This window comes from Galleria mellonella, unplaced genomic scaffold, assembly GCF_026898425.1.
Source record: "Galleria mellonella isolate WM207_F2 unplaced genomic scaffold, CSIRO_AGI_GalMel_v1 utg905, whole genome shotgun sequence".
Lineage (NCBI taxonomy): Eukaryota > Metazoa > Arthropoda > Insecta > Lepidoptera > Pyralidae > Galleria > Galleria mellonella.
The window spans coordinates 2,533,074-2,821,431 of NW_026442174.1; the positions used below are offsets into that span (position 1 = coordinate 2,533,074).

At 32.6% G+C, this 288,358-nt stretch overlaps 3 protein-coding genes and 1 non-coding gene across 9 annotated transcripts; all 4 read left to right on the forward strand.

Moving 5' to 3' along the window:
* Positions 1-4,359: 4,359 nt before the first annotated feature.
* On the forward strand, positions 4,360-26,419 carry LOC113510779 (uncharacterized). Of its 6 annotated transcripts, none has more exons than XM_052902465.1 (12): positions 4,360-4,669; positions 5,250-5,298; positions 7,053-7,177; positions 7,947-7,998; positions 8,705-10,874; positions 11,268-11,427; positions 13,587-13,677; positions 15,517-15,678; positions 17,039-17,247; positions 17,707-17,858; positions 19,227-19,446; positions 19,948-26,419. In XM_052902465.1, the coding sequence occupies exons 3-12, from the start codon at positions 7,151-7,153 to the stop codon at positions 20,278-20,280; spliced, it is 3,576 nt and encodes a 1,191-aa protein (XP_052758425.1). In that variant the 5' UTR covers positions 4,360-4,669; positions 5,250-5,298; positions 7,053-7,150; the 3' UTR covers positions 20,281-26,419. The 6 variants fall into 6 exon arrangements, with proteins under 6 accessions (XP_052758425.1, XP_052758426.1, XP_052758421.1 ...); XM_052902466.1 differs by lacking the exon at positions 5,250-5,298 and adding an exon at positions 6,096-6,184; XM_052902461.1 differs by lacking the exon at positions 5,250-5,298.
* A 78,942-nt stretch (positions 26,420-105,361) lies between these two features.
* LOC113510777 (steroid receptor seven-up, isoforms B/C-like) lies at positions 105,362-224,481 on the forward strand (the record flags this gene model as incomplete). The annotated part of the gene is given in 5 exon segments (XM_026894313.3): positions 105,362-105,389; positions 105,392-105,670; positions 120,787-120,936; positions 145,158-145,703; positions 222,313-224,481. Coding segments are annotated over 5 exon segments (1,278 nt in total), but the record flags the coding sequence as incomplete, so codon positions are not given.
* A 47,166-nt stretch (positions 224,482-271,647) lies between these two features.
* Positions 271,648-271,719, forward strand: Trnaa-cgc (transfer RNA alanine (anticodon CGC)). The gene has a single exon. It is a non-coding gene; the product is annotated as a tRNA-Ala (tRNA).
* A 9,300-nt stretch (positions 271,720-281,019) lies between these two features.
* Positions 281,020-283,302, forward strand: LOC113510778 (uncharacterized). The gene has a single exon (XM_052902448.1). The coding sequence runs from the start codon at positions 281,020-281,022 to the stop codon at positions 283,300-283,302; it is 2,283 nt and encodes a 760-aa protein (XP_052758408.1).
* Positions 283,303-288,358: the final 5,056 nt, after the last annotated feature.

Sequence of the window (288,358 nt, forward strand, 5' to 3'; positions counted from 1 at the left end):
AAATTTAAACTACCTCTACGAGTCCCTTTATAGGAGAGACCTATGTTCCGCTTGTCTATTGACAGTTAACGGCTGATATGATGATGATGATGATAATCTACTTGATTGTAAAATACATATTTGCTGCTAAAGAGATTAAATACCTATATGACAAGAGTTGAGACTTGCATTCAATAGACTTTCTATTTTTAAACTAAAATTGTTGAACTCATATGACTGACTTTTAGATTAAGTATCAAGTGTCAAAAACATGTCAACATTTCGTCAACTACATTAAAATTTAGGTGACTCATAGTGATATTTTTTTTTAAATAAAACAAAGAGCGCTCTTTCACTGTTGCAAGTAATTGGATTAATAATTTCCCAGATAATCGATTTTTATGTATGAAGTGGGAATCTTTTTTCTGATATAATATAAATATACATGTGTACGTAATGATTCCAAATTAATATACTCTTATAATATTGCATATAATTAACATTCTGGCCATTTTCGATAATTTTAAAGAGAAAAAAATTTTGCGTCCATAGTTGGACATAAAAAAAAGTTATCAGTAAAAATATGCATTATTACTATTCTTTAATCATTATTTATTTTGTTTTTGTTTATGCTCTTAATAATTTTATATTTTTTTTATTTTCCAATTCAACCTTATAATGTAATTTTTCCCATATGTTGAGTAATAAATAAACGTTATGATAACCCTATTTGCGTACACATAAATAAAAAATTTGATCCATTTTGGCGAAGCATATTTTGTATGATGGCACTCTATCTATACATATCGACGGTTGAAAGGCAAAATTGACTAAGCGACATAAATACCTAAACTGAGTTTTATATACCATTCGAATCGCCTGATTTTTCTGCGTCGATTGGTCTAGGTTTTAAAATTCTACGATAATTTTTTTGTCGGTTAAGTACTGCGTGATTTTAGCTAAATTTACAATTTTATGTTTACTTAGCAACAAAAAAAATGTCATTTAAAGAATATTTGCTACTTACGCCATTTTAAAAGTTAAAATATGGATTTATTAAATTTTTCATATCTTTGTTTTCACTTTTATTTGCAAGTAAGAATTTTTACTTGTTATGAAATTTCGTTTTTATCTGTTTTAGTATATTGTTCCTATTTAAAAAAAATGTAAATAATTTGGTTATGTAATTTTACCTGATGTAATATTTTGTTATATTGCAATTTATGTAATTTAACTAAAAATAAAATTAAAGTAAATTATACCTTAGATATTTTTACCTGTATAAAAATATGTTTGCTTTTAGCGGTATATATTTTTACTGCATATATTTGACTCGTTGAAATGAGTAAAAATGGCGCTTAGATAAATTTACCAGTACGCGAAATACAAATATTATATTTGGCAAATAGAAAATGTGTATGTGTTTATTACCATTGACATTGCAAGCACTATTATAGATAACACGGCATCAACTAAACAGGTGGCATTTCCTGGCACTACTATTGTATCGATTGATCATGATTATAATATCATAACGTTAAATAAATCTGATAACTCTGCATCAAATATATATAATTACGAAAATGAGAAAATCTCACGTTCTTTAACATCAGACCATGATGCACCATCTACATCGACCGGTTTGAGTAAAGAATCCAATGAATTAAATCCAATTAAATATAAAAGAATACCTAAGAAAGATGTTAGTTATATTGATTATATGTCAGATCAAGAAGACTTTTCCATATTTTATGGCATAAATTATTCAGATAATTATTCAGATAATTGGTCAGAAGGAGAAGAAGTAACCTCTGATGATGATAATAATATACAATGAAATAGAAGAAAAATAATAAGAAGTAAAACGTACTAAAAAAATAACACTAAAACTAACGATGGTAGTCCTGATAACCAAGAACTAGAAATTATCGGAGAATCTGCGTCCAAAGCTAAAAAATTAAACCTAAGAAAAGAACGAACTAAAAATATAAAATCTGGTAAAGAATATATTACAAAGACTGGTATAGTTAAAACAGCGCCTAATCCTTGCTCTGGCAAAAAATCTGGTAATAACTGTGGTTCTCTATCTGAAGTAAGAAGAGGAAATTTTCAATGATTTTTGGGATCTTGACCAAACACGTCACCGTGATTGGTTAGTATCTATATCAAAAAAGGATTCATCAAACGTAAATGTACAGACACTGATAAGCGCAACTACACTATTAAATATTTTATTAATAAAGGCGAAGGTAAAAAGTATGTTTGTCAACAATTTTTAGTAGCTACTCTGAACATTTCTGATAAAACAATTTACAATATTGTAAAAGATTCTACTTTTGGATGCACGAAAGAAAATATGAGAGGGATATCTGAACCCAGAAATATGTGAAACCCCTTTGGCCACAACAGAATATCAGTGTTTTGCTCTTTTGAGGGCAAAGCAATAAACTGAGTTGTGACCATTTTGTATTGTTACGGCACACGCACAAAAGGAAAAATTGTACTTGGCTTTATGTATTTTTTTAATAATTTCTCTTTTCTCGCTTTTTATAATTTATGTGCTTGTAAGTAACACAAATAAATTATATGTCTATCAAATAGAACTAAAAAAAAAAAAACTACTATAGATGCTGTTAAGAGATTTATCCAAAAATTACCAGCCTTTGTATTATAGTAGAAAACTGGCAGTATACAATATTTGCTTTTATGAAAATGGAACTCGTAATGTTTTCTGTTACTATTGGGATGAAACTAATGGCAAACGAGGATCAAATAAGATTGTATCAATACTGAACAAATATATTAAATCTGTAGATACTGTAGAGGAAATATCAAGCAATTACTTTTATATTGTGACTGTTGTCCCGGTCAAAATCGTAATCGTATTGTATTAGGAATGTTGCATTCAACACTACAGGAGTATGAAAATATTAATACTATTAAAATAAATTTTCTCTTGACTGGTCATACTTATATACCCGTAGATTAAAGACAGAATAGATTAAAGAATACAATTGTTTACGCACCATCTCAATGGTTTACAATTTTTGCATATTAATAATCTAACTGCAAAGATAAGTAAGATTTGTATTTTGACTTTCAAAGAAGGATAAGCAAAACGTTAAATATAAAATATTCGTGAACACTAACGCTTCTTTTGATACTGAAATTCAATTTAAAACCAAGATATCTCTTTTATCTTGTTATCGATCGCAGCTTCCAATATCAAAAGCCAAATATGATGATCTAGTCAAACTTTTCACAGACAATGTTATTCCTAATTAAGCTTTCCACGTGCAATAAATATCAAAGACACTCTAAACTAATCAGATATTAAAAATTGTGATTTTAATAATAATTAATTAAAATAGTTTATTAAATTAATTATAATAAAAAACCAGATAACCTATTATAACTCTAACAATCATTTATTCTTTTTAATAGACGAAAATTAAAGACAGGTTTTAGATAAATTATGTGAAAGCAAAATTAGTCTTCTTATATTATGAATATTTTTGTTAATTTTATAGTATTATTTATTATCATTATTACATTATAAATAATTAATAATAATTAGTTTAAAGTCAGTTTGGGATAATTTTAGGAAAATTTATTAACTAAAGGTACATATTCTGCTAACACAACAATCATACAAGAACTTACCTAGACAATTTTACTTGATTTTGTTCAATCTAATATACGTCTTTATATAATTGTACTTGTAAGGAGATTTAGATGAATCAGGATAACGATATTTTTACTCGTTTCTGTTAACTTTTTAGGTAAATTTATATAATTTTACCTGTAACCAATTCTAGGTATTTTTTATCTAACCGACATAAAATACTTCAAATTTTAGTCTGGGATAACTTTCTTTGATATCAAAAAATAACAAAAAATATATGCTTTCCGTAACTGTTAAAATTATTTCGATACGTCAATCAGGTAAATAGTTATGATTTTTTTTTCAAAAATTTCAACTTTAAACCGCTCTCCTGTAAAGTTTATTAAATGTCGCTTAGTTAAGGTTGCCTTTCAACCGTCGATATAATCTATGAAATTAACTTTTGTGCTATATTTACACTATCTTGCTTTTATTTATTGCAGACGACGTTCAAATTTTTTCATTGATTTGATAATGTTATTCAAAGATTTAAAGTCATTTATAAGTACTTATTGACTAAGCAAAAAATAATAATAATACTTTTTTTTATATTTTTTTCATATATGAAGAAGAGAAAGAAAAACAAAAATATTAATACTAATTTGAAATAATAAGAAATAATACGAAACGCGTTTAGTTATCACTCACGCAAGCAAGAGTTATATCGTAGGTACCTCTCGTCGTTAATATAACTTTTCTTACTAGCAACACTAGCGAAATCAACAAGCGGTCTTATACTCATGTTGGTCGGTTTCTTACTGCATTTATTGATATTAATATTTTGTCACTTACTTTTGGATAAAAAGTGTTTTAATTTGTTCCCGTAAAAGTTTAATTTCTATGTGTCTTCTTCGTAAAGCGAATTAATTCTCTAGAAATGTCTATTTCATTATCCAGCCTCGAGTGACAGATGTTGCATTAATAGATCGCGCCAGTTTTTAGTCGCCGAACTTGTGTTTATTGTGAGAAAAATGGAAGAATCCGATAAAAGTAATAATGAAAAAGTTTCTTCATCTCAAGAAATAGGTAAGGCAATCATATTTTTTCTTTTTTTATATGAAAATCCAAAATTTACATTGACGTACATTTACATTAACCGACCAAATTAAAAATGTCTATCTTATTTTTGTTTTAACCAAATTTATCGCAATTATATTATTTAGTTTTATATAAAAATACATATTTGATTTTTATATTTTCCAATCTATATGCTTAAAATGACCTAAATGTATTGGAAAACGATATTTCACAAAATGTTGCGGTTTGTTATTATATTCATGTCATCGGGAACATATTTTAGTAGTCGGTTTATAATTTATCAATATACATCAATATAAAATCGCTTCAATGTAAATTGGACCTGTCTAGATTCTATGCAATATTTAATGCATGTAAGAAACATTAATAGACGGTTTTGCTTCAAATTCGCCATAAATTTTACTGTTTAGTCCTTGGTATTTCTGGTTGTTGTCATTTGCTGCTACACTATAATAGTCGAGTATCAAAGAAAACGGCGGTTTATTGAAAGTTTGTCTATTTACTATACAATATATTGATAAAATTATCAGAGTCTATATAATTATTTTTTTGTTTGTCTTATTATCAGATTATTGAACCAGTAAATCATAACAATGGAACACATAACCTATGTAGAGGTTAGAAATTTTTTTTAATATATTTTTAAAATATTTATGAATAAACGGAAAGCAAATTATAATTTTTGTCTTTCTCTATGGATTATAAGTTTATTATAAAAAGCATAATGATAATGGAAGGTTACTGTTTACTGAATAATTAAAAAGGTATTGTTTAATTTTTTTTTAATGATTAGGTAAACAATGCCAATAATTTTGGTAGTAGTAGTAGATAGATCTGTTTATTTTTTAGAAGCTTTAATATATAGTATAAATTTTTAACAAAGTATTCCTAATGGGGGCCTCATTTCAACAAAAAATAACCCATCCTAATAGTAACACGTTTCAACATGTTTAGGAAATGGTTTCTATGCAATATAGACCTTGTTGTCTTTAACTTAAATCTTTTTTCTTGTATTTTGATAACTTAAACTGAGTGTTACATAATTTATAGCTATTGAAGCATCCTTGAAAGCACTTGAATAGCATATCTAAAAATAGATTATTATAAGTTATAATTTATGTAGCTTGTTTAATAGGATTTTATTATTTTGCTCAACATGCAAATTAATTTGTAATAGCATACTTTATTTATATGAAAAAAATATAAATGAATTATATTTGTGAGAAATATTTTATAAAGTGGACGTATTAATATCGCCTATTTCGAAGAAGAAAAAACATTGTTTGGGGGAATCACACTTCAAGCTTTTATTCTTATGAAAATATTTGTTACATATTTAGTAAATATATTAACATTGAAGCTTAATTATTTAGTGAAAAGGAGCAACATATATAAAATAAATTTGGTTATTTAGAATTTTACAGAGAAGTCACGTAAGGCCACCGTTTCAAAACGAGAGGGTTGGAGACTCCTAAATTTTATATTAACACTTTTTCTGTTAAAGTAGGTATAATCTGTTTTTTTTATACTTGCCTTATTAAATTTTGGTATATCTTTTTATCAAAATAAATAACTGGGATAGAAATTCTTTGAGCTAATTATGATGGAATGAATTATGCCCACTGATGCAAAAAGGTATGCCAAGATTATTGGCTAAAATATGAATAAAAACAGATTTAATTTTTTTTTTTTTTTTACTATAATCACATCAAAAGAAAACTAACAAACTGTTATAAATTGTAATATTTTAATTTTCCTATAAGAATAAAAGTTAAGCTGTTGTGTGTGTGGTATGCACCCCCCAGAGACCACAGCTGTCACTTCTGCATCCTCCCACATAGTGACATCCTATCCCTTCCCCTAAACTACTTTAAAAATCCTTTTTAAAATCTACTCAAAAATCCATCCAATATTTCTAGTCACCAACTCACTTGCCCAGCATAATGACTTATGGGCATAAACTCCTCAATGAAAAGAACCAATAATAAATAAATGAATGATAACAAATAATGTGTAGCTCCCAGTGCAAAAAGCAGAGGATCGTATTTGTTGAAAAGCATTGAGGAAGGCCTATGTCCAACAGTGGATAGATGTAGGCTGGAATCGTAAAATAGGGATGCAGAAAACAACCATATTTTGTGCCTCTCTAAGACAACAGGAAAATGAGTCTATTGCTAGAATCATTGTGATTAGTGCTTGCATTAGAACAGAAAATTGGATATGATGTGATAATGATCAAACAAATCGATGAATAGATGATGGTGATGTTTGATGGATTTGTTTGCAACTTGTCTAGGGCTGGGTAGTTCATATGACATGGCTGTTTTTTCCATAACTAACTCCCACTAAGGGTAATATTTTAATGTTCCAGCTTCACCATCTGATACTATAGAGGGCACTCCAACCAAACCCATTGATACCTCCCAGATTCTGTTCCCGGAGAGTCCTGTCTATGAACCGGAAGAAGATATGGAAGATATTCAACAAAATGTAGAGGTTTCTATTATTTATTCTTTGTTTTTTTTTTTAATAGGACCATGCAGAAAGCATTGTCTGTGTACATGAACATGGATGTCACAGAATATAATTAATATTATTCATAGGTGGCAACTCTTGTATTTTTTTTTAAATAGTGTGTGCACTCTTTTCTGTGGTTCTTCCTTTTCTAATAAAACTATACATGTAAAAGTTTGTTAAGAGAAAAATTAAAATATAAAAATATTGTCTGCTGTTTTTATACTGCGATCCTCATATGTTACCGTTTCTGAGGAGTAAGGTGTTAATGCATTTTTACCCTGTAATTTCATAGCCATATCTATTTCTTTTCGTATTGATCTTATTTCAATCTCTATTAATCACATAATAAATTTTAAATAGTTTAAATAAAGATTTTATAATTTAAATGAAAAGAGACAACCTAATTTTTTTTTTATAGAAAGGTTAATTTCTTTTTAAATTAATTAACATATCTGTACTATACAAATATTTGTATTCATTACTGTATGTATGTTCATGTTTGTATTTATATGGATGTTTTATATTTATAGCAGGTATATTTTTACATAAGATCAATCTATGTATCATTTATCTAATATCCATAGTACAAGCACTGCTTAGATTGGAACAATTTGTGCAATTTGTTCAATAGTATTTAATAAAATTGAAAAAAAAAATATCGGAAACTATTAAATTATGGACAGTAACAACATACATTATATTGAAATTAGTATATCAAATATGTACATATTTTATGTTCTATTTTCAGGGTGTCACCTCTACAACAGAAATCAAGGCTAAAGAACAACAAGACGTCAAAGGTATGAATTCATATTACCTAACTAACTTTTACCCGCGATTTTGTCCACGTGTATACAAAATTTCATAGTCATTGATTAAACCATTAAAGCGCTATAAGATAACAAACAAACTCACTTTCACATTTATTATATTAGTAAGGATTTGTTAATGTTTGTATTATTTAAAACAGTTATAGTATATGTGACTAGCTCATGCCCGCGACATTGTCCGGGTAGTATTTGTTATTCCTTCAATTAACGTTTTCAACCAGGAGGTTGAATTGAATTACAATAAGGATATTGTAGTGAACTATGACTAGGAATACTGGACCAAAATTAACAAATGACAAAATGTCATTCTCGAGATTAAAAGAATCTAAAATTTGCCTTAGGTCAAAATGACAAAAAATTTGAAAAAATTATATGTTCTATTTCACTACTAACATATAAGTTATTATAGATCTTTTTTTTAATACTTATACAAACCCTTGTAATTTTGTACATTAATTTGTTTCTATTATGCCTATCAACTTTCTAAAAAATTTTTGGTAATTCATCAAATACCCTAAAAAAACCAGTCCCAATTTTTCACTGGTTCTACAGCACAGTTGACAAATACCTTTCCATTTTCCAAACCAAAATAGGGGTTTTAAGTGTGAGCACATTTTTTCTAATATTTCCTGAATCATGATTATAGACGTACAACTACTGAATACCCTTTTTTCAGAAGACCCGCCAAGTCAAGTAAAAAGAAAGTTAAGCGATGAACCTTTATGTAGTGATGCGAAGATCCAGAAAATAGATCTCGCTAGTGCAGAGTGTGTTTCCACACAAAATTTAGATGATGAAGTGTCAGAAATAATTGGTGGTGCAGCTAAACGAAAATTTGATGTGGAGTTACCGTCTACGTCACGAGTACGCACACCTGTCAAATCGAGCCCAAGAAAAGTTACGAAGCGAAGTAACAGTGCTGATGTAGCTAAACCAAAAACGCCAAAGACTCCTAAATCACGACCGGCTAGCGTGGACATCACAAAAACGCGGACGCCACGCACAAGAACACCCCGTCAGCAACGTCTGCAGTTGGAACAAATTGGGGAACAAACAACCTCAGAAGGCACAAATACCTCAGATACAAACTCTCGTGCCAGTGTAGTGTTTGTAAAGGAAATACCACCACCCCAACAAAACCCAGTGGAAATAATAGCAGAAGAATCTAATTCAGAATTAAATGATTCACAAAGTTTCCATCTAGTCTTGTCGCCAACTCCTGATGAAGATGTCAGTGATGACAAAACAAAGCCACATTATAGCAGTGACCCAGTAATTGTTAAGGATAGAAAAGAAATCCTTGAACCAGGTAAAGTTCATGAAACTCACAGTGAAGGTTATAATTATTCTGATCAGAGTAACAATTTGTCTCAACCAATGCCAAAAGATTATAATAAAGGAAAATCTACTGATCAAGATAGTACTGATAGTCTTAACTCAATAAATCTTGAAAGTCCTGACCATGTTCCCAGTGTTGCTTCAAAGATGATATCTAAATTATCTAATGGAAACTCATCAACTCCTACTGAAATATCAGTACCAGGAAAACATGGATTATCGGAAGATAGTGACAGCACTCCTGATTTGATCAAACTAAATGGCAACAAAGCAAAGAGGCTTAAAAATGAGTCCTTCCGCGCTAGTAACACTACTACACCATCAACCATATCACCATTGCAGAATGGTCACTCGCTGCCTGTTAACACGCCCCAAGTACCAATTTTCGATATTCACATTAGCCAAAACGAAGATTGCGAGTTCCTTTCTCTTTATGTTGTGAGAACAGATAATGATTTAGGAATGGACATGTGCAAAGAATTCCAGAGGATTTCAAAAAGGTTTACCATAGATCCGTATATGGCTGATGTGTCTGTAAGCAACTCTCCATCTAGTGTCACCAGTGGAGGCATGATAAATTTACCTAACAGAACCTCGTTTGCATCAGTTGTCAGCTCAACATCTACCACTAGCAGTAATCGTACCAGCGATGGAGCTTTTGTAGTGCCCCAACCTCCGCGTAAGTCCGTGTCGAACCCTTCAACAACTGTTAAAGGATATGATGCATTAATGAAAAAATTACAAGATATCTTTTCACATATAAGAGAGACATCTATAGATGACGGTAATCGATCGATGAACGAAGATAAAGTATCTGTTGCGGTTCAAACCTCACTTTCTAGTGACACAGCATCTCTGAGTAATGGTAATGCTAGTCCTGATGAAGTCGGCAAATGTGATAAAGCTACTCCTAAGAGTTCACTTAAGAAAACCAGGGTAAGAGGTCGTAGACATATAGCTGGAAAAACCAAACGTGCTATTTTACCAACGCAACACGAGGAAATAGAAGAGGCCCAAGCTGCGATCTCGCCTGAAAGGCTTCCATCGAATGGTGAAAATGGGAAAATGTCTCCACTCAAGTCACCTAAAGAGGAGAAGCCTTTATCATCTCTCGTGGGCACACCGAAATCAGTTACTAAATTGAAACAGAAACGGCGCCCAACTTCGCCTAGACCTGCAACTCCTGTGGACAAAGTTGTAGTCAAAACTGAATACCCAGGTTTTCCTCCTGATACAGTAGTGCTAGCAAAATGGGTAGATAAGCGTTATTACTCCGGAAAAGTGTTAGAAATCACTGAACCGAATAAATATTCAATTAAATTTGATGATGGGCATTCCAAAGTTCTATTGGATGATTTCATAATATTTGGAGATATGAAAAGATTACCATTGCGAGGGCAGTCGGTTTACGCAATGGTAGATGACGAGCAAAACTACGAGCCCGGCTTAGTCTTGGAAGTGGAAGAAAATGCAAGCGGCACTGTCACTTATCGATGCATAACTGATGGGTGAGTTATCACAATTTGCTTAACATATTAAACTCTAATCGCGTCTTATATAATTACTAAGCAACATTAGGCCTCTGATCCAAATAAACCTGTACTGAACTGAACATACCTGTTTGAAATTTGTTTGATTATTTCAAATTTTCTATTTATATTCTAGAAATCAAGTTCAAATTCGAGCATCTCTATTATTATTTTATGTTAATGCAATATTAGAAATTCATAAAAAAAAACTGTGATACAAAAACAGTTTGCGCTTCATCGATATTATAATTCACTTTTAACGTTCAGACCGGCTTTTATAATTGTACATACTATATCATATCTCATGTATTCTATGCGCAATAAAGTGTTGTGTTATGTTAAAGTAACATGGTTATGATGTCCTCCTACCAGCGAGTCGCAAGTGTGCGTGACGGCGAGCGAACTGTACCTGACGGAGGACCAGGCGCGTGCACTCAAGGAATCCTCCCGACCGCGTTCCCCGCCCGCCCCCCACCCGACTACCCCGCGCCGCCGCCATCACACCGAGCTTGATCTCGACAACATCATACAGGTCAGTTCTCGAAGCCACGCTTACCCCCAACATCATACAGGTCAGTCCTCTGGACCGCGCTCGCCCCGACCATAACTCAGAAGGAGACTTTGTACAAAAGTCGATTGCTTGGGTACCTCATCCCATTCGTGTTTCAACCGTGAAGCAGCTGTGTTTGCATGGCTGTGTTTCGGTTTGAAGGGTGAGACATGGCGTGAATTTACTGGGTACAGATGAATAACACCTGAGTCCTCAGGAATGGCAACGCATGGGGGTTATCATGGGCGAAACAGTATACTCTGTTATGTCCATGGTACTGCTCATGTCTATAGGCGTCGGTTACCACTTTCCATCAGGTGGACCGTCAGCTTGTTTGCTATTCTAAGTTGTATAAAAAAAAAAAAAAAACGGTCGCTTCTGATAAGATTATACAGGTCAGTCCACTAGGTCAGGCTCGCCCAGCATAATCCAGTATTTATTTCTTTGGTACAAGTTACAATAATAGTTTGCAAACAGAAATGAGCATAATATTAAATAGAAAACAATACAGAAATTTTACTATACACAATTTGCAAACCTCACATTGTAGGGGGGAAAGGAATTGTTAGTAATGGAGCCAAATAGCCCCATTACTAGCAATATACCCTATCAGGTCGACCTCCACGTGATTCCCTCTGGAAACCATCTTGATTAATTTTTTTTTGAATTCATCAGAATAGGCCAACTGCTTTCATCCTCACCTATCATCTATGACTGGTGCCCCACACAGTGTATATCGTTAGCGCAGGTGGGGTTACCACTAAAAAAAGTCATAAGAAAATAATCATACAAAAAAAATATAACAAAAAAAATCAAAAAAAAGTATATTTATTATAATATAAAAACGGTAGCCCTGCTTGTATAGCGCTGGCAGTTAAACTGGTGGTTAACTCACACAAGTATTGATACATTTGTCAGGATAGAAATGTTGGAGAACATGTTCAAATTATTTAATATATGAAAATGGAAATCATAATCATTTTATATGTAGTAGATTAAGAAAATGTATATTTACTGACACCTTCAAACACTTCACAATCGCAACGGCACTTTATATATAATCACCAGTTATAAAGAATATTATTTTCACTATATTAATCATTGGAACAGATAATTTAAAACGATTATTAGTAGTAAATTAGACATTTTTACATTTTAAAACGTTATAACACTTACAGATGTACATTAGATTACTAATTACAGTTATGATCTAAACTTATACTAATTCAAAATTATTTAATAATTTCTTTAAATTAATGGTACTTTGATAAAAGATATCGAATATTTTGCTTATTTTATCACACACATCCGATGAATAGGATTATTTTGGGACACATTATTATTGGTTGATATTATTATATCAACTTACAGTTTAACTTGAAGTTGCCTACCTCCATCAACTTTCATTTGTCAAATATGAATTATGACGAATATCGCAAAACAACTGTTTATTTGTCTTTATTTCGGTTTATAAAGTGATTAATTGAAAAATTGTTAAATTTAATTTATTTATTTATTTAAATTGTGATATATAGGTAACAATGGATGATAAAACAAGATAAGTCCTCTATGATCAACTCCATCTATCAAGGTATACAAATTTATATATACAAAATATATATAAAAAAATCAACAATGTCACATTTATAGTAAAAAACTATAATATGAAAATTTATTTATGAAAAGATTGATGAATATGGAAGAAGCGAAAGAGATTTGTTTGAATCATATTTGGCGTTCCGTTGTTTCTGTAAAAAATTATAATATGACAGATATGTATATGTATTATGTATTTATTTATCTTCAAGGAAATCGTCAATTGAATAGTATGTTCTGTTTACTAGGTTACATACAGTTTAGTTTTATATTTTTTTATGTCATCTAAGTCTGTGAGGGATTTAGGTAAGTTATTATATATTCTAGGTGCCATTCCTAAGACACTTTTAGTGAATAATGTCGTTCTATGTGGTTTTGAAATAATTTTGTGGTGCTGTCTATTATTTTTAAATTTGTTATATTTATTTAAATTATTTTTAACAAATAAAACTAGCACAAAAGTAAATAACGCAGGTAATGTCAATATGTTGTGTTTTTTTTTTTAATAGTGGCTTATTAATATTATTAATAATGTTTAATTACAGGGCCCTCGCAGTGCACGAAGTCGAGATAAGGGCAGTTCGAGTGCAAAAAAACGGATTGCGTCACCGAAGAGTCCTAAGGCTTCAACATCAGGTCAGTAAAATGTCTTACTGATATTTAATGATATTTATTAAAATAATAAATTTCTTACTGGTATTATTAATTATTTGTTGAGTCAACAAAACCAGCTCTAGTTACAGGTTACTCAATAGTTAATATATCTCATAATGCTTATCGTTGTTTTAATTTATGTATATATGTGTGTATATATATATATATATATATATATATATATATATATATATATATAAATATGACTATATCGCCTGACTGCCGTTGCCAATCTGCCTGCCAAACGTGGCAACTACTGGCAAACGCCCACAAGCGGAAGGCTTATGTTCAGCAGTGGACAGTTAAAGGCTGATATGATGATGATGATGATAAAATTATTTTATAAGACGCAAATTTCGTTTTACTTTTTACTAAAATTTTGTATACAGATTTCCGTAGCTTATTACGTAAAAAACAGATTGGCTTGTTTTTTTTTTTTTATTTAAGCGTTCCGAAAAGATAATACTATTACACTAGCGCAAGATTTTTATTCTACCGTTGTTCTACTGTTACATTTGCCATCAGTGTAGCAATCATTAATCATATATTTGATCGCTGATGTGGTAATCCGCCGAGTGTAATGCATCACATGAGAAAACATGCAATGTCTCTTCCCCCATCTTCCGAGAACGGAAAAGTGATAAACAAAGACAAATACGAGAAAATATTTGTCGATCCATCTTACGCAGCGTGACCGAGAGTATCAAATTGTAATTTAATGCATTTACATTCCGTCGCGGATGATTGGCAACTAAAGATCGATGTAATTTATGTAAGATTATATTAATTTATTGTTTTTTTTTTCTTATGCAACTTAGAATGGCAAACAAGCTGACGGCCCACCTGATGGAAAGTGGTAACTGTCGCCTATAGACATGAGCAGTAGCATGGACATAACAGAGTATACTGTTTAGCCATGATACCCCCCCATGTGTCTAAAATGAACTGGCATTTAGTCAGTGATTCTTTTGCCTACTTACATCAAATCACTGTTTATTTTGAATGCGTTAAAAAACATCAATTAATAAAGCTAAAATACGTTATAAATATTATATTTTTGTATTTAATAATTTGATATACATTTTTTTTAAATTGTCAATTTATTCTCATGTTAATGTAACACAAAAAATTTTGCTGAGCTAATATTATACTATGTAATGAGGGTTGAGCGCTGTTGTCTGAGATACAGGTTTTATAACCTAGTTCAGACACATATGTTTAAACTGATCCAAATGTACAAATGAATTCATACCTACTTTTACTGTAATTTCCAATGCTGAGTTTGTTACAATCATGGTTATGCAATAAAGTTATTTTTCTTTATACAACTTAGAATGGCAAACAAGCTGACGGCCCACCTGATAGAAAGAGGTAAACCGTCGCCTATATACATAAGCAGTACCATGGACATAACAGACTATACTGTTTCGCCCATGATACCCCCCATGCGTTGCCATTCCTGTGGACTCAGATGTTATTTCTCTGTACCTTGTAAATTTACGCCATATTCCACCCTTCAACCTTCAACGAATGGGACAGAGGTACCCAAGCAAACGACTTTTGTATAAAGTCTCCCTCTGGTAAAATTGGTATTATTATTATTAATGAATTTACAATATAAGTACTAGTCATTCAATGACTCGGTGGTAGTAATCAATTAATATAAAAATGGCGATACCCTTTTAGAAAGGGCAGTGGTGTTTGGAACGTGTAAGAGAATGGAATTGAGAAATATAATACCATCAAGACGAACAGTGTTACTTTATATCGATCATTCTAAAATGTAGAACTAATCTTAATCAAATTGTTTATGGGGAACAGGCGTCAAGTCCAAAAGCACGCCGGTGAGCCGCAAGAGGCTAGCAAGCGAGAGCAGCGAGATGAGCGAGAGCAGTAACTCGGCGCCACCTGTTCGCATCGAGGACGTCGCCGGCGTCGAACCTGAAGTGCAGCGGACGCCGCGGAAGATCGACGGCGTCAAGGGTATACACTTTATCCATTCGCCCTATACACGCCCTTAGCTAGAAAAGAAAATTGTCAAATGCAAATAAATGTGACAATCCTGAGAGGGTAACCTAGAATAAAAAAAAGAATACTTTTTGGCACTGCCGCATTCAAAATTGGATGTGTATATAGTTTTCAACCGACTTTAAAAAAGGAGGTTCTCAATCCAGTTGTTGTATTTTTTTTTATTATTATGATTGTGACCTCATAACTTTGTCAGTTCTAATTTCAAAAAATATTTTTTTTTTTTATTATTTGAAAGGATATACTTACAGATGGGTTCCATGGGAATTTTTATCAAAATTAGTATTAGTAGTTTACTTTTTAGATCAAAATAACGGGTTCTGTCACATTTGAAGTTTTTTTTTTTTAATTTTCTGGGATACACTCTATAACAATGATTAACATTTTATATATTTTTCTGTCCCATTCATATCCCTCGAAGTTATTTTAAATTTTTAGTTTATCATTTAAAATGGAAAACTGACGTCCCGCCTTATGGAAAGTGTTATATAAATATGAACACCACCATAATCATATTACAGAATACACAGTAATCTCTATGGTTTCCTATGGACTAAGATGTTATGTCTCTGTACTCTGTAATTTGATTGCCGTATCCCACCTTATCAAACTCAAAGCACGAAAACAGCTGTACCTTCACAGCTGGTTGCTAGAACAGAGATTTCGAAGTTGACAATTGTACAATATCTGGTAATCGACAATAGCTCTATTCATGTTTTCTTTTTAATGGATGATAATGGAATAGTAATCCTGCCTGTGCTAACGCTATACGCTGGCGGGACACCAGTGAGGGATGATAGGTGAGAATGAAAAGGCAAGTCAGTTGGCCCATCATGATGAGTATATCCGTAATTCAGCACGATGCTTCCCAGGAGGGACCACGTGGAGGTCTACCTGACAGGGTATATTGTAAGCAATATGACTGGTAGTCCGCATTACTTGCGAAAAGGGATTGTTAGCAATGGAGTTTGACAGCCCTATTGCTAGCAATATGCTCTATAAGGTCGACCTCCACGTGATTCCTCCTAGAAACCATCGTGAAAAAATCTTGTTGAATTCGTCACGATGGGCTAACTGACCTACTTTATCCTCACCTTTCGTCACTGGTGCCCCGTCGGTGTATACCGATAGCACGGGCGGGGTTACTATTTCATATAAGAAAAAAGTCGACATTACTAACACCCCCTCACACACTCACTCACACATTCATTCACTCACACCCCCATCTATTCCCGTTATGATGTAGCATATTGTGCGCTGATTTGCAATATACCAGTAAATTTAAGAGTTTTAATTATTTTTTTATATTCAATAGCGGGGCCATTGCAACTCAAAGGTGCGGCCAAACAGAACATAGGCAAAAAGAACTCGAAACTGGCCAAATTCGAGAACGACGAAGATACAGTATCACTACTGGGGCCGATACCAAGTACTGACTGCACTATATTCTCTGGGCTACACTTTCTGCTGACGTGTAACGAGGTTCCGCGAAGTAGAGATACTGATGAGAAATCCACAGAAAAGGTATGTACCTATCATTATTTTTAATCTTTGTAAAAGCATCTGATGGTATACCTGATGGAAAAATGAGTATCGCTTGTTGAACATTTTGTTATTAACATTTTCCCAAGAGACTACAGCTTGGGGTTCTTCAAAAGGGGGGTAAAGAGGTTTCTTCAGGGTTGGCAACGCGCGCGTAATACCTCTGGTATTGCAGGCGTTAATAGGCTATGGTAACCGCTTACCATCAGATGGGCCGTATGCTTGTTTGCCACCTCAGTGGTATAAAAAAAACCATGCTGCGAAAATATTAATTAATTTTACTTGATTAAAAATATTTCTTTCTTTATTTCATTATCAAACTATTACGATGCTGTATAATGTGTGTGATTTAATGTTAAAGTGACTTAATAAATAATTGTTATTCCTGCAGCGCTTTAAGCATCTATCAGCGAATTAAACTGCACCGCTATTGTTTTAAAGAGTCAAGACACCCGACACTACTCGTCGGAGGAGGACGGCGATACCACCTCCACGATGGCGACAGACACTGAAGACTTTGAGTTCTGCAACCGGCCGTTCAACAAGGAGCGGCTTAAAGAGCAGATAGAGGCTGGCGGAGGTGTTGTATATAGGTCAGTGTCAGACAGTTGCATTTTCTTTGATTCCTTTTATGTATTTACTGTATCTGACTTGCGCCATCTACCTTTCTCTCTGTGCTTATCCATTATTTATGCCAGGTTGTCTGTAAAAGATTGCTTTTAGCGATAAGACCGCCTTTTGTATATGCACATTCTGTATAAATATTCCTTGTATACATCTCTACTGTGCGCAATAAAGAGTTTATTATTATATTATTATAGAAATTATTATCTTATTCAGTGGACTTCAAAAAGAAAGAGATTCTCAATATTGTTTTATTTTTTTATATGTTTGATCCCTTATAATTAAGTCAGTTCTAAACCAATTTTATATTTTTTTTTATCTCAAAGATTCTACTTACAGATTGGTGTCATAGAAATTTTATCAAAATAGATTCATTAGTATAGTTTTTAGATGAAAATAACTTATTATAATTACAGATGGTTTTTTTTTGGGACATAATCTTTAATCATTATTTACACAATACGTCCTTATTTATTATTACTAACACTACCGTGAAAGGATGGTAATAAGTTGTACAGTATCCATTCTATAAAAAAATGCATCTCATCATTGTCTATGGTCTTATAATTTTTTTTTAATGAGTGAAAATGGTATGGTAACCCCGACTGCGCAAACGGGATACGCTGTTGGAGCACCAGTGGAGGGTGATAGATGAGAATGAAAACAGGCCAGTTAGCCCATCATGATGAATTTATCAGGAATTAACCATGATAGTTTAGACCTGGTTGTATATTGCTAGCAATAGGATTCTCAGTCTCCATTACTAACAATATTATCATATTTGTTTCTTGCTAACTGCATCATCATTCATTATTTCAGCCATTTCTTATCATTACGTTACTATGCTACATTACATAGCATATTGTTAAAATGTTATTAATCGACGATTCCAACTCTTTGAAAATCATATTTTTTTTACTTTAATTATTTAATACCGAAGTCTGTTCATTTCATAAAACTTCTGTTTTTAAGTCTTGATTTCTTACATTACCCTTTGCATGTTTTTTTTTTTATTGGTGAAATATGATTTATTCCACCAATAAAAAAAAGTGATATAGTTCGTGTTTAAAGTTAAAGGAAATATTGTTAAAAAATAAATTTGACAGTTTTTTTTCCTGCAATGGACATTACAAAGTTATCCAAACAGGATCAACTTAAAGTGAACTTGGTCTTTTATATAAGTTTTAGGCCATCAATGTTATGATGGAAATTTCTATCATTATGCAAAGAAGGGTTAAAAGTTTTAGATACAATTGTCACTGCTAGATGGCGCTGTTAGATAAAAAATAACATGTATCAAATCAAATTTCAAACAATACATCTAATTATTCCAATAGCCACTTCGACGACGTGCCAAAAGCTAAATATTCCGCGTGCAAGCTAATCGCGCCTCGTCCATGTACCACCGCTAAGTACATCCAGTGTCTGAGCGTGGACATCAGGGCGGTGTCCCACGCGTGGATCATATTCAGCTGCATCAACAACCGACTGATGGATGTCGATTCTTACGTGCTACCCGCTGGCTGGTCACTTATTAAGAAGAGATATATGAATTGGGTATGTTATATTGTCCTTTATTTTCATGCCAGGTCCCTTAAAAAGGACCTAGAAAACCGAGTGCCAAAGCTCAACTAAACCTGTGTTAGTTTAAATCAGTGTCTAGTAATAGACAGAAGTGTTGATATCACGAATCGAGAAATGAGCTTCTCTATCAAATGATAATTCATTGAATTACAGTTATCCTTTATCTTTTTATTAGTGAAATAAGTTCTAGAATTAACTTAGAAGTTTACACTTACATAATATTAGCCGTTAAATTATTAATATAGTTATAGCCTGTCCATTGCTAAACATAGGCCTCCCCCTTGAGAGGATTTGCCAGTAGTTGCCATGATTGGCAGGTGGATTGATAAACACTTAGTTGTTTTAAAGTGACGCTGTTGCTCATCTTTCGACCATAAAATTTCCTTACCTACATATATACAAATAAATTTTACCCCTTTATGATGAAAAAAAAGGGAAAATTTATGACAACATACTATTTCTAATCATTTTCAGAGTCCATCCACAGGCAAACGTAACACAACCATCTTCAAGGACAAAGTGATCCTCATATGTCACGATCAGGACAACTTCGTGAAGTTCTGGGATCGTGTATGTACCCTTGCGGGGGCAACAACACGGGTCGTCAACGAGGAAAACTTGAACACAAACAGTGCCCACGCTCTAGTCACCGATTGGGACTGTCCTCACGAAGTCCAGAATAAGGCCAACCAAGATATGATCCCTCTTGTTTCCCCGCACTGGGTTAAACAGTGCCTCATCGAAGGCAAGATCCTGCCCACTGATGGTCACGATAAGTTTTCATTTATGTATACAGAGCCAGAATGATCCTGGGACTTCAGAAGGATCCTCATAATACGTGAAAATTGACACTTAGAGGACAGTGCGCGAGTGACGCTAGTGCTAAGTGAAGTTTAGTATTGTTATAGTGATAAAACAAGTTATCTAGTATCAAAGAATTTACGCTCATTCAGGTGTTTGAGAATTCAGTGGAAGGGACAAAAAGGTATTGTCTTCTCAGTGTTTCAATGTGGATATGTGAATTTAAACTTTAATGGACTCATAATTAAATTGTTAATCTGTTAATATGTGGAATGTCTTGACTGAAATTTTTCGATGTACACGTGAAATAAAAATTATTAGCATCCTATTTAGGGAGAATTCAACTAATGACATTATAAAATATTTCCAACAGAAACATCGGTCTAAAAATGGGAAAGTCTATCAATATCTTAACTATGTATAGTTAAGGCTCAAAATTGTTTTGTCTTTTTTCGTCCCATGTCTCTTTGGAAATAAATGTTTAATATAATTAATGGAATACTCCCTTAAAATGATATAATGATTTTGATTTCAACCTGTATAGTTTAGTATTATTGTATTGTTATTCAAGAAAATAAGGGTGAATGAAAGTCATTTTTTTTATTATTGTAAGGGAATGGTATTAAATGTAAGTTATAAAATATAACTTAATATTAATATGCCAATGTATATGGTGATATTATGTATTTGAATATACATGTTTAGAGAATCATCAGGCATGCACACTTATTTACTTGTGGCCGGCATTAGTTTACAAATAAGACTCGACCGTGAAAGAAATTAAAGGATATATAATAATAAAATAATTATGAAATAGTTGTATGTCTCAAGAACAGAATGTACTCAATTTAAAGTTACAGTTTGTGTGATTCATAAACTTGGAATATGGCATGTAATAATGACATTAATTACATTTTTTAATTATTAATTATTGCCAAATATCAATATGAATGTAGTTTTTATACAAAATTTTCGAAAAATGCCTAAAATTAATTATGAAATAACAAATTATGTATGTAATTCTCTTATTTTCTTGATTAGCCTCTCTAACAAGTATTGTACAACAATCATAAATTACAGTTTCCATAAAATTTATGTTGATTATGTATTAATAATTTATCTGACTACTACATTTAATTGAGATTTGTCAATCAAAATATTATTACGAAATTTATTTTTATTTGTTACAAATTCATTGACTTTCTTATATAAATTCAGTTGTTAACAATTCATGTTTGAAACAAATTGAAATTGGCAATGTTGGGATTGTTTTTTTTTTTAATGGATGATAATGAAATGATAACTCCGCCTGCACTATTGGTGTACACTAGCGAGGCACCAATAAGGGTTGTTTAGTGACATTGAAAAGGCAGGTCACAATTAGCCCAGCGTGACGAATTCAACAATAAACTCGTTACGATAGTTTCCAAGGGGAACCGCGTGTAAGTTGCCCTGATAGGTTATATTGATAACAATGGGGACTAACCTCCCTATTACTGGGGAAAGGGATTGTTAGTAATGGAGACTGAGAATCCCATTGCTAGCAATATACCCAACCAGGTCGGCCTCCTCGCGGTTCTCCCTGGAAACTATCATGATTAATTCCTGATGAATTCATCATGATGGGCTAACTGGCCTGTTTTCATTCTCATCTCCCTTCACCCTTCACTGGTGCTCTGCCAGCGTATCCCGTTAGCGCAGGCGGGGTTACCATACCATTTTCACCCATCAAAAAAAAAACCTCCCCATTACTAACAATCAATTTCCCCATGTTGGGATTGTTAAGAAATGTTCAGTTCTTTAAGAACATTACTAATGAGGCTGATTTTATCTATTATGCATTGCTCCACTGATGCGGTCAGGCGAGTTCGCTCCTCCATACCCATATTCATGGCTATATTATGAACATAACATTTAAAGATATTATTTTTAAAACAAATTTCATAGTGATAGGCTAATCCATTATGGCGCTAAGAGGTAACAAACTCTCTTTCACATTTATAGTATTACTAGCTAGTGCCCGCGACTACGTCCGCGTGGTATTTGTTATTCCTGTTAAATAGGTATATATCAATGTATTTATTATGTCTGGAAATACTGGACCAAAATTAATAAATGATGTACTGTTCTCACTCTTTGCGTTAGGTCAAAATGACTTTACTTAAGTAGGTTGTGTACTAAGCTGTATAAGTTACTGTAGTTTTTTAACTATCCCACGGGAACACTTTAATTTTCCGTAATTAAAAATATCTAAAATGTTGACAGGGACTATAAGGTACCACCATGCCCTTATAAACAGACAGAGAAATAAAAATTAAAAGAAAAATCTTGATGTGTTCTCTTTCACTTCTAACATACCCCTGACTCGGTTTCAGCTTTTTTTTTTCTATGTACAGACATTCGACCTCTACAGTTTTATTATATGTATAAATAATAAGGATTAGAACCGTAGATAAATACATTTGTAAATTAAAAGCTGCCAGTTTCAATTTATTTCAAACTAGTATTGTTAGTGACTCATATAATCAACCTGCAGGGCATCCATATTTGAAATGTATTTGGCCTATTAATTGTGTTCAATTAATAACGTGATAAAGATACAAATCATACAAATGATCTGACAGTGATTTAATTGTAAGTAAATGTTTAGATGTGTTAGTTTTTGTCCGTATATAACATAAGTATTCTATTTAATACAAAGTCTTGTAATAGGGGATTTTCAATTGTGTTTTTATGTATAGAAATTGTCTCTCTGTCAGTATGCGTGAATAGATGGGCTTACGCATTTGTATCGCAAGTATCCACAAAATATCCAAATTTCTCATTTGTATACAAAAACTGCGTTTAAAAGTTTAAACTGTTACTAATTAAAATTAAAAAAAATATATATAAGAATAATAGAACAAGGCATGAGTGGTGTCGAATATTTTAAAGGAAATCTTCCACAAATTTAATTTTTATGAATTAGTGTTTTGTTACATTCTTACCAACAAAATTTCACGTAAAAGACAAAACGACGTTTTTGTAAGCAATGTATATATATATATATATATTCTTTATTGCCCTTGTAAATTACATATAAAATAATATATTTATAAATGTTGTGAGCAAGGGTGGACTTATCTCTGATAGAGATCTCTTCCAGTCAACCCAGTACAGTAAGGAAGCATTTCGTTAGCGGACACCTGAAGTGCTACAACTATTAATATATAAACAAATATACAATTATTTATGTATTAAACTTTAATACACCTATATAGTATAAATGGCGGACTTAACACCATATGGTGTTATCTACCAGTGGATCGTAGACAGGAATGCCAAAAAATGTATTTGACAGTGCAACGTAATGAACAATATTAAATTAAAACTGTAATTTAAAAATAACGTATTATATATATTCTATATTGCACTTGTAAATTACATTGTTAATGCATTTATAAATATTGTGAGCGAGGGTGGACTTATCTCTGACAGAGATCTCTTCCAGTCAACCCAATGCAGTTAGAAAGCATGTCGTTAGCGGGCAGCTGAAGTGCTTCATATTATACTCAATAAATATATTTGAAAATTTCTTCATAATATTTTTATATGAATTTCGTAAGAAGTTTTTGAATTTGACTATATTTTTGTGTACATCGTGATAGTTTTAATCAATTCTTAGCAGGTTTTGATAACTCCATTGTTTTTCCCATGTTAATTTTATTGTAATTGTGATCACTGTAAATCAATATCTTGTTTACATCAATATATAAAAGTAATAGATATATAATCAGGAATAAAACACCAATCATCAAGAGAGTGTGACTGCAGTCAAATATGCTGAAGTATTCCTATATATTTAGTAAAAAAAGAAGGTGGAGTTCCTTGATATATGTCTCCATATATACGTTAATTTTTCGACTCCACTCATGCCTTGTCCTGTCATAATCTTTGTTTTTTTTTTTTATTTAAATTTGGAACAGTTTTAAATTTTTACTTTTGTGAAACTTGGGTTTTTGCTTATCAATAACTGAAAGATATAAATTAGCATTTTGAAATATTTTATATTCAGTCATTATTTTTAAATTGGTTGAGTATCCATTATATATATATACGGTCTCATTTAGTTATAATTGATTTAGTGCTTGATTTAGTTATAAATGATTAGTACGGCTTAAGCCGAGGACAAAGTAAACAAGAAATATTAAATGTTTCTTCAGTTAATTTGAATAGTTCCAATGTAATATGTTATAACGCATTCTTTTATTATTAGTGGATTAAGTTGACACTTATTTCATAATGTAACTTTTTCCGAATTATAAAAATTTTTTCTTCATTTAATGTAGTGAACTGAGGAAACTTAGTAAAGATAAAACTAATTAATAAAATGTTATTATAATATTTTTTTTTTTTCTTATATTTCAGTTGCAATATAAATTCTATACTTTAATAAATTTCAGAAATTTATAAGTAAATGGATAAAAAAAAAAAAACAAAACAAAATTTATGTATTGTTATTATGTATTATGCATTTTTTGTTATAATATATTATCAATCTGTTGTACTTTTTTTGCCAACTTCAATGATGTATAATTTAAGTAATATTGACAGTATTGTAATGGTTTCACAAAGTGTAGATTTAATATTAAATGTATTAATGTTTTAATGTGAATACAAGGTGTAAAATGGAAAGGGGTATAATTAAGATATCTAGAGGTAGTGGATACGATTTTGAAGTGTTATCTATACCTATCTGTATAACTTTAAAGTGATACGTCGAAAGTACGTTAAGAAAAATATATTATAGCATAGAATTTAATTTTATAAAAGCTAAAAGTTAGTTTCTACTGGTCCATAAAATGTTTTCGCTGTAATATCAAACTAAAACTTTAATTTTAGACAGAGAATTGTGCTTCAGAATCAACCACAATATTTGAACTACTTTATCTAAGGACTAAATGAAAAACAAGTACTTTTATTCCTACATATGCCTTTGCTTGGGAAAAATTTAAAGAACACTAGCGATTCAGATTACTATACTCTTACTGATATGCCTTGTATAATTAATCATGTATTTATGTATTTTATAGATACTTTTGAACGATCATGATCTCTGGACCAGATATTTTTGGATTTTAGTACATATGTAGTGATTGTAAAATCATCTCTCGGCGTGCAGGCATATTTTCAAAATTTCCAACTGCATAATGTTACGAAATGAAGTTTACAAACTAAATTAAGATTTAATCTGAATTGTAAATATTATATTAATGTTTAATATATGTAATTCGTAAATATAGAATTGTGTAAATTCTCGTATAGAATTTGACGATTATACAAACGTTGACTAAACAGTTTATTTGATGGAAGCTTTTTATAATTACCTCATATGACATTATTGTTTAAAATTACAAACGCTTAATACATTTAGTTAGATGACCACACCCATATTGTGATTTTATGGAATGTAAATTTTTCTAATGGAAATTATGTGTATATAGACAAAATTCAAAATCAGTATTGAAACATTTTTGATAAGCAAAATTATGTTAATCTTCTTTCTAATTCTGCTTATACTGCGATATATGGCAGGATTGGTCAGGGGATATAGTCGTAGCGAAAAGTATAACTATTTGTTGCATAGATGGCGCTGTTTATCCTAAGTCATAATTAATGCCATCACTCCACTTCTTTTCATTATACCACAAGGTCACAACTCAAAGGAAAGTTTCCATTATAATTTAGTAGGTGGCGCCACTATCGCATAAAGCTGTTTATATTTCTTCGTAATAATAGTAGCAGTATTGTTAAATACATATTATGCCTAAAAAGTAACAAATTTACTATTAACTACCGTATATTCCTGTTGCGATTGTAGCGCCTCCTATTAATTGTGTTTGGAAGCTTCCAAAGGGTAAGTGTAGGTGCGAGCAAATAAACACAATTTTTGTACCATGTGACCTACTCAACAACGTACTTCATAGTCTATGATTATTTTAGTAAAGATATTTGCCGCCAACCGTATAATATCACTGACTTTGTTCATAAACTTGCATTTCGCATATGTTGCGACTTATTGTTTTTTGTTGCTGTAGGTATATTCGTTGTAATGGAGTCAAGTAGGATTGTAATGTGTAATTATGAATAAAATGATGGAAATATATTTGCTTATTTTATTAAAAAAAAAATTAATAACTTTATTGATCAAAATAAAATATGGTATAAAAGGCAAACTTAATCCTAGTAGAAATTGTAAATAATAATTAAATATCTAATGTATGGACTTAGCGAATGCTTGGTACTTAATTTTTATCCAATAATAAGATTTCAATTGAATTAATTTTACAAACGGTATTGCCATATCATATTTACAAAAGTTACCAATTTTATTAATCAGTAGTTTTTGTTCAAGTAAATTTTAAACGTTATTGAATGGTGATTTTTATACAATTCTGCAGCCCAATGATGTTAATTCTCCTATAGTGAATGATCGTTGACGTAACATGGAAATTCAAAATTGACAAATTCTGGTCGTTTGATATGACATTTATACCTCCATCTCAAAAGTGTTTTTTTATAGACAAGGTGTCCCAAAAAGCACAGCAATTTTCTCTCTAATTTTTTTATATGAGAAGTAGTTCATACACGTATTTAATGTTTTTAAGACCATCATTTAGATTTAATAAATTACCAATTTTTATTCTACACCATTTCTGTTCGTCATACAACGCCATCTTTCAAAAGTAGCATACACTACAAGAGATCGTTCGGAACTATGCTACTTATTATAGAATAGTATTAAAAAAATACAGCAGATGGCATAAGAAGGTGTATAAATAACGACTTTCTTTGTTTTGCGTATTTAATATTTTGTTCCATAAAAAACATCAACTTTAATCTTGGCAAACCTAGTAATTTTGTTTTAAAAACTAAACAACTGAATCGTTTTTGATAATATTTCTGTGGGGCCAAGCAAAAAGTATTTCTTAAAAAAAGATTTTTTCAAATCGGTTTATGTCTGACAGAGTCATGAAGTTAAACATAACGAATTGAGAACTCCTTTTTTTTTTTAATCAGTTGAAAGGAGAATAAATAGGCGAGCTTATTTTACCGTAGATATGATTCTTAGTCTATGCTCCTTTGTGTGTTAATTTTGTTTCTAACACTACGGCAATAAACGTCATAACAAAATTTATATAAATTGTCCAAGAGACGGTATTACCTATGTCGTTATTCTACTAGTTATGCAATTTCTAAATTGTTAATGTGATAGTTAATCCTATTATCCTATAAATAAAAAAAATACGCAAGTTTGTAACTATAAATGGATGTTTATTTCTTTTTCACGCAAAAACTACAATACGGATTTGAATGAAGTCTGGTACACGAGTACGCTGTATCCTATCTTAGCACATAGTATACTTTATATAGTCGCGAAGTACAGCACAGCTAGAGTACGGATATAAATGCAACATAGTACTTATATAAATTTAAGTAGGTAGGTACGTGTAGAGTTATATCTTGGAAGTTGAGTAATTTATTAAATCAGACTTTATTTCTGTTTAGACGCTAAGTATATTAGCAATAGTTGTAGGTATTTATGAAATACTAATACATTATATTATCGTATACCTACCTACATAAATAGGAAAATATCTATAGAATATACGTATCTATGTAAATTGATTCTATGTAGCAATACTAATACAGTGATTAAGCTATTTAAATAGCATAGATTCAAAATGTAGAGACTGTTCTAGCCACTATATTGCAAATCTTGCTAAGTATAACGTATTACTTATCTGAGTAGGTAATATAAAAAACCGACTGTAGTTACCACAGATAATATAATACGTAACATTCTTTGTTCTTAATCTATGTTAAAAAGTTATAATTCCCATTGTTCGAAATTCAAACATTTGAAAATTCAAATCGAGCTATCGACTCGATAATTAACAAACAATGGCCGCCAAAAATATTCATTGCATATGTACCTATAAAAATACGTAACTACGTAATATTTATCGTCCAACAACACATTCACTGAATGTATGACCTGGGGGTGAACGATAGGAACGTTGACGGGATACAAAAGTGTATCATTTAACCCTAGGCCAATAACATAGGGCCAGGTTTAAAGGTTACCTATATAAAAGCAACACTATAATTATAAGCAAACCCAGTTTCGTATTTACTAACAGAATGTTCAGTCGTTCAAGGATTTCTTCGAAAGTGTTACAGTTTTATACCATAATGAAGGATTGCAGTGAATCTAGTTGGATTATTAGGTCAAACATCACGAGATAACGTCAATAATGTAGTTTATTTGAATATACATGTATAGATATATAGATAGATACTTATATATATTTATACATATTTAGTGGCATATGTATTATTTTTTAATATTTAATTTAAAAAATAATAGAATTTCACTTGTACAAAATGACAAATAAAAGCTAGTTAGCAAGTAATTAACAGACTATAATGTTTGTTTTATATTATAATGTGTTATTATTGTGCTACAATACTAAGATAGGCATTACTACGACGTGGACTCTGTCCAGAACTACGGACATAAAACACACAATCACGCGGCCTGCAAATGATTTATTATTTAAAATTAAACGTACCTATAACTATAATAATATAATTATCTGCATAGAGGTGGCACTTATTTTCCTTTGTGAGTGCACCGATGCCGACAAAATGTACCCCGTTGCCCCTCACTCAAATAGGGTTGTCGCACTACAAAATGATTTATAATTTTAAATAATAATAATATATAATTAGAACTGGCCTTGGAGAGACAAACGTAGAGTAGGATGTCGACCGTCTCCTACTAATCTGATAATTCATACAAGACATGGACAAATATTAGTAATATACAGTACTTAAGCACGGAAGAAAGGGATTGTAAATAATTAGATTTAACAATCTCATTGCTAGCGTATCCTATCAGGTAGATCTCCACGCGGTTTCCCTGGAAACTGGAAAATGAAATGGTAACCTCGCACGCGCTAACGGTCTACGCTGGGGGGAAAGAGATTGTTAGTAATGGAGACTAAGAATCCAATTGCTAGCAATATACCCAACCAGGTCGACCTCCTCGTGGTTCCCCCTGGAAACTATCATGGTTAATACCTGATGAATTCATCATGATGGGCTAACTGGCCAGTTTTCATTCTCATCAATCACCCTTCACTGGTGCTCCGCCAGCGTATCCCGTTAGCGCAGGCGGGCTACCATTCCATTTTCACCCATAAAAAAACCCTATCAGGTAGATATCCACGCGGTTTCCCCGGAAACTGGAAAATGAAATGGTAACCTCGTACGCGCTAACGGTCTACGCTGCCGAGGCACTAGTGAGGTATGACAGGTGAGAATGAAAAGGCAGGTCCGTTAGCCCACCGTGATGAATACACCTGGAATTCAGCACGACAGTATCCAGAGGAGACTATGTCGAGGTTGATCTGACAGAATATATTGCTAGCAATGAGACTGGTAATCCGCATTACTAGCAATCCCCCCCCCCCCCCCCCTTCTATGAAAAACATTAGGTGCACGTAAATTTTTTATAAAAAAGAAGTCTAAACGAATTCATAAATACAAGATTCCCCTCAATCATAAACCGTCACATGATGTCTGAAGTTTATCTATATTTTTTAGAACAGTCCATTTAAACATGTGACCGACGCCTGATGAAATATTGGACTAAGAAACGTTATTCATAACAAATACTGACGTAATTTGTTATGTATTTACTACATACCTACTTACCTATTACAATGTATCAACAGATTGAAAGCATTTCTTTTTTTTTATACAACTTAGAACTTTTTGGTAGGACAGAAGCCATAATTAAGTGACTTAGAAAAAGCGAATCTGTAAAATTTTTTTAGAGCCTTTCATTTTAAGGTAAAGCATTGGGCCCTTTAAAGTAGAGCATTGCTCCTAAACGCCTCTCTCCCCCCTAGCTACGGCCATGTAGTGAGGATTTATTATGTACTAGAAGAACCAAACAAGAACCAGAGGGAGACTTTGTACAAAAGTCGTTTGTTTAAGTACCTCTGGTCTCATTCTTGTTTCAACCGTGAAACAATTGTGTTTGCATGGCCTTGTTTCGGTTTGAAGGGTGGGATATGACGTGAATTTACAGGGTACAGAGGAATAACACCTGAGTCCTCAAGAATGGCATCGCATGGGGGGTATCATGGGCGAAACAGTATAATCTGTTATGTCCATGGTATTGCTCATGTTTATAGGCGACGGTTACCACTTTCCATCAGGTGGGCTGTCAGCTTGTTTGCCATTCTAAGTTGTATAAAAAAAAATATAAGACTTAAAATTAAAAAATAACATGAAATCTTGACGAATACGAGTAAAGTTCTAAAGAAAACGCACACAGGAGAGTTTAGAGCAGTGTTCCCCAACCTTTTTTGTGTCATGCCCTACTTGAACATTGCTAAAATTTTTATGCCATACATAATTTTTCCTGACAAAGTTTACTTGACGACTCTAATCGCCCAGTTGATATTTTGGTAATGTCAAACGAAATTTTACCTAATGAATATTTACAGCATTTTTTTATTTACTTTTTTTTTGTTATATTTGGCACCAATTTACTCGTAGCATTGCATTTAAATGACCCGGAGCAAGAGGGTTAAAATCGCTTTTAGTCCATTTTTTAATTACCCCCTCCCTTAATTGTCAAATTGCCCCCTTGTAGGGCGTGGACCCCACATTGGGAAACACCGGTTTAGATAGATTTTTCACCAAAATATTAGTTTCACCAATCTATGTACATATGTTTGCACAAATCAGATTATAGAATGACCTCCCTGCCGATGTTTTCCCTAGAGACTACTGATTCTTCAAAAGGGGGTAAAGACAGGGTCGGCAAACGCGCATCTGGTATTGAAAATTCATTTTTATATAAGGACGTATGCTTTTTTTACCTCAGTGATAAACAAATAAAACTAAAGACTAATTAACTTATCTATTAAAATAGTAGGTTCATATAATAATATGTTATTATTAGAGATATTAAAACATCTTATTACTGTAACCGAGGACAGTGTAGATAATATTGATGGATGTTATAAATGGCGGATTGTTTACGCTCCCTTATCGCGTTTGATAACAAGTTAGCTACCTACCTACATATGACATCATATACCTATACGAGCGGTCATAGCTCAGTCAGACAATGAGTTGATTCCGGAAATCCCAAGATTGACTCGACTAAGCATCTGAATTGAAAATTCATTTTTATATAAGGACTAGCTTTTTTCCCGCTACTTCTAATTTTTTTATAACGGATGATAATGGAATGGTAACCCCGCCTGTACCAACGGTATACGCTGCCGGGGCACCAGTGAGGGATGATAGGTGAGAATGAAAAGGCAGGTCAATTAGCCCATCGTGATGAATAAATCTCTAGGGAGGACCACGTGGAGGTCGACCTAGCAAGGTACATTGCCAGCAATGAGATTGATAGGCCGTACTCCCCCCCTACACTACTCTACACATGGATTATCAGAAGTAAGAAAACCAATGAAGTAAATTACTTTTAGATAAAGATAAATATACACCAGATTTTAAGTTAGACGGTCAAGGACAAAACTGTGAAAACCGCATCCAATTTGGTACAGTAGTTTTTGCGTGATGGAACAGAGAGCAGAGAGATAAGCTAGTTAAGTTGGCAATAGGTTGGTTACATAGCTTGATGTACCGCCAATACCCCTATGGGGATACCAAAACTCCCAAGGGGTGGCCTATGTTCAGCTGTAGAGAGAGCTGTAGAGTGTCTATATATTTTAGAAACAATATCTATATACAGGTGCAATAACGAATACGTTAAAAGTCTATTATCCAGAAAATTGAATTTTATCCGCCATCGTTGTATCCATATTATCTATGCCTATTCAGCAGTGGATAGTTAAGAGCTGATACCATGCCGTTGACACTTCTGATGTGTTGCTAGCCTTCAATACGAACGCTAATCTAGAAAAAAATCAAATAAAAAAATCTAATAATGGTTATGATACAATGTAAGCGATCGTTTGAGTGGACCCTAAAAAACAATCGGCTGAGGAAAACACTCCCAAGAGATTACTGGCTTCTTATCTACAGTGATATGGAACCGAGAAGGACCGTGATGGGGTGTAAAAAATATGAACCCACGATAATAAATAAGATTTTATGGAATGAGTTATGTGATGTGATATGATGATATCTTAGACAGAGTTTGGTTTCGATTTATTTAATAAAAAAAAAAAAAGAGAATAGACAACACCGTCGTTTTTCTCTGCCAAGCTAAAGAACTTCTTGATGTGATGCAAAAATTACTTATACACACACCTACACACAATAACATGTTCTAAATTCAAATATTATAAATTTATTAGCGTAGCGCATATTTTGCGCTGTTTTTTGTGTCACAAAATATGCTCCTAAATTGGTATTAATCGAATTTAAACATTGACTTACTTATTTAGAAAAAAAAAACTGTATTATTAAATACCATAAACAATTGTTATTGGCTATAGATAGAATTAAAAAGTTGCCACACTTGATAAAGTCATCGGATTTCGTATTTAGAACGCGGTGGGTGGATAACTCGACCAATAGTAGCGCGCCGCGGGGTCGTGACCCCGCCAATGACACGTCGTGCCGCCCTCGCAGCTCGCACCTCACGTACCGTAATTACGTAAACATGACGTCTCTGACGGGTGAAAGAAAGAAAAAGTCTTATTGTCTTTGGAAATATTCTGTATGCCGAACCATCGACTCTCAAACAAACAGATGAAATTGAAAGTGGCTTTAAAGAATTAAATAAAAATTTATGATTAAACAATTGTTTTATTGCACAGGTTACTTACGTTCAACTTATAAAATTGATGGTAGGTAAAATTATCAGCATCTGGCCATCTAACGCGTGCGTAATACCTCTGGTATTGCAGATGTTGATAGGATACGGTAACCGCTTTCCATCAGTTTTTTTTTATACGACTTAGAATGGCAAACAAGCTGACGGCCCACCTGATGAAAAATGGTAACCGTTGCCTATAGACATGAGCAGTACCATGGACATAACAGAGTATACTATTTCGCCCATGATACCCCCCATGCGTTGCCATTCCTGAGGACTCAGGTGTTATTCCTCTGTACCCTGTAAAATTTACGCCATATCCCACCCTTCAAACCGAAACGCAGCCATGTAAACACAACTGCTTCACGGTAGAAACACGAATGGGACAGAGGTATCCAAGTAATCGACTTTTGTACAAAGTCTCCCTCTGGTGGGCCGTATGCTTGTTTACCGCCATTGCTGAATATAGGCCTTCCTCTATTTGAGGGCTTTGCCGTGCAGACGAGTTCTGGTGATGTTTTAAAAGGGATACTGCTGTCCATCCCTCGACTATTACATGTAAGTTCCCTTAGTCAGTGCTATGATGTTAATAGAAAATAGTGCTCAATAAATTGCTTCAGCGTTTCGTTTATGCATTCTAATGTATTATTTCTGATTATGTAAAGGAGGTTAACGACCGACCCAACCCATACAAGTGGCAATAAGCTATGCCTCTACTTATAGAATTACTTTTGAATTATTATGTCACTTACTATAAGTAACTAGCTGTGTCACGCGGCTTTGCCTGCGTTTATTACAAACACCCGTGTTAATTTAGGACATGGTTTCTCTGTGTACCAAAATTAATTCAAATTTGATCTGCTTTTTTATAAGACAGGGGGTAAATGAACATGCGGTTTACCTGACGGTAATCAGCTACCGTCACCCATGTGCATTAGCTTTAATGAAAAAAAAAAACTTAATTTTTTTAACTTAAAATAAAATCGACTTCAATTGTGACAAAAGCAAATATTTTTATTTAGAAACTAAAGTACTGAACCGATATTGATAAAAATTTTATGGGACTAATGAACGTATATCCTTATACATATATGAAAAATTAATTTCCCAAATTTGTAACAAAGTTTTTTTGAAGCCGAGTGATAGCAAAAGGAAGTGTTTCAATATCCGTTACCACTGGATATGTGGAAGAAATTTACTATTATAAGGTTAAATTAAAAAATAAAAATGATACAAAACTTTTACGAATGTTTGAAAGAACGAAATAAACAGAGAGAATTACATAATACATGCCGTTTGGAAGTATTAAAAATGTTAAAATATTGTTCCTTTTGACTTTTATGATAGGATGTATGACAAATGAAATGTTAAACTCCATTTATTGGTCCGATTTTGGTATAAACAAAAACACGAAATTGAGTCCGAAATTTCGGAATTTCATTTCATGGTAGACCCGCTGTACGTAATAATTCGTAATGATGCTTATCTTTACTAAATACTTTGGTTTATATCTAAGTACAGACATAAAATATGTTTTCGTTTTTAAAACGTTTAAATTAGTCGCCATTTTAATTAGTACATGTATATTAATTCATAAGCAACACGTACTCACATATTATTTATATTATATCAGAAATTCAAATTTAAAAATCGGCCTGACCTGGAAAAATTTTAATCTAATTACTTGCAACACTGAACAAAAAGCGACTATTGTTTTAATTTAAAAAATAATTACTTAGACAAATGTCAAAATAGCTAACTAAATTTGGAATTTTCTTATACTCAATGCTCTATCATGTATAATCTAAGACATTACCGAAATGGCGGCAATTTCTTGGATAGGAAAACTATTTGTTTTTTTTTTTTTGTATTTACAAATACATAATACAAATACATTTTCAAATAATATATACTATGAAAATTATATTCTAAAATTGTTGTCTGATTAATGTTAATAATATTTCTACACTTAACAATTACATAAATAGTCACGTATCTATTTTTTTTTATTTACATCCCAATCTTATATCCGTCTCAATAAAAAATACAAATAGGTGCAAGGAACAAACTCAAACATCCTTCTGACCCAAACACGCTGAAGGTAGACAAAAACGTCAAGGGGGAGCGGGGGACGACCGCACACGTATTGATTTTCAGTTTCAGGACGCACTGAACAAGATTTCTTGCGGAGTTTGTACGGAATGAGTACAGTGTGTGGATAAATGCAAGTTAGAACAAGGTCGAGACGTGAGTACTGTTTACTCAGCAGGTATTTTTCTTGTTGGAAACTAGATGGAATGGTAAGAATTTAAGATCAAAACTAATATACAAAGAGAATCTTTACTAAAACACTGAATTTTTTTTATAAATGTAAGATTTTAAAAATAATGAATTATTAAATAAACACTCATGATTGAAAAAATAATGCAGATTATAAAGATTAATAATATAATACTATAATATATTATATACTGGGAGGAAAGGGATTGTTAGTAATGGAGACTGAGAATCCCATTGCTAGCAATATACCCAACCAGGTCGACCTCCTCGCGGTTCTCCCTGGAAACTATCATGGTAAAATCCTGACGAATTCATCATTATGGATTAACTGGCCTGTTTTCATTCTCGTCTATTACCCTTCACTGGTGCTTCGCCAGCGTATCCCGTTAGCGCAGACGGGGTTACCATTCCATTCAAATTCACCCATAAAAAAAAATTATTTACTCAACAATGGAGAGGACAAGGTAGAAGAGAAAGGACAAAAAAATATTAATTAGAAACATATGTTCCTTTTTTCCTGTGAGTTATAGGACGGGGTAATATGTAAATATTAAAACCGATGTAAGTCGAAAAAGTAAAAACCTAATATAACATAAGATAATACTGTCTTATATATAATTATTCACCGTGTGGTCCCCTCATAGAATGGGCCACCATTTTCTTTCTTGTGGGTGTCATAAGAGGTAACTAATGGTCGAGGAATGGGCAGCAGTGTCCCTTTTTGGACATCACCAAAACCTGCATTCCTGATTGTCAACCTGCTTGCCAAACATAAGCCTTCCCCATAATTCCCCTTATGGGGAAGGCTTATGTTCAACAGTGGACAGTTAATGGCAGAAATGACGAAACTTAAAAATAGTTTTATTGGAAATTCAAAAACCAATTTTCAAATTTTGTTTTTTTGTTATTAATATTAAAAGTATTGACTTCTTTGTTTGTCCCATATTTTATGACAGTAGAAGCTACTATTTTCCCTGACTGGTAAGAAAGTGCTTGTTGTATATAGGTACAGTATGTTTTCTGGTAGGCACTGGATGTTGCGTTTCAAATTTAAATATTTTCAATGTTATGTGTCAAGCATAACGTTTCTTTTTCAACCGACTTAAAAAAAGGAGGACCTTTTCAATTCGACTGAATTATGTTTGTTATCTTCATAACTCCGTCATTTATAAACCGATTTGTATAATTCTTTTTCATTTTTTATCTGAAGAACTTGAAAGGGGTACGTTCAAATTGGTCCCATTGAAATTTTATCAAAATCTGTTTCGTAGATTAGATTTTTTTCTTATTTCACTCATTTCTGTATAGTATATAAGTTTTTTTGTTAATTAGATAAAAAAGTTATGATTTCTATAAAAAAAAAGTAATAAACTGCTTGCTTTTATATATTAACCATTCTTTGCATGATTTTTTTTATTGGTGAAATAAATGAAGGGAATTCATGTTCAAATTTAAAGGAAAAATGGTTAAAAAAATAATATTGACAGCTATATTTTTTTTCTACAATGGACATTAAAAAGGACAAGACGCAGTTATAGGCGACGGTTACCACTTTTCATCAGGTGGGCCGTCAGCTTGTTTGCCATTCTAAGTCGCATAATTTTTTTTTCATTTATCAAATGAAATTTCTAACGTCATATAGATTATCATTTAATTGTATAATTGTCATATACAGTGAGTGTAGAAAGTATTCGTACACCTAGGGTTGTAATAAAAAAAATACGAATTTGATAGACTTTCTTTTATTTATCTAATTTAAATCAATACTATTAAATATTTTAACATTCCCGCACTTTGTTTATGATAATTTTTGTTTTTTAATAAAAAAAATTATACAACATAAAAATATTTTTACGTTAACTAAGCAAATAATGACAAACAAAAAGTATTCGTACACTTATAAAATTTGTAAGTAAATGAATATTAAAAAAATATTAATACTTTGTTGGATCACCGTTAGCATTGATGATAGCTTGGAGTCTCTGCGGCATCGAATCAACTAGTTTGAAAATATAAGAAGACGGTATCAATGCCCATTCTTCGCGAAGCGCAATTTTTAGTGTTTCTTTACACGAAATTGGTCGATTTCGAATTTTATTATCGAGATAATCCCACACATGCTCTATAATATTAATATCAGGTGATTGAAGAGGAATCTCTAGGTATTTTGGAGCGTTAAACAGGATCCATGCTTTAGTATTCCATGCTTTATGTTTAGGGTCATTATCTTGTAAAAATATCCAATTATTGTTAAAACCCATTTGAGCTGCACTATAGAGAAGATTCTCTTTTTAAATATTAATATACGTTTTGTGATCCCTAATTCCATCAATAAATGCAAGTTTTCCCACCCCAAAAGCACTCATGCAACCCCATACAAATACTGACCCACCACCGTGTTTTACCGTTGGACATAAATTTTCTTTTTTATATTCCATATTAGGTTTTCTCCATACCATATGATGTCCATCCGATTTGAAAATATTATATTTCGATTCATCTGAGTAAATAACAGTTTGCCAAAAATGATTTTTTTCATTAATATATTTTTTTGCGAATTCTAATCTTTTTTTTCTATTAATATCATTTACCCAATACTTTTTACGCGCAGTTCTTCCATGATAATCGTTACTACGTAATACGTTCCGAACGGTACTGACAGAAATATGGCAATCATTGATATTATTAATTTCTTGTAACACTCGAGGGGCACTAATTTTTGGATTTTTTTTTACACAATTTAAAATTTTCCGATCCAATCGAGGCGTGATTTTTGATGGACGCCCCACCTCTGGGTTTGTTTTTTAGTGTTTTAGTAATAGAAAACCGATCAATTACAGTCTGTACGGTTGAACGTGGTCTATTGACAAATTTTGCAATTTCACATAATGATTTGCATTGATTATGCAAATTAATAATTATTTTTCTCTTCTCTTCACTCGTTTCTTTTGCTTTACGACCCATTTTTGTAACTAAACACGTCTATACTTGTCACGAGTGCAACTAAAACGTCTAATATCTATACCTACGTATTAAAAATGACCTTGGCATTGTAGGCATATGAAAAATTCGATTGTATAAATGATTTATACAGAATTTCATTTAAAAAAGAATGAATGTACGAATACTTTTTGTTTGTCATTATTTGCTTAGTTAACGTAAAAATATTTTTATGTTGTATAATTTTTTTTTTATAAAACAAAAATTATCATAAACAAAGTGCGGGAATGTTAAACTATTTAACAGTATTGATTTAAATTAAATAAATAGAGGAAAGTCTATCAAATTCGTATTTTTTTTATTATAACCCTAGGTGTACGAATACTTTTTACACTCACTGTATGTTGTTATAGCTGTCTGTCTTAAAAAAAAATTAGTGAAGATTCCACTGTACTGTTTATTTGGTATGAATAAAAGTAAATTAACATTTGTATAAGTTTACTATTGTAATCTTTTGGAGGAAACAATAAGGAGTATCTATCTATCTATTTGCTCCCACTTATCAGGCTATTTCTCTGCTCAATTCTCTGATTGCTTTGCATCAGCCGGATGTTGATATATTTAATGACAAAATAGATATATTTTTAAAATGTTGTTCAAAATTTTTAAGTTTGTAAAATAAACCTATGGCTCACTACACGTTTTGGGATACTGTAGGTAAGTGTGGTGAGTAATTTATAAATAAATAAATAAAATAAATCTAAAACTTTTAATATACAGCAAACTTACATCAAACAGTGTGAGTACAAAAAGTCCCATCCCTCCAGTGGCGCCCTCATTAGCGGTCTGAAAGAGACCTCTGTAAACGCCGCGTCGCTTTGAGCTCGCCGACCCGCGCAGATTACATACCCCTCAGAATAGACACTAAAATATACGAGTATGTATATATTTGTTTTCAATTAAATATACTTAAATATACTTATTTACATATGTTTTTTTTTTTTTATTAAAAAATCCACAGCTCTTAAAAAATAACATACATGCTAAATCACTTATAAATATAGCCAATAACGGATTTTAATTATATAAACGAAAATTATATTTCTAAAGCGAGGTAGACAAGTTAGAGTGGATGTATGCAAGTAATGTAAGTGTATGTCGCTGTTTGGCGATGGGCACGCCTGCTGTTGCCTCTTTAACATGCTTTTATGTACCTAATTGTATTTGTATAATTTAGGTATTCATTATGTTTTAAGTGCTTGAAACTGATAGAAATTAACTTCTGACTACCCTTCTTCTAAATAGCGAATGTAACGTACGCACACAATGTTTTGATCTATATTTCTTTCTTTTTTTTAATATTTTTTTTTTTCAGTGATATTTCGCGGCTCACTTTTGGTCACAACAGAATATCAGTGTTTTGCTCTTTTTAGGGCAAAGCAAAAAGCTGAGTTGTGGCCATTTTGTATTACTGTGGCACACGCATGAAGAAAAAAATTATTACTAATTTTATGCTTTCTGACTTTGTTTTTGATTTCTTTTTTTATTTTTGTACATGTATCGTTTTTTTTATCTTTTTTCACTTTGTATTTGTGTCTTGTACTGTTTGTGTGCTGCAAGTGATGCAAATAAATTATTTATCTATCTATCTATGTATGAAAGAAACTATAATAATAAGTTTCCATAAAGTCAGGTTGATTAATATATAAGTCCTCACCAGAGGGAGACTTTGTACAAAAGTCGATTGCTTGGGTAGCTCTGTCCCATTCGTGTTTCAACCGTGAAGCAGTTGTGTTTGCATGGCTGTGTTTCGGTTTGAAGGGTGGGTGAATGATATGGCGTGAATTTACAGGGTACAGAGGAATAATACCTGAGTCTTCAAGAATGGCAACGCATGTGTATTATGGGCGAAACAGTATACTCTGTTATGTCCATGGTACTGCTCATGTCTATAGGCGACGGTTACCACTTTCCATCAGCTTGTTTGCCATTCTAAGTTACTCAATTATAAATGGACTCGCGATTTTAACCCTCTTGCTTCGGCAAGAGTTAAATGCAATGCTACGAGTAGATATCGGTGCCAAACTTAACAAAAAAAAGTGTTGTAAATATTTATTAGGTTTAATTTCGTTTGACATTACCAAAATATCAACTGGGCGATTAGAGTCGCCAAGTAAACTTTGTCGGGAAAAATTATGTATGGGGACATAAAATTTTTAGAAATGTTCAAGTGGGACGTGGCACAAAAAAGGTTGGGAAACACTGCTCTAGTCGGTTCGTCCATCGTGACGAAGTCCGCAAATATAGACTATTATGGTTTCCAGGGGGAACTGCGTGGAGGTCTACCTGGTAGGGTATATTGCTAACAATGGGGCTGTTAGACTATTACTACTCTAATCCAAAACCATTAAATTAACCCCTCGTATGTAGTTGTTACACATATATTGGCTTCATTCAGTGTAGGTATCAATCCGCTTGAAGCGTCATCTAAACAGACGGCGGAGGGCAGTTAATTATCGGGATTGAACCGCAAATCCTGCTAAATTAGTAAACCAACCTGTCTGTGTTATACAAACAAGCCAACTATTGCAACTGCATACACCATGAACTTATTTCAATTTTACTCTTACTTGTTTTAATTTTTAAATAGCTGAACGGATTTAATTGATATTTGGTACCTCATAAAGGTTGCCTAAAGGAGATCATTTTTAGCAATAAGGCCGCCTATTGTAATTGTTTATATTTATAATAAAACGATTACAATAAATAATACAATAAACAACTTTTGGAAAAAAAAAACAATAAATAATATCATATATGTAGGTTATATCCTAATTTAATATACAAGATATCATATAATTTGTATTGAGTAATATCTATTATAATTCTTCATCAACAGCAGACATAACTTATTGAGGAAAATCTCAGACATAAGTTCTTAATCTACTTATTATTCAGATATTGTTATTGTCATTGTTAATAATTATTATATATTATAATAGTGCATGTGGTGTTCGCCTGTAAAAAACTTTTACATTAGGCAACATTATTTTTTATGTTATTGATTAAGTAGCATGTAAAATGTAAAAGTTGTAGGTGAACCTTATTAAATGAATAAATAAATCATTTCGAAAATCTTCTTTTTCAACCGACTTCAAAAGAAGAAGGTTCTCACAATTCGGTTGTATTTTTTTATATTTTTTACCTCATAACTCTGTCGTTTCTAAACTGATTTAGAAAATTCTTTTATTACCTGAAAGGATATACTTACAGATTGGCCCTGTAGAAATTTTATCAAAATCGGTTTAATAGTTTAGTTTATAAATAAAAATAACTGGTTTTGTCAAAATAAAGTCGCATTTTTGTGAGACACAATCTTTAATTATCGCTTCTCATTTGGAAAAAATGGGACTAAATTACATACATTATTCATTTATTACATAACACTGAACTGTTCTTTGGGTAACAAGTACATCTACAGCCACCTTTCTCCATGTGTAAAACAAATGCAATTTTTTTGCAACTAGTTTTGTGTATGTTTACATTGTCGTGAGAAATAAATTATTATTATTCATTTTACCATCTCAGTCATTATCCGTCCATTGATAAATGAACATAGGTTGTCCCCACAGACTGCCATAAAGAACGGTTCTCAGCCACTTGCATCTACTGACTCCCTGCAATGCATTTGAGATCGTCACTCCATCTAGTTAGGGTTTTTTTTAATGGGTGATAATGGTATGGTAACCTCTCCTGCGCTATCGGTATACACTGGCGGGGTACCAGTGAGGGATGATAGATGAGGATGAAAGCAGGTCAGTTAGCCCATCGTGACGAATTCAACAAGAATTGTTCACGATAGTTTCCAGGGGGAACCATGTAGAGGTCGACCTAATAGGGCATATTGCTAGCAATGGAGCTGTCAAATTCCATTGCTAACAATCTTTTTCCCCCCTCTAATTGGGGGTTGTCCTACATTGCGTTTGCCCTTACTGTTCATACGATTTATTTTTTTATTTTTAAGAACTTTTACCTTCTTCAGATATATCAGCTCTGAATTGATTTCGTTTATAATGTTTTATCTATTTTCCCTAGTTACGGAAAGAGAAGACGCCCATTAACATCAATAATTCACACACATGTTAAAAAAATATTTATATTTATCTAACTCCACACTTTTTTCAGTCGCCCTACATAGTACTAGTGGTAGCAAATTAAACTGTATCTATATATACGTACCATATATAATATTAATCATTGAATGCTCGTTTGGGGGAATAATTAGTACCGATTCTATGACATGTATATTGTTTGCGATGTTTCAAATTAGCGGGAGAGTAGTCACTGTAGCTAATACTGACATTAAATGCTCTATCAGGATATATTTGTATTACTTCTTTGGTTTATGTGTGAAAAATTTATTCGATATTGATAATAATAATAAAATCGTCTATTTGGGTACTTATGTCCCCAATTATGTTTCTGCCATGAAACAGCTGTGTTTCAGAACACTACTAATGTGGCAACTATTGTAAGGTAATCATAACTTATATATGATATAGTAATTCTAATTCCGTGTGTTCCCGTGTGGTCCCGGCATAGAATTGACCGCCCCTTCTTTTCCTATGGGTGTCCTAAACTTAATGGTCGGGAAATGGGCAGCAGTGTCCCTTTTAAAATAACATGAAAAACCTAACTGCGGTTGCCAACTCGCAGGCCAGGCGTGGCGACTACTCGCAGAATCCCCCAATAGTGGGATGCCTATATTCAGCAGTGGACTAAAAACACGGTGGAGGACCGCTACACGTCCAGATGGTTGGGATGAAATTTTAGTTTATGGCGGGTTGTACGGTAGTGAAAATCAGCAGCAGGTATCAATTCGAACTCAGAGAACCGAAACTCAGAGCACTCTCATGATAAATTCAGTAGAAGATGCACAGAGATGCAACATCTCTACGCAGTTTCAGTAGGTCGAGCCGGACAGTAAGGCGCCAATTGTTAACAATTCGAGCTGCTCGACTTTGTTTTAATACTAATTACGGCTAAACGGATTTGATTGAAATTTCGTTTTTTTTTTATACCACTGTGGTGGCATACAAGCTTACGGCCCATCTGATGGCAAGCGGTTACCGTAGCCTATGAATGCCTGCGATACCAGAGATATTAAGCGCGCATTGCCGACCCTGAAGAAACCTCTTTACCCCCCTTTTGAAGAACCCCATGCTGTAGTTTCTTGGGAAAACCTATAGAGATCATGTCTTAGATTAACACTTAAGGCATATTATTATTAGGGGCTCAATGCTATCTAATGAGCTCCATACAAATCCTCTGGCCCAAAAGTTTTCTTTAGCTTTATAACACGCCAAATCTGCCATTACATTTGACAAACTTAAGTGTTTAAAAAAACGGGGTCTAGAATATATGCTGCGGAATATGATGCTCAATGTCGAAATCTCATTTAATACAAAACATCTTATTATTAAAATATGCTTTCAGTGACTGGTTCCAAAATACTTATACATTCCCCTGTCTTTTCTTAGAATTAAATGTCGAAATCTCATTTAATACAAAACGTATCTTAGCTTGTACATCTCTAAATGTGAATAAATGCAAACGATTGCACAGCAACCGAGAGGAACAACTGGATATAAGTAAAATATGCTCTTGAAATTATCATCACATTAAATCTTTAATATCTCTACCACATCTTCTCTAACTGTTAATATTTGCAAAGCTATCTTATTACTTTTAAAAAACGCTTGGTCAAAGCTTGATTTTATCAACGGAATATAGCTTTTAACAGTTTTTATTATAATGTGAATGTGTGCGTTCAGACGTTTAAGCATGATTGTGTAACAAACATCCAAACAATATTCAACCGACTTCAAAAATAAAGAGATTATCAATTCAGTTGTATTTTTCACGTTTGTTACTTCAGAATTCCGATCTAAACCGATTTGGAAAATTCTTTTTTTATCTGAAAGGATATACTTACAGATATTATCAGAATAGATTTATTAGTTTATTTTGTAGACCAAAATAACTAGTATTAACATAACTGAAGGCGATTCTTTTTGTGGGGCACATTCTTTAATTATACAAATTCATATTCAGACACAATACCTACTATTTAAATAACATAATCTCCTACAGTATCAATGGTTAGAGATAATTAAGACTAAAATACACTGGGAGCTAAGCTAAGCGAACCATACGCATCATATAGCTACGGCATAATGCAATTCACACTGTAAACAACAGAGCTAAGAGTTATGTTTTTTTTTTACAACACAGGGACCAAACTAGCATGCGGCTCACCTGATGGTAAGTGACTACCGCCGCCTATGTAAACTTAACTGAACTGTGAACTAGGTAACTAGATCATTCTAACAAAACTAACCATCGCTTTTTTCACGGCTATAAAGGGAGGTTCTCGCTATATTTTTTCGTATATTTTTATATTTCAGTTTGAATCTAGATAGTTAAACATTGTTTATTTAGCTCGTGTATTTACACGTAGTATTTTTTTTTGGGAGTTGTTGCTATTAAAATAGATGGCAACCTCACCTGTGCTATACGCTAGCTGGATACCAATGAGTGATAAAGTCAGGTTAGTGAGAACTGTGTAAAGGTCGATCTGACATTTTACTAGCAAATGGAGACTAATATCCTCATTACTGACATTAATTCCTTCCTTTCCAGTTCGCGTAGTTGGGTACATACTGAGATACGAAGATAGGTTCACATAGCTTAGCTTGCAGTAAGCCTTCAGCATTAAGGAGGGTAAGCTTAAATATCGGTTCTCGATTACGAATCGAATCGACGACTCGTTAAGTGGTAGAAAATCGCATCAGATCGTACGTGGAGGGGCACTCGAATGGGATTGAAGCGATTTTTGGCACTCGTTTGCATTTCGTTAGAGATTGCGATAATCTACAGGCGGCAGTATCCTTTGTTATGTTTATTGCATAGATAAAATAAGTAACGCCATTTCTTTAAAAATAGGTTCACGTTTCAGCGAGTGCTGAAGATAATCATTACCTACATAGATAGATAGATACTCTTTATTGTTTCCTCCAAAAGATTACAATAGTAAACTAATTATAGATACAAATTATAACAAGAAATGTTCACAATGAGAAAACAATTGGCGACCTTATGGCTAAAAGCGATCTACTCCAGGTAGCCTTTAGATGGAGAGGAGTAATTATACATTGTTTGATCGGAGGCACGATGGGAATTCTATCAATGTAAAATGCATATGGAGATTTAATACATGCACTAATGTAAACATATATCCCTACTCATTATAATATATATTATGTATGTATATATATTCATATATTTATTCTATGCTACAGTGTTTTATTTAATTTTGGTTCCTTTTAATAGACTTAAAATATTTTTTAAAACTCTGCCAGAGTTATAAAAAAGGAACTTTTTTTAGGACGTGTATTAGCTATCAAAAATATAACTTTTTCAAAAATAGTAAATAGGATATAAAAGCTTTTTTTTATAACATAATAACATATGGAAACGTGCATGCGGTTCACTTGATAGTAATGTATATAGATTCCATCCAGGTGGGCTGTCAGCTTGTTTGTCAACCTAAGCTTCACTGGTGTTCCGCCAGCGTATCCCGTTAGCGCAGGCAGGGTTACCATACCATTTTCACCCATCAAAAAAAAAACCTAAGTTGCAAAAAAAAAATAAAAAAATAAATATGTTTTATAATTTCTAACTGTTCACATATATAAGTTCTAAAACAAAATAAACAAATTGAGAACCACCTTCTTTTTGAAGTCGGTTGGAAATCCATTCAATTAACAATTGCTTTTGTTTGTAGCTTAAAAACTCGTGTAGTTCTGTGAGCGCCAACCCTTAAGTGACATACCCAATCCAAGCCCTCTAAACCCTAATCTTAATATCAGCCATTCAACGAACAGGGATTGGAGGTAATCTCGTAATCTACGCTCCTTACCGAATCCCAACGACACGTCACTTTACATAAATGAGGTACTGAATTCGATTCTCAGTAAGGCCAATTTAAGTAACGAACTCAAAATGAACTCGCCACTTTTTCTCAATTATGTTTCCAAATATTTTCTTACTCATTTTATCAGTGATTTGAAAAGGAGAATCTCAATTATTTTTTTTTGTGTATGTTACACGAGATCTTCGAAAAATCTGAAACGATAATATTTTTTAAATATTTTTTATTGCACTAAAACATACCATTACCAGAGGGAGATTTTGTATAAAAGTCGATTGCTTGGGTACTTCTGTCCCATTCGTGTTTCTACCGTGAAGCAGTTGTGTTTGCATGGCTGTGTTTCGGTTTGAAGGGTGGGATATGGCGTGAATTTACAGGGTACAGAGGAATAACATCTGAGTCCTCAGGAATGGCAACGCATGGGGGGTATCATGGGTGAAACAGTATACTCTGTTATATCCATGGTACTGCTCATGTCTATAGGCGACGGTTACCACTATCCATCAGGTGGGCCGTCAGTTTGCTTTTTTTTTTTTTTTTTTTTTTTTTTATACTACTTAGAATGGCAAACAAGCTGCCAATGGCAATGCTTGCCATTCTAAGTTGTATAAAAAAAACATACCATAATACTAACAATTAAAAAGAATATAAGCAAAGGTGAACTTATCTCTAAAAGAGATATCTTCCATTCAACCTGATATAGTGGCATAGGAAGTAATGAGTGGGCAGCAAAAGTCATCATCATCATCATTATATCAGCCTTTAACTGTTCACTGTTGAACATAAGCCCCCCTTTGGGGGTAACCAGTAGTTGCCACGCTTGGCAGGCGGATTGGCAAATGCAGCAAGACTTTAGAGATGTTTTAAGAGGGACGCTGCTGTCCATCTCTCGCCCTCCCTTAGTCGACTCTTACAACACCCACGGGATAGGAAGGGGTGACCTATTCTATGCCGGGACCACACGGCCAATAGTGCAAATTGCAGCAATACAAAACAGAAATCTAAACCACATTTATAAAATTTATTACATCTATTATTTAAAACCTATATTTGAAATAAATTACAAATGTGAAAGTTTGTATAGATATGGATGTTTGTATGTATGTTACTGAATTACGTTTTAATGGTTGAATGGATTTGGATGAAATTTAATACAAAGATAGATCATATATTGAATTAAACATAAGCTACTTTTTAACACAATTCACGTAGGCAAAACCATGGAAAAAAGTTAATGAAGTTAAAATGACAATTATCAATACAATTAATACATTTGTGTATAGGGAATGTACGCAAAAAGTCAGGAATTCGTGGGGGCGGAACCACCTGTGAATGTGTCGCATATTTTTAGTCTGTCCACATATTTGTAATAGTACAGGCTGGTTACAAAATATTAATTTACAATAACAATTAAAATATATTGTTATTGTAAATAACAAATTACATTTACTTGTTTACAAAAATGCTTGAGTGAATTTTCTACTGGTTAGAAAATTATAAACGTTTTCTTAATTAAATTTATTAAAAAATCACATTAATTACTATCTAAGTTTAATACAATAATGACTTAAAACTAATAAATAATAATAAACAATTGCTATATTACTTCAAAATAATGTTGTTGAGGAGTTTTATGCCTTTACCATTTATATAGATTAAGTTCTAATAATGTTACGAAATATTATAAAAGTTTAAGTACATGTTTAAATGTTTGTAACTTCATTACTCTCAGACTACTGAGTAAATTTATATGAAACTTATATTTATATAGATAGATAAATTAATATAAAAATTTAATTAAATATAAAACATATATTTTTTTTATTACTGATTTTGTATTGTTTCAATTATATTTTTTGATAATGTAAACACATTAATAAAAATAAACATTCATATTCGCAAGCAACAAACATATATACATACATACACATACAACAGAAAAAAATGACGAAGGAAAAAGAAGAGAGAACACAGGAATATAGTACTAAAGTGAGAGTTAGTAGGATTTAACAGAGGTTTTAAAGCTAGTAAGAGTTTGAGCGCACCGAATAGAGGCAGGTAGTATCCATGGGCGAACTGACTGAACAGTAAAGGATTTAGAATTGAAAATAGAACTTGACACTACGTAAAGTATGATCATTAACCTCACTGAGAAAAAAGAATCGGACTTTTAGATAATCAAGAGCAGCGGAATTAAAAAGGATTGCGTAATATAAAGCAATATCCATAATAACTAAAATATCCGTATAATAACTAAAATGTTAAAAGTCTGTTATTAAAAAAATTTTGTGTAACAGACAGATATCGAAATGGGTGATGACCATTTTTCCGCCATCAATGTCCAGAAGAACTGAATATATAGGTATCGGAACGGTATCCATATGAGCTATGCCTACTTACAATATTATATTTTGTTCAATACGTATTATGTTCACCAGTAGTTAATGTGATCTAAAAATACTTAAGAAGTAATTAATAACTACTTAAAAATATTGACGTAATTAGACGAAATGACTCCCCCTGTAGTTAACGAACACGATCCCGTGGGATTTTAACCGCGTCAATTCTCCCAATATTCCGCTAACCAGGAAATTGTATGTTTTTGTAGGACAGGAATCTTATAAGAATGTACACAATATACATATCGTTACGAACAACTGGGCGAACACGCATTTTTTGCCTTATAGTAATACTTATTATTGAAATATCCTATTCTTTAATATATATATATATATATATATATATATATAAACAATTGATAGGTAAAATTAAAAAATTATTAGAATAATAATAAGCACCAAGTGCCATGTGGTCCCGGTATAGAATGTGGCATCTCTTGTCGTAAGAAGCAACTAAGGAAATTTAATAGTAAAGAGATGGACAGCAGCGTCCCTCTTAAAATATCACCAAAGCTTACTGCGGTTGCCAACCCGTCTGACAAGCGTGGCAACTACTGGCAAAACCCCCTCAATGAGAAAGGCATATGTTCAGCAGTGGACAGCTAACGGATAATATGGAGAGTATAAGGAAGTACTCAGATACAGCACATAACAGTAAATTCTTTAGATAACTGCATAGGAATTGAATATCCAATGAACGTACTGTATTAATCAGCGACTAACATGAACCTCACTTATCTAACTTGAATACTTATTTTTTTTATTGTTACTTCTCTTTTTCTTAATTGGATAAGGGATAATGTTGCCCATTATGCCACCAATAAACAGGAAACTAGACGGAATAATAAAAAGGAACGGAAAAAAAGCTATAGAAGTTATGGATCAAAGGACCAGGATGAGCTAACAGACACGAAATGGATGTAGGAAAGGAATTTTTTTATTAAATGAGAGACTTAATGAGTGAGAAATGATCATATAAGGAGCAAGACAAGAAAATATGATTAAGGTCGCCCAAATCTTTACCACAATCACAAATTTTATTAGCAATTACATGAATATTGCTTAATTATCACGCAACACCAATAAGCCTATGGGAATGTGACCGTATTTTTTCCGCTTGCAACCCTCATTTCCTGGTCGGCGTGATTTGTTCGACGTCGAGCGAAAACATTTGGTTTTCGTACGACACCTGTTCCACTGTTCCCACGGCTAGGATCGGTCAAATGGGACCGAGTTTTTGGACGCACGTGTTCTAATTACGAAAGCGAATTTCGAACGTAAACTTTGCGAACCGTTGTACTTTGATTGAATTTGAAATTTAATTAAGGTGTGATTTCGTGGAGCATATTTTTTTTCTTGCTACGACTTTCTGACTGAGTTAATTGTAATAATTAAGTGCCAATTGAGTATCATCATCAATATCTATAATTGGTCGTAAGCTATTTACAACATAAGACAATATTATATAGAATATAAATAAGGGGAAAAGTGAGTTATTCTTTAAAATTTACAAGCAAATTTACAAGAAATACAAGCGACATCATCAAACAGTCTTTTCAAATATCGATTTTGCTACAAATCTAATAAGAGAGTGAGAAAACAATGTTTTTACTTACTCAGCTAATCTATTTCCTCCTTGCTACATTGCCAATATTGGGTCGAGAGTTACCAAACTTCAATACACTAGACTAAATACACCATTTAACAAGTGAATGTTCTTTAATTAGTTCTAGAGTTTATTTGTATGTCTCTAATTATGTCTTCATATGAGCAGCAGCGTCCCTCTTAAAACATCTCTAAATCCTGACTACGGTTGCAAATCCACCTGCCAAGCGTGACAACTACTGGCAAATCCCCCCAAGGGGGAGGCTTATGTTCAGCAGTGGACAGTTATAGGCTGATATGATGATGACGATGATATAAAATATAAAAGATGATGACTAGCTACTATTGTTGTAATGAGTTCATAAGGTAAGTATGGACTTTTGTCAACATGAATTTATTTGGAAGCTAAAAAGGAAGGAAGAATCAAACTCTTCCGACCCCAGTTTAAAGAACGTTGAGATTTCATTGTAATTAAAAAACAATTAATTAGCTTGGTGCGTTGCAATCGCTAGGTGTGACGTGACAGACGCCGGGGGCTGCACCTAGTGTAGGCCGATAACGAGCGTCGCAAGTCGCGCCAAGTAATTTATTGCTCAATTCATATTCTGCACGTTGTCATAGTGAACAGGAGAGGTTGGGCTGGGGAGATGGTTAATTAAAACAAATTCATTAGGAGATATATTTTTCCGTACGTTGCTTCTTGTACTTGTTACAAATTTTGTATTATATATAATAAATAATACTAAATAGTATATATATATATCCAGCGTAGAATAGGACAACTTTCTCGTGGGTGTCGTAAGACGCGACTAATGACTTAATGGTCGAGGGATGGGCAGCAGTGTCCTTCTTAAAACATCCCTAACGCCTAACTGTGGTTGCCAAACCATCTGCCAAACGTGTCAACTACATTTTATCAGCTACTTCCCAAATTAGCTGACGCGTTTTTTATCAGTGTTCTATATACTAAGGACCTAATACATTTTGACGTATCTACATTTAATTATTTAATAAATAAAATGAGTTTTTACGCATTAAAAAGATGCAAAAATTATAAAACAAAAAAATATATAACTTATAAAGAAAACACTCATAACTATTTATCACGCAAAATTATTTTCATACAATTTGACCCGGTTTTCCCGAAGGATTTGTATGGAAACACTCTATCTATATAATTAAGGTAATACTATAGGTACTAGACTATACCTTTCTGTGATATAATTTTCCATGCGAAATAACAATTATACCTATACCAGATAGCGTACCGCGCTATTACTTCCAAGTTCCTTACGTGAACAAGACCTGCGTTCCAACAGTTTCAATAAGTCACATCTTAAGGTTGCAATAGACAAACGTCCCGACATCCGTAGTGGTGCTATAAATAATAACGTGTCTGAGGACAGCCCTCAAGGAAGTCCAGGTGCAATAAATCAGGGCGCGTCGCGTCGGCTTGCACGTTGCGGATTGCCGTTCTGCAGTCTTAAACTTTACCGCACTCATTTCCATGGTGTTATATTATAGAATTCCCTCATACCAAGTAAAGTTGAAATCATTACAATTTATATATGTATTGTATTTGTCAAGTTAATTAATTTAATTATGACTTGGTTTTTCGGAATTCTGTTATTATTTAATTATGTAATTGTCTTATGTCGTATTTTTTTTTGGATGGGTGAAAATAGTATGGTAACCCCGCCTGCGCTAACGGGATACGCTGGCGGAGCACCAGTGAAGGGTGATAGATGAGAATGAAAACAGGCCAGTTAGCCCATCATGATGAATTCATCAGGAATTAACCATGATAGTTTCCAGGGAGAACCGCGAGAAGGTCGACCTGGTTGGGTATATTGCTAGCAATAGGATTCTCAGTCTCCATTACTAACAATCCCTTTCCCCCCTCTTATGTTGTATTAATTGTCGCCATATAGGTCCCGGCATAGAATGGACCACCCTTTCCTTTTCCGTAAGTGTCGTAAGAGGTGACTAAGGGAGGGCGAAGGATGGGCAGCAGCATCCGTCTTAAAACGTCAGTAAAGCCTAACTGCCAATCCGCCTGCCAAGAGTTGCAATTACTAGCAAAACACCTCTAGGGAGAGGTTTATGTCCAGTAGTGGACAATTAATAGATGATATAATGATAATAATACTAAAACGGTACGTCCAACTGTCAAATTAGTATGAGAGGACCTAAATTTTGTCATTCTTTGAGAATAATTTGCCACAAATATTCGGGCATACATAGTAAAATAGTACATATTTAAGTACATACATACATACACAGTAATATACTTAAATGTGATTATATTAATATATTTCTACGACTTAGTTCTATCACACTACAGGTAGTAGAACAAAAAAGACTTTTCACCTATTTAATTCTACTATTTGCAGTATGATTTTAATAGAACTAAGTGAACAAAAAGGTCATTTTTGTTCATTTATTTCCATTTTACAAGAATGATATCAAGTTTTTTATAGAACACCATTTTTAATTTAGTATAAAACATAATACCTAAATATGAGCGCAAACTTCAATAATACGATAATAGAAACAAAAAATTTCCTCTAAGGGCACGTATACTAGTAAGTAAGGTCACTAGTAAGAAAGCTGACTACCAATATTTCGAAAATAAATACCTTCCGCCCCCATATCGATCACTTTTCCACGGCAATTGCCACCCACTAAAAGTCCATCATAAAATTAATACGTACTAATGTAACATTCACACGCGTGTCATTGCTCGAAATTACCGTAAAATATCCAAATGACCAATGCGTCTTTTGTACTCTTAAAATCGTACAAACAACCTCTCATTCTATTTTTAAAAAAGGTTACTTTAGAAAATCACCCTTAAGTCTATGGTAATAAAATATTATTTTTATTTGTCGACAGCAAATTATGTTGTCTATGGATACAACTCAATACTACGGATTGACAGCTGCGGTCAGTTTTTTTTTCTAAATTTATGATGTCCACCCACAGAGGGCATGCGACATATTTTTTTTATAAAGCCAATGTGCACATGAATCGGTCGTTACAAGGTCATTATCGCGTATCGTATTGTGTCAAATTGTACCGAAAAAAATCTCAATACGTCATGTATTGAGTTTTTTTTCTTATATTAATATTAATTAATAATACATCTGTATCCATTATATTCTATGTATTTTTATTATTCACAAATTAACCGTCATTGAAATGAACAGAACTTATAATGAGAAATTCAATAAACCAATTTCTTTACGCAGTATACGACGGATCCCTCTACCACACTAGATGGAGTGACGACCTCAAATACATTGCGGGGAGTCAGTGGATGCAGGTGGCTCGGGACAGTTCCTTATGGTAGTTTATGGGGACGCCTGTGCTCAGCAATGGACAGATGTAAGAAATGAAATCATCACAGCAACGTAAATAGCTACGAACTTCTTCAGCTGTGACTGTTGTGTGTGTGTTTCAACCGTGAAGCAGTTGTGTTTGCATGGCTGTGTTTCGGTTTGAAGGGTGGGATATGGCGGGAATTTACTGGGTACAGGGGAATAATACCTGAGCCCTCAGGAATGGCAACGCATGGGGGGTATCATGGGCTACTTGATTATATGTTTGATTATATTTTTATTACATACACTTCTTTTGCCAAATGGTTACCGTCTTTTCTTTTCTACTGTACGCAAAGGTTGTCTGGAAAATATTACTTTAGCGATAAGACCGCCTTTTGTACTTGATATGTGTAATATATATGTAAATATATGCATTATTCTTTAAGCAGTACAATAAAGAGTTATTAAATAAATATATACAGTAGAATTTACAAGGTACAAAGGAATAAACCTGAGTCCTCAGGAATGGCAACGCATGGGGGGTATCATGGGCGAAACAGTATACTCTGTTATGTCCATGGTATTGCCCATATCTGTAGGCGACGGTTACCACTTTCCGTGGGTGGGCCGTTAGCTTGATAGTCACTCTAGGTTGCATAAAAAAAATTTATAATTAGAATGAAAATATAAACATGTATTTACACATACACATATATATTTTTACGTACATAAAGAATTTTGTTTCTTTTTTAAAATTGTTTTTTGCCTTCTCTATTGTTTCTGTAATTAATAATAATAACTAGCATTATACTGAATGATAATTTGAATATAATTAAGCATGTGTTTTACAAAAAAACTACTTCAATAATGGCAAAACCATGTATTTTGATTTAAAAACTATGGTATTTTGATAAAATTTATATATGATTAATCTACAATATAAGCATATTTTTTCAGATAAATAAGAATTTTTTAAATGGGTTTACAACTGACGAAGCTATGAAATAACAAACATAAAAAAAAACAAACGAATTAAGAACTTACATTTTTTGAATTTGAATCGATTTATTGGACTAATTATAAAATGATTGTCTTACATAATTAAAAAAATCTGAAGGGACATATACATATACTAATTTATTTATTTTAATTCAGCATGAAAGTGCTCACATAATCATTTATATGAGGTATTGCTTACCATAGACAATATAGAAGTTAATCTAAATCTAATTTCTTGGAATGGCTTGTGAAGCCGTACTTATTAATAAGTACTAGGCCACGTGGTTGGTAGTTAATAGAAAAAGGAACAATTTCGTTTTCCGTCTTTGTACTTTACTTACCTGTGCTTCCTGCTCAGTGGCTTCTGTGAGGGTGACCATAGATTAGCAACGAATTTTTTTTTTCAAATTTATATATATATATATATATATATATATATATATATATATATATATATATATATATATATATATATATATATATATATATATATATATATATAGTATTTTACACCGCTCTACCCGCTGACATTGATGCTCCTTTCCACTTTAAGTTTGCTGCAAGAGAACTCTTTTAGACTCTCTTTTAAGCTCGCCTTTGATTGTCTAAAAGAATTTGTGCTATAAATAAACTATATTTAAATAAACTGCTTTTTGGTTATTATTTAGTAATGATAATTAAGTACTTATTAAATTATTTTTTTTTAAAGAACTGGTCACCCTACAATTAGTACAATCGGCACCACAATAATATTACATGTCAAACACAATCCTCTTAACCCCCGTCGCCCCTCCCCAATCACCCCCATACTCCTTGAGCTCGTCCCGTCTTACCGCAAGGCTCACGACCTGCTTCTATGGCTTCCCACAAAACTTGGCTATGCCAAAAGAATAGTAAATATTATTTATTCTTGTAAGATATTTATTTAACTTTGTTAAAACATTTTTTACAAACATCTTTTTAATTACTAACTGCTGAACATAGGCCTCCTCCACTAAAGGGGTTTTACCAGTAGTTGCCACGCTTGGCAGATGGATTGGCAACTGCAGTTAGGCTTTTGCTGATGTTTTAAGAATGATACTGCTGCTCATCCCTCGACCATCCGTTCGACCTTTAGTCGTCACTTACAACATCCACGAAAAAGTAATGGGTGACTCCTTCTGTGCTAAGATCACACGGCATAGAATTTGAAAAACATATAATATACATACGTTGCAGTGAAAACTCTTAACCAGTCAAAAGTACTACTGACTAGCAACTACTGACTAGAACAGGTTGGTCAAAAATGACTTGGATTGAAAATTATTAGTCATTAGTACTTTTGACTGCAAATTTGCGGTTAGGTTAGGTACTTTTAACTGTTATTTAAGTCAAAAGTGTTATTGACTAAAGCATACGGTCAAAACTACTTTTGACTGATTTCGCTAGTCAATATTGCATCAGAGTTTTGACTGCAAGATATACAAGCATATAGCCCGTCTAATCAGAACAATCCTGTTTCATACATAAAATAAATAGTTAATTAAGACCAAAAAATAGTTTCCTATCTTCGCAATTAATTTTAGAAAATGATATGTAATTCGGAATTAATCTCATTTAACCTAAAACTATTTTTAGATAATTTTAAACTTCAATTTAAATTGAATTATCAAACACTAAACATTGGATGTAATGTTTGATACATTACATCCAATGTTTGGCAAACTTAATTAAGAAACATTTTTCTACAAATATATATCTGCCTAGTCTTAAAATATTGGCTCCCCGTCACGTGATGTATGTGGGCATGCCCTTTACCCCAAAACGTATATTTCAAACACCACCATTAAGAAACCAAACAAACTTAAGTGCCAAAATTAAACTGATAGCGGAACTCACCTTTACACGGCTTTACCTTCCGTTTCCTTTGCCAAGTATTTACTGTTTATTAATAAATCAAACATACATTCCAATAAATCACAACCTCTGCCAGTCTATAATGATTCCTAATATCTTAGTAATAGAACTGCAACTTCTTGGTAGTACAAAACGTCTCCATTAGCAAAAACCAAAGGATATTGTACCCTATGAGAGTACACGTAAAGCTAAGAATAAACGACATAATTTGTAAAGTTTATATGACTAATTTAAACCCACAAAAAACACACACATCTGTTTCAGTCATGAATGTGGTGATGATGGGCTCATCAAAACATACCACTAACTCATACATGTCATTTTAAAGTACTTCTTTATCGGAGACAAGCTTTTAATAATCTTTGGTATCTCAAAATATTCGAATAATGTTCAAAGGAGTTTGAAATATTTAAATGTGCTAGCTCATAGTGTTTTTTTTTTTTTTTTTATAGTTGTGTTACTAGAAACTTACTCGAAGTAAACAGTTAAAAGATGCTGGTTGGAATCCCCTTGGATCTAGTTGTCAAATAATAAAATTGTTATAAATATCTCAATAACAAACGCTTAATAATATATAGCACAGATTTCAAAATATTTATTAAACGCCAACCTTGCGCTTAAGAATCTTAAGAAGAAGAATAGAAAGAATATAAACATTTTAAATGATCACGAACAAGTATACGTTAACATCCTAAAACGAAAATATACAGATAACAAAGACGCACTATTTTTAAGTTGGTTAAAAATTGAAAAATAAATTTGACCTTCCTGTATGAGGAGGAAACGGTGATGCCGTCGCAAGTGTATTGTAAGACGACACCTGGCGGTCGGTAGCGTCCACGTGCCACTTCCTACACTTGAGACCACTTCCCAATATCACGTGAGTAACCAAATATTGATGGGGATACAAGTACAGCACTTGGTTAAATGTTTTGAAGTGGCCATAGACACTAATTGGTCTATATCGATAAATAATATTAATGTGCTATTCCATTACGCTAAGTGTCTGATCCTCGAGGCAATCTCTGATGAAAAATTACACAACAATTGTTTAGAACAGTAGCTAACGCAAGCTACTCTGAAGCATTATTGTTTATTTCTAAAATGAAAATTTTAATATTGAAGTCCACTGTTAAACATGAGCCTCCTTGTTGGAGGGTTTGCCAGTAGTTGCCACGCTTGGCAAGGCGGATCGGTAACCGCAGTCAGTCTTTAGAGATGTGTTAAGAGGGACGCTGCTGCCCATCCCTCGCCCTCCTTAGTCAGCTCTTACGACACCTACGGGAAAGGAAGGGGTGGCCTATTCTATGCCTTAATTACTGCACAATAATTATTCGAAGGGTCAGTATTATTAGAGGGCAGTGGACTGTGATGAGGTGATAAAAGATGAAGACATGGATTTTAGCAAAGAATAATGTATTAAACAACGACTAAGCAAGGAAGAACGTTCTGTACGTTGTCAAGAGATACAAAAGTGCAATTACAAATTAAAACGTTCTAAAAGGAAATGTGTATAAAAAAGTATATAATAAAATCTAAAGAGTTTGCATTGGCCAGTCGCGAATAGTATAAACAATCTTTTTAATAGAATTGCATTTGAATTACTCTACAATTTTTTTATTATTATAATAAATAAATAAATTTATTTCTTTATACAAAGGTAGTTACATTACAGGATTTGGTATCTCCTGTTAAGCAAAGATTTTTTTTTATTATTATGGCACGACATGTGACCACACCATTCTGAGCGAACACAGAGACAATATTGTCTATGAATACGATCAACCGAAAAGAGAATAAAATTATCTATTGTTATTATAAATGAAATAAACCAATGGGTCTATATCATAATAATTTTGCTATCAAATTAAAATTGTGATTTCAGACTCGAGATTAAGAAATAGTACCTCAAGATACGATGGATCGGATTCTGATCAGAATCGAACTCGTTACTTATTTCATGTATGGCACAATTTTGAAGCTTGAAATCTAAGCCATAAAATGGTCTCAGTGGTGTAACACATTGTTTTCGATAAGTGTCGTTTCAATCTTTGTACAAGTTTTTTTTTATACAACTTAGAATGGCAAACAAGCTGACAGCCCACCGAGATGGAAAGTGGTATCCGTCGCCTATAGACATGAGCAGTACCATGGACATAACAGAGTATAAAGTTTCGCCCATGATACCTCCCATGCGTTGCCATTCCTGAGGACTCAGGTGTTATTCCTCTGTACCCTGTAAATTTACGCCATATCCTATCCTTCAAACTGAAACACAGCCATGTAAACACAACAGCTTTACGGTTGAAACACGAATGGGACAGAGGTACCCAAGCAAACGACTTTTGTACAAAGTCTCCCTCTGGTACAGATATTTGTATTCCTGAATTATTGTATTCCTAATTTCCAAGGAACTCACGGAATGTAGTAACATAGTGTGTCGCCAATGTTATTGAAGATGTTATGTATCACTTGCATATAAATGTCTGCCATTTATCTAGTAACATAAAAATTTGTTATTTCTAAGTTATAAACGTAGTATAGTTCAAACTCTGCTTAGTTCGGAATTCAGACAGCTTAATTCATTTGTCAAATTCACAACCTAAATATTAGATAAAGAATAAACATAAAATTACCCTCTCAATACTTTACTACGATGACAAATAAATCATTAGATAATTTCTTTCTTCGAAATTTAGTTATAAATTAACACCAATCTTATCTGAAGCATGACAATATTTATAACCTTTCTTAGATTTACAAAAAAAAAAAAAAATAAGCACCACAACGTTAACGATTTTATTACTTGTTTATCTTACATTTTACAAACCACATGTCACAGTAAAATAATCATAAAATGGCATATTAAAAAATCTAAATGAAATCGCTTCACAAACCAACAATAAATAGCTAAGTGGCATCATTAAAATTCATTGGCTCTAAACATTTTCTTTCCTTATACTTTTTATAACTAGACAATTCGTAAGCGACTTCCCGCCATAATATTTCCATACTTGGAGTCCTATTTACCAACCAACGAATACAATTTGCCAAATCAGACAGTTTGATAATCGCACTTAACACAAAAGAGATAAGGTTTATAAACGAATGTTAGAAGATTTTGTAGTGTCGAAAATAAATTTGTTAAGGTGTATATGGAATCGAATAATCGCCGAAATAGGGGGAGCGGTAAAAATGTGTCTGCTTTATAACCACATTATAAGGGAGTTCGTAAACTTCGGGGTTGAAATCACAACATTTATTTTTATTCATGATGCGTAAAAATATGTTAAATTTAGATTTTGTACTGATATGTTGCGTTGTATGATTTTTATTTAGTCTTTATTTGATATTAAGAATTATTTGTGTAACCTGTTTTCATTTTTAAATATAAGTACAATAAAGTGTTAATTTAGGAAACTACAATAAAATAATTAATAATTTTGTAATATTGTTTAAGTAAATATCGAAAAACATCAACTCACGTACACTTTTATTAAGTTCCAAAGATCATAAATTAGATAAATAATAGTCGGTATACAATTACATATTTTATTAATAAATACTTATTAATGTTACTGAACTAAGTGTTATCTTGCGGAAGACCATGTCATTGGTAATTTGATTTTAATTATTTTGTTTAATTCCGCTAATACATATACAACAATATTTTTATAAAACCTACTAATGGTAACGGAATTAAACTAAAATTCTCATCAAGTCACCAGTAATCAATGTTTTACCTTAATATCCAAATATTGGTTGCAGTATGAAGTATTGTATTTATTATTAATATAGATTATTTACTATCTTATATTTATCGATGATTATTGGCATACAACGTAAAATTTAAATTCAAACAAAAACCCTAAAAAGTTCTCTCATATACCTAAATAAAAACCTATTTTACATGAAGAGAAAATATTAAATTTTGACATGGAAAATATAATAACACCTACTTACTACTATAAATAGTACTTTAGATTTTGGTACTACGAATTAGGGTAAAAAAATCACGGTGTGCACAAATGCCCATGGGAGTATTCGGCTCGTCGCATTAAATCGAGTTTCATGCGCAATATATTGCGCACTCCGAGCCCAATGTTGCGGAACGCGTCGAATGTTGCTTGTAACGGAACGTAGCGATCCATTTTTAAAAAAATATTATTTATTGCATCAATGTTGGTGATGTATGGTTTCATGTAAGCTTAGCAGAATTTAAAGTTTGAAAACATAAACTATCCTATAATTAATTTTTATTTGTCATATTATGAGTTATAACAATACAATTACAAAACTAATTTAATAATTCATGAGCAAAAGTAGGTGATTACGCATTGTAAATTTTCAATGAAATAAATTGCAATGAAATAATTATACAACAAAATTGGAATATAGAACTACATAAATTGTAAAATATCCCTAGCATTATTTTCTTTTTTCTCATTAATACACATAAATCATTTCGCAGTTTTTATGAATTGCAACCCTAAATAGAACTGTAACTAATTCTATCTGTATATTCCATGATTCAAACTAAAAATTCCAAACAATAAATTAATGTCAACGTAGAATGGAACGTAAACATGGAACTAATTTGAACTATGTCCGGTATATTTTTGGGGGCAAGGGCATTGCGATGTTATATTATTTACTTTTATTTTATAACTAGTTTTTACCCGCGACTTCGTCTAGTTGACCGAGATTTGTAGATTGGCTGGGATAAAAATAGACTATTTCATTCATCATTACAAATATGCATATACCAAATTTCAGTTAGTTGATCTGTCAAAGTGCCAGGAGGTAACAAAACCTGGTGAAAAGTGGTAATCGTTAGCTATTTATTAAAACCCATTATTCTATGAGCAGGTAAAGTAGATACTTTTTTTTTATATAACTTAGAATGGCAAACAAGCTGACCGTCCACCTGATGGAAAGTGGTAACCGTCGCCTATAGACATGAGCAGTACCATGGACATCTCCATGCGTTGCCATTCCTGAGGACTCAGGTGTTATTCCTCTGTACCCAGTAAATTCACACAACTGCTTCACGGTAGAAACATGAATGGGACAGAAGTACCCAAGCAATCGACTTTTGTACAAAGTCTCCCTCTGGTGAATGGAGGATTGATGAGGAGGGAAGTATCTGAGAAATCAGTTCAGGTTACGATAGATGATATACCTGAAGAAGGTAAAAACCCTTAAAATTAAGTATGTATATATATTGCCGTGCGGTCCTGTCATGGTATAGGCCTCCCCTTCCTTTCCTATGGGTGTCGTAAGAGGCGACAAAAGGAACTTAATAGTTGAAGGATGGGCAGCAGCGTCCCTCTTAAAACGTTATCAAAGCCAAGCGTGGCAACTGTTGGCAAAACACCTCTTATGAGGGAAGCCTGTGTTCAGCAGTTAATGACTGATATGATAATCATGATGATGATTTGTATGTGTGTGTGTGTGTGTGTTCTTTATACTATTCATATATATAAATATCAGGTAAACACACTGTAATACCCATGTTACCCCTCATGAGTTGCTAATCTCATATGCCACCCTTTAAATTGAAATATAAATACGAATGTGTTTCACTCGAGATAGATAGATAAGTATTCAAGCTAGTGTGAGATTGATTTTTGCATGATTTTTATATTAAACTAATAAACCACTTTTATAGATTGTTAATTTAATGCATATAATATAGGTATAAGTTATATAAAGATTATGTAATTTATACCCACTACTCTTCAAGGTTTAAAATTATTAAATAAAACTAATGACTGGACATAGATTACTTCGAAATTTTATTCAGTCAGTCAGTATACAGCTAATTGAAAGGAAAGATAATTTTTTTCTATTTTGTGTGAAATTTTTTATTAAGTCATATTTTTTTAAATTATACGAACGTTACCTAATATTACCTAATTATCTAGCCAACTTTATATCGTAACAAATGTTTATAGCAGTATAATATCACTGCCATTGCCATCTACCCAGAAAAAGTAATGCTGCGTTCCATTTTTAAAAGCAGGAAAGTTATTTTCCGAGCACTCTGCACTAGAGATAAGGTCGTCTCACATTAACGGCACTCGGGCGGCCACTATCTGAAGCTGAAACGGATCTCTTTCAGTTTAATGGGTGATATTTTTTGTTCATGGGTGGGGTTAAAGGTTATGATCGGCCAATGGCGTCACGACGACTGCAGTGCGCGCGTGCCTTCTTGCTCCGATAAAGAACTCAAGGAAGATGTTAGAGTGGGATGTGATTATTCTATTCTTGGCGGCACATCTGAAAGCTTTCTGTACAGGTATGTTGAAAAGTGTTCTGAGTAACCTTAAAAAAATATTGATTTTTTACTAGTGTATCCCGTGGTTTAACCCACATGAATCAATAAATATATAAAACTTGTTCATCATCATCATATCAGCCTTTAACCGTCCACTGCTGAACATAAGCCTCTCCCTTGGGGTTTTCTTTAGTTGTCATGCTTGGCAGGTGGACTGGCAACTGCAGTCAGGCTTTAGAGATGTTTAAAGAGGGACGCTGCTGCCCATCCCTCGCCTTTCCCTAGTCGACTTTTACGACACCCACGGGTAAGAAAGGGTGGCCTATTCTATGTTGGGACCACACGGAATAAAACTGGTTATTTAATTAAAATTATTTTGTTTAATTCCACTACCATTAGTATGTGTGTGACTGCCAACACTCGAAGATTGACCACCACTATTGACTACCAGAAATTCCTCAGCCATCAATCTTCGACTGCCATTTTGTTTGCGTACTATTTTACGACACGTGTTTCACCTTTAAATAGGGCATATTTAGACAAATTATTAGTTCGTTTAATTATATTTAGACTAAAATTAATAAGATTGTTGAAAAGTGTTGACAGGAAGAAATCTCTTTAACGAATAAGTTCGTTTGTATACATTTTTGTTATAACCTAATATCTGTATTAAAAGAGAATGTACAAAAGCATATAAATAAATAAATGTTATATATTTTAATTTGATTTTCTATTTGTATATATGTATAATTAACTCCCTTTCTCAATCTACAGAAATTAGATAATGGGCGAAACAGTATATATACTCTGTTATGTCCATGGTACTGCTCATGTCTCTAGGCGACGGTTACCACTTTCCATCAGGCGGGCCGTCAGCTTGTTTGCCATTCTAAGTTGTATGAAAAAAAAGATAATGTAGCGCGCGATGGTACACAGCAGGTTTATTCCTGGCGAGTGCATATGAAATAAATCCACATCAGTATTACGGGCGTGTCTGGGATTACGGGAATATTTTTACTTTTCAGTTGATTTTATGGTAAAAAGAGAAAGTATTTGTGACTGGCAGGAAACAGAGATGAGGTAATACGGTTTTAAAAAATATGCTTGTGTTCGATATTTAAATATTTTCTATAGGTGCAAATACGAATATGAATAATTTTCAAATCTATTTCTTTCATTAAATGTAGCTTATCTAAGTACAGTGAATGCTCTATATAAGCATATCATTTGAACCAGTTTCAATAAAAAAAAATCTTATTGTGAAAAATTGCTTACAGGGAGAAAAGGAGTATAAAAATACTTACCGTCTGTAAAATATTTTTACTTATTTCTTTTACTAAGTTGAGTAGAATAAATAAAATATAAAGAATGTTGCTTATAGAGAGGTTGCTTATATAGATCGTTCACTGTATATAGTTAAATTGCCAATCTATTGGAAAGAAGGAAGAATTCTCAAGCGACGATTTCAGTGTTAAATAGCCCCCACAAGATGGAGACACCTGATCTCAACCTTAATTACATTGCAGTCTGTAGACAGCAGGTGGTTCAGAATAGTTCCTTTTGACAGTCTAGGAGAAAGTCTATTTTGCAGTAGATATTTTACAAATACCTACGAAGTATAGTATCTTACGAAATGGCTGAAATGATAATGTAACGTGAAACTCAAAATTAAATGAAAGAAGGCCTGTTCCCAACAATAGGCTAATAACAATTTATAAATCGTAATGAAAAATACAGAGGGAGACTTTGTATAAAAGTCGATTGCTTGCGTACCTCTGTCCCATTCGTGTTTCTACCGTGAAGCAGTTGTGTTTGCATGGCTGTGTTTCGGTTTGAAGGGTGGGATATGGCGTAAATTTACTGGGTACAGAGGAATAACACCTAAGTCCTCAGGAATGGCAACGAATGGGGGGGAGGGGGTCACATGGGCGAAACAGTATACTTTGTTATGTCCATGGTACTGCTCATGTCTATAGACGACGGTTACCACTTTCCATCAGGTGGGCCGTCAGCTTGTTTGCCATTCTAAGTTGTATAAAAAAATTACAAATGAATTTTTTGTACTGTTGTAACGGAATATTACTAATATTATAAATGTGGAAATGAGTAGGTATGTTTGTCTATTTGACATCTTATAACGCTTTAACAGTTTAACTAATGACTATGAAATTTGGTGTACTCAGACTATATGAAACAGAGAAGGTTATAGACTACTTTTTATCCCGGTCAGTAAACATATCCCCGTCACGTGGACGAAGTCGCGGGTAAAAGCTAATATTAAATAAAGTAATAGACATGTAAATATACCTTCATATAGTCATGATATACACAGAGATATCATAATGTTGTAATTATTTTAATCAATAAATAAATAAAAAAAAAAGTTGAATAATTTTTTTTTATAAAATGCGTCATTCCTGAGCGTAACCTATTATTTACTAGGTGCCGCTTCATTACACTTAAAGGATATGTCTAAATTTAAAAACATAGCCAACCCCAAAGCCAGAATAGCAATAAAAAGCATTAAATAAAATCACTATATTACCAAATTACTTTTTCAGCAATAATCCCAAATAGTTTTTTACGTAAATCACTAAAGAACAGCAATGCTATTCACTAAAAATTTACCGCAACGCTGCGCCCGCCGACGAGCTTTAGGCTGATCAGCCTTGCGAACGACCGTGGCTACAGCGCTGCGGTAATTGGTATTCACTAACGTGTCAAACCTCATCGACGAACTGTAGGCTGTGATAACTCGAGGCTGTGCGCACGGACGAGATAGGGCTTGCAACAAAAACCGTAAAATGAAACCGATAACTGTAGAAATATAATATTTTATTGACAAATGGAATGTTTTATTCAGTTTAGAATGTTATTTAAATAAATATTATATAAAATAAACATAAATTTATACATCAAACATTTGATTTGGTTTATTAAAGTTAAGATTTGTTTGAATACCCTTGCTTCCATTGCCGTAAAATAAACAAATAACACTTATACGTAGGTACGTAGAGAGTATTATATTCCTTGTACTTAACATTCCAGAGGCGCACTTTTTGTATTTGTTTATTCTCTTTTAAAAATAATTAATAAAATTAACGTAACTTTACCAACGTTTTATAAGTTTGGATGTATCTATCAAATACGTAAGTAAAATGTGCTTTTTATTTACTTGTATTGTTTTTAAGGTTATATTTTTAGTAACTAAAATAAATGCATATCTCGTAACATGCCATGAAACGAGGTCCCTTCGCAAAGTAGTCGGAGATGCTGATGGAATATATAAAGAATCAGACATGGCTTGTGACAGGACATGCACGAACAGAAAAAAGGATTAATTATATTTTTGTGGAGTATCTTAAATAAATAACTACTTTATAATTTTAGAATTATGTGTCTAATTGGTCTTATTGTTATTTTTAGGTCCACGACGTCATTTGACTGTCAGTATCCCGATGACACTTATCTCCTTCACAATAGCAGCCTCAACTAGAAAGAGAGTAGTCTCACAAAGATTTGTTGCCACTGAAGAGCACCGAGTAGAGACAAAACAAATTTTGATAGAGAATCAGACAACACTAGTTCATATCTTACAGATAACGAGTGAGATATGACTAAATTAAAGTCAGCCATTATACGGTTTAATTAAAAAAAAATAAAAAAAAATGTTAAAGAATTTTTATTCAATTAAATTTAAAATATTATTAATGTTAATTCTTTATGATTCTACCATCCATTGTGAAGAAGGGGAGAAACCTCAATTTTGGTTTTTAAAGTACTAATAGATTTTACAATAATAAATTTCTAAAAATATCAATCTCAATATCAATAGTCAAACATAACAAGAGTTATTGGAATTATTAGTTAAATCAAGTTCATTATTGAAAATATAATATTAAATTATGTCATTTAATAGTCATTAGTCATTTTGAAATATAAGTTTCATCTTATATAATTTTCAAATAAAAACACAATTACAATAAAATTTTATAATTATAAACTTGTTTCAATTTCAAATAAATAATTTTTAATGAATATTTTTTTAATTTCTTACTCAATACTAGTTATAATATGAATTAATTATAATAATTTTAAATTAAAATATACATTTACAATATAATATAATATTAATTTTAATTCACAGGTAGACAAAAATGTAACAATAAAAAAGTATTTGAAAATAGTTTTAAGATATAAGTACAAAAAGTATAGCTAGCTTATTTTCAGACTACAAAATTTTCTTTTGTGCCTCTTCATTTTGTATAGATGATGTAACTTCATCATATTATCAGCATATCACAAACAATACAGCAATACACTACTATTATTGTGGCTGTCCAAGGGTTTTTCATGCTACTAAATGAGTTTCAAAATCACCTGAAAAAAAAAACAAGTAATGTTAATTACTTAATTTATAACATTTTTAATTATCCACATAGCCAATCCTGAATGTATGTGTGTCATGTTTTTTAAAACTATGATTTTGAAACAGCTTTTTATTACAGGTTCAACCTGAATGCTAAATTTAGTGGCCTAATTTAACAAAAATTAATTGACATGAATTAATAATTTACTACATGTTTAACTAAGTTGGTTTCTTTCTAACATATTAGACATAGTTATTTTTATACAAAACCAGAGTCCACCAAGCTTATGGATCACCTAATGGGAAACGGTTACCATGATATTTGTAACACCAGAAGTATTATTATGTATACTAGAATACTTGTTACACACCATTATTAACTAGCTAGTTGTTCCCTACACAAACATCTGCTGACACAATTAAGCTTGTCTCAATAAAATAAACAAGTGCACACAATCACTACAAAGTATTCTTTTTCCTGCTTTAAATTTATTTATGTACCTAATACCATCAATTAATAAAATTTAAGTTACAAACCTTTAGCTTTAACAAATCTCTGGAACAGGCATACATGGTAACAATTCTTTTTCTAACATATTGATTAATTCTTCAGAAAGTCGGTAATGATGAATATAATCCACATCACGTAAAGTTGTTGATTGTCGGCATTTCTTACAATCATTTTCTATTTTAGCTTCTTTCAACAAATGGGTCATTACACATAAACGAGCAGCAATCGTTTTTAAACACAAATTGATAATTTCAATACAATTAATAATCACAGAATTCGAGAAACAAATAAATATATTAGTTGAATACTATGCAAACAGCGTAGAAAACAAAGCTTTTGAGTTTGACATAATAAATCGAGGCTGTAGGCTAGGCTGTCGGCGAAGGCGAGGCTGATTTTTGTTAGTGAATACCAAATACTATGGCAAAATGTCAAATCGCACAGCCTTGAGTAGTTCCCGTTTATGCCGCTCGTCTTTGAGCTCGTCTTTGGGCGCTAGTGTCGCGTTTTAAGAATTAGTGAATACCATTTCAATATTTCATCGCTGCGTTAAGGCTGATGTCTAGGCTGTTTGCTTAGAGAATAGCACTACAGCTCCCTGGCGGATAGTTCATTACTCCAAAAGCGATTTATACGCGACAGCTCATTTAGCCAGCATCGCTCAATGATATTTACCGGTGAACAAATCACTCAGCCGCGGAAATAAATAAATTCTCGAGGAAAAAAACTCATTCCCCACAATTAAAAAAAACGGGTCGTTATTTAGATTTCCATAAATACCAGACGCTTCACTACCGCGGTTGAGATATATCTTCCTGATTTCTTTTTCGGTGCCAACCCAGCTCGGAGACTGTGGCGATATGCGATAAAAATTATCGACTAATAACTTCGATGTGTCTTCACTAGCTATCGGTGTGTAATGGGATAGCGAAATGGCAAGTAAATAGCTATTATATTATACGTTATTCGTTCGTTCTAGTAAATACTAAAATACACACAGTTCATTTGATTCGAATAACTACTATTTTTATATTGTACGCTTACTTTCATATTTTGTATTCCTACATTTTTAAATATGGTAAAAAATATAAAAAACAATAACAACAACAAATAAAATTATGCAACTTTTAATAATTAAAAATTTATTTTGCCCTCAATTGGGGTCGAATAACGAAATTAAATAAAGTTAAAAGCGGTCATTATTTGGATGGGTGACCATTTATTAACATGCTTATTACACTTCGTGGCTTCGATAACGTAATAGTCATAAAGTACAATTGATGAATACAAAGTACAATATAGCAATCGGCAAACCATCAAAACCGGTTTAATTTTTTCTTATATCTATATATAAAAACTATTATATCTCTCAAGTTGGAATAAACAATAGGTACATATTTATAAAATTTCATTAAAGTCAGTCGAACGATATCGGAGATTAACGTAGACAAACATTGTAATTGTGGCACTGAAGTTTTATATATTAAAATAAATTTCGCTATCGAACGACACCGGCCAAGTCCGTTGGCTGATGCGCTGTATTTGGTTTTCGAATCCTCACATCGCGTCCGCGTGACATAAATTGTGAGGGCGCATCACTTCCTTTATCGGCCCCTTTGTTTTTTACTAATTGCGTTTTGTTCGCAATTGTACTTTCTACTCATTCAATATTTTATTGTCAGCCTTGCTATCAAAGGTCTTTTATAATTTTAAATTATAGCTTCTTCATAAATTTTGTAATTAGTTTTTAATTTTTAAAATATGTTTGTTTATTCCTACTGATAACTTAAATTTGATATAAATCAAGTTTATGCCTTGCCTTTAACTGTTTACTGCTGAATAAAAGCCTTGTCCTTGGGGGAGTTTTGCCAATAGTTGCCACGCTTGGCAGGCGGATTGGCAACCGCAGTTAGGTTTTGGAGATATTTTAGACGACAATTATACCATGTAAATTAGGTAAATTAATTGAGATTCTATAAAATACTTTTTGTATCTTGTATAGGCGAAATTGTATATTTTTTTCTTTTCATTGATATTCCTTATAATAAATTTAACTAAAGTCTCTTTATCATTATTCAACCTTAACTTATTCATATTTATTTATGTACAAAATGTAGATACGGAATTTCAACCAGAAGGTCAAGGAATGACAAAAGATTAATGACAAAACAAGTGTCGTAAAAATTCTCAAGACCATTAGACACTCGTTCCCTGCACTCGCCGTTTGTACTATTCATCAATATTCAAGAAATTCCGCTTTCTACAACTAGTCCAATTCACGTATGCACATAAATCGTGACAAAGATTCGCGGGGCCATTATCCGCGAATTCTCACAATAGGCCAGTATCGAACCCTGGACATTAATTATAAATTCTGTACGCAAACTTATGATCTATCGCGCATTGTCCGGCAAAGGTCACCGCTTGACCCGTGAGAACTGGCCACTGAAGAAAAAAAATTTAAAATAAATGTTTCGATATTCAAAATCGGGCGACCCTAAAATTTGAATATAGAATTCGGGATAGGTAAGAAAACATTCAAACAGTGTTCATTGTGGGACCGGGCGAGTGGCCAGTCGTCTTTTGTACGCGAAATAATTTATTCCGTCGCATGCACGGCCATCGGCGGTGCAGTGTCATCGTATTATTATTCAAATTAAAAGCAGGTGCTACGTGTGGACACAAACAGAACTGACCTTCGGTTTGATAATCTGACTTGCCGATGTGTCGCTTAATCGAATGCAACATTTATATTCAAATTAACCAATTCGATTATTGGACCGCCCAATATACATTTTAATATTGCTTTCGGAAATGTTTAGTGTTAACGGGTATTTAAAAAAATATGTTTGGATAAATGGGTTTTAATAATAGTCACTTCACTCGTCACAAAATGAATATAATTTATTTTGTAAGCACATCAAGTTTAAAGTATTTTTGTCTAGACTTTATATTAAATTCCTATGTTGACTTGCGAAGAAAAAAGCGGTCATTACAAAATTACTTGTAATATGTAAAGGTACTTAGATTATATAGGTAGAGCGTCTCCATAGATATGCTTCAAGAAAAACGGGTCAACTTTTTCCTACAATTTTGCGTGATAAATAGTTTTGAGTGATTCCTTTATAACTTCTATATTTATTTTGTCTTATAATTTTTGCATCTTCAGAGGGAGAATTTGTACAAAAGTCGATTGCTTGGGTACCTCTGTCCCATTCGTGTTTCTACCGTGAAGCAGTTGTGTTTGCATGGCTGTGTTTCGGTTTGAAGGGTGGGATATGGCGTGAATTTACTGGGTACAGAGGAATAACATCTGAGTCCTCAGGAATGGCAACTTTTGGGGGGTATCATGGGCGAAACAGTATACTCTGTTTTGTCCATGGTACTGCTCATGTCTATAGGCGACGGTTACCACTTTCCATCAGGTGGGCCATCAGCTTGTTTGCCATTCAAAGTTGTATAAAAAAAATCTTCTTAATGCGTAAACAATCATTATATTTATTAAATAATACCTCAAGATACATTTTATGCATAAGTATATAAAACACTGACAATAAAAACGAGTCATCCAATTTGACAAAACGTTTACCTATTTTTGTAAGTCGATGCTCTATCTATATAATTTCAAAAGTTAATATCAAATTTTAGAAATTTTACGCGACGATATATTAGAATACGTATAAAGTATACACAAACGAATATTAATCCTCTTTCCTCCTTTTAGAAGTCGCGTAAAAAGATTAAATTTGGTAACTTTGCCTTTTTAAGAACCACTAAAAAAAGAAGATTAGTCATCATCATCATTATCATCATCACAACATAAAAATACAAGCTTAGATATATTCACGTCTCTATCGACAAACACCTCACTTATTCATAGCATCACAGCATACCCACCCTCCGCTTTCCCACAACTGATTTTTCCCAAAAAAAGGGAAAATCATTTTGTGGACAAAGGGCGGTCATCAATCAGAGGGATTACACGTCGACTGATACCAACTTTAATCATTATAATACCCTTGAGGAGCGACCGTTTTGACGGTGTACAGTTATCGACAGTTATGCGTTATATCTTGAGCGATGAAGCATGCTTTTATGCAATCTATTTACCCAATTGCCGAAAAAAGGAGGGTAATGCTATTCCGATGTGTTTCTTTCTCTCTTCCTGTGTCTTTCTTTCTCTCTCTCTCTATGTGTGTATGTATGTGCGTGCGTGTGCATGCGTGCGTGCGTGCGTGCGTGCGTTCGTGCGTGCGTGAGTGCGTGCGTGCGTGCGTGTGTGTGTGTATGTGTGTGTGTGTGTGTGTGTGTGTGTGTGTGTGTGTGTAAAAAAAAAGAAGTGTGGGATAAACGAGTATTAAATCTATTTTCACGTTTACTTCAATAACGTCTTGTTGTATATGCATAGTATTCACACAGACTACTTTTTAATTACTTAAATTAATTTGTCCTAAATACGAGAGCAGAGTCGCGGGTAGAACCAGTATAAAATATCTCGGCATATTGGGGAATTCAGTAAAACAGCGGATTATTTAAAGAGGCCGGATTTACTCCAAGAGAAGATCGTGTGATAAAATTTTATGAGCGCCGGTTAAGGGTGGAGGAAATCAGTCAAAACGATACGTTTCCATTGTTTTCAGTATTTCTTTTTTTATAAAACTTCTACTACTGTTGTGAGAGTGGCGCCCTAGAGGGTGGATTTTCTAGGTATGCCCTTTGCATAGGTTACCGGGTGAAGACTTTTAGTGCCCTCCAAAGCACGAAGCAGAACACATGTGAATCTCCAAACCGCAGTCAAAATTTGTCTAAAAGTATGTATATCCAATCCAACAGATGTTGGCACATTGCTATTTCAGAATTAGCAACGTCTGAAAAAAAATGTTTCAACTTTAGAGTACCAAAAACTTTTGGCCAGTAATAACACTTTGAATGATTATTAAATTAATTACAATTCTAAATTTAAATTACGACAAATATTTTCATAAATTTTTTAACATACAATATGTATTCACTCGAAAGAACTTGTTTGTTGACAACACACGTTACTTATTCAAAGAAACTATACAATGGAAACTCGCCCTCTTAAGTCGTATCCACAAAGGGTTATCCAGTTATCCAAATAAGCCGGCCTCCTATCGGCCAGCTAGCTAAAATATGCCATATCCACGCCCCTGGATTTACTCGTGGCTTATGGTGATTTTTAGCTAAACTCCAGACAGCGAACTTGCGGTCGTTTATTTTTATGTGTTAGATAAATCGTCTATACCGCAATCTGTGTTTTGATTTTGTATTTTTAATGATCTGCTATTTATTTTCTTTTTAAGTGTCACCCTAAAATGGTACTCCTAATGGAGACTAGCAACCCTATTTATAGCAATATAGGTATAGGCAGAGTGCCACGTTAATTGTTGTTGAATTCGTCATGATGGGCCAAATGTCCTGCTTCCTTCTCACCTATCATCTTAGAATGAACTCATCTATCATCAGTCATTAGGACCCCGCTAGTATCTACCAATAGTACAGGCTAGGTCACCATTCCATTATCATATACTAAAATAAATCAGCCCTAACATAGATCAGGATTTAGACAGGTTGTCAACCGCAATTAGGCTTTGGTGACGCTGCTGTCCATCCCTCGACTATTCCTTTAGTCGCCTATGTATATGGAAAAGGAAGGGGTAGCCCATTCTATGCCGGGACCACACAGTTATACAAGGCACATCACAGTATACGAGACATGTATTATCATTCTAAAGTACTATGGTGGAATTGTTACGTACCCTATTATTTCGATTGCCGATCTATTTTCAAACTAAATTAAATGGAAAATTAAGTAAATAAATGTATGAAATTGAAATGCTAATAAAAATAAGATATTCTATATTACCATAGACAAAACCATGACCAAGCGGATCGCGCAAGTCGTCCAAGAAGTTTACAATCCAATTTTATTTATAGCAAAATTATACGGAACCGTGAGAATTCGCAATCTCTTCCGCAAGGGGATAGGGGAGTTGGACGGACATAGTGGACGGGATTATGGAGGTCGGAGATTATTTTAGTGGATATTCGAATTTCGAATATTTCTTTATCGAAATATACCTATGGGTATAGTTGGTTTCAATAGAACTTAACGAAAAGTTAACCACATTTTGTTAATATTACCACAGTCACACTCTCTAAAGCAAATTTATATTAATATTATATATAAAAAAAAAATTTAGTTGTTTGTTTGTTTTGTCAGGCAGGCGGCCGGTCGTAAAACTATAAGCCAAATCCTTTAGTAATATGGATAAAATCATATTACGCCGACCGCAAATAATAATTGGGATAAAGGTTGGAAGATGATGATGATGCTTGTTTGTAATTTGCCGTGTGGTCCCGGCATAGAATAAGCCATTCCTTCCTTTTCCGTAGGTGTCGTAAAAGACGATTAAGGAAACTTAATGATCGAAGGATAAGCAGCAGCATCCCTCTCAAAACATCACCAAAGCTGCGGTTAACTGCGGCTGTCCACCCAGCTGCCCAGTGTGGCAAAATCTTCCAGATGGGGAAGGTCTAAGATCAGTGGTGGACAATTTATGGCTGATATTATTTGTATCATTATTAATACAAAATCTTTTTGTAGAAGAATAAGTTAATAACTTCAGATTTGGATATTTTTTATTAAGACACGAAAGTATAGAAATAAAATGACTTAAGATTTTATTCCATAAACATGACAAAATGAGTATGTGACTAGCAAAGAATAAATAAGTATTAATTGTAAAAAGAACCATTGTAATCGATTAAAAATTGACGTAAGTACATACCACGTAACGTAACCTGCACAAAAATACGATCGAATTGTAAAACTTCTCTTTTCTGAAGTCGGTTGTAATGTCGGTATTCACCAGACAGGAATATTCGAGTGTCTCCCTCTCGTAGTAAATATTAATCTCGTAAATTTTATGTCAATAGGTTCTCCCTTCCCTTTTCTGCCCTCTTTGATGGATAGGGGTACAATATTGATGAAATATTTGCACTAAAAATGTCTTATTTTATAAAAGAAACTGGATTCACTTTGATATAGGAGCGAATATGGAAATTAATCTCTATTAGACTACACGTAGAAATGTAGTGTGTTGCTTTAAATGATAGTATTTGTTTTTTCTTTATTTCACCTAAAAAACAAAATAATAAACAGGCATACCGAAAACCACAGAATTCTGTCCTTGACATTCAAATACAAATTACCGTTCATACCTAATTACAAGAATTTTTTTTAACAACTTAGAATGGCAAACAAGCTGACGGCCCACCTGATGGAAAGTGGTAACCGTCGCCTATAGACATGAGCAGTACCATGGACATAACATATATATAAATCATATAAATATATATGATTTATATATCTTTATATAACTATTTTATATTGCCAACCTATCTGCCAAGCGTAGCAACTATTGGCAAAATTCCCGCAATAGTTGGAGGCCTATATTCACCAATGGACAGTTAAAGGCTGGTATGTTGATGTTTGAACTGTATAATACTTTTTTTATATGTGTATTTCAATGGTTCTTTTGAAATAGTTTCATTTCTCGTATTATAGATACTAAGTACCTACCATTATTAATACTGTGACATTTTTTAAAATAATACCTTAGGATATATGGCATCATGTATGGAGCATAATAGGGACATTATAATAGAATTGTTTTAAAAAAACTTGAATTTTTTTTTATTTTTACAAAGTTGCCAAGGACTATCCTAAAAGCAATCTCCTTTTAACTAAAAAAGATATTAAGGTTAGTTCACAAAAACATGTTTATGTTGTAAATATGAAAATTTTATATTTTTAATTTAATAAAAGATTCAAAAAAGATAAACTTATTTTAATGTTAATATAAATACGTAACGTAATTGTATATGAATATTATTTCATAGATTTAATGATTTTTAACCGTTTAATTATTCCAATGATTCTTGAATCATTAATAATACTATGAACAATTTTAAATTAGCAGATTCTATAGTCAAATTTACTTTTTAATCAAAACATCCAGGTAGCTTACCTACTTAAAAAAACTCCCTTCCTTTACCATAACAGAAGCTTTTTATTATCAATATCTAATCATGCACGCATAATATTCTAAGTAGATCACAAAAAAAAAAAAATGTTTTCTCAGCCACTAGCGGTGAGTGTTGTACAAATTTGCCTATCCATTGTTGACAGTTTGAAAGGAATGATTTAAGTCAGGCAGCATGGTCTCCGACCTTAGCCTGTTCCAAACGGAACAAACGTACAAAAAAAAAAAAGTAATACTGGCCACTAACAAGTTGTATTAAAAAAACTGTCTCACGCCCTTAGTATGTTACGGTAACATAAATAAATAAGTTTATGCCATATACCTTTTCAAAATCGACTGCCTACTATTTTACAATTTGGAAAGTTTGTATAGCAGAATTAATACGAATCGGTACTCATTGTTTGTATTCATTACTCAAGTACGAATAATGTGTTTTTAAATTAAATTATAGTTTTGTATTAGTTCATTAAAATGGTATATGAATTAAAGGTATTTGAATTAAAATAGAATAAAGTATTATTACATTTGCTTTCAATGTTTAATATATTTTTACCCGATAATATACATACAATATGAAAATAATTTAACAAAAATTTAAATAACTAATGTAACTATTATTTACACAGAACTAAAATCTAAAATAACAGTATATATTACATAAACTGCTTATTATTAATTTTATACTCATTATAGAATTATTTTGTTATATAAATTTAAATATGCGAAAACCTTTTTTAAAAGATAAACATCAAACAGCGTCGGAAGCAAAACATGCCGGCAAATAAAGACACACGACCGCATCAAGGTGCAGGGGCCGTTCATTGTCCAAACTCCTTGCGGACACAAACTTACTGGCACAAAATAATAATTGCTTCAATCCCCTTCTTCTATTCAACGGCATTACGGTATCTGGCAATATCTATGCCGTTAGAAAAAAAGTTACAAAAAAAAAATAAGATGACGTTCGGTATTCAAAACATATGTCACTTTCGGTATCGATTTATCGCGTCGCGAATTGGACTGTCCCGTCCATTGTGATTTTGGACAAGACTAGTCCCTTATTAGTTAAGCGTGAACTCGCTGACAGTTCCCATGACGATTGAATTTGTATTTTAGAATAATCCGATATTTCTGGACGACATATTTTATCACATTGTCGGATGTCGTAAAGTTTTCGGAAGTTACACGGATTAGTCGCGGACGCCTTGGTCTCATTCAAATCTACAAGTCTGTTTGAAAAAATATTTTACGATTGCCAAATATTTTCATGGCACCGTTACATGGCATGATTCCAAAGTGGCACGATGTTTGAAATAAGTTCTTTAATATAATTTAGAGTAGGTCACGAATTTAGCTCGACTATTAAGCTGACATACAAAGTTAAGTTACCGCACAATATTAATAGGCAGATTTTCATAATACCAAGTTGAGACTAAATTGTAAATAAAATCTATAATTGTTTGTGCTTTATTGTAAAAAAATATAATCATTATAAATGATAAATTTGATATTATAAATAGGATTTTACTTGAATTTATAAATTTAGATAATGGTCGATAGACGGGCAGCAGCGCTTCTCTTAAAACCAAAGACCTAACTGCGGTTGCTAACCTGCCTACCGATCGTGGCAACTATTTACAAAAACCCCTTATAGGGTATACATACGTTCAGCAGTGATGGTGATAATAATAAATAAGATTTTATATATAATTCTAAATAAACGTCTATTACGTAAACATAGACGTGTCTTCTTGTCTTAGTCCTCAGGAATGGCAACGCATGAGGATTTTCATGTTATTACTCCTGTCTATAGGCGACGGTTCATCAAGTGAGCCGTCAGCTTGTTTGCCATTTATAGTGTCATAAAAAAAATTATGTTATGAACAAATGTAAATAACCCTAAAGCTAAATCAAATAATTTACCTATGAAAATTCTCCACTGGAGTTATACTTTCCTTTGCAGTCCATAAAGTTACCTTTAATGATCACTAACATACGTTACGTACATATAACATACCAAATTGTACTTCAAAATATTTATCCTTACATAAAAACAGTAAATATAGAAATCTACGAAAAAAACTCCTCATTGGCAAAACATCCCCATTTCATAATAACCCGGGGTTGATGGAGCGGTTGATTAGCTCCACAATGGTCTAGATTTGGCAGATAACCCGCAAGCCATAGCGGGTACTTTACGCCCTTAGGCGCAGTTAGGGTTGAACATGAACACGTTATAAATATATATCAATTATAATTTTAATCAAATTGCATCAGTGTTATAGACAGTAACTACTGAAGGTTGGTATTATACATAGATTAAAGATAGTACGAGCAGTTTCTTGAGTTATTAAAATGTATGAGATGGATAGCATTGACATCTGTCATGTAATGTTTTGGCGTTATTACGGTTGTCACTGCAATCGTTGTTTATTTGTACCTATGAAGTTGCACTGAATTTGTATTATATAGAACGAATTATTGTATATGTATTAAATTATATTAAAAAGAAAAATAAAAATAAACTGAAACTTGAATATTATTATTATTATTAGTTATTTATCATCTATTTATATAATAATTATATTATTGTCAACAGTTTAAAATTTGTTAACGCCAAAGATAGACACGTTCACACAAAAAGTATAAGTACAATTAGGTATAATGAAATAAATATCGCATATAGCATTCGTGTTAATGTCCTTTACAGGGGTATGCATAGTTATGCATACATGGTTTTTTTTATGAATGAAAATGGCATAGTAACCCCGTCTGTGCTATCGGTATATACTGACGGGGTAGTGCATACATGATTATGTATCTACTTGAAAGTGTCCTATAAACAAAATTTGATATGTTCACATTCTACCAAACATATTTGAATCCGACGTGACAGGTGTAATCTTATAGGTGTCTCGTAAACCAATTTTATTTATTAACAGTGTTTGTCATCACTGGAAAGTTATTTGGAATATTAAACTGACATTTAGGTATTATTCGTGTTCGCATTTGGCATCTCACAAACACCTTACTTCAAATATCTTACAAACTATATTTATTTATCAATGCAGACATATAATTTCTGTAACTTAAATATTTCTGTTTCATTTCTATACAAGCGCTAAGAAAGTGACAGTTGTATTTAAAAAAGCTAATAATAAATATAATTTCCTTGGATTTCATTAACTTAAAACGCCCGTTTCTTTCTAAATTAATTCTGTCACTGACGATCAAGAAACGGAATAGTAGTCTAAATACAGATGACCTTTGACTTCTCATCGTCCGCGTTCGTTTCTATGTTGGGATTTCTTTACTTAGTCTGTAAACGTTTTATATGAAAACCAGCATCTTGTAACGACTTGTTATTTTAGTCTCTGACAATAAGGATATTAATAAAATTGCCTTTCGATATTAATAACTGTTTAATTTTTTATTTATTTATACTTTATTGTACTACATAAAAATTTTAAAGCGAACTATTATTTTTAATATATGAAAAATATTGAAATTGACTTTGATACTAAAGTAGGTTTTTTTACTGATACCAATCAAAGTTATATTATATAGAATGGAATACTAGATAATAATACATATAGAGAAAAACTTACTATAAATAAACTCACTAAAATAACAACAGTTTATTGATTAACCAAAATAATACCTCCAATATTTTTTATTACAATATATTCTTAATGTATTAACACTCATAATAAATAAAGAAAAATAATGTAATTGTAGATTCATTATAAAATAGAGACAGATTTAAAAAATAATATTGTAAAATTGACCCAAACGTAGACTTTAATAAATTTGACAACCCTCAATCCACGCTAGCGGTGAACTATGAATGAGTGACATAATAACAGATCGGTTGCTATCTGATAAGCTATTAATATGACTCAAGGATTATATATACTCCCAAAATATTCAAGATATAATCATCTATTTATATTGAGTCTTTATGTCTTATACCATAGGGCAGAAAATCCTATAACTCTCTGTACCAAGTAATTGATATGAAGCTTTTGTATGGAAATACAATGGTTATATTGTTTTCTCAACGTTTTAATGGTTTGAAATGAATATGTTTCCCTGATTAACTGAGGGTACGAGGCCCTTGAGGATTGGGAGTGATTGACTAATAATAAAAAAGAGACGAAATCGTGAATTTAGTTGGTGGGATGCAATAACGGAATCCAAACGTGGATTTAAAATTCAGAGGCTTTTTTAATGTTTAAAAATGGAATGTAAGTCCGCCTGCTCTATTAGTTTATGCGAGCAGGGTATCAGTGAAATATGGTAGGTGATGACAAATTCAGGTCATTTAATATCCTTACAAATTAAATATAATTATTTCCAGGAAGAATAGAATACACATCTGCGTGGTGGTTAATCTGACGGGCTATTTTTTTTATATGCAACTTACCATACCTATGATACCCTTCATGCCTAAAGTGTTATGCCTCTAGACCCTGTAATTTCATTGCCATATCTTACCCTTCATGTTCATTCATGAAACATAGCCACGCAAAAACAACTGATTTACTGCAGAAACACGAATAGAACAGAGGTGCCCAAGCAAACGAATTTTATACAAACTGATATACTTTAGGCAATAGGCCTTAGGCGGAGGTCCATGCTGAAATTGGAACTTAGATATCCCGACATTAAAAAACAGTTGCCCTGCTAATCAGTGACTAATAATTAGAACTGGGAGTAAAGGGATTGTTAGTAATGGAAATTTACCAGCTCCATTACTAGCAATATACCCTATCAGGTCGACCTCCACGCGGTTCCCCCTGGAAACCATCGTGGTTAATTTCTGTGGAATTTATCACGATGGACTAACTGACCTGCTTTCATTCTCACCTATCATCCCTCACTGGTGCCCCGCCAATGTATACCGATAGCGTAGACCTATTACTATTCCATTATCATCTCACAAAAAAAAAAAAAACTAGAACTATATCAATCCGCCATAATTAATTGGCTTATTCATAATTGTAATGGTCAATTATTAATTACACGCTGAAAAATCGATAAGTATCATACTTAATAAGTAGATAGTGAATAATACAATGCAATTAAAAGCCGAGAATAGGATAGTTAAACAAATAGTGTAATTAGACATTGTACTTTATAATTGTAATATTTTGAGGTCGGCTGTATTGCAGATCACGTTGCAACCTAAGCCCGTTATTAATGTTAATGTTATTGTTAAGGATCAGAGGTCTACATATCGGATAGGTCTATTATATCTGTCAAGAATACTAATCGTGGATCTTAGTTAGGTCATAATTTCTCGTTCTACATGTGTGAAATGCTATTTGATTTATATTATTTTCTTTATGTTATGTTAATATTATTATTGGGTAGAATTTGCTTTTTTTTTATATGCAACTTAGAATGACAAACAAGCTGAGCAAGTAAGTGGTAACGTCGCCTATAGACATGAGCAGTACCATGGACATAACAGAGTATACTGTTTCACCCATGATACTCTCCAATGCGTTGCCATTCCTGAGGACTAAGGTATTATTCCTCTGTACCCTGTAAATTCACTGCCATATCTCACCCTTCAAACCGAAACAGAGTTATGCAAACATTACTGTTTCACGGTAGAAACACGAATAGGACAGAGGGGGCCAAGCAAAAGACTGGTACAAAGTCTCCATCTGGTAGATTTTCGTTTAGTTCAAATCTTTATCAGGCAAACATTACTAACTCTCTTCTTTAGAAACATTTTTCTCTTCGTATTTCCATCCTCCTTTCTTCCTTTATTGTCTTGAATATATGTATGTTATTCGTCATCATTAAGCCATTAACTGTACACTGCCTAATATAGGCCTATTCCATGAAGAATTATGTTATTAATTATATCTATTATGAGTATATGTCCTTATTAGTCCTTGCTAATATTATAAGTGTAAAAATGAGTTTGTTTGTTACCTTATAGCGCTTTAATAGCTTAACCAATCAATATGAAATTTACTATACACGTACTCTATGGGATGGACTACAGCTACATGTTATCCCGGTTGTCATTGATAAGGCTTATATTTATTTTAATATAATAGTTTATTGAACCAACACTTTATATGAACCCGACATTTCATGTGTAGACTTATTAATTGGCAAAAAATGCAATAATTGCCACTTACAAAAAATATTTTATGTGACAAAAAAAAAAGAAAAAGAAATAATTAACATTGCCATAACAAAAAATATAATCAATTTATTTTAATATAAAATTTTTATGTTCTGTATTGAACATCAGTCAGTAAACATAATTATCCCGGTCTTACGGACGAAGTCGCGATTAAAAACTAGAATTTATATTATTATAATGCGTCGTATATCCTTTATATTTTTTTGTCAAAGACAGTTCTACCAGAAGTTTCTTTGAAAGAGATTGTTTTGATAAAAAGACCCACCTTTATATGTTATTACTTCACGTAAATGATTTACTGTAATCTTTATATTTGTAACTGGTATTATATTAGTGTAAAATAAACTTTAGTATCTTTTATAGTGAGTGGTACATAAGTGTCCAGTACATGAACTAATGCAAGAGAAGCAAAACACTAAATATATACTTCTAGGTGGGCGCCAAGACAATGTGGGTTAATAAGCTTAATATCCGTCTCTTGCGGGGAGAGATTCTTAGATGAATTACTATACCTATAGTAGCTATACAGAATCTCTGAAGTCCATGTCCAGGCAAAAAAAAAAGATAAAGATTCTAGACAAACTGTCTATGATCAATCAAAAGATATATTTAAATGACAGTGAAAAAACTAGACTCAGAATACCACCTACAGTTATTTAATTTAGTTTTTACGGTAAATTATAGAAAAAGGAAAAGAAATATTAGCCTGAAGAAATACTTGGATCGAAATCGATGTCTCAAATGGCTTTCTTGAAACAAAAAATTCGTGAAACTGGGGCGGGGTACTCTTGACAAATTTATGACAATTTTTTGCATACTTTTTCGTCTAAGAACGGTTTTTATAGTTCCCGTAAGTGGCGAACGGTTTAGCCATCGCCGGTTATTTTTAGAGCTCCGCAGTCAAATGAGCGAATCTTTAAATTACATCGTGTCTGGTCTTTTGAGAGCAAAAATTTCTGTCCGTATTTGAAAGTATCATAACTATTACAATTAAGGCATAAAAACATAGGCGTATTTAGAGGGTTGACTGGGTGGTCCACCCTAGTATCGTCTGGTACCCATTCCTGGATATAAGCGAAGCTTCTCTGAGACATCTTTGAGATCTTTGATATGGCCTTTTTTATGGGACCAACTCCCCTCCCTTTCCTGATAAATATCATCCTGATATTATCTTACGCAAGACTTTGCGTAAAAGAATGTGAAATTATATTTTTGACGGATCTATGATAAAATTTGAAAAGATTCTTTTTTTATTAAAATTAAAAAAAATTTTACTTGTTAAAGAAACTATAGAAGTCTCTGCAATTAATAATCATATAAATATTATGTGAAATAAATAAATGTGAAAGTTTATATTATTATTTAAATGTTTAGATACTTGGATATTTGTTACTTTATTAATAGTAAAAAGCTGTACGAATTTAAATGAATGGTTATATACTGATACTTCGAAATAATACATAGGATATTGTTAATCATAATTTATATAGGCAAAGATTTTTGACTAGCTAATGTCGAATATTTTGAAACTTGAAGTTCTGAAGCGTTCAGAAATTTGTCGTTCTAATAATTTTCACATAATTTCACGGAACCATAATGATGTAGGTACGTCCGATACACTCTTGACTATTTTTTGTGATGTTGAAAGATTAATGTTTATCAACCTGTGGGTGTTATGTTGGATTTGTCTCAAGTATCTGCTAGTATCTACTGAAGTATATGGATATAATGATAAATATGCTATGTTTGTCACACAGCATTTTGTTAACACCAATATTTCTATAGGCAAAAATCTTTTAAAAACTTTACTGTTTCTGTCAAAAACAGCGACAAAAGAAACAATTTTTTCAGTACTTATTTATTTTTATTTTATTTTTTTTCTAATCCTAAATTACATTAAATTAAAATAAGAAAAAATACAGTTTCACTTAGAGATGGTATGTGCCGTTGAAATTATGAAACATGATTTATGAAATGTGCTTTATTTATAAATCCTATTATACATACTTTCTCCTTTCGGGTTCTTATGTTGATAGGAAGAAACCCCTTTAAGTCCGTCTGTGTATATTTTTGTAACCTAATATCTATATTAAACGTAAATATACAAAAGTATATAAATCAATGTTTCTGAAACATTTATTTATTACAACCAATTAATTAATTAATTTATTTTATTGCATCAAAACATAAAATTAAACAATGACATATAAACAATTCAACTGAAATACAGTAGCATGAGGTATAAATCAAAATATCATATGACAAAATTCCTGACAAATTTGCTGTATTTGGCAATTTTATTTTTGCATTGTAATATAAAGATAAACAGTGCAGGTAGCTCGTAACCATTCCTTATGGCTGTCTATGGGGAAGGCCTATGTCCAGCAGTAGACAGATAATGGCTGATATGATGATGACGATTATAAAGCTAATATTATGGAGTAATAGAAATGTTTTTAAAATAATTAGGTACTCGAAACAACAATCAACACCGTCAATACAAGAGTAGCTTAACCAATATTTTCTTAATGTGTGAAAATGGAATGGTAACCCCACCTGCACTATAAGTACGTATAGGTTGACGGGGTACTTGTAATATATGATAGGTGAGGGAAAGGGATTGTTAGTAATGGAGACTGAGGATCTTATTACTAGCAATATATCCAACCAGGTCGACCTCCTCGCGGTTCTCCCTAGAAACTATCATGTTTAATTCCTGATGAATTCATCATGATGGGCTAACTGACCTGTTTTCATTCTCATCTATCACCCTTCACTGGTGCTCCGCCAGCGTATCCCGTTAGTGCAGGCAGGATTATCATATCATTTTCATCCATCAAAAAAGAAAAATGATAGGTGAGTATGAAGGCCGATAAATCGGCCCATCATAAGAAACTCCTAAAGAACTAACCACGATGATTTCCAAGGAGGACCGCGTTAAAGTCAACTTAATAAGGTATATCGCTAGCAGTGGGGCTTTTTGACCCCATTACTAACAATCCCGTTTCCCCCCCTAATAGTTACACGTTGCGTCACTAATTAATGTAACCAGTTAATCATTAACAAACAATAGAATGAGTTTACAGAAAACTACGTCAGTTACGACACGGTTAAACGCATAACCAATAAGTTGGGAACGAGTTTCCATTTAGGTATTCTACTATTTTACCTACTACCAAAGAGCAAAACATACCTTTTTTTTATACAACTTAGAATGGCAAACAAACTGACGGTCCACCTGATGGAAAGTGGCAACCGTCGCCTATAGACATGAGCAGTACCATGGACATAACAGAGTATATTGTTTCGCTCATGATACCCCTCATGCGTTGCTATTCCTGAGGACTCAGGTGTTATTCCTCTGTACCCAGTAAATTCACGCCATATCCCACCCTTCAAACAGAAACACAGCCATGCAAACACAACTGCTTCACAGTTGAAACACGAATGGGACAGAAGTACCCAAGCAATCGACTTTCGTACAAAGTCTCTCCCTCTCCGTCCCTATACTATATAAGGTTAAAAAAAGTATTGTCCAAAAAAATTAAAAATGACATATTTTACACTAGCTTTTTTCCGCAACTTCGTCTGCGTGACCGGAATATGTTTACTGACCGGGATAAAAAGTAACCTTTATCCTTCTTCATCCCATATGGTAAGTGTATACCAAATTTCAATTTAAATATAAATGTAGCATTAAGTCCGCCTTTTGTACCAAACACGTTTTAGTAATGTAGTGTATGGTTTAGTAAAAAATAAATGAATAAATATTATTATAAATAAATATATAATATAGAATTTATATGAAAATGACAGCACCTAATTAACAATTTTCATATAATGAAATAATCATAACTAAATTATATACTTACATTTTTATTTAATGCTACAAATGATTGGCTATATATTTTTTACCAACTATAATCCTCTTATATTTATGCGTAAAATAGTTTCCATAATATTTGGTATTAACATCATAGATTTAAAATTAATATCTTTGCAGTGATATTACTCGGAATAACAATAAAAATTCCAATTACGTCGTTACATCTTATTATTCCTAGAAAAATAATAATATTAAAAAAGAATAAATAAATTACAATAAATATTAAATACTTTCGCACCCTAAATTAACCCTCAAATACGGTGATAAAGTGTTAAAACCATAATACATACGAAAACCCGTTCGACCGCGCCACGTGCTTGCGCGCAGCATCCAAACCCTTGCCTTAGACGTTTAACCCGAAAACGCGTGCCGGGATCAATACGACCCACCTTCAAGATCTCTCCTCCCCTATTGTACCCGTTTATCTCGAGCACAATCCCTTTTTATCCCTTTCAGGGCTAAAGGGTACACAACGAATCGTGCGCAAAGATTCTGTAATGTATCACGTGCCCTTTGTCGAGATGAAAACAAGATCGTAACCCTTACTGCTTTATGTCTACAGTCTTTTATGTAACTATCGTCTTTGGAGGGATTTCTTATTCTTTTGAATAGATACCTTATTAAACCTATTGTATCAGTTATATATAAGGTATAATTTATATACACAAGAGACGAATATTATATAATAATAATAATAATACATATATATTGCTATACTCGTACAATATAAATTAAGATTTTTAAAATAAAAACGTTTAATTTTGGAGTTGTGTCGTATGTATTTAAATGTTACAGTTATTAATTTATAGACGAATACATTATTTACTTACGCATATTTGTATTTTTATACAACTTGTCTTGTTTTCAAATCGTGTTTTTCAAAACGCAATTCCCAGAACTTTATGTACACGTGAACATCAACCGTGGGACCACACATGCGGCTTGAATAAAACTCGTATAATGTAGGCGATTTCAAAAACCAGATTTCTTTCTTCATCAATATTCACAATATTAGTAGAAGCCCCTTTTTTATCCTTCTTTTTTTCTGTACAAGCGTCGTAACGACTTTTTTCTTTAGCCGAAAAGACGATGGTGACCCATGACCTGCATAGTTTGGGACCCTTTGAGTAGCGAACGGTTAAAATCTAGTTTGTATGAAAAAAGCGTGTCTGTTTTGTTGGATGTTCACAATACTATGAATGGATGTGTCCAGAACGGATTGCCTATGTGGTCGGGGCAGTTTTGTGATCTAACAAATATATATAACATTTTTAACGTTAAAAGTTATTTACCCTTATGTATTTCTGAGGGGCATATCACTATCTGGAATAACGGTGATGATTACGTCATCATATTCATTTATATACCGATATCATTTATATATTATTACACTATTAAATAGAACTAGTCAACAATTAGAAATAATCGTTTATCATCAGACGGGCTGTATACTTGTTTGCTATCTTCGTGGTATAAAAAACAGCCACCTTGTTACAGTCATTAAATACATAACTTGTATATATTAGATCTTGTTTCATAAAAAATCACAACTAATATAATAAAATAAATAAGAAATTACCAGGAGAGTAAACCATAATTAACAATAATATCTGAATATGTCCGCACATATTTAGATTAAAAGTACTTTTCTTTTTTTTTTTAAATTGAGTATGTTACCTACGTATGATATAAAAATTTTTCATACGCTCAAGAATAAGTTGCTTAAGATTAAAATTCTGTAGATATTTAGTACATTGAATACCTAGTATGCATAGACAATACCAGATTACACAATTTTCTTATGTCATAAATAGCTTGTTTACCAATAAAATAGATTGTTTATCAAAATATTCCAGTGTATGCGATCATTAATAATTCTCAATTATCTTTAATCTATTAATAGCAGTATAGTTACTTACTCGTGCCTACTTCTCACATTTATAAGAAATTCGAAATAAAATAACATAAGTCTTCCCTTTTTTGTAAATAAAAAAAAAAATTGCACAAAAAGTCCCTCAAGATTGTACACAATGATCCCAACGTGCTCCCGTTAAGTAACCCAATTTTTACACCATAGATAATAGAAAAAAAAAATCGTAAAAGCTAACGGTCTTCGTAGTTTTTTTTTTCTTTTTTTTTTTATAACAAAGAACCATGGGTCTGTGAAGATATGAATTAATTTGTATTACGCCCCGATGCTTACATTTAAAGTATGTATTGAGAGCGAAAATTAGCTCACATTCATGTCGACATTTTTTTACGTTGTTTTTTAACTTTTTTTTTTAAATATTTTGTGACAATATTGACAGGTCCGGCCTATCCGAAATTTCGGAGATTTTGTAAATAATCTTATTGAAAATTAATACAATTCTAAAGAAGTTCCGTAAAGGCTGATTGGCTTTATTGTTGCAAGTTTTTTGTATTTCAAACAAGGGCGGTTTGATTCTGAAAACAAACTGTGTTGCTATGAATTTTGATTGGGAAGTTATAATTTTAATACTCCATCTTAGATACATCTAACAAAGCGTATTCTAAATTAGAATAAATGAATAATTTGTATTCTAATTATTAGTAATCATTTAGAAAGTTTACAATAAATATGTATTAACAAAATTATATAAATCAATTTATTAATATTATTTATATTAAATGAATACCCACAGTTTATAATTCGATATAATTTTATTATAAATAATTTATCTGTATCTATTATGTAAATAAAACATATTCTTAATATCAGTTGCCATGTTAATTTACATTTAGATTGAATGGTAATAAAATAAATATTTTTCGCTGTTACTTAACCATATTTCATCACTTATGTACCGATTTGTAAGACGAAAAACTTAATGCGTAAATTTATAACAATAAAATACCAACATCCGTCGTTATTTAAGGGTTAACAACGTCGGCTTTACGGTGAACTTTTACCACGTGCTGTTCAATAAAAAAAAAGTTAAATTTAAAAGAGTAGTAACGTGACATATTTTTTTATTTATATTTTTTTTTATTGTAGAAACGTGTATCATGGGTAGGTTCTAATACAAATCTAATAGTCTTTATTTAATTCTAGGTATGCGGATGGTGGAAAACCCATCCATTACCAAATATGGATGAAATGTGGTCGTACATGTAATGTGTTAAGAGCATTCATCATCGTCATCATCACCATATCAGCCATTATTCGTCCACTGCTGAACATTGGCCTCCCACATACACTGCCATAAGGGACGGTCCTGAACCACCTGCATCCATTGACTTTCTGCAATGCATTTGAGATTGTTACTCTATCTAGAGCGTTCATATCGAAATGTATTTTACAAAAATTTACAAAAACAATTGAAGAATTTTGAAAGATTTCGATTGATTGTTTAAAACGTTAATTATGCAATAATATATTTATTAATTTGCCATGTGGTCCCAGAATAGAATAGGCCAACTCTTACAACCTGTGAGTGTCGTAAGAGGCGCTAAGGGAACTTAATGATCGAGGTATTGGCATACTTCATATTTTCAACCGACTTCAAAAAAGAGAATCTTCTCAATTAGCATGTATATTCTCAATATGTTTGTTACCTCAGAAGAATTTGGAAAATTCTTATTTTATCTAAAAAAAAAGGATATGCTTTAAAATCGTTTCCGTAAATTTTTATTAAAGTCGGTTCAAGAGTTTAGTTTTCAACCTTCAGACTTCAGAAAGCTTCCTTTTTTCTCAGCTCGGTTGTATTTTTCTATATGTTTCTTACCACACAACTCCGTCTGTTGTAAACCTTATTGATTTTTTTTTCAAATTGGTTCCGTAAAAATTTTATCAAAATCGGTTTAGTAGTTTAGTTTTTAAATTAAAATAACTGGATTATATACATCTTACTGGATTTTAGACTTTACACACTCCAACCTTATATATGGAAAAAAAAATAACAGAGTTGCTTTGGTGCTCGGTAGTTTCTGACTACCTCGTCAAGGACTTGCCGTGAAGATCGATAAATAGAAAAAGCAGCTAAAAATAACTACCGCCGGATAAAAATAATACCAATATGGAGCTATGATTAATATGGAACTCATGGGAAATCTGCGGTGGGTTAGGGTGACCATCGGCCTGTGATGGGACGCTATAATCCCCGATATCGTATGTTTAATATGGAATTATTGGCTACCTTATTTGATGGAGCGGTTAAAATATGTTATAAATGAACTAGTGCAGTTTACAAGATGTTGAATACCTAAGTGATACAGTGGTTAAGGTCGCTTAAAGTAGTGTGGGTTCAATTTAAAAAACGAAATGTTATTAATCTAAAAACCGACTCTAATATATTATTTTTCGACATGTTTCAAATTTTTACAAGGTATAACACATTAATCCCTAGGTATGGAAACGTATGAAGGGTATCATGGGCGACACAGTATACTCTGTTATATCCGTGGTACTGTTCAAGTCTATTGACGATGATTACCATTTTCCATCATGTGGGCTATTAGTTTATTTGCCATTCTAAGTTGCAAAAATAAAAAAAAAACTGCTAAAGAAGGCAACAACTGGAGTTTTTTTTTTTAATGGATGATAATAGAATGATAACCCCACCCGCGCTATCGGTATACACCGGCTGGGCACCAGTGAAGGATGATAGGTGAGGATGAAGCCGGTCAGTTAGCCCATCGTAATAGCAACGAATTGAACAAGAATTGTTCACGATGGTTTCCAGGGGGAACCACGTGGAGGTCGAACTAATAAGGAATATTGCTAGCAATGGGGCTGTCAAACTCCATTGCTAACAATCCCTTTCCCCCCAACAACTGGAGTTAGGCTTTAGAGATGTTTTAGGAGGGACACTGCTGCTTATCCCGCGCCTTCCCTTAGTCGCCTCTTACGACACGCACGGGAAACGAAGGGGTGGCCCATTTTCTCCCGGGACCATCTATCTCATATAGTATGTGTATACTAAAATTTATAGTAATTGGTTAAGCCGATAAGTCGCTATAGGATAACAAACCCATAAACAGGGTTTGTTAGTAATGGAGACTAAAAATCCTATTGCTAGCAATATACCCAACCAGGTCGACCTCCTCGTGGTTCCCCCTGGAAATTATCATGGTTAATTCCTGATGAATTCATTATGATGGGCTAAATGACCTGTTTTCATTCTCATCGATCATCCTTCACTGGTGCTCCGCCAGCGTATCCCGTCAGCGAAGGCAAGGTTACCATTCCATTTTCACCCATAAAAAAAAACCATAAACAGGGTGGGGAAGGGATTGTTAGTAATGTGGGCTACAAGTCCCATTGCTAGCAATATACCCTGTCAGAGCAACCTCCATGTGGCCCCCCTTGGAAACCATCGTGCTGAATTCCAGGTGTATTCATCATGGTGGTCTAAGTGACCTGCTCTTTCATTTTCACTTATCATCCCTCACTGGTGCCCCGCCGGTGTATACCGGTAACGCTGACGTGGTTACCATTCCATTATCATCCAATAAAAAAACTCACAAACAAAAAACTCACTTTTACATTTATAATATTAGTGAGGATTTCAGAAATTTCTTTAATCCTGTTTATTATTACCTTTTTTTTTCCATATCAGCACGTTCCTCGAATATCACCTTACAATATTACATGTTACAGGTATCCAACAATCCACAAATCCAATAACTTCCGCCACCTCCACAAACTTAATTCGGCGCGGATCTTTTGCGAGCAAACCACGCGTACGCCATCTACAATGAGCCCTTGGTTAATCGCTTAGCTTAAGTGGCATTAAATGCTCCCACACAATCCCATCACTTGCCAACAAATCTGATTTCCAATGCACTTTAATCCGATATCATCGGATTCCCTTTAACACGATCGACAACCGTCTATTCTGGACAGAAAGCATCCAATGCGCGTTCATTAAAAACTACATTTAATCACACTAATACAGAAATGGTAATGTATAGAATATATCGAGTTAATTGCGATTTAGAATTGCGTACCGCCGAAAAGCTCTCGCTCAGTAGTCAATTAAGTGCTCAGCCAGGGGTTCTACACAATCGGTCGCCTCCGTACAATGCAACGGTGGCGCCACGCCGCGGAGATATTGTGAACTTCGTTTTATTAGACTGATTGTGAGGGATGACGTTTTGTTGAGTTTCTTTAACGAAATTACGGGAGGATTAATTTTAGAAATGAAACACTGTTGATTGTGGTGACGTGAAGCGTGTACCAATTGGGGATTATGTTCATTATTAAATAATAATGTCGTGTCATTATTTACTAAATATAGGTACATATATTAAATTAATACATATATTAAAATTAGTTTTAGAGATAATTATAACTTTTAAAAACACTTGTAAATTGAATTATTTAAACTAATAATAATATTAATTGTAGTTAATTTTCAACTTTCCGGTTATTTACACATATTTTAAATACACAATTGGGACTTAACACGATATAAAAGCTTAAAAGCTTTTACAGATAAATAGTACCAACATACCTGCTTCTTTATTGATTTACAAGACAGTCCTGTCGTAACTACGACGTGGTACAATCCATGTCGAAACATCGGCAATAAAGAAGTAGGTATGTAGGTATTACTTACCTGTAAAAGCTTTTATATCGCATTAAGTCCTGATTGTGTATTTAAAATATTAATTGTATTGTATACTTATCACTTCCAAGTATCCTATAAACACAGATTTTCCCCATTATTCACCAAAAAGCATAATTATATTAATCCACCTGTATACAACGGTTATATCCACCAGAACGACCTCCAGGCGGTTCCCCCTGGAAACTACCGTGCTTAATTATTGATAACTTAGTCACGATGGGCCAACTGACCTGCTTTCATTTTCACCTATCATCCCTCACTCGCCAGCGTACACAAATAGCGTAGACGAGGTTACCATTTCATCTTTACCCATTTAAAAAAATATTACGTGCCACTTTTTTTAAGGTAAATGTTACCCCTGTTGATAGTAACACAGCTTATACTCGTAACAAATGAGTTTAGTTAAAATAAAAATATTAGACAGATAATGAAGCGTTATATTTGTAACCAACAGCGCGCAGCCGACACGAACTCCGGTATTTCACGAAGAACTTCACTGTTACGATGCGGATATTCAGTATTTTTATTAACGTGTACTTTTTCCTCGTCCGACAAAACGTCAAACGGGAGCGTGGACGCGCGCGGCCGCGCGGAAAATCGCATCAGCGTAGCGGACCGCGACCGGTGGTTGCGCGCTTCTGTCCGCTCCTGATAGGGTTGTCGTACACCAGATTTTATATATAATCTTTTTTAATTAATATTTTAAATTCCTTTTAGTAAAAAAATAAACAGACAATAAACTAGTAATATGCAATATATTAAATATTTTGTTTCAAGTAATTTATTTTTTATTTATTTATTGGTATATCATTAATAATTTTTCTAAATAAAAAAAAGACAAATTTTGTAAATAATTTTTTTTGTCATACTTATTATCATATCAGCCTTTAACTGTTCAATGCTGAACATAAGCCTCCACTTAAGAGGGTTTTGCCAGTAGTTGTCACGCTTGACAGGCGGATTGGCAACCGCAGTTTGGCTTAAAGATGTTTTAAGAGGGACGCTACTGACCATCCCTCGCCCTTTCATAGTCTAATATTATATACAAAAAAAAATTTGACATCAATTAAAAAATGGTCGGTCTGAGTGCGTCGAAAATCAACCAATATTCAAATCCAAAGCAATTTATGAAACTTCAGTTATGTATATATTCTAATAATTTAAAATTTTGCTCCACAAAAAAAAAAAGAAATCAACGGAATGGGAGCGAACCCTTCGACTGCATAAATAAACTTCAAAATCAAGTCAAAATTGACGAAAAATACAGTAAAAAAAAAACTCCCTCTTTATGTAAAATGTAATTTTTCTAACACTTTGTATTACCTACCACTATACTTTACTATTTTATACATAAAATACAAAGTATATACATTGTATATACTTTGTAGTACCAACCTTTAAAGTTTAGGCATTAATGTGTGCTTGACTATAAAATTGACGACTAACTTTAATAATTTTTTTTTTTATTTATGGTATTGAAATTCAAAACATCACATTAATTATTCGTTACAAGTCGCCAGTATTAAAATATGACCCCCTACAAACAAAAAAAGATTTTTTTAAAACGGGTTTATAAATGACTCAGTTAAGAGGTAACAAATAGAAAAAAAAATACATTTGAATTAAGAACCTTCTTTTTTGAACTCTGTTGATTATAAAATAATTTTTAATTTTTCATACAAACCACACGGAGACATGCTCGATTTAATACAAAATGTATCCAATATAAACTATGTACAATAAATATTTTACAATACAATACAAAGTTTCTAATAATAAAGTCAGATCTTTAAAAGTCAACTTAACTTTTTGACAGAGGTAGTGAATCCAATCCAATGAAGCAGCAGCTCAACTAGTAAGAACACTGGCCTCAACGTGACGTAAAAAATGCAGGTTCTAATCCTGTCCGGTCTGAAACTTTTATTCACTCAATCATTATAATAACATGATTTTAATAGTTTATGTACTAAAGTCAACTATATATTTTTTTATACAACTTAGAATAGCAAACGAGCTGACGGTCCACCTGATGGAAAATGGTAACCATCGCCTAAAGACATGAGCAGTACCATGGACATAACAGAGTATACTGTTTCGTCCATGATACCCCCCATGCGTTGCCATTCCTGAGGACTCAGGTGTTATTCCTCTGGGTACAGAGGAATAACAAAAGTAAATTCACGCCATATCCCATCCTTCAAACCGAAACACAGCCATGCAAACACAACTGCTTCACGGTTGAAACACGAATGGGACACAGATAGCCAAGCAATCGACATTTGTACAAAGTGTTATAACTTATTATATACATTACGAATATCCGTGTACAATAATTATCTAAGTTATTAACGAAGAAGGAAATATATAAGTATTTTTATATATATATATAAACGTACCTACCTCAAAACAAATATACTGGCATCGTAAAGCTGTAATTAAGATAAAGTACACAGGAACACACACATATATAAACTTAAACACACATAAGCAATGCTGCGCGTGAGTTCAAGAAAGATAACCCCGTCGCCCTTCTCTGTTATCATTATAATGTAAATAGGTTATGTATCTACATATAAGTGGTTGCTTTATTGGTACGGCTTTGTATGAGTGACGTAAGAACATACATGCGCTAAGATGAATGTTCAATTTCAATATTTAACCTAATTTAATCATCAGATTATAACTCTCGTCATCCTATACCCAACTCTGACTAATTTAGGTATACAAAGGCGAGAAAGAAAAGAGAGAGAAGTCGTTTGCACCTCTGTCTCATTCGTGTTTCTACCGTGAAGCAGTTGTGTTTGCATGGCTATGTTTCGATTCGAAGGGTGAGATATAGCACTGAGTTTACAGCATACAAAGGAATAACACCTGAGTTCTCAGGAACGGCGACACATGGGGAGTATCATGGGCGAAACAGTATACTCTGTTATGTCCATGGTACTGCTCATGTCTATAGACTACGGTTACCACTTCCCATCAGGTGAGCTGTCAGCTTCTTTGTCATTCTAAGTTGTATAAAAAAAAGTGCTCAGCCAAGAATATGTATTCTGATAACTCAGCCATACCAAACTAATTACTTTTAAAACAAATTGGACAATGAACATTATACATACATATCTTGAAATCCCAGGATAAAAATTAATATATTTTTTTTATAAAAAGTTTCAATTTTTAACATATTACAAGGATTCTCCTAGAGAAAAGATTCTTGAGTGGTGATCCCGAACAATCAGGCACAATGTGGGTGACCCCCACGAGATGGAGTGATGACCTCAATGTCGTAAGAAACCAATAGAGGCAGGTAGTGCAGGATTGAACTTTGTAATGAAATATAAAGGAAAGAGATAAATTGCAGACGACAGATGAGAATTGTGATGAGAATGATTCCGAATATAGATAACACTTTTAAACATAACAAAATAAAATCGGCTCTCAAACTCCTGAATATAATATCATTTATTTATTTATATACATACATATTTTTGGTGAGCTTTACAGATTTTATAATTTAGAGAAACGTACCTACTCACAAAAAAAGTATTTAGCAATGGACGAAATAGATTGGGTGTAAGGACAACCAAAGTTTTGAAATCAAATAGCTAAATTTTTATCAAACAATAAATATATATAAAGAACACAGTTAAATTGTTCAGCTCATTCATTTTTAAATTGTTTAAAAACTGATGCAGAATTTTTTAATATTTTCTAAGAATTAAATAAACAAGAGGGAACACCGAACCTCCTTTGTTTGAAGTCAGCTAAAGACAAGTGTCAGCAGACGGTCCTAATTTATCGGCGACACGCGAAATAAAGCAACAGACGCGCTAACAAACAGACATGCAAAACTACAAACGAGTGATTTAAACCTGACAGATTCTGTTCAGTGAGTCGTTTTGCTAAATCGATCTCACTGTGTAAATTGTGATGGGATGCGATTGATTTATATCTACTTAAATTCATTTTGCTCCGCCATTTTGTGATACTTCTGTTTGTTTGGTATGCGACTGCTTTTCAAACTTTAAAACAGTCTTTCATCCTGTACTTATTCTTATACTTCTGTAGAGATTGATAATTCGTCGTGCTATAGCCTATATATTTGAGTGACGGTCATGTCTCTTGTCTGTCCGTACCTATGTCATATTGTAGTTACTCAGCAAACTTAATACTATTGTAACTTTATGGGTAAATGTAACGTCTGCCCATAATTGGCTAATATAAGTATTTTAGCCAATTTATAGGCCGAGTTTAAGTAAATACCTAGGAACAAGGTAATTCTTGTTGTCAGTAGATATTATATATCTACAATTTTCTTATTTACTATTCTATTAATTTTTTATTATACAGATAATGTCATAATAATTTTGTTAAAATTAATTTAATTTCTTGTTACTAATTAATATTAAATTAATAATTGTTAATTTTAAGTGAATATTTGTTATTTTTGAATAAATATTACTTTTAATAAATTATTTAAAAATTATTTGTTTATCGCGATTCACCGAGTCTGCTGTCTGTACGTACATTCCAAGTAATTCCAAGAGTTCTCTCTTTGAATGGACACAAAGCCAATGACTCAAACGTTATATCGACGAGTGATGGATGCGATGGAATGGTTTCTCTGTTATTTATAGGTATTTAACAGTGATGTACATACCTTAATACTATATGTTTATATATAATTAAGACAACCTTCAATTAAGGCAGCACTTTAGTATGTAACCACATCATGTATTGTAAGTGTATGCTTTGTGGCTGCCATTAAATAAATAAATATTACATACCACCGACACTAGTACAAACCTCCTTTTATATTTTTATTTATTTACAAAAATTACATTGTCATAATTTATTGTGAGTGAAGATGAACAACAGGCGAGCTTAACTCTGTGAGAGAGGGATTGTTAGTAATGAAGACTGAGAAGCCCATTGCTAGCAATATACCCAACCCGGTCGACCTCCTCGCGGTTCTCTCTGGAAACTATCATGGTTAATTCTTGATGAATTCATCATGATGGGCTAACTGGCCTGTTTTCATTCTCATCTATCACCCTTCACTGGTGCTCCGCCAGCGTATCCCGTTAGCGCAGGCGGGGTTACCGTACCATTTTCACCCATCAAAAAAAAAAACTCTGTGAGAGTTCACTTACGATAAACCCTGAATGGAATATTTTTATATTATATTTCTTTCTATATTATTATATGACATATAAAAATAAATATAAAGAGATAAAAACTGAATTTAATGTAATTCCCTCGTTATCTATCAACTAAATGTATTTATTGGAACCATAAAAAACATACATAAAAAATCTAAATAATTATATTATTTAGATTTTTTATGTTAAGATTATAACTATAATTTTTTTTAAATTAAAAAAAAATTATTATGCGACTTAGAACCTGAAGAAAATTAGCTGGAGGGATCGAATTAGCAATAAGGAGGTCCTGCTTTGGGTTAAGGAAAAAAGACAAATTATTAGAACTATTGAGGAAAGAAGGCGAAAAATGTTGGGACATTTGATACGACACGACGAACTTATGTACATTATAATAGAATATCAGATAGAAGGAAGGAGGAGAAGAGGGAGACCGAAATATAGTATCATCAGGCAGATCAAGGAAAGAGATGGTGTCGTGTCGTACCAAGAGGTGAAGAGACTCGCTGAAAATCGTAATGAGTGGCAAGAGCTCCACCGACAAGAGCGCAGCTCTTAAATAGGATAGATAAAACCTGCCATATAATCCTGACATAGAATGGGCCACCCATTCGTTTCCCATGTGTGTCGTAGAAGACGACTAAGAGAACTTAATGGTGGAGGGAAGGGCAGCAGCGTCCCTCTTAAAACATAATCATAAGACAAACTCCATTTGCCAATTCGCCTACCAAGCGTGGTAACTACGGGCTTAATCCCTACAATGGTAAACTTCATACGAATTGCTCCTATTCCTTATGGCATTCTATGGGAGAAGCCTATATTCAGCAATAGGCAGTTAACGGCTGAAATGATTATAATATAAATATAATTGGTTAAAAAATTCTATCTTTTATACAACTTAGAATGGCAAATAAGCTGACGGCCCACCTGATGGAAAGTGGTAACCGTCGCCTATAGACATGAGCAGTACCATGGACATAACAGAGTATACTGTTTCGCCTGTGATACCCCCCATGCATTGCCATTCCTGAAGACTCAAGTGTTATTCCTCTGTACCCAGTAAATTCACGCCATATCCCACCCTTCAAACCGAAACACAGCCATGCAAACACAGCTGCTTCACGGTTGAAACACGAATGGGACAGAAGTACCCAAGCAATCGACTTTTGTACAAAATCTCCCTCTGGTAAATTCTATCTTTCGATAGCTCAATCTTTGTTGATGAACATTTATGTTCACTATTACTACCTATACTATATTTTAAAAACTTACTTTTTATGCAAGTAGCTTAAAAATATTATATACAGCGTAAATGTGAGAAAAAAGTTGATGGCCTGAGAGTGCCTACCTGCACCCAATTACTCAGTCTCAGCGGACCAGATGGGGGTGGGTAAGGGGGGAGGTAGACGCCGCTGTCACGGAGCCACGATCGATGTAACTTACAAACTTCTCGACATAAGGTTTGTAGGTCCTTCGCTTCAGATATTAACATGCTCAGTAAGGTGAACATTTGATTCACTAGCTAACGCTTGCGACTTTACCTATTAGTTTGGTTAATTTTTATAACGTCACTATTGTGTCAATTCGCATTCGAATTAATTTAATAGTTCAATAGTTAAATTTGGTCGAAAGACCAAAAGTCAAAATCTTGTTTGATATGAATAAAATCATATTAAGGTGACACCAAATAATTAACTTTGAATTAATCAAAATTAATTTTTTTATCAGAGGAAGACTTTGTACAAAAGTCGTTCATGTTTCACCTGTGAAGAAGTTATGTTTGCATAGCTGTATTTCGGTTTAAAGGGCGGGATATGGCAGTGAAATTATAGGGTACAGAAGAATAACACCTTAGTCTTTAGGAATGGTAACACATGGGAGGTATCATGGACGAAACAGTATACTCTATTATAATCATGGTACTTCTCATGTCTATAGGCGACGATTACCACTTTCCATCAGGTGGGCCGTCAGCTTGTTTGCCATTCTAAGTTGTATAAAGTCCACACGTGAAATCATACTTAATTGATACAAAGTTCAGTTACTATAAATGTCTTAATATGGAACTGATAGTCCCTATCAATAGAGTTCTCTAATCAATAAAAAAAAATACTAGAACCAAGTTCAGTTGTAACAAAATAACCTTGTATGAGAGTAGTCAGTGGAAAGAGACTGTTTATTTTTTAAAATGAGTGTTAATGAAATAGTGATTACATCTGTGCTGTCGATATATACTAGCGTGGTATTAGTGAGGGATAATAGGCGAGAGATAAAGCAGCTCAACTGATCTGCTTTATTATCCCTGGTCTATTTTGACGAATTGAACAAGACTTAACCACAATAGTTGACAGCGGTAACCGCGTGAATGTCGATCTGATAGGTTATATAGCAATGGGAAAGGGAATGTTAGCAATGGGGTCTTATTGCCCCATTTCTTGCCAGAAATGAGGCAACATGGAGGTCAACCTGATAAGGTATATAGCAATATATGGAAATGTAGCTATTATACCCCATTATTAACAATCCGTTTCTATGTAGAGATCAACTTTCACGTGATTCCCTCTAAAAACCATGGTTAATTCTTATGGAATTCATCTCGATGAGTTAATTGATTTGCTTTCATCTTCACCTATCATTTCTCACTAATATCTGGCCAGCGTATACCAACAGCGTGGGCGGAGTTACCAACTCATGCTTACACATTATTTTTAATGTGGTACTGGTAGTCTAGAGTTATCTATCTAAAAAAAGGCCATTAAAAATCGGACAGTGTATTCTAGTGGTTTTGGGCCATTCCTTATTCCTTAGCAGTAGGACACTGATGATTATAATGATTGAAAATTCACTAAAATATCCTGTAACTATTTAATATCCTACTCACAAAAAAATACGGTTCAATTCAGAACCTCCTTTTTTTAATTGAAATAATATAAATAATAAATATAAAATAATCTCACTAATATAATTAAATTGTAACTCGACCATGTCTGTGACGTGTCTGTGGCGTGATATATATTAAAAAAAAAAATAATGGAAGGAGTTTTAATTGGACTAATGGAAGTCAAAACCATCAATATTAAAAATTTTATCTGTCTGTATATTTGTATAAATTATGCAAAACCTGTGTGGTTCGGGCATAGAATAGGCCACCCCTTCCTTTCCCGTGGGTGCCGTAAGAACCGACTAAGGGAGAGCGAGGGATGGGCAGCGGCGTCCCTCTTAAATATCTCTTAAGCCTGACTGCAGTTGGCAATTCGCCTGCCAAGCGTGGCGACTACTGGCAAGACTCCCCAATGGGGGAAGGTTTATGTTCAGCAGTGGACAGACAACGGCTGAAATATTGATTATTACTTATTATTTAAATTATTTTACTTAATATTCATGTAATGTTCATATAACAACATTTAGTCATACCCAGAATATTTGATATCCTGACAGGATAAGCAAGCTGAAGTGGCAATAACCTGGTCATATAACTCAAAGAACAACCGATGAGAAAGAAAGGTTCTCTCGACCCCGTACAGACAAACGCAGTGTAGGACGACCCCCTACTAGATATGATAGAGCGACGAACTCAAATACATCACGGAGAGTCAATGGATGTAGGAGTCTCGTGACTGTTCCGTAGTTTAAATTCGTTTATAGTTTTGCCATAGATTGGGTGTCTTTGTACAAAAGTCGATTGCTTGGATACATCTGTCCCATTCGTGTTTCAACCGTGAAGCAGTTGTGTTTGCATGGCTGTGTTTCGGTTTGAAGGGTGAGATATGGCGTGAATTTACAGGGTACAGAGGAATAACACCTGAGTCCTCAGGAATGGCAATGCATGGGGGATATCATGGGCGAAACAGTATATGTGTCTGTTATGTCCATGGTACTGCTCATGTCTATAGGCGACGGTTACCACTTTCCATCAGGTGAGCCGTCAGCTTGTTTGCTATTCTAAGTCGTATAAAAAAAAATCTATGGGAAAAAGCCTATGTTCATCCATAGACAGTTAACTGCTGGAATGATGATGATGATGATGATGATGATAGGTAGATGAAATATAAACCTGTTACATCGTAACTAAATAAGTTCAAATCTGACCGACACCGACGTTACACTACAAAAACTATACGAATTGCTCCTTTTTTTATACAAGGCAGTTAACGGCTAAAATGATTATAATATAAATATAATTGGTTAAAAAATTCTATCTTTTATACAACTTAGAACAACCTGACGGCCCACCTGATGGAAAGTGGTAACCGTCGCCTATAGACATGATCAGTACCATGGACATAACAGAGTATACTGTTTCGCCCATGATATCCCCCATGCATTGCCATTCCTGAGGACTCAGGTGTTATTCCTCAGTACCCTGTAAATTCACGCCATATCTCACCCTTCAAACCGAAACACAGCCATGCAAACACAACTGCTTCACGGTTGAAACACGAATGGGACAGATGTATCCAAGCAATCGACTTTTGTACAAAGTCTCCGTCTGGTACTCCCTTTCCAACTGCTTTGTGTATTATAAGATAAAATAATATATTTTAATCTAAGTACAATCCCATGTGAAAAATGAATTTTAATAAAATTAAATGGTCAATCGTCAAAGTGGTATAAGTCATAAACTGCCAAAAACCAGTTCAAACTATATTATGACTTCAAAAATTTTATATACTAATTTGTTCGTGTTATTCTCACTTCCATCTGTCGTTATCTACAATCTAATTACGACGAATGTGTCCATAAAAAAAACCGTCGTTAGTCCAAACATTGTAAATGACGAAAAACACAACTATCCACCAAAACAAGTTAATTATAAATAAACTTATAAAAATATCGCCACCCCGTCGGCGGTGGGCGGGGCGGGGCGGCGCGACCTCTGACCCGCCCCGCACCCCCTCACCTCTCCGGGCAGGCTTCACCCCCGCACTTTCACCTCTGCCTCCGGGGGTGAGAGTTCCGTACCTTGTAAGTTGCCTTTGTATATACTTATAAATAAGTTTGGTGTTCGTAGACACAAGCGTATTAGCAAACAAGTAATAGTCACATAGTTATTTCGGTAAATTTCAAAATAATACACTTACTATGCCGTTGATTAATTAATTAACTATATAACATTCATGCTCTATTCGTATTTAATTAAATTAAATAGGCTAAACGTTACGAAACTTAAGCTATTGTTGCGTTTAATGTTATTTCTAAAACTTATTTCCTTGATATTGTCTTAAATCGTAATGTATTGTGACAGTAGTTTTTTTTTTTTTTATTTAAATAATTAAGATTGTGTTTCACGAAAGAACCGACTTCAGTTATTTTCAAAGCTAAATTAATGAAGCGATATTGATAACATTTCTATGGAACCAGTCTGTAAGGACATTTCAGATGAAAAAAATTTTTTTTCAAATCGATTGACAAGAACCAGTCTGCAAGAATATATATTTCAGATAAAAAGAAATTATCCAAATCAGTTTACAAGTGTAGTGTAGTGGAGTTATGAAGTAATAAATATAAAATACCAACAACTGAATAGCAAACCTTCTTCTTTTTAAAGATGGTTGATATAAGAGAGACATACATTTGACAGAAACTAATAGGACTTAATTTTTTTTTAAACATTATTATTTTTAACTCATAAACTAAAATGATAAAAAGATGATGTAATTAAAAAGTTAATATTCTTATAAGGATATTTATGAGTAAATTTATAGCCACATATAAAATCAATAAATGGACATCCTTATAAAACAATGTTTTTTTTTTCTTGTTTCTTTGTCAAATATTTCCTTACAAAAAATTGTTACTGTTGAATACTGATTTCAATTTATTTTAATAATTTTTACTAATAAAAATTGGTAAAATAATTTTTGATAAATATGAATATGTAATGGTAGTTATTTGACTTGCATGTAATTTGATCGGGAAAATCTCAACTAGTTTCGGGACCATGCAGGACCCTTAGTCTTAAGCAACTGTGACGCAAGCATTACATTAAAATACAATGTGTACTTACGAACCTTTTAATAATAAATATGAACATTTTATTTTTTTGTAATAATAACTCCTTAAATATAAATAAGTTTACATATATAATTTAATGCCACTTTAATGAATTGTGGCATGTTGATAATAAATTCTAATAAGATTAAACAGTAGAAATGTACATATCATGGATATTAAATAGAAATATATTTACTTAAATTTTCAAAAATTGTTTTACTTATTTTATGAATTAAAAGCGATGCAACTCAATACTTTCTTTTTCTTAGTCCAATAATTATTATCATTAGTTTTCAATGAAGACAGTTCTATCATTGAAACTCGCTTTATCTGCAAGAACAGGACCGGATGTTTGGGTAAATTCATCAAAACATATTCTAGCAAAGACATGTCATATTACTCATTAGAAATTCAAATAATTTTAAGTTTTCATGTTAAAAACAAAAATCCCGAGTGTACAACGCTAGCATGACACGTCACACGTCACACCGAGCAGACGTCACATTGACAAGTGCTCCGCGGCTCCCCCCTCCGTCGCGGCCACGCCCCTGCGCACGCGCCGCCTACCGACACTGATCTAGATTGATCTGGATCTAAGTAGTGCGCGGTGCGTACATTTCAACTTCAGTTTAACACAACTGTTTTTTTTCAGGAATGGAAATTACTTTGTTTCGTTTATTTGAATTAAAAAATATCTATTTCTTAGAAGTAGGTAACCTATCTACTAAAAATATTTTTATTTATCCTTACTATACTAATATCAGTTATAAATGAAAATGCAATCGTCCATTCATCATATAATAAATTATTATTTGTATGTTTTAATTACTTAAAATATTAAACCGATTTGGATAAAATTGTGTCAAATGATAGCTCAACAGTAGTGAGTAGGTACTCACCAACACGTCAGCATAGAAACTTTATAATAAATAAAGTCACATGTGTCCTCTAGTATCCTTACTAATTAATATTACTTTATTTTTATTTTTTAAAATTATAATGTCTCTAAGAAAATATTTTTTTAAAAAAGAACAACTTAAGTCAAGTATTATAAAAACATTAATTAAGAACTAAATCAAATATTTTAGTACATATTCGTCACTATAAATATAACGTTAAAATGTTACGACGATAAGCTTCACCGCTACAATATAATTTCCTTCTTAGATACTCGTTCATATTCACATTAAAAGTGTCTCAAGTAAACGTACACATACAATGTAGATAGCTGAGTATATAGAGTGCCTATCAGCCGAGCAGAAATATGGAGGCAGTGGGAAAGTTGATACAAAGTAGGATTTTCAGGTAGCGTCTGAGTGAAAAGCATTCGTACATCTTGAATATTATTCACGAAGTCGCCTTTCTGAAAATTATTTAATAAGAACTTAATAATGTAAATGATCTAAATAATCTATATTAAATACATAAAATAAAAGTTTTAAATTATAAATGCACATTTAATACAATTTAATAAAACGAATATTATAATATTATTCAAGAATTTTAAATTATTCCGAAAGACTCCCGAAACAAAAATACGTAAGTGCAAAATTACAAAAAAAAAACGAATGTTTAAACACATGCGTTCAGTATAAATTTTCTTACCAACCGTACTTGGCCACTGAAAGATTTTCACCCCCTCCGCGGGGAGGGGGCCGCGGTCGAGGTGGCGGGGCCTTCGCTCCCTGCCCCTGCGGGCCACCGGGCCAATGGCGGAGCGGCGCGCCCTGGCCCGACCTGAGCTCAGTCGCGACTGAACCGCGACCCTTGACACACAAGCGCGTCGCGCGTCTTCTGCCCTGTGACGGCAACCGGCATCATCACGCACGGAGCGCTAGTTTACGGCGGGGTCGGAGGCCCTGGGCTTTGCCCTCCGAGAGGCCCTGACCTCCCGCCTCTCGAACTCGGCTTCCGCGGCAGCTGGCGGGAAGACGAGCTTCTTCCGTCTACTCCCGCGAGTCAGGCCGCGTCCACGCAAAGCGGCTCCTCTGCTACGGATAAAGGGCAGAATGTGGAGTGTGTGGTCTGCGGGGATAAGTCCTCGGGGAAACACTACGGCCAGTTCACTTGTGAGGGTACGTAATTATGTGAAGTGAAAGTGATGTGTTCATATAAGTATTTGGCATGTGCTGTATAAGTGCGATTCGGTTTTGGGATATAACTTAATGAAGTGTTATGGCGGTTATGTACTTATTTACTAAATATGCTATTAAGTAGTCTCGTTTACATAATATTTCATGTTACATCGGTGTTGTGTAGGCTTAAAACATATTCGGTTTCAAATATGAGTGTTGTGGATTAGGATTACAGGTACTCGTATTTCTCGGTACTTACGTGGATGTATCAACTTATTTAATAAAAATATAAAATTCAAATAAGTCTGTCAGGTATTCTTATTAGAGTCTATCAATTGTGTTGCGACGGTAATATTTCCGATATAATTAAATACAATAATTAAAAACAAAATACTTCGATAAATATCACTAATTAATAACAAAACCTTTTTTTATATAATAATCATAGAAGATATAACAAAAAATTATATATTTAAATAAAATTAATAACCATATTTAACTATATACTGTAATAAATTTGCAAAATAATTAATCACAAATTAAGTGTAGAAAAACCATTTAATTTACTTATTAATTTTTTTAAAATGTAATCAAACAAATGTATATTAAAGCAATTTATCATCACCCTATTAACCTCAAAAATATCAATTAACAAACCTCAAAGTTGGAGCTTCCTAATTTGAAAGCAATAAGAGAAAGTTTTCATAAACAGCCTGACTGTTAAGATAAGGGGGCTCACTTTTATGCAAATTTAGTCCATCGCAGAAATTGACATTTTCGAGTTACAACAATTTACCCTCAACGCTTGTGCATGTATATTTTACTTTGTTACTCTTGTATTATTGCAAATTTACCTACCTAATGCATTATTATAAATATTCTCATATTAAATTATTACACATTTTTCACCTACTTTTAGGTGTTATTTTTTTATAGTAGTTATCGTTTATCAAACTTAAAGGATTTAATAAATAGGTAGCTGTCCAAGTTTAATTTTAACTTCTAATTGTAAACTTTACTTACAATCAGATTATCTTATGTTTCTTATTTATTTAGATATAGATGTATAAAAATACCTATATATATTAATTGATGCTTATATATGTTAAATTTTTACAAAGAGGGTTGACGTAAGGCAGGCAGCCGGTCGTAAAACTAAAAACCAAATCTTTTTGTAATATGGATAAAATCATATTACGCCGACCCCAAATGATTTGAATAAGGGTAGGAAGATGATGATATGTTAAATTTTACTAAAATATAAATTTACATCATAAGATAAAAGAAAAAAAAAGTAAGGTAAAAATGTTTACATTTGTTTATATTTATTTATATTTACTTTTTTCCTGTCTTTTGAATAACTAAATAATATAAAAATATTCTTAAAAACTATAAATATGTATTCTTTACCAATTAATATTAAAAATATATATTTATCGCTATAATAACTAAATAATATTTAACTATATTTAATCTTCTAAAATGTAGTAACTAAATGTCATACCACACAATGACTGACGTCAATATAATTAAGTTTCATGTCACCAAATAATTATTTCCAACAAGATAGCCTTTAGATAAAAATGAATGAAACGCTTGGGAATTCTTGACTAATTACTTTTACCTTTCTGCTGTAATTAAAATAAAGCAAGTAGCAGATTTCTTTCATGTTTAACATTATCATTTTAAAGATGTACTTTGCCTTTTGATTATTTTAATTATAATTATATTAAAAGTAGGCATAAAAAATATAATAATTAAATTAAATATTAATAAATAGTTAATACAATTTATTTATTATTATTATTTATGATTTATGATATTTTACAAGCGTAAGTAAACAAAAAAAATGTATTGTTTTATTGATTGTACTCGTACGATTTAATGGACTACAGTTGTTTTTTTTTTCTTTTTGCACATGCAGTTTTAATTCTTTAAAAAAACAAGTATAAAATGGAATGGATGTATTCTGTTTTTAAAATTTACAACACAGCGACGTTATATGTAGGTTTTTATAGTTTTTTTTAACGTATGGTTAATTTTATGCCTGATATACATTTGTATCAAAATTATATAGCATTGCATTATATGTAGTATTAAATATATTTAGAACTAGCTTTTACCTATGACTACGTTTGCGTAACCGAGATAGTTTTATTGATCGAAATAATAAGTAGCCTATGTCCTTTTCGATCCCATATGTATGACAAACTTTACAGTGATTGGTTAAGCCGTTAAGGCGCTGAGAGGTAAAAAAAAAACAAACTCACTTTTACATATATAATATTTACTAGCGTTTACTCGCGACTTCATCCGCGTGCCCGAAATATGTTCACTGATCAGAATAAAAAAATAATCTATATTGTTCTCCATCCCAACTAGTATGTTTATATTAAATTTTATAGTGTTATAGTTAACCATTGTTAAGCTGTTAAGGTGCCAAAAAGTGACAAGCAAACAGACAAACTCATTTTCACATGTATAATATTAGTAAAGATAATAACTACTTGCATTTCATAGTTTAATATTCTATTTTTAATATACCAACAAATAAATTGGTAGGAAGTACTCGTAAACACTAAATGGATAGGAATAACGTATTTTTTATGACATAATAATTCTATCAAGTGCATCAAGCCATTATGTCAGCCAGTGGTCCTAAAGACCAGCCTTGACCTCTGACGGGTTAAGCGGTAACCTATACGAACTTGCCTTTTGGAGCGCACATATGGAGTCTGTATTAAACTTTTTAATTTTTAGGGTTGAGAATTTAGTTCTTTATTTTTTTTTTTACTTAAAAAGGTTTTGATTTTTTTTTTTTGCTCAGAGTACACACGCGTGTCTATTTATGCTTTTCGTGTTGGTATACTTTCTCTGGAAAGGAAAACAGTGTACCAACATACAAAATTTAAGAAATCTTCAATCAGTGCTTTATTTAATTACAAAACTATTTTGATACCTAATCTTTGTACTCAAAATAATTACTATTGTTGTCAACCTTACTTTTATTGATATTTACAAAATGTTTTGTCCTGTCTTGACTAACTATCAACACACAGCCAAAACTACTAAGTCTAGAAGCGGAAATTTCGAATATAGAACAACCGCCTTATTCATAAGCACTAAAACCTTCTAAGTTATTTTAACTATTACACTGCTTCGTTACTTCTTAATAATTATATTATTAAGAATTAACAAAGCAGTGTAATATAATATAAAACTAATATTTAAATTCGGAATTTAACATTAAAGAAAGAGGCAAAACATTTCAAAAACTAAAATAGACTTATGAGAGATTAGACGTTTTCATAATTAAGGGGGTTATTTGTAAATATAAGTTAAAAAGAGTTTACGACGATACCATACGTTCAAAGCCGCGAGCAACAACTAGTTATACCTATAAAAATATAAAATATTGTCACGCTTAAAAATACACGAATTTAATGAAACAGGTTGTCTGAAAAAAATGGTTTAGCAATAAGACCGCCTTTTGTACTACACTACACTTATCGAAAATTCTTCAACAAATGTTGATGCGATAAAGTGTTAAATAAATAATATATAACAAAAAAATAAAAAATAAATTTAACTTTCTGCTTCATAATATTATTATTTTTACAATAGTATTATTATTTTATTCCTTAATTCATGTAAGTATTGCTTACATAGGCTACAATTAGTGTGTTTTTAGATGTAAATTTACTCTAGCAGTTTTAAAGCTAGCATTATTGAAATTTAACATCATCTTTCGAAATGTCATCGCCCATAATCCATTGTCTGCCATTGTATTGTCGTTATAATACGCGTTGGAATTAAAATAATTAACAATGCAAGCCATTGACGGCCTCTTACACAACACTGATACTAGCTCGGACACCTGTGCTTTTGTACGTTGAATGATTTAGACAAATTTAAAGTCATACCTTCACAAAACAATATAGACAGTGCTTTATAATATATATATATATATATATATATATATATATATATATATATATATATATATATATATATATATATATATATATATATATGAATATAAAATATTTTTTTTTATACAACTTAGAATGGCAAGCTGACGGCCCACCTGATGAAAAGTGGTAACCGTCGCCTATAGACATGAGCAGAGTATACTGTTTCGCCCATGATACCTCCCATGCATTGCCATTCCTGAGGACTACGGCGTTATTCCTCCGTACCCAGTAAATTCACGCCATATCCCACCCTTCAAACCGAAACACAATCATGCAAACACAATTGCTTTACGGTTGAAACACGAATGGGACAGAGATACACAAGCAGTCGACTTTTGTACAAAGTCTCCCTCGGGTAAAATGTATAAGAACCTTCTGCCATACTATTAAGACACTTTTTTATATTTCCAATTTTCTTATACAACGACAAATGTGTGGCATAGCGTAATTACCGCGTTTGCTAAAAATTGCTTTTTAAATTGTTTTTATCAGATATGAAATAATTGTTTCAAATTTTATATAATTTAGTTTGTTTGCTGATTGATATAATATATATTTTTTATGTTTTAATTTTTGTTATAATTGAGTTTCTTATTTAAATTTAGCACAGATTGAATTATATTTTATATATACATATTTATTTTTTTATCCATAATTAGGTTTGACACAATAAACTAGTTTCATTAGTAATTATTGATAGCTTAATAGGAGTCGAACGTAATATAAAAATGTCTCTTTACCTAATCTAATCATTCAGAAATGAAGTCATACTATTTCGTTTGAGGAAGTACGCTCTTAACTGCCTTCAAAATAAAGTCGTATTTACAAATATAACATTATATATATATTTTTATTAGTACCGACCTATTACTAAGTATATATATTTCTAAAATCTATATTCGTCGATAACCGCCCATTCCGATTCAGCACAAATGTTAATGAATGGGATTGTTTTTGATCTGAACAATGCAAATTTTTTAAACAAACTATCGTGTTATTTTGTAACGTGTTATCAGTTGAATGTAGATTAGGAACTGGCGCCAAATAGGTCGTGACCTCGGTTTGTCAAGACTGAAATATCACAGAAATGTTTTGATAAGACAATTTTGTACCAGAAATTTAATTATGTTATGTCTACTTTTGTGTGTACAGGGAAATTGTTATGAGCGTTTAGTTTTTTCGTGTTGGCAGCCATGAATATTGCGTTTCGTTTCTACTTTCATGTTGTAACAAATTTTTACACGATTGTCAAAGAAAGGATAACCTAATATTTTTCGAGTTTATGTTATATTTGATGCTCTAAGTAGCTTCGATTTGATTTTAATTACGATTGAAATATCGTTTCGATTTATTTCAATTGTGGAATAAGGACAGATATATCACTGAAATCTTTTTGTAACATACAATTTTTTACCGGTTTAATTGTTATGTCAACTTTTGTAGATAGATAGTTTTTGTGTGTATTTTTATGTGTTGGCAGCCTTGAGTGTTACGTTTTGTTTTTCCTATAGTATATCGTTTTTACCCGGCTACTAAAGAAAGTAACGTAAAGTTTTCGAGTGCATACTAGGTATTACTGAATAATTGGCGCTCTATAGAACTCGACTTATATTGTTGTAATAAATGGAGTGTTGTTTAAATTCGTCTCAATTATGCAACTAGTTTATAGCTATACAATAACAGTACAGTCTAAATAATTCTTTCTTACTAGTAGTCTAACGGGCATATACACAAAGTAATGTGTTTTGAATTGTCATGTAATCGTTTGATGATAAAGGCGTTAGATTACTCTTTGTTTTGTATTTACACTGTGGAAACTATATAAAAATAATTGCGAATTTTTGCAAAAATTGTTTACTTCAGAAACTAGTATGGTTTTTGTTATTTTATCAAGTCTATTTGTAATAATTATTCTTAAAGATTAGAAACTGTTAACAACAACAAAAATACATACGAACTTGATCGAAAAATTCGCAAGAATTTTCTAAGGACGTGTGCCAATTTTATGACTTACCGTCATATGAATACTATTGGTGTATATACATATATCTATTTCAAAATTCTCTTAAGTAAATTAGATAAGTTGACAATAATTAATTTTAAATGTCTACAACTAATTTGTCTATAAATTCTTCACTTTTATTATATTTACTTATTAATATACGCCTATCTTAAGGTACACTTAAATGCAAATTTTATTTTTTTTCTATAATCTCCCCATATATTAGAGTTTAATGCTATCAGTGATTATTAGTGTACCGATAAACCGCATTAGTGGCGCGACCATAAACTGTTATTTTGATGTCGACAAATCCACTTTATTAACAGTTGGACCTCCCGCCGATTGCAATACAACCTTGTCTAAATAAAACCTAACTTTACGCCGAAGTGAATCGTACTAAAATGTTTATAGGTGTTATAACGACAAAGTTCTTCAACGAAGCGCTCCTTTTGACTTAAATGCTCACGTCCATGAGCGACAATAGTGATCGCAGTTGACACCTGTATTTAGTGATGAGATGCGACCTTGTGTCTATATGTCGATAATGTATTAAATTATTTTCATACGTAGAAATAAAAAAAAACATGTGTCAGAAGTAAAAACTACAATATCTATTATAATAGTCATTTAAAAAAAGTGAGTCTTATGATATCTGATCGAAAAATCCAAATTAAAATACAAATAGATGAATATATACCCATAAATAACATTTATAAAGGATAACCGGTTAATAGGTACGTAATTTATGATACAGTATTATCATATATTTATCATATATTAATACTCAATAAAACGTCAAACAGCGTACACCTAAAGAAATTTGTCATACGTATCAGTTATTTAATGTGTTTGATAAAACGCTCTCGATATCGAGCATAGTCGATATCTGCACTGTCACCACTAGAGGCTCTATAACCGGTCAGTTTATGGTATGTTTTGTCCCGCGATACTGTGGCAGTTAACCCTATCTTTACGACCAACTCTAAACATAAGTGTCTTTCCGAACTTATTTATTTTTATCTCATTCCACTTTTTAAATTGAATCCACGTTCGGCGCGTGTGTGGCTCTCTCGCTCGCCACTAAACCTGTCAATAAAACTCACAAACCCGAAGACGTTCCGTTCCACGCGGCCCTTTTTAATGAAAATTTGACTCACTTTAATTTTTTATTTATGTGAATTAAATAAGTACTATCGCTAAGCGTTAATAAGGTAAACACTTGAATGTACGACGTTTATGGTCATTTTGTAAATTTAATGCCTTCCATACTCCAGCTCCACTGTACAAAGTTTGTCACATCGTAAATCGAGAATTTACGCTTTTTTATCTATAAAAACGATTTACTCTCACGTCAACTGTTTTATTAACTATAAATAACTTGTAAAATATTGGATATTTAATGTGCTATTTACAAACGCTATTGACAAGTTATAAAGCATCTGATAACTTGTTATTAGATGTAATAACGTTATGCTGCATTAATACGTTTTTATTTTTCATCGATATGTCTTTTTTATGATGATTTATAATAACAGCCCTTTGCTCTTTAAAATTATAATTACGTTCCAAATTTAAATATTATCTTAGTATAAACAAATATCACAGCGCCATCTGTACTCAAACTAAACAGAGCTTGTACTAGTTATTAGGAAACTGATACAAACACATAATTAAATACAAATCTAATTATTAATATAATTATTAATCCAGATTGTAAATAGTAAAGTCGATAAAATAATTGAATACACGCATTACATATTAAGCCGAGGATCATTATTCCCATTATATCCGGTTCATTCTAATTTATACATCTGCAAAAGGAACAGGACCTAGATCATTAAGTCGATGCGCCGGAGTCATTAAACCGAGTAATTTTTCATTAGACTCCTTGTTTTGTGTGTCTGACTTAATGAAATGATTAAGAGCAGTTATTTCTCGACTCTGTATCGATAATATTGTTACTGGATGATTACTTTGTAAGATATTTTTTAGCATAATAGTTATAATCTATTGTAACTTCTAAGGGGTATATTTTACCTTTACAATAATAAAAGTAATAAATTAAATAATATTACCTACAATGGTATAATCTTAAATTATATAGATAGAACATCGAGTCTCCAAAACGGGTCAACTTTTTGTCAGCTAATTGTCAAATTAGCCGACTCGTTTTTTTTTATTAATATTCTGTACACGACGTGTCTATATTTAATTATGTAATAAATAAAATGAGTTTTTGCGTATTAAAAAGGTGCAAAAATTATAAAACAAAATAAATATAAATATTATAAAGGAATTACTAATAACTATTTATCACGCAAAATTGTATGAAAAAGTTGACCCGCTTTTTTCGAAACATTTGTATAAAAACACTCTATTTATATAATATAAGGGTATAATATTAAATTTTTAATATAAACTATTATATATACATATATGTATATATGTATGTATTTTCATTTAATGTGATGATATTCCTATTTATTATTTTATTTATAGAATTAGAATAATAACATCGTTTGATCAAAAACATTAATGTTAATTTAACCAGCGTAAGTTCATTGACCGGGATAGCCTATGTTCTTCTCCATCCCAAATAGTACCCGTATACCAAAATTCATAGTGATCTGTTAAGCCGTTAGGCGCCAAAAGGTAACAAACAAACTCACTTTCACATTTATAATATTAGTAAGAATGCGTGTATTTCAATCTTAAATGTGATCTTCTATGTTCTAATAGAAACTCCTATACGTCAGCCGCAAGTTATTTTTTGATAATACTTATTCAATTAAAAAAAAATAGATTTAGTTTTTTTATTTCAAAATTTCTTTAAAAATCCTTACTTCGTGGTGTCACGTTTGTGCAATAACTTTTATTTGTCTGTCATTGTGTAATGCAAATATATTTTTTATTTTTGAAGCAGCAAAGGCAAAATTTGTTTGTTCTGAGAACTTTTTTAAATGCAAAATATAAGTAAGTACAAGTACACCGAGTAGGTAAGTTCACAATGCAGTTATGAACTGCCTCGGCTGAGTTGCATGCCATTATACTTTTCCATGAATTTACAGGCTTTTTACTAAATAAATGGGACATAAAACATAAAAACACTTAAGAGATACTATAAAAATTCACTATTCAAAATTCAAACTAATTAATATTAAAATTTGAATGTGAGTCTGTTTGTTTATTACCAATTGACACTTCACGACTTGATCAATCGTTAAGAAATTTGGAATGCACTTAGTATTCGATCTAAAGAAAGATATAGGCCACTTTTTACTTCGGTCACGTGAATAAAGTTACGCTCACAGCTACAATGTAAATTATAAAAGTCATTAATTTATATATCATTATATCGAAATAATTATAATATAATATATTTATTTATGTATTTACCAGAAGGAGACTTTGTACAAAAGTCATTTGCTTGGGCACCTTTGTCTCATTCGTGTTTCAATCGTGAAGCAGTTGTGTTTAAATGGCTGTATTTCGATTTGAAGGGTAGGATATGGCAATGAGTTTATAGGGTACACAGGCATAGCACCTTAATCCTCATAAATGGAAACGCATGTGGGGTATCATGAGTGAAACAGTATATCCTGTTATGTCCATGGTACTGTTCATGTCTATAGGCATCGGTTGCTACTTTTCATGAGGTGGACCGTCAGTTTGTTTGCCATTTTAGGTTGCATAAAAAAATAGGATAAGAAAAAAATTTGAACAGTTCCTTATGAAGAGGCTAGTATATTCATTCAAGGGCACGAGCTAAGAATTAAATCGACGGCTTTCTGAGATAAGCTATATCATAGGTGCTAATGATTTTTCGAATGATTGATGACTCCAGTGAATGATGAACTCACATAATTGACATACTTCTAAATCAATTTCAGAACTAATTTCTATACAGCCCACCCTCCAATTAACAAATTAATTAGATGAATTTAATTAACTTTGAATGGTATTTTACTTTTTAAAGATATAGATTCATCGTTGACACCACTTACGATAGCGTATGGAGTTAGTGGTAGTAGTATGTAGTCGCCTTACTAGGTACAGTCGGCACCAAAAAAATCTATTAATTTTTTTTAATTATTGATTTTTTTTATTACAACGGCAAATGCATTTTTCAACTACCACCTACTATATCCATTTTGTCTGATCGGAAAAAATAACCTATCTCTCAAGTTGATACAAACAATACATATTTACAAAATTTTATTAAAATCGGTTAAGAAGTTTCAAAGATTATCAAATGTAATGACATGGATCTGGATAGCCAGTAGTAGTAGAAAGGAGTATTTGCTGGGAGTTAGTTATTATTTTTTTTTTATGTGTGAAAACGGAACCCCGCCTGCGCTGTCGATATACGCTGGCACCAACGTCACTCGGCCCATAGCGAAGAATTCGTCAAGAATTAATCACGATTTCCAGGTGGAAACCGCGTTGTAATAGTAATAGTTAATAAAAAGGTAACCGTTAAATTTTTGTCGAAATTGTTACAGAAATACTCTCTAAATAAAATTAATAATAGATCGAACCGTTTAATCAATTAAACTATTTCCGATTCTACCATAGGATATCAGTAGACTGTCTTATGGTTGGATCAGATATTCATTTGTATACATTTTCAACCGACTTTATAAAAAAGGAGGTACTCAATTCAATTGTATTTTTATGGTTTCTTACCTTATAACTCAATCAGTTGTAAACCGAATTAAAAAATTTGATCTTTTTTTTTTTTGTAAGGATATACTTAGGAATTGGTCTCATAGAAGTTTTACTAAAATTATTTTAATAGTTTAGTTTTTAAATCTATATCCTAATAACTGGTTTTGCCACAATTAAAGTAGTTTTTTTTTTAATACAATCTTAATTTATCATTAATTTCTATTAAACAGTCAATAGCTATAAATTTGTTGTAAGATCACATCACTAGTGGATATGGGACATCACTAGAGGTGGACATGCATTGGTTGATTAAAATAGTATTGTAGAATAATGACTGTCTGAGTAATGAATAAAGGATCTGCAATAATTAAATAAACCGTCCATTATTAAAAAAAAAACTATAAAAATATAACAAAATTAGTACCAATCTGATCAAAAAGACTCTCCATTTATCCAAACTGGGCTTAAATAACAATCGATTTTGGATCATTTAATTTTATTTTATTAAAAACCTGTTGTTTTGCAATGGGCTAAACGATTAGTGACGTTACACCTGCTATGTGGGTCAGTGTGACCTGCTGAGTGGCAACTGCAATTTACCACCATTAGCGGTCACTCGGCCAATAAACGTAGCACGCGAGATTATCACATCAATGACTTTTATTTTATTATACGTGACCTCTTGTTGAGACGACCGACTCATACAGCTTCCGATTTCATAATAATCTCTTTTGTTTTACTTCAAAATCAAAATCGAATTGAAAGTGGACTTATATAAAAGCGAAGAAGAAATGCTATAGGCCACCCCTTCCTTGCCCGTGGGTGTCGTAAGAGGCGACTAAGGGAACCAGAGGGAGACTTTGTACAAAAGTCGATTGCTTGGGTACCTCTGTCCCATTCGTGTTTTAACCGTGAAGCAGTTGTGTTTGTATGGCTGTGTTTCGGTTTGAAGGGTGGGATATGGCGTGAATTTACTGGGTACAGAGGAATTACACCTGAGTCCTCAGGAATGGCAACGCATGGGGGGTATCATGGGCGAAACAGTGTACTCTGTTATGTCTATGGTACTGCTCATGTCTATAGGTGACGATTACCACTTTCCATCAAGTGTGCCGTCAGCTTGTTTGCCATTCTAAGTTAGTATAAAAAACTTAGTATTAGTATATTGGAAAAAAAAACTTAATGGACGAGGGATGGGCAGCAGCGTCCCTCTTAAAACATCACCAAAGATTGACTGCGATTACCAACCTGTCTTCCAAACTTGGCAACTAATTGCAAAACCCCCCTTATGGGGGAGGCTATGTTCGGCAATAAAAAATTGACGGCGTATATAATATATCGGCTATTTACTACACATTGCTGAACCTTCCTTAACAAACGGTATGGCAATCGCAGTTAAGCTTTGGTAATATTTTGAGAGGGACGCTTGCCGCTCATTCCTTGGCAAGTTCCCTTAGTTGCGTTTTACTACACTCACGGGAAAGGAAGGGGAAGCCCATTCTAGACGTGGACCACTTTGAGGATTTGTATATACTTAGAAAAATATAGCTATGTAGCAACATTTATCTACTTACTCCTTCTGGGTCTATTTCAGCAAGTGTATATTTTAACAAATAGAAAGTGACAATCTTCTCTTATACCTAAGTAAAGTATATTTATAAGTTAGAATAATCTTCGTCCCTACCATTGTTCCGAGTTTCACTTCATACCGGCGCCGTGTCAATGCACTCGCTATCATCTGTGGAATACAATTTGCAAGAGTTGATGTTCCCAGCGATAGTGGTAATTGGGAGACTGTGTTCCCGGCTAGGGCGAGTACGCGCGCCGAGGAACGCTGCGGTTCAAACGCTAATTCTGAGGCGTCTAAAAGATTACACTGTAATTACTATTTGAAGCGCTTAATGCTTAATAACACAGATATTATAACTTGTTTTTTTTTCTTATTAGATTGAAATTTGATAAATTATATCACATTCTAAATTTTATTCTGATACTAACAATATCATTGAATAGTATTGTTAATCGAGAATCTAAAAAGTAGATAAAATAATATCAAATTTAATAATTGATTATAAATCTATTCTTATTTTAAAACGAAAACGATAAAATGTTTTTTAAAATACATATTTAAATTTAGAATGCTAATTTTTAAATTTTGTTCAGCAACAAGCAAGAGTTTGCTTCGGAAAGAAAGTTAATAGCTTCAATTATACCAAAGTGAATATGACACCAAGAAATAAGCAAACCATATCGGTTTTAAAATAGAATTTTAATAATTGTAATCAGTTCAAATCACCGGCTTCTTTTGAAAGTCGCTGTATCTATGTCTTTTTGAGATGTTAATTTTTATGTCACATTTATCTACATGATAAGACAAACCACTTTTTTCGGAAGTCACTTATAATAAAAATAAATCTATATCATCATCATCATCATCATTATAGCAGCCATTAACTGTCTATTGCCGTAGGCCTCCCCTATTAATGGGGTTTTCCTACTAGTTGCCTCGCTTAAAAGGCTTGTTGACAACCGAGTTAGGTTTTAGTGATATTTTTAGAGGGACACTGTTATAGCTAAACCTATATCATAAGAATATATTTAAAAGAACTAACTGAGATACATAACTGTATAAAATATATACTCATATTACGACAAATCGAGCGTTTCGACCGCGCCGTATGCAACAAGTCATATAGTATGTTCACCTTATCTCACTTGCTACGTGAGCGAAGCCTTGCTAACGGTACCTTAAGAAAGGTTCAGAAAATACGAAAATATTCCACTTTTGTCACCAAATTTGTTGTATTTTTATAAACAATACTCATATCTGTGTATTCGATACTTTAAAATGCTAAACATGACTAGATATCGTATTGAAAAAACAGGAAACATATTGTTCTGTCCAAATCAAATATCAACAATAAATATTCATCTTTTAAATTGTTAATATAATATTAGCATTTTCTATTATAGTTGTAATACTTCCAAATGCAATCAATAATTAAGTATATGGTACTGTCGCCCGTTATTCGATTGGTTTTTGGAAATATTTTTAATCAAACCGAATATACCTAATCGTGACTACGTCTCATAAATCAGAGTTCAACTCCTGAGTATTCTAATTAAATGAAGCAACATGTTAACAAATTTCTAATATTCACATAATAATTTATAAAAATTCAAAATATTACTATTATAAGTACTATAACCGTGTAACTTAACGAGGTACAAGCATGCAAGTGAGGAGCTTAATGTAAAACACGCTATTCTAATAACACTAACTCTTAATATGCATATTATAGTATTTTAATGTTTAAAATTATAAGAAATAATAATAACATCCATATTTTATATGGTTAATGTTGTATTTTCAACAATTTTATGGCTGTATTGTTTTAATAATGAACCCTGTGGTCTTGGCATAGAATAGGCCACCCCTTCCTTTACAGTGGGTGTTTTAAGAACCGACTAAGGGAGGGCGAGAGATGGGCAGCAGCATCCCTCTTAAAACATCTGTAAAGCCTAACTGCGGTTGCCAATCCGCCAGCCAAGCGTGGCAACTATTGGCAAAACCCCAAGGGGGAGGTTTATGTTCAGCAGTGGACAATTAAAGGCTGATACAATGATGATTGTTTTATTAATTTGATTATTTCATAGAATCTGAAACAAAACTTTTAATGGCTACAAAATGAAGGCTTTCCTAGTAAAAATTGTGATTACATCTTTTTAGCGTGACAACTTCTAATAAATGATTACATCTATATAACGTCCATTGGCATTGCTAAATAATTTACTGCGATTCTGATAACTATAATTTTTCTAATGATAATCAAATTCTTTCACATTCCGCCAAATTTAATTTGCTCTCAGTCACTTTGTTGTCATACTAATTCCAATCTTATTGCCTTTGAAATAAACATGAAACAAATTAAATATTTACATGCTTTTAAGTCTGTTGTTTAACTAAAATTGTTTCTTATTATAATGTTTACGTTTAATATATTCATGATAGTGGTTTTAACTGTCTTTAGATCGTTAAGTTGGTATTTTAACTGTTCCATAGATTCATTTCGATTTGATGCTTCCATACGAATCGTCAAATTATTGATATCGAGTAGCCATTGATATATGGGATTATGCTAATGGCATTAAATGTATTAACAAGCTTAACTAACAAGTAATTACTACTGCCTATAAACTATTTTAATGGATAGACAAAACAAGGGAAATATTTATCAATTTTATTATTATTTGTTGTTTTGCTGCTTATTCTATTTTTCGGACAAATGCTCAAGAAACAAATTAATTTATTCAAAACTTTTTCAGTTTCAACTAAAACAAGTTCAAGTTATAGAGAGTCTTAATCATTAAAATGTGAAATCCAGTTTGTTTCTAATTCAATAAAGATCAAAAGCATCTAATCATCATAAAAGAACCACCATACATTTCATATATCAAAATCTCTCCCACAGGTTGCAAATCATTTTTCAAGAGGTCCGTGAGGAGAAACCTGACATACTCGTGCAGGGGCAACAGGAATTGCCCAATCGATCAGCATCATAGAAACCAGTGCCAATACTGCAGACTGAGGAAATGTCTCAAAATGGGCATGAGGAGAGAAGGTGAGTTCAGTGACATATTAAATAAAAAAAAACAAAGGGGCAACATTTTCCCATGGAATTTTCTTATTCAAAATTAAAAACTCTAATAACAAACTAAAATTTGGCTTTATTCTATACAAATATATGAATAAACTAACCAACACTAACGTCCATGCCTATATTGAGACATTTAAAACCCGTGTTATTAAAGTTTTCTTTTTGTTCACCGGTACTTTACGCTACTCTGTAAGTACTATGTAATATAAGTTTTAATATTACAGCCTCGACATTACTCAGCGAACGTGCTTAAAATCTTTCGTTATTGCTACTTTAATTGCTTCTTGGAATTTAAGTGTCGACAAAGCGGTTCTTATAGTAATGTTATTACATCTTCACGCTGTCTTACAAAAGGGAGTCTAATATGTTCAGTACATTGACAATTATTTATATCTTATTATGTAATATAAATTCCATTTTTGAATGCATCACATATATATGAGTAATAAAATCTTAACATAATTTACTTTAATATAATTCGTTTTATGATGTAATTTACTTTTATCAAGTGTACCTTTGTAAAATATGTCTTCATAAATATGAGTATTTACTAATTCACGAGCTAAATCTAATTTAGCCTCTAATATAAAATTATAAGATACGAAGTCTTATTCTACTGGTGGATCACATTTTATATATGTAGTTAGATTTAAAAAAAATCATATATTTTACTAAAATTTTCATAAAAGTGATTTAACTTTCTGTATATTATGATTGACAACTTTAATTCATACAGATAAAAAATTCCTCAAAAAAAATTTTATTATTACCAATCAAGGACTTGAAATTAGATTATGGAAAACCATTTTTAAGTATTTTACTTGTATATTAAAGCAAGTACTATTATGAAACTAATTAAATTAGTACTTACATTGATACTGGTGATTCTTGGGACTTGATGGACCGTTACATCATCATATAATGACAAAATTAATTTACCAATCAAATAAAAAGTTTACAAATATATTCGTAGTATTTCCGTTTATTTAATTATATTAAGGGAAATTTACAACTATGGCAGTGGTTAATTGTAATTATTTAGTAAAATATTATTAATTTTAACTTTATCAAATTTCGGATAAACAACAGTTATCGACTGCTTTCATGTAAATTATCACTTTTATCTTGTAAATATAGTATGATTCATTTCACTAGTCATTTCAGAAGTTACAAATATTTTACAAAAAAATCTAAATCAATTAACTAAACGCTTGCATTTTATTTTAGGTTTATCACTCTAATATTTTCAAATGAAGGTAGCTCAATACTCAAAAATACGATACTGTTATCTTCATATAAGCAATAAACTGTTTCATTAATAATGTAAAAATCTCTAATATTAATATAAGTGGCCACTACAAAAAGCTCAATAAAGATACATTGATTGTCACAAGTGTAATTAGTAAAACCATTAATCATGGTAAGTCATTAGTGGGACTCGCCAAGGGCACTAGTCTAAGTGTGTTGACGATTGAGCTTAATATAAAGTTACTAGATGTAATAGTGTATTATTAGACTGGAATTAATAAAATCAGTTATTGTTTTATAGATAGCGAGTTGATTGATGATATAGATGACAATGATTTTAAGTCGACCTCGAATAGGGTCTTTAAACGCATTAAAAAGTTAACTAGTTGGATTATAATTTTAATGGGACCGTTCAATATCATTTATTTTTTTTTCGCGTATATTCTTACTGCTCTATAAAATTAATGGTTAACTTTACGAGTTAACTTTATTCGATATTTACTAAACAGATAGTAATTAAATAGAGAAAGTAATAAGAATCAATTTATGAATAAGATAAAATTAAAAATACTAAATGACCATAGTTGCTTTATAATAAATAATTTAAAAAATAATATTTCCGTTTTAGACAATGTTGTTTTTTTCACCTATAAAGATGAATAGTATTTTTCTTTGTGTACTGTTCAGCAGTGAGCAAATGATGTTCATAATAAAAAAGAAGTCATTGTCTTAGGCGATTCTAATTTGGAAACAAATGTGTAAATGTTAAAACTATTGCTCGTGTCAAGGCCGTTTCAAAATCAAATGAGCCTTGAATGCCATTTTATGATGTATACGCGACAATGTTCGAGACTTCAAAAGCCATATTGAGAATAATAAACTTGGTGACTACATTTTATTGACGGGACGAGCTGTGAGTATATTGCAGTTACGTAACAAAACACAAAATTTACGATACCTGACATATCTTAAATATCTGTTGATTTTATTTCTTGTAAATGAATGTTGGTTCTATAAAATTGAGCATAAAAGTTCTATTCTGATCTTAATAACATGTCAGCCTCATTCTTTCTCTAATTTATGCCCCTGCTCATGTTTGACTAATTTTATAGAAAAAAAAAGTGTCCAAGTACTAAAACTTGATTGATTAATATTTAACTAAAAAGTTTTTTATGATGCAGATAAGATTGAAAACAAATCGTGGCTCAGTCAACAACTCAGACTCAAAAGGTTCCATATTGATTAGCAGTAACAACTTGAATATTTTACCTTTTTATTTGCCTTTTTTTCTTTCTCTTTCTTTCTATTATAAAATAAATGTATTATAAAGTTTATTTTTATTAACAAATAACTATCTTATTGACAATTAACAGCCTAAGTAAGATACTCTGGTATTCATGGACTCAAATTAGGGCGACACCAAAATTTTGCACGTCAATTCTATTTCCGACCAGCTTTCATAATATATTAAATACTGTTAACCAATTTAATTGACCCGAAAAACAGCGGTCAGCTTACCCCCTGCCATGTTGGATTCGAATATGCTCAATAAAATGAGGACAAATAGCATGTTACTTTCACCACATTGGCAACAGTGACAAAATACCTTTGACTATCTGGGTTTATAGTACTCGCAGAGAGAATTTATCTCTAAAAAATTTCTCATTTTTTCTATAAACAAAGCAAAAAACAAATTTTTGCGACTAAAATTTCACTTACATGTGTACTCAATTTTTCTTATTCTTATGGATATTTTTAAAAACCTCTTAATTTTGATACAGGTCAATATGGGAAAATGCAATTTAAAATTTTAAATGGCTGTACCAATATTCTTTGTTGTGTTCAACAAATCATTCAGTTACAAATGTGAAAGTTTGAAAAATGTTCGCATGTTTAGATATAACTAATAAATAAGGTAATTAATAATATTTATAACTAATAAACGAGACCTAAATGGATTTAAATGAAATTTGATGTGTATGTAATGTATACAAAGGCGAGCTTATTTCTACAAGAGTTCTCTTCTAGCAAACCCAAAATGAAAAGAAGTACCTATCAATATTAACAGATAGAGCGGTATACAATACTGTGACAATTTACAAACAAAAGTTTTAGTAGTAAATCTTAGTAAATGTAAAGATTTTATAAAAAGAAAGATCATCTTTGGGGCTTTACTGAAACAAACTTAACCGCGTACTAAATATATCTAATTTAATATTATTGTCTGTTGCTATAAAAATTCGAATTATAGAAAATCTAAAATCTTCTATTTACATTAGAGATACTTACATCATATAGAAGTAAGACTTAAGATTAGGAGTATTAATAAGACATAAGATATCCTTTATCCTTATCCTCGAGGGTACATCATAATCAAGAGTAATTGAATAGCAAAAATCTAAACATATCTAATAATATCATTACAAATATAATACTTTACAAAGATTTCTATACAAAACACGTAAACAAATCACATGCAGAAATAAACGAAAATACGCACAATATAGAACAGGTGTTTAATGTTAAAGATAACGTAGAGGTTGAGGTGATTTCCTCGGTCGTAAAGGAAGCGCTGTTTGAGGGCACAGAGGTTGAAGAGTTCATAACGCGCCGGACACCCGCTGCGGTCGCTGATTACACAAAAGTCTTCGTACACCTGTTCAATTTTAAGCTTATTTATTCGAATATTTTGTACACTAATGCAGTATTAAATTCTGATTGTATTGTAATCGACAATCAGATATTAAATATGACTAAAACCGCTGATCTGATAGTCGTGCGAATAATTTATTTATTACTCGCTTTTACCAGCGACTTTGTTTACGGGACTGGGATATACCGATAAGTAAATAGTAGCCTATGTTCTTATCCATGTCAAGTAATCGTATGTATTAAATGTCATGACAATTGATTAAGCAGTTAAAATGCTAAAAGGTAACAATAAAACTCAAATTTACATTTATAATAATTAGTAGAGATGAATCTAAATATCAAATAAAGATACTTTTAACTTTTGTATCTTCAGGATATGTCTCTTATGAGGTAGACAGTAATAACCAAAGGTCATTGACCTATATAATTACACAGATATCTTGCTTCGTCCACTTTCGTAACTCGTCTCTTGCAAGAGGGCCGATTCCAAATATTCTTGCCTTCTTCCTCTGATAATACGAAGCCTATCTGAGATATATATTTAATTGTCTATAATTATATATATTTTTTTATGCACCTTTATGGCAAAGAAGCTGATGGCTCATCAGATGAGAAGTGTTATTAATAATAATATTACCTAATCTGGAGCAAAACTAGCTGTGTAGTTCATTAAGGAACACAACGCTAAACTAACCTAAAAATAATGAAACTTGCTAACAAATAACTGCTGCCTGATGAATAGAAATAATTTATTTTCCCAATTACAAGACTAATAACTCGTTTCAATTTGTCTCTAATAAATTTATTGCATTGTAAATTTTACCAAAGCGATTAAATCTATAATATATATCATGAATATTTTACAGAACTACTATTTAATTGGCAGAAGTCAAAGTTTTAACTATTCTGCCTCATACTGATTTTATTGCTTAAAAATTTAAAACATCTTTTTATTCTTCCCATTGTCAATTTAATCGGTCTAAAAAACCAGTTTTCAATTTTACCTAAGTATATTTTTTGTAGCGACACTTTTTATTATTATACATCGCACCATTGCAATAGCACCATTAGTATTATTCAAACTGGTACTTCCGTGCAGATAATGCAAAGGCCATATACCGGAAAGGACACGGTAACCTGCTGCTCTCAATTCAACCCTTGAGCACCCCATTAGACCTCGACCAAGCATCCCTCATATTTTGCCCAACAAACGATTTGTTTGCTGTCAACAAACAAAAGAAAGGTGCAAACGTTACAGAATCCGAGCACCTTTTTAAAGATTAACTGTTAATAGAAAAAAAAAGCAAGTGTGCCTCTTTGTCGCTCTGTAATCGTCTTATATCAAACTTGTTGAACAAAGATCTGGTTGAGATTAGAAGCGTCGACGCGTCCTTTGTTAATTTTTTTCTTCATATAACTTTGTTTTGTGGGGCTGATAGTTTCTAAAACTTTTTAGCGGTCCATTCAGGTGGTGAGCTACCACCGAATAATGATTGTGATGGGGAATTTGATCTGTTACAGATATCATTTTAATGTCAGGTAATGGTCACTTTCTATTGTATAAAATCGAAACAACATAAAAGCCATCGATCGTTATATTATAACGATCATTGGCTTTTATCTTAAATAACATAATGATATTTATTTCTGCTATATATATATATATTTAATTAAAACTAAAATAGACTCTTTTATTATTTAAATATTTATTATTCAACAAAGAATACTATTGAAATAATATATATGCAATAATTATACGTAAATAAACACATAGAAGTCATAGATTTATAAATAAAAGATTCTAAAAGCTATGAAAAAAAGCCTTAAGAATAATTTTTCTATTCAAGTTCTAACAGTCTAGTACATTCTGACAATGTTTTATGTGCAAAATAAATGAAACATAGCACACATACCGATTGATTAATTAACCACATTAGTGGAACCGGTTTATTAAATAAGTGCATAAAAGTATAGCTAAACAATGCACAGGGTCCGTCCGTCACTTGGAGTGAACAATGGCTGACACCTTTTGTTTAGGGAGCATCAATCACAAGGCTCATTGTTTGGAATATCTTAATAAGTTTTTGTGCGGTACCGGTCATTTAGAAAGATTTCTGCTATCGGCGCCGATATTCCCCTTGGGGCGTTTTGCGATGAATTTTAATGAAATTCATTTTTGGATGGAAATCGATCTGCTTTACTTGTAACTATGTATACGGGAATTGTTATTTTAACACATAATTATGTCTTTGCTGAACAATAGATACTAAATTAATTATATTACAAGCATTTTTACATTAGCTTGATTATAACGTGATCTTGAATAGATAAAATGGATTCAAATAAATAATTTCCAAAACGGTATTGTCACCACCGTAAAATCTGACCTCACCTCAATCTGTCGAGTCTTGTAACCGTTTATAAGCCACTTTCCTTTAATCCGTGTTTAAAATCTGTAAATTTTTGTACACCGGAAACCATGCACAATGCGCTTGCATTGTATTAGCTGTCAAAAGCATCATCCTTGGCTAAAGGTTCCCAGGGGTTGCAAATTATGGCAATGTTTGCTTCGCTTATTATTTTTAAAAAGTTAAAGCCCCATACACGCCTATTGTCGACAAAAGAAATGTCGAAAGGATCGGCGTTGCGTTTTGAGGAGGGTGTCGATTTGTGTCTAGAACCAGGTGTGGTCATTGTTGGTCAACTGACCATAAGGATGGGCATGTTTGCATTAGACCAGTCTAGTTTGCAAAACATTCATCACCACCGTGAGAAACGTAACGTTCTTTTGAATGTCCACCTAATGGTCATTAGTGCGTCCGCGACAATAATGGGAAGATTGTAGAAGTTGATATAATAAAAGTGTACTTCAATGTTTTCCACTAAACATTAATCTAATGACTTAATCGTTGATAAGTAACAATGCACATAGAGAGAGCAACTCGTAGCATCACCACGCATCCACTTTGTCTGCTGCGTCACAGCCGAAAGATATTATCGTTTCTAGTGAGTATAATAACTGTGACATGTTTCGTACGACGCTCCAGGGCCGCACTTAATGGTCGTCATTCTGGGAAAACTGAGTCTTACTATCCGCGTCCAACATAAAGATATCATCACGACGAACGTGCCGACGCGTTCCCACGATTCGGTCGCGAAAAACCCTAATTCTAAGGTTCTGAGTGACCCCTACCGGACATCAGTAATGCCGAGTAAAAACATTAATTAAAATAGAGACAACAAGCTGACCGGTTTTGGTCAATGTGCTTGACCCACGGGACCTGCCGATACTCGCTCGGGGTGTCGTAAGCTAATTATATTTCCGCACGTTTTGTCAAACGATTTGCATGTGAATTGGGGCTCAATACAATAGAAAATAGCACTAATCCGCCTCTGAAAGGTTCTTGGTAGGGCAGGTAAAACCCGAATATGGCCCGACTACTTGCCTCCACTGTTGTTAGAAACCCGATAGGTTATCTCTATAAATATTACCTTTACACTGAATAATTTAGCAGTAAAGAATATTCAATTTTCCATAAAAGTATATTTCATCGATTATCTTGTTAACCATCACAGTTTTAATAAATAATAGTTATGTTTACTGATTTTGTAATATTTGATAAAGATTCGTGATTAAAAACAATGCCCAAATATACAACAGACTTTTTTTCATCTTCACCTATTATCGCTCATTGGTGCCTCGCCAGTGTATACCGTTAGCGCAGGTGGGGTTACTATTCCATTATCACCCATTAAAAAAAAATATTATTTTACTTTATAAATAACTTCTTATATAGACAAATCGAGAAATCGTTTTAAATAGTATGCGATACTAGCAATAATGTGAATACTGTTTTTTCATATGCTCGTATATATTAAGTAGATATGAACTTCAAATATTTCTTAAATGTTAACACAACACGATATAAATAATAATCCTATGCAAATTCCAAAGACGCATTCGTCTCTTTGGCATAACGTAGATGCTATACAGAATTATATGAACCAAACCAATTCGAAAGAGTCATAAACTCCGAAGCGAAATGGCGTCACAAAAAGGAATCAAAGTGTAAAATCATTTGTGTCGGATTAAAAAAGGAGCTAGCGAACGAGCGTGAGATATATACCACTATCAATCACCTGGTGATTTATATTCTCTCTCCGGGATGATGTATCACCGCTCAGGACCCGGTCCACTCGACCGATGGTAAAAGTATTCGATAATTAACTTTTTAAATTTTGACGGACGCCTTCATCTCTGTATGTAAAAAATCATCGGTACCGAGTATGTGAAATCGGCAGAACCACTAACTATTAAACCATTAATGCAAATGCCATCTATATTCAAAGCCATAAAGACCACATTTCGATGGAAACGTATTCTGTTTAACCTGTTGCTGAGTTATTCCAACGTTGGTATTTAGATGGTCTTTATAACATTTACTTTTAATACGTTCAACAAAAGATTCTACTGTGGGCTTATTAAAATTTTTGCATATTTTAATACGTGATTCATCGTCTTATAAATGATAACTATCAAAAAAATGTTCGAGTCCAATATATAATACAGTAACTTATATTTCTAAATCAGAAACGTATTATGAATTATTAATAATGATCAATTTACAAATATTTGAATTAATTTTTGAGTGTATGGCGCTAAAAGAACATAAATATTTTCCGTATACGAACGTGTATGAACGGCGTACTGTGCTTAGGAGTGTGGATAAATATAGAATAATTCATCAAGTACAACAAAACATGACACTGTAAAGCACGTCAAAATATTCACCTACAGGGGTTACCTCAATAGCCGTTCCACTTGCCAGCTCGGGAATCGAAGGCGGACCCCCGTGGCGCAGCCGGCATGCGCCTAACGAACTATAGAGGTGATTTATCGGAGCGGGGCCTACTCACACTCTCTGATGCTAATTCCTTTACGACGTGTGATGTTAGGTAATGAAATATCTCCGCTGGATTTCTTCGTTTAATTTGATTTAGTCCTATATTTGAATTTTAATATTACGTACATTAAGCCTTCCTTTTTTATTTTTTTTTCATATATACTTACCTATTAATGATAGATCAATATACAAAAATTATATAAAAAATAACTAGTACTCATAATAATTTTAATGTGATATAAATATAATATGTTATAAAAAATTGTTTTATATTGTTTATTTTGATTCATAATTACTAATGACACAATTTTATTAATTAAAAATTTTATCGATTTATTTTAAAAGTAATTCAATAATTTATTGGCATTACTCTTACAACCGACTCTGTTGGAGCTACCACTGTGTTTATTGATTCAATATTATATAAATTCACATCGATATCGTTCTATAATTCAATTCTAATCTATACACCCAGATTGGCACTAAAACTATTTATGATAGTATTACCAACAGGTGAAATTTTCTCACAGTCGGCTCGGTCGTTCTAACGCAGTATAATCTCGAATACTGCGAGTAATACACGGTTTGTATGTATATTGGTTACTACGTTAGTAGTCTCAGCAAACCTGTTCCTGGTCGTGCCCTCTGTACCGTACCTTACTATAATGTATTTATATCCACTCCTACAGTTTCACTTTGCGTCTCGACATCTTGAATTTAATGATCGGAAACTTTCCTAAATTATTTTTCAACTAATAACTAAATTGTGAAAGGCTAGACTCTGATCATATTTGATAATGATTTAGTACATTAAAAAATACTAAATATTTCGTTGACAACTTAATGTGTCTTAGTAAAATTTCAATTACATTAGTAATGGACAAAAAGTTTGTTTGTCGATCAATACAAAATAAATCAATTGTAACGTAACGAATTGTTCAATAAATCGATCCTTAATAATCATTCAAGTTTGTTCAAAATTAAAACAGGATTTTTCCGAGCTGTCACTTAGAATTCATCTGATGTCCGCATCTCTATATGTCAGCCCGTCTACGTCCGTCATTACACGTGAATCATCCTCAGTATCGTGCTTGGAGAATTTCGTGAGGTCACAGTTTAGTATAGCGGTTTAGGCGCCCTGCGGTCGTTTGCCCGACAGAGATAGATTTATTGGAAGCTGCAGACATAGGAGCAGGACGAGGCTACTCCTCTCTGTCTAGCACCGACCGTTTCGTGACCCCACAGCTAATCACATATCTGCAAGCGTATTATGATTATCGCAAGCCTTCGTTTCTCGTACGTTGTTGTGGTCAGTGACTCCGTGCATGGTATCTTCATTTCTATATATTATTTTTGGTTGTCTATTTTTGTCGTTACTGTAATTCATTATCAATTTATTTAAATACATTGATAATTTTTAAGTTTTGATAAATTTATTATTACGTATATATAGATGTTTCTTTTCAACTCTCTCTTGTACTACTGTTGCCTTCTCACTACTTTTATTGCCACAATATTAGATTGACTACTTAAATAAAATCTCTTTTCAAGATACGTTCACGTATACTTCCTAGATACATATATTTATTTACTAGAGGCTACAGTATGGGTGTTTTTAGGGTCGGCAATGCGCATGGGACATCCTTAGTATTACAGGCATCCGGACGCCGGTTCACTGTTGTCCATAGACTACAGTGAACATTTATCATCAGGTGGGCTTATGCTATTTATCACAATTATATTATTACTGTAGGTATTTTAGAGATTATTAAAGAATAACTGAGTTAATATGAGACACTCCTCATGTCTACAGGCGACGGTTACCACTTTCCATCAGGTGGGCCGCCAGCTTGTTTGCCATTCTAAGTTGCATAACAAATAATAATACTAATATATGTAAAATATAAAATGACAATCTATATGGTTAAAGTGATTATCTAAACTACAAACATGATGAACCTCATTATTCGAGATATTTATTGCGAGATTTATTACTTCTACTAACAAAATTCTAATTAGCATTAAAAAGTAAAAAGTCTTCCCATGATACTTGCATAGAATTAATTAACGGAAACACTAGTTAAAAATTCCTCAACATGTTTCCGTTTCGCATGAAATTATATAATATATCTATACCAGTGATTAAATTTAACCTCAATATTTAGATCTTTAAAGTAAATTACACTATAAAATTAAGATTGTACAAACGTCGCTTCGAAGTCAATAGATGCATCGATCGATTATGTTGGTACATATCTGACCTTAACATAAATCTCCAGCGGCGTTTAATAAGTGGATAATTACAAAAACCAAAGACGTACTAATGGGGTTATTGGCAGGGACTCGGTTTATTCACGGCACGTGCCCACAGATAACTTTATTACACAGACTCCAATATTTTCAAGAATTTAATCTTTACGATAAGTAATTATTTTATCTATAACCGTATTGATGTCTTCCGCGTCCGGTTCCTTCTATTAATAGTTGTTTAGATATGCAACTCTATATGTGGGCGGTTTGTTTACATTTTTTACATACACTTACTTTCTATTATATTCACTGTGAGCATCTTTTGCTTTATAAAGACCATTAATCCTTTTACTATTCTCCAAACAGAAACAAAATAATCGAGCTTCTAATCAAACACCTCATTCGTCAATGCCCGTTGTTTCGAAACCGCTTTCTACATCACCAAAAGCTAAATCGTAATCTGTATATTAGAAACAATATTTCTCACTGTCGTAAAACTCGTGAAGTTCTTAATGATATCAAAACACAACCGTTATATTAACAAAAGCTGGACGGTGGACCATTTGTTGTGTTGGCGACACGAGTCGCGTGCTGGGCTATGTATGATAAAAAGCAACATAAATAACGGATTATCAACTTGTATCGAGACGTAACAAGATAGCGGCTAACAACCGAAATAAATAGATGAACGGTAAATGAAGTTGTGTACTGGCTTATTTAAAACTAAAAGACGTATGGTGATGTATGGGTTCATGTATATTATGAATCTAATGGTAGTAACAGCTAGAAACACTGCAGATGTCTTCCGTAATGGTTCGATTTATAGCATGTTATTTATGTTTTTGTTGGGCATCACTTTGTTGGTCGTTAGTGGGGAAATCTTTATCTAGCTTCACGTCTTAATATGTCATTTTGGTATTAAACTGTTGTTCTTAATTAACGTTATTATGAATTTATACCGCAACATTATTACTAAATATTAGTTCTTTTTTTTTATTATAAAAACGTTTTTTTAAATAATCTATGAACAGATACAAATTCAAATTAGTCTAACTCTTTACCAAAAATTATTTTAATTCTATATTCATAAAACTATCTCCATTTAATTTGATAATTATGATTTCCAGTCAATTGGCTTTCGGCTTTAGTTCGAATAATGAATACAGAATTTATTGTGGATTACAATGTAAACATAAACGACAAATATGGATGTACTAATTCCATGAACACAATTAACTATTAACAAGAAATATTTACTAAAGAATGACTATGTAATCAAGTAATCAACATAGATTGGTATTCAATAAGAATACGCCTCCAATCAATGTTGCGTTGGAGCAAAACCAATACCAATGTCATACCTACATATATATCGTTTTGCCAGTAGTTGCCACACTTGACAGGTAAGTTGGCAACCACAATTTGGCTTTTGGTGATGTTTTAAGAGCGACACTGCTACTCATCCCTCGTCCTCCCTTAGTCGCCTCTTACGACACCCACGGGAAAGGAAATGGTGGCATTCTATTCTGGGACCTCCACAGCGAATGTGGATTGATTGTCATTCAATAACAATATTACGCCTTACCATAAACAGCACTGTGGAATTAACCAGCCCACAATCATAAACTGCGTAACTACTAACGTAAGCTAGTCAAAAAAGTCCCTTATCCATTGAACTATAGGAAATACAATTACTTAATTGTGTACCAATTAATGTTGTATCTATAATAGTTTTATAATATCGATTCACAGTAGCGAATTAGCACAGGGTCGTAATTGTCAATGCATTTAAATCATGTTAGAGCTTCACTTTATCCTTGTGTGATCGTATTTGTAATTGTAAATAACGTTCTAGCAACATAATTACGTACTCCACTAATAAAGCGGTATTTATGTGCACATAGTAGTCACGTATACAATTTACTATGTTATAATAAAGACAATATGAAAATTGCGTCGCCTGTACCTGTTTTTTTAATGGACGATAATGGAATGGTAACCCCTGCTTGCGCTAACCGTACACGTTACGGGACACCAGTGAGGGATGATAGGATAGCCCATCGTGATTATTACACCTAGAATTCAATACGATAGTTTCCAGGGGAGAACCACGTGGAGGTCTACCTGACAGGGTATATTGTTAGCAGTGGGAAGGATAGTCCGCATTACCTTGTATAGTATTATATTATCTGTGGCATTACTAACAATGTAAACATACAAATCGTTGAATTGACTGAAAGCAAATATATTTTTTATTTTTCTTTCTTTAATTATTTCTTATGATCTTTTAATTTATTTGTTTACAAATATAACCAAAATTCGATATTATTCTTTATATCAAGGAGCTTATGTCTTTATAAAACTTGCCTGTTCTGTTATACTTACAATAATGTTTAAATTTTACAAATTTACTTTTAATAATCTTTAATAATATAATAAGTCTTTAATTTCTGTCTACTCTATGTCATAGTTTATGACATAGAGCAGACAGAAAGTGCCAGTTTACTCAACATTTTGATAGCATCAGGTAGGTCTAAATTCTTTTTTAAATAATAAATATAGAAAGGTAACTCGACAATAATAATAATAATAATAATAATAATATAATTTATTTGCTCAAATATGGGTATGACAGATGTTACATTAATAGGTTATTACGCCTCCATATTTTACCATAAATGGCGTGCAAATCTTCTCTTAATATAAATATTACTCAATTTCATATGTCACAATGTCTTCATTATAATAGATTACAGAAAAAAAAGAAAACCACTACATCAAAATTTGTCTTGTCTCTTGTCTCATGGGAATACAACGCAGTCATTTATCGTTTGTTTAATTTTTAAAACTATCTGTCATATATTCATTTAGAGAGTAGTATGCTTTGTCAATTAGTATCTTCTTTAGTTCCTTCTTAAATAGATGCAAATGATTAATGTCTTTTATATATTGGGGCAATTTATTGTATACTTTCAGACCCATGCAGAATATACTATTATTGTATACTGTTGTGTTACACTTTGTGATTCGAATAATATGACAATGTCTTTTGCTTTTTAGAGTTTCATAATCAGTAATATTAGATTTTATTAAAACTGCAGCTTCATAGAGATAAAGTGAGGGAAATGTCAAAATTTTCAATTTCTTAAAACATGGCTTGCACGACTCTGTTTCCTGTATTCCACATATGGAACGAACACATTTTTTTTGGCTTTTAAAAGCTTTTTCTCTTCCTGAGGAATTTCCCCAATAGAGAATTCCATACTTGAGCGTTGAGCCTACAAACGCATGATAAGCGCTCAGAAGTGCAAATTGATTAGCTACTTTTCGTAACAAGTAAAGTGCATAGGAGTACTGATTTACTTTTGTACAAACGTGATCAATCTGTGTTTTCCAAGTCATATCAGAGTCAATATGAATACCTAAAAAGTTAATACAATTAGCTTCCTTAATTTTATTCCCCATATAATTAATATTTATATTATTCAAAATTTTATTTTTGTTTTTAAATGTCATAAAGTTAGTTTTGTCTATGTTCATCTTTAGGTTATTAGCTTCTAGCCAGGAGACCATGTCTTTTAATGAGTTATTTATATCCTCTTCGTAAAGTTTGGGATCGTCATTAGTAAAAATTGCTGTGCTGTCGTCAGCATATAGGATCATTGGATGAGTAATAGCTTTAGGCAGATCGTTAATATAAATTAGAAACAATAATGGCCCTAATATGCTTCCTTGAGGTACCCCGTATTTTACAGTTCTTTGTTCAGATTGATATTTCGTTTCAGTGTTATTATTTGTTTTTATTCTAGTTATTTCTGTAATTTGTTTTCTGCCTTGTAAATATGATTTTACAAGGTTAAGTACATTTCCTCTGATCCCATATATCTCCAATTTTCCAACGAGGATATCACAATCTACATGGTCGAATGCTCTAGTCATATCCATAAATAAAGCAGTTGTATTCTTTTTATTATCTAGATTACTCATAATTTTGTCTAAGAATTTATGGACAGCTAAATTTATTGACTTTCCCTTTCTAAATCCGAATTGTTCATCTGTAAGAATTTTATTTTTCTCAAAGAAATCATACATAGACCTGTAAATAACTGCTTCAAAAATTTTTGATATTATTTGTATTAGTGCGATAGGTCTATAGAATTGGATTTTTTTCTCTATCATTCTTTTTAAATATCGGTTTAATTACAGAGACTTTTAGTTTGCTGGGAAATACGCCATTTTCTATGCTTCTATTAATTATGTGGCTAATCACTGGTGATATGATACTAGACACATATTTAATTACTTTTGTGCAAATACCATCATACCCTGTACTTTGGGTATTTTTTAGATTTTTTATTATGTTTTCAATCTCATGAGAGTTAGTAGGAGCCATGAAACAAGAGTTGCTGATTCTCCCTGTTATCCTTCTTAAGTATTTTACGTCAGTACTGTGAGATTTCTGTATGTCGTCAATAAAAAAATTGTTGAAAGCTTGCGCAATATCTTCAGGCTTTGAGATATATTCTCCATTAACTATTATTTTTTGAATTTCCTCCGGAGGGATATTTTCATTTTTACTGTTAATAATATTCCATACCGCTTTTGATTTGTTAGTGGCCGTCTCAATTTTATAGTTGTTTTGTGATTTTTGTGTCAATTTTATAATCTTCTTTAATCTTTTAGAGTATTCAATAAAATTACTTTTCTCAATTCACAAGGATCTGCATTCTTAGTTTACTGTAATTTTTTTTTTTTTTTTTTTATACCACTGAGGTGGCAAACAAGCATACGGCCCACCTGATGGTAAGCGGTTACCGTAGCCTATGAACGCCTGCAATACCAGAGGTATTACGCGCGCGTTGCCGACCCTGAAGAAACCTCTTTACCCCCTTTTGAAGAACCCCATGCTGTAGTCTCTCGGGAAAACCTCGGCAGGGAGCTCATTCCATAACCTGAGTGTTCGTGGGAGAAAGCATCTCTGAAACCGCGTTGTACATGGGACGCATGTAAGAAATTGTAGATTGAGACAATCTCAGTTCAATTCACTTATCGTGAAAAATTCACCGAGAGTTAACTCTCGATGATTCCTGGAAGTAGAGCTATAAAGCTTTCAATATTCTGTTAAATGTAATCATCATCAGCATACTTCCCATTATTCAATTTTGATTCAATCATCTTGTGTTTCTGTCAGTTATATTCCACTAACTATAAATTATTTATTTATTTATTTACACTTTATTGCACCAAGTAAAAAGAGAAATAACAAATACGGTAAATATTAATGAGAAGTGATACAAAAGGCGGCCTTATCGCTAAGCAATCTCTTCCAGACAACCTTTGGGTAGAAACTGATTCATTACTGATTCATAAAATGTCATAAAGTGAATAAAAGAAGAGTATAATGTGATGTCCATTGATGGGTTTTAGAAATATCAAGGCTGTGAACAAATGCGCAGCAGATTGTCCGGCGGAATAGACAGATCTTTTAAGAGACAAATCGTTTCCTCCAAGCGAACTATGTCAAGAACAAATTTGCTAACTGAATGTATTTTTGTCGACCTCCCGTCCCTTATTTGGACACCATACGATTCATATTCCCATGTCAACAAAAATATTAGGTCTATTGCGGACGCGGTTTGAATAAAAACAATTTATAAAATCATTTAATGCAATGATCACGTAAATAGGGTACACACGTGCTTTGGCTTGTGATGTTTCGTGATGTGCCTTTGGAAGATGATTCATCTAAATTACAGGAGCATTTGTATCATTTGGTTTTATGGAAAATATGTTCATCACAACTTATTGGACTCCAACTGCTGGGCACGAGTCTCTTCTTATAATGACTATAAATTTATTAAAAATAAAAGAAATCCCCGACATAAACAAGCCTAGAAAAAGTACTGATGACCTTAAAACACCTGAACAGATCTTTATAAATTGTAAATAAGAACTATTTTGATTACATTGCCTTTAAAAAACCCGCATCATAATCGATCAATTAATTTTGGAGCTACAATGCCATAGACAGACGCAGACACGTCAAATATATAACACTCCTCTTTTTGGGTCGGGAGTAAAAAAGTTTTTCTATACTCCATTGGCCATGCAGCTTGGTATAGCATTTTATATCGCCTTTTTCTTGTCTTATAATGGTTCCCATAGTTACCACTTAATACATTCTGAGGATAAAAAGTAGTGGTAATAAATATGCTTACTATGTCACCGCGCTACTTGTAATTTTATTTTTCTTATAATCTTTTCTAAAGTATGTTCAAGTAATTTACATTTACTGTACCTACATATACCTTAAAATCAGACTTATCTAATAACTAGCTTTTACCCGCGACTTCGCCCGCGTGACCGAAATATGCTCACTGATAGAGATAAAATATAGCATAGGTATCCTTTTCCAGTCCACATAATACGTGTACACCAAAATTTCATAATAATTGATAAGGCGCTAAGAGATAAACAAAGAAACAAACTCACTTTCCCATTTATAAAATTAGTAACGATTATACTAATCAATCAATCTCCATGTGGTCCCAGGATAGAATGGGCCACCCCTTCCTTTCCCGTAGGCGTCGTAAGAAGCGATTAAGAGAACTTGATGGCAGAGTGCTGGGCAGCAGCGCCGCTCTTAATATATCACCAAAACCTAACTGCGGTTGCCTACCCGTCTGTCAAACGTGACAACTACTGGCAAAACCCTACTTACGGGGAATGCCTATGTTTAGCAGTGAAACTGTTTACTACTGAACATACAGTTAACGGCTGATAAAATGGGATAGAATACCATCGATATTTTTCATATCTTTATTTTTTTCTCTTTCTATTCTCATTTAAAAAAAAATTCAGAGTAATGCCAATTAAATTATGTACATAAAGACTGGGGATAGTTGGTCCTTTTGTTTTCCATATATAATTTCTTTGATATAGATCAGATTTTAATTATCTTGGTTTTTTTTTATATACAACTTAGAATGGCAAACAAGCTGACGTGGGCCGTCAGCTTGTTTGCCATTGATGCAAAATGCCTGATGGAAAATGATAACCGTCGCCTATAGACATGAGCAGTACCATGGACATAACAGAGTATACTGTTTCGCCCATGGTACCCCCCATGCGTTGCCATTCCTGAGGACTCAGGTGTTATTCCTTCGTACCCAGTAAATTCACGCCATATCCTACCCTTCAAACCGAAACACAGCTATGCAAACACAACTGCTTTACGATTGAAACACGAATGGGACAGAAGTACCCAAGCAATCGACTTTTGTACAAAGTCTCCCTCTGGTTAGTACTAAAGTACGTGTATAATATTTAACTAATAACTGAACATACCTACAGTAAAGGTGGTTTTGAGTATATTCGATCGGAACTTTTCCTTATTAGTGCATACATCGTTGTTCACAATTAAACGTTTCTTTTTAAGATTACAATATCATCATCGATGTGATTAAATAACTTCTTACCTACTGGTCTAATAAAAGAATATCTAAATTCATAGTCTATAAATTTTCAAGGGTTCAAAGACTGTTAATCCCTAATCAAGTTAGGCATTTAGAAAATCAATATTTATATAATATCCCGTTACATGGCAAGTGGCAATTTGATTTGTAATATAAACATAGCTAATTTCATTTAATCCCACCAACTATGCGTGGTGTCGAAGATTTCATAAATACGAGAATCAAAGTGAGACGTCGTCATAATATGCAAATCACTACTAATGGATCTAGTTTTGTTATGGCACGGAAAGCCCGGTGGTATTATACTAATTTACATTAATTTCCATTCATGAAGATCTTTCAATATGTTTAAAATGGTCTCATATAATGAAAACAAATCATTCATTAGTATTTTTAGTGAAGTTAATAATATAAACACGACTGTAGTTAAAACTCCTTGATATAAAAATACTGTAAATTGCACAGTCTAATTAATTTATCATAATTATCATTAATATCTTTCATACATTTAATAACATACTATTAATTTAATTCAATTTTGATTTTTTCTCAAACGTAAAGCCTGATATGGTTGTCTCTAAATGTAAGAACAGTTAGACCTATTTCAGTAATGCATTTATTGTACTAAAACGATTCACTGTATTTTATGTTGGTGATCCTATAAATAATTAATCTAAAATGCAAATAATTATATCTAAGATTTTGTTTGATAGAAATAGTAGTTGACACATAAAGCTATAGATTATGCCATGAATATCATAGGACATGCTATTGCTACGCAACCTTCAGATGTTTTGATTTCTAAGGCCAAATTGTTGGCTTTATCTTGCCAAACATTACACTAGTTCTCTAAAGTTAGACCAAAATCTACGCATGCATGCGACTTAAGTGAGTAATAATTACATAGCATTTTCAACAGTAGTTTTGCATAATGATCTAACCCAAAATTTTGATGGGTTTTCAAGTTCTAATTTGTCATTACTTTTATCCTAGTTGTTTCATATTCTGATATATAAATTCACAAAAGAGAAACCATGGACTCAATATATTATAACGTACTCATCATATATAAAGCATCATTTTATAGCTTTAGCAAATTTAGAATATTGTCTAGTCAAATAATCCGAAATTCAATTTTGGAGCTTTTGAATTCAGCTAAACTTTTGGCGTCACCAATCGAACGTAACAGGTTGAAATTTCGAGTCATAATTAGTTGCTAAACGCACTAAACAATTGCTTTGTTCTGGCTCGCAGCGAGTCATCGATTACGAGATAGTGATGTACCGTCGATCGAGAATCGAGATGTATCGGCAGATAGCGTAATGACGAGCCATTAAGCTAGGTGTCGAGCGCGTGGGAGCGTCCGCGCCCCACATTCTCCAAGACCGTCTAATCGCCATCACAATTACTCTAATTCGGCCAGAATTATTCCCGTGTAATATAACACTTTAATTGAATCGATGTAACTTATGCCTCTCGAACGTATTATTTGTAAATGATAACATCTATACACAATCACGTATTGTTGGCCCGAAAAGAGCATATAATTCTATAATTTCTTTTAAGACCATAACAACCTGGCTGCTGGTGACAACCGCAAAAATTCCAACAAAATGTCATTATAAGAGCAAAAAAATAGAACCTGTTCACAGGTTTATCTTTCGTCTTCAAGTACCGAAAAAAAAAGATAAAAGAACTGCGGGGAGCGCGTGCGCAAGCATTCGCCGCACTTTACTCCCGCCAAAAAACGTTGCGCCTCGGAATGCTTGGCGCGTCAGATATTTTTGTTACGTCGACCATCTGAGAGCATGTCCGAAAGGCGATTAGACGCGACGATCACTATTTCCACGTACATTCGTTATGCTTCGAAAACTATGGTTTACTGTCATGACCGTCGGATGCTTGGTTCTAAAACAACAGGCCAATTTGGATTATTTCGCGTTTATCAGCAGGTACGTCACGACCTGTCATTTAAAGGGGGCGTGTTGATTAATTGTTTTAAATGAGAGTAAAGGATGGAACAAACAAATCATATTTATTGACGATATTTTAACAATAATAAAATTTTACTTTAAAAAATTAACAAATATAATTAATGTTAATATTTCTTTTTAAGCGGCTTTCAAAAATTCTTAATTGTTATGTATTTTTTTCTTCAAATCGTGAGGAAAATACCCAATATGTTTGCATTATTAATAATTCTTATTTCAGTCTATTGGGTTTATTCCTGTGGTGATATCGTATTAAATATGTCACTATTTAAGTCGCTTTTTTATGGACTAAAATCACTTATATATAAATTTAAAGAGACTTACTTAAAATCATTATACGTTTTTTATAATCATTGTACCAATCATCATTTCAAAATATTTAATTAAAAGAATTCTGTTTTATTACTGTGTTAATCTTAATGGTCATCTTATCAAGAAACTCTATATTATCTACGATAGATGGGGACTTAAGTAATATGTGTTAAACTTAATCATTTCATTATCGTTGTCGGGTAAAATAAACTCACTCGTTTGCAACTAAAGATTTAAATAGGTAAACTCTCATGCCAGCGTAGGCAGAATAATTTATTTGACTTGCCAATGGCTACTAGCCTTCGTTTTTAAGATAAATTGATTCAATCTATACTAAATTAATTACGACTCGTACGAAATCCACAGGAAAGAAAGGGGTGGCCCTTCCTTTCACGTCGGTGTCGTAAAATGCGACTAAGGGAATTTTATGGTCGAGGAATGGGCAGCAGCATCTCTCTTAAAAAATCACCAAATAGTTAACTGCGGTTGCCAACCCGCCTGCCAAGTGTGGCAACTTTTGACAAAACCCACCGTATAGGGGAAGCCTATGTTGTGCAGTGGACAGTTAACGGCTGGTATAACGATGATGATGATGATGGTAGTAAATTAATTAGAAACAAAACGGTTGTTTAAACGTGTTAATATCTAAAACTACTAGTCGAATTTAAAAAAATCTTTTTACATTTGATACGTCTTTTCTTAGAAAAGTTATAGATTACTTGATATCACGATAAGATCACAGGTGATGCCTCAAGATACAGCTAATATTTCAATACGGACACTCAGAAAATCATCAAGCAATACTTTTTCAGTCATGCTCCTACTTATAACTAAGCAATAAAATGAAACGCCTCATAAAAATCTAACGAGAATCGATTTCACAATGGTGAATTCATGAATGAAAACATTGTCCAATTCGCACGTCCACCTGCTGAAGTCGTGATCATCAAAAACATCCGAGTAACATTTTTGAATCAACCACAACTGACTCTTAGATAGAGTAAAAAATATCCATGATCCACGAAAAATATATAAAAGTTCGGATAGTGTAAAAAAGAATTATCTATATTCCATTTGATGAATGATTTTAACCTTAAAACTGATAAATACAAATTTAAGCTTTTTATTTCTTTGGCAACTATTACACCTGTATTTTGTTTATATTTACTAAAAAATAAAATATAAGTAAAATATAAAAAAAATAATAAGATTTGTAATTTAGTAGCTTGTAAACTCTTTTTCTTTTTTTCTCTTTACACATAAAAATAAAGCTTTGTTCTAGTTTGTTATATTGTATCAGAAATGTGAAATTACTATTATATTATTCATTTCATTATATCTCAATAGGTATCAATTATATAGTATATATCACAACAAAAAAGAAATTGGAAGAATTATTAAAATCAATTAAGATTTTGCCTTTTATATTATTTGTTAGTTTGTTTATGGATAATTCTCTTAATTATTTTCAAAATATCATAAACATAAGGAAAATTTAATATAAAGTCAAATAAAATAAATGATATTATAGAGAATATAGAAACCATAGGTAATAGAGGTCAAACACTCGGCTAGACGACGATTTAAAAGGCATTAATAGAAATTACAGTGCAGCTTATAGGTACTTACGTCGCAACGAGAGCTGTATAAGCAATAATAAGCAGCAACGGTTGTGTTTCTCTCTTACTTCATAATCATAGCTTATGTAAGATACATTACTTATTATAGGAGTTTGACTATAATTTCGAATGGCAATCAAGTAAAATATTTCAACTAATATTTCGCTTTAGCGCTTACTAGTTATTGTTACTTGCAACTGCGACTTGGAATTTATAAAATTACGTGCTTCTTCATTTTTAAGTTTTATCATTATTTTTGGCTATTGTCTTGTTTTAAAATAAGATTATTATTTTGTTTTTAATATGTTGACCAATAAGATATGGTACAAAAGGTAACCTTAATACTATAGGCATTCTGTGCCAACCAGCCTTTAGGATTGACTAATTTTCAATGTATTTAATTAGCCCAGGCGTGGTTGTTTTAAAAATTGTGATTTCACAATCGACTAATGATTGTTTTTTTTTTTCTCTTGCAGATTTTAATTCTATTTTACATGATAAATAATTGTTTATTTACTTATTTTACACTTTATTTCACCTAGTGCATAGATTGGCAATACAAGGATATAGAGGTATTTTTTTGGTGAGATTGTTTTGCGCCGAACATAACTAATGTAGGTTACGTATTTACTATTTATATAAGTCTACGCATAGAATACTACATTCACTTGTAATTTGTAATAACAACAAAAATAAGAAAGAGAGAAACAATAGGTAACAGCTATAGCCAAATTTTCACAAAATCATAAAACAATACTAACCAAACTTGAATGTAGTTGTACCCCCACTATTCCTTAATATGCGTCGGAATAGGAAGCATTATTAATAATTACGTGTCTGGCGGTTGTTAGGACAACATAAACGGAGTTATTGCTGCCATAACGCAAGTAATGAAGTGGTGTTCACATGCTAATTGCGATCTACCGTACGTGTGTTAACTGCGTTATCCTAACCACGAATGGTTTTAGAAGCCTACTAGATGTTGTAATTGTTTAATGTAAATAATTCTAGTCACAATTAATTAAGTTGACGTTAAAAGTATGACATCATGCTAATGAAGCTTCTGTTACACGAATTAGTAAGCAATTTATATATACCTACAGATGAAATACGTAAAACTAAGAATCTACCCACGCTATAGAAAATATTAGGATAGAAACTTCTTGAATAGAAATTGAAATGATTAATATTGTGATCCACAAAAAAAAACAACTTCAATTGTCGCAAAACCAGTTATTTTTATTTCAAAACTAAACTACTGTTCCGATTTAGATAAAATTTCTATTGAATCAATCTGTAAGTATATGTTTACAGATAAAGAAATCATTTTCTAAATCGGTTTAAAGAATAAGAATAAGAATAAGAATAATTTATTTGCTCGAAATGTGGTACAAAGGTCTTAAAATGGTAACTGAACTACACATTTCGCCTTATCTAAAGGCATGCAAATTTTGTCTTAGCACTTGTTAAGTAAAAGTTTATCAATTATGTATGTCCAAATAATTATTCTAAATACATATTAATTGTTACATTGAATTAGTTAATTAGTGTCCAGCCAGATAAAAACGACGAAGTTAAGAGGTAGCAAACATAAAAAAAAAAAACAATATAACTGAATCTAGAACTTGCTTCTTTTTGAAAGTCGTTTAAAAAGTAAATTAAAGACAACTTTGTATTATTTATATATATTTAAACTATTGCGAAAATTCTACAACATTTTTTTCTTTGTTCCAGCTGTACAGAGAGGGCGAGTCCCGCCGACGCAACCCGCTGGGCTGGCACTCCCAGGCCAGTTTGGATTATCGAACGGGGACCCAGCGGCGGGCCTCAACAGCCATCCTTACCTCTCCTCTTATATCTCGTTACTCCTCCGGGCTGAACCCTATCCGACGTCAAGATACGGCCAGTGTGTCCAGCCAACCAACGTTATGGGAATAGATAATATATGTGAATTAGCCGCCAGGCTACTCTTCTCAGCGGTAGAATGGGCAAGAAATATACCTTTCTTCCCAGACCTTCAAGTGACCGACCAAGTGGCGTTACTAAGACTTGTTTGGTCAGAACTGTTCGTCCTCAACGCGTCTCAGTGTTCCATGCCCTTACACGTGGCACCGTTGTTAGCGGCAGCCGGCCTCCATGCCTCACCAATGGCGGCGGACCGGGTGGTCGCCTTCATGGACCACATAAGAATCTTCCAAGAACAGGTGGAAAAGCTAAAAGCCCTCCACGTGGACTCGGCGGAGTACTCCTGTCTGAAGGCCATCGTCCTCTTCACGACAGGTAAAATTTTGGATAGTCTTTTTGGAGAAGCGCGGCTGTTGCTTTACAGGGTGGCCGGGGCAGGCAGTTCTGTGACGAACTACAGCGAATTGATCGGTTTGGTGAGGACACATTTAGACGCATACGCTGAAGCTAGTCGCGTACAGCAACCGCCTGTGCCGCCCCCGCCATCCGCCGCTTCTTCAGGTTACTATTCCACGCTTGACGCGTCACTTGGTGTCAATTCCTCGTTGTCATATGGCAGTTTCCTCTCTACGCCGACTAGGTTACCGCCAAATTACACGAGTAGCCCACGAATGCCGGAACCTGCTGTTTCATCTCCATTCAAGTTATGGGACAGTGGTGGCTCGAAAATATTTAAGCCTGATCAGGGGACTTGACACCAATTGGATTGCTAATGGGTTTTGGTTCGTTGAGGTGTCGGGTGATAGCGAATGCGTTCACTGGAGTTGGATGAGATCTCAAATGTATCGTGTATTTAAGCATTAGTTAAGATTATATCGTTAGCGCGCTGTTTGTATACGGGGATAATAACTCTCACTCCTTGGATGGCGGTCGGACCGATGAATGGGAGACTGCGACTTATTGTTCTCAGATATTCCGTGATTCAGGCGCGTATCGTGATAATGTAAATATATTACATATATTCCATTGAAATCTAAAACGTTGAAATACCATAGTGTATGTAAAATAGGCGCGTTTATGGGGCGTCAAATGAATTATTTAATTTATTCCGTGTAAATTATTACGTTATTTTTTTTATTAATACACACGCGTAATTTATTATCTCTAATTCTTTTGTTTTATTTTCTTGATATATTATAAAAAATATTCCCTTTTAATAGTATGAATTATTATTATTATGAATACTAAACTATTTTATTGTGTAGAAGTTTATTATCGATGCTTCTAAAATATAATCGTGTGAAATTACGTTATACATTCATAATGCGCGAGTCTTTATGGAAAACAAGTACGTCCTAACTTAGTTAGGTTATATTTATGTATATTAGACTGATTGTCAGCTATAAACTTTCATTTTCCTACTCTTGCCGCGTATATGATTATGGTAACGTACTCTCTCGGGCAGTTTCTCGTTTATTTTAAAACGACGGACTTTATGCCACATATTACTGTTTTATGGAAACTTAAAATTGATTTTAAGGCTGTTTGGTTCAAGGAGGCGAGATATCATTTTCATAGGTTCAAATATGTGTTTTTTTTTAAACATGCCTCAGTTATTGGTGATATAAAATCAATTTACATATAATAAGGTATATGCTTAATAGAAGGTAATTTAAAAAAGATGTAAGTATAAGGCATATGAAAGGTAAAGGTTTATTTCAAGCAAAATAAGAAGATGAATGGTTGTCGAAAATACTAATAAATGTCATTGACATATCGTAGATACTTAGCTATTATTAACTTCAGACCTAGTCGAGGGACTTTTGTCTACGAAGGACATAAATCCCCGTTATATCTGAGAAAGTAACTGGAATTGTTCTCATCCTATGTTTTATGCAATTAAATTTGTTTTGGTTGACAAAATAGTACGCCGAAAATAGCCCCCACCAACACAGGCTCTTAATATTTTTACATAAAATTTCTAGTGACTTATTACAAACTTTTATAAACTAAAGAGAGGTTTAGATCACGTGACTTCAAGGTGGCCTATTTTGTCTATGATTTTAGTATCAATTTAAAGTGTGGCTCAAATAATCTGTAAAAATGACGTTTTTTAAACGCTCACAATAAGCTACGTGCTCTAGTAAGTGACTTTTCTTCCTCGGCTTCGGATACCCTTAGTTCAAACTTTTACTCTAAAGGTATTCAAATCCAACGAGTTTAAGTGAAATGCATGATGAATGAGAAGAAATGTTTTGAGAAGATATAATAGAAAAGCATAAAATTGATTTTTTAAAGAGTGATAGAATTGTGATATTTGTGGTAATGGGCATACTTAGAGGAAACAATACCCCAGTCCTCAGGAGTGATGACGCATGAGGAATGCCAAAAGTGGTGTGATTATTTTGTGATAACTGTAGTGTATATTACCTACAGGTTATGTTAAACAGCTTGTTTGCCATACCCTTATTGGGTATAAAAAATTGGAGTGTTTTAAGTCTATTGATATACATTAGCTCGTGCTTTGTTCTACTATAAATAGGTAGGTTTATTTATTTTTTATATTGGTATTAATTGATGATCATTTTAACTGTAAATTATAGGAAAATGTGTAGGTATTCAAACATAATTAAATTTAAAAAAGTATATATTAATATTTAATTTATGCAATCACATACTTACGTTTATTCGATTTTTAAAATAACTATTCTACAGCGACGGTATCTAACGACATACAACATAAAAATAACAAAGAACGCCATCTAGTGGCTTATAATTAAATATGTAAATTTTTGATTTTTTCTATTAATGTTTGTAAAACAAACATTAATAGAAAAAAATCTAAAATTTTAATTTCATCCTATACAAAATTGGACAAGTGCCACCCCTGTCTCTCTACTGGAGAACATAAACTCGTCAAATGCTCGATAATCTGCTCGTAACAGAGTCGACGGCTTCCGACATCTCCGCGACACTTTCGCCACATATCAGACTGCACCTTACATTGTACACTATGGCTTTGTATTGTGCGATCCTGTAGCTTTGTTTAAAAAAAAAAACTAATATGTATCTGTTATATTTATAAAACCTTTAATATATTCTTTACCTTTAATATAATATATACCTTTAATATAACCTTTAATATATTCTTTTTCTCTCTTTCGGTCTAATATTATTCTTTTAATTCAACTGCGTATATACTTTGATTATAAAATAATAGCTAATAGATAACTGTTAATAAATATTAATACAAAGTAAAGAAAGCAACTAAAAACTGGTAAAAATTAACTAAAAATTTGCTCAACAGTTAGGGTAGATCTTTCAAATAACTGTTAAAGTTATATGTGGAAAGATATTTATTTGAGTGTATTTAATAAGCTTATTAAAAAATAAATTACAAAATTACATTATTACAAAGTTCGTGTTGAAAAATAACGAAAAAAAAAATTCACAATTCACATGTTAATAGAAACTGTTATGATCTTATGGAAATAACAGTATAGTCGATGATACTCATAACAGTGAGATATACCTAGAATATTTAGTTAGACTATCAAATAACGTATTCTTATACACAATCCGAATACCTAACATTGTCACTAGACTAAGCGGAATATAAAAGTAGTTACTGTAGTCCACAACTGAGTCAGTCGACAAATTTGTGTAGACCCTCCGCGCCTCTCGTGTCCCATCGAAGTGTTCTGTTGTGGATGATAATAAAGGACCACTGCTCGGTCTACAGATACTGGCCAGTGAACATGCCCAGGGGTACGATGAATATGCAACACCAATAAACGTAGTTTTATCCCAGTAACTTTCTCCATTCGCAACGCCCAACTCAACGTGGCAGGATAATAGTGTAAAACTAACTTTGCGAGAGGCATCACATAGATTGATTCATTAACGTATTTATACATCGACGTGTAGTTGGGTACAATATTATATTGATAAGGATATTTCGAATACGGATTTAAAATAGATTTAAAAAAAATATGTATTGTAAAAATGTTATGGCAAAAAGTGCATAAATTGAATTTTCAATTGAGAATAATAAATTTGTGAGTGGCCTAAATACATGGCAAAAACATAATAACGATAAATACTTCTAAATTCAGATATCTTATAATTGAATATAAAATTTACAAAAAAAAAAAAAACATTTTCCGTTTCTTTACAATTTAGAATAATACTTGAAGCACAAAGTACCGTTTAGTCATTTATTTTAACATCACAAATAATTATTTGTATGTATCCGAAAGTCGATAACTTGATAAAGTGACGTCCCAAATAAGAGACCTATTATTTTACGCGTTCCGTGTGGTCGCGCAGAGACAGTGACGAATGCGCCCACTCTCACACCTGGTATCCGTCTATCTAATATTCTAGTATCACATGATTTGGTTACTCTTTACCTAGGGTTACATAGGGTGCAATTTCTAAATATCGCTATGTTCTATTTCATATTATCCAAAAACATTTTGATACATAAATAAATTAATTAAAATCGTGAACATACACACTAATAAACGACTAGACATTTCGTAAATATATAAAAATTAAAAATATTATTTGAGCGCAAAATCGTACATTTAAAAGTAGATTTTACCATGAAATGTTTTCCGAAATTTTTGCTTCGCATAGAAAAAACATTTGATGCTAAGAAACATGATACGTACCGTTTAAAAATAATAAAAATGCAAAAAATATTAATATTCAATTTAAAGTTGCTGATATAGTCATATAATGATAAAAAATCAAACAAATTAAGAGATTTAAAAAATAGTAAAAATGTGTAAATTAAATTATAATAATAAACTTATGCTCTTATGCGCTTTATACATAGCATATTAATTTACTTGGAATCTTGATACTCATATATCGATGTTCTAATTTAATTTATACTAAATCATCTATTTTTCGGATTCTATTCAGCATTACATGTTTCTAAATCCATTTTTCCTTTTATAAATATTATCTAAAAATTTCACCATCTAAAGAAAAATGGAGCTAAATTAGTACAGCGCATAATGTGTTCGCGTCATCTCCGTATATCTATTTTGATAGGTGATTCTCTAAGGCGTGAGAAAAATATGCATACATCTGATCGTAAAAGTGATGTTCTACACTGATACTTAGACAGCAAATGATGAACGATAAGCGACAATTATAAAAATATTATTTATTTATTTAACTCTTTATTGCACCATAAATAAAAATATACAATGACAAGTGAATAATTCAAGTGAAATACAGTAACATGAATACAGATTGAAATATACACATAAAGGTACAAAAGGCGGTTTTATCGCTAGGGCAATCTCTTACAGACAACCTTTTTTTATTTATTATTTATATATATACTTAAAAATTAAAAATGAATATCTAATATTAAATATAAAACTCAAAATTGCTTTATGTTTTATCATAATTTCAATCGACACTCATTAATTAATAGTATTTCTTTAAATTATTGTTTTAATTTTTAAACCAATCAACTTCATAAACATATTATACAGAGGAGCTGTCCATTGTCAAAAATATTCAAAGGTGATGGACCATAACATAAAAATTAAACATGTGATGGAGGTTACTCTTTGAAGGCTATAGACTCATTGTCAAATGTTGATTATACTCATTCACAATCAAAGGGAAGACACTTAATTGCAATATCCATAACGCTTTGTATTCGTACGTCATTTCTCAATATTTAATGTCGGTTTTCACTAAAAGAATAGAACGACAGTATCGTAATACTGAAAGTGTTTGTTTTATTCGACAAAAATGTAACTTATATGATATTTTGACAAAAAAATAACAAAAATTTTGAAAAATCCTTTAAAAACTATGTAGGTAAGATGACGAATATCACAGACTGGCCACGTTATTTTAACGTATCAGCTGCATACTTTTAAATAAAATTTTCACAAATTTTAGAAAATGAGTATTGAAACATTAATTTTATTTATTTATATACTAAATTAATTTAATATTTTTTATTATATTAATATAATTTATTAATTTATTTATATCATTAATTAAATAAGAATATTATAACAAATATATACATATACAGAAAATTCTCTGGTTTTTTATCAATGCATGTTTTTATACTACATTATATTCCCTTAGTATTTTTCTGTGAGAGAAACAACTGTGAAAATTCGTAATACATATGTATCACTAGTTATATTTTTCGACAGATGATTTATTCTGAAACGGTCTCTCCGTTAACGTGCAATATTTTTATATCGCTATATTCTGTCAGTGTAGAATGGTGCAATGGCGTTTTTAAGGCCCTGTAACCGGCTATTGACTCATATAATGTATTGAATGCATGTTTGTTTTACGCTTAGTCATATTCCACTTGAATGGTAACATAGATGGACTTAAGCTGTTATTAAAGTTACTTAAGAATTAAGAATAATAGATTAAAATATTTCGACCAAAGTCACTGAATTCAATTTGATTTAGTAATTTATTATAATTACATACTTTATTTAACAACTTCAATGCTCTTAGGAAGGTTTAATTTTATCTTCTATGTAATTTTAAACAGCTTAAATTTGATTTGAACATGAAAAAGAACGAGGTTTTATTTTTTATCTGGACTGTATTTTTTTTCCTGTATTTTTATATGTTACGCGATATTTTCGTCAATTGTGATATTTATAATTATTATGTGAAAAAATTAAAATATTTCGATTTTAATCATATAATTACAAAATTAATCGAAGTTAAGTCGTTTTTTTTTTTAGTTTGAATAATAAAAAAATGGAGTAGGTAATTATTGAGGTCCAATGATGACAAATCTCTTAAGAGACGACCCTCTGAGGACCTGTCCGTTTTATATCGCATTTTAATAACGTTAACGCTTCAAGCAAAAAGGATACTGCCGCGGGCTTGATCTTAAGACTTTCAGGCATAGTTCACACAATAGAGCCGTCTCGTTCTAACACTAAACCATCGGTATTAGAGTAAGGAGTGCATACAATAGCGTGTAACGGGACAGAGTTCGTGACGGCGAGACTGCGGGACGAGTCACGATTTTGAAAAAGTGTCGGACGGCCGGGACGCGCTCGCCGTCCCTCGCGTACCAACAGCTTGTGGGACAAGCTACAATCTTACTCAACTACAAATATATCCCAAGCTAGAGACTAACCCCCCTTATTAATAAAAAGTAAAACCTCCTTAAATAGAACTCCTACAACATTTTTACTATTACAGTATTTTATTACTTTTTTTCAAATTCAGAATAGCAAAAACAGATTTATAAAAGGTTTGTCGTTTTTATAAATGAAGGAGCATATATTTTACTACGTAAATAGACTGATAAAGTAGAACAAAAGTTTGTGCTATTTTTAACCTGAACGTTATATGCATTTAAAATTTTAATAATTGCATCAATTCGTTCATATCAGAGCCCACATCCACTCCAATCGTGAACGTAAGTGATAAGATGTTTCGTAGATTTTCTACAACGACATATTTCATAGACACAATGAACAACTGTAAATATTGTATGTTTACATATACATATGGCCTAGAAACATGCAGTTTTTGCTTCGCAAAGAAAAATTATAGCTTCAATGATCACAAAATTGTGTAGGAATCAAATTAAAATAAGACCAACACAGTAGTAAACTATATCAAAACCAAAACAAACAAATAAATACAAAATTGACTACGTTATCGCGTAACATAGTATCAAAAGAATGAGACGAATTAAAAATATCCTCCGTATTAGAAAGTTTGAATTAATTAATTAATTAATTTTATTTACTAAATAGTCGTATTGGTGATTGCCAGTAGCAAATTTTAAAATTAATGACAATTATGAAGCAATATTTATCATTGTATAGGTGCGTAAATGTTCTTTTTGCAATAACTAATATAATACAGTTACAATATAAAAGAGTTCCATTAATAAAATTGATTACAATTATTAAAAAATATTATGTATTATTAGTATTATAAATGATTTATGTATTATTTATTTATTACAATTATTAATAATATATAAATCATGTTATGTTTTTACAGTATTGACCATAAATCATATATTACAATTATTTAAAATGTCTTTTACAGATAATTTATAAAAAGTTACAGGAGTTTTTACGTACATCACCAACTAGTGATCTGACCCGGTTTCGCACAGATAGATAAGATTTTCGAAAATAACATTTAGTCATTGTTATTTGTTGATAATATAGCTTTCTACAGGTGAAAGAATTTTTAATATCTATTAAGTAAGTTTGGAGTTTTTTGTTATTATTTAAGCTGTTAAATGTCCACTGCTGGACATAAGCCTTCCCTCATTGGGTAGTTTTGCCAGTAGTTGCCACGCTTGGCAGGCGGATTGGCAACCGCAGTTAGGCTTTTAGAGATGTTTTAAGAAGGACGCTGCTGCCTATCCCTCGCCCTCCCTAAGTCGCCTCTTACGACATCCACGAGAAAGGAAGGGGTGGCCCATTTTACGCCGGCACATTATTTTTGAGTTTATTCATTACAAACAAACAAATCTTTCCTCTTATAATGTTAACATAGATAAGAAAACCTAAGTTTACAAAGTGTCTATAATAATAGCATAGCATTGAATAATTCATTTATATTTCTTTAGCATGACTACTTAAATTATTTTTCTTTAAGTAATAAATTATATAAGGATTTAAATTAATTAATTTAAATTAATATTGACTAACATTTTATTATTATTAATACTGTCTAATTTATTGAGCTTAGTATTTTATAATAAATATCATAACATGCTGTCGAAGATTAGTATATTAAATGTTAAAAACTGTTATAAACCTGTTTAGTACTTTCAAGATTATTAACAGATATACATAGCGGACGAATTTGCTTTATATTTATCATTACATAAAACTTCTTTTTTTTTTTTACTTTTATAGAAAAAAATATAAGAAGGAAATCAGACATCTAGCGCAATTCACCACTGTTTTTGAAATCATCACCTAAATATTATCACAACTAAATAGGTTTTCAAAGAAATAATGAGTTAATCTATTTGTACGCAATTTAATTAATATTTTGGCCGTTGTTGTCACATTGTATCTTATGCTTGCAGTAGCGTAAACATATATACTGAACATTTTTACTTTCACGGTTGTTTTTACTCTTGGTAATAATACACATGATAAATGTAAAAAAAAAATACATTATTTATATACTATATAAAATATACAATGTTTTCCTAGAGACTACAGCATAAGGTTCTTAAAAAAATAAAGAGGTTTCTTTAAGATCGGCAATGCACGTATATGCCGCTAATATTGCAGGCATTTTTGGGCTACGGTAACCGCTTATCATCAGATGGGTCGTATACTTGTTTGCCACCTCAGTAGTATATAAAAAACTAATATTATAATGAGGAAAGATTTTATTTTTTACAATAGTTATAACTCATAAAATACTTAACCAATTTAAAAAAAAAGCACCTATATTATCAGTGTATGTATATGAATATAATAATGAGTATGGATAATATTTATATTATTATATGTATCACATCTTCCATATTTAGAACTAACAAAATTTTTCATCGTGCCTCCCACCAAATTGTTTATAATTACTCCTCTCCATCCAAAGGTTGCCTGGAAGAGATCGCTCTTAGCGATAAGGTCGCCCATTGTTTTCTCATTGTGATTATTTCTTGTAATTATTTATATTTATAATAAGTTTACTATTGTAATCTTTTGGAGGAAACAATAAAGAGTATCTATCTATCTATCTATCAGCAAAAAATTGAGTTGCATATTATTAAAAAAAAACCCTACACCATTAAGTATATACTGGGTTTGCTGAGAGAACTCTTTTAGAGTTAAGCTAACATTTATATTTACTTCCCTCTGTCATATTTTTATATATTATTAGTATGTGCAATAATGTATAATAATAATTTTTATTTAGGACTTTTTTGGTCCATTAAATATTTATTAGTAACAATATTATGAAAACTAATGTTAGTAAATTTACATACACAATACACACACGTAATATATTAAATAGTATACAGATAATCAACAAAGAAAGTATTTTATTTAATCTATATTTCTGTGACTATAATAATAAGTAATACAATTAATAATACATGTACAATGCAATTTAATACAACGTAAATCGAACGAGATATTTTTACAATTAAAATAAAAATTATTGTATATATGTATATAACCCGCCAAACTGTTCAGTCTTGCACCACTGGGCTCGTGTTGCACACACTGCATCATTGCATTACACGGCTCTTTATTTTATTCAATATACTGCCACAATAGCTGAGAGTTAAGGTGTATGCATTCAAAATTTAACCTTTATATAATGTAATACATATTTTTTTGAAATAAATATTATAGAAATATGTTAGTGGAGTATATTTTTTACATTTTTATTGTATATTAATTTATATGTTAAATATATATATATATATATATATATATATATATATATATATATATATATATATATATATATATATATAATATGGGTATATATATATATATATACCCATATTTTTTAAAAGTATGTATTATAATATAATGAATATATATATATATATATATATATATATATATAACACATGTAGAGGTAATACAAACATACGACTTATATTCCTACTTACCTACATAGTACTAAAAGTACTGATTATCGAAAAATAAAAAAAACTCAGTTTCTAACTTTGATTCCCGAATCGAAAGAGAAATATCAGTAATATTTCTTTAAAGCTTTCTATTGCTTAATGTGTAGTATTAGTATTTGCCTGATAAATAGATCTGTACATCGCTTATAAAATGTAACGCTAAATATTTCGTGGTTAAAAAATCAATTAAGGAATAACCACACATATGTGAATTAATAAAAAAATTGCAATACTCTACTTAGTTATTTCCAAAAATAATAATTAATTGAAATCAGTTTGCGTTCTCCTTAAGAAAACAAATTTGTTAGATATTTAAATCAAATCAAACCATCATTACTTTTCTAACGTATTTTAATAAAAAAATTATAAACATTCTTTGAATTATGACAAATCACAAATTCAATTCCAAAGCGCTGCTTCACATGAGTCAATTTGGTGTATTGTTAAACCGACCGAAAATGATACACTTCGATTTTACTTGCCATTGACCAAACCAATCACCTTCCCATTGTGGTTGGATTACTTGCAAATTCTATTAAAATTTCACTAACCACATCATGTTTTCATCGAGAATATCGCGTGTAGTTAAAACCATTGATGCATTAGACCTATATTGGGTTACAGTTCTCTTGTTGATACAGCAATGTACTCGGTAGCGGGAATTTAATTGACGACTTGTGAGTTTGTGGTCAAGATATATGGAGGTTGTATGACTATGTGTTTCGCGTTAGATCGAAACGTCGATTGCAATGTGCTTTTGTAATGGATATTTGTTTAGAAAATTACTTTTTACAACCGTTAAGATTGCTATAAATCAAATCTGTCGATATTTTTGTTTTCCAACATACCCACAATGAAAAACGCGTCGACCTTTGTACATGAAGACAGTCCTTTACTTATAATTTCTATACAATCTTCATACGAAACTTCATTGACGGCAGAGCAGGTATGGGCCTAACCTGTCTGCATCTTCATCTAGGGAGGTCATTTAGTCCATTGTGATGAATATACCTGGAATTCAGCACAATGGTTTTCGGGGAGAACCACATGGAATTCAACCTGAAATTGCTAGCAATGGCACTAGTAATCCGCATTAATAAAAATCCCCCCCCCTGCCCGCTCCGCGCATGCCGAGTTACAATTCCATTATCATCCATAAAAATCTCTTATTTGAGATGCATAACCCATACTTTGAACAAAGTACATATACTTCTATTAATTACATCGTTGGCAAAAAATCCAAGTGTATATGGATTAATATAAGCAAACTGACTGGATGGGATTATATTAAGTATTTTCTTCTATTTCTATTCTTTTCTAATAATGCATCAGCTGCACTAACTTTTAATACAGCAATAGACTCCCACGCAACACTTGTGAGTAACACAATAAACAAAATTAAGGTCCGATGCGTAAAGGGAGACAACCTCAAAACGGCAATAATCGGTCCACAGATGCGTACCAAATCACCCCGAGGTCACGTCTTGTCGTTGCATAATATTAATAAAAAAAAAAGAAACAAATATGGCAAAAATTGAAATTCCACCGATTGGAAACGCCGGCGACGGCACCCTCGTCACCGCGACGCGTGTCAAATGAACAAATATCGAATCATCGCGCGAAAAACCTACGACAGGTCAACACACGAAAATATATTTTATGCTTATACATATACAGTTGCAAGTTAATTCGATAATTGTAGAAAATAATCGACATTAATACTTAATACAGAAACGACATAAGTCAAATTTGCATAAAATGATTTTGCACTCTGAGAGTAAAGAATAAAGTCGTAAATACAAATTCTTTAAGCAGGTTAACCCTAAACTTGATGAATGGAAATATTAATCAGTATGATAAGTGCAAAGTGCGGGGGTTAGCTGGATCCTCGTTTGGTATTGCGTTCGTTTGTCTGTTTATCTGATGACATCGTGACGGAAAAGCAAAGGGTAGGGTTACAATAACACGTGCTTGCGGGACCTTATCGGAAGGGATGACGCTACGTGCTAAGATAATTTAAATTGTGCGGCGAAACGAAAATATAGTATCTAACAAATTTTTAAGAACAACGATTTATTGTAATTTTTAACTTTTTATATACTTAATATAATATAAATAAAAAAAGGCGGGAAATTTTACTTTTACGTCAAAAAAGAATACCAGAGTAAGTATTATCTATACGTATTTTATTTTTAATATTCTCATACTCAAAAAGTCATAATTTTTTACAATTTGTTTTTTGTTTTAAAAATGATTTTGTTTCTACGCAAAAGAAAAAAAAAGTATACCATGCACTATGTATAATTGAGATCTGGTTGTATTTTAATAATAATTCCATATTAAATGCATTACAAATAAATACTCATATAAAAAATACATATTTACCAACTTGTAATATGTACAAAGTATAGGTACATTTCACTTCTATATTAATTTTCATATCCGCCGAAGGGTACATAATTACTAAGTCGTGAAACTAATATTAATTAATAGTAGACGTAGATATCTATCTGTATGTTCCACCTATTGATAGTACACTTTCGTTCCCAAGACACTGTTACTCCTGCCGCCGTGATATACCGTTATTGGATCCTCTAGTTTCTTGTCTACAGATAAATGAGGATCGATTTTAATACACGATAAATTATCTCTATGGCGTATATATTTTACTACATAGTTATTAAATTTATAAATTTCATTTAAAATGTTATCGAAATAAGAATCTCAAGCTCAAGCTCAACTTGTCAACTGTCACTTAAAAAATATGCTTCGCATTTGTTTGCGAAAAAAAAATATGTTATATACATACTTAACATTTCATCATCATCATCATATCAGCCTATAACTGGTTACTCCTGAACATAAGCCTTCGCCTTGGGGGGTTTCGCCAGTAGTTGCCACGCTTAGCAGACGGATTGGCAACCGCAGTCAGGCTTTAGAAATGTTTTAAAAGTGACGCTGCTCATCCATCCCTCACCCTCCCTTAGTCGGCTCTTATGATATCTACGGCATAGGAAGGGGTAGCCTATTCTATGCCGGGACCACACTAGTTGCTTAACATTTATTTTCACATTATTTAATTAACATTTGCAGTTACAAAGTTTTTAAAGTGTACCATTACTTGCATTTTTTTTTTATTACAATGGATAATTTGGCAAATACTCTGTCATATTCAGACATTTCTTCTATTCGTATTTATTTCTTATTTTAGTTCTATTCAAATTTTTATAACATTATATAAGATTTATTAGTATTTTTCTTCAATTTCATTATATCACTGAATCAATTAAGGTTTTGACATTAGTTTTCATCAGAATCACAGTGTTACTAAAGTATCAGAATACAAAAATGTAAAATTCTGAATTACGTTCATCAACTCATTTTTTTTTAAATGAAATGAAATGAGATTTATTCGTAAAAAACATAATACACGTTTTTTAACTTATATTAATATTATAGTTTTATAAGGGTACAGTAATAATGGAATATCACTATATCCCATTTTCTTATAATTATAATTATATTATAATTTTATAAAAAAACCTATTAGATGTAATACTATTTTTATTATAGACTATAAGTATCCCGTTTTTATGCTATCTATGCATTTACATTGCAATATACATACCAATCACTTGATTTTTTTCAATTGAAATATTTTTTTATGTGTATTTTATTATTCGTTATGTGTAACTTGTAATTCATTTGACTGGATGCAATAAGCGGAAAGTAAAATATATTGAATATTTTATTGACTATTGTTTTCGTGTCGCAAAAATTAAGCACAATTTATTTTTGTTCGAGTCACGCTACTCATGCGTTTTCATGCCTTCAGTAATAGTACATTGCAATAATAACTGTAAATCCAAATTCGTGAACAAATTTATTATATTTTTTTTTTATTTTTATTATGAAGCAAACGGCATTGTCGCAGATTTAGATCACATTGCACATCTTTCTAATGCAACCTGTGGGCTGTATATATACAAATCCAATATAATAACGCGTTCATGATTATTATTTTATTGTTTTTTACGATGCGAAAAAGGTTGCATCCCTGGTCTGCCAGCACCAACAGCATTTATATGATAGCAAGAGGCTGGACTGTGTGTACGTTAATCACTGCTGCGCAATTTCCAATGGAATTGTGCAGCGGTGATTGTATACTACTTAATATATTGTATGTGTGTATGTGTGTGTATGTGTATTGTGTATGTAAATTTACTAACATTAGTTTTTTTAAGAATATTGTTACTAATAAATATTTAATGGACCAAAAAGTCTGAAATAAAAATTATTATTATTATTATTATTATTTATTTAGTTGTTTTGCACATTATAAAATCGTATACAAGGCGAACTTAACATTTGAACGCAATTCCTCCGATTAATCGTTATTCGTTTACGTACATAAATATGTATAATAACAAAATGCTAAACTAACTTTTATATCATTGTTTCACTGCTTTTTCTAACATAATGTTAAACTTTTCACATATTTAATGTCTCTGGTGTTGTGGTTGGTTATAGACGGTGGTAATCACCATCAAATGAGCAACACGTTCGTTTTTCCTGTTACAAAAAAAAAATGAGATTTAAATATGTTATCTAGTGGCTTATGAAATGCTTAGCTACACAACTTTATCAATGATCATCTGTCATATATTTTTTTTAATAAATATTATATATGTATTTCTTTTTTTTTTTTATTTTGTCAAGCTGTGATTTTTCTAGATACATTCTGTAGATGCATTTTCATTACTAATGCATATCTATTAAATAGAGTAGAAGGAAACATTGACTGCAATTTTAATATTACTTCTGCCACAATAGGTACATAACAAAAATTATTTATTAATTATATATACTCAAAAAAAAGACCACGAAACTAATATAGAAAAAATATTGTCAGTTGGTCGCTAACATACCTGTATTGTATTAATATGTAAATTATAAAAAATAATAGCTTAATTTACATAATTTGATGTATTTCATATCAACTGTATTTGCTAAATATTTGCATCTACTCGTGAAATAAAACACACTGTCACTCTTCAAGGGTCGTTTAGACCGTAACGAAACAATAGCAGCAGCAGGGTTGTGGTCACAGATGTTGTTTATCGGCATTGGGTTCGCCTCCTAATCTTTAACCCTCCTCGTTCTCTTTTATCGCTTTATTTGAACACTACTGTAAATGAATAATTTTTTTTTTTCTCATTTTTCTTCATTCGATTGAAATTATCGCTTTAACTTATCTAACTTTATTATTATAAAGAGAGATTTGATTTTTTGCTTATAATGGATAAACTAAAAAAAAACTTATTTTATTGCACCAATTAAAACAAAAGAAAAACAGTAAATTTTAATGAGAAGTGGCACAAAAGAAGGCCTTATCGCTAAGCAATCTCTTCTTTGCTTAATTAATTTTAAAATAAATTTTTTTTTCGCCTAAAACGACAATATCAAAAAGTAACAGACCCAGACTGTATTTTATTAGAAAAAAAAAACGTGCGATATCGTCTTGTATCATAGTCGCCAGTTTATTATAAAAATTTAATAGAAAAGTTTTTGAGTTTCAAACAGAGTTTTATACGACTCATCTTCACCCCGGAAATAATAATATTATAATAAAACAGGACAATAATATAAAAAAATTAAAAAAAAAATATTAATCATTTCAAGTGATAAATTATTAATTTTATCATTGAAAAACCAAGAACTATAATCTTTCGTAATATATACCTAACTACTAAAAAAACAAAATCAATACAAATTAAATCAGATTAAGAAAAGAATATCAATTAAATTCTGCGGTATACACCCACATCTTTACCCGAAAGTTATCACTTTCTTCAAAATGGCCATAAGCTTTTTTAACATTTTTGTACAATAATAATAAGCACATTTTGCATAGTAACAAATAATATACAATATTTTTATTTCCAAAATAAAAAAAAAGCATTTTAAATTTTTTTACTGAATTTGAGGAAACATTTTCTAGTTACCACGTTTTGTTCGACAACCATCGGTTAGTTGGTTATGCGATATGCAAATAGGGCGCATTGATATCGGGATAACTTTTTGGCCAATGTTTGTTCAAATCACTTTGCGGCCGGGGGTGACCTTCATTAATTGAATTACGTGTCGCTATGCATTACGAGTGCGAACTTCACAAGTTCAATAGGTACATCCCTGTGCAAATATTATACTACTGTACTTGCGTACTTTAATATGACTATTGAAATTTGCTTGTTACCTATTTATGCATCTATTGTAACATTTCCATTATCTATTTTCATCCGATTTCAAAAAGGAGGTGCTCAGTTCGGTTGTATTTTTTTTGTGTTTGTTACTTTATATCTTCGTCAATTCTAAACCGATTTATAAAATCCTTATTTTATCTAAAAGAATAAACTTCTATATAAATCTAATTAGATTGATTCTATAGAAATATTATTAAAATCGATTTAGTATTTAGTTTTTAAATCAAAATAACTGGTTTTGTCACAATTGAAATTGTTTTTTTTTTGTAGGACAATCTTTAATTATATTAATTTAAAATTAAATAAAAAATAAACTACTTTTTCATTTACAATGATATAAATTTTGAAAACAATATTTAATATAATTTTATGATATTGCATAATTACATTTATTACAATAAATAGTAAAAGAATATCTCAATTTTCACTTAAAAAATATATGTAATACTTCCTTTGGGTTTATCTTTGCTTATATCTTATTTTTTTTATTTATTTATTTATTCTTTATTGACCACATTACAAAAAATGTCTGGTACAAAAGGCGGACTTATTACTATATAGCATTCTCTCCCAGTCAACCTTTGGCAAAATAGAAGTTTTATTATGCGGTGAAAAAAATTACAACACATACAATAGAGAACTACTGCACATTATGATTATATAAATATACATACACGAATACATTAAACAAATATTACATAAATATGTAATAAAAATACATACATACAAATATAAATATACATATATAAATATACCTATATATTTATAGATTATATACGATAACATATACTCGTATACTGAAATATCTAAAATAATTATAAAATGCTTGTGATATTATTCAGTTGATAATCGTTTGTTGTAAATTTTTTTTTAAATACGTCACGTCATGAGGTTAATCGTAAAATATAGAAATTTCAAAGATAATATGATTTTTATAAAAAAAAAAAGGAAAATCAAAACAGACGCACAAAATATTTTAGAATAACAAGTAAACAAAATACCTTCATCCATTCACTTTCACATCATTCGCCTTTCCGAACAGAGGCATCGCAGAATGATTTCGCCAAAACCTGCGGACAGCCGTCACCAACTATTTGTGCCTCCCATTGTCTTGTACTCAAAGTTCGGGATGAGATAAGGAGGATCCAGGACAATAAGGTCCCAAGTTAGTTATATGGATTCAAAAGCCAGACAGCAGGCGGTGAGAATGGGCGAGACTGTTTTCTTTAACGATAAGAACTTAGAAAGGGCATTCTCTATTCTTATGCTAGGAAACATTTTCAAATGATATCTCTGGTTTATTCACTGTTAGTCCTGCTATGTAATGTAAACAGGATTTATGTAAGGCCGTATATAAACATTCTTAGTTTTAGCACTGGCTGTTAAAAAATTACTAAAAAAAATATTAATTCGAATAAAGAATAATGTGCATTCAAAAAACAACGTCACAAACATACATAACTGTACAAATGTCGATATATGATATGAATGCAGTGCCGAAATAAAAGTAGTATATAATACCTAGTACATATATTATTAATCTAAACAAAAACCTTAATATTTTTTCTTTTTTTTTCCATTTTCGTTTATTATTTATTAATTATTATAAATATTTGTGTTAAAAATAAAAATTAAATACTTCATGTGTGCCGAAACCAGTTATTTTAAATACTAAATTATTAAACGGATTTTAATAAAATTTCAATGGGGCAAAAATCTTTTCAGATAAATAAAATATTTTCGAAAACTGTAGATATACAACTGACGGAGTTATGAAGTAATAAACATAAAAAATATATAATTATACATACATATGGAGAAAGACGGTTTCTTTTTTATTTATTATTATAATCAAATTAGTAATCCCTTTATTTATGAATGAACATCGTTTAAACGACATCACAAAGTAACACTGGGTAATCAGCAACATTAAATACGTATATTAAGGACCTATTACCATAACTTTATATAGTGCACAAACCGTGGCCTTTCACGGGTTAATATTACATTCAACTTGAACCGGGCCGTCTATAGTTATTTAAAGTCGACACGGGTCAAATTATAATGGGTGTTTTGATTACTTCTAGTCAGCACATCTATTGTTTGGTTAGGTCGAGAGCGCAGTTACCTACCTGACCCTTAATTGATAACGAACACTGTAAATACACTATTTAAAACTATTAAACCGGTTATAACAGATTATGTGGTGTTAAATTAATATAAACTATAGATATTTACCCTGTGGTTCCGGCATAGAATAGGCCACCCTTTCCTTTCCCGTGGATGTCGTAAGAATCGACTAAGGGAGGGCGAGGGATGGGCAGCAGCGTCCCTCTTAAAACATCTCTAAACCCTGACTGCGGTTGCCAATCCGCTTACCAAAAATGGCAACTACTGGCAAAACTCCTCGAGGGGGAGGTTTATGTTCAACAGTTGACGGTTGGGGGCTGATTTGATGATGATGATGATTACTATATACCTGAAATAAAAAGACTTAGCATTATAAAAAAATAATCAGATACAATTCTAAATTTAAATCCAATAGAATAATTTTTATGAAATTTAAACTCATTTCCATACATTTAATATACATATATATTCAGTACGGAATAATGGATAAATGTTTAAAATGTTTTAAGTAAAAATTATATTTTTTGAGTTTATCCATTAGAAAGGAAAATATCTGATATATTTCCTTTTTTTAATATTAGTTTAGATTACTTTTATTGATAAATTTTTGATGAAAAAATTTTATGTTCAAATGTAAAATACTAAATGTTACAAAATTTAAATCAAGATTATTTGTAACATTAATTTTGTCAGTAAGGATTACTTCCCTGTTACTTCTATAATAATTTTACCTTAAATATTATGTTATTTTTTGAAGAACAAAATTTTGAATTAAGTTATACAAGTTATGGTGGAAGTATAGGTAGCAGCGACCCTCTTAAAACATCACCAAAAGCCAAACTGCATTTGCCAACCTACTTGCCAACCGTGGCAACTACTGACAAAACCCCTCTTATGTTCAGCAGTGAACAAATAACGGCTGATACAACAAAAATAACAAGTTATTGCAACGGTTACCACTTTCCATCAATTAATCATAAAAAAAATATTGTTCTATTATGTTCTACATATATATAGACATGAGCAGTACCATGGACATAACAGAGTATACTGTTTCGCACATGATACCCCCTAATGCGTTGTCATTCCTGAGGAGTCAGGTGTTATTCCTCTGTACCCTGTAAATTCACGCCATATCCCATCCTTCAAAAACACAATTGCTTCACGGTAGAAACACGAATGGGACAGAGGTACCCGAGCAATCGACTGCTCATTGCAGCCCGTCCAAATCACGTCCATTAACGATACATAACAATCACAATAAACACAACACTACGCAAATATCTAGCCTATACCACATATCGTCATTCTCGTAGAATACGAACGGATCTGACAAAGATTACATATAAAGATCCGTCAGTATTCTACGACTATGACGATATAGGTAAATAAACATTTCTCTAATAGATACTGATAGTTGACAATGACCATTAACAGAAGGATTACGAACTACGATTAAACAGCGCCGTACAAACTTGTGAAGCTAACAAGAAAGCGCACAAATCAACCGAGATATTCAATCTCTGAACTGAGGGCCACAACCACAATAACATTAGAATATCGCATCTGATATAACACGAAACTAAAGGGATTTAGCGACATTGCGCCCTTGTTTACACTGCATATGATTTATACTGGAAGAGCTCTTGAAGCGATCTTCAAAGCTTATTATACCCTAGTAAGTATATCCTATCGTAGTTCATTTAGTTTCGAAAAGTTTTTAAAAAGAGGCTAAATCCTCTTCTTAAAAAGTTATAATATTACTATGATTTGTTTTTTGCTCTATTATAACTATGTAGATTTAATCTTAATCAATGATGTAAAAAAACATTGGCACTTTTCTCTGAGTAAAGATTTTTTTGTTATATTTACTAAGACTACAAGGTCTCTCATATAAAAATACATCATGTATATTTCAACATAGAAGATTTGATATAATATGAGTTATTAACATAATTACTAAATGATACCCTAAGATTTGCATACGTAAGTTCATTATCCCATGGTCGCTCTCCTTACCTTAATCCCTATTTAAAATATTAGTTTCAGTTATGCATTGATCCATACAGCCAATTTCGTATTTTATTGTAGAATCTCATTGGACTTTAGAAGAAATTAGTGTATTATTAGTGCGTATGTAAACAGGAATGAATAATATGAACGTCGACAGGTCGTGAGTAAATCATTGATGAAAAAGTATAGTAATTCGTGCTATCAATCTTACTGAGTGTAACGCAATGTTGAAGTGGTTTATTGATCAGTTTGGATCACGTTTCAAATCAATTAATTACTTACTTAAAAACTATAATATGGCCTTATAATACATTTATTGTAATCAAAGTGGGTAAAACCTTGAAAAACAACCATTAAATTTTTGAGTGTTTACATATTATTACGCATGCGTTCCGAATGGGTAATAATGAAAATATGACTATTCACAAATGTTTAAATCAAAATTTACTTAAATAAAAATACTTCTTTCTCTCTCTCTGACTGTCCTCTTCATTTAAGAGTTTCTTCTTGTCGATGTAACTACTGTACTATTTGTACAAAATGTAATCCGTGTCATTTCCAGTCGATATATGTCCACGTGTAACGATCTGTAAAGGGATACGGAAGGGATAGGTGAAGGGCCTGGTGAACAAATTAAGGGATCCTAATGGTTATCGGCGGATCTAAGCGTTAAAGATATGTTTTTATATTTATAGGGCGTTGAGACTGCCGTTATGGTCGTTATGAATAAAAATACATCTGTATATATATTTCAACCATAATGCTGGAAGATTTGATATAATATGAGACAACTTATAGAATAACTTTTATAATTACTCTTTTAAATAGATAAAATGTTGTCTAAGATTTGCATACGTAACAGAGCTGATATATCTAAAAGTTCTTAAAAAAAATTAAAAAAAGGTTGACATAAATTTTCACATTTTTTATACTAAATATAGGGTAAGGAAAGGTATATTGGTGATAAAAATGAAAAAAACTAATTTTATAAGAATTTTGATCCAAAAAGTCACTTTTGTTTTATTATCTATTTTATTGTAGTAAATATTAGATTTAGTTTTAGCAACAAAAATCTAATAAATTTAGTCTATTATTAGTGATGTATGTAAAACATTTTGAATAAATAATATGAACGTCGACAGAACTCAGTAAATCATTGATGAAAAAGTTACTGCTATGTACCTATTCATGCTATCAATCTTACTGATGTAACGCAATGTTGAAGCTGGGAAAGTAAATTATTGATTATCTTTAGCAACTTTAAGAACGTTTCAAATCAATTAATTACTTACTTAAAAACTATAAAAATATGAACCATTCTAAAAATAATACATTTATTGGGTGATAGTTTGATTAAGTGGGTAAAACATCATTTTAAAAACTAACCATTAAATTTTTGAGTGTTTCCATATTCCATTGCGCAAATGCATGCCAACATTGTTTGAATCGTTCAGGTAGTATCTTTTAAAATATGACTATTCAGTAACAACTTTAATGTTTAAATCAAAGTTCGTACAGTTCAATAAAAATGGTTTGTCTTGATCTCTCTCTCTGAGTCTTTGATCATTACTCATTCATTTATAGAGCTGAAAGATTCTTCTTGTCGATGTAACTAAATTGTACTATTTGTTCCACTACCAAATGTAATCCGATTGTCATTTCCCGACCAGCCACCTCAGCAAGATCGATATATGTCCACGTGTAACGATCTGTAAGGGATATTGTAAAGGGATAGGAAATGCATAAGGCCTTCCCATTTTTCTTACAGAATTGATTGTCTAGGATCCTTTAAGGTTATCGGACGGATCTGGAAGCTTTATATATGGTTTTACCTTCAATGTTTAAACTGATGGCTTTTTGACGTGCTGCTGATTATATTTTTAATTTACTCTCTTTTTCCATTGGCAATCTAGAGATATAACAAAAATAGGTTATTTAGTGATATAAAAAAATTATGTATAGGTAATTTGGTGATAAAAAAAAATATACTCAAACTCAAAATAAAGCACATGTAAACAAAATGTAGAACTCTATATTAGACTTCCCTAGTTTATTTTTAATATAAGCATAAAATACATCTCATAATCTCAAAAATGGCAAAAGTATTTGAAAAACCTGTTAATATCTTGAGACAACTTGGAGACCTACAGTTTTTTTTCAATAATCATTAGTTGAAAGATTTTTAGTTTTTAAATTACACTAATTTATTTCAGTTAATTTTAGATAAAATGTTGTCTAAAAAAATCAATCAACATAAAAGTTTGTTTACTAACAGAATCTGATAATATATATATAAGTAAAAAAAGATTGACATAAATTTTCACATTTTTTATACTAAATACTCGTATATGCTGTAAATGATACACAAAAAAAAAGAAATATATTGCCGACTTAAAAATGATTCCTTTTTGCAGTCGTCTAATTATGTAAAAAAAAATTGAGCGATTTCAAAGAGAGTTTCTCAATCTAAAAAAAAATTAGATGATACTTTTTTTTTTTGTTGTTCAATACCTTTCACTATTCTGGACCTATTTTGGTTATTATTATGTGATTAATAAAATTTATTCCTATGTTGAAATGAAATGAAATGAGATTTATTCGTAAAAAACATAACTGTAGTTTCTTAACTAATATTAATATTATAGTTTTATAAGGGTACAGTAATGTTGATTTCATATTAATTTTGTTACGATCGAAACGGACATTTTTAATGAAGTTTAATTTTCTAAACTCTACCTAGCTTTGGTGGTTAATAACTGGTAATAATGACGTTTGGCCGTGTGGTCCCGGCATAGAATAGGCTGCTAGAATGGGCCCTTCCTTTCCTATGAGTGTCTTAAAAGGTGAGAAAGGGACGGCGAGGGATGGGCAGCAGCGACAATGGACTAAGCTTAGCAGGCGGTTTGACGACGTGCAGTTGCCAATCCGCTAAGCGTGGCAACTACTGGCTAAACCGCTAAGGGGGAGGTTTATATTTAGCAGTGGACAGTTAAGGGCTGATATGATAAAGATGTTGAATAATAACATTAATATTTGAAATATTTTATTAACAATTGACTTTAAAAACTAAATCTAAATACTTTTGTGTGTGCATTAAGCAATATTTTTACCAATTTTGGATTCGATTTTGATTAGTCTATGCAGTGTAAATTCAGTATGTTTGTTTTTAGTATTCAATTATAATTCTATGGCTGGATGGATTCGAATGAAATTTGCTACACATGTAGTTTATATCTTAAGACACAGAAGACTTTGTGTATTGATTCACGCAAGCAAAGCAGCGGGGAAAAGTTAGTATATGAATAATTATTGCCATAATGTAAAATTTCTTACATACAGTGACATTCATCTTCCAGAGATACAAAGTAATTATTCAAATTGCTGCCTTATCAGGCAAAGGCAGTTTCATCCTCCCTCCTTTTGCTTTCAATGTATTTTATACACATTTTCAACTTTATTTATAGGTGAGCTAAGGTTAAGTTTGTTTGACGTACACATTTGTTGTTTCTAAGTTATTATGTTATCGGGTTTTCTCCTCGTCTTAATGTTTTAATTTACTTTTTTTTTTTAATTGCATTCAGTTAGTTCATTTATCTAATAATATTGTAGATATTTTGTCTATTTGTACCAAAAATATTATTGTTTTAGTATTCAATATATTATCTGATGTATTTTTTCCTACTATCCATATTTTGTAAATAATTTTTATTTTTTTTTTCTAGATTTAATTCAAATAATGTTATTAATAAAAATAATCATTTTTTGTTCAAATATAAAGGTTTGTACAAATTATGATATCTTACATATTGTGTTAACATTATGCAATTTTTCTTTCTTTCTTTCTTTCCATACCTCGACCATTAAACTCCCTTAATCACCTCTGATGACACCCACGGTATAGGAAGAAGTAGCCTATTCCTATATGCCAGAACCACACGTCAATACGATGGTCAATTATACAAATTAACAGCATATGCAACTGCAACGATTAGTAATATAAACTCATCAGTTTTGTTAAAAAAAAAAGAGCTACCACTACCAGAGGGAGACTTTGTACAAAAGTCGATTGCTTGGGTACCTCTGTCCCATTCGTGTTTCAACCGTGAAGCAGTTGTGTTTGCATGGCTGTGTTTCGGTTTGAAGGGTGGGATATGGCGTGAATTTACTGGGTACAGAGGAATAACACCTGAGTCCTCAGGAATGGCAACGCATGGGGGGTATCATGGGCGAAACAGTATACTCTGTTATGTCCATGGTATTGCTCATAGGCGACAGTTACTACTTTCCATCAGGTGGGCAGTCAGCTTGTATAAAAAAGTATTCTAAGTTGTATAAAAAAAAAGATAAATTTTTTATCCAGTATATAGTCTATAGTATGTTAATTTTATCATTTTAATTATTTTTTAATGATAAATGAAACAAAATACAACACTGATAAATGAAATTTCTTATTAGGTAACGTTACATTTGAAACATCCACTAACAATACAATTCAGCATATAAATAACGACTCTAATCGTATGTAAATAAAGTCCAAAATGAATAATGTAACACATACAGTTACTTCTGTTCTTGACAACCCAATTCGTCTATAAGGCACCGTAAAAATATCAGATATTTATTTATTACCGGATTCACTGCCTTGTACCACGATAAACCTTGTTTGTATTTAAATAATCTCAGAAAACAGTATTTACGGCCATACGTTACATCCAGAAGGAGATATCGATCTAATCTATCGTTCCACGTTTATCCAGTACCACTTGTTACGATAAGCGGTTATCGATACAGCATTTGTCACGAATACTCAGTACAGGGGGACAAATCGTAAGTGGAAGTACATCCATAAATTAGAATATAACAACAGATTAAAGAACTCATCCTTACACTGTGATATTACCAGAGGGAGACTTTGTACAAAAGTCGATTGCTTGGGTACCTCTGTCCCATTCGTGTTTCAACCGTAAAGCAGTTGTGTTTGCATGGCTGTGTTTCGGTTTGAAGGGTGGGATATGGCGTGAATTTACTGGGTACACCGAGGAATAACACCTGAGTCCTCAGGAATGGCAACGCATGAGGGGTATCATGGGCGAAACAGTATACTCTGTTATGTCCATGGTACTGCTCATGGCTATAGGCGACGGTTACCACTTTCCATCAGGTGGGCCGTCAGCTTGTTTGCCATTCTAAGTTGTATAAAAAAAAACTATAGTAGGGTTCTTCGATAAGAACGTATTAAGGCTTCTTAATGGTAGGCAACGCGCTTGAGACATTTCTAGTGTTACAGGCGCCTATAGGCTACGGTAACTCCATTTACGATCAGACGGGCTGTATACTTCTTTGCCAGCGTAGTAATATAAAAAAAAACCCAAAAAGTGGTTCAAAATGTGTTCTAAATTCAAATTCAAATAATTTAAAATAAGAATAGTGATTACTGGCCAATATTTATTAATCGTCAGTCGTTATTTATTTTTATAGAAGCGTTCATATTCGTAATATGTAAACAAGATATCTATCAAGATATCTTGATAGATATCTATCATCAAAATATATAATATGAATTCGATTATTCCAATAATATAGCATAATAAAAGTAATTAAAAAACAAACAACGACAATCAGTCAACAGTCAGCGATGGTCAACAAATTATATTGGCTATCCCATTAGTGATTAAGGTCATGAGCATATTTTTTTTAAATAAATACATAAATGTAATGTATACCTGTGTACTGCAAGTAAATGAAATAAAAGACGAACATAATTACATTTTTAATATTGATAAAGTACCTGACAGAGCGCCATTAGTATTGTAACAAAATCTATGATAACTCGGTACTAATTACTCAAAAAAAAAACAACATTATCTTCTCTCGATCAGAACATAGTGTTTTATTTATCGTTCTTTTAATTTTTCTTACGTTACAATTTATAAGCGTTAGCGATTTTACGCAATAAAATATGTCTGTAAAATAATGAATGAATATTTGAATATTTTTAATGCGGTATCTTTTCTTGCAGTTTTTAATTAATTAATATCAGAAAAAGTTGCACACAAACAAAAAAAATCTGTTAAAAAATTATCTTATTATTTTTTAGATTACATAAAAAAGAGGTTTATTTTCACCACCAATAATTTGTATAAATCATAACGAGTCGTGACTTATAAATTTTACTCGATTAAATTTCAAATTTCGAATTTAAATAAGCAATATGATATAAATAAAAATGTAAATAATTCAACCATATATAATATTTATTTGTATACAGGTATTTATTTATATATTTATTTTTATATATTTATATATATTCGATACATTTATTCACTTTTACATGAAGTATTTGTACAAATAAGATATAATTCACCAAATGAAACTAGATCCTTATCTTTTATCTACGCTCTATACCCATAACTTATCCCGTGACTCACGCCGTACACCACACGCCGCGTCCGTCTGTCTGTCAGAGCAATGTTGACAGGTGTTAAATCGTACAAGAGGGATATGCGCGCACGCATGCGGCGGTCGCGCACCGTAATTAGTTGAGTCATGGCGATTAAGTAATACCTGTTTTCCAGACCTGGCACTGACATTGTAAGGAATTTTTGTGTTTATGTTTATAAACACTTTAGTAAATTTTACTTTATTAAACTTTCGTCCTGCTAATATTATGTGCGAATGGAGAATTTGTAAAAAATATTTGGATTTATATAACTTAATTGCACTAAAAAAACTTATTTAAAAATTAATGCAATGTTAATCAACATTCTGATTTAGACAATATGATTAATATTATAGATAGATAGATAGGTAGATACTCTTTATTATTTCCTCCAAAAGATTATAATAGTAAACTTATTATAAACAATTACAAGAAATAATCACAATGAGAAAACAATAAATAATACCTAAATAAATATTAATTATGTATTTATTTAAAGCAATTATTATTGAAGAAATGCAATGAAACCTGTGTAACTATGATATCGAGGAACCTAGTATTTTTTATCACCTATAGTGGTTTCTCTTTTATCCAGTTCCCCAAATAGGCAGGTTTAAAACAACAGTTGTCTTATTTATAGATGACCGCTTATTTGAACAAACTTTCCTAATATTTTGAATAATTCTATAAAAAAAACTGACTTTAAAAAATTTTATTCGTGCACAGTTTATCACACGACTTTCCACTATCATAATCCAATAACAACATTAATTTATCGGCAACTGTTAATGAATTACAATTACACTTTCATTTTAACACACTCTTAGATAGTACTGAAACAACAAAACAATTACGGAATAAATCAAAATGTTTGTAAACAAATGTATTAGAACTTGTACAAGCCTGATAATTTGTCTCACTTAAATGGGTTATTGAGGTATAAAATCACAATTTTAGACGTAAACATAAAAAAAACCTAATAAATCAAATCTCTGTTAACGAGGTTTAAAAATTTCTAGTAACAGAGGTCTTTTAATGCATGAGTATCATGACTTTATTGTAATTATCAATAGCAGAGATTTCTCATATTTCTCATATATGTCTCCAAGAACTTTTTACCACTGGGCAGGTACCATTTTTATTTTTCGAGAAAGACAAATTACTAAAAAGAAACACACCTAATTGGGTCTGTAAAAACTCGAAATCAATTATACAGTAGTAATACAAAAACAATTTGGAAGAACCTTTTAAACTTAAAAAGTACTATCAAAATCAGTTCTCAATTAACGAAAATAACTATGATGTAAGATACAAAAAATATAGGCTTGTTGATTGAATTGTAAAGAACCTCCTCCTTTTCGAAGTTGGTTAAAAATTAGCTTTGATTGATTCGATTCTTAACTGGTTTCAACATACGAATTACATATAAAAAATTTATTATGATTGATCGATATTTCTTTGAATTCCGTGCATCAAACGATAATAATATTATTAGATTATCGTTCGTTTTGTCAGTCTGTTAATTCTTCAAAAATGGCTAATGGTATCAATTATTATAATGTACTGTAAAACATTCAATCTGAAAGTTGTTTTAAAACTTAAAAATTTTGTAACTTTATTTCGTAAAAACATACCCGTTAAGTATATAATTTCACAGTGAATGTACAACGCTCTATCGAAATCTATAGAAAAACTCAATATATAGTCCACTATATAAGTAATAAATTTGAAAATAAATTTTTAACAGGTAATTTTACTTAACCATACCAGATTATGATTATGAGGAGGTCCTCATAATCATAATCTGGTAGTCTAAATATTTTATACGAGTATATTGCTCAGGTGTTTCTCATAAAATGTTGTCTTCACTTTCTTGTACCACTTGTACTAAGAAAGTATTTTAGCTCTTCCCCGAAAGATGTATGATGAAAATAGTTACCTATAAATATATACTATGTATGATTACATAGTAAGATAATAAAATATATCCTTTTCACTTTTATATACTGAAATAAAATAATAAATATCGATCTAGTACAATATTAATGAAAGCATATTCTACAAGTGCATATTAGTGTCCAATTAAATTTAATATTCTACAAGCATACATTGTAACTGTGTTCCGATGAAGCACCGTCGTAGATTTCCACCGCTGTTCTCCTAATAAAGCATTCATCAAATGAGGATATCTGTTGGGCATCCATTCACGCTGTTTCAGCATTAAATCAATGTCCCCATATATGTTTTGTACAAGTCCGTCCGTCACATGATACGAAGAAACATTAGCTTTCTGTACCCTCCTAGTTTGACAATATCAATGGATTTATATATGTGAACCTATTTGTTCTAAAATACTTGGAAATTAATTATTTTAAGGTCTTGACGATAGCCTAATACTTTGAAAAATTTAAATATGACGTTCGATACAGCTATCCACATTGTGTCTGTCTACTCTATCTAAAATTATAGTCATGAGAAAAATAGAAGTGATGAAACAATAAAATTTATTGCACTTAAGCCGCTAAAACTGCGAAGTATTTACAAAACTTATTTGAACAATGACTATTTAAGTAATAGACGGAACTAAAGAACAAAAGGCGTAACCGAAAATGAGCATCCATCATAAATCTATATAAAAGAATTAGACGCCGCACGCCCAATGGCGCTATCTCTAAATCTATTTACACACCCAATTATAGAAGTCATCTGCCAAAAAAGTATTCTGTGCACCTGATATAACAACATAACATAGCAGGTTAATGTAGATTCACACGTGAACCTAAGGTGAGAGCGATTCACCGGAGGCAAGGCCGAGAAATGCATTCAAAGTGAAATAGAATCAACTGTTCACGTAACAAGGTTAATATTCCTATAGTCTATCTCTAAGAACACAATTAAGAAAGTATCCGATAAGGCTCGAAATATGATTTTAGAATAAGAACTGTGCTCCTTTAGGTTAAAGTTGAATCTGTTTTGGACGACTATCGCGAACCGGTCTGTACGGTCGCGAACTTTTACCTATAAATTTGTGTCGGCCAGTCGGCATGCAAGTAAGCATGCTGTGTCTGGAAGCTCTTTATAGGCTATGTCGTATTTTCAAGCCAGCGTGTTTTGTTAATATCATAATAACATATTTAAACATATCAATGATATTTACAAATATTAAATACTCAAACCATTACAACTTCCAAAATTTTTACACAATTAAAATTGTTTTTCACATAGATATAGTTACTTTACTACAATAGGATATTTGGTCAATTTTATAAAAATTATAGAAATTAATTAATAAAAATAGGAATTTTCTCTATAACTCGCTACCGCTTATGACGTACGCATCAGGAATTTGTCGCTAAACGAACGAATTTTACAGATCAATTAAAATTTTTCATTAGTAATTTAAGCTATATTATATTCTAATTCTTATTGAATACAATATTGTTTAAATAAAATATTGTTTAAGTAATACATAATTGCTATTATTTAATTAAAAACATTGTATGCATAAAGCATATGTCAAATTCCATTTGACATTAAAGGCGGTTAATATCAAAATTTATATTAATTGAGCATTTCCTTGTAAGAAATAATAATTGCATGTCTTCTATCACTCCATATGTAAGAAACCAACAATAAATAAAATGGTTTCCGCTATTTGGCGGCATAGTGAAAATGCACTTACCTAAAAGCTTATTGAGTATGCACCCTTACTACTTTTTACACTTACCCGCATTATATGGGGCGCTTCGTTTTACTTTCGCCAAAGTAAACTGTAATTTATAGTGTGACGATACAAATAGGCACAGACGGAACAGAAAAAATATTTGTTATCTGTGAAACAGTTATCTTTTTAATGAAATGTCGGATAATATTTTTTTATACTACTCATTTAAAACAGTTATCAAGTTTTTTTTTAGCGAATGAAAATGCAATTACAATAATCATTAAAACATTTTTCAGTGGTATCTCTATCATCATCTATGCTCATGAAATTAGGATTTTTGTCCACCAATAATTGACCACAATAATTTCCAAGTGGAAATACTCCTGCGATTTTATTGAAAACTGATATATATTTTATTACGATTTCTATATTACTAATTTTTACGACGACTACGTTTGCGTATGAAACAAAAAAAAAGGTAAAAACATACTCTCATTCACATTTACTATATTAGTAGTTCCTAGTTCTGTGCAGATGAAAGTATAATCTGTTTCTAGAATTAAATAAGAAATTAGTTCAAACGAATGAAGTCGAAGCAAAAACTTGTATACTATATATATAGTTTTATAATAAACTAGCAATAACTCAACGTTGGGATTAACGACCTGTCACACCTGAGGGCTACTTAAAACATCATTAAAACATTAATTTACATAAAATTAATAATTAATTTACATTTATCCCGTTAAATTAATCCATAAACACATACTGGCCATTATAAAGTTATTTTTCATTTACTATTAAGTTTTCGATTAAAGCGTTGTAAAAAATTTAACACCTTTAATGTGACAAATAAAAATATGATACAACCAGCATATATTGGTCTCTGTTTTGAATTTAAACTATTCATAATAGTAGATCCGTTAGATTTTGGTTAGATTAAATTCCTCAGTTATGTGAAGTAAACTATAATCGGTAGTTTTTATTGTGTTTAAAATATGTCAGCTTCGAATTTCATGGCTTCTTAGTACAATCTAGCTGGTTTTATTGCAGTAAACCAACAGCTTTTAATCTACATTTGTAGTCCCGTTTGTTTCATTGTGTCATGTTTACAATACAGTATATATTGCAATGTTTATATTGTCTCCGGTCATCTGGGTTAGTAAATTACATTTAATTTATAACCTAATTTACTACTCTATTATTATTCTGCTTTTCATTTAATACTTTCTTCTTGTCGGTGCAACTAATTCAAACATTTTTTTACAGCCAGCTTAATCCCATGCCATATCTTTGACCTTATACGACATGATACCTAGTCTTTCTTTTATCTGTCCCATGTAGTTATTCCTCGGTCTTCTCTTTCCTCTTTTGCCCTCTATTTTTTCTTCTATTATGCTATAAATATATGATTATTATTAATAATCATATATAATTTCTTTTTTATGCGTAGTTTTATGGGTGATCCATAATAAATTTTGCTTCTATTACAAAAAACTGAAGTTATAATTTTTGTGTTTTAATATGAATGCAAAGTTATTTGTTTAATCTACTTATAAATTTACATAACAATGGAATAAACTTGATATCTGGCAGTAAAATAAAATAAATATATTTAATTCATATAGGATATAAAAGAAAAATATTAATCCAATGTTATTTATATATAATCTATATATAAATAATACTGGAGTAATATTACCTTATAATTTATTGGAAAATAAGGATTTTACCAAGCACTCGCCGAACGTTGCGAATAGCATCGATGGTTTTGACATGAAGGCTACTGATTTATTTGGGCCAACCCTCAGAATGAATAAAGAAGTACCGCTATAGGCAGCCCATTTGTCTCTATCCTTTATAGCAAATGGGAGATTTAGGAGCTCCCACTTACTAGCCTACGGGCATTTTCAGACATTGTCTGAAAATATATAACAAAACCCGTTATTTTTGTAATAGAGGTTAAAGATGTTTATGCACACATACATGTTACACACTAAAGAAAAATATTTCTCTAATAACATTCTTTATTTATCTATAATGGTTTTACAATAAATCTGAAACATGTATTTAACATAATTTGCATATACTAATGACTGGTATGATAATTTATTAAATTAATTCAGTTTATTACGGTTGAATGGATTATGTTTAGTTTTTATCGTAATCTAATTCGATAATTTATTAAAAAAAAGAGAAAAACCCGAGATGACTGTGGCGCCATCTAATACTTAAAATTAATTCGAAATAACTTGAGGTCGTTTCTGAAAAATATTATTTTATATAGGTACGCGTGGAGGACATTAATAACTAAGTGAAAATATCCCCTCGCGTGCCGACACAGCCACAGATATTCCCCTAAAACTATTTCCCCAAAACAAGAGGAAACTATTTTCGTCGAACAAAAAAATGTTTCCGGGATAAGATTTATCGCGGACCTTACTCACAGCGAGGGCCGTCTTCGTATAAAACGCGTGAAATGAAGTGTTGCCCACCCCTCCTTTTTTACTGTCGACTTTCTCCCTCTAATGTACAGACAGATTTTTTTATTGCTCAATTAATCCAATAAATTCGCGGAGATTCCACTTTGACGGGCTGTGTAACAACGCTTTAAATTTTAAATTTAGCTTTTCCGCTTTTTAGTATTGTAATGACTTGGGAATTTGTGTCTGTCTGTACTGTATACTAAACAAAAAACTGTAATTTATTTAACTTTTTTTATTTATGATTACTTACTAATCATTATGTATTAATTTATTTCTTATTTATTTTAAACGATCTTAGAAATGTTATTATTAAAAACATAACATCCTACGGGAGGTCATACGGACGCGGTGACAGCTGCGGACGTGTATTTTTGGTTCTCGTATTAATTTATCTTTTAAATTGTTAAAAACAAGTATATTTGGATTTCAAAAGTAATCATTCTGCTCCTTAAAGTGTAACCTTTAAAACTCTATATTCCATTATTCTGGATCTGAAATAGTTTTGATATAGTGATCAAATTGTTATTCTAACCGTTAAATTCTACTCGACTTAGTGACCGTGAATTGTGCTAAGTGACCTTGTTTTGTCAATAATTGTTCAGTAATTACTCACAACCGCACTCACTGCGCTGTATATATATTTCATAATTTCGAAAAAGTATCTTAAGTTGTCGCTGGCGCGGAGGTGCAAGCGCAAAGTGCGACATTGACGGAGGTTGCGGGTTCAAGTCTTGGAATTCATCCTTTAATTTTTTTTTTTTTTTTTTATTATTATTGTTGTTATTTTTTTTTTTACAATGTCGTCAGACAAAATACAATGTGCTGGATGCCTTAAATTAATTGAAAACAAGAGATATCTTTATTGTGGTGGATGTAATCAACACTTTGATTTGGATTGCGCAAATATATGCTTTTATAACACCTTAACGAAGGAGCATAGAGATGCGTGGCGGTGTGTGATGTGTAAAAGCAGGCAACCTAAATTCGACAATACGAATACTCCTGTTCGAGCAGCAGTAGATGGTGTTACTGTGCAGCGCGGAGGAGCAGTTCCGGGCTCACCCTTGCATATGGATATTTCTCTGGCAGAGCAGTCAATATTAAATGATACCACTCTAAATACCACCAGCGAAATAACGGATATACAAGCGCTTACTATGGAGATACGTCTTTTTAGAGATGAAATGAAGTCGACACGGGCTCAGTTAAAAACTTTAAATGAGACATTGACTAATAGATTGCATGCGAGAGTCGTATGGATAAGATAGACGAATGCATTAATAGCTTGGAGAATCGGATGGGCAATATGTCCGGTGTGCAGCAATGTGACACATCACTTCTCGCTTCTATTAACGAGTTAAAAATGGACATCAACGATAGAGATCAAGATCTTTTATTGAACGATATAGAAATATCTTGTATTTCGAGCAAAAAGAGGAAAGCCTGTCGCATGTTGTTACGACTCTCGCTGTTAAGCTGGGTGTTAATTTGTCCGATCAGGACATAAAAGATGTGGGACGCATGGCAGAGTCTCTAGAAGTGAGTTCGGAGCGCCCTCGTCCTATTGTGGTACGACTGGCGCGCCGTGCTATCCGTGATCAGCTGCTACAGGCTGCGCGGGTGTCGCCGCGGTGCCACCACGGAAGGAACGGGACTGCCAGGCGTACCGCGCCGCTTTTATTTAAATGAGAGGTTGACAAAGGTTAACAGACAACTATTTCGACGCGCACGGACTTTTTGTAATCAGTATAAATGGCGCTACGTGTGGACAAAGGAAGGCAGGATATATGTGCGGCAATATCACGATAGAGATTTCCACGTTTGCGTTTGCGGACGGACGATGATTTTGTTCGAGTTTTTGGTCGGAAGCGGTTCGTTCTATTTTTTAAATCTCTACGTTACACATATTTAGTACACTGCTGTAATTACATTTTCTTCGAAATTTCTAAAAATGTACAAAAAACATTATTATTTGTTTATAATCTATATTTTATTGTTATCAGTGTACAAAAGCTTGAGGTAGTGTTAGTTTTATTTCTTTTTTATGGTATTTTGTTACATTTATTGCATGCTTTAGTCAATTTTTTTACAATTTTGGAGTATATTTATTTATTGTTTAATAGCTTGAGTGGTTTTCTATATATTTTCCTTTTTTATACACATTGTACGGCTACTCCGCTATTTACATATAAAAGTAGGGTGAACCAGTGTGTCGCAGTGATAATATTCTATGATCTTGAACCGTTTGTATCGATACTACACATATACCGATTATTGTTTTTTTACACCTTTTACTTATATTTTAATAACTTACTATTTTCTTTTGTTTGCAATTATTTTGAAGTATGTGTTGTGTCTATTTATCTACTACTATATATTACATTAATTAATACAAATTTACCAAAAATATATTTACAAATGTACAATTATGACTTATATATATATGCATGTGTATATGCGATGCCATGATGATGAAAAGTCAATTTTTTAAGTTAGCGCTATATAATGCGGGATCGTTGAACACGGGTCATGATGATTTCCTTATTGCAATGAATCGTTTCGAACCGGATATTGTGGCGATAAACGAGACATGGAGGCGCGTGCCCCCACGGTGCCAGGGTACCGGCTAAGGAACACGCCGCGTCCGCAGTACATGCGTGGCGGTAGAGGGGGTGGTGTAGCTTTTTATGTTAAGCAAGGCATGCGCGTGCGCTATGTAAAGCATCCCAATGGAGGTATTGAGCAGATGTGGCTATCGACAATAGTAAATGGTTATCGTGTTATTGTAGGTACGGCGTATAGACCACAGTGGTTAAACGTAGACTTATTTATTGATGCATTAACCGAATCGGTAACATATTTTTCAAACTATGATCACGTTGTGCTGCTAGGTGATTTTAATATCAATTTACTCGATAGTTCGAATAACAGTGTAATTAAATTCAACCAATTTTTAACTATATGGATCTTAAACAGATAGTGAATGAACCGACACATTTTTCAGTTGGTTCCGATACTTTAATTGATCTTGTATGTACAAATTGTAGAATCCGTGACATTTCTGTCACAAATATTACCGGTTCACTTGGTCACGCGATGATAAATGTTACTCTCACATTAAGGAAATCTAAAATTCCACCTAGATCCGTGACATATAGACCCATAAAAAATATAGACATAAATAAATTTAATGAGGACCTTCTTACACATGATTGGGCGTCTGTTTCGTGTATGAGCACGGTTGATGATATGGTTGATAGATTTAATACGCTTATTATGTCCCTTTTCGACAGGCATGCTCCAATAATAACGAGAAAATTCAAACGTCATCAGTCACTTCCTTGGATAACTGATACAATTAAGTGCATGATTGACTTTACATAATAAATATCGTAAGTCTAAATTGGAGAGGGACAAAAAATATTTATCAAAAATAAGTATTGCTGCTGAGAAGAAAGCCTATTATAATCATTATATTAACTCTAATACGAGTAATAGTAAAGTGTTTTGGAAGAATTTGAGGGATAGAATATTAATAGATCCTTGTAAAAGTGATTATCTTCCTGACAGCTTTAACGACCCTAATAATATTAATAAATATTTTCTAAAAGTGCCCGGACCTGAAACGGTCCCTATTTCACAGTTAACCTATTTTGAATTTCATCGGTTTAATGCAACGACGCCTAGTTTTAGATTGGAACCTATCAGTTCAAATGATGTTGCCAAGTATATTTTGTCCATACAATCAAACGCAATTGGGACTGATGGTATTAGTCGGGACATGGTTTTGCTTACCCTACCACATACTCTCTCTATTATTACTGATATAATTAACAAATCAATTGTAACAGGTGTGGTTCCTCATCAGTGGAAAAAGGCATTAATTACTCCTCTTCCTAAAGTTGACCATCCAAAGGAATTTAAAGATCTGAGACCTATTAGTATATTGCCTTTTTTATCTAAAATCTTGGAAAAAGCCATATACTTTCAATTATTAAAATACATTGAAGTCAACAAGATACTGCCGCTTTTCCAGTCGGGGTTTCGAAAGGGCAGAGGCACTGTCACAACATTGCTTGATGTGACAGACAACATATTGGCTGCTCAAGATGATGGTCAAGGCTCTATATTGACTTTACTTGATTTTTGCATTTGATAGTCTCAATATTTCATTGTTACTCTCTAAATTGTCATATTATGGGTTTGATCATCACTCGATTAATTGGTTTAAGAGTTATTTAGGAGAGCGATTTCAGGCGGTTAAATTGCTGAAGGATGATGGTACTTGTATGATATCTTCCCCCAGGTTGGTGAAGCGTGGAGTTCCTCAAGGATCTATACTGGGCCCACTTCTATTTATTATATACAGTGCCGACCTCCCTAATGTTATTAAGAACTGTAACTATCATTGTTATGCGGACGATGTACAACTGTATATATCTAGAAATCAAATTGGGATATCTAATGCCGTTCAGAAAATGAATGAAGATTTAGATCGCATCGCTGCATGGTCTAATAATAATGCTCTTGTTCTTAATCCTTTAAAATCAAAATATATGGTAATTGGCTCGAAAAATCAAATTGAGAAGGCATCGAACAATAGTCTAGTTGTAAAGATCGGTGATACAAATATTGAACATGTTTGCGAGGCAAAGAATCTTGGTGTGCTTTTTGACAGTAATTTGCGTTTTGAAAACCATGTGTTGGGTTTGGTCCGGAATTGCTTTTATCGACTTAAAATATTATACAAGATACGAAATTTGTTGTCAGAAAGATCACGAATTACACTCTGTGAATCTCTTGTGTTATCAGATTAAATTATGGTTCGTCTCCTTTCTTCATCTCGTCGAATGATACAGAGGATTCAGAATGCGTGCTGTCGCTTTTGCTTTGTTGTTTCACCTCGTAGTCACATTACACCATATTTGAATGAAGCATCTATGTTGAACATGGACTCACGTAGACGATTGCACCTTGCTGTACTTATGTTTGATCTTCTGAAATTTAAATCCCCTGAATATCTATATAAAAAACTCAAATTTCCGACTTTCAACAATTATTATGGATGTAATGTGTCTCGATCAACGCGGCCCCCGTTGGCGGTTCATAACCATAGGACAGTCGCCGGATGTTTTCGCCACCAGGCGACTAAATGCTGGAATAACATACCCCCTCCAATGAGACTAGCTGCATCCAAATCAATTTTTAAAAAGTTGATAAAGCAACATTTATTAAATAAACAAAAATTTGGATTAGTCGCCTGGTAGCGACTGCTTTTAGCATAATTATATATTATATATGTTAAATATTATGTTTAATTAATTAATGAAATATATTATTTATGCATCATCTATATAAGTATGTATCTATATAATATAATTTTACCTTTTGCTATTAAATTGGTTACACAGGTTACACTCTGGGTTTGTTGCACGCGTCCGTGTAGCCTTGCTTCAGGTTGCAGCTGAAAATCAGTGCTTTGCTTTTAAGCAAAAGTATCACTGAGCTGTAGCCTTTTTGGGTCACTGCGACACACATGGTGAAAACATATCTCCAATATTAATTTTATGTTTTATATGTTGTTTTATATTTGAAAAATGTAAATAATGAAATTGTATCATTTTATTCATTAATTTACGTGTGTTAAATGGCTCAAATAAAGTGTTTATCTATCTATCTATCTAACATCTAAATCCTAAAAAAAGACAATGTGTAAGAATAAGTAATCAAATAAAAAAAAAAGTGTGTAGTTTAATTTGAACTGTGGTGTTGTTTTTTTTAATTTTAAATCCATGATAGTTACCTACAACTTTTTATCAGTACATAGGCTGTTGGCCTATATTATTTTCAGGAGTAAATATGCCATCTATCCATTCCAATTACGGCATTCGTTTTGTTTACAATAAACAACCCGTAATAACTCCTCGCCAGTAACTTAATCCATATTGTACGGTCAACTATAGAACTCCAAACATCAACTCTATTCCATTAGAATAAGATCGAAATAATATTTCAAAATATGCTGCTTTCGCTGCTCACTGTATCAGCACAGCCGTCAAGTGCTTGCCGTCGCTTGTGGTCACTCAATAACAATAAAAATGTCCACCAATAGTCATTCTTGTCACGTTCGCCCCCGCATGTCGCCGCACCTATTGCTGAAATTGATATACATTACACAAAGTCTTTTACTTACAACCAAATCAATCTTTTCCCGTTAGACATAAGGTCGTCGTTCCCTTAACAAAACTATCAGTATTATTTTGCACCGCAAATCGAACAACCAATATTGTCTGACCCCTACATGCGCTAATAAAGTCTCTTTTCAGATCTAGCTAGAGGTCATGTTAAATTGGCGTGTATTATGCCTACTGCTGCTTGACAGTGCACTTTCTGAAGCTTTCTGAACGCCTGGTACCAATTGCTTAAGAAATATTATTATAATGGCGTAGTGGTGAACGAGCAATACAATAAAATAAAAAGGTCATATACACTTTTATTCGAGTATTTTGTACTAACTACTACAAAAAGTTTTTTAGACTTTGATTTTACTATTACTAAACTATATCATCAGTTTAGTAACTATAAGTGGAAACTATTTTATGTATGGTAATGAGATTGTAACCCCACATGTGCTATCGTTACACATTGGCGGAGTACCCGTAAAAATAAAGGAGGTCAGTTGGCCCATCATGACGAATTTAACAATAAGTCGATTACGATAGTTTCCAGAGGAACTTAATTGTTTAATTTAATTTCTTATGTTTATTATATAATTGTAAGTATTATTTTTTACAAATTTAAGTATAATATATTTTTAAATACATAAATACATAAAGACCGAGGATTAACTACATGGGACAGATAAAGGAAACACTAGGCGTCATGTCGTATAGGGAGATAAAGGATATGGCCTGGGATAGAGCTGGCTGGAGGAAGATGCATAAATTAGTTGCACCGACAAGAGGAAACTCTTAAATGAAAATGAAATATCGTAATTATTATACAAGGTCAAATTGAATTCATACAAACAGCATTATTTTCATTTATGGATGTATATTATATTTATGATAAAAATATTTACATAAATATTTTTGACACAAAAAAAAATGGAATCTCCCTTACTACTAAGCCACATTCAAGAGTAAATTTTATATGGGATCTCAAAATGTTTATATCATATTACTTTAGAAAAAAATTAAATTTATTATTGCATACTAATGAATTCGACGTCACCCTGTATAGAAAACGCCCATACCAATATAAACAGACAAATTCAACAATATCATTTTTAAATTCCTATCGGCTAAAAGTGAATCCATACTAGATCGCCAAGATAAATCACAGGAACACGGCGTAGGCGGTATTATGGGCGTCGCCGAGCGCTTAGCTACAAGACGCGCGAGCAAACGCCTCGCATTGCTTTCATTAATTCATATAATAATAACTCTGTGATTAATTTCCAATATATATTTTTTTTAATGAATGATAATGGAATGGTAACCCCACCCGCGCTATCGGTATGCACCGGCGGGGCACCAGTGACGGATGACAGGTGAGGATGAAGCAGGTCAGTTAGCCAATCGTGACGAATTCAACAAGAATTGTTCACTATGGTTTCCTAGTTTCCATTAATTTAGAATATATACTTAATTTCAACTACAAAGAGTTGAAATTTGTGATCATGTAAATTCATTAAATAAAGTTACTTAATTTATAACATTAAGTAGGGTTACAGACAAAACGTATATTTATTTACGTCTCCATTTCTCTGTACAGACTTTTAAACATTTAGTTCATTAACGTAATTGTTTATCACAACTCCAATAAACCGTACCAGCATCCCAAAAATAGCATAATCATATCGAATTAGATTTTGTCGGTAGTTAGTTACTCACGTAACACAAAAATCCGATGTCACGACATCGCCACGCCATTTTCACGATTGGCGTAAGAGTAAAAGAATTGGGCACATCTATAATATTACGGTCAATGTCGCCTCTACCTACATTAATAACATTGACTCTTGAAATTTTTTGTAGTATAAAATAATTCAGAAAGAGAGAAAAATAATTATATTTTCTGTAATGAATTGTGAAAGATGATCACCCATTGCGTTGTGTTTCATGGCTGTGTTTCGGTTTAGGAATATGGCGTGAATTTATATACAGAGGATATATATATATGAGTCCTCAGGAATGGCAACGCAGATTTATCATGGGCGAAACAATATACTCTGTTATGTCCACGGTACTGCTATTCTATAGGCAACGGTTTTTCCATAGGTGGGCCGTCAGCTTGTTTGCCATTCTAAGTAGGTATAAAAAAAAATACAACCCATACTGTGATATCTATATTATATATATATATATATATATATATATATATATATATATATATATATATATATATATATATATATATATATATATATATATATATGTTAAATCATCGATATCATTTATTGGCCGAGTGCATGAATGCATGTTGTTTCTCGCTATTTTTTCTTCTCGGTGGTGGTTACTCTTGGTGGGGGGTACTTTTCATCAAACCATAATACTTACTGTACTAACCACATTTTTTCTGTTCTGAGTAATTTTCACCTAAAGTAACCCGACCACTTAGTATGCACCCGTCACTAACAATTGGAGTAACGCCGGGGCACAACTGACCAGCTTGCTACACGTAAGTGTTATCTTTTTATTTGTTTTTTATTTTAACATTTTTAATTTTTGTAATTTAACATTATACTCTGTTTTTGTATCATATTTATTCTAATATGTAATAATATATATATATATATATATATATATATATATATATATATATATATATATATATATATATATATATATAATTTTGTCATCAATAAAAATATAAAGATTGCCAGAATCACTAAAAAATGAAAATGACAACATTTTTGCAAGAAGTCTTAAAAAGTTATTAATTACTAAATGCTACTATACTATTAACGAATACTTGAATGACAAGCAGAATTTATCTTGTAATTTACAAATAAATAATTAATTACGAATTGATAATAAGATAGAAGATTTTTAAGACGGCTAAAACTGACATTGCTGAAATTTTATTATTAAACTATTTATTAATTAATTCTACAATATGAATATGAATAATTATAAACTACAAAATATATTAAATAACTATATAATACTAATAACAATTACGATATAAATAAATACACACCAATAATTAAATAATGAATAATAATAAGAAAATACGTACCTATCGTGATACAATTTCAATGACTGGATAATATTGTAACAGATCCTTAGACTATTTCTAAAGTGAAAAAAGTGTTGTCCTCCTCTCTCGTACTTGCTGTGCCCAACAGGGTCCATAATTGAAATGTTATCTACTAATTATATTATGGAATGCAATAAGAAATAAATAAATAAATAACTTTCTAGTTTTTTTTTTATATTTAATGAATACAATTCACACTATTGTACGCTTTTATAAAGTATACTACTGTACACAATAATTTTAGAATGCGTACAGGAGTTTAATGTGCATTATGTATTAAATCTGACAATCCGAGTATACGTAGCAGCACAAATTATAAATAATGTACTAGTAAAACATATTATCAAATATATTTAAACAGAAATATAGAAATAAAACGAAAAAGATTAAAGTCTCCCCTTAACAACGTCAAATTTCTCATAAACCTATTTTAGCTGTTGAACCATTTTGTCTCTTTCATTTGTACTAAATTCCTGATTTGAATGAAAGTAACAAAATATTATAATAGTTTAAATAGTTTTCAAGAAGGTCTTTATGAATAAGGCAGTTAATAAGAAAGCAGGAAGGTAGGCTAGAAATAAGTGCCAATATGTATTTTTTTGTATCCCAAATGGAAAAGGCGTTTGAGTATATGTAATACCAATATAAAATATACATATACGAAATCTAGCGCAATAACTAGCTGTAGTACACTTATACAAACAGCGCTGTAATCAACAAAATTAGGTACAAATATGCAATAACCTAACATAAAGAGAACTAACCCGGCCGCTGCGTAATGGGTCGCCCCGACCCCGCGATAGGGAAAAGGGACTAATAAGTGAAACAGAGATTTATGAGTGCACAGATATGCAAATAGAAATTTGCGGTCCCCCGCCGATAAAAAGACGTCGGCCCCTGCGGGGGTCTGTTTGTCCAACTGTCGGGGAATGACGACTTATAATTATTTCGTATCGTATACATACGTGTACTTATGTGTTATACTATCGTGTTTTAACGGATTTCAAAAAGAAGTACGTTCACATTTGAATATATTTATTTATTTCTATTTATTTGCATTCCAGATTATAAATACTAATTAGATGTTATGTTATTAAAGAATTGTTACTTGGGAAGCTTGATTTTCCTTATACTTTTAACAGTTCTTCTATTGCTACTTGTTTGTATTAATGTCATAATTTCATAAATAGTAAAGTTTATTTTGCTTCTGTAAGTCGCGGATGAAGCAACGCATCAACTTTTGGTCCTTTTATAATAGAACTCGAGTTGATATGACCTATAAATAAATGACAGATGTGACCTGTTTACGTTTATGAACAAGGAATCTTTGGTTTGCATACCAACTTATTTCTTCTTAATTTAAATACGATTCTGCCATTCACTGGACATATAATTTCTTCCATAGACACTCAAATAGCATAATACAACTCCACATTTTACTGTTTTATATTTTATCTCGACATGAACGTAACAGTCCCCGCGAACGTTCCAAGGGTTATCGTCTAATTCGTAAAACTTGTTAAACAGAGATTCAGTTATCTCGTTCGACGCTTTTACTGGATAAGGGAATTGCTAATTATTCGCACCGGTGGTAGGGAGGTGACGTTGTGTTTAACAAGATTACGCTATATAATGCATTCGCGGCTGTACTGGCTGCTACAGATGTCTTTATCTTTAAGGGAACATCAAATTTATTGTTTTGGTCGTAACTAATGGGTGCAAATAAAACAAAAAAAAAAACATCCATTAAAAAATTATTAATTTTTTTTGTACACTATATAATATAATAAAAAATATTGGGTTTTTTGAATAATAAAATAAAAATATATTTGATTACTTTGTCTATAACATAAATAATTACGGAGACACATGATCATATTTATTATATTAAAATCGCTTTAAAAAACACAGATCTCTACTTATTAGTTCCAAGGTGGTGGCAACACCAGCCAACATTTTTTTAAATGTATATCCAACCCACCTACCTACCCGCTTACTAACATACAACTTAGAATGGCAAACAAGCTGACAGCCCACCTGATTTAAAGTGGTAACCGTCGCCTATAGACATGAGCAGTACCATAGACATAACGGAGTATACTATTTCGCACATGATATGAATTTCGCCATGCGTTGACATTCCTGAGGACTCAGGTGTTATTCCTCCGTACCCAGTAAATTCACGCCGTATCCCACCCTTCAAACCAAAACACAGCCATGCAAACACAACTGCTTTACGGTTGAAACACGAATGAGACAGAGGTTGGGTACCTCTGCAATCGCTTTTTGTACAAAGCCTCCCTCTGGTAAAATGCATATTTACAACAAGAGGAAAAATACCATGCTATTAAATTACAGGCTACAGAGGCATAACACTTTAGTCCTTAGGAATGTCAACGCATGAAGGGTGTCATAGGCAATACAGTATACTCTGTTATGTCCATGATACTGTTCATGTTTATAGGCGACGGTTACCACCTTCCATCCAGTGGGCCGTCAGCTTGTTTGCGATTCTAAGTTGCATAAAATAATAAATGCTCTCCAATTAAAAATAGGATGTAATTTTGAATTTTCCTTCTCTTGTGTTATGTTTATACCATTAGTCGGCTTTTATGTTGGTGAAAAAAACATTTAGTGACATTTCTTTCCTCGTCACTACACAAAAAGCTATAAATGGATCTTCTGCAATAGCACCTATTGATAAAATTGACTACTTGCACTAATTGATCTTAATGGTGTTGAAGATGTACATAACAATTTACGTCTTACAAATCGCGTGATTCCAATACGGATAGTTGAGATCAAATTTGTTTAAAAAATGTTACACTTCTACCATTTATTTACGATAACCCTTTAAACGCCACGTATGCATAAACATCAAATAAGAAAAAAAAAATATGACCTAGCATCGTATACTTACTTTTTCCTTAATCCTTACTAATATATTTTTTTTTATTTAAATTATACGTGACTTCAACGGCGTGGCCAGGACTAGTCAGCCTATATCCTTCTTACCAAATTTCATAGCGATTGGTTCAGCCTTTAAGACGCTATAATGTAACAAACAAATAAACTCATTTTTACATCCATAAAATTAATAAAAATAGTAAGGATGTTTAGTATTTGCAATAGAGAAGAACAAAGGCTGATTAATATTTGTCCCATAATACAGATCAAGCGAACAAAGCCGCGGGTAAAGGCTAGTAATAAAAAATACGAGTGGTTTTTTTTATATAAAATTATTAAAACAACCTAGTTAATACAGAATCAACAGTCAAAGCAAATTCAAACGTGAGTATAGTGCGGTAGACCGTGAGATCGGGTCCTGCGTCCGCGTGAGCTTGTTTGCTCATTAGTGGCACACGAAGGGAGCATCGCTGTCACACCATGTCACACCATGTACACAGACAGGTCGAGAGGACAGACAGACATTTGTACTGCATTCGCTGAATTATACATCTGTTTTATTACTTAGATATTTCTTTATTGGCATTAAACAGTGGCAACATTTTTAGTATATGTGCAACAATATTTAGTATATATATTTATATGCAACTTAATGTACCTATGATCAAAAGTATTAACAGTATATTTATATACAATTTCGAAATAAATATGTAGGTATATTTAAAATGATTTATTTTTCAAAATAATGCAGAGCTTGTTCCATTTGAGTATGAGTGCTTTTTAGAATTTACGATTTATCTGAGTGTATTAAACTACATAAACCATTATTAGATGCCAACAATACTATAATACTGTAGGGTAGGGAAAGGGATTATTAGTAATGGAGACTAAGAATCCCATTGCTAACAATATACCCAATCAGGTCGACCTCCACGCGGTTCCCCTGAAAACTATCATGATTAATTCCTGATGAATTCATCATGATGGGCTAACTGGCCTGTTTTCATTCTCATCTATCATCCTTCACTGGTGCTCCGCCAGCGTATCCCGTTAGCGCAGGCGTGGTTACCATTCCATTTTCATCCACCAAAAAAAAAAACGTATCTACTACAGCATGAATGAATTCCTCGCAGCATATCATAGTACTGGCGGGGTTACCATTTTCACCATAAAAAAAAAACTATAATACTGAGATAGAAATCAAAGATTCACACTAATTTTATTAATCAATCGTTCTGTATTTTGCTAAAACGTATAAACTCATCTCATTTTTAATGTCCACATGAATACACAAAATCCTTTCTCAAGGATCTCTATATGTTTCAGACTATTTAAATAACTTAAATATTGTAAAAAAAAACTTCACTTGCATTTATTATTCATACGGACATTTGATTTTATGAAACATTTTTCTACAAATATATGAAACTGCTGATGTTACAAGCATCGTTTAGGAATTGAATGCAATTTTTTTTATTTTCTGAATAATACACATTGTTTTATTTTATTGACTTCAAATTTAACAATCAAACATATAAAATAATTACGATTATACGTTATCTTAAAATTTGATATTATAATTTAATTTAAAAAATCTATATAACATATATATTTCTTTCTAATTTTAATTCTTGTAGAAGCATATTTTCTTTCCATATCTAATATTTAAAATCCAAACATTCGCTTGATTTATTTTAGTGTCCAACGCAAACATTCATTCGCTGAATACCTATAAAATAATGAAGAATGCGCACGCGCAATTCCAGTTGCAGCGCCGGCAGCGACATCTGTCGGCAATTACGGCAGATTTATAAGTTAATCGCACTTTTGACGCGCCGGATTAATACCTTGTGAAAATAATCACACGGCTTTTTGCCACAGTAGTAATCATACGTAAATGGAAAGCGGTAATTTTATTTTTTTCGATTGTTCTGTTCGGCGCGTGCAGTGTAGGGTTACAATGGCGCTGATCACAGGTTTCGCGGTTTTGTTGTGGTTATATGTTACATACTACCCTACGAATATAAATTCCGGGTATTGTAGTTCAAATTTTTTAGAATACCCTGATTTATTCATTGTTCAAATTTTTAAGTATGATCATTTTTCAATTTATAGAGAGTGCATTTCTTGTTTTGATTTCTGCCCTTATATAGATAAGTGCTGAAATACAGTATAATATTACTACTATAACTTATTATACTATTTATTTATTATATTTGCGTTGCTTTTTATAAATTATTTCAATAATACACTGTAGGAAAAAATATCAAAATAAATGAAATGTAGATGAAATTATAACTGGATTTTATTCAGCAGAAAAAAGGAACAGCGACTTCAGTTGTGACGCACTTAATATTGATTATAATTAATCTCACTAATCTTTTTTTAATATGAAAAAAAGTACTTGTGATTATCAAATATTCCGTAAATATGTTAGATTTAAAATATTTAAACACATTTGGTTTTAAATATTATTCTTATTTTTAAAAGTCGCTATCAAATAATACAATACATAATTATTTTAATTATATTATGTTATTTTTTATACCACTGAGGTGGCAAACAAGCATACGGCCCACCTGATGGTAAGTAGTTACCGTAGCCTATGAACACCTGCAATACCAGAGGTATTACGCGTGCGTTGCCGACCCTGAAAAAACCTCTTTACCCCCCTTTTGAAGTCTATTTATTTTAACAGGTTTTACTTTCATTATTTTTTGAAGAGTGTATGTGTATGTTTACAGGGTTTATGTATTTTATGTAATTTATAATGTGTAGTTTGTATTATTCTTTGTGTACACATATCTTACGTATTTATACAAAGTATGCAGATCGTATGACGACCCATTTTTTTTTTTAAAATAACATACAATTTACACGAAAAGGTTTTGTTGGAAGAAATCTCTTATTAGAGATAAGCTTGCCTTTGTACATTATGTTTCAAATGAATTGTGGTTAACATTATATTTTCTGTACAATAAAGAATAAAGAGGTAACCCTAGAAACAATCGATCGTTGCAATATGAAGTAGAGGGTTCTAAAAAATAGATTTGCTATTTAAAAATCGAATTGATTAGTGGTCAGAGAGCGAGGGGTGTCTACCCGACGCCGCGACGTGTCGCGGGTGACGCGACTCAAGTGACGTGTGTGCAGATACGATTATCCGTGCCCTGAGGGAATGACTACAAACTGGCGTACATAATGTACTAGAGATCGATATTAGTATGTTTTTTATGTGCATGCTGCGCGTCATTAATTGTTTACTGTAAACCAATTTAATTTTTATTTTTTTATCAATTAAATAGTGTCAAAAAATGGTAGCTCAGAACCAACCTCAGTATTTCATATTGATTCAAAGAATTTGAAGAAAAAATAATAACTTTAATAACAGTTTTAATTTTTATTAAACATTGTAACTTAAAAAAATACGCGTTATTTTACACATCACAATTACAGGATTATATAATAAAAAATGTGTAAGTGTTATTTGGATGATATTTTTTCTTAAAGCAATTTCACGAAAATAACGTTCAAAATAATTACATCAAACTCCAAACGATATAGTAATTAAATACTGTTTAATTATTAAATAATAATTGTTTATTCTTTTATTTTTTATTAATTAATCATTTTTAACATATAATAAAAATGATTAATTAAAATAAAACCCCAAAATTTAATTTAATAAAAATCTCAAGAAACGTCACCCAATTTACAATCGTGTAAACCCTGTGTCGAGGGTTGTGTCAAGCCAAAAGTCGTGCTTGTTACGAGATTGCGTTGCGGTCGTGTAGACCGCGGCGTGTGGCGTGGGGTTGTCCCCTATAGCAGTTTAGGGTTACGGTAAACCGAAGTTTTGTATTTGTGGCCAATGTGGGTGCTTGCTTTAGGATTTACTACATACCTAATACAGTTCATTTTCTTTTTTTAGCATAATTAATAAAATATAAAAAAAGACACTTAAATAGTCACATTTTTGTAAAAAATGTATTGGGTTAGGTATGTAATTACTGAACGTATTCTGTGATAGATAATATGATTTCCATAAAAGGAAATATTTACTTATTTAAAAACTTTAACACACACATATGTAATAATACATAAATACATAAATTACATAAAATACAATCATACATAAATTATATTTAATACAGTATCCGTGTGGCATTTTAAAATTTTTGTATATTAAAATTTATGTTGCAGTTTATTATATTTAAATGCACTGTAGATAAAAATATGAAAATTGGACTTTATGGAATAATGATGTAGTATTAAAAAAAACTGAGCTAAAAAAAGCTACTGAATGTACACAATATTTCCTATATCAAAAGCAAATACAATATTTTCCCAGAATCTCTTTTCATTTCTCTTTGCTTGCAGCCACTGTACAAAAAACATATTGCGTCCTTACTAATATTATAAATGTAAACGTGAGTTTGTTTATTATCTTATAACGCCTTAACAACTTAACATTTACTATGACATTTGTTATAAACATACTATAAAGGATGGAGAAGAATATAGGTAATTTTTTATCCCGATCAATAAACATAATAATGTTAAAAAAGTTCCCATACATTAAGTGACAAAAATTATCCCAACAAACATTTGAAATTAACGAAAAAGTTCATTAAAAAGTTGCATTGCCTCGTTAATTTGCGTCGTGATTTCCCGTAGCACCACACCGCACTCCAGAAAGTTCCTTTGTGCCTGTTTAATTGAGGATCTCTGCAGGTATTAACCAAATGAGGGCGACGTACTACTACTTTTATATAGCTTATTGTTTGTACAGTGAAATTCAATTTATAACCAAGCTGTCAAGTATTTTGTTTATTTTATATTCATATTTTATACTAACTATATAGTAAACTAGCAACGGACACCGGCTTCGCTTAGATGGAATTATTAAAACATAACTCATAGCTTGTTCATTTTATTAACTTCTTGTTATATAATAGTTGTTTTATTAACTTCTGAGCATTATTATTGACAATATTGCTGTAGTTTTCAATAGTATTTGTTTGTTTAATTTTATTTATATTTGTTTAATTTAGTATTATCTAATTTTGTGTTTCGTTTACTTGTATTTTATTTTGTGCAAATTCTAGTGGCTACCAAACTACTAATTAAGTATATAATTATGTATTATTTTAAGTGTTTGTTTGCCTTAAATAAATAAATAAATAGCTTATGTTACTCTCTGATAATGTAATTTTAAAGTATCTATAAGTGAAAGAATTTGTAAAATCGGTTGAATAATTTTTATATTTATCTATTACAAAAAAAAAAACAATCTTTTCTCTATATAATTTTACTTTAGAAAAATCTAATGGATTCATTATGACAATACTTATGAATAAAAAGCTTTAGTATCTACCATTGAGCAAAAAATATCTCCTTTTTTGTCCTCGTCATCATCTTAACCTTTCTTTAACCAATTCTTTAATATAGATCTTCTTCAACCTTCTCGATTTCAATGTGTTTTGGAGCAATTGAGGCCTAGTAATCTTCCACTACTTTCATCGAGTAACCTCTCCACTTTTTCTTTGACCACCGTCCATCAGTCCCTATACCTGAAAATCTCTCATATCCGTCTTGTTATAAATTACATTTTACAAATAATACAATCTAAAAAATATCTAAAAACACGATCCCGCAAAACACATAATTAGCGAACGAATCCCTTATCCCGAAAACATCGACGCAGTATTCCTTAGAACTGTACAGCTGAACAAAAGGAAGTTCGTGATCTGCGCATACGCTCACGATGCCGCCATTAGCGAAGCGCCGTGGGCGTAATTAAAAGAGTTACAATACAGATCTAGCGAATTAAAAACAATTAACTCGGTCCCGAATTGAGCACAATGGTCGCTCCGAGCACGACTGTACATGTACAGTCAGACCATACTCCCGGGTACACGGTACAGAGCATGTTACCGCGTGAATTGCGACCGTCCGCGTGTGCGCGGTAGGCGTCCGCGATTGTTTTATTGAGAGTCGAATTAATTAATCTGACGGTCGATTGTACCCCTAGTCGCGTTCAGAGGGTTAAATGTTTGCAATGGAAGTCATTATTATTAACATAAATATCAGTACTTATAATGATTCTATGTCTTAATTAGTCTTTATTTAAGATATCATATATGTACCTTCGAGGAAAGGTTTTTTTCGTAATGATTGATAATGGAATGGTAACCCCACCTGCGCTATCGGTATACACTAGCAGGGCACCAGTAAGGGGTGATAGGTGATAATGAAAGCAGGTCAGTTAGCCCATCGTGACGAATTACACTAGAATCGGCCACGATGTTTTCCAAGGGGAACCGCGTGAAGGTCGACCTGATACACCTCCGTGCTATTGCTAGCAATGGGCCTGTTAAACCTCATTACTAACAATCCCTTCTCCCTTTCGAGGAAGGGCGGGCAACGGATAGGCAGCAGTATCTCTCTTAAAACATCTCTGAAGCCTAACTGTAGTTGCCAATCCGTCTGCCAAGCGTGGCAACAACCCCCTAAGGAGTACCCTAACGAGTAGTTTATAATCATGTGAGAATAAAAAACCCCATTGCTAGCAATATATCCAACCAGATCGACCTCTTCGCGGTTCCCCCTGGAAACTATCATGGTCAATTTCATGATGAATTCATCATGATGGGCTAACTGGTCTGTTTTCATTCTCATCTATCACACTTCACTGGTGCTCCACCAGCGTATCCCGTTAGTGCAGGTAGAGTTACCATTCCATTTTCACCCATAAAAAAAATCGCCTTATACGACACTTGCGCGAAAGAAAGGGATGGTTTATTTTATGCCAGAACCGCGGCAGTTACTTATTTATATGAAGTAAATACATACTATACTACCCACATTGCGAAATTGCAATATATAAATCAATCACGTCACGCGATTGAAAAGCCGAGCGTGTTAATCGAGCCGTCAAATTGGGTTTTCAACGTTTAAGCTTATTCCGCCAAAGTGCTGAATCGCGCTAACGCCCCGTCCGCGTCGCCGCGCCGAGGGTGTGACGCCATTTTCGTTTTTCACGCTACCGATATTCTATTACCGCATCTTTGTGACCGAAAAAAACGCCCGCATTAGTATAATCATTTAGGATTTGTTCCACAAAAAAAAAACACCGTCATCAAACGTGGCAAAACTAGTCATTTTGATTCAAAAATGAAAGATTTTGATATAATCTCTATGGGACTTATCTGAAAATATGTCCTTTTAGATAAAAAAAAGAATTTTCCAAATGAGTTCATAAATGTCACAGTTATGAGGTAACAAACGTAAAAAAAATATAGATGCAACTAAAAATATTTTTGCTTTTAAGAACTAAAGCGTGCATCTTAAAGATCCCACTGGATAAATTATCCAGTGGGCTTAATATAGCTTAACATAGCTTAAACTTCAGGTATGTGTATTTTCACTTCATATCATCATCATCATCATCATCATCAATATCTATTTTACTTACACCTATTTTAGAAAATTTGACGTCAGATCAACAAATTGGTTTGATAGGAAAAATTGCCTTCATCGATTCTCATTCTCCATAAAACTGAGAAGTTTATCTGTTCAGTTACTCCAAGTGAGACTTCTGCCACTGACAATATTATTTCATTGATTGATCATCAAAAATCTGATTTAATATACTCGTAGATCCTATATTAAATGATTAAACAACGAGCATAATGAGGGCCCAGTTGTATAGTCTCGTATTACAACACGCGTCGCACAAAAGAATCGGTTGGGCCCTTAGGCCCACTCACATTGTTATTGTCCCTATTTTTAACCACATATCGATCGTATCTGTATCATTTTTCAAACTGAACAAATACTGTAGATATTAATATATAGATTTTTTATATTGATAACAAATATATCAATAAACCTAATCTGGTCCTATTCATGTATTGTTCTTTCTTTTTTTATGTAATTTAGAATAACAAACAAGCTGATGACCCACCTGATGGAAAGTTACATCTGTAGCCTATAGACATAACAGAGCCCAGTACCATGGGCATAACAGAGTATACTCTTTCGCCCATTATACCCCCCATGCGTTACCGTTTCTGAGGACTAAGGTGTTATGTCTCTGTACTCTGTAAATACACTAACATAGGGTACCCAACCTTCAAATCGAAACACAAATTTATTTTTAATATTATTCCAAACTTAGGTTTGACTGAACCCAAAAGAAAATAATATGTATTCATTTCATATGTATATTCCAGGACATCTTAATGGATAAGACGATGAAATGGTGAAACATTGTTTTCTTATCCCACAATAATACACATAGTTTCTAAGTAACATCTCATCATTCTTTCAAATTTCGCCACAAAATACGGTACCGAGCTACCGGCATTTATTGAGTCCCTACAACGTTCTTGAGATCCCTCCACACTTTACCCAGAATTATTTTATCTGTTACTTTACATTTGTTTTTATATTTGTTTATTCTTCCTTACTAGTCAGTTGCTGAAGATATGTTCTTATTGCTATTCAGCTTGCGGACAGGATCCTTCACGCTATAAATATTATTTTAGCTCTTCTGTGTATATCTCAAATCTATGGCTCTGTGAAACAAAGATGACGGCCCTTTCTACAGCTCGCTTCATTATCATCATTTCAGCCATTATCTGTCCACTGCTCTAAATAGGCTTCCCCCATACTCCGCCATAAGGAACAGTCCTGAGCCATCTACATCCACAGACTCCCTGTAATCCATTTGAGATCGTCACTCCATCATCAGCTCACCTAGTACCTTAAAATATCTTCAAGCTCATATTGTAACTGTATACTATCGGACAATTTGTATCGGATAAAACTGTAATAAATTGACGGGAAAAACGGCGCCAAATGTTATCTAGTTCTGCTCTGCAGTGAAACAAACCATTGACTAATCCTAGAACGTTCCATTACAACTTAAATGCTAGGTCTGACAATGGTTTTAAAAACAAAACCCTTTACAAATACAGTGCAGCACACATGTATCATGTAGCGACAATGGTTCGACTTTTTGCCAGTGCACACTGCCTCTTTGAACTGGAATTTTTTCACTCCATTCGTCGGTGACATGCACGCCGGCTTTATTTCACCCTGTCAGCAATGTAGGGCTGTTATTATATTTTCTGTTATTTAAATAAAATCATTTTTTTTTTCTAAATAATTTAATATTTATCAATGATTATTCCTGATTAATGATATTTTAAAAAACTATAATAGTTCTATTTTTAAACATTTTATTTATAACCACAATTAGATAATTTATCTAATTGTGACATACAGGAATAAAATTTAATAAGCATAACTAATCCGAAACTTATTAATTCTAAGTAGACTAAGATAATTTAATACAGTATTTTTTTGAGATTATATGTGAACGGATATGGTGACACCTGTTTACCATATTCTTACTTCATCACCACACAGACAAATATTTAATATTAACTTTATCGCAATTTTATCTAAATTTTTACTGATTCTACAGTTTTATTATAAACAACAAACTGATGGCACACAGCTGATGGAAAATTGCAACCGGCTCCTATAGACATTAGCAGCACCATGGGCTTATATTATATATTGTGATGCTCTAATAATGAGTAATAAGTCCTAAAAGTGAATTTTAATATTTTTGTGTCAAAATACATTTTTAATGTATCACAATGTTGACAGCCCTCCATTAGACATTAGTTCCGAACTCGGACGGTAGCCTGTCCTCCCGTTTCGTGTTTACACGCACTCCGCTAAATATCAACCCACACAGATGCAAATCAAACTAGTGACAACTGTATGTAATGCATGGTCCAAAAAAAATATATGTATTGCCATTTTCTTTATTATTATTATTAGATTTTTAATTTGATTACAATCAATAAAAAGCGTCTAACAAATTAGTCAAAGTATTTTTATTATTTTCAACCCCTGTTTGTTTGCGAAAAAATATTTTAAGTCCTTAATTATTCAGTATAAACTTCATAAATATTAACCGATCATTTATGTACGAACCCCAATCGATGATCGAACCACTATTAGAAGCACGTGGTAAACAATGAGTTATACCGTAAGAACACTTATCGATATCCGTCAGAAGTGACTTTGTCGAGTAGTATCAGCGGTGTCAAGTGGCCGCTGATCTTGGTCCGTCGCCACTAACGCCCTCTACACCCGCTTCTAGTACGTGATTAAACCGCGAAATGTCAAAGTGCAAAGATCGGTCTTTGTTGTAGAACGCTTCATACAGCCCTTATACGCTCCCATCATTCAATGTTACGCGCTTTGATATATTCATTCATCAAAAAGTGCTGCCGGCATGTGTTGAGTTCGTACGGGTTTTATATTATAGAGATAAACGTAATCTTAACTCATTGTGAAACTAAAGTAAAAACGTTCTGTTAGCGTTTTATCTGTACAAATGTTATAAAGAGAAAAGGTTTGATTCTTTGTTTGTTCGTGATGGATAAATTCAAATACTGCTCAATTAGTTATTAAATAATGAATATATATAATATGTTAACTATTGAATAGTTGAAAGAATTTTTATACGCTATAGCTACGTTATCAGCGAGTAACATGGGCTATATAGATATTATATTCGAAAATCTATCTAACTTTACGGATCGCTAGCTATAAATATGTATATACCATAGTAAAGCATTGGCTTAAATTATATAATAGGAAATTATATTAGAATTTTTTTATTAAAATATTCATCTATCTCACTTCCAACCAATTATTTAAGAGAAAATACTTTTTACATAAACAAATGTCTGTTAGATTCTAATGACTACACAAAAAATTTCAATCTCGTATAAATTCTTCAAAATATACAAATCAATTTTATGGTTAATCTGATGTAAAAAATCTCGTAGCCATTGTAACTCCATTGGTATATCATAATCGCAAACGCGCCCCGGTTTACTGTTGAATGTCAATCTTTCATTTTTCCGGCAGAAGCGCGCGGTCAGTGCTCTTTGTTATTTAAATGAAACATGCCCAGATGGGCAGATGCTTGCACGGGGGAATAATTAACTGATGGGTTTTTAAAAAGTGACTCAAAGCTTTGCTCTTTAAAATTGCGTGTGTATTTGTATACCACATCCATATCGCCAAAATGATAGGCAATATATTAGTCACAATCAGTGACTCTAGAGGAATAAATAGATCAGTTATATGTATTTAGTACAACTAATAAAATCCGTGTAGATTTCAGCAATATTTCGTTTGTAAATTGTCTACTTCTAAACATAGGCTTTCTCATTATTCTGTCATAAAGGATAGTCTAGAACTTTATTCTCTAAGTTGAATAAAGTTCTTGATTCATTCATTCATTCATTTGCCTTTTCTGTCACAACACTCCTTAAATCTATCTAAATTCAGACCAAGTCTATTTCCGTAATATACATTTTCTTTTGTTTTAAATCAACATTTTACTTATTAAAATAAAATTTTAGTTATTTATTTTTGGCCATTTTATGTGATATAGAAACGAGATATTAATAGACACTAATACAATCACTCCTTTAAGTCTTAAAAATCTAATTCAAACCAATTACAATTTCAAAGAAATGTTTCCACATAATCGTATATCATGACGAAATAACGCATAAATTCCAATATTTCTAATGGCAATTCAATATCCCATATTGAACAGGTATCCCATACAGTACGCTTGATTTAAACCAACTTTAAATTTAATCTCAGCACTCTAAAGAGGTTAGGATGCGGCCCAACAGGTGATTTACTCAGTCGTTAGTCCTAGCTAATTCTTCCGCGTTCCCGCTTGCATATCTTACTGCTTTCTATCTCGCTCTTGCGATCCGAGGCAAGTTTACGACGTCATTACGGTTATCACCGCGATGCGATGGTACGTCGGTACGAGCTCACAGCGGACGGAACCTAGGTTAGGTTTATTCTAAAGTATAGATTATATTTTCAGTACTCTTGGAATATCTGAATTCGATGGATCTATCATCTATCGGATAGTAGGCTCACTCCTTGTTGGATGGAATTCTAATATGTTTAGCGAAATATTCATCAGAACGGCAATTGACACCTAATATGCCTTTACTATACTGCATCCAGGATTGCAGTCGTGAACATGTCTATATTTTATTTTTCCTTCATCACTGTCTAATTATTTAGTCGATAATACTTTCCTCGAACACTAAAAATCGTCGCTCCAAAATCCCAAATGAGGACTCCGACTGATGCATATTGAAATCTTTTGAATTTCGTTTATATAAAATTTCATGACCATGCGAATTTCATTGGCGTATCCATAACTTCCTTCCCTGTAATACAAGTAAATATTATGAACTTATAATTATGAATACTTTACATTGTTACATAATTTTCAAAGATACCCCTAAAGGGCTTGTAAATGGAGCACAAATAGTACACAAACGCCGCCGCGTTCCGTTCCGACATACGTGACACTTGACTGGGCCATAATCGTTGAACTCCGCCCGTCCGCTATCTGCGACACTCTGACACCATCTGACACCGCGACACAGACACTGTCCGCGTGCATCGTGACACTATGACCCAGTTGTAAACCGCTCCATATTGTTCTTTTGTGTTATTGTATTTTGAGTAGAGCATTTATATGGAAAACTGCGTTGTTTTCGTTCATTTGCCTCACAATAGTGAACGATAAAAAATGCCCGATAAATACTGTTATTATTACTGTATAAAAAATAACACCAGCTGTGCAGGTGTGACTTATGATCGCTATGTAGTGTTGTTGCATATTTTTTATTACCAAGAAATTGATTGAGTTAGGAAAATATTAGTGACAACCCTGAACCAAATATCAAAACTAAGCGTGTATACCTACTTCACTAACATTATTAACACATCGTAACATTAATATTAAATCCGTCTAAGGAAATACTTTACAAAACCATCTAAATTGAGATGTAATTTAAAGTTTACATTGAGATAACAAATCAGTATTTAAAAAAACTAAGATCCATATCATCGTTCCAGTAAAATTAACCGCCTTATTTAATTGTAGCTACTGCGGCAGCTACAAGAATTTTTGTAATGTCGTAAACTTGGCGCGTAGCAGTAGCGCCACCCGCCGCGTTGTTTATGTCACGCGATGGCGCGATAGTCATGCTGTGTATACACTCCTTTACGTTTCGTATTTCGCGCCATTACTACTTTAGAAAATTCTATTTTTGAAATTTTTTTTTTATTATTGCGTCCACCCAGTTAGATAAAATAAATAGTATATTGAGTGCTCAGCCATGATCAATTTTTTTTTTTATAAATTCTATTTAAATAGTAATAGTAGACTTTTAATAATTTTTAATGTATAATCTCGTGTCTTATAAACTTTTATTATTATTTACAACTTTATATCATGGCGTCTTTAACTCTAAATAGAGGTAAACAAGATGAGAGTAGCTATTCATTACTTAGATAAAGAATAATGACTATATACGCATTGCATAAGATTTTTTCTTGACCATAGATAACCATCACTTTAATAACACACTGATAGCTAATACTTCTTTTCCAAATTATATTCTTTTTATAGCACGCGACAACAATAAAATAGGGTCGCATAGATTAAAAAAAAATCCATTGTGACAACAACAAAACCTATTTACAAATACTTATGCGCCCGCCCACTCAAAAGGTGTTTATTTAAAATTTCGTTACACAATACGCAATGTCATTTTTTCTTTTCGCGCCATTTAATGCTATTTCAAAGTTGAAATTCGAATACTTTTCCTCCAGCTGTCAATTTGTACTATTACGTACAGATACAATAAAGAGTCTTATTCCATGATAACACGAATGAATTTTCATTTTAAAATTTTGCTTTTTATGATGGCAGCCATAATATAATATTTTTATCGGACACGTGTTTATGATGTCCATTTAGAACTGACGATTCTTTGGTTCCATTATGTAGAATTTATCACTTTTCTATAGTTATTGTTAGAATTTATACGTTAATTTGAATCTTTCCTTGCACGTACCAATTAGGTGTAAAATCCTCTCCCTGCGTCTTTTTTACTAATTCATATAATTTAGATATTTGTAAAAAAAAGTGAATAGACCCATGGTCTCACTAACACATCGTCGATCTCATCATCGCTTCCCATTAGGTAAGATTGAGGTCTTAGGCCTTCATTTAATTTTTATAACTAAAACTGCTAAGTTTATTTAGTTTTTATAAAACCCTTTATACTTCCGACCATACAATCGTACCATCTTACATTTGCATTTACGTTTACATCGAAAAGTCTATCGAAGTTTGTGTTTTCGAATTTATACTTATTTATATTCAGTAAGCTGGCTTAAGTGCTCCTACTTAAGTTTATAATACAAACTATTGGCGTAGAAATGTAATGTAAATCTTTGTACAACTCACACTAGGCACTCTGTTATTTAAAAATAATTCACATTTCGAAATCCCGTGCATTATATTACGTAGGTGCGCAAACATCTCGAAACCCGATAAGGAAGGGTGTTTCTGTAGATTCGAATCTTGGCGACAAACACCGGGGTCCTATTGTGGGTGCTAAATTTGTTTCGCTATTTCCGATCTCGTCGCGAGATTATTTTACGATTGTATACCGCATTGTCGAGATGAAATCGGCTCTGTGCAGGATTCGGAACGTTCTAAATTCAAACGATAAATGCGGACGTAACGAATATACAAACTGGGTTAATGGTCTAATTCGAATATTTGCACGCGAATAATATTTTCATTAATAACATATTTCAATCCAATCGCAAATTAACTGATCGTAAAAATTACATTATCATAATCATTTTATTAACGCTTACTAAATTAAAATAAAACACCAATAAAATAGATGATATTTTTTAATAAAATGTCCACTTATATATGGATTATTTATATTTTTAATCAGTCTATCTGATTTCGAAATTATTAACTTTTTAACGCCTTTCTTATATGTATTCTTGCCTAAATAATAAATATTGAGTAATTTATTATTAAAGAGAAAACTATAATTTGATCATATAAATACGATACAATATGTATCGTATCGTATCCGCTTCCTACAATATCTATGAATAAATACGAACATACATGAACACATGAAACAAATATATATATAAAAAACATTTAAACAGAATTTAAATATACTTATATGAAACTGAATGTTTAATTTTGTAATATTTTAATAAATTATCTGTACCTATACGTATAAAACATCCAAGTAAGGAAAACCTGTAATTTAGATCAGATTTCTTTTTTAAAACACCTTCCTATGCCAATATTTTCCATAAAAACAACCAAAAATCTCATTTACCGACACCAAAGAAAGCCGACTTCGAAAAGCCCTCGTATCCGCGTCAGTTATAACGAGATTCGGTCTACAAAGAGCTATTATGTCTGTCCATCCATTGTTCGCGCTAATGCCAGTTATTCTTAGGCCTCCATTCAATACACGGATGATCCTACGCAATGTAAACATCTGTCCTACATTGTACAACCTACAGTGTGCGTATACGCCTTCGGTATTGTCAAAAAATAAGATTTCCTTATGCGATTGTCCGATAATGGATTTTTATAGATCAGTTTTTGCGCACAAATTTGATCTCATTGAATGTATGTATACAAATAGATACAAATAACTGTAGCGATAGATCGGACCTTATTTCGTCAAACTTTATAACATGACAACCGCCGTAGTGTGGAATTTAATTGGAATGCGACATAGATCCAAACCTTATTTTGTCAAACTTTATGACATGACAACCTCCCTAGTAAGAAACCTACTTTGAGTGAAGCATAGATCAAACCTTATTTTATCAAACTTTATGACATAACAAACTCCGTAGTGTGGAACTTAATTAAAGTATGACGTAGTTAAACCTTATTTTGTCAAATTTTAACTTTACACGTCGACGACGTACTTCAGTTGATTCGCGCAAATTGAGTTTTTGTTTATTTCTTTGATAAATTGAGGCTTATTTGAATTATGCGTTCAATTACAATACGAATAGACATAGAAAAAGTAAATCATTTAAGCAATAAAATGTCTATAATTTTTGTCGTACATTAAGAACCACCACTCTCCAAAACTGACGATTTAAAAAACACACCATAAATACCCGCATGATTCTTATAATAAGTAACAATTATTTTATTTTCGTGTGGCCCAAACACGAATCGAGTCGAATGCGGGCCATAGATTCAACTCGATTGTCACCCTTTACTCGATACTGTTTAATGGAGCGTAATCGAATTCGTCTTAGTCACTAAAATCTGATGCGAGGGGAAATATAAATTATAGCCATAGAAATGTAAACGTTTTTAATCATATCCGATGATATAGTAATTTCTCAATAGATGTTGTGTTAAAATATTTTATGGGGGAAAGAGTTCTTTGAACTGCTTTTTCTTTCTTTCTGTTTTATAATCCTTTTACAAGGCAAAATTAAAACTATTACAATCTGAATTAGTAGTTGGAAATATATAGCAATATATATTTTAGTTACAATATCTATATACGGGTCCAATAACGAATATGTAATATGCAAAAATCTCTTATCCAAAAACTAACGTTGGATAACTGACTTTGAACATAAATATCCGACTGATATGGGCGATTAGTGTCTAGAGGAAACTAATATATAGATGTCGGATCGATATACATATTACCCATGCCTAAATCTGAATATCGAAAACAAAAGAAGATCTTGAGCTTCCGATACAAACAGGATCATAGATTAAAAACAGTACCTGCGGTTCTAGATACTTTGAGCTGTGTATTTAGTTTGAGAGAGTTAAGTTTTGTCATTTTTCAACTGGCAAAAACAGAAAAAGGGCAGAGCTTTATCTATGGGGTAAAAACTATCAGTTTCACTGACAAAACACTATTTAAAAAAATACTGTTTCAATTATAACAGTCAAATTAGCCATTGCTATGCAGCAGTGGCTAAATAATAAGACAAAACAAGACGCTCTGAAAGCAATCTCATATCACGTAAATCTATATTTTAGTTTATTAGATTTAAATCGATTTATTTAATCAAAGTTGAATATTAATAACAGCGTGAATACCTATGAATACATATAAAAAACCATTTATATGCGCGCATCTAAGCTGTCCAGGTGTAGACTCTACACAGACAGTTTATATAAAATTTATATATTATAAATATTTAAGCTTTATTAAATAATAATTTATTATTTATGATATTATTTTTTTATATATTACGTTTTATATACAAAACCTATAGATACTTTCTCCTTTCGGGTTCTCAAGGGTGAGTGGAAGAAATCCTTTTAAGGAATAAGTCCGCCTGTATACATTTTTGTTATAATCAAATATCTATAATGTACAAAACCATATAAATGAATAAATAAAAATAATCATACAAATTAAATCCGTATTACAATTTAAATATGTATTTAATTGTATAGTAATTTTTATACTTTTTTATTTAGTTCAGTAGCCAATATAATTTTTCAATTTTTTAATCGGAATTTTGCTTTTGTTGTACAAATTTGTGCATTACCGTGTAATTTCGGCATAGAATAGACCACCCCTTTCTATCATGTAGATGTCGTAAGAGATCACTAAGGAAACCTTAACTAAAAACGTAACTGCGGTTAACAATGCGCCTGCCAAACGTAGCAATTACTGACAAAACCCCCCAATAGAGGGAGACATAGGCCTTTCCCTATTGGCGGGTGCTATTCACTGCTGAACATAGGCTCAACAGTGAACAGTTAACGGCTGATATGATGTTGATGATATGGTGATAATATGCAAAAAAAATCTAAACTATAAAATTGAATTAATTTAACGTATTCAAAGTATTTACGACCCATTCAAATATATTATTAAAAATGTATATTCGATCGATTTTTTTAGTCCATACTTTTGATTGATTTTTAACCGTCTTCAAAAAGAAGGAGTTTTTTTCTCATACGTTAGATTCTTTATTGCAATTAAAAGTAAAATTACTTAATTTATCAAGTTTTTGCACTGCTTTTAATGTTTGTTAAACATTTAATACCACGTTTGTTACCTCATAACTCCGTTAATTGTAAACTTATTTGGAAAATTCTTAATTCTTTTTTATCTCTCTCTCTCTCTCTCTCTCTCACACACCCTCTCTTTCTTTAACTGATACGCTATACTTATTTATTTATACTTTATTTTATACAAAAAATACATAGTTAAAGTCTATATTAAATGAAGATGTACAATAGGCGAGTTCAACTCTGTAAGAGTTCTATTACAGATTGGTCCCAAAGAAATTCTATCAAAATCGATTCAATTGTTTATTTTTTAAATCGAAATAGTTTTGTTACAATTGAAGTCAGTTTCTTTTTTATGAAACAATTTAATTTTAATTATCTTGCAGTTAAAAGTTCTTGTGACAGACTGAAAGCTCCTACTACAATACAATAATATAGACCGTGTTTAAACAACGGCGCCGGCCGTCGAGCAGCCTTGATGAGCGCTCATTGCTCCTGATGGGACATTGATTCACGGGGTCAAATCTGTTGACACCAACATCAATACTATTTAAGAACTTTTGTGTTTCATCGAAACTGATTCAGTCCTCTATTTGGTTATTATTGATGAGTTTGCAATTGTGTTTGTTAAAAAAATAACTTTACTGCTAATTATAGAGATATTAGCCGTCTACTGTTGAACGTAGACCTCCCCATAAGGGAAGTTTTGCCAGTAGTTGCCACGGTTGGCAGACAGGTTGGCAAACACAGTTAGGGTTTTAGTATATTTTTAAGAAGGATGCTGCTACTATTAATTATTCAATCTATTATAGGTATTGTACTTTATATATTTTGACCACCTCTGTGGAGTTGTAGTACATACGTTGGTTTGCGTAAATAAGGTCCCGAATTCGATTTCCAGTCGGGCTAATTTAGGAATCAAACTTTTCTGAATTCTCAGGTCTGGGTGTACTATATTATGCTTCCAGATCTTCGGTACCTGGTTCCTCATAACTCAGACTAGACTAGCTAGACAACCAGACAATTGTTGTGATTGAGAGACATTTTTTTAATTATTTACCAGCTTTCTTCTGCGACTTTACCCATTTGAATCAGGATATAAAATATTCTATGTATTACATTGGAATATACCAGTATGTTAAATTTCATTCAAATCCATTTATTTATTTATTGTTTATTGCACTTATGGCAATTTAAATGTTTGAGCTCATGCTTGAATAACAAACATCCAAATATCTTAACAAACTTTCACAGATATAATATAAAGTAGAAATGAAATCTTTATAGCCACAATGTACATGGCGGATTTAATTCTTGCAGCATTCTCTAACAGTCAAATCTATATACAGGGTGAAATCGGTACCATTAACATCCTTATAAAGAATGTTCTACTAGTAATACTAAATATTTTTCCCAAACAAATATAAACTATGTTAATAATTACGATTTCACTCTATATATGTAGGTATAATGATGGTGTTTGAACTTAAATATGTATATGCGTATTACGTATATATATTTAAATTTACTAAAAAAAATTTACTAAAAAATAAAAAACTAAAAACAAACCACAAACTTAATTTGTCACAAATCGTATCTTTTCAATTGATTTTTCTATTACTCAAATGCATTTTTCTAAGAAAATAAATATTAAGTACATTTGTAAATCATAAATATGGCTACCGTTCAATTATTATCATCCATCCGTTGTTTACCCATCAGCTTCGGGGTCGTTTCAATTAAACTATATTACATTGTTACGTTGGCTGGCGGGCACAGGGTTAATTGCTATTGGCTGTCTCTGCATGATCTTTGGTCTGAAAGACCGGTGTCGTACACCTTTCGATCACAGCAGGGTTAAGACCACTTGCCCCTAAAGATTTATTTGTTACCGTTTGAAGTTTCTTTAATTTTTTTTTTTATTATATCTGCCGGCCTGGTTTATATTTTTTTTATATATAGTGTTTTTATTTTAATCAACATTTTTGTTACCTTTTTAACATCTACAAAGTGTTAATAATAATAAAAAAATGTATTTAGTTAATAAGACATTTATTTTAAAATATTTTTCTCTCACACAATCCTGTGTGTTCTTAATTCCAAATAACTTATTCCTACCCTTTACCAGAGTTCAGAAATATACAATTTATTTTTATTATTTATGTATTATATAGTAATATGGGTATCGATTGAATGTCCTAACACAAGCATGTTATTACTAATATATGTATAAAAAAAGTTTGTTTTTTATTTATTTATTATACATATAAAAACATAATACACAAAAACACATTGAACTAAAACTCACTAGTAAAGATAAGCACTAAAAAACAACAATTAATTAAAGTTTACATTTTTCAAATAATACCATTTAATAGCCCATCATTGACTTAACAAAGCTTGTATTTAATAATTAAGAGGCCAGATGGCGGTAACACGGAATGTCCTACAATTACTTGTATAAGACATTATGGCCATCATAAGCTGTATTATAACTGACAGTATAGTTATTTGGAGGTTATTAAAAATTAACCCACTTGTGGGCAGGGCGGACAAAGTCTACAGCGTGAGTGAATATTAATTATATTACATGAATATGTAAGTGTAGATATGTTTAGAAGGTGAAAAGTGAGGTGTAATTAAAAAAAAAAAAACAGCTAAACGGTTGTTGTTATCGAAAATAGATTATAAACGTTATAATCCGTTTTTAAGTTTTTTTTTTTCAACTTGAATTAGTATCCAAAACTGTTATCTTGTAAAGAAGATTATATGAAATTTTTTTTATACAATTTAGAATGGCAAACAAGCTGACGGCCCACCTGATGGAAAGTGGTAACTGTCGCCTATAGACATGAGCAGTACCATGGAAATAACAGAATATACTGTTTCGCCCATGATACCCCCAATGCGTTGTCATTCCTAAGGACTCAGGTGTTATTCCTCTGTACCCAGTAAATTCACGCCATATCCCACCCTTCAAACCAAAACACAGCCATGCAAACACAACTGCTTAACGGTTGAAACACGAATGGGACAGAGGTACCCAAGCAATCGACTTTTGTACAGAAAGTGTACAAAAACAAATTATTATTAAATAATCAACCACAGAAACTAAGCCCCTTATTCATAAAAACTAAAACCTTCAAGAAACTTATTTGAACTATTTTATCACTGTTTTGTCACTTTCTTTCAAATTCGGAATTTAGTACAAAATAAAGAGACAAAACAGTTCAACAGCTAAATAGCTTTGACATTTTTATAAATATTAATAATAAGGGCGTTAATAGATACCTACTTAAACTATGTTTTATATTGCATTATAGATATCAATTATTCCATTATTATAATTTGTAAAAAATAAAAATAAAATGGAAATGAACACCTAGTCATTTGATTTTGCAATGTCCTGCCAATTCTCTGTTGTTAAATCTCCTATTAAGTTAAAAGTTGCTTTACCTAGCCTGCTCGTCTCCAGCGATACTAGTCCACTACATGTGAGACAATTAACCCAAATTTCCATTCATCAGTAGTGAAGTATCAATTTTAATTCGTGGACGTCGTGACAAGGTGACGCAATCCTGGGAGACGTTCGAGTAATTGCCTCACTTGCTCTAATTGTACGAGCCTCTAACTGGTGACAGCTGCTTCGTACGACTGATAATAATTGATACGTATTACGCAGTTTTAATGCACCTACTTGTACACTTGAGTTTTGTCGCAACACAACGTTGGAGAATTGTAACTAGTTCAAATAAATATAAATATTTAGGCCCTTTTCTATGTAATAAATTACACCGACTTATAAACATATACATAGAATTCACAAGTAGCTATAATTCTAAATTTAAAGTCATGAAATATTTAAAAACGCAATTCTATGAAAAAATTGAATGTTTTTTGAGAACCATACTGTTGGGGTACGCGCCGCGGTATTAGACAGCCCAAAAAATCCCCGAAATGAAACACAACATACGAGAATGAGTATAATGTAAAAAAATTTATTACAGTACTAAATATTTCAAATCTACAATGCTATAACCTGGTTTTCAGGGAATTAAATTATAGCGTGTTTTAGAACAGAGCGCCATCTAGTATGAACGTTAGAATTAAATCAGAATAATAATTGTATCTCCGCACAAATCATTAAGTAAATCTAAATAAACCATTTGTAAAGTACAAATACAATATATATATAAAGTGTATAAACTATCAATTTATAAATAGTGGCGCTTCAACATTCCGCCCACCAAGGACGTATCGTCCTTCCAATAACCGCCCACCGTAAAGAACCGTATGAATTATAATTAAACACTATTAAAATGCTAGCGAAACAATAATTGTTAATATCAAAATTAGCTGTCAATTGGAAGTCGATGATCTTGGTGAGTGGACGTTTGATTACAGAATTTTTACATCTTAAACTAACTACACGAATCAAGCCATCATCTCCGGGATGTACGTTAATTATTCTGGCGAGGGACCACTTCCCGGGAGGCAAATTTTCTTCCTTCACGATAACAAGATCGCCAATTTTAACATCATTGTCGTGCCTCTTTGTCCATTTCGGCCTCTGTTGAAGTCTGCTTAAATATTCGCGAGCCCATCGATCCCAAAAATGTTGCACCATCCTCTGTACTAATTGCCAACGGCTCAACCTATTTATATTATCATTTAAATAAGATCTTTCCGGTACTACAATTGGCGGCTCCCCGATCAAAAAATGGCCGGGTGTTAGAGGTTGTAAATCATTAATCTCATCACTAATCTGCGATATGGGACGAGAGTTTAAGCAGGCTTCAATTTGACTGGTAACCGTAGCCATCTCTTCATACGTCAGTGTGGAATTGCCAAGAATTCTTTTTAAATGGAATTTAATAGAACGCACTCCAGATTCCCATAAACCCCCGAAATGGGGTGCAGCTGGTGGGATGTTATGCCATTCAGTGCCGTCTCTGGCAAGCATATCCAAAATTTCTCCATTTAAAGTGTCTAATTGTTCTTTTAATAATGCTCGCAATTCTTTGTTACCCGCAATAAAATTAGTGGCATTATCGCTCCACATATGGCGACAGTGTCCTCGCCGAGCGGTAAATCGTTTAAAGGCCGCAATAAAATACTCTCTAAACTACTTACAATTTCAATATGGATAGCCTTTGTAGACATACATATAAATATACATAAATATCCTTTAGAAGTTTTGCATCCACGTCCTTTTGATATATAGATCAATAGGACCAGCAAAATCTACGCCGCTATGTAAAAAAGCTCTTGTGGGTGTAACCCTCTGTTTAAATCGGCCATTAATTGATTATTAACTGTTGCACGATATCTCGTACAGATAATATATGTTTGATCATTCTCTTAACACCAAGAATCCAATACCTTTGCCGAAAATAACTTAACATGAGGGTTGGACCACCGTGCAAGGTCTTTTTATGTGCGTCTGCTACAATCAGTTTGGATACAGGATGACAATCAGGTAGAATTATTTGATGTTTAGCTTCTTCGGGAATATTAGCATGACGTAAACGACCTCCTACTCTTAACATTCCGTTTTCATCTAAAAACGGTGTAAGAGAACGTAGTTTGTTGCATTTCTTTACAGCTTTGTTTTCCTTTAAATAATCTATATCTATGGAGAACTCTTCATACTGACATATAAGGATGCAAGTCATCAAAGCGTTATTTAATTCTTCAACTGTAAGATAACTAGGAAACTTGTTCGTCTTTATATGTCTGAATCGTTTACAGATTGCAATGACCCTATGGAGTCTAGTCAGTGTAGAAAACCGTGTAAATATTTGTGAAAAATTGTCATCAATCTGAGTTTTTAAAACTTTTACTACCTTCTGTTCTACTTCAGCTTCTTTTAAGTCTGGCTCTGTCATCTTATGCTCTATAATTCCTTTTGTTAGCCATTCTGGCCCTCTCCACCATAAGTTTTGTTCCTTTAATTTAGATGCAGTAACCCCTCTAGACACCAAATCGGCGGGATTCTCTTTAGATGCCACATGATACCAATGGTGACTAGGCAAAGAAGTTATTATCTCAGAAGTCCTATTTGCAACAAATGTCTTCCATTTGCTTGGATGACTCTGTAGCCATGATAATACAACACTCGAGTCCGTGTATGCATAGATATATTCTTTGCAATGTTCAGTTGTTCTTTTGAGTAGTCGAGTCAGTAAGACTGCTCCACACAACTCCAAGCGTTTATACCGTTTTTTATATATAGCTGAAATTAGATGAATGTATTTTAATCAGAATCTGTTTTGCATATACTACAGCCCCGTATGCTACAGTAGAAGCATCTGAGAATCCAAAGAGTTCCAGTTTGGTATTTGTGCTAGTGGTGTGCAAATCTCTCTACAGTAATATTAGATAGAGAAGGTAATTCTTCCTTAAACTTGAAATCATGTAATATTTCACTCGGCACATCCTGATCCCAAGCTATGCCTGTGAGCCATAATTTTTGAAGAAATATCTTGCCAATAATGATGACGGGTGCAAGCCATCCCATTGGGTCGAACAATTTAGCTACATCTCGTGCGATAGATCTCTTTGTTACAGGAGATGTCACATCCGGAATATCTTATTTTTATTCATTTGATTCTGTCCCATACAATACCTAGTGTCTTGATAGTACCTTCCAACTGAAACTCTATCTCTGTGACTTCATTATTGGTACTTTTCATGTAACTCAAAAGATCTGCATCATTAGTGTTCCATTTTTGTAAATGAAACTTGCCAACAGCAAGCAATCCATTCATCTCATCATATATCCTTTGAGCTTGTTCCAGTGTGTCTGCACCCGTCAATAGGTCGTCCATATAAAAATCTGTTTTGGTAATTTTGGATGCCAATGGATACTTAATTGCTTCATCATTCGCAAGCTGCTGAAGTGTTTTTGTCGCTAAATAAGGAGCGCTAGCAGTTCCAAAAGTGACTCTATTCATTCTAAAGTCTTTAATTTCTTCTGCAGGATTATTTCGCCAGAGGAGACGTTGATAATCGGAGCTTGTGTGATCAACCTTGATTTGTAAATACATTTTAGTAATATCGGCTACTAAACATATTTTGTGTCTACGCCATCGCAGGATGATGTGGCGTAAGTCTGGTTGAAGACGAGGACCAACCATCAAACTATCGTTGAGCGATGCTCCGTTTTTGTATTTACACGAAGCATCCATCACGACTCTTACTGTCGTCTTTTTAGGGTTGACAACGGCATGATGAGGGATATAAACTGCCGTCGGTTTTTGTCGCTCATGCTCATCAACAATCTCTTCCATGAAATCTAAATTTAAATAATCTTTCAAAACATTACTATATTGTAACATAAAATCAGGATTCTTTACAAATCTTTTCTCTAACTGTAATAGTCGTTCTTTTGCAACATCTCTGGACGATCCATATTGACAAGGTGGGTCTATTTCTCGAAATGGTAAACTAACTATGTATCTACCATCTTTGTCTCTGGTACAAGTCTTTTCGTATATTTGCTCACATCGACTCTCTTCTTCAGTCAGAACATTTTCACGAAAAGAGTCAGATTCTATCTCCCAAAATCTTTGTAAAATATTATCCTCAATTGTAAGATGCATACTAGTTGTAACTTTGTAGCTTTGTATAGTCTCCTTATTGTGCAACCGGCCTAACAAAATCCACCCGAGGTATGTATTTTGCGCTATGATTGTACCACGGGGGCCTTTACTTAATCCTTCTTTCAGGATCTCGCTGTAAACTTCTGCACTCAACAAGATATCAATCTTCCCAGGTGTGTCAAAATGAGGATCTGCTAAATCCAGATTGTGCAGATGTGGCCAGTTCTGTTTGTATATTCGTTGAGCAGGCTGTGATCGAGTAATAGATTTTAGAACAAATGCTTGTACTGATATATTAAAACTCTGATCATATCTCGATTGTGCTATGAATGTAACCATGCTATTGGATGTGAGACTTGCTTTGCCATCTTCGCCCAGTCCATTAATTGTGCATCTGACTGTAGTTTTCTTTAATCCGAGGAACTGTGCAGCGGACTCCGTTATAAATGAACCTTCGGATCCCGGGTCTATCAGAGCACGCAAATAGTATGTAGTCCCATTTGATGATTGAATTTTAACCAGTGCTGTGGCCAACAGCACGTTCTTGGTCATTTCCTGGTCCGCGTAATGGGTCGCTACATTGTGATTGACTGGTGTTGAAGCTACTTCAGGTTGTCTACTTTCTCGTATGTGTGAACTTTCTCCTGCATCTGAAGAAAGATGATCTAAAGTGTTGCCTTCGGGGTGAATCAATGAATGATGTTTCTTACCACATCTTCTACACGTAGTTTTTTGTTTACATTTGTCAACGGTATGGAAAGGAATCAAGCAGTTATAGCATAATCTATTCTGTTCGACAAAACGTTTGCGATCAGTATAGGTAAGATGAGCAAATTCTTTGCATTGATATATAAAATGATTTCCTTGACAAAATTTGCAAGTGGTTTTGAATGTGGTGTGAAAAGTGTTCTGTCGTGTATTGACTTTAGAGGTAGTCTTTGACGATTCTAACATCTCAAGAGTACGGAAACGAGACTCAAGATAACCACACAGTTGTTTGAATGTTGGCAGGCTAGTCCCGTCGTCCTCTCGATTGATTTGTTGTTCCCATAATCGGATGGATTCTGCATCTAATTTTGAAACAGTAATATGGACTATAATTGCGTCCCAACTCAATGTGTACACTCCAATATTGTTTAAAGCATTTAGGCATTCATTTGTAGTGTCAAGCAGATTTTTGATATCCTGCTGATTCGGTGGATAGTGATCTTTGTGCCAATAATCTCTTCAGTATAGATGTAACAATGAATCGTTTGTTGTTGTATCGCTTTTGTAATGTAGCCCAAGCATCATCATAGTTAGCATCACTTATAGGTATGTGTTTTAACAAGGATGCTGCCTCTCCGCTCAGACTCGACTTGAGATAGTGCAATTTTTGCACATTCATAAGTGCTGAATTTCGGTGGATGAGCGATACATATAAATCGTGAAATGGTATCCACTCAGAATACCTTCCTGAAAATACTGGAATATTGATATGGGGCAGTTTGAATTCTGGAGCCATAGCTGTAGGTGATTTCAACGGTGAAGATGTGCTCTGATTAGCATCTAAGGTTGGGTTGGGAGCACAGAATGTTTTTAATATATCTTTCATTTCACACTTCGCAGTAGTATAAATGTCTTCGGTTAAATCATAAATTTCATTTTTTACATAGTCCGATTCCTGTATATTAATGTCAGTGGTCATCATTAATGTTCTATGATTTTGAGTAAATGTATTCCACAGATCTTCTAATATTTCTAATTTTACTTGAGCGTATGTTTCTGTTAATCTAGTTTTAGGTGTCTTCTTAAAGTTTTTCAACGTCTTGTCTATCTGTTTACGTAATTCTATTTGTGTTCTCATTAAATTTGCCATGTTGAATTAACACAATATTTTTAAAGCTCAAATAATGTATCTATTTATTTGTATAAATCCACAAGAAACCACAAGTATATCATTAACAGAATATTTTTAAAGTATTTGAAATGCAATGCAAAATATTCTAAGTTCCAAATATCAGTAAAATAAACTAAGTTAATGGAATGTCCACTGAAAATATTTAAAAGTCCCAAATGCAGTAAAATTTTAAAATTGTTAGGAGTATTGAAAACTTTTCATAGTCTTTAATAGTAGTGATACAAAAAATTCTAAGTCTTTAGTTATAATAAAATGTTCACTGTTAAATGCTAAGTTCCAGAATAATTTAAATTTAAAGTTTTAATCACTATTTTAATTTTAGAGTTAATTCATTAATTTCACTGTTTCACTTTTAAGTCTTTTGTACTCACTGTTCATAGGGTCCTTTGTCACTTTACCACTCTTTTTCACACTTGTAGCACTTTTTTCACACTGTCTTAACACTACGACGCGATATACTAGGTGAACGCGGTTTTTTTTTTTTTTAATTCGGCTATCGATGGACCAATGTTGGGGTACGCGCCGCGGTATTAGACAGCCCAAAAAATCCCCGAAATGAAACACAACATACGAGAATGAGTATAATGTAAAAAAATTTATTACAGTACTAAATATTTCAAATCTACAATGCTAGAACCTGACTTCTAGGGTATTAAATTATAGCGTGTTTTAGAACAGAGCGCCATCTAGTATGAACGTTAGAATTAAATCAGAATAATAATTGTATCTCCGCACAAATCATTAAGTAAATCTAAATAAACCATTTGTAAAGTACAAATACAATATATATATAAAGTGTATAAACTATCAATTTATAAATAGTGGCGCTCTCAACACATACAGTGAGTTCATGTTAGACATTGTTTGAATTTGGAATTATGTACTTGATTTTTGGATTGTGCTTTATTTTTATATATAATTTAAATTAATATAATCTAATTTGTATAAAATAATAAATGAAGTGCCATCGTGATAGAAATAAATATTATTATTATTATATACACTATCGGGACTTACGGGACTTAACTCGACGTGATTATAAGGAAATAATACCTACATACTACCTCATTTTTATAACCGACGTTTTAACGTAGGTTGTACCACGTCGCGTTCATGGTAGGACTTTATCGTACGACGTCTTCTTCTAGCAATTAAATTACCTATTTCAAAAAAATTTTATAACGAATCTGTGAGTTTTGAGAACTGTACTTGAAGACGACAAAAATTTTTTGTGTGATTTTTATTAAAATTTAATAATTTAGACATAAAAGGAACAAAAAATAATAAGCAATAACATCCTGTATATTATTGCTGATATCGACCAGTGAAAGTGATTACTTGTTCATAGAAACATAGATCGAAGAACAGAGAAATAAATTTAAAAATATAAATTTTTTCGATATCCTTATTAAATTTCGATTTCATTCTGTACAATAAATGAATCAAAAATCTTTTTGCTCATTTTATTCACTGTTAATTCAATAAAAAGACATGTGAAAATTGATTACCAATTTGTATCAATTAAGTATAGAAAAACAAATTTCGTATAATATAGATATATCTATACAATTTCTAAATCAAAATCTATTACTACTTCTTCTCTCTCTTTTTCCTTTTTTTTTTTCTTCAATGTTAAAGCCTCAGCGTGACACATAGATGCTCTATTTTTTTTTATTATTATGTGCCTATTATCGTTCTCAATATCAAAATATTCACTTTTTCCCTCATCGGCCGAGACCTGAGACATTCTCTCTTAATGTTATTACGATTGCCTCACAGACTCGCGTCTGGGTATCATAATGATCCTTTTGTTTACCGCGTCATTTCTTCCTTGCTATAATAAAAAATATTAATGTTGCCAGTATCCAACAATATCGGTCTAATGTACCGGGGGTTGGCTAATCGCATTAAGACGGCCTGCGAGCATTCACGGGTTATTATGTTTATACGTTTTTATTTTTGGGGTTGGTGCAGTGGAAAGGATTATTCTTGGGATTTCCTTGTTATTTTGGGTCTTGATGAATCATAGATAAAATTAGTTATTATCGTTTACACTTGAACATTTAGCAACATTTTTTTTTTATTCTTTTTATATGGAAAATATAGTTTTTAATTTTTGCAATCTATCATTGCAATTATAGATTATATCTACATATCCATGTATGTATATTTATATTTATCTACAAAATCTTATTTTGTTATAATCTCTTTTAATAAATAAAAAGATAACCAAGTTTTTGTTCCATTATTATCCATCCAAACAAATATTTTTAAGACGCAATTTTAATGAGATAATAAAAATCTTAACTGTCTTTAGAAAATTTTTCAAATTACTTTTTTTATATATGCATTTATTAAAAAATATTTTGGAATGATATAATTTTAAATTTTAAATAAAATTCATAAATTACAAAAAGCTGATTTTTATTCATTTAAAAATTGAACGTTTGACAAAATCGGTATGGGATTATAGTAAACGTAGATTTTGTACGAAGATATTAGGTAACGTATATACATAAAATTATAAACAAAAATTAATACCACTCACCCTTGTAAAACTCGTTAAAAAACTATTAAAAAAATATTGTATTTACACTATAACTGTATATTTTAACAAGAAGTGCATTATATAAAGCGTTCGCTTCATAGCATTGGTTAATGTTGCCAGGAAGTAAAAGAAATTAATGTAGCAAAAAATACTTTTCTGTAACATTAAATTTCCTTCGTCTGTATTCCTTAAACTGCCCTTTACAAAAATAATGGCTATAAAACAAATTTACTGTTTCTATTGCTGTATATAAACGGTGAGGATTTCACAACTCGAACTAATTCAATTACACATACTCGTAATATTTATTACATTACAACTGATAATTTCACAAATATATTTATTATCTTTAATTATATTAAAGATATTTAAAAAGTTACAAACCCACAATATGAGTAATGTTGTCATAATACAAAACAAAAATTGAAATAAAGGGAGATTTATACACGTAATTATTTATTTAGGGAGACGTCAGCATAGATACCTATATTTCACTGTGTCCCGTGACATGAACGCAGCAGCTGTGATAGCTAGACTCTGTTTCAGTATATAGGGCGGGATATAGCAGTGAACTTACTGAGTACGGAGGTATAACACTGTTATTATTACATAAGTGTCGATTTATTACATTCCATTAGAATCATCAGCTTGCTGGAATTCCAAGTTCCTAAGTTCCAATACAAAAGTGTAAACACTTATTTTTAACGTTTTTATTTTTTGTACAGCTTAGAATGGCAAACAAGCTAACGGCCCACCAAATGGAAAGTGGTAATCGTCACCTATAGACATGAGCAGTACCATGAACATAACGGAGTATACTGTTTCGCCGATGATACCCCCCATGTATTGCCATTTCTGAGGACTCGGGTATTATTCCTCTGTGTCCTGTAAATTCACTGTCTTAGCCTATCCTTCAAACCGAAACACAGCCATGCAAACACAATTGCTTCACGGTTAAAACACGAATGAGACAGATGTACCCAAGCAAGCGACTTTTGTACAGAGTCTCCCATTGGTAAATTTTTAACGTACTTTAATCAATTCTGATACTAGTCTCCAATTCGTAGTTAAAGTTTTCTATATCATGATTAACAAGATTTTTTTCTATTTCTTGCAGATGCCTGCGGTCTATCAGACGTACCACACATAGAAAGTCTCCAAGAAAAGTCGCAGTGCGCGTTAGAAGAATATTGCAGGAGTCAGTACCCCAACCAGCCAACGCGCTTCGGAAAACTCCTCCTCCGGCTACCCTCATTACGAACTGTTAGCTCCCAAGTCATAGAACAGCTGTTCTTCGTACGGCTGGTGGGGAAGACGCCGATCGAGACCCTCATAAGGGACATGCTGCTATCAGGCAATTCGTTCTCGTGGCCGTACATGGCGACTATGTGACACACGATGTGGCGTCAGCTAGCGGCGGCCTGATCAACGCCTTACGGCTTCCCGCCGTACCTGCCGAGTCAGCGTTTCGACCCATTCCAGAGGTACCAGCGCGAGGTGCCGCAGCCAGAGGACGCGGTGACGTCATCCAGCGAGTTCCACGACAGCGCCGAGGCCCCGACCGCCTCCGAGGAGTACTTCGGGTCTAGAACGAGCAGAGACAGCGAGAGAGCCGACCCTTGCCCGACCTTCGATCCGATATCAGCATTCTACGCTCCGAAATCGACCGAGGAGGTGTTCGAAGCGACCACCACCTCCAATGAGGCCCAGAAAAATGCTCAAAAGACTTCAATCATGATAGACAATCTGTTGAACATCAGGAGCCAAGACTCGTGTTCTATACCAGAAATGAAATAATGGACTCGTAGTTAAGTGTGGGGTCAGTAGTGTCACATAGTTCAAGTTATATTTTGTTCCTCTGTAAAAATGTAGGATATAATTAATATTTAATATTGTAAATAAAATGTTTTTATTAATGTATAGTTAATGTTATAAGATACAAGATACGGAATCCGTTTTCTACGAAGGATGTTGCCGGACAGTCAACAGAGTCCTTTATGTTCGTGAACCTTTCGTTTGGATATATTGTAATTTTATTTATTAGAGGAAATTTAAAGCAATCATGGATTGAAGCGCAATAAATATGTAATATGTACAGTAATCGTGCAATCGGTGTGTAGTATAACAGTTCTCTGATTCATCAATTCGAACGAATTACTATGTACCTTTTTTTTTATTATAAATAAAAAGAAACAGTCCGCTGGAAACTTTAAAATCTACTTATGTAATATAAAAGAGAGAAAAATTACAGTTTTTTTTTTACATATTATTTTTATTATTACATATATAATTTTGATCACTGGTGCTCCTTAGTTTTATATATTTTTCAATCTATCATTCTTTATTGAAATGTATAGATTTTTCTAAATGTTTACTTAATTATTAGGAGTTTCTAATATTAACAATAATTCCTCAAAAGCATTTATACTTTACGACTGATGGAATTAGCCTTTCTCTCATTTCGTTTCAAAGTAACAATCATGTTTAATATTTGTAATTATTTGAAAATATTTTAGAAAAATGGAAATAACTACAATACAAAAACATTTGATTGTATTTAACACAAATATAACTATGTAGATACATATATAATATTTTTAAGTTTTCCAAATGCACGGTTAGCATTTATAAAAAATATTTTCCAATAATGTGTTATATAAAAAAAATAGTGAGATATTCTTATAAAACCAGAAAAGTCAAATTTTTATTTATTTTTAGTCACATATCTTACAATATTTATGTGAAAATAAAATAACAAATTTGCAATAAATAATAAAATCGATACCAGTGCAGTAAATGACCAAACTTAATATGTTTAATTTTATTTTTGTATTTCGTTATATTTCTATTGTTTTTTTTTATTATTATTATTTTCCTTTTTTCTATATTTAGTTTACTGAGTGTGCTATATTATACATCATGTGGTAATCTATGCATTTAATTTTCTTGTTGATATTTTATTGAACAAAAAGTGTAGTTGTATGCAATTGATGAATATATTTGCTCCGCGAAATAATTTACATACATAAAAGATTTTATATTTCAATCGAAACCCTTCATAAAGAAAGGTGTTTCGTATGCAATAGATTACTAAAATGTCAGACAAAGACAGATATAGTTACACATAAAAAAAATGTAAAGAAAAACAAAGAATGAAAAAGAGAAGCAATGTATTTATTCGCAATAATTGTACAGAGGTTGTAATATACAATTGGTGTGTTTGAGAACGTAAGATGTATGGAGATGCGTAATATTGACGAATAAAAGATGTCTCTATGGATTTTGATACTTTTGTTTTATTCCCCTTCGTGATGAATTCCGTAACATAGTAATGGGCACGACGCTTTTATTATTTATACAACTTAGAATGGCAAACAAGCTGACGGCCCACCTGATGGTAAGTGGTAACCGTCGCCTATAGACATGAGCAGTACCATGAACATAACAGAGTATTCCTGAGGACTCAGGTGTTATTCCTCTGTACCCTGTAAATTCACGCCATGCAAATATAACTGCTTTACGGTTGAAACACGAACGGGACAGAGGTGCCCAAGCAAACGACTTTTGTACAAAGTCTCCCTCTGGTAAATGGTTCGTTGCATGGATACTCTTATTAGAGGGTATCCTAGTTTGAGGACCAAGCGATTTATATGACTATGTCATCATCATCTTGTCAGCTGTTTACTGCCTACTTCTGAACATACATAGCTTGGGAGATTTTATCAGTAGTTGCCACGCTTGGCACGTTAATCCGCCTGGGGTTAGCAACCGCAGTTACGCTTTGGTTATGCTTTAAAAAGGTCACTGCTGCTCATCTCTTGAACATTAAATTCCCTTAGTCGCCTCTTACGAGACCCACTGGAAAGAAAGGAGGGTCCTATTCTATGCCTGGACTGAACGGGACCAGACACCAATGGACATCCATAAATACACACATACAGTACAATGCAATGATGAATGTGCAGGGATCGACTCCGCGACCGTCAAAACTTGAGTCAATGTGTTAGCCGCTACGTCACCAAATTCATCGTGTAAAGGTCATATGGGCATGAAAAGTTGGCAAAAAAAAACAATAGACAACTAAATTGTAGATGCAACTACTAATACTGATTAATATGAAGGCCAGAAGATACAAGTAATGTAATGTATGAACAGCAAGTTCGAATACATTACAGTTAATAAAAAAAAATAGGCCAAGGAACTCGACTATACAGCCAAGATTTATTTCTTACTAGCTGTATCGTGCGGCTTTGTACGCGTGAATTGATCAATAAAGTATCTTATATGTTGAGTTAGGATATAGCCTACCTATACCCATTTTGTAATCGATTACCCAAATTGCAATCAAATCTAGAGCATGGAGTTCTTCAAAAAAGGGATCTTCAGGTTTGACAACGCGCGCGTAATGCCCCTGATAGGAGGAAAAGGTCAAACAACCCCATTATTTGCAATATCTCCTGTCAGGTTGGCCTCCACACGATTCCCCCTGTAAACCATCGTTGTTAATTCTAGTTGAATTTGTCAGGATGGGCTAACTGACCTGCTTTCATCCTCATCAATCATTTCTCACTGGTGCCCCGCCAGTGTATACCGATAGCGCAGGTGGGTTTACCATAACATTTACAGGCTACGGTAACTGCTTACCACCAAGTGGGTCGCATGCTTGTTTGCCACCTCAGTGGTATGAAAAAAATCCGTTCAACTGTTTAAGCATAACTGAGTAATAAACATCCAAACATCAAAACTGTTACCCTTATAATATTATTCCTGCGGTTTCGTATGCATGAATCAATATATAAACAACTCTATGTACTTCATTTGAATACGTTCAGTAGTTTTTACGTGACAAAGTAATAAACATCCATCCATTCCGGAACATCATGACAAATATTCGCAGTTATAATTAAAATAATAATAGAACTAATAGGATAGGATTTGCCAATAAGTACTTTCAATTCATTAATACCATTGATCTTAAATTATATAGATAGAGCATCGCGCCTCAAGAACGGGATAACTTTTTGTCAGCTAATTATCAAATTAGATGACGCGTTTTTTTTTATCAGTATTCTATATAATTACGCATAAAATGTATCTTAACGTATTATTCAATAAATAAAATGAGCATTTAACATTAAAAAGATGCAGAATTTATAAAACAAAATAAATATAGAAGTTATAAAAGAATCACTCATAACTATTTTAACGCAAAATTGTATGAAAAAGTTAACGCCTTTTTCTCGGAGCATTTCTATGGAGACACTCTATCTATATAACTTAAGCCAATAATATACTTTTGTATCGAAAATGTACCTGTATTGTGAGAACGGAACGTATCGCGTGTCGCAACAGGTGCACCTTACACGCGATCCGTGATTTTTGTACAAGTCCCACGCGTGGGAATAGCGCACTATATGTAATCGAGACTGTATTCATTGCTAATTAACGTTCAGGTGTGATTTAAATATTATTTACTTGTCAACAATAGAAATAGTTTTTAATGTTTATTTCCATTTTCAAGCAACTTTCAAATACAGAATTCTCTCGATTCACATGTATTTTTTGTGATAGTTTTCATATTTTTTTTTAATTCGAATAATAATAATATTTTTTTTTATAAAAGTACCTATTTCGAAAAATATTCGAAAATTATAAAATGTGCGCGAATTTAAAAATGCATGACTTTATCAGGACGCTTTGAAAGCTCAAAACGCTGCTTAAAATATATCCAAGATACCCCAGGACACTCCAAAAATCAGAATAAATCCTAGGAAAACAAGACGATTGTCACATATTCATTCTTAATACCTTTTTTAAAATATGTATATACTGTATTTAAATTAATATAAAATAAAATTTGATTAAAATAACAAATACGATGGGTGACTTTTTGATGATTGCTAAATTGCACCCCCGCGGAACTCCGCATCGATAATAACCCCACGCACCTGGTTAAGGGCTGTCACTGACGGAATGTCGTCCCTATCCACACAATCACAGCGTCACACTTCAGTGAATGCACAGTTGGTCACTGTGACACCAGCGCGGTGACAACCCTATATTCTTCATATTTGAAATTTTGATTGATAGACATTTTGTTTTTAATAAATATTTAATAACTATAAGTAGGAGTATATATTTAACATCTCTAGAACTATATGCAAAGACTACGTAAACCTCTAAGTTAGGAAGTGCATAAAAATTTTATTCACGTCTATGGAGCAATATATAATTAAACATCTTTTGTGATATCTCTCAGTATTTCACGAAATCTCTAGTATTCTGAAACATTCACTTAACTAGACATAGTTGTTTACCACGATAGGGATGATTCATAGGAATGAATCCCTGATTCTCGTAATAATTCAAAGAACCTTTGTGTAGTATATTGAAATATATCATTGTTGTGAAAAAAATAAAAAAAAATTGAAATTATCGAAGTGATCATGTGATTACAAGCATGTGAAGCATCATTCATTATAATTATTTTATTCATTTGTCAATTTCTAAAAGTAGGCCTGCATTATATAAACAGAAATCAAACGAAATGTTCCTTGTAAAGAAACGTAAACTTATACAACAGACATAGTATAAATTGTGTAGGGAAACATAAGTTTTTTTTACAAAGAATCCTTTCTGACTACCATCGCCCGTATATTTTCTATTCATACTGCTGTTGTATCTTATAAATAAACAAAGGAAAAATTATATTAATACACACCATTTGTCTATTCATATCTTTATAAGAAAAATTATATTTCAGAATACAAATTAAATATAAATCTAAAAAATTGTCCATACTAACAAAAATCAGTGTCTGTATAAACTAAAACTTAACAAATAAGATATAGGGCAGGTGGGCTCGACCAGTGCAGAAGGTCAGGAGTCGCCAACCGTCGGCTACGCACCGTGCATCTATTGTTTCGGCAACCGTCGCGATAGAATGGACGTGAATGGACAATGCTTGATTTATTTTATATTCGTTTGCCAAACGGACGATTTTGACACGGATTAGGAAATGATAACGCTTACATTGTATTAGGGCTAAACACTGTGGCAACTTAGTGGAATATAGTAGAAAAACTGTGACCTTTCCTTCCTTTCTTTCATCGATAATTAATTTTATCAATAAAAGTCGTTTGCTTGGGTACCTCTGTCCCATTCGTGTTTCTACGGTGAAACAGTTGTGTTTGAATGGCTGTGTTTCGATTCAAAGGGTGGGATATGCCAGTGAATTTACAGAGTACAGAGAAATAACACCTGAGTCCTCAAGAATGGCAACGCATGGGGGATATCATGGTCGAAACAGTATACTCTATTCTGTCCATGGTACTGCTCATGTCTATAGGCGACGGTTACCACTTTCCATCAGGTGGGCCGTTAGCTTGTTTGCCATACTAAGTTGTATAAAAAAAAAAAGATATTTTTTTGCCATTTTCTGACTACAGCTGAACATAGATTGTCCTCATAAGAGGCTATTACCCCTTTCCTCTTAGAAATTCATTAATGACCTACTTCTTAGCACGAATTGTTTATTATCTCCATGATAGAAAGATCTTCTATTATCACACCTTACTCTTATTGTAGTTTTATTTGGAGGTTTTTTTCTTTCCTTTCATCATCAGCGTCAATTCAGCCGCTAACTGTCCACTGCTGAACATAGGCCTTCCCCATAAGGGAGCCTTTGCCAATAGTTGTCACGCTTGACAAACGGGTTGGCAACCGCAGTTGGGCTTTGGTGATGTTTAGAGAGAATCGCTGCTGCCCATCCCTCAACCATTAAGTTCCATGCCATGCGGTTGCCATCTCTGTTTTAAGAAGGGACGCTGCTACCCAACCCTCGCCCTTCCTTATTCGCCCCTTACCACCACATGGTGACCTGTACCTGTACGATATATTAAATAGATAATAACACAGTAAAACAATACCTTAAATTATTCCTATATATTATTATGCAAATATAATAAATAGCTACGTGTAACCATTTATCAGTCAATATTAATCAACATACAAACTAATTCAAAGGCATAATACATTATCGTAGTGAAACATTATATCCGTCACAAATACATCAAGTTAACTATATAAGCGTTTACGTACATATAATTTAATTGGCGTCCTCATTCCGTCCTTTTCAGAGGTTCAGTGGTTTCAGCAAGGCGGGGGGCGTGGCAAAGGTCGCCCAATAAGGTCGGAGGTCGCGACCCCTCGACCTCGCGGCTTGTCGGTAGGTAAGCGTCACCTCCGCGCAAACTCCTTTGCGGATAAACGGCTCGATTGATTCGTGCCTAAAGTTTGACGCCCCTGACTCTGCTGCGCGTCGGTAGGTGGTAAACGCTGGCGTCTTATCATTATTGTCTACTAGCTATCTCCCGTGGCATTACCCACGTGAATCAGTATACGAACTATCCTTTGCGTTTAGTTAGGACATAACGTACCTGTATACCAAATTTCATTCGAATCCATTCAACTGTTTAACCGTGATTGAATAACAAATATCAAGCATTCTCGAATTTAAAAGTGATGTTTGCCGTGTGGTCCCGGCATAGAATAGGCCACGACTGAGGGAACTTAATAGTCGAGAGATAAGCAACAGCGTCTCTCTTAAAACATCACTAAAGTCTAGCTGCGGTTGCCAATCCGCCTGCCTATTGTGGCAACTACTGTCAAACCCCCCAATGGGGGGAGACCTATGTTCAGCATTAGACAGTTAAGAGCTGATATAGTATACAGTATGCTACCATCATATAAGACCTTAAACTGTCCATCAGACTTTAACTGCTGAAGATAAGCCTCTCCCTTATGGTATGGTATACAAACATCTAAATATTTAACCATCTTTACAAATGAGTGAATATATTATACATCGTAAAATCGAAGTTAGGGTAGTATCTTTTACCTTAACATAAAATTTTAAGTCACAGCATAGAATAGGCCACCCCTTTCTTCCCCATGAGTATCGTAAGAGACGACTAAGGTAGAGAGAGGAATGGGCAACAGCGTCCCTCTTAAAACATCTCCGAAGCCTAACTGCGTTTGCCAATCCGCCTGCCAAGCGTGGCAACTACTGGCAAAACCCCCCAATAGGAGGAAGACTATGTTCAACACCAGACAGACAGACAGTACGAACCTAATCAAAGTACTAGACAGAGATAACTTCCCTATCTATATTACGAGAAAACTGCGCCACAAACTATTTTTTTTGTTATTTTAAATAAATGAAAATTCTTTACTGTCTATTTTCATAAATAATAAACAAATAAAAATATTTTTTATTTAATTAAACTTACTTATAAACATTTTTATATAGTTTTTTTTTTTTTTTTTTTTTATTCTTATAACAAAGACGCTAACACATCTGTCTTTATATTACTCTGTGTAGTATATTAGTCCATCTAATTTCGAAATTGCAGCGTTTCTATAGATTGTCCGAAACAATCGTCTGATAACAATAAAACTATGAAAGTTTTTTTAATCTTAATAAAAAGTTATCAGATAATAATCAATCTAATTATATAGATATAAATATAACTTTATTTCCATACGTAAACCTCGAATCTCTCGCGTTGGAACATGTACGAGTATGTATGTGAGATGGACGATAAGACAGACGGACGGACGGACAGATATCTGGTAAACGGCGCGATGCTTGTACACCTAGGCGATTGTTACTATGAAACAGAGAAATCCGTCGGAACGCTTTAATTTTAAAATATTTGTTTGACTACAAAATATTTTATATTGAAAGCGATGATTGTTTGTTACTACCTATATAATTTTTTGTGTATATTTGCCGTGTGGTCCCAGCATAGAATGAGCCACCCCTTCCTATCCCGTGGGTAACGCAGGAAGCGACTTAATGACTAACGCAGGAAGGGAACTTAATGGTCTAGGAATAGGCAGCAGTGTCCCTTTTAAAATATCTCCAAAACCTAACTACGCTTGCCAGCCTGCCTGCTAATCGTGGCAACTATTGGCAAACCCCTCTTTATGGGGGAGGCCTATATTCAGCAGTGGGCAGTTAACAGCTGATATAATGATGATGATGTATGTATGTAATAATAAATAATCTACAGTACTTCGTACAAATGAAATCTGTGGCGACTTTCAATAGACGAAACAAAGGCCGCAAATATCTTGCATGGACCTAATCTATACCTACTTATAATAAATCTGTATAGTGTATAGGTCAATTCTGTACATGAAATATATTTCCAAAATAACTATCAGGGGGTGATCAGTGATCGATACTGATGCCAAAAATGCATTCAGTAAAATTTTTGTCTGTCTGTCTGTATGTTCGTTATAGAAACAAAAACTACTAGACAGATTTTAACGAAACTTGGTACAATTATTCTTCATACTCCTGGCTAGGTTGTAGTATACTTTTCATCACGTTACGATCAATAGGAGAAGAGCAATAAAGGGAAATGTTGGGAAAACGGGAGAAGTTACTCCATTTTTAAGCTTCCGTCGCGTGTGCAGCCTTAATGGCCACTTTTTAAAATGTAACGCTGTCCACCCGTGCGAAGTCGGGACGGGCCGCTAGTGGATAATAAAAAAAATCTGAAGGCCCACAATGTTAAATCATTTATATCTTCAATAAGTATTCTCAATAAATAATTATTATTTATATCCTATTTATGTTCAGCAGTGAACAGATAATGGCTGAGATGATGATGATGATGATGATGATAGTCTATATATTTTTGAGTACAGGTACGAAAAAAATACAGACAAACCCTACTCCATAGACGCATCCTTAACCTACGTCTAATCGTGCGGGTGGTCGCGCTTGATTGTGATTGACAGTCACACGTCACAGCATCGCATTCACCGCAATCTGACACAACAATATCTTTCCAATCAATATCCATCGCCTGTTCCTAACCAGGAATAATAATTACATCACCAACAAAAACCGCGATGGATGGTAACGTCGAATCTTGGATGGTTTAGGTTTGATGGTGGAGATACCAGCTAACTAGAGCCGTGTCCCAAACGAAGTCTTTGAAGCTTTGATATGTTGGATTCTCCAAATGTCGGTGGTAGGAGAACGGGACGTCGGTACCTTGATATGGGACAGACGTTATGTTGTATAGCTAATGTTATTAAAATATAGTGAGATTTCAATCCTTGGATGGGGTAAAAATATACTTGTTTGTGCAAGTTAGAATGGCATAAAGCTGACACATACATACATACATACAGGACTTTTCAATAACTTTTTGAGTCAACAAAACCAGCTCTAGCTACCAGTTACTCAATAATTACATCTCATAATTGCCAGGGATTGCCAAGCTTGACAGACGGGTTGATAACTGCAATTAAGCGTTTGGCGTTATTTTAAGAAGGACGCTGCTGCCTATCCCTCGATATTCAAATTTCCTTAGTCACGGAAAAAAGGGTGTCCCATTCTATGCCGGGACAAATGCAGCAATTATATATTTTATTATACTTGCGGATATTTCATCAATAACTAGCTTTTGCCCGCAGCTTCGCTCGCATGTGATATTTGACCTCTTACGGGAATCACTTTTCTTTAAGAAAGGTTAATTGTTCATCGAGAATTTTTAAGCCAACGTGGCAAAGACTAAGCTTACATAAAATATCTTAAAAACAAAATAAATCACAAAACTGAAGATTGTACTATGGTAGCAAACAAACATATAGCTCATCTGATGGTAAACGGTCACTGCAGCCTATGGACACCCGTAGCACCAAACAAATGACACGTGCATTGCTGACCTTTAAAAAAACCTTATAACACCCTTTCTGAAGAATCCTATGCTGTAGTCTTTAGAATTTATCAATGATTTTAATAAAAAAACATCAACGTAGATAAACCCTGAGACAATATACCTAATAACGCTAAGTACTGACATAAAAAAGTTTATAACCGAAGAAAGGGCCGCCCCTCACTATCGCAAGTGACAATTTATCTGAAATAGGCCGCCCTCTGCTCGCTTTGTTTCAGCGCGAACCACCGACCCTAATGAAATTGACGACCGCACGGTGCACACTAGACGACAAACTGACGGCGTGTCTTAAGATTATTCTCTTACTTTTAAACGACCGTTCAAGAAAAAAAGATTCTCAATTCGTCTCTATTTTTTGTGATTTTGTTATGTTGTTTTATGTTCCATTACGTTCGTGTGGGTCATACATTAATTTTGTGCAGAAATAGCTCGTTGCGAAATAAAATCTACTCGTAGATTCCGTTCTAAATTCAAATATATCTAATCTGTCTTTGAACGTCTCGTTGTTTATTGGTGTATTTTGTTATGATTAAAACATCTCTTTTTACATTTCCCTCACCAAAACATACCTTATCTGATACTAAACAAATAAATAACTCATTTTAATGCTCTATAAGTTTCATTCTTTTTGAATGTTTTTAAAAATAATTACTTATTGAATTTAATAAAAAAAACGAACATCTCAAGTAAACGTAAACGCGATTATAACATAAATCTTTTTACAACTCATATTCGGCTCTCTGATTTATGTTGAGATCTCAACCTCATTTGTTGCAGACATAGTCCCATCGATGAATTGGCGTGGACGTGAAAAAACAAACGTCTCGTTTCGCGTCCCTTGTCCGGATATATCCGCATTTTTTCCGGATAACACTGTGACGTCATCCACTTATCTCCTAATATTTATATCCTCTGACGTCATGTCCACTGGGGACGCGGAAAAAGTGGAAAAAATTTTGCGGAAAAAAATAGAGTATATCAAGAAATAAAATCAAATTTCTGTACTAGTTGCATGGGTTTACTATAAAAAACAAATTTGCACAATGTTATATTATATACCAGTTGTTATACAGGAGTTTAATACTCCATTAAATATTATATGACTATATTAAATACATTAACAATTACAATAACCAATGGCATTGTTGTATTCCCTTGCCTTCCCTTGGATGTCGTAAAAGGCGACTAAGCGAACTTAATAGTCGAGCGATGGGCGTATGTACTCTATGCAGTCTAGTATCTAGTCTATGCAGATGTTATATGTACTATGTCTATGTATGACATTTACAGACGACTGCTGTTGCCCTCTGGATAGTTTGAAACTACAGATGATAAATAAATTATTATTCTAAAAAGAGGTTTCTTATTGATATTATCCTAAGGTTGCACGAAAGAGACCGCTTTTAGCGATTAGGTCGCCCATTGTGTTCTCACTGTGATTATTTCTTGCAATCGTTTGTATCTATAATAAGTTTACTATTGTAATATTTTGGAGGAACCAATAAAAAATAGCTATCTGTCTTCTCGATTGGTTTCCCTCCTTTTGAAATCCACGCATATGAAATAGTGGGATAGAAAGCTAGCAATTTTTAAAATTATGTTTAATACTATGGGCAATTATATTCTCTATCAATTACGTCAAGTTCCTTGCAAGAAAAGTAGAGAGAACCGAGATAAAATACCCTGTATCATCATACATCGCTTGTTTCATCTGTAAATCTAAATTTATTATCCAGTGAGACACAGTATATTCTTTAGTGGCGATACTGGCTCTCCCTAGATAATACGAATACTAATTCTGCACCTTCTGTGGGTAGCTAATATAAACAACTACCTGATATGTACAAATATATCGGAATATACATACATATCGGACGCTGACTGTACAATCCAGAGACAAACAAGCCCCTCGAAACATCTGTTGCCACAAAATAAATTCGGCAACCTTTTAGCAAATTTCAAATTCTGTGCCGAATTGAACCAATTTACATAGTCATAAATACATTTGATTCCCACCTACTTTGTCTATTGTGGGGTGTTAAAGTCACCCCAGAGGTTTTTTGTGGGTACCTTCCCACCTCCCAAAGATAAGACGTTGTGACGCGACGTGACAGATGTCGACTTTTACATTTCGCGTAAAACAAGAGAACGACTTGTCGAGGGGTGAATTCGCGCAAACTGTTATGTTACCATTTGATAGTAGGTTTCGACTAGATTTTATCAACGACAATAAAAAAAAGTAAACAACTTACCAACTACTTAAACAGTGAGGGAATTTCCAAGAATTATTTTATATTATTGTACGTTTTGTAACCCCCTTTTTCATATTTTAATCATATTTATACTAAATAAAAATAAAAAAAATTATTTAGTGAAAAGAAAATGTTCATCTCGTATTGAATCTTGAGTTAGAAAAACATTCATACATACCATTCAGTTTATCTCAAATCTATCATTTGAAAAGGACGTCACATGCACAAACTATATAAATACCTTAACACTGTTCAATACTTACCATCACCTGAAATTTAGTCCTTATCAACATTAAAATAAAGTTCAAAAATAAGAAAAAACCATATAAAACGCCACCACGTACCATATTTGCTTACCGTTAATCAAAAAACTTTTGTCAAGAATCCGTCGTGTCGCCATGATTAATCGTTTCAACCCTAAAACGGTTACGGGTGCCCGTGCGACCCGGCCGGCTAAGAAAACAAACGACAAACTCTAATGATACGTCTAATCGTGCAGAATAATTGTCGTGCAAACCATTAATATAAATGTGCAAACACTGTTAATGCTCCTTTTAAGAATGACCTGTGTGCAGAGATGACCAGATGAACAAATATCCAACTGTCTGTACATCATTAATTTTCAGCTACGAACTCAAATTCTGACACATTCTTAGATATGTTTCGCGTTCTTTTCTATGTATTTTGATTAACAATAGTTTAGCTATAGCTTTCATTTTAGTTTAATATTCGAATTATTAATAATAATATATTATATATATACCTCAACTAATATTTTATTAATTTTTTTTTATTATAAACATAGATGCATTTAAAACTAGAAAAAAGCCATAAGGTCATGATATTTTAAAATGCATATTATATTAAAAGAATAGACAAGACAATGAATGAAAAATAATACGTTAATGGATATTCAGTTAATTTAAAAAATAATAATTTAATCACCATAATTTTCAATGTAATTAAACTTTTTAGTGAAATTAGTAAGTTTCAAGTATTCATCTCGTCATTAGGTCTTCACTACACATTTCAAGTGTCACATCTCAACATCAAGCCTTTTGCATCCATCACATATGCTTAATGCATTGAATCTTTAGTTTGTAGTCTCCATAAAATACTTCATCGCTAAGCGTTCGATCCATTGCGTTGCTACCATTTTAAAGTACCGAAACGCAGCAATAAAAAGCTGACTTGGATGGAGTCTAAAGAAAACAGCCCAGATCAAAGTGCAAAAGAGCTAGCAGTCTAAGTTCCACCGCCCTCGTTGTTAAAGCCAAAGCGTCGAAAGTTGTCATCAAATACGCATCCTTCAGGGGCGGGAATCAGTTTTAAAAGCCATTAGAGGACGGGACGAGGGGATTGTAATTAGACTGCGTTAATATTTAACAAGTGCTACGGTATAGAGATTAACGTAATGCTGGCCCAGCTGTGGCCTGCGCCTCCTGTGACTCGCAGTGGCTTTTAAAAAAGCCACTCTGTCACCAGCATCGTCAAATATTAATTACGTTATGTCCTGCTCGGTAAAAAGAACATTTTGGACGCGTTAATGGCTTTGTAATGTTGCTGAGCGAATACTAAGCGGAGTTTAAAATGACAAAAGATATCAAATGTATGCATTTCACTTCTCTTGCCATTTCTTATTTTGAATAAGACTACTTCTTATATTTTTGTATTATTATAAATTATACTTACTACCAGTTTACTATATTATTTCTGTCAATACTATGCCTATACTAATTACAAACAATATATATAACATTACTTTAAATTTAAAAAAAAAGATAAAATCTTAACAAAACAAATACAAGTTTGATCATTTCTACTAATAAAATCGTTTGTCGTGTTCTGACTGACTACCAACGCACGCCCAAAACTAAGTGTAAAAATTAAATTTTATATAGGTTTATTTTATGAGTAAAAAGAAAGAATCTTTGAATATATATACAAACAAAAAAATAACTTATGGCCAAAAAATCATAGAAAAGGTTTTTGCAAAATTATGAAAAAAAAATATTATAAAAAGGTAAAAGATTTAATTACATCATAAATTAACCACGTAACCTTGCAGTTTTTATGAAAACTAAATATTCTACGAAAATTCTAAAGCTGTATAGGATCCTCGTAAAAATAAAGTTTTTCGATAAATAAGCAATAACACAATAACAGTCGATGAATAAGCAATATATATCGTATTATAAAGTACTACGTACTAACATCTAGCATACTAAAATATCAGAGCATCGACAACCTCCTTTTTAAGTCGGTTAAAAAGGTCCAATTCACTTAACACACCCACATATTCCGCTAGCCAAAGTTTCCACACCTATAGCTCACGAAAAAGGACGGAAACGAAAACAGCCCGTGTAAAATTCGTATACGTAATCCTTTCGTCCCCTTTTCTGTACAATTAAAATTACACTCGAAGATAGTCGTGGCATCTGCGGGTTAACTAATGGCGGATGCATTATTAAAACCCTGCGGTCGGGTCTGCGGCGAGTGAAGGGTTGGGGACAGATTATGTTATTAAAGATTTTGGATTTTGCCAACACGAACTGATTAATTCAAGAGAAAGTATTAAGTGCCCGTACAAGGGATCAGATGCGAAACTTCCAGGGCAAAATTCATTCATTATTTCGTCATAATTTTCGTCATTATTAATTCCTAGAACTATTTTAACTTTGCACTCCTACTAGTTGAAGGTCGATGGTATAAGGAAGTAGTAACTAAAACCCGTTACATCACGAATCATTTATTTATGTATATATTTAAGAAATAGGGTATATAGATTAGAAGCTCTAGCTTTCTTTTGGGTGTGTAAAACTGTTGACTGGAAGAAATCTCTGTCAGAGATAAATTCACCCTTGCTCACAACATTTATAAATGCATTATATTATATGTAACTTACAAATGCGATAAAGAATATATATACAAACAAAGGGTACAATAACTTATGGCTATAAAATTATTTATGATGGTAATTGCAACACCAGCGAAATTATTGGCGCTTTGTTAACCATTATATCACTAATATCTTAAATTACAATACTTACTAATTTCACTTCCATATCTCGTCCTTCAAACACAGCATACAATCAAAGCTTAACGCTAAAATATAGAAGAGACATAACTATTATTGCAAAATTAGCGTAAAATCTTCCTTTAATTCCATCAATTTTACGTATCTTATCTTTCTTATATCAAATATTGTAACTTCATGACGTGTGTACATGGAAAATATTTACAAATATATATATATATATATATATATATATATATATATATATATATATATATATATATGGCTGTCTGTCTCGCTATTGTTCTGACATCAAACAAAAACTAGAATTTTTTTTTTTATTAAATTTTGTCTAAGTTCTGTTTTTGTCTTATTTAAAATCTTTTATATATTTTTCTTGATACACATCTACATAGAAGTAGATAAAAAGATTTTCTTACTTCTGAAATACTGACAGGCAAAAAAACCAGTTCTCCAATTAAGGTAAAGAAACTCTCTCTTTTTTTATTAAATTCTTGGAAGGTGTCTGATGCCTCTCTAAGTTCCATTTTGTTCTTAAAATTCTTATTTAAAATCTTTTTTATATTTTATCTTGATACAGACCATCTACATAGAAGTATGGATACAGACCGTCGAAGTTAATTGATTTTGTGCGCTTTGCTGTCCAAATCAGCATCCTTCGCCAGATCTCGAGAGCAAAAATCTTTTTTCAGTTCTCAATATTATACAAAAATATCGGGAAAATCAAAGTACGGACTAGTCTTATTTTGGTGGCATTTGAGATTTTTCTGTTCTGCCAAATGCAAGTTAATTTGTTCATTGCGGTTCATTGGGTAAAGAAACATGAAAGTATAATTCTAATCCGTATAGAAACAGCGAGTGTAAAATCTGCTTACGTAATGATGTATGCAAAATATCTTTCCCACATTCCCGAAGTCATTAGATGACCGTAACCCTATGAGAAACTTTTTCGAACCAATCAGTCACAGTCCTATCCGAAATGGTATTACCATATGCAAAATTCACAATGGACACCTCAAGAAGTTAATGGACGGTCCATGCATAATTTTAGCGATGAGCACAATAGGGTTAAACAAAGGTGTTGCCATAAAAAGGTTTATTAATGTCGTCGAATGTATCATCGGTGGTCCGTTAGACCGGTCGCGACTAGTTCCAGGTTTGAGAAGTCAATTAAAAAACATAGTAATCCTACTGTTCTTTAGGTATGTTTGCATTTAAGAGATTTATTCGTTCACGTTAATTAATGTGTTCACAGTCCAAGTCGTAATAATTTTTTTCATATTATAATACTACTACATAAATAAATGTTATGCAACTATTAAAACACTACAAAACATATTGAAAATATTTTTTTTTTTATACAACTTAGAATGGCAAACAAGCTGACGGCTCACCTGATGGAAAGTTGTAACCGTCGCCTATAGACATGAGCAGTACCATGGACATTACAGAATATATTGTCCCCCCCATGCGTTGCCATTCTTGAGGACTCAGGTGTTATTCCTCTGTACCCAGTAAATTCACGCCATTGAAATATACTTTACGTGTAAAATTTCCATTAAAAAACAACTTAAATAAAAAGATTATCAATTTTCCTTTTTTTTTATGTAATAATCAATTTTAAACCGATTATGATAACTTTTTATGGAATCGGATTTACTTTCATGCTGATCTAATATTTTTTTTTTTTTTATTTTACGAAGGCGCCATTCTTCTTTCTTAGGATCGAACTTTATTATTCTACTAATATAGGTATAACCATGGTTAATATATAAATTTGCTTCTGCTAATAAGTTATTTATAAGCTAGTACTTTTCATGCATTTGAAATTACGAATCGTAACCGTAAAGTAGTTTTTCAAACACGTAATTATACCATCAATTCACTGTAAACAGTAAATACCTAAATAGTTAGTTAAGAATCAGGTGCCCAAATAAGTCCCAAATACTGATAACAATATTAACTCTTTTTTAATATTTTAAATAGTTTTCCAAAACATTTTTTTATTTATTTGTATAGATAGGTATTAATTGGGCCATGACATCCCCAATGTTACAGACAACCCCGCAGACATCTACTGTAGTCGGATCCAATATCATTATAATAGCCAATTAGACCTGTGGAAGACATCACAGCCAACAAAATTAACAAGATCCTTTTCACCCTTTTTCTCAACTACAAAACATTAACAACTGAACTCTCCTTACCGAAATTAAAGGACCAAAATTCGCTGGCGCTACAAAGAAAGGGCTGTAGTTAAACGTTATTTGTTTTCTACCGCTACCTTATAATATCTAAACAAACAATATTTAAATAAAAGGCGACTTTTGTTCCATTCCCATAGAACCATTGTCAGTATTGTCACCTTTGTGCCCTTTCAATGGCTTTGTTGTTGTTTTTTTTTTCAACGGCATTTGTAAGTATTAAGTAACTGACTTGTCCAGTAGTTTTTGTTATAGCTCCTGCTTTGAATTATTATTCATTACTAGCTATTGCCTGTGGTTTTGTATACGTAATATTTATGATAATAACGTAAAGATAGATAGCTGGTATTCGAAGTTTATGGCTAATCATCGCAATGTCCTCAGACAAACATACGCCCTCTTAATAGATTGTCATATTTATTATGGTCCTCGGTCCTTAACCATCTGTATCCATTGATTCTCTGCAATATATTTGAGATCGTCGCTCTATCTAGTGATAATTATTAGCTTATATACGGGTATATGTAACCGCCACTCGAAAATCTTCTCCAAGCGTTGTAAATTCTTCAAGCTATATGTACTTACGAACTATGCGAACTGTAGCATCTCCCACAACATCCAAAACTAGTATAATTACTACGTTTATCGACCAATTTATCAAACATGGCAACTACCTACAAAAACCCCCAAATAATTATGGTCATTCCAGAACTGATTTCCCGCCAATGGGAGTTGAAGGTACCATTACATTTTCATCTCTTAACAAAAATCTTATTTAAGGTACAATTATATTAATAACCATTGGTAGAAAAAATTATTTTACCAAATATGTTGACTATCGCAAAAAATTTTACTATACATGAAACCATTAAACCTTGAACTAAACATAGTGTACAGCAAACTCTGCACTGCAAATAGATAGACAGATAAATTTTCTGTCACGGTAATGTTATATATGAATTTACGGGAGCTCATTCTACAAAATTTTTTTTTTACCATAAAGATAGCAATCAAGTATACAGCCCGTCTGATGGTAAACGGTCACCATAGCCTATAGACGCCTGTAACACTAGGGGCGTTATGTGCGCGTTGCCGACTCTGAAGAAAGCTTAATATACCCTTTTTGAAACCCTCCCATACTGTAGTCTCTAGCGAAAATCTCGGCAGGGGGCTCATTCCATAGCCTGAGCGTTCGCGGAAGAAAACTCCTATGAACCCGCACTGTACATGACCATTTAAGTTCAAACGTATGAAGATGAATTTTCCCTGTTGATAGCAAGTGATGCGATGATAAAAGGTGGCTGTGGGTATCATTTCTAATAATTTCTCTAACACAAGCAGTTATACAAGCGATAGAACACACAAAGTGAGGCAAAGTCTCGCCTTAAACCTAAGGGCTTGGCTCCAAAAAAATCTGGATTCCAAGCTCACAAGCTTGGAATCCAGATGCTCTGGCCCACAGGTGGGAGCAGTACTCTATAAGGAGTCGGATTTGTAACATGTACGATAATAGTTTTTGTCTTGAAATGTACACACAAAACATATATATACTTACTTTTTTAACCAATTTCAAAAAGTTTAGATTCCTTGTATTTATATATTATGTAATATTTTCTGTAATTTCCAAACCAGTTCCGCTAACTTTTTTAAACGGAAGCCTTTACTCTCATATTGGTCTATTACTAATTTAGTCAAACTCAAAGTGGTTCTTTAGCCACAGTACCAAACTTTCAAACAGTTTTAACAGTAGCATGTATTTATAAAAAAAAAATTAAAAAATCCTTTTGTCTCCGAAATTCCCAAAATTTCTCTCGCTGCGAGCGCGTCAAACAAACGTCAATCATATGATACCACACAACTAGATGCCAGAGGTCACCGATCATAGTCTTCTGTAATAGCAACTTTCCTATTCCACCAAACAAATACGTTACCAAATGAAACTATTCCTTATTCCGTCGTGTTAAGGAGAAAATTAAGATCACCGAATTACAACTGAATTTTGCTGTTGGACTCCGTTACATCTCCCTCGCATGGGTTTTTTACCTCTAAACATTCGTGTCATTCCGTCGAGTAAACAAGTCCATACAAAGGGCCTAGTCACTATCCCTTTTTTATTACTATCGGTGGCTGAATGGCAACAAAGGGTTTTGTACTCATTATGCTTAATCGGAGTCGTTCAGGTGTTATATTATAGTGTTCCGTGGTAATAATGAGCTTATACTGTACTTATATAAGTATAAATCGTCCGCAATTGAGGGGAACCTTGCGCTTTCTTCTCGTATGGCGTATCGTGAAAATATCATCAAAATTAGATTATACTTTTCCTGGTTGGCTGGTCATATTTACCAGAGGGAGATTTTGTACAAAAGTCATTTGCTTGGGCACCTCTGTCCCATTCGTGTTTCTACTGTAAAGCTATTGTGTTTGCATGGCTGTGTTTCGATTTGAAAGATGGGATATGACAGTGAATTTACAGGGTACAGAGGAATAACACCTAAGTCCTCAGGAACGGCAACCCCATGCGTTGGCGAAACAGTATACCCTGTAATGTCCATGATACTTCTCATGTCTGTAGACGACGGTTATCACTTTCTATCAGATGGACCGTCACTTTGTTTGCCATTCTAGTTGCATAAAAAATCAATTTTAAAATTTAAAGCATTTTCTGATATTTTTTAAAGCAATCTTAAAAAATAATGTAAGAAGGATGCCATTGGCATCTCAGTATGTATATTTTGTGACGTCCATCAGGTGGATCGTCGGCTTGATTGACAAAAAATTAAACAGTTATAAAGAACATTGATGTGTAAATAGATAAATAGTATGCATAAAATTAAATTTACCATTTTACTTAATAATATTAAAATCTATACAATAAATAAACTCAAAATTCAATTTCCATTAGCAATATTTTTACGTTTACATAAATAATAATTTCTATTAAAAGTTTCTTTTAACAGCTTCACTTAAAGTAGAAAAGAGAAGTGTTTAAGTGTAATAAATTAAACGCACAGACAGACAAACTGTGTGTGATCATTAATTACCGTGCAGCACTGAATTCTTAAGGGGATCCGTTCCGTCAACATTCGACATATCTACGGTTAAGTTAACGAAATAAATGCTTCCCTAAATTCAATTTATTATTATACTTGTGAAAATGAAAAAAATTATTCGGGCATATTTAAATTTAAATTACATGTACCGTATGTATACAGTTGGTACCATGTCGGTTCCAACTGTATACATACACTACCTACTATACATAGTAATGTTATGTTGACACTATTAAATATAACCTAATTTCCCTGTGCAGATTCAAATTCACACGATTCCCATTGTTAGCAATATACCCGGTCAGGTCGACCTCCACGTGGTCCCCCTGGAAATCATCGTGCTGAATTCCAGGTGTATTCATCACGATGGCTTAACTGATCTGCTTTCATCTTCACCTATCATACCTCACTGATGCCCCGCCCAGGGAGACTTTGTACAAAAGTCGATTGCCGTACCTCTGTCCCATTCGTGTTTTCCAGACCGGTTTGAAGGGTGGGATATTACAGAGGAATAAAACCTTGCAGAGAAATAATCAATATACTCTGTTATGTCTCATTCCCATTCTAAGTTGCATAAAAAAAAAAAAAAATATAAGCACCGTAGTCCTTCCAGCCTTAAAACCTTGCAGAAAAAAAATCAACGTAATCTCATCCCCAAAGCCAATTTTTATGTTAATAAACAAAATATTATAATATTAAATGATATCTCAATATGAACATCAATAAAGAGCCTGTTTTTTACATTACAATAAGAAAGATGTAAATCTCCCTAATTTTTACAAATTCTGCCCCGTGTCCATTCAAAAATATCTTAATATCAACCCCCAGTCATACCAGCTTCCAAAGCGTGCTAGGCTCGTGGCATAAAACACGTTGACCTCATCTGACCTCAAGGTCCTGAGGCTGTTGGTCATCTCGTTTTATATGAAGTAATAGTTTTTATCTTATTGTGATGTAGATGCGATTTTACGTTTTAATACTCTTTTCAAAGTAGGGATTAAAACGCTGTAGCATGTAAATACTCACTTAATCTTTTTTATACATATAGAATTGCAGGTTTGCAGCAAAATTTTAAAAAAGTATTAAGTAAAACATTGTGTTTTAATGTTTAACAAAATTCACGCAACAGTTTTGTCATGTCACGTCATTGAAAAGTCGTTGCAAAAAAACCTGTTTTTCAACTGTTATTATAATATAAAAAACAAACTCAATGCTTGCGAAAAAAAATATACTTGGGATTATAGTAATCCCAGATGGAATAGTTAAAGACATTTGTAGATTGTTAATTTATGAACAGTTTTAATACCTAATGAATATGTTTGAAATTAATAAATTGTCGCATTCAATGAACTAATTTCTGACTAAATTCTGATTTGCATTTTTATACATTTATTTATTTATTATTGTACTAATGTACATATATGTATGTTTATAAGGCGGGCTTAATGCTAAAAGCGTTCTCTCCCAGTTAACGTTTCAAAAGTGTTAGAATACTCGAATGCAGTACTAGTAATAATTGATATATATACACATTAAAACTTACATATATTAACATATATATATATATATATATACATATATTAATAACAAAGGTACTTACACATATATAAGATATACTATATTGTACACGAAGATAATAATAGCTAATGCTATATTGCTTGAATAAAGTATAAATGAAATACATTGTTTTCTTATTAACTTTTAAACTAATATTTTGTATACATATCACACATTGATGATATTACAGTACTAATCAATCAGCTTTTGTATTTATTATTATTACAATATCATTATAATTAATATTACGACATATAATATAATACATAAGATACACAAAGACGACAGTATGCATTTTATTTCAGAGACACAGTCCAATTTTATGGGAACTAAAACTAATAATTCATAAAATTCGGACACCGTCCGATGCAAGGAACAAACCCGTTGGTCAAATCCGTCATTAATTTGAACATGGCTGCACAAAGGGCGCAGTCTTCGCCCTTCAAGACTAGAAAGACTACACGGATAATAGCCCATAGTCTCCTGGTTTAAGAATGATAAATTACCGAAATGGAGCCCGGTATGTCCATTCCCACAAATATTAAAGTGGAGGACAAAAGCCGACCCCTGGGTACCGAGGTCCCATGCTGCGGTATTGACAATATCGCAATACAAACTCTTTGTTTGGTACTACATGCAAATCCTGGAGGGTTTTGAAATTAGAAAAGTTCGACGAGGCAATAGCTTTGATGTTGTCTTGTTTTTTGGCTGATCACCAGATTATATGCGCGCAAACTAAACAAGGAAATATATACCTAAAGATACATTAATTTATTAAATCTACGGTTAAATTAAGATTCTATTATTTCTCTAGCTTAGACTTATTATATACCAATTACAATTAAGAATATCTATACGACAAATATTAGAAATTGAAAAAATAATATTAGCTTCAAATACACATATTTTGTGATCAAAAATAGAGATAAGTATTAATTATTTGACTAACATCTAACGACTTTTTCTTCATAAATTTCATATAAAAATTCGGAATTTTATTACTAGGATATAATTAGAACTTAATGTATAATAAATTTTTTACACATACGTATAGTTACGTATACGTATATGTGTAAAATATATCTACCAGTATGCTACTGTAAAACTATTTACAAGATGGTAACTGTTTACAATACCGGTTTAAACTTTATACTAAATATTTAAATTCAAACATCCTTACGTTATAATACTAATGTATATATTTGTATGTATATTTATTATATATTATTTTTTGATATTATAATAGGTAATTTAATAAATAATATGTAGTTAATATTTTTGTTCAAGACAGGTTTTTTTTTTATTTTAAGCACTTAAAAATATTAATTCACTCTTGCGCCTCCTACCCACTTCTATCTGTTCTTCTTTAATTAAAGCTTGTCTCTACGAGATTGCCCTGGCGATAAGACCACCTTCTGTACCTTTATGTACATATTTTAATCTATACTTTATTTTACTGTATTTCACTTGAATTTTCTAATTGTCATTGTATATTTTTATATTTTTGGTACAAATAAAGAGTTAAATTAATAAGTACTTTATATTTTTAGTAATAAAATTGTATCCTTTGCGGTATATATGGTATAACATTACACTCTATATTACAATAGTGTCATAGAATGAATAATATTCATATCTCCAAGCGATAATTTATAAGTGATGGTATCACTAATAGTTGAGCCGACTTACTTGCTACATTCCTAGTAGACTTACAAAAAAAAAACACTTAGAAATCATTGCACGTTATAAATATTTAATTATATTTATAAATGTTTTTTTTTTCGTATAATAAAACATGCCGTTCATGCCTATAGGTGGCCACCGCTTTCTATAAGGTCAGCGTCAGTTTGCCAATGTATTATAAAAAAAAATATTGTTAGTAATTAATAAACGTTCAATTACAAGTACATTTGTATAATTATCTAAAGAAGGAAGGTAATGGAAGCACTCATCTATTCGAAGTCCAATCTGGGCAAAAGCCTGCCATAGTGACAAATGACGAGGTGACAGTGACGCTGCGCCCCGCAGCGTCAATGGACGCTAATGAAAAAATTATGCATCGCCTCTATGAACGGATTCTTATCTCGACGGAGATATCAAGAAACTGGTGGCATTGATGATGAAAAACAGAGGTTTTGTTAGAGAAGTTATTATGGTGCATTTAGCGTGTAAGTAGGATATTGCATTTTAAAATATGCTTATACATACTACGAGTATATGTATAATTTATTATTATATATATTTTTTTATAAATTATTTATTTATTTTTATTTATTTATAACACATACAATAGATATTACAAAAGCATATTTAGATTTTTTTTTAATTTTAGAGACTGTATCCCACAAAAGCAACCGATCTCAATTGTTACAAAACTAGTTATTTATATTTAAAAACTAAACTATTTTTTATGATTATTTTTGATTAATCAGTAAGTATATCCTTTCAGACAAAAAGGGCATTTTAAAATTGGTTTAGAACAGACGGAGTTATGAGGTCACAAACAAAAAATATACAACCGAAATGAGAAGCTCCTCCTTTTTGAAGATCGTAGATATCCCCCATAGATTGCCATAAGAAACGGTGTCGAGCCACCTGCATCCACTAAGTCTTTGCAATGAATTTGTCACTCCATCTAGTATGAAGACGTCATACACTGCATTTGCCTGTACAGGGTCACCACTCAAGAGTTTTTCTACCCCTTCAGTTCTCGATTAAGTAATTATCAATATAACCTTAGGCATTTCGTATTGAATCTTTCTATTACGATAAACTATAATCCATAGGACAAATACTTTACCTGTGCAGATCCAATATCGTCCACGTAAAAGCCAGTGCTCTTTCATCGGTCGATCAATATTGATTCTGTTCCCGCATGCTAAGCTAAACGCTACCGCTTACCGAAGCAAATCCATGAGATTTTATCCAAGTTTATCTCAGGTTATCGCACATCTCCCTACCTACTAATACACATCAACAATTTAAACATTATTGATCGAAAATATTGGCGGCATATACATTGCGTGCTTCATATTAATGAACAAGAAGAGGTAAATGTCAAAACAAGGTATGGATGATATAAAAGCGAAAAAACTTTAGTGGTCCAACTTTTTCGGTGATCGTGATGCAGAAGCGTGATTGCGATTACATAAGGGTATTTATGTAAAATGCTACTTTTGTTATCATTTCAAATGATCTTCGATTGTATAGGTATTGTCATCGGGGAAGAGTTGCTATTGTTTTGTGATTAGATTGTGTTTACTCAAAATAGGATAGGGCAATATTTTTTTTATTTAAGAGTTTCCTCTTGTCGATGCAACTAATTCATGTATTCTTTTCTCTATAGCTCTATTCCAGGCCATGTCTTTGACCTCCCTATGCAGCATGATACCTAAATGTTTCCTTTATCAGTCCTATGTAGGTAATTATTTCTTGGTTTTCCCATTCCTTTTTGCCCTCTATTTTTCCTTCTAGTATGCTCTTTAAAAAGTCGTCATATCGTATAAGTGGCCCAGCATATTGTCTCTTCTATTCTCTATTGTTTTTATAAATACGAAGATAAAAAAATAATAAAACATTTTAATTAGAAAAAGTAAGATATGATGAAATTGATAGGTATACCTATGTAGTTACAGTATGGAAAAGGACAAGTACAGAGTATGACCTAAATCCTGGGCAACGTGGTCATAGTGGAAATAGATACGTGTCTATTATGATCATCTATCATATAAACAATTAACTGTTCAATTATGATACTTAGGCCTCCCCCATAAAGAGGGTATTGCCAATAGTTGCCACGTTTGGCAAGCGGGTTGGCAACCGCAGTTAGGGCTTTAGTGATATTTTAAGAGGTACGTTGCTACCTATTTCACGACTATTAAGCAAATGGGACGTAAATAAATTGTTATTTTATAGTAAAATATCTTACCTATACCTTTTTACGAGATTTTATATATTTATATAAATGTCTCAAAAGGCTAATAAGGCATACATTTAAATTGAATCTTTAATTTAAAGATAGCGAAAATATTACAAAATTAACGTAAAACTGTCCTATTTATTGTATTCTAAGTATATAAAGTACCATTATTTAAAAATTACGTAGTTATAATTCACTTAATGAAAAATGAGAGAAAAAACTTCGCCGTAAATAAAAAAGTTCTTAAAGCAATGAAGTTCCAATCAAAAAACCACTCAAGAAGTTAAAAACAATTAGCTCCGGTTCCCACTGATTAAACCGCACCCTTTAAAAAGTTAATAAAAAAAAAACAATAGGCGAGCTCCGAGGATCGGATGGACGGGGGTTTAAAAGATGAAAAAGTGTCACTGAATTTGTCCGTTGACAACATCCATCTCAATCAATTTCGGTCGCCTCCCGGAGGAGCAACCCTTCTGTCCCTTGAGGTATAACCCTCCCTCGTAACCCAATTAATGGTGAGAGGGTAGTGTTACCCCGACACACTCGTATGAACCGCAAAAATGTAAATTGAAATGTTAATTCGAAATAAGATCATCTTATTTTATGTATACACTAGTTGTTATTGTCGACTTTGCCCGAGTGACCGGGATATATCGATTTTGCCAATCATCTGAGATAAAAAATAAGAACATAGGGTACGTTCTCAAGTAATAACAAATTTCTAACGAATAAGATAATGGGCCTTTAAATTAGACACTATTATGCCTATAGGATAATATGAATATATTCAACTTTTAAAATATTGACATTTTTTAACAATTTCTACCTTTCTTCTTGTCCGTGTGGTTCCAGCATAAAATGTCATAAAAGGCGACTATAGGAAGGTAGGGGATGGGCAGCAGCGTCCCTCTTAAAACATCTCTAAAGCCTAACTGCACTTGCAAATTCGCCTGCCATACATGGTAACTACTGGCAAAACCCTCCTTATGAGAGTAAACAGTTACCAGCTTTTTTTTTATATATATACAACTTAGAATGGCAAACAAGCTGACGGCCCACCTGGAAAGTGGTAACCGTCGCCTATAGACATAAGCAGTACCATAGACATAACAGAGTATACTGTTTCGCCCATAATACCCCCCATGCGTTGCCATTCCTGAGGACCCAGGTGTTATTCTTCTATACCCAGTAAATTCACGCCATATCCCACCCTTCAAACCGAAACACAGCCATGCAAACACAACTGCTGTATGGTAGAAACACGAATGGGACAGAGGTACTCAAGCAATCGACTTTTGTACAGTCTCCCTATGGTATAAAAATAATAATAATAGTGTGAGAATGAATCCATGATCTCCCAAAAGGAAGGCATATGTTCAGCAGTAGACGGTTAAAGGCTGATGCGATGATGATGATACAGTTTCTACACTTATACAAGAAACAGTAAAATCAGCTGAGGAACAAAATATCAAACACTACTACAATAGCAATGCAATAAGTAAATCATTTAAGTTAAAAACTACTTTCATAATTAATTCAACTCCTATTTAAAGTTATAATAAAAAACAAACAACTGAACTATACATATTATTATATACGGTAATTTTTTATATATATATATATATATATATATATATATATATATATATATATATATATATATATATATATATATATATATATTAATAAAGGCTGCTACGTTCATAAATTCATTTGTTCATTCATTCATTCATTAAATTCATTCAAATTGAGAATGGTTCAATTGATTTGGCTACTTTTTTTAAATATTCGTAATAGTTTGATTAAAATTGTTAAGAAAAGATTAGAATTTACATAGAATAAAGACTGTTAGTGCTAATTATATAATAACCACAATTACAGCCAGGCTCGTGCTTGCGTCACAGTCACTCATGACTAAGGATCATGAGTTCACTCTGAAACTAGTTAAGCTTTTTCGATCTAATTATATTTAAGTAAAACCGGTAGTTATTAAATTAAAATTACTTATACAATACACCAATTGTTTGATAGATATCTACACAAATCATGACAAATAAAATAATATATATATAACGCAAAACACTAACTCAATCGAGAATTGAACCTAAAACCCTATTCGCGTAAAGCAAAGTACCTTTCATCAATGTAGAAATATGTATTCCAACGAAGTTACGATAAACCTTTCCCGCGAAAACCACAATGAGACCTAATTAAACCATATTCCGAAATTGACGTTATCTTTTGAACTTACCTGCTTCCGTGGATTAGGACGGATTCCCTAAAAAGCTCTTGCATTGTACGCCACGTTTTACATTTTACTGCATAGAGAATAGAGTTCGAATTTAAATGTTAAAGGTCGAAGATACAGAATATCACGTCGCAGAACCCTCCTTGGGCAGCATTAATAAGGAGAATTAAGATTAAAATGATATTAAATTTTGATATTGTGTTGTGTTCGGATTATTCTCAAGGAAATTTTAATATAGCCTCCTTTCTCTCTTTGAGTTTCGAGCTCTTTGAGGCCCGGGCGGAGGGCGGCTTAACCTGTATGTAGGTAGCATTACTAAGTAATGTGCATATTTGACGACGTTGATGGTATAACGGTTAAACACACTGCCTCGCCTTCCGATTGTCGCAGATTCGATCTTCGAACAATACTAAATAATTGTATTCGAAACTATGTCTGTTTGTAGTTTGTAACTATATATCTGAGGTAATTCGTATATATATAAAAAAATTATTAACTTTAGTATGTCTGTTACTTGTCACCTACTCATCTCATAATAGAAGAGAGAAGGATTGTTAGTAAGGGACAAGCGTCCCCATTTCCAGCTATAGATATTTAAGGTAGACCTACATTGGAAAGCAACATGGTTAATTTATAGCGAATTCTCCATTGTACACCATTAACATATACGGGTGCACCACTCGCATATACATTCATGAAAAAACCCCATAGCACAAGTTCTGCTTAATCTGGAACCAGATAATAACTGAAAGTTTCAATTTTTTACTTACATTTGTATTTACAAAAGTTTGTATGGTGCTGGTATCGAACACGCAACCACCGGTATATGGTCAATATATTAAATTGCTTTTTTATGTAACTTGAAATGGCAAAAAATCTAAGAGTCCACCTGATAGAAAGTGGTAACCGTCGTCTATAGACATGAACTGTAGCGTAGACATAACAGAGTATATTCAGCCGCATATGATATCCCTAATGCATTGCCATTTCTGAAGACTAAGGTGTTACACCTCTGTATCCTGAAATTTCTACACCACCAAACCAATGAAACAGGGGAGAAGGAATTGTTAGTAATGGGGTGCAAATAGCCCCATTACTAGCAATATACCCTGCCAGGTCGACCTCTACGTAATTCCCCCTGGAAACCATCGTAGCTAATTCTTATAGTTGAATTGGTCAGGACGGGCTAACTGATCTGCTTTCATCCTCATCAGTCATCTATCACTGGTGCCCCGCCAGTGTATACCGATAGCGCAGGCGGGGTTACTATATCATTATCACCCAGTAAAAAAAAAACAATGAAACAATCCATAGACTAATTCTACGAATTACCACGAATTAAAAATTCAATCCACAAAATCCAAACCGGCGAGATACAGGAAACTCGACCAAACAATATAATAAGGCGTCTTGTGGAAAAGTTACCGAGTTGCTTGGTCGACATACTTTGAATAATTAATTTTATAGAAGGGTCACTTGTCCCTTACTCCCCTCCCGCGATCCAATCATAGCTAATCAAGCCCTATTGAGGCGGCCTTTTTATGAACGCTTCACGCTCGCTTGTGCATTCGTAAAGAATATTTTAAAATTGATAGCTCTCTGTTACATTTCTTGACTTGTACGACCGTCTGTACGTCACTGATGCTGTACACGAATGATGCGAATTAGAACATGTAACGGAGTGTTCTAGGCAAGTTAAAAAAGAAAATATCACGCTAGAGGATGGAAATAAAACCGTTATCAAGAGGATAGAAATAAAACCTTATTATAAGACTATTATTATAAGAAGGATAAGGCGTAAAACGGAGATTTCAAACATAAGAAAACTAATGTGGTACTAATCGTAAACCGTATAGACTACAGAAATAATTATTAAAATAAGATCAGAATTAACAAAGACATCGTAATAAAAAACATGGTAATATGCACACACAATAATAAAAATGAATTGAAAAGAAAGAAGTTGCTTAATAATAGAGTTTATTGGTTATTATCGATCCTAAAAAGAAAACTGTAAATTAAGCTAAGGATCCCAAATAAATATTTTTATTTATTTTTTTATTATTGGAGTTAAAATTAACGCATTATAAGAATTATACTCCAAATTCAGAACCGCCATTTGCCGCTTAAGACCTAATATTAAGAGGAAGAAGCTTCTACAATTATTTAAAGGATTAAACTATGACGATTCATATATTAAGATAGAAGAAAGGAAAGAAGGGAGAAACCAAAACATAGTTACATCAGACAGATCAAGGATAAAATTGTTGTTGTGTCGTATTAAGAGGTGAAGAGACTCGCTGAAAATCAAGTGAGTGGCAAGAGCTTTACCGATAAGAGCTCAGCTCTTAAAGAGGAAATGAAAAAAACTATTCATATAAAATAACTATTTTAAGTCTCCTTTGATCCAACTGCATATCTACTTCATTCATTTGCATGAGAGAGAATCGACAAAATGAAGAAAAAGCTCTGAATGCTACAAAACAGGAAAGTTTAGATATTTTGTTCCTAAAAAATTGTAAGGATGTGAATATTAGAATATATTCAACTAGACACAGGTAAACACGCGAAATACAAATAGTATATATGTCAATAGAATTAATACGAGTCAATAAAAAATATTTTTTGCTATGTAAATGGGCAAAACCATTCCAATAACCAGCCGTGACAAGCTGTACCGATAAAATTGACAGATATCAGTTGTCGATCATGAGTCAAAGGCATCAGTGTAGACAACCTTAGTAAATAAACCATAGTTCTTTTTTTAGTTTATTAATCATTAATTTTCATATGTATTTAGTAGTGAAAACAGTACTCGAATTACGTGAATGTATATATTAATATTTAAAAAAGTTTATGCATTTATTAATTGCTTATGTAATTTTGTTTCTAATGCCTTATTTTTAATTCAATTTTGGAAAAAAACTATTAGGACTGTTTTTTTTTTCAGCGACTTAGAACGTCAAGCGGACGATTCACTTGAGGAAAAGTGTTAACCGTCGTCGAAGACAAGTTTCAAAGTAAATTAATGTATTACATTACATGGTAATTAATTCTCATTTCCACTCAGGGTTTACTGGAAGAGAACTCTTACAGAGTTAAGCTCGCCGGTTGTACATCTTTCTTTAATATAAATTATTTGAATGTAATTTTTTGTGTACAATAAAGTATAAAAAAAATAAAGTATACCGTGACCCTCTTATACACTTTATACATCGACATTCCTGAGGACTAAGGCGTATGTCTCCGTACCCTATAATTTTATTACCTACTACTAAATAAACAAAGTTTTATGGGAAAGGAGTTCTTAATTAAGGTTAGGGTCTAACAGCCTCATTGCTGGAAACCATCGTGTTATTTCTTGTCGAATTCATCATAATGGGCCAACTGACTTTTTTTTTATACATCTTAGAATGGCAAACAAACTGACGGTCCACCTGATGGAAAGTGGTAACCGTCGCCTATAGACATGAGCAGTACCATGGACATAACAGAGTGTACTGTTTCGCCCATGATACCCCCCATGCTTTGCCATTCCGGAGGACTCAGGTGTTATTCCTGTATACACTTGGGGACAGAAGTACCCAAGCAATCGACTTTTGTACAAAGTCTCCCTTTGGTAATCCGGTGGTCCCTGCTTTCATCCTCGCCTATCATCTTGCACTAGTGCTCTGCCAGCATTTACCGACAGGTTACCATTCTATTTTCATCTCTAAAAAAAATGATCCCTGTAAATTACAATTCACATATATACATTAATATACTAATTTGTCGCATACTGATACCTCCCCATACATATCAATTACTGCGGAGGCGACAAAAAGTTAATGTAATTAAATATTTGAATCTGTTGGTGCTAGGTGCCTACAGAACCCATCAATTAGTCGACCGCGATCCATCATGAGGCTTTTTCAATGTTTTAATTAAAGAATGTCCCCTGGTCACCGGTGGATATATAGGTACTTGAATATGTAGATAGAGGTAGATAGCTACTGAGAATTTATTATCACACTTCTATTAAATAACTTAATATTATTTCCGAACGAACGAAACCTCTTTTTAATATATTAGCCCATCATAATGAATACACCTTAGATATATAGATCTTAAAAACGGATCGACTTTTGGTCAACTAATTGTCAAATTAGCTGATTCGTTTATTTTTTATCAATGTTGTATATACTTACGCATAAAATGTATCTTAACGTTTTATTGAATAAAGAAAATAAGTGTTTTTTCGCATTGAAAAAAATGCAGAAATTATAAGACAAAATAAATATAGAAGTTATAAAGGAATCACTCATAACTATTTATTACGCAAAATTGTATGAAAAAGTTGAGTCGTTTTTCTCGAAGCTTTTCTATGGAGACACTCTATCTATATAATCTAAGGAATACACCTAGCATTCAAACAATGATTTGCAGGGGAGATCGCAGATATCCGCAGGTTGTCCTAACAGCGTATATTGCTAGTAGTAGAGCTGGTACCCCACGTTACTATCAATCCCTTCTCTCCATTATAATCTAATTTAAGTTATGATCTATCTAAGTACTAAATTTCAATCAAATCTGTTCACTCGATTAAACGTGATTGAGTAAGCACTGAAACAAACAAAGTAAAACAACCCCAACTGATGAAAGTCAATCAGAGAATACAAAACAGCGGACCGATACTTAGGGTACGTTCACAGCCGTTTGATTGCGTACCCAGACGTGCGTTATTAAAGAACCCATCTCGACACAATGCCTCGATGACAAAACTCTCACTTTGAACTCCTTCCTAATCGCACGGAAAACTTTATTTTCCAACGACTGTTGTTCACGGTATTGACAACGAATTCGCCCTCATTGGATAATTAAAAATATATATTAAGGAATTAAATGTGAAATTCAAATGAAATAGAAAATTCAAGTTAGATGTTGTAGATTATTAATTAAAGCATTATTATTATCACACACTCAGTTTACATTTAAACTGAGTGTGTATTTGAAGTGTGTGAGTATTTGAAGAAAATATTAATTCCTTGTTCTCAATATTATTTTGTCTAAAACCCAACATAATACCTCTTTAGATTAGGCTTAAATAGAGAAAAAAAAATCATACATGTTGTTAACAAATTCAAATTTCTATTTGTATTTCCGCATCTATCTCCTTATCACTAATCCTCGATTGTTTAAAAAATTAAAATCTACTAGAATAAAACATTGCCGTTATATTCACTTTAAACAATCTGACAAGAAACATTATCAGGTTTGTAGAAATAATGAATAATGATATGTAATTGTAATAATGGTAATACAATATTGAATATCCTATAGATTTTTTTTATATATCGTGACAACAATTGGTCACTTTTGTAACGCGATGCTCAAACAATAATATTTAGGTATATATTACATTTATTTAACCCTTATTTATAAAAGTTAAAACGTCTTACAAACCTATTTTAACTGTTACTGTATTTTGTCACTGTCTTTCAAATTGAGAATTTAACGTAAAAGAAAAGGACAAAACACTTCAATAGCTATAATAGACTTAAGAGGTTTAACGTTTTTATTAATAAGGGTGTTAATCTTTATCAGTCAATAAAGATTAAAAAAAATAATATTGTTTGTGTATTAAGTAAAAAATATCAGCGGCAAATACACAGTGATCAACCGGAATACCAGACTAGGCACGGTGCGGTTAAAACACAAAGAGTCTATTCTATGATTTTGCTCCCCGCCAGAGTCAGAGCGGGAGGAATTAAGGGTAATGAAAAACATGCTCGCACACCGTAGTCATTTTTCACTTACTAGTTTTTACCTGTGACTTCGTCTGCAGTTTTGCTTGACTGGGATAAAAATTTACTATATACTTCTCCATCTCAAATACCACTAGGAACTGTATATAATCTCATAATGTAGCAATTATCAGTAAAAAGAACTAGCAGACGAATCGATCTCCATGCAGTCGTACATGGAAGCCATAGTGGTGAATTTGTTATGATGGACCAATTGATCTGATTTCATGAGGGAAAAGAGAGACAGTAATGGGGTCTAAAACCGCCAGTAACCGCAGTTAGGTTAGGTGTGTAATATAACCTGTGCACCTTGGTAGAGAGTTCCCTTTATTGGGGCTCTTGTCAGTGTCATAGTTGGAAATAATTGATACCGCCACGCCACTCTCGCTTTGAGGCGATATATCTTCGCCTCAAAGCGAGAGTGGCATGGCGTCAGGTTGTTTAGTCAGTAGGAGTCGGGCAGTACCTATACGACCCCTAATCCATAGGGTTCTTCATGATGAGTTTTTCCTCATGTAAAAAAGTTTGTAATATAAATTTATATATATTAGTATGGATTCGAATAGTAGTTACCTACACAAATAATGCAGGTTTATATTTTAGCTCTAAGAAATCTGTATTAACTTACATCTGTTTTCGTCAAAATTATAAGTCTTATGTACTTTTATTATCCTTACTAGACCTTACTCATATCATAAATATGAAAAAGAGTTTTTTGTTTGTTTATTTAAATGTTACCTCTTGACGTTTTAGCAGTTTTACCAATTGCTATGAAATTTGATATAAATGTACTGTACCTATGCCTAGCCTACTTTTCATCCTGGACAATTAACATATCCCGGTCACGCGGTCGAAATCGCAGTTTACTCTTACCCTTTAATAATCTAACAAATAACAATCTCAACAAAAAAAAATATACATATATATACGTAATCGAGGAATGGACTAAGGTGTCCCTCTTAAAACATTACCAAAAACATATCTGCGGTTGCCAAACATGGCAACTACTGGCAAAAGCCCCATTATAGGGGAGACAGCGGACAGTTAACGACTGATATGAAGATGATGATGACGATGATGATGATATGTGTACAATTATTTAAATGCACATTTAATTAATACATTTAAATACAACAAACATGACATCTGTCTGTTAATTTTATCAAATCAATCTCACTGACTCGTAAATTTTGTTAATAACAATTTAGAAAAAAAATCATAAGAACTATCTTGTTATATCATAACAATAGATCCTCGATTTCTCACGGTACTTTAAAAGTATTTAGCGAATATCAAATCGATATTGTTCAATTGTATTCGATTCACCCACATATAAATCTAGCGGTAAACCAAAAAGGATGACCCCACGTCTTAGAAATAATAGAAACTAACCATATGTTTGGACTACTAGACCTCTTTTACAAAAGGTCTCTTTAATCGACAAACTTAATGAATTATATTTACTGCTAGCACAAACAATTTTGATCTTTATAACAAGCACGTAAGACACAACGATTCACTTTATAATTTTGGTACTTGGTCTATATTTTTGATACATTTGCAATTGTTTCGCGGATACAATGTCGTGGGAACATGTCTCGATATGGAGGTGGCATTTTGTTTGCTACAATTGCATGCTTCATATTGACCGCAAAACATTGTCCGTTAGTTTATAACAGAGTATTTAGTGAATTTCTATCAGTTTTAAGTGGTTGGATTGCAACCAATTGGTACTTTAATAATTTATTTGTTTTAGTATATTTTCAGACATGATACTTTGTTCATTACATTACAGTGTCCTTTTTTTTAATCAAGTGTCCACTTTATAAAAATTTTTTACTTACTCGACTGATTTAATAACTAAGTCATTTTTCAATGAATAGTTATTTCCAAAAACAGCTATATTTGTACTTTATTTTTGTTTATGTAATAAAGAAGTGAAATTATTTACTAAATTTATAATTCATCCAAATACTTGGGATGCTGTATATTTTTCCTTCTATGTTAATCTTTGTCGGATATTTCAGATACATACATACATACATATCTGTCACGCCTGTCTCCCATTAGGGTAGGCAGAAACAATGGAACGCCAAATGCTTCGATTCAAACAAACCTCTTTCGCTAATTTCAGATACTTGTATATTATTGTATTATATATTGTATATTGTATTATATATATAAACTACGCAAAAAAAGAAATGACTATTTATGTTGATCTCTCCTTCTTTTTAAGACTATAAAGACTAATGATACTTTATTCATTTCTTATAAAAAAAATAACGGTATCTGTATCCAGAAAGATAGGTAATAGATTTGTTTTTTAATTTATTTAGATATTTCTTTACCACAAAACACACTAATTTAAATATTGATTGTTTCTTTGTTTGTTTTCCGTTATTACCTTACATTTAAAATATCAACACTGTTTAGTCACAGTTCATGCGTAAGCGCCGGCTGTGTCCACTCGACGCCGGCTATTGTTCACCTTCTTACAGCGCAGTCGCAATGATATATTGCTAAACATCACGACATACCGACGGCAGCTTTGTCTGTATAGTGATCGGTGCTAAAATAAATTGTGACATATTGTTTATTGCCCAAATGATCTCAATATTTATATACAAGTGGTCAACCAAGTAAAGCAATCCGTTTGTATGATATTTTTTTTTTTATATTATTATTATGCTTAAGATTGCGATTGCCAGAAAAATAAATAAATTTATTATATTTTTAGTGAATTAAAAATCAAAGCAAGCAAAACCTCTATATACTTATATATGTATGTATATATATATATATATATATATATATATATATTCCATACTCTCTTAAGATCACCGAGAATCTATTTTATTACTACTATGCCGTACCATATCAGCCATTAACTGACAACTACAGAATATAGGTCTTCCCCATAAAGAAGGTTTTGTTAGTAGTTATCACTCATGACAGAAGGTTGGCAAACATATTTAGACTTTGGAGATATTTTAAGAGGGACGCTGCTGCCCATCCCTTAGCTATTAAATCTCCTTAGTCACCTCTTACGACATCCACGAAAAAAGAAAGCGTGGCTCATTCTATGCTGGGACCATACAACTATTTTATTACAAGCTATAATCTAGGACATGGTTTACCACTTAACTTCAATCAAATTTTTTTTTTAATTAATATAAACATATGAATTAAACAATAACATTAAAAGAATAATACGTAAATAATCCATAGTCTTGAATTTCATTTCATTAATCGTTATAATATTATTAAGATATTACGTGTTACAATGTTTTTATAAATGTTTAAATATTTTATTGTGCAGTACATAGTACAAGAAGCGAAAGATAAAAAGCAAAGCAAAGCACACTTTTAGCGAAAGCGGTACAAGCGAGCGTAGCGGGAGGACGCCCGGACGTGGCCAAGCGGACGATCCTCTTTGCATGCATCTGCTTTACTATTTTATATTTTATAATATACCGGTTAACCAACACAAGATATAATATATTTTTGTATGAATATAACTGTTGTTAACAGTTAAAAAATAATAGTCCTATTAATTTAGTTAATAAAACGCAAGCGGTACATACGAATGAAGTGAGCGAACATGGGCAGGCAGGCGGTCCTCTTTGCATACATCTGCTTTACTATTTTTTTGTCATATTATGCCAGTATACCAGTAGGAGATATAATTTTTCGCTGATATTTATAAAAGCTTACTTCTTTTTCTTACTTAACTTATAACCTAAGAATTGTGTAATATTTTGCAAAGTAATTTGTTTGCTGTAAGTTTTAATCGTAGTCCTACTATTGATTAAAAACTCTTTTTTCTATATACGAGCTGTGTTACTACAGTTTAACACTATTTATTATAAACCCAAATAGGTGATAAATAAATTAACATTAGTAATCTTTAACAGAACGTACTCGTATAATATGCATGCGATTGCGTGCTTGTCGACTACTATCGGCATCGCCGGTTCGCACCTGTACTGCTCAATTTGCTCCCACTTATCAAGCTATTTCTCTGCTCAATTCTGTGATTGCTCAGCAGCCAGATATTGACATATTTAATGACAAAATAAATATATTATTAAAATGTTGTACAAAATTTGTAAGTTTGTAAAATAAATCTATGGCTCACTACACGTTTTGGGAGACTGTAAGTGTGGTGAGTAATTTTGAAATAAATAAATAAAAACTAAATAAATATACAAATAAATACAGAAACAATGCTCGTTCAGGAGTATGATGAAATAGCCAGTTATTATTGTATTCGAAACAGTTCGATGTAATTGGTATTTTAGTACACTGACAAACCTAACTTTTTTTAGTTTTATCTAATTGATAAACGCGGATTGAGTATTTGGAATACCTAAATTAATTAGTTTTAATACCAAAAAGTGTCTCACTTTATATAGCTAAAATATACTCGTTAATCAAAAGTTTTTGGTACGTTTTTTGACACTCAATGCTTTAAAGAAATATACGAATATATGTTGGATTTTGAACGAGAATAGAATAAAACGGAATAAAAGGAACAAATGACTGATGTTGAAATGGCAGCCAAAGTAGTGCATTGTATTTTTTTTTATACAACTTAGAATGGCAAGCAAGCTAACAGCCCACCTAATGGGAAGTGGTAACCGTCACCTATAGTCATGAGCAGTACCATGAACATAACAGTGTATACTGTTTCGCCCATGATACCCCCCATGCGTTACCATTCCTGAGGACTCAGATGTTATTCCTCTGTACCCTGTAAATTCACGCCATATCCCACCCTTCAAACCGAAACACAACTATGCAAACACAACTGCTTCACGGTTGAAACACGAATGGGACAGAGGTACCCAAGCAATCGACTTTTGTACAAAGTCTCCCTCTGGTTTTCTGGTTCAACATATCATCATCATATCAGCCATTAACTGCCCACTGCTAAACATAGGCCCCACCTTATTGGAGTATTTTACTAGTAACTGCCAAGCTTAACAGACCGATTGACAACCGCAGTCAGGCTTTAGTAATGTTTGAAAAGTAACACTTTTGCCCATCCTTCGACCATTAAATCCCTTAATAGCCTCTTATGAGACCCACGGGAAAGGAAGAAATAGTCCTTTCTACACCAGGACTACACAGCAAAACACGGTTTACTGATTATAAAAGTTAAAATAAAAGTATTCTGTGAAAATAATTTCACTTCCATCTCGCGACCTACCGATCTCACATACATAATTTAGTTATATCGCATCGTATCTCCGCGCATTTCACTGGACGACAATCCTACACGATGGCTATATGTAAATGGCATAATTCGTCAATATCCAGCGGGTACCAAATTGATTTCTGTTTGCCCCTCTTTAATTGTGGCGTGTGATTCGCTCTCTGACTTCCTGAATAATTCATCTGCTCTGAATGCAACCGATATGCACTGTATTAATGTATTCACGAGGGCATTGTTACTACGATATACCAATATTGGTTACACCTAAGTGTAAAAGAGAACTGAAACTAGAATTATATAAGGTTTAAAATATATTTTTATTTATTAACTTTATTGCACAAGCAAATAAATACATAAGATATAGTGGAAATCAAGCGAGCCTAACTCTGCAAGAATATTCTTTAGACAAAGCCAATTTTTATCCTACCTCTTGTAATATTATTAAATAAATACATAAAGTGTGAGATTTGCGGTGTGGTCCCGGCATAGTACACTTTTTTACTAGTATTATAAACATCATTGATGTTTTTAGTAGTAGCCTGCTAAAGATATTAGAAGCGGCTCAGAAATATCTGGAGTCGGGTTAAATACCTTTATTTTAATTTTGTATGTTAGCGCACTAGGTTTATAACATTGATTTGGTTGTTGCTGTCATAATTATTTTTAATAAATAAATAATCGTAAGAGGACTCATCGTCATCAATGATGATTCAAGCTGAAATGATTTATCCATTATCCGTCCACTGCTGAACATAGGCTTCTCCCATAGACCGCCATAAGGAACGGTCCTGAGGCACCTGCATCTACTAACTTCCTGCAATGCATTTGAGGTCGTCACTGCATCTAGTGGAAGGTCGTTCTACACCGTGTTTGCCCGTATGGAGTCGCCACTCAAAAACATTTCTTCCCCAATCGATTATCGGTTCTTCGAGCTATGTTACCAACCCATTGCCACTTCAGCTTGCTTACTCCTCGAACTATGTCAGTTACTTTGGTTCTTTTGCGAACATCCTTGTTTCGGATTCTATCAACCAAAGAAACTCCAAGTATAGCCCTTTCGATAGCCCGCTGAGTGATTTGCTTGAATAAAAATGCCAAAATATTATTATTACCAATACTTACGGCAACAAAAAATGGAGTATTTTACGTATTAACCTACAATCTAGATACACCATCTGAAAGTATAATTATGGTCTAAAATACATTAATAAACTTTGGTATATATTTCATAATGCAAAATATGAAATATGGCTCATACTTTTGAGCAAGTCAATGACGTTTTAAAAAACGCGAAATAGTAACTTCGCCCCCACAATCACACAGTACGAAGCCAGCATTCGAAACTAAAACTTTCCTTTGGGGGAACGATAAAAAATTGATATTTTATTGCGTCCGGGGTCCACTGTTTTATATTTTATCCTCTTTTCGTCTATAGTTTCTTGTCTTACACGGATTTACCATTAAAAACGTGACTTATCAAAGGAAATTGCACTTTATTACAATAGACGGAGAATTTGTTTAGATAATTTTGGAGTTCTTTTTTTTTTGGTAGAATTTGAAATGTTGCTAGATTCATATGAAGCCACGTACGCACGGATGAGTAGTATATCATTTTCTTAGTACAAATGGTTGTCGGTATCTTTTGTAGCGGGCTAATCTACTAAGAAAACAAACAGCGGGGCCCTTTGTCCCTCAAAGGGGAGCTTGGCAATTTACATTGCAGTTGATAAAATTTTGCCGCGAAACGCTTTACCGGCAATCATTTGTGGTAGTATTCGTTTGCTGGTGCAATGGGAGTTTATTTTATACATTCCGATAAGAATATCTATATTTATTCCAAAGATTTTCTTACTTATTGTCGTTTTCGGCAATTGAAAAATACACTTTTTGTGTAATATTATTACAAAAATTAAAATTTAAAATCCTGTCTTACATAAAATGATAATAATAAAATGAAGTAGTCGTTAAAAAATAATTTAGAAATAAAAACTGTAGAGAGAGAGAGTATTGAATCCAATTTATTAATTTTAAATTCCTTGTTTATAATTTTGTAAATTAATATACAACAACTTAGACAAATAGATAGACATGATGAAGTCTATTGTATTCCATATTGACAGTGATGCTACGGAATCAGATGTACCGTAAAAAAACCTGCGAACTCTGCGCAAAAATTATACCATTTTGAAGTAAACTTTAACGAACTTCTAAACATTTTTGCTAACAAGAGCCGAAAAACTTAATATACTTCCACGGACCCCTAATGCCGTTACTGTTTATATACTTAGTCTTTCGACCACCATCGGAAATAAAACTCGCCAGGACTCGAACTCGCGACACCTCGGGATCATAAATCAAGCATCGTAAAGCAACACTAATGTCGTGTTGCTTACAACGAATTTCACGGTTCACCTCTCTTGTTAATACGACCGAAATTGCTTTTTGGATTCATTTCTTATTCGATTGGATATCGAATAACTTGAAAACTTAATTTAGTCTTTTTAAAAAAAAAATATATAAAAAGACAAAAAAAATGATACTGAATACATAATATATTAAACAAACTTTTACTAATTATTTGCCACAAGTAAAAAAAAATAAGATTTTTTTTTTATACAACTTAGAATGGCAATCAAGCTGACGGCCCACCTGATGGAAAGTGGTAATCGTCGCCTATAGACATGAGCAGCACCATGGACATAACAGAGCATACTGTTTCGCCCATGATACCTCCCATGCGTTGCCATTCTGAGGACTCAGATGTTATTCCTCTGTACCCAGTAAATTCACGCCATATCCCACCCTTCAAACCGAAACACAGCTATGCAAACACAGCTGCTTCACAGTTGAAACACGAATGGGACAGAGGTACTCAAGCAATCGACTTTTGTACAAAGTCTCCCTCTGGATTGAGGGAGCAATGGGCAACAGCGTCCCTCTTAAAACATCTCTGAAAGCCTAACTGCGATTGTGGCAACTACTGGCAGAACTCCCCTCATGGGGAAAGCTTATGTCCAGCAGTGGACAGTTAACGGCTGAAATAATAATAAAAACAATTCTTATTGGTATATGAGCTTTATCTATTTCATATTAATTAAGAAAGGCGAACTACTATCGTCGTTCGGAAATACTTATATTAAATAATATAGCACACTAGGACTTGTATCCAGAGCCGTAAAATATATAAAACAAAAAAAAATCTTGGCTTATTTTAGAGTACTCTGCCAAAAACAAAAAAAGGTAACAACAGTAATAATAAAAATATCTCATCATCATCAGCCTTTAGCCGTCCACTGCTGAACATAAGCCTCCCCCTTGGAGGGTTTTGCCCTTCGTAGGCGGATTGGCAACCGCAGTCAAGCTTTAGAGATGTCTTAAGAAAGACGCTGCTGCCCATCTCTCGCCCTTCCTTAGTCGCCTCTTACGATGCCCACGGGAAAGAAAGGGGTGGCCTATTCTATGCTGGGACCACACGACCAATAAAAATATCTATCTCACTTGAATTTGGAAATAATAAATATATATATATATATATATATATATATATATATATATATATATATATATATATATATAAACTTTTTAACTATGACGACATAGATCATATGTAACTAGACGGCGCATCTTCATAGTAAAAATATATCAACGATGACCACCAACATAGACGAGATATATTTTATTTTAAAAAAATTGCAATAATGTACGCCAAATTATCAAAAATTTGTCTATCAAAACTAATGTAAAATACTAATTCATATTACTATCTATCTGTCTGCGTGAATCGGGGCGGAATCGAAGTCGGGGCAAATCACTAGTTTTCAACCGACTTCAAAAAGAAGGTTCTCAATCTATTGTATTTTTTTTAATGTTTATTACCTCATAGCTCCGACAATTATAAACAGATTAAGAAAATTTTTTTTTATCTGAAAGGATATACTTACAGATTAAAATAGAAATTTTATCAAAATCAGCTCAGTAGTTTAGTGTTCAAATCAAAAAACTGGTTTTACTACAATTGAAGTTTTTTTTTTTGTGGAACATGATATTAATAAAGAAGTTACTTAAATCGGCTGTTTTCATGGATGCTTATGCTTAATGCTTAATGTGGGACATTCTACCTGGTTTGTTGAATATCTAAACTGCTGACAAAACCTACTCAACTCAGATATATAACTAATACGGATTTCCGAAGCAAAACAACAGCCAACGGCAAAGTCACCATACTTTCGGAACCAGTACCTTAACATCTCACCCGAGAGCGTTCACCCTTGACCCTAACTGCCGTTGGTCATCTCGCGACGCGTGTCGTCTCGCTCACACACACACGTGACCCCATAAGTGTGCGCTCCTCTAGTTGCGGTGCACGATCCGATCGCAGCATGGATCCGGGTGTCCTCAGAATTGCACTCGGCTGCTCGGTACACGAATTGAAGGATAGCAATTTGATTGAAAAATACTATTAAAAATAAATATTAATATCTGATTTGTTTTTTAATTTTTAAGTAAAAGAAACATATTTAAAATTAAAAAAAAAGTTTCATTTCAATTCGATTGTTTTTTGCATGAATATTACACGATATCTTCACCAGTTACATACGTACCTTATATACCTTATTATGGCACTAATTATTTTTGCAAAAACGTTCTTGATTTTTGATATAACTAAGTTTTTTATTTTTTTTATTTTATGCAACTTAAAACGTATAGCAATATTATAGCATACAAGCTGACGACCGAACTGATGAAAAGTGGTAACTGTCGCTTATAGACCTGAACAGTAGCACGGATATAACAGAGTATACTGTGTCACCTATGATATCCCTCATATAGTTACCCGCAAACTTCTCATTGCTATAATTATTGGAGTTAATATGTTTAAAAAATAGTAATTTTTCTGTAATATTTAAAAATCTAAATGCAATGAATACAAATTTCAGTTCACTGTGCAGTATAAATAAGATATTAACGATTATAAACAAAAATTTTAAATACAATTTTTTAACTGTAACTTCGCCTGCGCTAACGGGATACGCTGGCGGAGCACCAGTGAAAGGTGATAGATGAGAATAAAAACAGGCCAGTTAGCCCATCATGATGAATTCATTAGGAATTAACCATTATTGTTTCCAGGGAGAACGGCGAGGAGGTCGACCTGGTTGGGTATATTGCTAGCAATGGGATTCTCAGTCTCCATTACTAACAATCCCTTTCTCCCATACGATATATATTTAAATACAGTTATTATTGTTGTCATAACTTAATCATGCTCTTTTATTATTATTATCTATTGTTTTAATAAACTAAAACCAGCGAAAAGCATTGGTTTACTCTTTTTCAAATCTACATCCGTCTATAACTGCGATTTTAAATATCGTCTGTAACGATTTATTCAATATTCTACAAATATTGTACCGTGTCATAATTGAAACTGGGAAGATGTTCAAATGTAGCCGTATTACCTGCTCCGTCGTAGCTCGCTGTACCTACACTTACTTGCACTCATATGCTAAACTTTTAATTTATAAAGTTACCAGAGGGAGACTTTGTACAAAAGTCGATTGCTTGGGTACCTCTGTCCCATTCGTGTTTCTACCATGAAGCAGTTGTGTTTGCATGACTGTGTTTCGGTGTGAAGGGTGGGATGTGGCGTGAATTTACTGGGTACAGAGGTATAACACCTGAGTCCTCAAGAATGGCAACGCATGGGGTGTATCATGGGCGAAACAGCGACATACTCTGTTATGTCCATGGTACTGCTCATGTCTATAGGCGACGGTTATCACTTTCCATTAGATGGGCCAACAGCTTGTGTGTTATTCCTCTGTACCCAGTCAATTCACGTGTTCTGGTAACCTTACTAAAGAATTATTATTATTATTAAAAACAATTGAGCCTTATCGTAAATTAGAGTGAACGAACTTTGTAACACTGAATTTAGGTACAAAATAAAATTATAAACATTATCCAGCATTCCTACCAGTGAAAATGAACAGTTCTTCAAAAGAAACAAGCTCATCACAACATGATTTAAAAAAAAAGGAAGAATTTATTCATAGAGTAACAACAAGTACATTTAAATTTGTATAACATAAAGTGGAATTAAATTAGTACATAATAGAATTAAATTAAATCTAATATAGTCGTAATCGATTATCAAACACCTGATATTATAATATTAAGTATAATATATATAATATTAAGTAAATAATAATAATATAATATTATTTTAGTTATAAGATATTTTGTCCGAAAGTGTAAAACTAGCGCTAATCCGACGCACGTACCTACATAAGCACATAGCACCGCGAGGCGCCTACAAAATCATAAAATCATGTATCATTTATTTGGCCTACAATACTTACATATGGATACCGCTTTTCTTTACAGATTATACCATAATTTAAGATTTTATGTCTGCAATCAAAAAATACTGAGTTTCATGCATTTATTCTCAGCAAATAACAACATTCCGTACCAAGCGCTTGTAAATAAGTCTATTTAAATAAGAATTATTCTATTCTATCTACTTCAATTGTTTATATTTAATATTATAAAAAGTTAAGGTATATTTTTTTGTATATTTGTTTGTTTATAATGAATAAACTCAAAAATTACTCAACTGATTTTAATCTACTTTATTATTAGCGAATAATATAACTAAATATTATTAAAAAAAATGACAGATTTCTACGAAAATTATTTATTTATTTATTTACACTTTATTATACCAAGTAAAAAGAGAAATAACAAATACAGTAAATATTAATGAGAAGTGATACAAAAGGCGGCCTTATCGCTAAGCAATCTCTTCCAGACAACCTTTGGGTAGAGGACATTGAGAAAAAGACAAGAAAATTAGCTTAATAATAATGCAAGAATTTGCCTATGAAAGCTAATATAAAATACTAATTTATCTGATGTCTATATACAAAAGAAGACTTCCGGATGTAGTCGAAACAATTGTTGGAAACGACAAAACACGGTGAGTTCATTAATTTCCCTAGACATCAAATAAAAAATTAACATAAGTTTTAAAATTTCTACATATCTACCCATGCGAAGCCGAGGCGCATCACTAGTACTAAATATACGCCCAACATGGAAGTAAATCCTATCGATTTTATATACAAATAAGAGTGGTTAACAAGCTGACAGTCCACTTGATGGACAATAACAATTACCTGTAACCATGATATCACAGAATACAGTGATGCCCACGGTACCCCTCACGCATTGCCAGATTACATTGACATGCCATTGGTACCCCTCATGCATTGCTGGAATACACTGGCACGCCATCGGTACCCCTCTTGCGTTGCCAAAATGTACTGGCACGCCATCAGTATCCTTGACGCACTGCCAGAATACACTGGCATGCCATGTTGCCAGAATTTCTCATGTTTTTCATCATCATCATTTTATGAAAACCAAGGTGTTGTCTTCGTAACCTGTGATTTTATTGCCATATCTCACCCTTCAAGCTGAAACAACAGACAAATTTTGTTTCACTTTGATAAAATTTAGTTTTCTAAAATCGGTTCAGAATTTGCGTTCTCACCGCTTAACAAAGCCATAAAATATGCTCCATCTGCAAGAAAAACTCCTTTTGAGAAATCACAATTGAGGTTCTTTTATACCACGAAGGTGGCAAACAATCATACAGCCCGTCTGATGGTAAATGGTCACTGTAGCTTATGGACGACTATGTACTCTTTGAGCCCATTTTTAAAATCTTGTTATGTAATCAACAAATCAATTTAAATGCAGGGTGCAAATATAGTGACCACACAATATCCTACGTCGGGACAGTAGTATAATTATAGAGTTACATTTGAATGTGGCAAGGGGTTGAAACAACGGGGGACGCCAACAAAAGAGTACCGTAATGATTTTTATGTGATTTTTACGCACCACCGCCATTGCACAGAGGAAGTGGTTATTATGTCATGAAGCTCCCTTTTATAATCATTTTTATGCGGTATAAAATTCATTTTTGTTTTTTTTTTCCCCTGTCGCGAATGAGAGCCGATTAGTGAACATGATTTCTCGACATTTATCACAATACAAATATTTATAGATGTAAACAGGTATGTATTGATTTGGGTGTATTCTGTGTATAATAAGGGTGTATTTATACAAAAAATGTATTTGTAAATCTAGTCAAGCTATGTTTAGTTTACGCCTAGATGGCGCTGTGTACTCTGTATTCGATGACGAGTATGAAAAGTAGCTTACCTATTAATTCCCTTTCTACACTTAGTCGTCTACTGTACAAAGTGAATGACATTTTTCATAATAATTGATTGAACCTATAATCTATGGTTGAACCGTGGAAAAATAACCAATAAAGAAACAAACTTCGTGTGGTCCCGGCGTAGAATAGGCCACCCCTTCCTTTCCTATGGGTGTCATAAGAGGCGACTAAGGAAACTTAATAGTAAAGGTATTGGCAGCAGCGTCCCTCTTAAAGCATCTCAAAACCTGACTGCGGTTGCCAACCCGCCTGCCAAGCGTGACAACTGCTGGTAAAACTCCATGGGGAAAACTTATGTTCAGCAGTGGACGGTTAACGACTGAAATAATGAAATTATGAAACAAACTCACTTCCATAATTATAATATTAGTAAGTAATTATTATGTACTTCAGCAGTAAATAAGTGGTTAAACAATATTTATATAGTTTATAATTGTAATAATATTCCAGAAATTTTGATATAAATCTATCCCTATTGTTTTGCCTCGTTCTTGTACCACAGTAAGGATCAATATTATTATGTAAATAACACCAAACATACTATAATACAGATTATTTTCACTAGTTAATTAAAAGGCAGTAGCTGTGAAAACATTTTGCAAATGATACGCATACCGCATCGGGGTTGAACAAACTCGTATAAAATATGCACTGCTTATTTTATTGATCAGCGCCATCTAACGAAGATATAAAACACTAAAATGCGAGGTCTAGCAAAACATTATTTCGAAAAAATAGTGAATGTAATGTTATAAACACATACGTGTATTCACGATTCATAAAATTAATAAGAAAATGAAAAACTACAAAATTATATTACACTTAAAATAGAATTTTAAATGTTCGCATTAGTCTCTTATAAAGAAACGTTGAAGTAAGTATGCTTAATATATAATAATGACATTACTATCATTATGCCTCTATACAATAAATTATTTCTAATTTAAAATATTATGTCAATAGGAATTTATTAAAATATTACTTTTATAAACTTTACTAATTCTATAAACTATAATAATAGTTTTTGTTCAATTTTAAACTTTAATACCCACGGAAACAATCTTAATTAAAATGCGTTTATTTAAAATGGCATAAATATTATAAGCGCAATATTCAGTAACGTCACAGGTACAGATACCAATTTACTATTTCAGAATAATCCATATCAGGGGGTGTAACTCAGTGGTAGAGTGTCTGCTTCGCATGCTGAAAGTCCTGGGTTCAAATCCCAGCACCTCCAAATCTTTCAACTCCCTTTTTGTGAACTTTAATTAATGTTTCCTTTTGATTCATTTATTTCATTAAATGTAAGAATTTTGAATTAACTTTTCAACAATAAACAGGAATTCACTCGCGACAGTTTTTTTTTTCTCCAATTTGTAGAACAAAACACTTTAAGTATTGAACAAATTAAATATATTTTTTTTTTCTATCAGTAAAAGAATATTTAAAACAAACTTTACAATTCGGGACACGTGTTTCATATAATACGGATATTGTGAACTTCACATAAAAAAAAAATAATCGATGTAGGTTTTGATTGACATTCACCTGGTCCATTTTATAATGTCCTACGAAGCGTAAACATAAATGTAATCATGTGTACATTATTTTTCTAAAATATTTATAAACTATTTAAAAAAAGTAAAAATAGTAGATAATAATATAAACGTATTTTGATAAGCATATTTATTATTTCTTAATAGAAACAACCATACTATTTCCTCTCCTTACTGTATGAACACTGCCGACTGCTCCTTTCCACTCAGAGTTTGCTTGAAGAGAACTTACAGAGTGAAACTCGTCTGTTGTACATCTTTATCTATACTTATAATAAATCTGTACAGAGGTCAATTCTGTACAAATAATATATTTCCAAAATAACTATCAGGGGGTGATTAGTGATCGATATTGATGCCAAAAATGCAATCAGTAAAATTTTTGTCTGTTTGTCTGTTCGTTATAGAAACAAAAACTCGACGAATTTTAACGAAACTTGGTACAATTATTCTTCATACTCCTGGGCAGGTTATAGTATACTTTTCATCACGCTACGATCAATAAGAGCAGAGCAGTGAGGGGAAACGTGTCTGTTACATCAAAACCACTGAACCGTGAGGAAGGACATAGGCTACTTATTTTACGAAAAACGACAGAAACGCGGACGAAGTCGCGGGGAACAGCTAGTTTAAAATAAATTATAACAATGTAATTTTTGTGTACAATAAAGTATAAATAAAATAAATCTTCTCATGATTGTAATTTGTGTGTCAATTGATGATCGGCTTGATGGAAAATACTAATAAATGTTTTACAAACCGAAACAGGTTGGTCACAGGCTGGTGTAGGTATTTTTTAATGGTTGAAAATGGAATGGTCACCCCGCCTGTACCATCGGTATACGCTAGGGAGCAGTTGCAGCGAGTGAGTTGGCCAATTTTGAAAAAATTTACAAGAATGTACTACGATGATTTCGTAATATATTCTTCAGGGAAAATCGCGTAGAGGCGATAGAATATATTGCTAACAATGGGACTGTTTTTTTTTTAATTAGCCCGCCGTGACGAATTCATCAATAAATACAATGGGACTATTAGAACCCATTATTAACAATCTCTTTCGCCTCTATCATCTAATATGCTCGGCGAAATCTGGGCAACAACGGTAATAATCGACAAATGCGGGGGGGAAAGAGATTGTTAGTAATGGAGACTGAGAATCACATTGCCAGCAATATACCCAACCAGGTCGACCTCCTCGCGGTTCCCCCTGGAAACTATCATGGTTAATTCCTGATGAATTCATCATGATGGGCTAACTGGCCTGTTTTCATTCTCATCTATCACCCTTCACTGGTGCTCCGCCAGCGTATCCCATTAGCGCAGGCGGGGTTACCATACCATTTTCACCCATCAAAAAAAATCGACAAATGCCTCTGACTACCCCGTTTATTTATTTATTTAATTTTTTATAACTTCTCCGTTATTCAATGACTACCAACAAAATATCGATCACTGTACTTACCAGACATTATTGAGGATGTTTCTGATGAAGCCGTACTCATTTGTTATTCCATTTGGGTTGGCATTTCGGCATCCATCAACTATTCATTTGGCTGCCCTGTTTCTAATGGAGTTTATGGGGTTTGCTCTTTAAAGTACACCCATCGTCGCTACCATAGTGACCTTTCGTATCCGATTAGTGAATTAAAAAACTACAAACAAGCTTTATTGTTAACAAGCCGTCTTCGAGGTGTCGTTCGCGCGGTATTATTTCTATTTTAATGTTACCAAAGGAATGGTATAACAATCATTGTCATCATTTATTTATTTTATTTCCTTATTTATGGAATGTATCCTGTAAGGATATGGATCCTTACAGGATACATCCCAATTCGACATGGTATAACCAACAAGAATGATCAGATTTTACAGTAATAAATAGTAAACATTCCAGCCTTTGTGAATTTCATTAGATTTTTCTATGCAACTTAGAATGCCCTTAATACCCCCCATGCGTTGCCGTTGCTGAGGACTCAGGTGTTATTCCTCTGTACCCTGTAAATTTACACCATACATTTTTACTGCTTCACGGTTGAAACACGAATGGGACAGCCAAGCAAACGACTTCTGTACAAAGTCTCCCTCTGGTAATTAAATAATATTTCGAATACAGATACTGATCGGTTTATATGTTCTTACCAGAGAGAGACTTTGTATAAAAGTCGTTTGCTTGGGCACCTCTGCCCCATTCATGTTTCAACCGTGAAGCAATTGTGTTAACATGGCTATGTTTCGGTTTGAAGGGTGGGATATGGCAGTAAACGCAATGGGGGCAAAACAGTATACTCTGTTATGTCCATGGTACTGCTCATATCTATAGGCAATGGTTACCACTTTCCATCAGGTGAACCGTAAGCTTGTTTGCCATTCTATATTGTATAAAAAAAACAAGTGCTCCAATGAAAGGTGCGTAATGGAGCAATTTGTTTTAGCCTTAGGCACGGCAAATAACACGCGACGTCCAGCCAAGTATATTTGTCTAACACAAAGGAGTTTATGTTAACCAATATGACAGGATTTTCAGACTTTCCCCTTAAAACCTTTAAAGACATATGTGACAATCGTTAAGTCCCTCCTCGCCTCCAATGGATTGTATGCCAGCATTATTGGGAATGCTGGGATATAATACACTGATTGAATACAATACACTGAGAAAGCAATAATAAATGATAACTGACTATTTATTAAATGTAATACTTAAACCATAGGCTTAGTATAACGTACATACTTACATACTTTAAAATCTACTAGCGACCCGCCCCGGCTTCGCACGGGTGCAATGCTAATACTAAATACCCCCTCGGCTGGTACCGACGCAACCGCTATGTCCGTGTATTTTAAATCTGTAATATCTTCGAAAATATTCATTAAAATTACATGCTGTAAAGAGCCATATTGATCTACATTAAATGTACAATGTATTTAAGGTACTTAATTGGATAAAAATTAATGTTGTATTGCTTAAAATCACTTCGTAAATAAGCCTTTTTTCCCGTAAAATATAAAGGATAAAAAATGGTTATTGTGGGTTATCCTTAAAAGATAGAGATATACCATCGCGGACTTTTTTGTTGACCTTTTAAGGTGTACAATACTGTAGTACATTATTTTGATTTAAGCAACAAGGATGTACGTAAGCGCAAAAAAGTGTGTTTATTTACAACATCACATTAGAAATCTCTAAATTTATCAATGTTTCTCTACAGTATTATGCATGTATTATACATATAAACCTTCCTCTTGAATCAGTCTATCTATTAAAAAAACCGCTTCAAAATCCGTTGCGTAGTTTTAAAGATTTAAGCATACATAGGGACGGACAGACAGCGACAAGGACTTTGATTTATACTATGTAGTGGTGATAGTGAAGACTTTATCATCTTTTCACTCAATCATATATATAGCAATGTATAAGTGATAACTGACTTCTTACTGTTATTAAAAGAAGATAGTGTAATGCTTATGAAATCAATATATAATTTTACTTCCTATTCCCATTTCGTACACCCGATGATCCGATATTTCTATTAAGACTTACTGTCAAACTAAAGCACATATCCACTTACTAGATTCCAATACTTATATACCTACATAGGTTGTTGACAACAGAACGAAAACTTTAGTCGCCCGCCCAGGAAATTGGCTCGAACGCAATTTCCAGCCAATGAGGCAATCCGCGCGGAAATCTACGCCGCGCATCGGAGTACGCACCTTTCGCCTTTTGTGTGAACGCGTCTCACAAATGGAATTCTCTTTTCAAACTTCCGTCTGGATTATCGAAATTTTTAATCAATTTATTTTTAATTTTATCATTTAAACTCGTAGAAAAAGAATGCCAGGTAGTCCTTAAACTATGTTTAAACCACATAAAACTATAGACTTTTTTTATTTATTAAGGGTTTGATGGGAAGCTTTCAACATAAAAAGATATAAAGTAGAAAGTAATAATAACCTATCTGGACTTATTTTTATGCAAATTCAAAAAGGAAGTTTTTAATTTGTATATTTGTTACTCGCGCATTCTTTCCACAAAGGAACCGATCACGATGATTCTTTTTTATAAATTCCGACTTATAGGTGCAGTTGGAATATAGATATTACATATTCACATTTCAGATTTAAGGACGTACTGTTACTACTGGTCATAGAGAGGCGCCCTCTAGTGGCAAGAGCATTTAGGCCACCTTTATTATACACTAATGCTTTTGAAGTAGTTATACATGCTCTCCAAGACACGAAGCGAGTGGCCAATACATTATTAGCTGATCCAAACTATGACTAGATCATTAAATTTAGAGATTTAAACAATTTCGCATAAGCAAGAATAAAGGAACCAAACATCCGAATTTGACGTTAAAAAATTTGACGACTGAATATATAAATCTCAGTGCAATCAAGTAAGCAAGGGGCGTCACCGCGTCGCAGCATGATTGACAGTTAATAACTGTAGATTTCCCGCGGGAACATGCACTTTGTCCCCTGCATCCCTACCGGCGTTTCGACACCGCTATGACAATCATTGACAGCTCGAAAACTAGCTAAAATAAGAAATAACTAGAAAAGTAATGATACCGAAAAGTATTAATGTAAAAAAATAAACATTTGCGGCTTGGCAGATATCTAATCCTCAATATCTAAGCCTCAATTTTATATATATATATATATATATATATATATATATATATATATATATATATATATATATAATATTATTATTATTTTGGCGGGAATTCCGTGAACTTTAGGTACTCTCTATCGTTTCTGTTTCTAACACCTAATTATGATCTACATCTTTCTAGTCAGTACAATTATCTACCTATTTTACTGCTTCTCTTGAAACTGTAAACTTGATACATAACCTAACATTGTTTTTTGATTCCATAACATTAAGATTATTTAGATATTATTTAGTCTGTGACTGTTCTATTATTATTCCCATATAATTATTGTAAATGTAGTAGTATATAAAGATATTTGTATTTGTTTGTATGTATCTTATTTACTACTCGTATTACCGCTAAATGGATATAAACTAGGTACACAGGTATGGTCCATCTGATCATATATTTAATATTTCAGTAAACCCGCTTATCTTCGGTCATCTCACAATCTTCTCCTTGTAACCCCATCAGTCAATTCTGGATTTATATCCAATTCTTTTACAGCAGTGACGCTGTCAGCCTTTGGTATAAAAAAATCCTTTGGATCTACACAGAGCACCCAGTAAGCCTATTTTTAAAAGAAGAATTTTCAATAATTAGTTGAATCAACTCTAGCTATAAGTTACTCAATAGTTACTATATCTCATAATGCTTATTGTTGTTATAATATTTTATATATATTAAAAATAATATTTATATATTACATGTGTATTTCTTATGCATTATGTATAAATATTTCGATTTATTACAATAATTATATCACATATTTTTCACCAACTCTGCCTTTCATACACTTTCTGTTTTTACCTAATGATTAGGTGGTAGAGAATGCCATCTAGCATTAAGCTCGCCACTTGTACAAAGTGCTATTGTCCAATAAAAAATAAAAAAATAAACAGTTTACTCATTTACTTTTTATGAATATATTCGACTAAAAATAATATTTAAAAATTAATCATGTATGTGTAAACAATAAAAACATTTTACATTAGATACATGGGACAAAATATAATATTTTATATATCACATAATTAATATAATACATCAGAATATTTAAAACCGGCTAGCCAGAGTGACTGACAATAACTTCTTCTTTTTATAAAACCATATAAAAGTAAAATGCCAATAAAACATACCTACTGTAACAAGCCAAATTATACACACTATTATTAGAATTTACTTCCATAATCTTCTAGAACATCACTTACAGAGAAATCTTTGTTGCACCCCCAATTAAGGACAATCTCAAGTGCGTAAATTATTGCGCAGGCCTGCTTGACTTATTGCCTTCTGTACAGTGCATTTTTTTGATTAGTTTTAAAATGGCGCACGTGGCTCTTAATAGATTGAAGTATAAAATTAAAATAAATACAATATAAATATTTAGACACAAGTAAATTTGGATGCGGAGAAGATTACAGATTATTAAAAATTACAATAGACTATATACTTAGTAAAAAATAGATTACATAAAATAAATCACAAATGGATGTATAAATAGTATACTTAGATAATATCACTGGATTCATTATGTTACACCTTGTATCTATAACCTTAATCAATTGTTAATATTTACCCTCATAATCAAAACGCTCCAATTATAATACATACCTACCAAAATGATCAGTATAATCAAATCACAACACCCTTAGGCGATTTACACACAAGCGTATTGTGTTACATCCGTCATTAAGGGACGTAACGTATTACACGCGAAAGGGTTATCGTGGATTACGCGCAGTTTGATTGCTGATAGCCTTGGATTAGTGCCGCTAATGATGTTTAGCGTATTATAATACACCTTTAGTGTTAGTGTTGCCATCTCGGAGTAATCAACATATTTAATTTTCAAATTAATGTTACAAATATATCAAGTATATAGTAAAAACATTTTAGCTATTACGTCTTCAACTTTTACATCTTTATTTGTAATTTTCTTTTTAAAAAGCAACCGCTGAATTTCTTGCCTACTTCTCTCAGCTGCAATTGTATTTCGAATTGAACAGTAAAATCATAATAAATAACCATAAAATTGAATTCACTTGCATAAAAATTATTCTTATTCTCATTAGAAATAATGTATTTAATCACTTTGCACTAGGAATTGCAATATGTTATATTCCATTTTACCTCCAAAGTATAGATACAAAAAGCAGCTAGAAAAAAATAAAGCACTTAAAACCAATGTAAGAAACTTAAAGCCATCCTAGAATTTCAAATATATATTTGTATACAGTAACTGCCTATTCTACCTATTCTATCATTTCACTCCATCACTTGCAGGTTTTCTAGAAAAAGAAACTACACTCTATATTACAGTTCGCCGTAAGAATAGTACCTATAATATTTTTTTATACAACTTAGAATGGGAAAAAAGCTGACGACTCACCTGATGAAAAGTGGTAACCGTCGCCTATAGACAATATATAGAAAATATATGTGTAACCTTAAATACCAAATTTATCACCTTAGAATAGAGATGAGATTCATTGAATCTTTCCACTGCTTTTTGATGCTTACCTTTCTATTTCAATAATTTATCACTTGTTTTCTATTCGATGAATAGAAAATACTGAATAAAAATATATTATAGTACAATAATAATAATATTAAAAAAATGACGTTCTCTAATAACAAAATGTTAATTGACAGAAAAAGAAAACAAATAAATTCTATTTTTAAAAGTAACATAAATAAAAGCTTAACAGAATCCTTTCCATTATACCTTTTACATTCTGTGATCATATTAAGTCATTTCAAATTGGTATTTCATTCAACCAATTAAAAAAATAACAATGGAATAATTGAAATCGTAGCTTTATTAAAACTAAGGTGACATTTAGTGCGTCCGTTAATTTGTACAGAGCATTGTGGTATTTAGTAGCCGAGTAATTTGTCATTGTAACAACTACGCCAATTAACAGGGCCCTGGTGACACGCGAGCATGACAAATCGTCGCGTAGTCACGCCACGCCGTCTTCAGTGTGTCCTACCCTTAACGACTTGATGTTACAATTGTTTAATTAATAGAAAAATACATAGTCGTGTTAATAATTGATACGATATGGGTAACACGATAATAGACATGCTGTAGTTAACAGGAGCAACACATTATTAGGTTTTATCACTCGATGTACTAAGGAATTTAAGAATTATCAGAGTTTTAAATTGTTGTACTTTGCACTTGTCAGAAGTATTTTAGAGTACAATAGCGTTGTCTGGTCTCCGTTCTGTAAAGTTCATAATGATCTTTTTAATGGATGATAAAGGAATGGTAGCTCCGTTTGCGCTATTGGTATACGCTGACGCACCAATAAGAGATGATAGGTGAGGGCAAAAGCAGGTCCGTTGGCCCATCGTGTTAATTCATCAAGCATTAACTACGATTGATACTAATCTAGAGGAGACGACGTGGAAATTTACCTAACAAGGTATATTGTTAACAATCATTCCCTATCCATCAATTAAAAAATATAATTAGAAAGAGACAAAATAGATGAAACACTCCAAAATAGAATTGAATGGTACACTTGACGTTACAAATAACATCCTTAAAACCTGTCTCACCTGCTACTTTAGAATTATTACAAGTACATTTCACAAATGTTACGTGTAATATGTTACGCACGTGAGATACGAAGGGCGTAATCCCTTAATTTGGAGCTGCTCGTTTTAATTAAACAATTTAACGCCGCGGTTGTGTCTGTAACCTTCTATTAATATGGGGTGACCATGTGTTTCAAAACGTACGGATTTGTCTAAGCTAATACACTATGCATTATACAATCAGTGACACAGGAGAATATACCTTCAAAAGGACCAAAGGCGATGCTTTGATGACTGACTGGTAACATTTTTTAATTAAATTTAGTTTTTAACTACGTCAATACAGTGAACATAAAAAAAAGCAAAGTATATTGATTTTTACTTTTATTCTATACAATTATACTAACTGTTCCCACGGCATTACTCAGGCGAATCAGTATTTAAAGTATTCTATATGTAACTTATGTTTAACCTAGATGTATACCACATTCAAATCGGTTCAGCCATTGAAACATGATTGTAAAAAAAATACAATAAATACAGATAAGTACCTAATTACTATAATAAATATTACGCACATGTAAATTATACATTACTCGGTGAAACTGTACAAAAGTGATATCAGTACTAAACTTTTTTCTATTGCTTATAAAAATATCGACATTTAGATAATAGACCTAATTGTCAGTACAAAAAATGTCAAATGGTATTTTGTGTCGTGTGTATTTTGTATACATTTATTTTGTAATCGCTTTACATTCTTATCCTAACATGAAAGCGTATGTTCTTCTACTAGTGATGATGCTTAAAAGTATAACTTGCCAAAAAGATTCTTCATTACATGTTGGAACCGTATTGTTTTCTCCTTTAGACACAAAAAGATCCCAATGGAGCAAAACAGAGGTAAGTTTACTTCGAGCAAGGCGATATTTCCAAAAATTACTACCACCACCTAATATTAATACTTCTATCGATAACTATATAAATACGCTATTAAATTACATTAAGGAGGCCTACACAACTGTTAAGAGAGAAGCCGTTGATCCAATATCAGATAGCATTATGACTACAGCACTTTCAGACGCCTTTGGAGGGTATTTAAAAGCATGGATTTTACCCATCACCAAATATGGTTATTACGCGGGCATAATATCCCAGAATAATGCTCTTAAACTCTTCCATTTTTACGATCAAATCAAATCATATATGGAGACTGATGGTAAAGGATGGAATAATCCTGATTGCAACATACTGAGTTCTATTGATATTGTAATACCCCAATATCATTCCAAAACACGAAATGTAAATGATGCATGCCAAAAAATTGCATACTTAGAGAAAACAAAATCAGGTCTGAGAGTGCCTATTCCTTATATTAATTGGGACAAAAATACGCAAACCATGTTTGTTCCTTTTAAAAACCAGTCTTTAATATCTCTCCAATCTCCAGATTCTTCAAATGTTTTATTTCAATATTACGACTTGGCAAGACGTTGTCTACGTGAAATTGATACAGCAGATGAATACGATTTTGAACATAGACTGCAATCGTGGCTCTCTGAAGATGTCGTACCACATCTAAATGATGACGAACTCTATCTTGCTTTAAACAGTGTATTAACATTAATGAACAACTCACAAAATTTATGTGAAACAATCAAATCAGATAACAAGCCCTTTCTGTCTTATATACCAATCAATTTCACCTCAAAGAAAATTATTATTGTTATTATAATATTATTTCTTGAAATTGCATGGTTTATACCAGCTCTATTGTATCTAACAATATGTTCTAAGAAAAAGAAGAAAAGCTCTTTAAGCAATGTTTTTCTGTTTCTTGATTCACATGATAATAAAAAAGAGATATTTAGTGATACATGCTATAGTAAATTAAATGATACTAACAAAGGAAATGTTTACCACAATCGAAAACCCAGACAGGATACAATTCGTCATTATACAAGCGATACGTATCCGGACTGTAAAGGATTTAAGATTGAGCAAAAATCTCATCTGCGACCCATACAAGATAAAAACCTATTTCCTGAAAGTACTCTATCGAAATATTCAGTCGGTACAATAACTTGTCCACGTGTTTCTTCAAAGATTTGCTCCGCTGATATCGTAACTGTAGTTAAGGAAACCAAAGTAGGTACCACAAAGTCGTCACTAAAAAGTATATTTACACGTCAAAACATAATTCAGTCTTCTGATCAGTCTCAATTAAATTTTCCGAAAATAAGTGGCTCTAAATCAAATTACACTAAACTCGACCAGTCAAAATCAAACCAATCAAGTCGCTACAAATCGGCAGATGAGATATTATGTGACTGTAACTGTACACCTGATAATAGTATAACAAATGACAGTTTAATCACAGTACAAGAACTTGAACCTCGTAAAACTTTCACACTAGTCAAAAATATGAAAACATCAAAGCAAACTCTATTGTGTATTCCTCAATCAAATGCACTGCCTATTGAATGCCACCAAGTAAAAAGCTTTGCAGAATGTAACCAAATTCAGGAAAAACAAGATAAAGATTTAACTAAACAACCATGCTTATCTTATATAAATGAAAAGAAATGTAAAAATAATGTTAATGAAACACAAAGTCAAGGAAAACAGATATCACATGTAAATATATCGTTAGAAACAATGCCAATTCGTAATGAAAAAGAAACAAGCACTAAAATTGAGAAATGCACAAAACCTAATTTACCTAAAAAGAGTAGACATTCTAATAAACTCCAAGGATTAAAATTAAGTTCTGGCAACCCTTTTTTAGAAATAAAAATAGATAGACCTCATACAGAAATGAGTGTAGGTATAGGTGGAGCGTGCCTGTCGAAAAATACCAAAGCAAGCAGGATTCCTAAAAAGACTGTTAACGATAACGTAGTTCGATTAAGTTATAAGATATTACAGGAGAAGTCTACGGCATCTACAAAACAAAGAAGTATGATACCACAATTAAAAAAGCGCCCTGTAGATGATAATGTTGTTACATGTACTAAAACTTCATCACATAACAGATTAAACGAAACATTGTAGTTTTAGTTAGGTACTATATTAATTTATTTTATATCGATATTAATATACGTATTTTATATAGTTACTACTGAATGTTATTGTAAGCTTTTATATAATTTACCCATCTTACACTCTTACAAGTTTGAAACTCTTTTTTCTCGTGTTATTTTAAAACGACAAAATTGAACGGACGTGGAAAATTTTGGGCAATTTTTTGAGAGTTTTCAACCGAACCGCAGGTGTCATCTTTATTCTACAACGTATGTATATAGACCATATAGCAGTATACAAATATAAAATTCAATACCAAATATATATATACTATACCAAAGTAGCAATAAGAGTTAAACAAATTCAGACGTAGACAAGGGCGCACAGGCTTTCCATTAGATGGACCGTCTGCTCGTTTGCCTCTCTAAGATAAAAAAAAAAAACTTTTTCTTTGTCGTTCGTGTAGTGGTTACATGGCAAAATATAGTGAAAACCGATACAAGTGTGTGAATAAGTGTGTAATAAGAAAGATAATTTAGAAAAAAAGGCTATTGAGTAAATATTAATAATTGCATCTGGCTAAAGATAAAAAAATAGCATACCTAATAAGAGCACTGGCCTTGCCACAATATAGTATTTTTTATACCACTGAGGTGGCAAACAAACATACGGCCCACCTGATGGTAAGTGGTTACCGTCACCTATGAACACCTGCAATACCAGAGGTATTACGTTGCCGACCCTGAAAAAAACTCTAGCATGGGGTTCTTCAAAAGGGGAGTACCCCTTTTGAAGAACCCCATGCTGTAATCTCTTAAGAAAACCTCATCAGGGAGCTCATTCCATAACCTGAGTGTTCGAAGAATATAGATATATGGTAGTATAGAATAGATGCACAATCGATTCTATACCGGGGTTCGAAATCCATCCGAAATTTTTTCCTTCACTCAATAATAATTGGAATGTGAATTTTATATATTAATAACTTTTCTATACACGTACATATTTCAACCAATAATATTTAGACACCAAACAATGTATTCTACACTCGTCCCCTCCGTTGTACTAATCACGCTGACGAATTTATTGGCCACGATCCGGGTGAATTATGCCCGGGTGGGCCGCTTGAGTTATTGCATATTTCAACCGACCAGCTCAGGTGGCGGAGGCACAAACACTAATCTGTCATTACAGCGGTCCATTGCCACTTAGCAAATTGAGTGGACCGCCGGTCCTGTTTTATTTATGTTTAGACGTAGGTGGAATACAACAGGTGGCGTCAATACAAAATGATAGTGCAATTTGTATTCGTTATTGTATCTGACATGAGTAATAAGCGCTGAGTTCTTTTAAACGACATCCAAAAAGAAGATTTTTAATTATTTGTCTTGTTACACCATTACGTCGTTATTCTGAGCCGATTTTGATGTTCTTTTATTGAATTAACCGACACAATTATTCATGGCCATGAATAACAGTCCTTCAGTCGCAAACATAAATAGATCAACAAGATTTTATCCTATATTGTTCCATTTTGTGACAATTGAAGCGGCTGTTTTTATTTATTTAAAATTATTATTCAGGTGTATTTATGTTTCAATTACTAAAGACACATTTTTATCTAAATACCCATTTTTTATTATTTCACATAGTACTATTCTATCTATTCATATAATATATAATCATATTTTCACAAGTAATATTCTATCTACAGTTTAGTATTTTCAACTAAATAAATGAATAATCAAGACCATTCTAAATCTAAACCCTTTGAATACAGATCTGTTCACATTTACCAAAGATATCGCGTGACATCCACAAGAGAAATGAATTCTACTTGATAACTTCCATTTTGGAAAACGCTTAAAATAAACTACACTTTTCTGGATACATCCTTTTATCCTTTATCCCGAAACTTATCAATATGTCAGTCGTGAGGAAGTCATTTACAATGTTCAATACATACCAGATGTCCAAAATTACCCGAATTGACCAACTTTAGTGTCCGTAAATTAGAACGGCTAGATTGTCCCCTAATCCGGTGTCAATCGAGGATTACAAGCTCCAATTGGTTGTAATCCCACAACACTGGCGATTGGTGGCCCACTATTTATTGCGGGTTGGACACCCTACTCGATTACTCTTGAACAAAAGTTTGCCTTAATTGATTGTAAGAGATTTATAAGGTCCAGTGAACCGCTAAGCTAGTTTAGGTGGAATCCTAATCCATAAGCATTTGTAGGTTATTAAATTATCTATCTTCACACTAGGTATCTTGCGAGAAAGATAATTCAATGCCAAGAATCCTTACATATCTGTCGCATCATTCACTTCTTGCATACAGAAGAGGAGATTGTTTGTAACGCTTTGTTCGCCATATACCCCGTTAGTTGACTTCCATGAGACCCCACCTGGAAACAATGACCTGCCTTCATCTTCCTATTTACCTGAAACCTGCGAATCCTTACTTATATATTATAAATGTAAAAATGAATTTTTTTGTTACTCTGTACTGCTCATGTCTATAAGCGACGGTTACCACTTTCCATCAGGTGGACCGTCAGCTCGTTTGCCATTCTAAGTTGTATAAAAAAACACTATAACGCCAGACCGGTTTAACCAATCCTAGCAATCTCTTTTTTCGATTTACATTATTCTTTAAGCAGTGCAATAAAAAGTAAATAAATAAATTATTGCTTTCCCATAAATAATAGGTAGATTTCGTAATTATTAATTGTATTTAAATTTCGAATATAGAATAGAATAGAAAATATTTATTGCCAGAAAAACACAATTATAAGAGAAAATACATATATAAGAAGTATCTCGTATTAGGCAAAAGGAGCTGGCTCAGCTGATGAGTGTCGCATTGCAATGTGTACAGCTGCACAGCGCTGGTTTTCAGCCAGTCCTACATATGCAACTTTATTTTATTTTATTTGGAAAACACAACCGATAATTATAAAAAATGTACATAGTTAATTATATATATACAAGATATTGAACAAGATTGATACCCTAAAATGTGTTAACACGACATGAATGATATGCAATTTTATTAGAGTTAACAATGACAACTATTAAAACAATACTAAAACGCTAAAATATAAAACAACTCGCTGACTACGTGTAAAAAATAAAGAATAAAATTTTGAAAATATATAGGATAATAATATACAGAGAGATAAATAATACGATTACTTCAACAAATAGCACCAGCTATAGAGATTAGCGGGTACAAATTAAATAAACATAACCGGGGGAATCGGGGAGTGCGCTGATTTATTACCGGGTCTAAAGGACCCCGGATTACTGTGTCCGAACCCGAACAAAATCCCAGCGATAAAGCTCTGTACATCTACCGTTATTGGGGCATATGCTTAGATGTAGATAATCAAAGGTTTGACGGCCTCTGTGGTGTAACGGTGTAGCGGTTTAGCACTGCCTCACATTTCGACGGTAGCTGGTTCGATTAGATTGAACATTTGCGTTCATGTATATGTCTTGGCCGTATAGTCCCGGCATAGAATAGGCCACCCCTTCCTATCCCGTAGATGTCGTAAGAACCGACTAAGGGAGGGTGAGGGATGGGCGACAGCGTCCCTCTAAAAACATCTCGAAAGTCTGACTGCGGTTGTTAATCCACCTGCCAAGCATGGCGACTACTGGCTAAACTCCCTAAGGGAGAGGCTTATGTTCAGCAGTGGACAGTTAAAGAATGATGTGATATGATATGTTTGTATGTATTTATCTGAGTATATTATATTGGTTTATAGTCGACAGTTACCACTTTCCATCAGGTAGTTCCTCATACTTTTTGCCATTCAAAGTAAAAAATTAACACTTCTTCATTCTTTATCTTACAAAACATTTCTTCAGAAGACATCGCCAAAGCCTAACTGCAGTTGCCAACTCGCCTGTCAAACGTAGCAACTACTGGCCAAACACCTTTTATGGTGAAGGCCTATGTTCAACATTTGGCAGTTAAAGCCTGATATGTAACAGTAATAGTAATAAATGTACTCTAAGACATGTCTTTGTAAAGACACCAAATGATTCTAAAGTGGGCAAGCTCCAATTAAGTAGGCCTATAGTCGCGAAGCGTGAAGAAGCATGACCTTACTTTTTTACTAATATTACATATATGAAGAAAAGTTTGTCTGTTACCTCATAACGCTTTAAAGTCTTAACTAATCACTAATAAATTCGGTATATAACACGTATTATAGTATAGGCTACTTTTTATCCCGGTCCATAAACATATCTTCATCACGCTGTTGAAGTCACGAGTAAAAGCTTGTAACCTATAAATATATTAAATCCTTTAAAATTCGTATCAAAACTTATGAAAACAAAAAAACTTATGAACTCACTCTTATCTGCACAGTAAACCTCTTTAAATTAACCCGTTGACAAACCACGAATTGCCGAGACGCCCCGACTCCGCCGCCGACTCGTGGACCCATAATTTAAACAATATCACTCCCCTGTTTGCGAACCCAAGATTGCCCGACGATACCCGTTACCAACCCCTTATCTCCACAACGATCCCAGTACCGTTGGTGAAATAAGACAAGAGCATAATACTTAAGACGACAAGGTGGTGAGTGTGGCCAAGCAAATCCACGTTTCTAATCGAGGCAGATAGGTTTGTTCGTAATTAAAGGAGTGTAACGAGCTCCCCCGGGACGCGGCGTCGAGATACCGGGACGATATTCGCTTTCCACGCCAGATGTCGAGTGAAAAATGGCAACGTTGAGTTTCCTTAAGATAAGTGGAGCTAAGATTTTGTACTTAAAAACGGAATCGATCTTTTGGAATACGCCGTAAAGTACAAAAAAAAAGAACTTTTTTAATTTATCTCTCCTAGTATAATATATCCCTTCTAGACAAATGATTAGCGAATCGTTAGACACGTTATCGCTTACACCTGCATGAAGTAGAAAAGAATAGCAACGTTCAGCGTTCTTTTATTTGTAAACTGACTTCAAAAAAGCCTCCGTGTCAGCTCTGTAAACAGATTTGGAAAATCCTTTTTATATCTAAATCGATAAATTTTTATATTGGTCCCATAGTAATTTTAACA

Excerpts from the sequence above, each read along its gene's own strand:
- LOC113510778 (XM_052902448.1), top strand. The coding sequence starts at position 281,020 with ATGAAAGCGTATGTTCTTCTACTAGTGATGATGCTTAAAAGTATAACT.
- LOC113510779 (XM_052902461.1), top strand. The coding sequence starts at position 4,615 with ATGGAAGAATCCGATAAAAGTAATAATGAAAAAGTTTCTTCATCTCAA. Across the intron at positions 10,875-11,267 it reads TATCGATGCATAACTGATGG|CGAGTCGCAAGTGTGCGTGA; the intron begins GTGAGTTATCAC and ends TCCTCCTACCAG. Across the intron at positions 19,447-19,947 it reads AGAAGAGATATATGAATTGG|AGTCCATCCACAGGCAAACG; the intron begins GTATGTTATATT and ends AATCATTTTCAG.